Here is a 285,048-nt window from a genome sequence, read left to right as displayed (position 1 = left end):
GTAGATAAGACCCATTTCCAACCCTACATGAATCAAGCCCATCCAATTCCATACTAGTTATTACTATTTTAATGGATGTCATAAATTTAATTGCTAAAAAGAGGCAGTGGATTTGGAAAACAAAATCATTCAGAATGCAGAATTTACGGGAAAACAAGATCCTGCTGACTTCACTTCCTCAACATCTCCCAAATCCACACATTTCTCTCCATTCCCATTTCCACCACTGCAGCCCATCCATCAGCATCCCTCATCTGGTTCACTGAGCCAGTCTCCCAACTTGTCTCCAGGCTCTCCCCCCTTCCATCTTCCACACGGCATCACAGTCATCTTCTCCAAGTACAAATCTGACCATGTCACTCCAGCTAAAACCCTTCACCAGTTCCCACTGCCTCCAGGATAATGTTCAGCCTCCCCAACATGGCTCCAGACCCTGCCTGTTCCTGGCCCTCTCTCTCCAGCCTTAGTTCCGTTGCATGCCCCACACTCCCCTCCCCAACTTCCTCCTGCCCCTCACTCTCCATCAGCAGACTCAAAAAACAGCCACTGCAGGTCTCAGAATGAGCCTTGCTCTCTCCCTACAACAGGCTTTTGCAGATGTTGCTCCTTCTCCCTGAAAAACGACAGTTTCCTCCCTACATTCCCTTGGTCTAGCAAATTCCAACTTAGACTTTAGAATCCTTGTCTGGCCCCACTACATCTGGATATCAGCCCCCTCACTCCCGCTATGCTCCCGTAGCCCTTTGTGGGTTCCTGTCAGAGAATGTACCCACCTGTGCTGTAATGCTTGTCTCTTTCTCCCTAGATAAGACAGGGGCCATTCCTTCTTTCCTCCCTCCCTTCCTTCCTTCTCCCTTCCTTCCTTCCTTCCTTTTTTGCCAGTTTCCAAAGGCTTTAATTGGCAAAGATGTTTTAGAAAAGAAAGATTGACCCTATTGCTTCCAAGTCAGTGGAATGAAGAGCTGTGTCCAGGGAGTGCCAGAGTGTGTCGAGTGGTGCTGAAGGGGACTGCTGCTTTGTCCCCCATTATTCATAGATCCAGGCAAAAGCAAAAGACTTGTGTGGTCACCAATTCTTCTGGCTTAAACCACAGACTGATTTCTTTTTCAGCACTTTTTACTGAATCACCATATGAATGATGTTCCTGCCAATTTGAATGCAGAAGTCCCCTCCAAAGGTGGCCGCTTTAGATTCCACTGGATTGGTCTCCCCAAGCATCACTGGCCCTGTCTTCCCCACTTTCAGCCCCTCCCAGACCATGGCGACAACCGGCCCTGAGCTCACGTATTTCTCCAGCCCCGGGAAGAAGGGGCCAGTTTTTCTGGTCAGTGCAGTGCTGCTTCTGGGGTTCCTCAGAGGCTGAGGAACCTCATCGCCACGAGCCAGAAGCCCTTCTGCTAGAAGCACTTGATGATCTTGCCCCACCAGGCCACGCTGCACACCCTCTGGCTTGATGGCAATGAGGATGTGCTCCAAGTTGGCCATGGTTCCCGAAGATGGCAGGGATGAGTGGCGAGTCCATTGTGGGGCCACAGCCAAAGGCCATTTCTTTCTTCTTCACTTATACGCCCAGCACAAAACCTAAAATGTAGTAGCTGTCAAAAAAAAAAAATGTTTGCTAATAATTAAAGGGATCTTTGGAGAGCTTAGATGGGAAAGTTTTTGGAATATTTCGACCAATTCCAATGAGATTCAGAGAAAGCCATGCTTTCCTGTACCCTCCCATGGAATCAGCCTTGCAGGAGGAAGACTGACGGGTGTCGGCTCCACATCCCAGGCCCATCCCAAGAACAGAGCTTTCTTCACTGTCCCCGAGTGGCACAGAGATGCAGAGACATGCTCTCCTCCCCACACCCCGTACAGAGGCCACATTGCTCTGGGCTGCTGCCATCCTGTCTCCACAGACTGGGGAGGCCACCCCGCCCAGCTTGGCTCACTCCATGTAGGATGCTGAAGGCCTGGTCCACTTTCTCCACAGACCAGAGGAGGGTCTGGGGCACCCCGTCCCTGTCCACTGCATCCAGACAGAGCCCCAGCTGGGCCTGGAGCCAGAGAGATAAGAAGATCCAGTCACTCTCAATTCCCCACAAACTTGACACTCAGTTCCCGTTGCAGAAAAAACAAATCACCTTCATCTCTTGAGATGTCGGGAAATCACAGTGTCTCAGAGCCACAGGGACTCTGATAGAGCACGCAGTCTGACCTCCCTATCCTCTGCTCCCCACTCACTGTGCGAATGGGGAAGCTGAGACACAGAGGCGGCGAGGACCTCATCAGGCCCCCAGTGAGAGTCAGTGAGAGAGCTGGGGCCATAAACCTAGGCCTCCTGTTCTGCTTCATATCCTTTCCAACCCCCAAGTTGAATAAATACCTGAGAATTCACGTCTGCACACCTGAGGACCTTCTGCAGCCTCGCTCAGCTGGCATACCTCCTGTGACAGGAAGCTCAGCGCCTCCGGGCGATCTAGAAAGCTCTCAGTGTTAGAAAGGGCCTCTCCACCCTGAGTCTGAACCTGCTTTGCTACCCACTGGGGACTTGTCTAGGAACTCACAAGGCCTGGGGAGATTCATGTGGAAGGAAAAAAATAGAGAATATTATATTCATTGGAATTCTCTGGGATGGGGGAATGCAGACTGACAGCCCTCATCCCCACAAGGAAAGCTATGGGTTGGGGCAGGAAGGGGTCGGGGAGTTCCCCCAGGACTACATTTGCCAGAAGGCTGGGGAGGGGCCACAGGTCAGGAGCTCAGAGCTTGGAAGGTAAGGAGTTCTATGGGGCAACTTACGAAGTTGGCAAAACTTGTGACCCCCTTAAATCTTTGGTAAACTGACAAAGTGTGGCAAAGTTCCCAGAGTGATGGAGTTTCTGTAGAAAGAGGAGAAGGGCAGAGTTCTGTGTGTGGGTCTGATGGTTGACATGGCGTGGAGGGGGCTGCACTCTTGTGAGCAGGGACAGAGAAGCATGACAAACAGCTGTGGGACAGCTGAGCAGTCTGAGGTTCAGACCAAGTTCCCCCCAAATGTCCCAGGAATATAGAAGTCCCAGGGGGTGCGTGGATAACATACAAGATTGTCTGCGTCATTGGGTCAACCCTTCATTCCTTCCTTTGGTATTTATTGAATGCTGACAACGAGCATTGGGCCCTGGAGACACTGTTATCAACAGACCTGGTATTTTGGAGGCTCTGTCCTATATTCTTAGCTGCTAGCTCTTAATGGGTGTCTCACTTCCCCAAAGAGTCTGCAGGTTCCTCAAGGGCTGGAGCTTACCTCCGCCTCCTCCCCCGTCTCCCCGCTTCACACTGAGTCTCCAGCGATCAGTTCAGGGATTCACGGGTGGGTACAATTTCTTGGGCCACATTCACTATCAGTCATTTAATCAGTTAAACACAGCAATGGCCCAACTCTTACGTGCTCTCAATCCCTGGAACTGAATCAGGCAGCCCTATAGAGGCTCAACCCGAGGTCATCAAGTCTGTCTCTCTGCCTCCAGAACAGGCTAGAACCTAGGCTAGGTCAATAAGAGGGGCTAGGACAGAGTAAGAAAGAGTCTGGGAGGCAGGAGAGCTGGGTTTGAGCTGGAGTCTGCTGCTAGCCCGCTGTGTGGTTAGCAATAATGGTGATGTCCACTGGCAGCAACGTGGAAACCCTCTATCTCATCTGACCCTCTCCACGACCTGCGAGTTAGGCAAGGCAGATGCTATCCTCACCATTTTACAGAGGAGGACACTGAGGCTTGGGGAGGTCAAGTGGCTCGTCCAAGGTCACAGAGCTGGTGAGTGGTGGCGCCAGGATTTGAGGCCAGCTCTCTCTGGTGCCGGAGTCCCCCTTCTCTCCTCCGTAGCACAGCGCCCCTGGGGCGCATACTCCAGATGCTGCTGTGTTGTCTCCAACTGACAGGAGCCCCAGAGCTGAGCTGATTCATGAACTGATGGCTCAAGCCTCCCTGATCCCCCACCTGATGACTCTGCCAGCTCTTCTACCCCCAGCACCACTGGCCAGTGGTGACCAAGGACAGGACAAGAAGGCGGGGTGGAAGTGAGGGTTAGGCAGGAGAGACAGAGCAGAGGCAGACGGGAAGGCCTCAGAGCATCCGTCACCAGGGCCAGTTCCCCCGGGATCTCAGCTGCTGTCTGATCTGCCCATGAACCAGGTTCCCACCCAAAAGTTGGCTCACTTGACAACCTGTCAGTCACTCCCCAGGGTGAGCTCCTTCCCAGGATACCTTGGCCTTGGGGCCTGCTGAGGCCCAAGCAAATGGGCCAAGCATAGCCGGGCTCTGACAGGGCAGAGAAGCAGCCACTCAGACGCCAACAACAGACGGACATACATCTGAGGAATTGGCCAGATCTGCCTCCTGCTTTTTGGGCCAGTTCTGCCTCCTGCTTTTTGGGCCAGTTCTCTGAGCCCTTTGTCCCACCCCTAAATTCCTTAAGCTCCTTCGCAAAGCCTTTCTGGGTGTTACTGGGTTTATGAGGTGTGACTTCTTGTCAGCATGTCTCCCTCCCTTGGCCTTCATCTTCACCTCAGCATGAGTCAGGAGCTCATGCCCTCGCCTCCTGGGTTGGCCTGCTCGGCTGGACATGTGTGACCACCACATCCCCTGCTCTGTCACATCCTGGACCCAGAGCACCCAGGACCCGGAAGAAGGAGGGAAGGAGGGACCTGGAGCAACAGGGTGGGTCATGCTGCCGAGGTGGGCTCCAGAGAGGGGTGACTGCTCTAACCCCAGACTCTGCCCGAGCCAAGTAGGAGAAACCTTTGTGCTCTGCTTCTGGGCGGGTCCCATCTCAACCAGCATCACAGACAGGCATCAGATACGGTCCAGCTCCTGAAGGGTTTCTAGACTGGTGGGGACAACAGCTCAGTAAACAAATAACTAAAACACAGGTGATTATTGCTCAGAGAGAGGTTGAGGGAGTCCAGGGTAGAAGGAAGGCCTAAGGAAGGGATAAGTTAGCCTTGTAGAAAGAGCTCAGACCCTGGACTCAGACACAGCTGAATTCAGATGACATCTTGCCATTGTTCACTAACTTCTCTAAGTTCCAGTGACTTATCTGTAATCTGGCAGGATAATCTTCATCTCACAGCAAAACAATCTCACAGCATTGTTCCAAGAAACAGACAGTAAATTGTTTGGTATAATTCCTTGTGGAGATCAAGTGGAAACCTGGATGGCTTCATGGAGGAGGCAGTGCTTAAGGGATGAATGGGAGCTGCCAGCTACTCAGGCAGGAGGAGGGCATCTGACCACTCAGGAATGTTAGCTGAGGAGACTTTAGAATCAGCCCAGGGAACACCTCTTCTGAGAAGTCGGCCCTGTTCCCACTTTCTGTGTGGCGTTGCCCTGTCTGTCTGTCTCCTATGAGGCTGTAGGTTGTTCGAGGGCTAGGGCCTGCCTCATTCACCGTGGCATCCACAGAGCCTGCTGCCAATGGCACTCAGTGGATATATATCGAAATAATAATCCCAAACAGGAGAAAAGGTATAGAAAGAGAAGAAACAGAAGGGAACTAACATTTTTAGCCCCCACTATGTGTCAGGCATTAGGCTGGTTCCTTATGTGTATGATCAGGTTTAGTTCTCCCAAAAGACTGCTGTGTATTTTATTCTCTCCCTTTTACAGATAAGGAAATGGAGGCTCGTAGAGGCCCCCTGACTTGATAGAGATGAGGCAGCAGGAAAGTAGGAGCCCCAGGACTCCATGTCCCTTTCATGAATCTACAGGGCCCTTTTCATCATTCCGGGCTACCTCCGATTGGCCTAACGATATTTGGCCAGAGCCTCAGGACCCAGAGGGCAGCCCCTCCCAATCCTTCCTCTACCCCCACTCCAGCTGTGCAAACAGACTCCAGCTGTGAGGTTCCAAGAAGGGCTGGGGAGAGAGTCTGGCAGGTCTGACTGGTCACGGTGAGCTGGGCTTTCCCGAGAACAGCTCCCACCTCAAGGTGGCCTAGAATACATTCTTCAGCAGGCTCGCTCAGGAGAGGGGCTGAGAGCCTGGCTGGCTGACTCCAGGTGTCATCTCAGCCAGCAGGCTGACTCTAAAAATCACTCCGCCCACCTCCCTGCTCCAAGTGCAACAGGGCCCCTCCCTGGTCAGCTCTGCACCGACTGGACTCAGTGCAAATCTCCAGGTCTTGCAGCAAGCCCCAGGTGTGTGTGACATCAGAGGTCATGCACCTCCCACTGCACCACCATGCCACTGGGTGCCATAGGAGGGACAGAATGCTGGGAAGCCCATTGGCTTGCTCCCTCTGCCTGACTGCTTCCTTTCTCTCCATCCTCTTTTGCCCCAGAGAGCACTGGGTTACACAGAACTGGCTTCATCCCTCCCTTTCCTCCTTCCAGGGCCCATCAAGGCCAGATGTTATTATCCTAAGGGTCCTGTCACCAGTTCTGCAACAATCCTAGGCAGGGAGTGAGAGCTAGAGAAAAGACCTCACTGCAAAGAGTCTCATGTAGGATACCCACCATCTGACACTCACAATCAGAACTTCCCAGCCTGACATGGCAGAGCATGAGTTTCCTTAGTTGAGTGATTTTCTTTCTGAAGGACCAGATAATCCACTTCTAGGAGGAAATGGGCACAAAGATCGATTCATTCACAGTAAGCCAGACCCAGGCTGCTACACAAACACCCAGGGGTGGGAGACACATGTGCTTCCCGCCCGTGCTTGGCTCTCAAACAGGCCGACACAGTCTTGCACATACCACCCAGGGAGTCTGGATCCACCCTGCCCAAGGGCTGACACCAGCATAAAGGGAAGCAAGACCTTGTCAGGGGATCCCCACCACTCCTGCCCTGAGGCTGCCCACAAACTCTCTGCTTTGAGAGCAGGCCCCTGTGAGTCAGGTAAGCGTGTCCACAAGGGAGAATTTCCCACCTCAAGAAAACACACCCCATCCCTCCTATGGGTAGAGCGCAGTACAGGGAAGCAGCCAGGCCAAGGCAGACCCTGGGATTCACAAAGATTTCATCAACCACTTCACAGACATTTAATGCTCACCTACTATGTGCTAGACACTTGGGATGGAGGATGGGGTGGCAGAGGAACCAAAGAGTTTGGAGTCAGAAAACATTGACCTTGTCACTTCATTATTCATGTCAGACTAAGACTCAACAAACATTTCTTGTATCGTGACTGTGTGTTGGCCGTGTTCACATAAGTTATTTCATTAGCTCAATTCTCTATATCGTTGATGTAAAAACTGGGACTCAGAGAATGTGTCATTTGTCCAAGGTGCATAACCACTGCCTCCATTTGCTCATATGTAAAAAGGGTTCATAGCAGTACCTACCTCATAAGGTTATTGTGAGGATAAATGAGTTAATTTACATAAAGTTCTTTGAAGAGTACCCGGCACAAAGTAGTCAATAAATGTTACTAATAGGTGAAATCCTTGTCATAAGTTCTGTTCAGAGGAACAGCAGAAAGGAATTCACATAATTCGAATCTCATTTTCTCCCCCTACCATACCGGGCTTGTTGGTTCATAAATATCTCCAACAAATGGCTCCTGGGCATCAACTCTGTAGTAGGGGCGTTGGGAAGTGTGAGCAGCTCTAGGACTGGTGTTCGAAGCCCCCGTAGACTGGCCTGCTCTCCCTTCTGAGCCTCATCTCCCTCTCTTCCCTTAAGCAAAGGCTTTCCTCAGTCACCCTGAACAATAACCATTTCTCGATTGAGCCAACCCCAGGTTCTCCTGCTTCCAGGCCTTTCTTCAGACTTAAGACTTTCAGTATCTGTTTCTGTGGGCTCTGGAGTTCCAGGAGTTGTACCCAGGGGTCCTTCTGCTGGTATGAATCTTAACATCTGTGTGGTTTGAGAGAGATCAGCTGGCTTTCAAGTCACAGCCATGACACCAGATCCCAGCTCTGCCACTTTGGCTATGTGACCTTGAACATGTTACCTAACCTCCCTGAACCCGTGTTCATACATGAAACGTGTGTGTGATAATCTTCACATGGATTGTATTAAATGAAAGACTGCAGAGAGAGTACTCTTCCCTTTCAAGTTTTCAATTCTCACGCACACAAACTACACTGAGATACAGTTTTCTCAATTTTTAATTTTCTTCCATAAGCTTTTCACGAACTTTTATGCCTACTATAGCTTAATCACACTGAAATCCAGTTTAAGAAGGCATAAACTTAACTCCAACCAAGATAGTTCATCATTTTGAATTTCATCTCAAAGTGATTCATGACATGTTCAGAGCATCTCAAACCCCAGAGGAGTGACCCCCTGAGCCTCTTTGAGAATTCTCTCAATCTTGTCTTCAGCATGTAGCCACAGCCCTCTTCATCTTTCAAGGCCCATCCTCAAGCTGAATTACAACTATGGTGTCACTGTCTGTGTATTGTGAGCTCCTTGGGGACAGAGGCTGGGTCTGATTCATCACATAGAGTCTAAGGAAGCATCCAATAAATCCTTCAACGGACCATGATCGTTCCTGCCATCCATCCGTCCATCCACCCGATCATCCACTCATCAAGGGTGAGTTAAGGACTCTGTCTTGTACAGGGAATTCCCCCTTCGAAGATGAGAGCCTCCACCTTTGTCCTCTTGCATTCTTTCCTCTCCTGGGATCCTTCCAGCCAGGTCTGTCACTGTCTCTTGGGTCCTCTGCCTTCCTGATTTTGATTTCAGTCCAGCCTCTTCCATTTCCATCCAAGCATGGCCTCACACTTCCATGCAGGTGGAAGTTGGGGCGGGCACCTCGGAAGGAACAATGTCCTGTGGTCCACAGCTGGAGGCCTTAAAGGACATCTGGATGGACCATCAGTTGCTCTCTCAGCCTTTCAAGCTCCAGGGTGCCGAATCTGAGCCTAGGCAGATAAGGAAGCTAGATTTTCATGAGCACATTTGGTGTTGGGGGGGAAGGGAGGCTGGGGGAGGGCCACATCTCACTTGACCCAGAAAACCCTTCTTATCTACAAGTCCTTTGAAGTGGGGGAGCTCTCAGAGACTGGCAGCCAGAGGGGAGCCTTTTCTCCACACCCAAGTCCCCATCATTCCTCAGCTGGAGAGGCTGGGCCCAGTCCTGGAGTAATTCTGGGATCTCAGAAGCTCACAAGTTATTCATTCACTCAGCAAGCACTTCTGAACCTAGCAAGTGCTGGGCTCTGTGCTAAAGGCTAAGGAGGCTAAGATGAATCAGACCCAGGTACCTATTTGCAACCACAAATGCTCTCAAATTGCTCCCCGCCCAAAAAGGGATGCAGACATGGAAATAGAGACAGTGCACTGGAGTGCTTACAATGTTAGGGCTTGGTCTGGAATTTGATGCCTAAACACCCTCTGTAAGGTCCAAGCAAGCAACAGGGTCTCAAGCCCCTGCTCATATACCTCCCGGGATGGGGGAAACCATCCTCCATCCCCTCTCCCCTGCACCCGCCTCCCCCAGCAGCTTGTTACGACATAGGACCCTCTGGCTAGTAGACGGTGCTGGCTCCCTCGGAGCTAAAACCTGCCCACTGTGCTGCTCCCACTGGTCCTAACTCTGATCTCTGGGGCTGCCAGAACCTCTCTGGTGCACCTGTCCCAGGACAGCCCTGAAGAGAACTGGAGGTAATGTGAGGTTCCCGTACAGCTCAAAAAAAGATTGTTTTGCTGCAGGAAGGCCACTCCAGCAGCAGAGAGCAGGAGGCATGACACGACTGTGGGCTGGAGCCCAGGAGCCCAGGAGCCCAGAAGCCCAGGAGCCCAGAACATGTCAGGTGAGAGCTGATTCACCTGGGCCAGGTGGGAGCAGCTGGGATGAACCAGAAAGCCGCTGGGAAGGAGACTCAATGGGCGGTCATGCTGGGCATTGGGAGAGAAGAGGGTGACTGAGAGGCCAGCCAGAGGGAGCACCCCGCTAATGAGGGAGCCTCCTCCCTCCCTTGGGCTAACAGGGGAGATAAGACCAGTGAAAAGGAGAAAACAGAAAGCAGGAGCAGCTTTCCAGCTCCCAGCCCCCAGCCCCCAGCCCCCTCCCTACTCCGGCCAGATGTGCTCCCTCCCTCAGCTCCTCCTTCCTAAAGCATCTATTCTCAGGCTGCTAAAGTCTCTGCCTTAAGAGCTAGAGGACAGGGTGGCGCCTGGTTCATCTCTGTCCCATCCCAGCTCCACCTCTCCCTGTGCCTTGCCCAGGACCTGCACATGGCAAAGTCTCGGTAAATGTGCACCAAATAAAACATGGCACTGGTTTATGCTGGTTGTAGCTGGTGCAGAAGCTGTGTGTCTAAGGAGTAGGGGTCAGCCAACTTTAGGTTCAGGAGACCCAGTTCTTAGCCCTGGCGGTGTCGTCCACTTAGTTTGCTCAAGGGTGACCCTGAGCAGGACTTTTTTCTTCTATGAGACTCAGTTTCTCCATCTAGGAGGACCACACCAGACAACTATGAGGCCTTCTAGCCATGAAACGCTCCATGATGGTCCAGGAGGCCCCCCTCCACATTTATCTGGCACATCCTATGTCTCCTATTGGGGACACCTGGGAAGGCCACCATCTCCTTTCTCCCAGGGCACCTCCATCCCGCCATTAGACTATTTCTGAGCCCTGAGAACCAAAGGAGGAATGTATCCAAATAAAGCCAAGTCACCTTTGCTATTTAAAACCTCTCTCTGCAGAAGCAATCGTGGAGGCTGGGAGGAGAGGCAAATCCCTGCTCGTTTGGGAGTCCACTTTGTGGCGGCTCTAAATTCCCCAGGATTAAGAGACCTCCAGCACCAGCTTCCCACTGTCCTTTTCTCTAATGCTGCCCTGAGGCCACTCGGCTGATCGGAATGTTCGGCCCACCCCCTCAGTGGCCAGGCAGGATAAGCAGCCTCTCTGGGGACACTCTGCTGGCTGTCATGTTTCCCAGAACTAATCCATGTTGACAATCCCGGCCCAGGCGTTTCCAAGGGGCCTGCGTCCCACAGCACAGAAGGCCAGACCCTCCAGGGATGAGAGGGCAGCTGGGGCTGAAGCAGGCCAAGACTAGAGCCAGCTGAGGGTGGATGGTGGAGCCTACTGTCGCAAGCTCCTGAGTCCCAGCATATTCAAGCCAGAGGAGACCTTCAGGACAATGTCATGTACCCCCACTGTACAAATGGACAAGTGAGGCTCAGAGAGGGCAGAGCCCTTACCCAAAGTCACACCAATATGTTTGTGGTGAGGCTAGGACTCAGATCCAGGTTTAGTTATTCATTTATCCCATAATCTTTTTTTTTCTTATCATCTCCCAAGTCCCAAGACTGACACTTGGGATACTGAAATAAATTTGTATTCATTTAACAAACACTTGTATAAAACTGACTATGTGCCAGCCACTCTTCTAAGCACTTTAGAAATATTATCTCATTTAATCCTCCTAAGAACCTTTAAGGTAAGTTTTATTAGCTCCAATTTACAAATGAGAAGGCTAAAACTCCAGGAGATGAAATAACTTTTCCGGGGTCACGTAGCTAATGTAACTCATTTAGGTATGAACTCAGGTCTGTCCTATACTCCTTCCCCTACTCTGTATCATTCTGTTGGTGGCAAGAGAAGTTAAGTCCAGTACCATGCAATGCTGGCAGTGGGGGATCCAGGCCACAGGGCAGAGAGGTTGGGCAGGCAAGCTCTGAGGGCGTCCGCCTGACACACAGCTGGGGAGAGATGGCCCAAGCACAGGCCTGCCCCGGCAGCCTGCCTCTGCCCCGGTGTGGCCGCCATGCAGCACTCCAGGGACCCCCGTCTGCCTTGTATTTGACATGAAGTGTGCCCCGGCCTTGTCCATTGCAGCAGGACCCAGTCTTCACCCGCACAGGCGACTGTCAGCCAGGTGCCAGCCTCAGCCATTCAGTCAGGACTCCTTAGCCCAGAACAGAGGCCTCACCAGCCTCAGAGGTAATGTGTGCCAGCTGCTGCCACAGCCCCCACCAGTTCTGTGAGATCACGCAGAGGGCAGCCTGCGGGTCATATGTCTAGACAGTCAGACAGGGAATGGGGTTCGGCATCTTGGGAGAAGTTTCCTGAATTCCTTTCACCTTCGGGAATGGAAACTGAGCTAACAGGGAATTTGTTGCAATTATAGGGAAATAAGGAGAATTGAACAAGAGCTCCTCAAGGCTAAACTCTTGGGTAGGGCTTCTCCCACACACTCCCTTCGTTCATCTCTCCAGTGAGAAACCCCAGAGCACTGACTCTGCTAGCTCCGGGCTGGGCACTGGGCACAGAGAGGGCTAGCCTGGGGCCCTGCCCACCAGGAGTGCCCATCTAGTGGTGCAGCGAACCCCCAAGCTCAGCCCCCCATGGTACGGGTGTCATCAACAAGGACGCTTGGCGGGAGGAGGGTGAAGGAGTACAGGTGCCCCGGAGCCCAGCCTGGAGGTCAGGGGAGGCTTCCAGACAAAGGGCAGGTTGAGGGCCTCTTCCCTCCCTTCCCCCACACCGCAAGTCCCAGCTAAAACGCCACCTCCTTCAGGAAATCCAATTTCTTCAAGACACACTGATGGTCGCTCAACACCTGCTCAACAAACATTGAGGACAGAATGGTGAGCAAGAGAGACAGGCTGCACACTCATGGAGTCTGTGGCTGCTCCCTTCTAGAAGAAATCTTTGCACACATTTCATCCAGCAAACCATCTCAGAGGGTGTGTGTGTGTGCGTACGCATGTGTGTTTTCTTGCTCGTAAGCATTTCCCAAGAAGTAGTGAAGTATCATGATTAAGACCCTAGCCTCTGGAATCAGACATCACTTTTGGATCCAGAACCTGTCCCTGTGTAACCTTGAGCAAGCTGCTTAGTCTCTTTGAGTCTCAGTTCCATTTGTCAGATTGGTACAACAACAGTTACTTGAGAAGGCTGTGTGGATGAAATAAAGGAATCCACGTTAGTTCCTTAACCCAGCACTTGGCTGTTATGAACAAGGACAGTCTCTACTGCTAGTCCCAATGGCCCACAGAGTGTCAGACAGTCCCTGTACTTAGTAGGTACTCTATAAATGTCTAGTGTTTGACCGATCTTTGGCAGGGAGTAGAAGGTAAATATGTATGGTATTTAAAAAATGTTTTTATTATGGTAAAATATACATAACATAAAATTTGCCATTTTAACCTTTTTTTTTTTTTTTTTTGCTGAGGAAGATTTGCCCTGAGCTAACATCCATTGCCTATCTTCCACTTTTTTTTTTGCTTGAGGAAGATTAGCCCTGCGCTAACATCTGTGCCAATCTTCCTCTATTTTGTATGTGGGTCACCGCCACAGCACAGCTGATGAGTGATGTGGGTCTGCGCTTGGGATCCAAACCTGCAAACCCAGGCTGCCGAAGCAGAGCACACTGAACTTAACCACTAGGCCACAGGGCCAGCCCCCATTTTTAACCATTTTTAAGTGTATAATTCAGTGGTATTAAGTACATTCACAATGTTTTGCAACCATTACCACTATCCATCTGTAGAACTTTTTCATCATCCCAAACAGAAACTCTGTACCCATTAAACAATAACTCCCCATTTCCCCCTCATCCCACCCCTGGTAACTACTATTCCACTTTCTGTCTCTGTGCATTTGCCTATTCTAGGTACCTCATGTAAGTAGAATCACAAAATATTTGTCCTTTTGCATCTGACTTATTTCACTTAGCATACTATTTTCAAGGTTCATCATATCGTAGCATGTGTCAGAATTTTGTTCCCTTTTAAGACTGAATCAGATCCCGTTGTCTGTAACAACACATTTTGTTTATCCAGTCGTCTGTTGATGGACATGTGGGTTGTTTCCTCTTTCTGGCTGTTGTGAATAGTGCTGCTGTGAGCACTGGCACACAAGTGTTCCAGTCTCCGCTTTCAATACTTTGGGATTTTCTGACAAGTGGAACTGCTGGATCATATAGTGGTTCTGTGTTTAATTTTTGGAGGGACCACCACAGCAGCTGTACCATTTTACATTCTCCCCAGCCATGTCCTATGGCCCTGAAGTAGGAGGTAAAAGGGCGTGAGGCAGACTGGCACGGACATTTCTCGGCCCCAGCAGGGGTGAGCTTCGTTTCCATTTGCCAGTGAGGATACTATGTGACGCCCTAAGTTCCTGTGGCTCCTGTCTACCTTTTCGAGTAGAAATAACATTGTGTGCATCAAAGGCAGGCAGCAGGGAACGGATTTGGAAATAGTGCAAAGGAGAGTGAGGGAAAAGGGCTCTCCTCTCCGGCCTTTATGAGCCTCCAGAGTCTGCTCCACTCCTCTGCCACTGGTGCTCCCTCCCCAGCCTCCTGCCTAGGCACAGAGCTAACCTTGTCTCCTCTGCTCAGCACTCGGCCTTCTGCTGCCGACAGTCTCTCTCGGGCACTCGTCTCTCCTTCCAACCACTCAGCTAATGCCCCTGGCTCGACCTACTTCCTGGGATACCATCTCTGAATCTCTCCACCCATAGAAATCCTGCCATCCTTTTACGGCTCATCTAGGTTTCCCTTCCTAGAGAAGACCCACAAAGATCTCCTTCTTCCATAAGGCTTTGTGTACTGGGGTGCCACTCAACGCGGTCATCCATAGATGTTTGTTATTAAGTACCCGCTCGGCACCTGGACTGTTTGATGTGCTGAGGATACATCAGTAAGGGCGAGCAACATCTCTGCTATCATTGAGCTTATATTGCAGCAGAAAACCCAGAAAATAAACCCTGAAACAAATAAATACAATCATCTGATATAGGGATGAACGCTGCAAAGACAACAAAGCTGGGGATATAAGGGAGGCTACTTCTGATGGAATGGTCAGGGAAGACCTCTCCAAGAAGGGATATTTGAGCCAAGACTTGAATTATGAAAAGAGCCAACCATGAGAGGATCTGGGGCAGGGGGAGTCTTCCAGGGATATACGAAGGCAAAGATCCCTGAACGAGCTTGGTTTGTTCAGGAACAAGAAGGTGGCCACTGTGGCTGGAACCTGGAGAACAAGGCAAACAGTGGATGACGTCACAATAGAGAGACAGGCAGGGGAGGTGATGCAAACCATGGTGAGGATTGCAAAGGGAGGCCTTCTGAGTGTTTTAAGCACAGAGGTGACACCATCTGATTTGTGATGCATGAAAGACCACCCTGGCTGCTGCCTAGAGAACAGCTTATGGTAGGAGAAGATTGGCAGCAGCGAGACCAGTAAGGAGCCTGCTGGAGGAGTGAAGACCAAGCAAGCGATGATGGTGGCTTGAACCCGGGAGGCCACAGAGCAGATCATGAAAAGAGTCAGGTTTAAGGTATATTTTGGAAGTGCAACTTCCTGGGGATTGGGAGAAGGGAGACCTGACAGAGAAGGTCTCTGAGTTGTTGGGTTATAGAGAAGGATGAGGAGTCCTCCAGATGGAGAAACAGAAAAGAACATTCCAGGCAGTTTTTTTTTTTTTTAAAGATCCAGAGCCAAAAAAGTGTATTTCAGAATCATGGTTGTGAATGGCATGTACTGATGAGTTTTGAGATGACAAGAGAGACGTACGACAGATAAGTACATAAGGGTCTTGAGCATCATGGGAAGGGCTTAGTCTCTATTTCTTGTAGGTAATAGGGAGCTATCGAAGGTGCTAGCACATAAAAGTTGTTCAATATATGTTTACATAAGGACCGCCCAAAGTAGCCCCAGTACTGAGGTGTGGAAGGTACTTTCACAGGTATTTCCTGGAACCCTGTAGAAACAGCCTGATATTTAGCAACTATAGATTCTCCTCTCCCCATGCCAAAGGCAATGTGGTGCCCAGGTTGAGCCCTGTTCCACAATGCAGTCCGCCTGTGAGTTCGCTGGGCATCCGCATACCTCGGGGACAGAGCCAGGCGGCCAGAGGCTGAAGGAGGAGGATCTAGCTATGGGTCCCAACCAGCCACACTGTGCTTATACACCTCATAGGCCGTGCCCAGCCTTAACCACAGATAAGGTAAGCCCAATCCCACCTATCTGTGGCATTTTTACCAGCCAATACGAAGAGAGGCTTCTGGACACAATTCCTCTTGGACATTTATCACTTAAGATTTTCCAAGATTTTAGAGAGATACTGTGTTCATTCTAGGCATGGGTATGGGGCAGTCTCCAAGAAACTGTTTGACTCCAGGCAAACACCTTGCTCTGGGCCTTGGTTTCCCTGTCTAGAAACCGAAAAGATTGGACTTAGTGACCTAAGGTGTTTTCCAGCTCTGGTACCCTCGACCTGTTTACTTTGCTCTCTTTCTGCTCTGAACCCATTTGCATGTCTGCTCTTAACGCAGGGGAACAAAACCACAGTGTTTGGATGGAGCCTGTTCCGTGATCGGTCTCAGTCCTGGAGGCTAAGAGGCCCCGTCCGATTCCACTGAAGGGAAAAGCAGAATCATGCAAAGGTCTGCTGTGCCGCGTGCATTCTGGAAAATGCTTGCAAAGCCTGAATTCCCAGCCCACGTGCTGGAGCAAGCCGTCCTCCCTTTGAAACCTAAGAAAGTTGCAGGAACAGCCATTTACCTGTCACATGGTTTTCATAATTTCCCCTGGCACCTTCGCTAATCACTGAAGTGGGTTTCAGCAGGCGGCGGGGCAAGCTCCAGGTCTGACGCGGACGTGCTGGACCGCGGCTTGTTTGCAGGAAGAAAATTGGAGCTGAGATCTTACAGGGCTATGGGTTCTGCTGAAATCCAGCAAGCAAGCTGAGTTGCAAGAAGGTAAAACGGATGATGCCCTGGAAAGTCGAGTCAGCAAGTCTCTGTGAGCCCAGCTGCGTGCCGTGTCAGGAAGAGTGGAGGGTTGTGGAGGAGTTGGAAGACACTGAGCAACTCGGGACTGATGACGGACGGGGGATGCAAAGCACGTGATGTGTCCGTGTAGTCTCGAAAATTATACTTCATCCCTTCTCTCAACAGAGAGTGATATGCGTGCTGTGCCAGGCACTAAGGGCACAGTGTAGGACATCGACCCAATCCTTTCCTTCCCAGAAATACGGACAAATGGGAGACGTGCATCATGGTTCCAACGGCAGACACACAAGGGAGGCGGGGCAAAGCATGGCCTCCAGCAATGACTAGGGAGGCTTTCTGGAAGTGGTGACGTGCCAGACAAACTAGGAAAGACGCAAAGGGAGATAAATGGCTCTGTAGCACCAATGGAAAGAGCTTGGATTTTGGACCAAATGTGCTTAGTTTCAAGCTGACTTTCTGAGCCTTTGTTTTCTCATTAGTAAAATGAGAAATATAACGCTAGTTCTAGGGACATTATGGAGATTAAATGAGTTAAGGACGAAATGGGCCTGGTTCAAAGTGGGGTCTCCTGAAATGATTGGGTGATGGGGGCGGGGTACAGAGGGCGATGAAGAGTGGGGGGAGAAAACCTTCTCCTGCTCCTGCTCAGCCTTGACTGGACTGCTCGCGCCCAGCCCCCGGCCGGGGTTGGGGTGGGAAGGGTCTAGCCAGCACCCCAGGTCCTGGTGGCCCGTTTGCCCTGAGCTTTCTGAGGGCATCAGTAGAGCAGGCTTCTGTGGGCCCAGCAAATTTCCACAAGACAGGAGGGCCCCACTCTGAGGCTCACGCCTCGGGAACTTGAGATGTTGGCCAAGTGCAAGTGGTGGGAGGAGAAGGCAGTGTTGTGTTGGCTGGATTTGGTGGAGAAATGGGCCTCCAGGGTGGAAAAAGAAAATAAAGAGTAGCATTCTTGCTGGAGCTTGCTCGCAGAGAGATGCAATTCTCAAAGCCTCCCCTCCCCTCCCCCGCCCCTGGCCTTTGCTGGAGAACTACCTTTAGAATCTGGCCTGGCAAAGACCCCTTCCTCCAGGAAGCCTGCTTTGATGGCCCAGTCCCTTATGAATTCTCATTCCTCCAATCCTCCAAACCATATCTGAGTGTGGCTTCGCTTTCACATGCTGAGTAATTGCAGCACACTCTGTTTGGTACAGTTCATTTTTGACTCAGATTGTAAGCTTCCACCAGGAAAAGCAAAAAGAAGAGGAGAAAATACACATTTATTGAGCCCCTACTGTCTACCTCACGCTGGGCTGAGTACCTCTCATATGGCATCTCACTTAAACCTTGCGACAGCCTTCCAAGGTAAGGACCACTGTCTCTACTTCACCCATGAAGAGACTGAGGCTTGAAGAGGTGTAAGTTCCAGGATAGAACCCAAGCCTGCTGGACTCTGGAGCTTATCTAGCTCCTCTCTGTGACAGCAAGATCCTTGGAGGGAAAAAGTACACATTCCGTGGTGAAATAAGTTTGGGAAATGCTGCTTGCTAAGCATCCCTCTTGAGTCTCCCAGCCCACCGTAGCATATTCAAGGCTCACATTGTAGCTGCTAACACCCCCCAAGGCCCCTGAGCACACACTTTGGGATATGCTATCTATAAAGCAAAGATCTTCAAAGTGGAAGTGCTCAGAAACAAGCTCTCTGAAGAACTAAAGGTGGGCCATGAAAGCTGAAATAGACGTGAACAAGCAGGGGTTGGAAGAAGGGCATATGTGGCGAGAGGGAGCATGATGAGGGGTCTGGACAGGGAGGCAACAGCCCCAGCTGAAACCCAACATCCTAAGCACCTGAACTATTAACATCCTCTTTGACCACAAAAATCTATCCTTGAAGCCAGAAGCACAAAGTGACTCCAGTCACGCTACTGACCATTGCAGACAGGAGGTGGTAGTTGAAAAGGAGTCTGTCTCTGTTGCCTTAGGAAATAGGCAAAATGCAGCACAAAAGGACTTTAGTTAGGCCATCAGTAGGGGATTCTAACCAGTGCCCATAATCCACACGCGTTACCCGACCACCACTGCTTCACTGCTTTGCTCCTGTTCCCCGCACTGGTGTCCTCCTTTCTGCACATCTCCATCTTCCCAACATCCACCGTGCAGTGCGTCTGTCGGGGAGACTTGGAAGATTCTATGCTCTCTGCCTTCTCTGGAATCAGGAATCCCGATCCGTTTCCCCTCCCAAAGGAGATGCTGGGGACTTAAGATATCAACATTCAAGACTTGGAATCTTGGTACCAAGATTAGGCAAAGTGGTCCTGCCGAATTCTTCCCAGGACTGAGCACACCTGGAGTGCTATACGCTGTCAGGCCACCACAGGGTGACAAATGCTGGTGTGTCCAAGTGTTGATAGCCCAGATGAGAGGCTTCTAGAAACTGTCAGATGAGACACAGGTGAAGGAAAAGGGTGGGGGACATTTGTGGATGGGAGTGCAATCAAAATCTTCAAGGAATATCTCACACTTGTTGCCTAGAGCAGTGCTTCTCAAAACGTGTCCCCAAATCAGCAGCATCAGCATCCCTGGAGATAAGTTAGAAACGCAAATTCTTGCACGACGCCAACCATCCCAGACCAGCTGAGTCGAAGCTCGGGGTGGAGCCCAGCCAAAAGTTTTAGTAAGGCTTCCTGGTGATTCTGAAGCATGCTAAAGTTTTAGAATCACTGACCTGTAATTATTCCTGTTATAATAATTGCTCCTCAGGAGGAATAGCGTTATTCTCCCCAGGTATGGAAAGTGGCTCAGAGGGGACATTTCTTCCATCCTAGGACTCACAGCGATTAAGCTGCAGAGCTGGGGCTCCCTTCCCCAGCCATTCTTAAGTTTCCCAGCAGCTAGGCAGAGCTGTGTGTCCAAGGTACTAAGAGCGCTGCTTGCCTCGGCCCCAGAGAAAGCTTAATTGGCTCATTAATAGCTATGATTAGAGAGAATGGAGAAGCCCTTATCTTTGAAGTCCCCAGGCTGTGCTAGAAGCTCAAGCCAGGAGCTTGCTGTGGCTAATTAAAGCTGAGCTATGTTTCCTGTCAAGTGCCCAGAGTGTTAATGGCTTCAAGAGAGAAAAATTAAGCTTCCATTTCCATCCGGGGGTAATGGATAGAACCAGCAGAATGAAGATGAGAAGAAAGGGCCTTTTAAAAGGGCAGGGCCCCTGGGCTGCAGGCTGAGTCTAGGTCTCTTCTGAGGTATGGGACCAAAGAGATACTGCTGGCTTCGGGGGGGATCGGGGGTCTCAGATTCCCACAGTGGCAACCCTATGTCTGACATCATCTTCATTCTTATTGTTTTATGATTTTTGAGCATTTTGGCTTCTGGCCTCTGATTGCACCTGCTCAGGTGTGTGTGAATTGGAAGAGGTGAGGGAGGGCTGGGTGACAGTCCTGGTGGCGACAGTCCAGGATCTCAGGGGCTGGGAAGGTTCTGGTTCCAAAAGTCATACCCACTGCAGGCTCCCACCGCTATCATCGCTACTACTAATTTATCGGCCACCTTTCCTCGAGGACTTACTAAGTGCCAGACATGGGGCTGAGTGTTGTACGTTACCCCATATAATGCCCCCAATAATCCTACAGAAAACGCACATGGCGCAGGTACGTTAGTTAATTGACTTGCCCAAAGACACTTGTGTCTGAGCAAAGGAGCAAACCCAGCTATAGCTGAGTCAAAACCCTCTGTTCTTAACCATTAATATGACCAAACCTTCCTGATCCCCGAACATCCTTTCAAGCTGAAAATGCGGATGCCCCCCAACCTTCAACCTGGAGAGGGAACCTGGGACCTCTCCTCCTTTCTTATCCTTCCCTCTGCCGCCACCCCACTCCACTTCCGGGGAGGTGACTGAGGGCAGAACCTTTCCTGAGGACATGCTGTGGTTGGGTCAAGAGGTCAACGTAGACCCCAGCTGTGAAGATATAAGCACCAAGACAAGGGTTCTGAACCAGCCATCAAGACATCTGATCTGAAAAATGACCTATTGTTATTTGATTAATTTATTTCTCTGAACAGTTTGATCAAAGCAATCAATTCACAGAAAGTTTGTAAGCACATAGAGCCTTTAGTGAAAAGACCATTACATAACAATGAGTACAAAAGTCAGCCCAAAACAGATAGTTCAGTTCAAATAAGACCCAGAGAGTTGAAGTAAGAATTGTCCCGGACACCCAGCAGGTGGTAAACGTGGTTCTCCTTGGAGCCCATCTTTGCACCTCCAAGTAGTCAAAGGCATTCCCTTCTTTCAGGCCCAAGTGAAATGCCCCTCCTCCAGGGAGCTGCCCCCTGTCCCCCACTCCACCCCAAAAGTGGTCGCTCCCCCACCCACTCAGTTCCCAGCCACTCTGCCTTTAATGGCCTATTTCAGAGTCGAAAGTGGGCTGCCCACCCCCACACCCATCAGTTCTGAGATTCTCAAAAATGGTCTGAGTCATCCCTGCCTCCCCAGGGCCCAGGCTGAGTGAAGGGATGAATGAATGACCTTTCTGACCGAGAGGGAACATTTTAGTTTCTTGGGTTATTTGTTTCTTGGGCTAGAATGTATCTCTTGCTCCCTCCATCCCCCAGGGCTTTGTATCTCTTTCTTGGTCCTTCAGCACAGAGGTGATTATGGGGCTCCCTTTCTGCCCCTCAGAGGTGGTGAGGGCATCCAGGGCAGGGACCAGGTCTGACTTGCCTCTTCATCCCCGGTGCTGGGGATATAGCCCTGAGGAACGGCTTGTTGAAAGAGGGAATGATCAGGAGAGCAAAGAAATTGCATCTGACCAAATTGCCTCAGGAATGTTCTTTCCTTGGCAGAGAAAGGGTTAACCTATATGTGTGAGCCTATACCTCCCCAGCCCAGCCCCCCTCCCAGCACCCTAAATCAAGTTAGAAAGAGGTCTAGGCCAGCGGGGCACAGGCTGAGCGTAGAGGGTAGGGCTGGGGCACGGCGAGGCTGGGAGCCCTGGCAGGGCAGAGGGGGTGGGGTCAAATGACTACTGTCACCTAGGACCCTCCACACAGAAGCAGGGGAGCAGCTACAGCTCCCCTACCTGCTCAGCAGCTCACAGCTCACCTTGGGAAGTTAGGTTCCTGAGGTCTCTATGTCCTTGGCCTGCCCTGGAGGCCAGCATGGTGGAGAGGAAAAGATCTACAGAGAAGCCCTGGCTCCTTCACTGATGTTGCTGCCCGCTCCCCTCAGATGCCCCCACCATGAAATGGGGCAGTAATAACGATGCCACTCCAGGGCATAGTTGAGATATGCAGCACAGCGGCCAATGGCAGGAGCAGTGTGAATCATTATGGGCGACCGTTGGGTGGCATCTTGCCCATATGGCTTCCATAAAGCCAGAAAGTGGTGGTGTGGAGTGGAAAATGGACCAAATTGTGCTCTCCTGCCTTTACCACCTGGCTTTCTTCCTCTTCCCGCGGTTGATGGAAGTAGCCTGGTGCAACACAGAGCGGGCCCTACCCATTAACAGGGGTGACGTGAGACTCGCTTCCTGGGCACATACTCCGTGCCAAGCCCTGGGCCAGGAGACACACGCACACGCATTACTTCATTCATTTGCACAGCCAATATTCAGAGGAGGGACTAACCCCATAGAAAACACGGGAAAACTGAGACCAGAGAGACTCAAAGAAGTAAGGCCACGTGCCCCTAGTTGATCGCAAATATCAAGGCTGAGCCAGCCTTGAAACCCGGGACTTTCTGACTCCACATTCCCACGCTGCCTCCCCAAACCACAGACGTCCATTCTGGCTCCATCTCAGCCATGCACTTGTTCTGTTTCATTGGCCAAGTGCTTCCTGCTGTGCCTGCGGAAGTCCTACCCCCCTTCAAGGTGCTGCTCAGTTACCGTCTGCTCAGCCACATGCCGACCTCTCTCCCCAACCCCTCAAACTGGGACTGCTCTTTCTGCTTTAATTAGAATCAGAATGGTAGCATGGGGTGCAGTCTGCCTTTTATTGGAAAGGATTGCATGAGCCTGGGCCTCTCTTTCTAGATTGGAATCCTTGGGGAAACAGAGCCTACAGTTTCCTCATCTCCATGCTCCTCTACACCACCCAGCCACACAGCCTCGTTCAGAGCCCTGTGTAAAAGAGGTATCGAGCAAGATGTCCTTCTCTAGACCCGTTTCCTCACTAGATGGTGGGTGAATTGGATTAAATCAATAGTTCAAAAAGGCCAAGATATAAGCCCACGCAACCCACCTGCCCCCATTGCCTCTCTAAGCTCATCTCCTATGTTCTGGCAGCACGGCCTCCTTGTTCTTCCTTCAAGACCTCAGTCAGCCCTGCCTCAGGGCCTTTGCATCTGCGGTTTTCTCTACCCAGGGAGAACTTTCCCCAGATTTGCCCACAGCTCTCTCCTTCACTCCTTTAGGTCTTCTCTTTCCTGACCACACTATTTAAAATTATGCCACCCCCCCCCCCAGCATTCTCTGTCTCCCTCTTCTGCTTTGTTTTTCCTCATTGCATTTATCAGCATCTTATATTTTTAAAAAACACTACCTCAGAATTACCTGGGGAGCTGGTTTAAAAATGCCAATTCCTGGCCCCCACCAGGACAGCTAAATCAGGATCTCAGGGGTGGGGACTACTATTTGTATTTTATAAAAGCTCTCCAGGTGTTTCTGAGGCACAGGCAGGGATGGGAATTGCTGCAAAAAACCACTGGAACAAACTAAGCCCTCCCACCTCCACTCCCCACCCCCAGTTGGGACAGCCTTTGAGTCAACCAAGCCTCAGCCTCAACTGTGGCCGTTATCCTCTCCTCCCCCCATGCATCGTCCCTCAACTTCGCAGAACACTGCTGCTCTCTGACCACAGCATCCCTTTTGGATTTCTGTTCAAGCTTCTGCTCATGCTTTCTCCTCTGCTCTAGCTCTCTTCTCCAGTACTTTCAACTTGTTCTCCAAGGCACTGCTGATGCCACCTTCTCTGGGAAGCCTGTCTTCCCCCTCACCACCCCCCACCAACTCAGAGTCCTGACTTCCTCCTCTGTACTCAGAGGCTGTTGCACGTACCATTGGCGAAGGATTTATCCACTATCTCAGCATCAATTTTTCAGATGTGTATCCTTCTCCATAGACCAGGACTCTGAAGAAGGCAACGACGGAGTCAGATTCATCAGTATTCCTGGTAGCCAGTACGGTCCTCGGCACGTGGCTTCGCTTTGTAAACGCTGAGTGTGTGAGTGAATGCACCGATGCCTGCGTGGGTGGTTGAGTGTGTGCACGCTTGGCAAAGTCAGACACTGTAAGGTTGGTATAATTTGTCCTCAGACTGACCCAACATTTTCCAGCTTCATCTCAGCACAGGGGACCATTGTCTCCAGTTCAAGTCTGCTCCTAGGCTAGAATCGGACCCGCAGCCTCCCCAGCGCCTGTCAATGACTGACCCAGCCTAGCTGGGAAGCACTGCCCTCCTGAGGGCCTCACTCTGTTTCCAGCGGAATGCAAGCCTTTTGCCACAAAGGTTCCGGACATCAAAGCAGCCCTCGGGGGAGATCTTTGTTCATGGGGAGGACTTTCTCTGACCTCCCCCAAGGCAGGTGACAGACACTCAGCCCACCGCACCATGGGGTATAATGAGATTTATCCCTGATGGTGCTCCAAGCAGAAAGGATAAACGTCACACACACACACACACAAGCAACAAGACAGCTCTATCGTCTGGCAGGAACTCCCAGAGATCATTGGGTGCAGCCTCTTAACTCTTCAGACGGATGGAGAGGGCCACAGAGATCCGGACGCTAGCTAAGGTCCCCGGGCCCTTGCAGGACTCAACCCCCTTCAATGGGAGGTTCTTACCCTGCCATCCTTCCCCACCTCTCACCCCTCGCCTGCCAGAGAACGGCTGGACTTCCTCTTAACAAGAGCCAGGATTTATGTCGGCTGGGCCCAATTAGCACCAAGCTCTCTTCGGCCGCCAAGTGCCCCGCCGGCCAGCAGCTGAGGCCTGTCTGGCAGGACATATTTGGATGATGAAGCCATGCTGCGTGCTAAACTCGGCGCAGGAAAGAGCAGCTCCACTTGGACGCCCACCAAAGGCTGCCAGGCGTGGCTCCTGCCCAGGAGTTGGGCAACAAAGCTGTCTGGCAGGGGATGAGGGCCATGCTTCCCTGGCAAGAGGGGCGAGGCTGGCCTGGGACAGTGGCCCTCCAGGGCAGGATGCCCGCCCCGGGGCCTGGTGGGACCCAGCAAGTGTGGGCAGTGAGAGAACCCTGAGCTGGGAGCCAGGAGATCTGGACTCAGACCCAGCTTCTCTACCATCTCCTTATTGGGTGACCCCGGGCACACTGTTCATCCTCCTCTCTATGCCTCAACTTCTCCCCTGTAGAGTGGGAAGGATTTCCTTGCTTGCCTCAGGAAACACATGAGGAACACATGAGATAACAAGAAAAGTGCCCGCTCTCTTTAAGTCTCGGTTTCCTCGTCCATAAAACGACACAAGCTCAGAACCTCCCTCACAGAGCCGGCGTGAGGATTAATACAGAGTGCCCAGCACAGAGTGAAGGCTACTTGGCTGTCACCTACCCCTCAGATGATTATATTCCATTGGGGCAGACATTCCACCTCTCTGCTTCTTAGTTTTCTCATATACCTTCTTCAGATGGGTTGGTATGAAAATCAAATTTAGAAACTGAGGCTCAGAAAGTAGCTTGCATAAGTTGGTACAACTAAGAATTGGTAGATGTGGGTTTTGAATTGAGGTCTGTCTGGCCCTGAAGTCTGTATTCTGTCTATAGTTCCAATATCCATTCACCACCCACTGGCTTTCAGACCCTGCCTTTAGTGGTGGGTGTGCACCTTGGAGCTGGCCTGGAGAGGTCAGACACACCAATAGACACAGCCCTTGGTGGCCACCCCAGATCAGCCCTGTTCTGTTGATGGTAGAACTTCTGAAAAGCTCAACCTTCCAGGAGAAGAGACTAAAACAGAAAGCAAGGAATCTGCCCTGAGCATCCCATGAGCAATGTGCAGGTCCCCAAGAGATGACCGCAGGCTCCAGGCTCTGTCCTGGCCTGCCCAGGTTCATGCCTGCCACACAAGGCCACTCATCCTGCTTCTTAGGCTGTCCTGAGTCCTCCGTGCCGTACAGGTTGGAGGCTCAGAATGAGAAAAAGAATACGCGGATTTTAATCTCAATTCTCTCACTGATTTTGTACAAGACTTTAGACAAGTCCTTTTAAATTTGGGGGCCTGAGCATTCTTTCTGGAAAACAGAAGTGCCATGCAAACTGATCGGCGTGGGTGCCCTTCTTGCAAGAGCGTTTTTTGCGCCTATATACTTTCAGGCAGTGGGACAACCGGCTCCTCTTGGTTTGTGCTTCATTTGGTTTCTTCAACATCTCTTTTTTCAAAAAAAGCAAACAACGCCCCGTTCATTTATCCACGTCGCTGGGACACCCAGCGCGGGTAAGAATGCAAGGAAGATGGCCGCGGAGCCCAGCTAAGTCTGCAGCTCTTCATCTCCACTGGGAGGAGGACAGACCAAGGCCCTCGCCAAGCCCTGTTAACATGAGAGTTTGCAACTCCCAGAGAGAGAAACACACTTCAGAGCGAGAGGGGAGCCCACGGAAGTCAACAAGCCCAGAGGGACTTGAGAGAATTTTGGATCTTTAGGCAGAGTATTAATTCATTTGGAGGAAGTTGTGGGTTGCTAGATCCCAATCTGGTTGAGATAAATAAAAAGCTGCCCATAAAACGCCTTAAGGTTCTATCCCAAACCTGCCACCATCCCCTGCTCTCCTCTTTCCTCTAAGGAGCTAGGACCCAGGTCTCTTGATTTATTCTAATTCCAGCATACACCCCCCACCCCACCCCAGTACTGAGCATGCAGAAGGTGCTCAATAGAAGCTCCATCCATGAGCCTCTGCCCTTGCTGATCGGGGCCTCAAGTGGACTCTGTAAAGATGTGACCACCCGGAGCCGGTCTTGCTCTGAGTCAGTGGCAGGTGTCCACTTTGGCTAAACTCACGTATGTTGCAGCTCGTGGATTCCAGGAAGGATGGTCAGCTCAGATGTGAGTCATCCCTGCACAGAGCCTCTGGGTGTGACCTTAGATAAGTGAGTATGTGGTGGAATGTACGAACATGCAAAGCAGGGACATCAAGAGACACCCTGATTCAATCAACTTATAAACGAAGACGTCTGTTTATTAATCAGCAGATGGTGTCCTTCTGATCTCCCCACCGCTGGGCGTGGGGAACCCAGAGGAGCTGAGACAGAAGGAAGAGATATGTGAGAATGGAATGAACACTAGTTTACAAAAATGTTAGTCACTAGATGGGGAAAAAAAGGTCAGAGACAGAAAACAAATTTAACCCTTGGTATTATCAGAAAGAATGATAACACCGAGATTTCCTCATTCTGTAGAAATTTCTTACTTTCCTAGAATCAAATTTCATGTTCACCACAGCCTCAGCAAATAAGCCTTATTATGCCCATTCTATAGATGGGGAAACTGAGGCCACAAGCAATAAGGAGGCTTGCTTCAATATCTTGTTAACAAAATCATTAAAAGTCAGTGCTATACTATTGAAATCATAGAAGGTCACCAATTTGACCAGTTTCATTCCAGAGTGTAGATGATGTAAAAAGGATTCTAAAAGATTGATCATGAATCATTAAACTTCTGCCAAAGTACCTTCATAGGAGATTAAAAACCTTTGCCTTATAAAACTAAACCTCTGAAAGACCTTTTTCTCTCTCTAATTTTGCTTTTAATGGCTGAGTCCTTGGGTTCTATTCTTAGTCCTCATCTTGTGTTATTTTACACCCTCCTTCTAAGTGGTCTCACTCACAGCGTGACTCTGAGTGCATCTCTCACCTGTACATCTCTAGCATGGATGCTTCCAAGATTCACACCCATATGTTCTGTGGGCATTTGGCCTGAGCATCCCAACAGCACTTAAAATGAGACACGGCAGTTTCTCTTTCCCAGATAATTCTGTTCTTTCTTTCACAATCAATCACGGAAGGAAAAGAAAGATGGAGGAGGGAGGGAGAGAGGAAGATGGATGGTGCTGGAAGAGTCCTAAAAGACTGTCTAGTCCAACCCTTCGTTCTAAAGATGAACAAACTGGCAGGATAGAATCAGATCTGGAACTGGAAATCTCGGTTTCCTGACATCTGGCTGGGATCTTTGTGAAAGCAGTGACACAGAGCACTGAGAAATGACACAGGAAAGGCAGAGGGCCAGGATGGAGAGCTGAGCCTTTGCTTCAACACACTCTTCACAATGTGTGGTCCTAGACTGGTCTGTTTACACGGTGATGTCTCTCTTTGCAACGTCAGCTCCTTGAGATCAGGGACCATGTCATGTTCACTAATGTATCCCAGCACCCAGCACAGGGCTTGCACAGAGATGGCTCTTACTAAATATTTGCACCATTCATAGTAGCAACAATGTAGAAAGTATCTAGGAATTAACTTAACCAAGAATACAAGAGACCTCTATGTAAAAGAGTATAACACTAACATAGGACATAGAAAATTATCTGAGTAAGTAGAGACACATTCCTGCTCATGGACAGGCTGACTTAATATTAAAAGCATGTCTCTTCTCTTAACTCAATATAAATATTTAAAACAAGGCCAATCAAAATTCCTGTTGATTTTTTGAGAACTCAATACGCTTATTCTAGAAGATACATGGAAGAATACACATGTATTTAACCTAAAAACTTTAAACATTAAAAAGGAAAAATGAAGACAGAAGAACTCACCTTTCCAGATATTGACACGCTACAAAACTGTGTTGATAAACACATCGCAGTACTGATGCCAGAACAGATAGACCAACGCACCATCGGTATGGAATAGAGAGCTCAGAGACACATGCTTTCACACTCGCACACGTGCTGTGCTGGATATTCTGCTTGTCCTTACAGATCCTTTCTCCATCCGTCTCTACTCTGCTCTTGCTCTGAGAGGCTAGCCTCTCTCCATTCATTAACCATACCCCCCTTGCCCTGTGATTGCCAGTTGAGTTTGGCCATTGAGAGGCACTGGAGGGAGGTTGGAGGGAAAAGGAGATAGGGGATAGTTATGCCTTAGCTCCCTCCCCTGCCAGGCTGCAGGTAAGCCCAGGCTGGATTCCTCTTCCAGAGACTAGAACACCAGCTACAGTTTTCCCTGGGTTTTGATAGTCACTGCCTTCCCTTGCCCCTTCATGCCTAGGGGGTGGGGGCTGGGTGGAGGATAAGAGTTTCCCCAGTGTTGCTACCTGAGTGGCCCACCTACCCTTGCTGGTTTCCTTAACCTGCTAGTCCTTTGTTAAGCTCTTCTCAGTTACTCCATTTGGGCTTGCATTCTGTTTCCTGTTTGGACCCTCACAGATTAGATAGATAGATACATAGATAGATAGACAGACAGATAGATAGATAAAGTAGATCAATTCAATACAGACACGATGGTAAGTAAGTTATGTTGAGAAAACTAGCCCCTTCCATGTAGAAGGAAAACTGGATCCCATACTAAACACCACATACAGAGGTGGTATTATGTGGATTAAAAGGGCAAAGGCGAAAGATACAAAGTTAATAGAATAATAATAAAATTAGTAGAAGAATGCAACACTATAAAGTTAATAGATTATGTAGAAGAATATCTTTATGACCTAGATTTGGGGAAAAATTTCTCACATAAAATGTTAAAAAATAAGGAAACAAGCAGCAAGACAAAAATATGAGTTTGATTCTGTTATTAAAAAAAGATTTCTGTTCAGTGAAGGGCACTATGGAGAAAATAAATCAATATAAAAGAGAAGATAGAAGATATTCACAATGTCTAAAACTGACAAGAGATTAACAGCTACAAGATACGAAGAATTCCTGCACATCAACAAGAAAAAGAGAAAATTCAAGAGAAAAGGCAGCAAAGGATATACACATACATACAGGCAATTTTCAGAATAAGAAACCCCAAAAAGACAAAAAGTATATGGAGAGTTGCTCAAAATCATTAGTAATCAGAGAGATTCAAGTTACACCACAATGAGATATCACCCTATGTAATTTACACCAATAAAAATTAGAAAGCTGGATAAAGGCAAGATTTGCAAAGATACAGGATTCCTTATATCCCTCGGGCTGGCAGGATTATGAAGTGGTGGAACCAATCTGGAGAACATTTCCCACACCTTAATCAAATTAAGTACATGCATATTTTAAAATTCAGCTATTGAGCATGCATCCCCCCAAAAGCTAATCCAGGTTTATAAGAGAATACGTACAACGATGTGCATTGCGGCATTATTTGTGGGGTCAGGTAGTTGGAGGAAACCTGGAAGATCATCAGTCAAAGAGCAGATGGGTAAGATGTATGGGAGACCATCACTGAGCATTACGCAACAGTCAGAAGAAGAAACATGAACTGATTGTAAGAGCATAGTCCTTGGTGCAAAAAATAAGAATAGAATCAGATAAATAACACAATGCCATTTATATAAAGTAAAAATATGCATATAAAACAGCAATATATATTTGCAAGAATATCTACAAACAAAAAATACACATTAACATATTGTAATTATTGCCTATGGAGTAGGAAGGAGAAAGAGAAAGAGATATGAGAATAAAAGAATAAAGATAGATGATAGATAGATAGATAGATAGATAGACAGACAGACAGACAGACAGACAGCTAGCTAGCTAGCTAGCTATAGATAGGTAGACAGACTTCTACCACTAACCTGGGCATGAATACTGTACATACATACAATAAGGCATACAATTTATTTAGAAAGAGGAGAAGGAGGTAGAGGAATAGGATAAGAGCTAATAAGGTAATAAATGAAATAAAATAGAATCATAAAAAACAGTCAATACAAAAGAAGATAGGAACAAATGGAACAAATAGAAAACAGACAGCAAGATGGCAGATTTAAGCTCAAAGAGATCCAAAATCCCATAAAATGTAAAAAGTGTCAAATTGGAACAAAAAAGCAAAACCAGCTACATGGTGCCTACAAGACATCCACTTTAAATATAAAGACACAAACAGGTTACGAGTCGAGTATGGAAAAAAATATACCATGCTAACACTCATCTAAAGAAAGTGGGAGTAGGATATCAGACAAAGTAGACTTTAGAGTAAGAAATATTACCACAGATAAAGAAGATAATTTCATAATAATGAAAGTGTCAATTAATCAAGACAACAAGACTAAAATGTATATGCATCTAATAATAGAGTTTCTAAATACATGAAGCAAAACCTGACAGAAGCAAAAGGAAAAATAGACCACTCCAAAATTATACTTGGAGACCCCAACACTTCTTTCACAATAATTGATATAACAAGTAGACAAAAGTCAGTAAAGACAAAGAGGACTGGAAAAATATCATAATCAACTTGATGTAACTGACATTGTAGAACACTCCACTAAATAATAACAAAAGGTCTTTTCAAGGGTCCACAGAATATTTACTAAGATAAATCTTACTCTGTGCCATAAGAAAAGTCTCAATGAATTTAAAAGGATTGGATTATAATCACACAGAGTATGTTCTCTGTCCATAAGATAATTAAATTAGGAAGCCATAACAGAAAGATATCTAGAAAATTCCCAATAATTTGGAAATTAAACAACACATTTCTAAATAAACCATGGGTCAAAGAAGAAATCACAATGGAAGTTACAAATTTAGTTGAATGAAAATGAAAACACAACATACCAAAATTTGTGAAAGCAAAAATATATCGAATTATATGCTTATATTAGAAAAAAAAAGTTTTAAAATCAATGACCTGAGCTTACCTCTTATCAAATGAGAACAAGAAGGGAAAACTAAAACCAAAATAAGCAGAAAAGAAAGGGAATCACAAAAATAAGAACAGAAAACAAGGAAATAGAAAACAGAGCAACTATGGAGAACACCAATAAAACCTAAAGCTAGTTATTTGAGAAGATCAATAAAATTGCTAAATGTCGAACTAGACTGATCAGGAAAAAAAGGAAGACTCAAATTACTAATAACAAGAATGAGAGAAGGGATATCATTACATATTCACACGATCATCTCAACAGATACAGAAAATGCAAGGTTGTAGGAACAAGAACAATACACAAAATTCAATTGTGTTTTATATTCTTGCAACGAACAGTCATAAGTTGAAATTTTTTAAATGTTATTTATAAAAACATCAAAAATTATGAAATAAGGAAAAATTTCACAAAAAATGTGTAGGTATATACATTGCAAACCTCAAAATATGGCTGAGAGAAGTTATAGAAAATCTAAAGAGAGATAAACCATGTTTATGGATCATAATATAATATTATTAAGATGTAAATTCTCCCCTGATTGATCTAGAGATTCATATCAATTTCAATCAAAATCTGAGGAGGTGTTGTTGCAAAAATTGACACTGATTCTAAAATTTGTATGAAAATGTGAATGACTGAAGATAGCCAAACAAATTTGAAAATGAAGAACAAAGATGAAAGACTTACATTACCTCATTTCATGACTAAGTATAAAGCGATAGTTATAAAGACAGTCTGGTGTTGCTGTAAACACAGATATGTATATCAAAGGAAGAGAATAGGGAGTCCAAAATAGGCCCACACATAAATAACCAATTGATTTTTGATGAAGATGCCAAGGCAATTCAATTCAGAAAAGATCATCTTTTCAACAAATAGTGCTGGGACAATGGAATCCATTTCCAAAAAGAGAAAAAAGAAAGAAGAAGCCCTTAATCCCTACCTCACACCTCATACAAAATTCAACTAAAAATGGATCACTGGCCTAAGTGTGTAACTGAAAAACTATAAAACTCCTAGAAGAAAACAAAAGAGAGAAAGTCTTAGTGACCTTGGGTTGGGCCAAGATTTCTTAAATAGGACACAAAAAGCAAAAATTACAAAACAAAAAAATTGATAAACTGGATTTCTTCAAAATTAAAACATTTGCTCTTCAAAAGACACTGTTAAGAAAATGACAATACAAGCCATATACTGGGAGAAAATATTTGCAAAACTATTTTTGACAAAAGACTCATAAACAGAATATTGAGAGAACTATCACAACTCAGTAAAATGCCAAACAGTGCGGTACAAATGAGCAAAAGATTTGAACAAAGGTTTCACTAAAGGAGATACAAGAATGTCAAATAAGCACATGAAAAGACGCTTAACATCACTAGTCATAAAAGAAATGCAAATTAAAACCACAATGAGAGACCACTTCACATCCACAAGGATGGCTGTAAGTACAAAACTGGACAAGACCAAGTGACGACGAGGAGGCGGAACAACTGGAACTCACAGCTCTCACACATGGCTAAATGCCCGACACAGAGTAAGTGCTCCAATATACTATCAATTAGTCATAGCAGCCAGCAGTGGCAGGTATTATGAATATGAGCTACACACAATGTCAAATGAAACCACTGACACCGTCTCTACCCTCATGAAGCTTCTGCCTAACCACACTCTTTCCCTGGATATGTGACAATCCTTTGAACTTGAGAGTGAATCCTCACTCTCTTAAGAACTCATGTTTTCCTAGTCCTGAGCTAATGCTTTATGTTACAGCTAGAAATAGTGATTACTCCCACTGCAGCACGTCTGGAAAGTCTTGAGGAAAAAGGTTCTAAAACTGTGAGGCAACAGTTGACATTGAATTGGCTAGACCATGAGCATGAGCTGCTGATTTAAGAAAGGAAGAAAGGGATGGGACTGCTAAACACTCTGGATAGATGGAGAAAAAGCTCAGAAGCGAAAAATTCGACTCAGCGGGGGAGCTTCCGCCCCTTTAGAGGCTGACTGGATTCCAAAGCCCTGCTTCCGTATAGAGGCAGCCGTGACGTAGTGAAAGAACATGATCTGGTCAGAGAAAAGCTTAGTAGCTGTAAGATCCTAGACAAATCGCTTCATCTCTCTTAGTCTCCAATCCCCAGGGCACACAGATGTTGGATGAATGAGTCAGGGAATCAATGAATCAAAGAGCTCTAGAATGTTGGTACCATTTCTAGACACAAGAAATTTTAAAAGGATGATCTGGAGAATGCAAAGAAGCAAAACCTTTTATATAAGGAATGAAAGAAAGCACAATAAGACACAAGATAGCTCTGTCCCTGCAAATCTATGAATAGCTGCCACGAAGAAAATGAAGACTTGCTCCACGTGACCCAAGGGTGGCAACCAGCGACCAGTGGGTATAAGGCACAGGTAGGCAGATGCAGGCTCAGCATATAGAAGTTCCTAAATGTTGAGTTGCTTAAAAGTAGAGTTGGCTACCTCAGAAGGTAGTGAGCTTCAGGTCACTAAATGTCATAAGCAGCATCCCCATAAGATTGATGAAAAGGGGCTTCAAACATAAATTATAAGAAGCAGAGAATCCAGCCCAAATTCTGAATTGAGAAAAATGGAAGTTTGAATTTGGAGAAGATGAGTCTGAGAGGAACGCAGGGCATTCAAACGGAGGAGAGACCGGGCTGGAGATCCAGATTGGAAAGTCATCAAGAAAATGTCAATAGCTGAAGACATAAAGTCAATGAATCCCCCAGTGCTGGATTCACTTAAGGGCAAACCAAGGTGCCACTGTGCCACAGACCCTCCACGACTTCTTCCATCAGGCACCCATGTTCAGATGACTCGTGCTCTTTCATAACTTTTTAGAAGAGCATGAAAGTCTTTATCCTAGGAGAAGAGATACTTTTGAGGCCTCGTCTTATTAATAGTATTATTAATAATGATCACAAAGGTAATATTCATGGTCCTTTACGATACACAAAGTGTTTTCACATGCATCAACCTACTTGATCCCCACAACAAACCTGTGAGCTATGCATTACTGCTGTTCTCACTTCACAGAGAGGAAATTGAGGTCTAGGGGAGCTGAGCTGGAAGTGGCTTCTCTTATACAGCATATATTTTACAGTTATAAACTCTTAATCACCATATAAATGCATAAAACTGTTGCACAGATCACATCGGCCTTGCAAGGGCCCATATAAAAGGAAAAAGCTGAAGAGTGCTCAGCATTCCTGGATTTAGCTGAACCACCAATAACCCCACTTAACCCACCCACACTTCACTTAGCTCTGCTTGAGTCCTTACTGACAATCTCAGTAATTTCTTCATCCTTTCTCAGCCTGAGCCTCTCATTCTAAAGAATTCCAAATTTTGGTCCATGCTGATAGCCCATTTTGATAGGTCCTGTTCTTGGCTCTTTCATTTTAAGACGCTCCCCACAAATGGTTCTACTCATAACAACCCCTTCTTCTGACAGGTCCTGGGAACTCCCTTTCTTGATCATGTCTTGAAGGCAGCCCTCATCTATTGACTGATCCTAGTGCTGCTGAACCTCACTTGGCTTTAAGTTTTCTTTTGAGCTCTAGAGTTGGGTTATATTGAGTCACCCATGGTCTTTCCCAGGGTCTCCCTATTAACAATGGGAAATGGTTGGAAAGGCTTAGATATCCAGTCTATGGGGCAGAGATGAGTCTGGATCAGTGGTCCAGGATTAAGGCTCAGTCTGGATCAGTGGTCAAGGCTAGGGGTTGACCAGTGGCCCAGGTCAGGGCGCTGATGTTTCTCTCAGAGAAAGTAGAAATAATTATTACAGAACAGCTTTATCAATGCCCTACGTCCTTCACATACTTGTTGCCTTCCCTCCCGTAATAACAGATGAAATCAGTCCCTCCGTTGTCTCTGGATCTCAAGCCTCTTGCTTTCCCTAGGACTTCTCCAGTGAGCCCCTCTCTCTGGGATCATAAGTTCCTTCCTCCCTGCTGGATCCCCCGCATCAGCTACTAATGTGCTGTATGACCCACGGTTTAAAAAGACTCTCCACTGACCCCATTCCTTTCATCTTCCCCACAAAACTTTGAAGAAGAGTTGCCCGAACTGGCTGTCTCCACTTCCTCTCCTCCCTCTATTCTCAACCCATGGCATTCGAGCTTCCATCCCCAACAGTCCACTGAAACGGCTCCTGTCAAACTTCCTGTGGTCAAATCTGATGGTCACTTCCCTGGTTTATTTTATTGGATACCTTGAAACTTCTCTCTTCTGGTTTTTCTCCTACTTTTGCCACTTTTGAAGGATGCTTCTCTCTCCAACTTGAAATGATTAGGTTGCCTGTGCTTAGACCTAAGCCTTCTTCTATTCTCTCTCTCTTTCAGATAGGCCCTTGGCTCTAAATATCCTCTCTATGCAATGGAGCCTAAATTTATCCTTCCAGCCCTGACTGCTGCCCTGAGCCCCAGGCTCATTTGTAAGCTCTTCCCTTAACACCTCCACTTGCACCCTAGTGGGCAGCTCATATGTAACATGACCTAAAACTGGACTCTTGATGCCTCCCCTCCACTCCCTCAAAACTCTGCTGCTTCCTCAGCCTTCTCTGTCTCGGTGAAGGGAACCAGCTGCTCAAGAAAAAAACCTCAGAATTATCCTTGATTTCCCTCTCCCCCCTCACCTACATCATATCTGCCACAAAACGCTCATTACTGGCTCTAACTCTGTATAAACCAAATCTGCTCACTTTCCTCCAGTTTCATCATAACCACCCTGGATGGAGCCACCACCATCCTCGCCCCAACTACTGTCTTACTGCCCTCACTGGGCCCTTGGAATTCCTCACCTGCCACCTCACCGACCTCCACACCAAAGTCTGAACCATCTTTTAAAAATATAAATCAGATCACATTACTCCTCTTTAAAACCCTCCTATAGCTTCTCGGTAAAGCTGGAATTCCAACTCCTTACTTTGACCTACAAAATCTTACTTCACGTGGCCCCTCCCATCTCTTTAACGGGATCTCTTAGAATTTTCTCCCTTGTGCCCTACGTGTCCATCCTGCTTTGCTGGACTTCTCTGTTTTCTGAACATGCCAAGGTGTTCACACCAACTCCCTTGCAGCTTTGCCCAGGCTGGTCCCTCTCCTGCGAATGTTCATCCCCCAGACCTTCTCCTGGCAGATTCCTTCTCATCTTTCACCAGACACTCTCTATCACTTCCATTATCTCCATTGGTACTGGTGACTTCTTTATTACTTTTCTTCATGAACTAGAAAGTCAGGTCTATGTGAGCAAAGACCTCATTACCTATCTTGCTCACCAATTTGTTAGCACCAAGCATTGGTCAGACTCTCAATACATACGTGTTGCATTCATGAGTGAATGACTCCTCTCACCCTCTTCATAGAAGTCACCATCACCATCATGCACCAGGCACTGAAGCAGACACTTGCTATGTGTGCACGAGCCCCATCTAGCACGTGGCAGGTTCTGGGGCCACACTGTCTTGGCTCAAACCCTGGCTCCACCACTGACTGGCTATGTGACTTTGGGCAAGTTTTGGGGACTTGGTTTCCTCATCTGTAAAATGAGGATAATAATAGTACCTTCCTCATCGATTTACTATGAACAGCAACGAGGTAACACATTTAAACGAAGTGATGAACAACACACAGTAAGTGTTCAATAAAAGTTAGTAATGATTATATCCTCGAAACAACAATTCTATAAGCCAGGATTTCTCAATCTCAGTACAGTTCGTATTTCGGGTGGGATAATTCTTAGTTGTGGGAACTGTCCTATGCATTGTGGGATGTTTAACAGCATCCTCACCCCTACCTTCTACATGCCGGTAGCACCGTCCAGTTGATGATCAAAAATGTCTCTAGATATTGCCAAATGTCCCTGTGGGGGCAGGAAGGACAAAACCATTTGCTATAAAGCATATACTTTTACTCCTATTGACAGACATGAAATTGGAAGTTCACAGAGTTTAAATAAGTTGCCCAAGGTCTTAGGGCTACAGAGTGGGGGAGCAAGGATTCCATCTCCTGTCTTCCCGATCCCACGGCACATGCCCTTTCCTCCACGGTTCGCTGTGCTAGAGGCCCAAGCCCCCCTCCCCTCACCCTGGTTGGCTCGCACGCTCACAGATTTGTGCTAATTACACAGCAGTGTAAAACGTTATATGTGGTTTGTTATTTTATATCCAGGAACATGGTCCGCAGCCTTCATTACATAAAGCAGCTGTGTGTATACTCGGGGTCTAAGTGCTAGTTAGTGGTCAGCTCGATGGGGTATTTCGTTTCAAGCATCACATTTCTTCTTTCCCTTTCCATCCTTCTATAGAATCCTAAAGAGAGGAATGGAGCCTGGCACAGCTGGGGCTAAAGCGAAAGGCAAAAGTCTCCTAAGTGACAATCCTCCCACTGTCCTAATCAGACTGGGAGAGACAGCCCAGGACGTGCCATAGGCGGCGCAAATGTGTCCCCCAGTGATTGCATGCACGTGCATGTATGCGTGTGTGGGTGTGTGTTTGTGTGTTTGTGTTTGTTCTCAAGCCACAGCCAGTCTGGCGTGTGCTACCTGCACTACATTCCCATTCATGTCTTAAGGGAAGCAAGTGGTTTACTAGAAAGAAGTAGACAGTCCAGCCTTCTAATTAGCAGCTGTATGACTTAAATATGCCATGTGTCCCCTCTGAGACTCAGTTTCCTCTTCTTTAAAATGGGGGTAAAAATATCTGTCTCACAGTGGCGCTGAGATCCTTTCGATAAAGGTCTTGCTCAGAATTGGCCCATGACAACTCCCAGCCGCTTTCTTTCCTTCACTTGCCAACACCCCTGACCACGCCACCCCAGCCCCACTCCAGCCCACTCTCAATGTCACCCCTCTTCTCCAGCCGGAATGTTCTATTCCCGGGCCCACCTCTGTCCCGTTGCTTTCCTCATTCTCCTTACCTGGGATGCAAGCCAGGGTCTTTTGTCTATTTAAATCCTACTTTTCCCTCACAGCCTAATTCAATTTCCACCTCTCGGAAGATGTCCTCGATACTCCGACTCGCACTGACTTCCCCTGGACTTTTATAACACTCTGTCACTCACCTGGCACTTAAGTGCGTTTTAACTAGTCTCCTGAATATTTTCTGTCTTGTTCAAAAATTCCAAGTAGCCAGAGGTCAGGACTATATTCCTTCATGCCTAGCACTCTACAGTACACATGGGGCCCCAACAGGTACTTGTGAGTTGGAGGCAGTGCATATCATTGTTATATTGTTGATGGCTGCACAAATCAGGCTGCGAACATATCTCATCTGGAACCTGACATGTTAGCTACCCTCAACCTGCAATTTATGCAGAGCAAGCTGAGCTTATATCCTCTGAACGGCAAGAGGAAGGGCTTTCCAAGACCATGCATGGCCCTTCCTGGTGCAGTCTTATTTCTGAGCCTCCCCAATGTTCTCACATTCTAGCTCTCCCCCATCATTGTCTACAGTCCCCTCCCACATGCCAAACACACTTCCACACCGTTGCACATGCTGACTCCACTCTCTGAAATGACCTTCCTTTCCTCACCCTCCCTGTCCAAATTCTGCTCATCCTTACAGATCAACTCAAATATCACCTTCTTGGCAAAGACCTTTGTTGATCTCTTCTCTCCTAAGTCTGACTTTCTTCTCTCCTAAGGTTGCTCCTCCCCTCTTCCCTCTATTTGTTTCTTTTCCCTCACTGGGTTGCAAGCTCCCTGAGGACAAAACCCTGGGCTGATTTCTTTGTGCCCTCTACTCTTCCCCTGGGCTGGACCATAGTAGAGGTTTTTGTTTTGCATGAATGCCATCTTGTATAGCAATTCGCATCCTTTATTGCATTTCTATAATTGTGTGTTTATTTCCCCATCCTGTGAGAGAATGCCCTTCTCTGAATCATTTCAGCGTCTACCTTTTTTCTGGTTCTTTCCATCATTCTAGACTGTCTTAAGCACTGCTGACCTCTGCATGGTCCTAGCATCCTCTTCCCTTCTCTCTCACCCCTCAAGGCAATCACATCCTTCCATCATCAAGGAATAGCTTCCAAGCAATTCAGGTTGGGGAGGAACCATTGGGCACAACTGGAGTGGGAGTTGCAGCTGGAAGTCAGGCCAGGCCAGGTCCATTTGAAAACACCAGCACGGCCAATGGCCCGGGCAATGGCTAGCTTGTCCTTTGGGTCGGCAGAACAGGTGAGCCCCTCATCTGCCTCCCCAAGAGACGCCCTTTGGCAGGACCCAGGGCTCCTGGATATGCTCAAGAGGCAAACTTCACTGGTTTAGTTACAAGCTACAAGGCTTCTGTTCCTGCCCTGGCTGTTACAGCCCACAGAGTCCTGGTACCCAACTGATTGAACAAATTAATTAAAATCCAATAAAAGGAAAGTAGACCGGATGTGTCCCAGGAGAGGAGGTGGTCGTCTGAGTCCACTGCCGGCATTCTGAGCCCTGTGCCCCTTCCCGTCCTGCCCAAAGGCCCTGGGGCAGGCGGTGGCCGTGGAACTCTAGTGCTGAGTACAGAAGACGCTTACCAGTTACCTGCTCCATGAGCTTGTTCACACTGATGATAGGGACACTGAGTTCCAGCGAGGACAGTGAACCACCCAAAGTACCAGGGAGACACTTGCAGAAGCACGATGAATCTCTGGGGCCTCAGCGATGCTCATCCGGGGCTCCTCTCACTACACGAGGTGGGAGAAAAAGCCGTTTGAAAACACTAAGACCCTTGTTCTTGGGGAGCATTCTCTCTTGAGGCCCAAGTTGCTTGTTCTTTTCTTTTTGGCAATAACTTTATGGAAATATAATTCACATACTATATGATTCACCCATTTAAAGTGCACAATCCAATGGTTTTTAATATATTCACAGAGTTGTGCAGCCATCACCACAATTTTAGAATATTTTCATTACTCCCCAAAGAAACCCAGCACCCTTTAGCTATGTTCCCCCAGTCTCCTCCTTCCTCTTAGCTGTAAGGAAACACTAATCTACTCTCTGCCTCTATATATTTGCTGATTCTGGACATTTCATATAAATAGAATCCTATTACATGTGTCCTTTTGTGACTGACTTCTCTTATTTAGCATAATGTTTTTGAGATCGATCCATATTTAGCATGCATCAGTACTCCTTTCCCTTTTTATGGCCAAAGAATATTCATTGTACGTACCACATATCATATGTATATATCACATTTTGTATATCCATCTGTTGATGAACATTTGGATTATTTTTTCCTTTTAGCTATTTTGAATAATGCTATTATCAATATTTGCATACAAGTTTTTGTGTGGACGTATGTTTTCAATTCTCTTGGGTGGAAAAACCTGTTTGTTCTTGCATCTCATTAACAATATCAGTAACAGTACCAGTGGGGATCCTGAAGCGTTATTGCACACATTGACTCAGAAAAATAGCAAGGATGGGAAACTGGACGAAGAAAGAGAGGCACACGGGGCCAGCCCAGTGGCATAGTGGTTAAGTTTGCACACTCCGCTTCGGCGGCCTAGGGTTCATTGGTTCGGATCCTCGGCATAGACCTATACACCACTAATCAAGCCACGCTGCGGCCGCGTCCCACATACAAAATAGAGGAAGATTGGCAACAGATATTAGCTCAGGGCCAATCTTCCTCACCAAAAAAAAAAAAAAAGACAGAGGTTAATTATTTTGGCTCTTGTCACACAGCCACAGGATAAGGCCATGGAAGAGGAAATCATAACCGACACTCATGACAATTAGCCAACAAAACTTTTATAATTTTAGGGAAAACACCCTAGAATATTTAAAATATCACATACACATATTGACATATACCATCACTTTAATTATATGAGTCACTTTTTATCTTGATAAGATCCTTTCTTATCTACTCTCTGCTTTGTGTCTTCTAATTCCCTGGAAGACCATCACACTCCCTCTCTGCGGAATTAATTCTCCTCCCACCTCCCACTGTCTCGCCTCATCCTTACCAAGCCGAGTGGTGGCTCTGTAGGGTTTTGGAGCCGCGGTGAGTGGAGGTTCTTTAAAAGACTTCTCTTTTGTCACAGCTGCAGTTCTCAGAGCTCTGTGTGTGGGAAACATGGAGCCACACTGTTCTCTCACAGCATCCGGGCACTCTGGCCTGCTGTGCGTCTGTCACTAGATGTGTGCATGGCTAAGACTGAAGCTGCTCGGGACACCTAGTAGGCTGGACCATATGAAATTGCCAACATTTATTCGTTTTTGATCCTCAAACACGGCAATCTCATGTGGTTCAACTTACCAGTCCCTGGTGTCCCCCTCCCTTCCGTGTTTCTCCCAAAAGCCTGGGTCTCATGCCCTGGAAGCCTTTCTGCCCCTCCAGCCCAGCTGGTCTTCCTCTCCCAACCTTCTAGAGTGGCTGTTCTCCAGCCGCACAGTCTTGCGCCGTAGGCATGAGTGGGAGAGCACTGGGCTGGGTCAGGAAGACCTCTCCACTCACCGCCCATCTCCCCACTTGTCTCCCTTCCTCCACTCTGCCCCCTCCCATCCATGCCTCCTAAAGGCACAGATCTGCCCAGCCACACTCTACTTCAAATCTGGCAATGATTCCCCGTCATCTAGTACAGAAAAATACAAACTCTCCAACCTGGCCAGGAGACACAACATCTGCTCCTGCGGCTGCTTGTTGCCCCAGCCACGCCTAACTGTTTGTGGTGCCTGCAGGCACCTGTGCTCTCCCACCTCTGCGCCTTGGCACCTGCTCTTTTTCCACCTGGAGGAATTCATGCACCTCCTTCACTCAGCTCCCTGTGACTTATCCTTCAAGACCACTCCCAGGAGTCTTCCCTGAGCCTGCTGGCTCCGTTAGGAGCCCTTCCTCTCTGTTGCCACGTCTCTGTGCTTCTGTCTCTCCGGGCACTCACCTGTATTTTAATCACCCCCTTGCATGTCTGTCCCTATCTGTCTCCCTCTCTAGGCTGTGGGCTCCTGACACTTCTACCCAATTCACACTTCAGCCTCCATTGTCAGGACAGGAAGAGTCAGTGAACACCTGTTTAACAGAACTAAGCAGTGGTGCTTGTGACTCAGTTTCCCCATTTGCTAGAAATGGTCCAGAAGCTTGAGCCTTGCCCCTTGGCCTTCCCTAAGTTTCATTTGCCACTCAGGAACAGAAGGAGGCTGGTTTTAAGGACTCTTTTAATTCTTATGGTCTAAGGAACTGAGATATGAATCCTTACCCTCCCAGAGCCCCTCCCAGAGATCCTATGTGGGTCCAAGGACACTGATGGCAGGGGATTGTTTAAATGGAAAGTTCCAAGGAATTTTGAGGAAGATTATTTTGTTGTTTTGTTTTAATTCAACCGGTGTTGGCAGAGCACCTACTAAGGGCCTGCCAGTGTTAGGAACAGCGCGCAACACAAAGTTGTCAATACCAGCTTCCCTGTATTCTTTTGGGTGCTGTCTTCCCGGCCAGTCTGGGAGTGCCTGCCCACTCCTGACCCTCTCGCCGTTCACTCTCGCAAGGACTTGCGCATCAGATGCATTGGGCGAGGTTGGTCCTTGTCCCCAAATCTGTCGCTGCCCTGCCAGTTCGCGTCCACCGCAGAGCGGACAGAGGTTGGGCGAGCGGGGCCTCGGCCAGGGCGCCCTCTGGCGGCCCCGCGCGGAAGCTGCGGCCTGGGGGGGAGCTGGCGAGGGGAAGGGGGAGGGAGGGAGGGAGGAGGAGGAGGCGCGGGCAGGGGAGGAGAGGAAAAAGTTGCGCTGGGAAGTTTGGAAAGTTGGGAAGTGGCTGCTGCGGGCTTCGCCTCCCTCCGCGCGTGTGTGAGGGAGCGAGCGAGGGAGCGAGAGAGGAGCGAGCGCCTGCCATGCCCATCAGACCCCGCCTCGCCGCGCCCGGGCGCGGAGCTCGCCCCGACTCCCTGCGGCCCGGCCCGGCCCGGTGCGGCCCGGCGCGGCCCCGGCCCCCGGCCCCCCGCCCCCCGCGCCGGGTCCTCCCCTCCCCCCACCTCGGCGGCCCCAGCCCCCCGCCCGGCCCGGCTCCGCGCCGCTCTCCCGCCCTCCTCTCTCCCTCCCTCCTGGCCGCCGAGCAGCATGGCGGAGCCCGGGCAGCGGCCGCGCGGCCGCCCGCCGCCCCTCTGAGCCCGGCTCAGGGGCAGCCGGGCGCCCCAGACCCGACCCCCGCCCCCGCCGCGCCCGCCGCCGCACTTGTCCCACTGCGCGCCCCCTGGAGCGCCGCGCCCCCCTGGGACCCTTGCGCGCCCCAGGTCCCCAGCATAACCTCGGGATCCCCGTGCGCCCCGGAATCCCGGTACTGCCCCAGGAACCCCGCGCGCCCCTGGACCGAGACGCAGCTCCGGGACCTCCGCGCGCCCCGGGACCCCCGCGCACTCTCAGAACCCCGGGGCTCGGCCAACGGAGCTGCGCGCCCTGGTGAGGGGGCCCCGCCCCAGAGGGTCCCCTTCTTCCAACAGACGGAGCCCCGCCCCAGAGGGACCCCCAGGTTCGGCAGGGACATCCAGCCACGCCCCACAGGGCTCCCAGCATCCCGCGGCTGGAGCCCCGCGCTCTAGAGGAACCTCCGTGCTCAGCTGGGGACTCCCCGCCCCGGGGAGGGGGCGCCGCCCAGGAGGGTCCCCCGCGCCCCGCGGGCCCCGGCAGGATGCACGCCGCCCTGGCGGGGCCGCTGCTCGCCGCCTTCCTCGCCACCGCCCGCGCCCGCCCGCAGCCCCCGGACGGAGGACAGTGCCGGCCGCCCGGATCGGTGAGCGAGCGCCTGCCCGGCCCCTCTCCCGGCCGCCCGGGCACTCCAGCCCCCTGGGGACGGTGGTTTTGGGTCCTGCCTTCCGCACCCACCTCAGCCCGCTCGCTCCACCTCCGCCCACCGGGCGCTCCTCGGGCGCCCTTCCCGGCTTCTGCCGCCTGGGTCCAGCTCCGCGCCGGGAGCCGAGGTGGGGCGCCCGCTCTGCCGCTTCTTCCCCACACGCCGGCCGACGCTCTCGGGCTCTCCTCGACTTTCCGTTCTGCCTGGACGTTTCCCCTCTGTGCCCCCTTGGACTCACTTCTTTCTTACTTTTGTCCTGTCTTCACCCTTCTGCTTCTCTCTGTCCGCTTCTGACTGTCTCTACGGTTCCTTGCCCTTCTCTTCTCTGGCTTCCCTCGGACCCGTCCTCGTTTGCACACTCTGCCCGCTCGCAGGCGTCCCTCGCCCCTGCCCTCCCCCTCTGACCTACGGCACACTTTCTCCCCGATGCTGGTCCCCACTTCTCTCTTCTTCTCCAGCCCGGGCCCCAGCACCCACTCTCCCAAGCGCCCCCGTTTCACGAAAAGGGGGAAGATTCCAGAGGAGACGAAAAGGAAATGCCAGGACTTGCTGGCCTAGCAGTTCCTCGGGGTTGAGTATTCACTGGTTCTCCTCATTTTCCTTCCAAACCAAGGAATCCCTTGAATTCCCTCAGTATCCCTCCCTCCAAGTGTAAATTAATGCATTGAAAATAACCCCGCATTGGAGGCCAGGGGAGCAGGAAACGGCATTGTGGGGTCCTCCCTCGTTGCCCAGCCAGCAGGGCAAGGTGCACCTCCGGAGTCTTGACTTGTGCGGAAACAGAGAGCTCGGCCGCTGGGCGCTGGGAATGAGTCGGTCTCCAGTAGGCTGCGATGCACGGTTTTTGGCTGTTAGTAAAGTGAGGTGCTGTTTCCTCCACCCAGCCCGACACATACTTTTCATTCGTGCTAGAATCAAGCAGAAAAAGTCTGAGTTGACCTAAAGTTTGCAGATGGTCAGTGGCCAGTCTGGGGGTTTTTCTGGATGGAAGACAACTTTGCCTGAGAGAAATGACAGTCCCTTTCTCATGCCCCTTAACTCCTGGCCCTAAACGGACCTGGAGAAATGACCTGTCTCCGTGCCCCTCCTTCACCCCTACGCTCACAGCTCACACCACCTCCTCAGAGCTGAGGTCGTAGAAAAGATGAAGAGGACTGAGGTTGGAGACCAGGTAAGCCTTTTTAGGGGAGGAGTCTGGAAAGCACCCAGAATATGTACATTTCTTGGGACTAATTCTGTGGAATCTTCCCCTCCCAAACCAGGGCCTGGAGACTTCTCTTAGCCTGCAGGTTTTAAAGCACTTTCTCATCTGTGGTGTCAGCTGATGGAGCAGAGGAGCTGACACCCCAGACTTGCCCTCCAGAAAGAAAACCGCACCCCCCTGATGAATGGGAAGTTGCTGTTTCCATAGGTGTGCTGTTTCTAATAGGTGTTCTGCTTTCAGACTGCTCTTGGCACATATCTTCTAATGGACGGGTTTAAAAGTTATATGACTTCCTCCCTTCTTGCCAGAGCAGGACTCTTGGTCCTGCTCTCCCACCCTCCCCGTGAAACACCAGTGAAACACCACCAGTGCAGGTTTGGCTTGGCCGGGTGTGAATATTCTCAGGTAGCATGGCACTCCTTGGCGCTCACGGCGAAAGCCGATCGTAAGGAGAGCTTCCTTCACTGCCTCCTTCCTCTGTGCCTGGCTCTGCTCTTTGGGCTGATGTACACACATTGTGTCTTTTCATCCTCCCAACAACCCAACTTAGCAGCTCTCACCCCCCATTGTGCAGATGAGGAAACTGAGTCTGCAGAAGTGAAACAATGTGCTTAAGATCATACAGCGAAGACAGGGCAAAGCCAGGATTTGAAAGTGGGTCTTTCAGCTTCCAAAGCCCTTGCTCTTTGTAGTGGCCCCATGTGGGTCTCTGCCTTCCGTCCCACCTCCACCTGCCCTCTCTGTGCTAACCCTGGTTTACTCTGCTGCCTTCAGCCTCACCGCCTTCCTTCTCTTCTCCCCCTGCAGCAGAGGGACCTGAACTCCTTCCTGTGGACCATTCGGCGCGACCCCCCGTCCTACCTGTTTGGCACCATCCATGTCCCTTACACCCGGGTCTGGGACTTCATCCCAGATAACTCCAAGGCGGCCTTCCAGGCCAGCGCCCGCGTCTACTTCGAGCTGGACCTGACGGACCCCTACACCATCTCGGCACTGGCCAGCTGCCAGCTGCTGCCACACGGGGAGAACCTGCAGGACGTGCTGCCTCGCGAGCTCTACTGGCGCCTGAAGCGCCACCTGGACTATGTGAAGCTGATGATGCCCTCGTGGATGACGCCCGCGCAGCGGGGCAAGGGGCTCTACGCCGACTACCTGTTCAACGCCATCGCCGGCAACTGGGAGCGCAAGAGGCCCGTGTGGGTGATGCTCATGGTGAACTCACTCACGGAGACTGATGTGCGCTCCCGAGGCGTGCCCGTGCTGGACCTCTACCTGGCCCAGCAGGCCGAGAAGATGAGGAAGAGCACCGGGGCCGTGGAGCGGGTGGAGGAGCAGTGCCATCCGCTCAACGGGCTCAACTTCTCCCAGGTAGGCTCGCGGCACCCTGGCCCCCAGAGCCGGCAGCCCCCGTGCGCCTTTGTCCTCTTCTGATTGCCTTCCTCCTCCGGCAGCCAGGGCCCTGTCCGTCCCCCAAAAGGGAGAGGTCTTTCGGGCTGTGAGGCAGCTCTCTGGCTGCTTTGTGGTGGTTTGAGGGCCAACTGGTGTGTGCTGGAACTGGGGGTGAGAGTTTGGGTGCTTGCTGCTAGCTCAGTGGTCTTACCCGTTGGGGATATCCGCTCCCACCTGCTGTGCTTGCCTGGGCGCATCAGAGGGGTGGCAAACAAGAGAGGGAGTTGCAAGTTTGTGGCTGGCTTTCCGAGGCCTTGGGGTCTCAAGAGCAGGAGGCTGTCCAGGCTGGCATGTGTACGGAAGACGCACAGGGGGAGACGTGGTTCCTGGGGCTGGGGGGCAGGAGAGGTGTGATGGACCCGGTGTCTGGGCAGCCCCGGCTTGCTGTTGGAGGTTAAGAGCTGCCGAATGTCCGGGGCCTTTGCAAAGCTCCAGGCGACCCTCGGGCTGCCTGTCTAGGCGGGGAGAAAGTCAGCAAGGATTGTTTTGGGGTTAATGATTTCAGAGAAATGTGTTCACTTAAAGGTTGACAGTTCTGATTTCTGAACCTCAGGAGTGGGTGCGGGGAGAAGGGAGGAGCTGCCAGACACCTGATCCAGCAAAATGTCGTTAAAAGCCCTGTCCCCGTGGTCAGAGGCCACTCTCAGCTCACTGGCCCCAAACTCAACTCCGAGGCCCTGGAAACAGTGAGTTCACATCTGTGCCTTGAGAACGGGCTGTCAGTCCGGGATGGGGGCTCCGCGTGAGGCCTGGTGGCTCCCACAAGGAGGCCCCGAGTGAGGCGTGGTCCCGAGATGTGCTCCTCCATTGAGGAAACGGCCCCATAAATTGGCTGGGCTAGAAGCTCTACCTCTGGGACAAGATCTGCTTGCTGCTCCCGAGATGTTGCAAGCTCTTCACGAGGGAAACAGCGGCGGAAACTGATCCCCCTCCGGAGATCTCTGGCCTTTGTTTTTCCAGGGGAAATGCAATATTGTCCCTGGGGAGGTAAGAAGCCAGACTGATTTGCCGGCCAAATGAAAGGCGGGTTTGTCGGTTCTCCTGCTGGCTCTCCCATAATTGTGGAGTTCTTACCCAGAGGGCCCTGGTGGCAGGAATATTGGGGCGGTTAGTCACGCCCCGCAGGGTTCTGACTACGCCTGACTCCTTCTCCATGGGGGAAAATCCTGTGCATTCTCTGGCCCAGCGCTGATTCCTCTGAACATACCGCTTTCGCCCTCCGCAGTGACTTTTCCCTTGCCAGCCTCGCGAAATGATATTTTCTGCACCGAGCTCCCCAGCGCTCACCGCCCATCTCATTTTAGAGGCAGGTTTGCGGGAGGCCTCTCTGTTCACGTCTGGCTTCGACATCTTTTTTAGGCCGGGGAGGTGGGGGATCCACCGTCACTCTCAGCTTCCTCTTTGTGCCAACCACAGAGGAATCCGACAAAGCTGAAGGGAGCTCACAGACCCTCTGGTGAAACGGCCTCTGGCTTTAATCTGTCTCTCTTAAAACAACAAAACTATCTTTCTTTGGGGTCTGGAAACACTGCTGTTCAACCAAATGACGGCTTTGGTAGGTTGAAAACATTTGCTGGGAAGTGTGTGAAGTTTTGTTTTAGGAGAAGTCGAGGACCATTCATCGGCCCTCGAGGAGCGCGCTGACAGTCTCCAAAGCCGGTGTTTGAAGATCAAACAGACTCAAATCTCTGGTTTCAAAAACGTGCCCACCCGGTCACCAGCCTGGGCCCGCTCTTAAAATCATTCTTGGGTGCAGCTTCTCTAGAGGGCTGCAGGAAGCAAGTCCCAAACAAAAGAAAACAGGACTCCTCTTGGTTCCCTAATCTACGCACCCTTCACCACCTGCCAGAGCGTCTGACCCCGCCAATTTGTCCTGTTATCATTTTGGAGGGAGGTGATGAAATTGCTCTTCCTTCCCTGTGGGCAGCCGTGGGCTAACTGGGAAGGGAGGGATTTCAGAGCCAGGGCGAATAGGGTTGTTAGGGACCCCTAACCCCAAAGTCAGAAACACGACAGCCTTCTCAGTAAAATTGTATGTGCGCGTGCACAGTTTGATATGAACATCTGTGATGCATTATTATACCGAAATATCTGTTAAGTGCATCAGATTTTTATTTTTTCTTTCCTCTCAGCGTTACTGTTATTGCAAAATATTTTGGGGGGAGCAATGAGAGAGGAAGGCGGGAAAAAGAAGTCTTAAATGAGAGCGCCTTTTTGTTAAGACCTGAGATTTTAGTTTTAATTTTAGTATTTCTGAAATTTTTACATTTTCTTCTGGGCAGAAATACCACGTTTTTCCTTGCTAAGTGGAGAAAGAAAGCTTAAGTGTGGGGATTCCCTGGGCTGGAGGAACCACTGAAAGAGTTTCTTCCACCTTTGCACAGGCTTGGAAGACCTGGCTTATTGGCCCTCGTCTCTGATTTCAGTATAAACTGAGGGTGTTAGATCCACCATCACCTGAGTTTACTGTGTGACCTTGGGCAAGTCAGTTCCCCTCTCTGGGCCTTGTTTTTCCTATCTGAAATGAGACACCAGGATTAGGTCATCTTTCAAGCCGCTTCCAGCCCTGACGTTCCATGGGATGGTCATAATCAATTCCATGTGCCACGCACCCTACAGGAGGTTTCACGTGCTTTTCCATTTTGTTGGATTCTCACAACCTGCTGGCTTTCTAAGGTGGGCACTCAGAAAGCCTGGGTGACTCGCCCAAGGTCACGTGGCTAATAAGGAACAGAGCCAGTCGGCCTGACTCTCAGTGAAGGCTGTGCCTTGCTGCCGCTCCATGCTGACTCTCTAGATCTCCCCGTCTGGGTGTTGCACGTCCTGCTGCAATTCCTCCTTCAGTCTTTTCTTCTGTTTCTTTCTCCCCTTTAGCACTGAGGGCTTAGAAATTTTATTTCTTGGAGAATTTATACTTACAGAGAAATGATTGCCTCTGGCTATGGGCCTGGAGCGGGGATGGTGAAGGCAGGTCCTCTGAAGAGTTCCCTGGTGTGTTACAGACAGCTCAGCAGAGTGGGCTGAGAGATAGGAGACTTGCTTCTAGGTTTCTGGCTTGTTTCTAGGTCCCAGGTCTATCTCTAAAGCCAAAGACTTGTCTATAACTTTGGTGTTCCCACCTGTCAAGTGGGGCAGTAGTGACCAGCGTTTTCCAATGGAGCTGGTTTTGTGAGCACATGGGGAGACACCTGTGGGAGGCTGTTGAGAGGGTACCTAGATGGAGGTCCTGTGCTTGGAAGAGTCCAGGGTGGCTCCAGGACAGGGAGAGAGGAAGGCCGAGTGGGAAGCCGCATCTCTGCCCTCCTGGCACGTTCTCCCTGCAGCCGTGTCCGCTGCCCACCCTTTGTGAACAAAGTAAAGCTGGAGTAATAAGCGGTGGTGGCGGCCCCTGACCCCTGGAGCCTGGGGATGCCTGAGCCTGGAGTCCAGATCTTGTGACATTCTTGGGACCTGCAGATATCAATCAGTGCTGCCGGCTGCCTGCAGGGACTGGTACCAACTGCCACTAACCTGCTGGGCTGATTAGGAGACCTCCTTCTCCCTCTCAGGGGCCCCCGTCCTCCCCCACTCGGTACAGTGGAGACATCAGATGAGAAGCCCTCTAAGTACGTGGTTCTCCGAGGCCCAATAAGGAAACAACCCTGCCATTCTGTACTGCGCTGTGTTTTAACAAACAGGCCGACATTACCCATCAAGTGTGTGTAGAGCCTGCACGCTCAGGTACGGCCACCAAGGCTGTCCAAAACATTTGTAAAATTCTACAGCCCCCCACTAGGGAGTCACAAACCACAATGTCGTCATTTCTGAGCTCCGTCTCTGTACAGGGTGCTACGTTAGACCTCGTAAGTCCGTCGTCTCTAATCCTCAGGGAGAGGCGACAGGGCATAGCATCCTATCTCTTTTACAGACAGCAAATTGAGGCTTGAAAAGGTTAAGTCGTTTGGCTGGGATTAGGCAGACTCAAGCTTCAAACTCAGGTGTGTCTGATGCCAAAGTCCATGCTTTTCAGGCATCTGAGAGGTGACCTGGTTTTTGTTTTTCTTAGTCAGACTGCCTTATCTGGTGATGTGTGTGTGTGCTGGAGTGGACAGAGACCATCATGTCTTGCTAAAATAATAAAATATGTGTAGAGAGAGATAATTGAAAAGTACTGAAGCAGATTTTCTCCCTGGCTTATAAATGGGATCAAAAGGTGATTCTAAAATAGGAGTTCACAAGGACATCCCCCGCTTCCCAAGGGGCCATCGTGAAGACGGCACCCCAACTCTGGCTAAGAAGGCACAGTTGACTAGTGAAGGGTCTCCGGGGTTTATGGTCAGAGCTCCTGTGTCTATACCCTGAGGGGCCAGCACATATTATTAGGTGCTCTATAAGTGAATGAATGAAAGAATGAATGGCCAGAAACCCCGATATGACCATCCCTGCTTCCCCTCCTCCCACCATCCAGTACTGTTGAATGAATGAATGAATGTATGTATGAAGAGAGACGGCATAAGCCACAGCAAAGACCCCTCCTTGAAGTTTACTAGCTCCACGCCTTCCAACATGGACACAAAATGTGGAAATCACCAAGTGGGTAGTTCAAATACAAAGCAGGCTCGAGCCCTGACCCCACTCACTTTGCCGGTGAGCCTGGGCTAGTCCTTTCCCCCTCCGGGCCTGGGCTGCCCCCGCTGTCCCACGGGAGGGTGGGCTAGACAATTTCCGGGGCCGGTTCAGTTCTATGTCCGCGGTGTTCCTCCTTGGCACCCGCATCTTGGAGGCCCTGGGCCACCCTGAGATTTTGAGCCTGAGTTCTCGGCAGCTGGGAGGGGCTGGCAGGCTTGTCTCTGGCAGGCTGCTGCTGATACCTGCTTGTCTGGAAGCTCGCTGGTTCCGGTGGGTGATCCTGCTGCCTCTCGCTGCCAGTCTGCAGAGCGGAGAGAGCCCCGGCCTGTCGCGGCACAGTCCGCTGGACACCTGCCCAGCCCGGAGCCTCTCCTCTATCAGGACTCCTCTCCCTCACTCGCTTCCTCTCTCATTCAACCAGGCAGCCTGGTGTGGGGCCAGTACAGTGCTGGGAGCAGAGACCTGGGAACGGCCTGGTTTTTTCCTGTGGAGGGTTCACTGCCCGGCCAGGGAGAGCGGGTGTTATTAGTCTTCTTTTACAGCTGTGGAAACCGAGGCATGGAGCGTCTGTGCATTGTCTCTTCTGTGTCCTGGTTCCCACACTTCACATGGAGACGCTGTTCTTCCTTCCTCTTCCTGTCACATGTTCGCATCTTTCAGAATCCACCTCTCATTTCCCATCCTCCAAGAATGGCCATTCTTGAGTCCCCCTACCCTCTCTGAGCCTCCATGGCAGCCACAGCAGCACCGACCTATGGTCCCTTGAGTCCGCAGCATGAGTCCCTCCTTGTGACTTCAGATCTCTGTGCCCTACCTGGAGTAAAGAGATCAGGTGCCTCCCCCAAGGCAGCTGGGCACCACTAAGGACCTCAGGCCATGCTGAGCCCTCTGCTCCCCAGAAGTCACCCTCAGAGTGACAGCTCCTCAGTCAGTGTGGGATCAAAACACAGGCTGGCCTAGTCTGCACCGTGGAACTCCAGATCCTGGACTGGGGAACAGGCTTCTTCCGGCCCCACCTTCACCCTCTGCCTCTGCAGCCTGCCACACCCACTGTGTCTCCCACACCCAGCCCTGTGGTTGGGAGCTGATCAGCAAATGTCTGTCACGTGGTGTGGAAGTCCCTTGGGGGACCCCTTAATATTGACCCCCAGGCATGTGTATTCTCAGATTCTTTCTGTGCCAAGAGAGCTGTTTGCAAAGAGCCTCTGCTGGCATGGCAGGCTCTGCCCGCTCTCTCTGGTCTGGTTGACTCAGACTTTAGCATTTGATATATTATCCCAATGTAGGGGGGAAAAACAAACCCCGAAGCAGATGCACAGGATGGCTTAGGTACCTCCATCAAAGGAGAGTGAGGCCAGAAAGCCAGAGGTGACCAAGATGTCATGAAATATTCCCGTCTCAGAATCAGAAGTTCCCAGCATGAAGTCTTCCAGGCTTACAGCATCTCTGAATCCTAAGCTGGGACTCGGAGGCTCAGAGAATCTAAGAATGGTGAAATCTTAGAACATTAGGCTCTGAGGCATTTTTGGACTCGAAGAATCTTCACATCGTGAAATCCTAGCCTCTTCGCTTTGAAGAATTTTCAGCTCACAGACACAGACTTCTAAAATCTTAGAGTTGGAAGGCACCAGTTCTCAAAAATTCTAAGAAGCCCCATCTGCAAACACATTGATCTCCTTCCCACAACACACCCACCAGCCAATCCCTGGCCAAAGAGAGAAAGCTGGGCAGCGAAGCCCTTTGTGATGGAGATAGAAATGGGAGCGTGCCTCTGTTAATAGTTCCCATTTGGACATCTCTCAAAGCCAGGAAAAGGTCGCCTGGTAATGCAGCTTTCCGAGGGAGGAAACAAGAATGCAACCAGCGCCGCAGCCTGCCAGTGGGCCGCTGCTGTTCCTCTCCGCTCGAATTTGCTTCTAAATATTATCCACTTCACTCCCTTTTATCTCCCATCACCGGCTCTCTGTCCGCCCACTTAATCCGCAGGCAGCCGGTGGCCCAGCTTTCAGCTCTGCTCAGCGCCTGCCAAGCCGTCTCGCCGAGCAGCTCCTCCAGGATCCGCAGGCTTTTAAATCTGCGCAGTATATCCGCTGGAACACAAAACTGTTGCCCCAAGCTTGGAAACGCTGTTGCTTGTGCTGGGCCCCCTCCCTCTGCAGGAATTTCCTCCTTTTCTCTTCTACTTTGAATCCTACGAGATTTCCAAGGCTCAGCTCAAAGCTGCACCTCCTCCAGGAAGTCTTCCCAGAATGCTCCTAAATCTAATCTGCTTGGGAAGACCTGGTCCAAAGCTTTCCTTGATGACCCAGCCACGTATATTCTTTCCCTCTGTGGTGTTCTAAGGCATTTTATGATCTTTCAGCACTTATATATTTTATTTTATATTATAATTATTATTGAGACAGTCTTTTCTTTCCTGAAAGACCCAGATTTAAAACCTAGCTCAAAATATGCTCACAACTGATTACAAAAGGAGACTGAATGTGTTCCAGTTCTGAAGTTGGGGCTTTGTGGTGTATTCTGTGGTTGAGGTGTTGGCAGCTTGGACGCTAAAAAGGGGCTGCGTCTTGGCCTCTGTATTCACAGACAGCCCTCAGACTCCCCACCTGAGCCCAGAGACGAGTTCAGTATGTTGCTGGCTCATTCGATCATGATGTTGTAACATCCTTGGGTCCCTGTTGGAGTCTCTCTCTCCATCCTGGAACAGTTCGTTTTCTCTTCCTCATCTGTTACTTGCAAACAAAGCCCTCTTTTTTTCTCTTTACTACCCTGAGTGCACAGGAGCCTCTTCAGGCTCATCCCATCCGCCCTACCTTAGTTTCATTTAAAAATGTGTAATTTTACCCACTTCTTGGTATACGTCGGTTTTGGGCTCCAGTGATGCTGACCTGTTCTGGTTCTCCCTCCCTCCTTCCCTCCCTCCCACACACAATCCTTGGTCAGCCTCCATGCATTTGCTTATGCTGTTCCCTCCACCTGAGAGCCCTTCCCAGTTTCTATTGTCTGGCTAACTCTTACTCCTCTGAGATGGTAAGGGTTCCTGAGGGCAGTCAGTTTAAAAGCCTGGACTCTTCAGGAAGTGACCTTTTACAGCAGACTTTTATCCATGATCACCAGATTGCACTGTCCCCTCTGGGCTGATGCCACCGGATCATAACTCACAAGTTTGAGTTTAGGTGCAGGGATGTCATTGGCTTTTAGCATTGTGGGGTTTTTTTTCTTTTCTTAATTTTTTTATTGAGGTATAATTGACATAACATTATATTAGTTTCTGGTGTACGACCAGAATTCAATATTTGTGTATATTGCAAAATAGCATGTGTTTTAAAAGGATGGGTGGGTGTCTTAGTCTGCTCAACTGCCGTAACAGAATATCACAGACTGAGTGGCTTCAGCAACAGAAACTGACTTTCTCACGGTGCTGAGGCTGAAGTCTGAGTCAGGGGGCCACCATATTGGGTTCTGGTGAGAGCTCTCTTCCCGGCTTGCAGACAGATGCCTTCTTGCTGTGTCCTCACATGGCAGGGGTAGGAAGGGCAGAGAGAGAGATGGAGAGGGAGAGATGAGTGAAACAGAGAGCTAGCTCTCTGGTGTCTCTTCTTACAAGGGCACTAATCCCATCATAAGGACCTCACCTCCATGACCTCTTCTACACCTAATTACCTCACAAAGTCTCCATCTCCAAATACGGTCATATTGGGGGTTAGGGCTTCAACATATAAATGGGGAAGGGGCACAGACATTCAGTCCATAACAGTGGCTGAGTTGTACCTGGGCTACCCTGGATGCCTGACTGTGCTTGAAAAGAGCCAGAATGTCATCAGACTAGGCCCATACAAGTTGGACCCCTGGGGCCATCTCCGGGAGCTGGCCTGGGGCGTTAGGACCTGTGCAGTCTCTTCGGTGGCACCTGCTGCTGGAGCCTGCCTTCCTCCCCTGACTAGGCCAGGTGGTTTCCCTGGGGGAGCCTGCAGGCTTGCAGATCAGTGCTGGACCACCATCGCCGACCCCGCAGGCGGCCCACATGTTCCGCTGACCTGAGAGTGAGACCCCCTCCCCTTTTATTCTTTGAGTTCTCTGTTTTCTTCCCATTGGGTCAGGAAGGGCAGGAGAAAGCATTAAAATTGACTTCTCACATGTTCTTACCTTGTGAGCCTGTGTTTTCTGCATAAAGCTTCCTCCCCACCTCCCTCATTCAGAGGAACATCCTGTCTGATTCTACCTTCAGAACCAAGAGTGAGTCTTTATTTGCACAGCATGGCGCAGACTCAGCTCAGGAGCCCCTCTCCCCCGCACTGGAAAGCCTCCTGCCGTTGCCCCAGGACAGCCCAGCGCTCCTCCAGTGCCCAGAATCAGTGCATCTATTGCGAGTGTAACCTTGGGTCAGTTACATACATAACGTTCGGTGCCTCAGTTTCCTCATCTGTCAAGCTCATCTGATTGCTGTGAGGATGAATCGATGAGTGTCAAGTGCTATAGTACAGTGCCAGACACATGGCAAGCACTCAGTAAACGCTAACTCATGGTTATTATTGTATTTTTAAATTAGCATCATGATACAATTTTTCCAGAAATGTTTTCCTGTTCTCGCTGTATGCCAGACATTGGGATACGTGCTGGAGACAAGAGTGAGCACAAACGGTGATGCTGTTTCCCGGGTACTCCTTTTCAGGATGAGGAGGGGACCGGCCACAGGTGCCTTACACTCCAGGGGGTTGGGGGGCGGGGGTGAGAGTGGCCTTGACGGGTAATGTGTGTTGTGGGCGCACACAAGATGCACACTTCCCAGTCCTGGGAATATCTGGGAAGGCTTCCTGGAGGAAGGCCAGGTGAAGCTGAGATCTGAAGAAGGAGTAAAAGTTAGCAGGCAAATGCTGCGGGGTTCCAGGCCGGGGACACTGGAGGTGCCTACACGGGAGCCACGAGCTGAGTGGAGCGTCTGAGGCTGTCCGCGGTTCAGCTTGGCCCCACCTGCGTGGGCTGTGGCACGACCTGGCGAATGAGACCGCCTGCCTGGTGCCTGCCCTCCGCCGCCTCAGCCCCGCGCCCTCGGGCAGAGCGCAGGGCAGAGCGCAGGGCCGTGCCAGGCCGTCTCGGATGGTCCACTCAGCCCGGGCCGCGGAGCCGCGCGTTCGCTCCTGTGGACCGGACTCCGCGGCGCAAGTGCGGGTTTCCTGAAAGAGCTGCGAGCGGGACGGCCGCGGCGGGGGCGGGGGGGCCTGGGGCGCGTCTCCGCTCGCCCCTCGGCCGGGCCGGGCGACCACACAGGCGGGCCGGCAGCCGCGCCCGCGTCCCCGCCGCCAGCCCTGCCCGGGGAGGCCACAGGGCAAAGATAAACGGCAAGGCCTTTTTCCCTTCCTCCTCTTCTGCGTAGAGGACTCACCTCTTCCTCCCCAGGTTATGTAAGTTTCCTGGCCAGTTTTATCTCCTGGGGACTTAACGCGCCTTGGGTCCCATTTGAAAGCCCATTTTAGAGAGGAAGATTCGGGCCGGGGGAGAAAGCCTTTTGGAAATCTCTGGCTCATCCTTTAGCCTTAGTTCACACGGTTTCCTGCTGCTCAGCCTTAAGTCTGAGAAGAGACAAAAGCCTGATTGGCGATGATAATTCCAACCATTCACATCGCGGTTTGCAATTTCCAGAGTCTTTCACATGCGCCGCCGCACTTCCTCCGCCCCACACCAGGACACCTGGAGGTTTCCTACACCCCGCCCCCAGTGTTGGGGCTCCCCGAGGCCCCCTGGATTTCCCCAGCTGGGTGGCTCTAGCATCCACTGCGTTATCTGACATTCTTGAGCACCAGACCCTCCACTGCGTCTGAGACGCAACTTAAAGAGCTGTGGGTTGGTCACAGGATGGGTAAGCTGAGGCACTGCGGGACCCCTGGTGATAATGCGGGCTCATTGTGCTTGACCTTGACTGGGACGCTTGGTTAACGCGGCTCTGGGTAACCCGCATGCCCAGGCCTGCTGCTGGTCTCGCAGGCGATTTTATATTATTCTGCTTCCTTCAGTATAGTGTTGTAGGGAGGCTGGGGAGAAAGGAAGGCAGGATTCTTGATGGAGACCCTGCGGGTTGGGCAGCATTGGGGCGCCTGGAGATGGGAGTGGAAGAGGCTGTGCCAGGAGGAGGAGACTGTTAGCAGAAGTGCCAGGATGGGGAAGTGCAGAGGGTGTGCAAAGAAAAGGGTTTCTACCCCTCCATCCACTGGCTTTGTTCTTTCCTTTTCCTGCCCAGCTCCCAAGAGAGCCGTTGTCATTTAGAGCCTCTGATGTGCTAGGCCTCGGGTTTATCACAGTCAATTCCTAAAACAATCCTGAAGGGTAGGTATTATTTTCCCCCTTTTGAGGACATTGGGGCTAAGTGCTTTGTGCAGAAAAACGGAGTCAGGCTTTTCCTTAGATCTTTTGATACCTTAGGAGAGAGACTGGACTGGAGTGGGAACTCCAGCCCTGCCGCTTGGACTGGCTGACTGCAGCTTCCACATCTGGGAGAACGGGGCTCGCAGCAGTGTTACCCCTGGCGGTGTGAGGAGTGGAGGAGGCAATGCCTGTCACCACGTGGCACACAGTTAGAGGTGAGGAGTGCTGACTGGTGCGTGAAGTCCTGGTCACTTTAGTTACTGTTATTGGCCCGTTTCACATGTGTCTCGAGGTGAAGCCCATCCCACAGAGAAGGTGGTTCTTGATCCTTTGGTCTCTCATGGGCCGAGTGTCGTCCGGAGCAGGGCTGGTGGCTGGTTGGCCTGATTGGAACCGTGTGGCCTGACCACCCAGAGCGTGGTCAGTTTTCCCGACCTTCTGCGGGGTGTGACGTCTGACCACACTCGCTCTGGCTGGGCTTCCCTGTGATCTCCCCCTGCTCCCTGGAGCAGGACACGTCAGAAGGAGGGACTGGAGAGCGTAGGCTGGAGGCCCAGCTCTGCCGCTGGTTAGAGCCTCCTCTGCGCAGGTGGGCCAGGTGTGAACAGCAGCGACTCGGAGTTACGAGGAGCATCGGGAAAAGCCTGGGAGGACTGGATTAGCCCTCGAGAGCTCTGTGCTGTTGGGAGTACTTGGGGAGCAGGCGTTTTTCCTCTTCTCTTTCTTCCAGAGAGAAATACCCTGTAAATACTTAGCGAGTTGAATTAGTTGTTACGAAACTGCTCATCCATCCATTCATTCCTTCGTTTGTTTAACAAGCACAACTGGGAGCTATACTGTGCCAGGCTTAGTTCCAGGCCATGAACATGGGGCTGGTGAGGAAGGGAGGCGTGAAGGGACCCCTGAGAGAGGCGTGTAACAGCAGAGTGCCAGGAGTGGGTCTGGGTCCTCTGAATGCACTGTCCTGCTTAATCCTCACCACAGTCTCTCAGGTACGTACTGTATGCAGCCCCACTTTACAGGTGAGGAAATTGAGGCACAGATAGGTTAATTTACTTAGCGGAGGTCACACAGCCGATGAGTGGAGGATCTAGAAACCACTCAGAAAGTCTGGCTGCAGGGCCTGTGCTCTCAGCCCCTCTGAGTCTAATGAGAAGAGATTGGAGTCTGTTGTGGGGGACAGCTCTTCTGAGACTGGAAGTGTGAAAGGTGTGGAGGGGCAGGGAGTTGGTAGACTTCTGATGTTCCCTCCTGAGGAAGGCTGCACTTTGGGAAGGAGAGAGTGAGATGGTCTGTCTGCCAAGGCCTAGAGTGAGGAGGGGTGTGAAGAGAGAGGCTGTGCTGGGGATGGAGAGCAGAAGCTGACGTGGCAGGCAAAGGGATGGCGGCAGGGCAGGCTGAGGGCCCAGCAGAAGTGGAGGCCCTAAATTTGTAACAGCACCAGTCTGTATGGCTGGGGTCTTCTCTGCAGAGCTGTCTGGTGTGGGTGTAGGGGAGGGGAATGTGACAGAGGGCTGCCCCAGTCCCTCAACCCTCAGGAGTCCCTATTCAGTTTGCCACAGTAGCTGGACAGGATATCAGCGCCCACCTGTCTGTCGTTGTTGAGCACTGACCCTGAGCCCCCACCTCCTGGCCACTGAGGCTTTGCAGGAATTCGGGTCTTCTGGAGGCCTTACAGATGCTACCAAGATGGATGAGACTGCATCCTTGCTGCCCAGGAGTTCTCTTTGCTGGTGAAGATGCTCAATTTCTATACCACAGACCTCCCCGCCTTATGAGTACCTGGCTTGGCTAGGTACTCCTACCTATCCTCATGCTATACTTGGCAGTAAATGCCACCTGAGCTCAGTACTGAAGGACAGATGGGTGTTCCCTGGGCTCAGGAGGAGCACTGTGTCTGGGACAGGCGCCGATGGTGATATCGATCCAGACTGAGAGAATAGCCTTCCTCACGTGTGGAGAATGCTTGCAGGAGGCCGGGCAGGCCAGGGAATTGGCCATAGAGGCTCCCGGGCCACATGGTGGAGGCCTCGTACATCCTGTTGAGAAGTTTGGGCTTGATTCTGGGTGCACTGGGGGCCATTGTACCCCATTCTTGTGTTCTGTGATTTATTCATTCTTCAAACTGGAGCATCTCACCCAGGCTTGTCTGGAAATTCTCAAGCCCCTTGGCTTGAGGAAGGGGCTGCTGTATGAGGGTCTTTTCCCTCATCAGATCCAGGATGTTCTGACTGCTGGGCCAGAGGAGGCCTCTCAGCTTCTGGAATAGGAACTCGGGAGTGTTTTCGCTTAGAAACTAGATCGTAAAAGAGGTGTGGTGGCAGACTGAGACGAGCGTAGTTAAATATATTACAGGGCCTTTTGTGAGGGAGCCTGAGACCCTGATCACCTTTCTAAAATGGCTCCTGTAGGATAGCATGTCTCTGCATTTCCTGTGACCCATTTCATGGCAGATTTGGGGGATTCCACCTGTTCGAAGTAGGGGTGGGGTGAGGTGAGTCGTTCCTGAATGCTCCCATGCAGCGGTGCAGGATGGGAGGCTCTGTGGTCTGTAAATGGTCAGTAAATTGTGAGAGCACTGGATTGAGAATCCAGCAGCATGAGCCCAGGCAGGTCCCTCCCCATGCCAGGCCCCCTTAGCAGGTGCGAGAGCGCTTGGTAAACCATAAACCGCATCCCGCTGCTGCAGAGCCCCTCTCTAAGCTGGGTCTGACCTCACTGGAAAAGGGCATTTTTTATTGCTTGTCTTTTCTATGTTTACGTGTCTGTCTTCTCCATAGACTGAAGTTCTTTGAGGGCAGGAACCTCATCTGAGCAATCTGGGTTGGCCCAGGGCCTGGCGCCAAGGACGCACTCAGGGATGCTGTGGCTAGCTGTCAGATTACCGGCCGTATCTACACATCATCACCTGAGTATCCTGCTGGAAAACAGAAAATCCCCAACCGCACCCCTGCCTTGTTCCCAGATTTCCAGATGTTTGGTTCCTGGAGGTCAAACATCTAGGCAGCCGTCCGCGCTTCCCGCGGTGGCCCCCAGGTGTTCTGGCTTTGCTGACCGCTGAGTGCCTTCTTGCCCTCATGCTTAGCCGTCTCCTTATGGGGCTGTGATTTCCCGCTGATCTTTCATTCCTACAGAGGCCCTGAGGGCTTCCACCGGGCCACCCTGTGGGTGGGGGCCGCTTCCCTCGGGATTGGAGGCATCTTCTCTGCCCCCCCTTCGGCCCCCTTCCTCACGCTTCTGTGTTTTTTCCAGGACACCGATCAGAGCTTCTGTTTGCTGGTTCTTCCGTGATCCTCACACAATATAAGTGAAAGCTGCTAAAACCAATAAATTCAAACCATGTGTGGGCACTGGGGATGAGCAGGGACGTCAGAGGGCTGCAGCACGAGGTGGCGTCAGCTCTGACGGCACCGGAGCTGATTTGTATACGAGAAAAGTAAATACCCGAAGTGGTAAACAGCCTTGGGTCTCTCATCGCCAGGATTCAAAGGCATTTAATAGGAACACACTCTCTGTCTCTTATAAACAAAGCGAGATGCTCTGTGTGTGCTGACCTAAATTCTGCATTTTTATCTTTGGGAAAGCCAGCCAGTTGTTCCAGCCGGGAGACCGCAGGCAGTCTGGGCCGTGGGGCTGGGTTGCCTTCTTTCTGGTTTTGGCAGTTGGTCTAGTACTTCTGCCTTGCAGAGCGTTACCTTCTCATCTCTCCTTGGCCTTGGAGCAAGTGGGAGGGGTGGCCATTCTCACCCCTGTCCTGATGAGGAACGTGAAGCCCAGAGATATCAGTCGACTTGCCCAAGATCACATAGCAGATCCGGGCTGAGCCAGGACATCTCCTCTCTCTTCTCCTGTAGAACCCTCTAGCTCTCCGCTCCTTTTCCTGTAAATTGTACTTCTGTCCTCTAACTCAGAATCCCAGAGACCTCCTCCTCAACTCCTCCCTCATTTCCGCTCTCTTCCACTGTCTCCTGAAGCCTGCTCTTCTGCTGGTCTCTGCTTCCTCTGGTTTTTTATTCAGGCCATTCTCAGTCAGGAAAGAGCCCCCAGGGAAGGAACCAGACAGTCCTGGGTTTGGGGTTGTGGTTTCTCTCCCTGCCAACTGTGTGGCTTCCAACAGGTTCCTTCCTAAGCCCCTCAGTTTTCACATATGTAGAATGGGGGTAAGAATGCGTACCTTCCTAGGATGCTTGTGAGGATGAAGTGGAGCCCACTGGGTCAGACTGCCCAGCCTGCTTGGTGACTGGTGGTTCGCTTCAGCCCACCTTCCTTCAGTTCTAGTCTCTTCTAGTGGCCTTCTAATTGCACACTAAAAATGGATTAATCCAGGGACTGGCCTCGTGGCCAAGTTGTTAAAGTTCCTCATGCTCTGCTTTGGCAGCCTGGGTCCATGGGTTCGGATCCCAGGTGCAGACCTACTCCATTCATCAGCCACACTGTGGAGACATCCCACATACAAAATAGAGGAAGACTGGCGTGAATGTTAGCTCAGGGTGAATCTTCCTCAAGCAAAAAAAAAAAAAAGAAGAAGATTGCCAACTGATGTCAGCTCAAGGCGAATCTTCCTCACCAAAAAAAAAAAGGGTTAATCCTTACAATTGCGTAAACTAAATACACCATGCACACATACACAAATGAGTACATGTAAATCTGGTGAAATCTGAATCACATCAGGGGATTCTATCAGCATCAGTTTCCTGGCCTTGATATTGTCCTGTAGTTATGGAAAGTGTCACCACTGGGGGAAACGGGGTGAAGGGTATTATTTCTTACAACTGCATGTGAGTCTCCAATTATCTCAAAATAAAAAGTTTAATTAAAAAAATGAATTAACCTTCTCAACACCCCCATTCCCTTGCTCATTCCCCTGTGCCCGCTGCAGCCAGATACTGCTCTAGGTACTAGGCATGTGTCAGAGAAAACAAAAGAAGAAACTCCCACTCGCACCTCCTCCAGGTCTTTGCTCCAAGGTGGCCTCCCCGGTGACTACCCTATTTAAACTTGCACACCACTGCTGTGATGTTCCTGTCCTTCCCCGCCTTTTTCCTCCAGAGCACGTGTCACCAACTGCTATCCCGTATATTTTACTTACTTATTTTGTTTATTCCTTTCACCCCATCACTAGACTGTCAGCTCCTTGAGAGGAGAGATTTGTGTGTGGTTATCTGTATCCTTAGCACCTAGACCATGCCTGGCACATAGTAGGCACTCAGCTAATGTTTGTTGAATGACTGAGAGGTGACAGAAAAGGAATGAGTCAGGGTGGGCTAAGTGCTGAAGGAAAACAAAGCAGGGAAGAGGTTGGTGAGATGGTGGAGGAAATGTCATTTTAATGGTGGGCTTTTCCACAGACCTTGCGGGCCTCCCTGATATGGGAGGGGTCAAGTCCTGGCTTAGATTATAATCCTCTCGTTAATTCCTTCTCTTTTATTCATTCATCAGATGTTTCTTTGAGCCATTACTATGTGCAGGGACCCTATAGAGCAAGCTGAGAGGAGGCAGAAAAGGATCTTGGCCCCAGGAGGCTTACAGGTGGGTAGGAGAGATGGGAGGGGAATGCAGACAGCACATGGAAAGGAAGAATGAGCCAGGAGTGAGCCGGTCAGGCTACCGGGGGAGGGGCGCTGAGGAGGGAGCCTCACTGTGGCCAAGGCCTTGGGGGAAGGCTCCGTGGAGGAGGTCTTGATTCCTGGCCTTAAAAGCCTGGGAGGATTTCAAGGCCTTTTCTGGTCTGGCCAGGCTCAGCCTACCACCTTCCTCTTCCTTGGCCCCCCCGCAGCTCGTATGAACCGGCTCCCTGCAGCTGGTTCTGGACGTCCAGCTCTGCTCATGCTGTGGCCTCTGCCTGGGGTGCCCTCTCTCCCTCCCTTTATCTCTCTAAGTCCGGTTTCCTCTTCCAGATCCAGCCCGGCCCTTCCTGCTGGAAGGCTTCCTTGATTGCCCTACTTACCGCAATCCATCTTCTTGGAATATCTGTGCCATCTGTAGTCTGCACCGCACCATTTGACCCCTTGAAAGAGTCTTATGCTGGACCAGCTTCACGAGGGGTGGACTTGACACCCATCTAGGACAGGAGCTGGCTGCTCAGCCCAGCTTAGGCTTGGGTGCACAGTAGGCCCTCCGTGGTGCTTGTGGCTGGAGGGACTTGAGAGCAGTGGGAAAATGGGATTCACCCTCGAAGAGGGCAGAATTTGTTATTTTTGTCATTGATCCAAACTCTCCTCACTTTGAACCACTGGAAGTTCAGGTAGGGGAGGGCTGAAGTCTGCTTTTATGGTGTTTCAGAATCTTGTTCACACAGTAATGCTGCAGATAGAGGGACCCCACAGTGCTTAATGGGCTGCAAGAATTCATGGGTGTTCTGGCATTGGGCTAGAGTCTGTGCTCAGTACATTCGTACAAAAAGACATGAAAACATCTTTGCAGCGTTTACAGCTGTACATTCACTCACCTAACAAATGTGTTCTTTAAATAAATTTTTACTTTAGGACCATTTTTGCTTTACACAGTTATTGGGAAGATGGTCCAGAGAGTCCCCGTACCCAGTGCCCCCTATTTTGGCATCTTGGGTTAACGCGGGACATTCGCCACAGTGAATGAACCCATGTTGAGCCATTATTAGTAACCAAAGTCCATACTTGATTCAGATTTCCTCAGTCTTCCCCTAAGGTCCTTCTGTTCCAGGATCCCATCCAGGATTCCATATTACCTTTAATTGGTATCTCTCCTTCGACTCCTCTTGGCTATGACAGTTTTTCAGACTTTCCTTGGATTCCATCACCTTGACATTGAGTACTGATCAGATTTTATCCCTCCATTGGGATTTGTCTGATGCTTTTCTTGTGATTAGACCAGGATGATGTATTTTGGGAGGAAGACCAGAGATAAAGTCCATTCTCATCATACCATGTTAAGGGCCGTGCTATCAACCTGATTTGTCTCTGTTGATATTAACCTTGATCACCCAGCTGAGGCACTGTTTGTCAGGTTTCTCTACAATAAAGCTACTCTTTTTCTCCATTTTTCCATACCGCACACTTTGGAAGGAAGTCATTATGAGCAGCCCACACCTAAGGAGTGGGGAGTTTTGCTCCCTCTCAATCAGAGTGCTTTGAATGCTCACTTTGTGCTGGGCAGTGTTACAGATGCTGAAAATACAGCAGTGAACGAGACAGAAAAGATCCTTTTCTTGCGGGGAACTTTAATTCAAGTGAGGTCTTAACAATAAATAAATAAGTAAATAAATTCAGGTGATCAGGAGTCTAAGGAAAAAAAGGCAGTAGGTGAGAGAGGGACCAGGGTGCTAAGTGGTGGGAGTGGGAGAAGAGCAGCTGCCTCGTTTCCTTGGGCTTTCAGGAGGAGGTGCCTTTTGAGCTGAATCCAGAGGCGTGAGGAGGAGCCTGCCGGGAACACCTGGGGAAAGCATGTTCTGGGCAGAACAGCAGGTGCCAAGCCCTGAGGCCTGTGTAAGGAACAGAAAGGATGTCATGACTACAGCTCTGTGTGCACAGCAGACAGTGTCAGGAGACGGAGCAGAGACGAGGTGGGGTGAGGTCTTGCTGGACCTACATATCACAGGCAGGCGTTTGGAGGCCATTGGTTTGAAGCGGGGGAGATCTGCTTTGCTTTTTTATATAAAAGAGGGCTTTGGCTGTGGTGTGTAGAATGGGCTCTCCTGGGGGAAGAGTGGAGGAAGCTGGAGGCCAGTGTGGGCCCAGTTGGAATAGTCAGGTGAGGGACTATGGTGGCTGGCCCCGGGGGAGCAGGTGGAGGCAGGTTTGGCTCCTTTTTTGGAGGTGGAGCTGACAGTGCATCTGAAGAGTTGCTTGTGGAGAGATCTAGAAACTGGTGCATGCGTGCACATTTTGGTCCATGGGGGGCCGTAACTGAAATTAGGGGAGGCTGGGGAGGAGCAAGTTTGTAAAGTAAAAGTGTAAATACTGGAGTTCATTCTAGAAGCTCCACCAGAATCCCTTTCGTTGGCACCATTGTGAGCAGCACCTCTGGGCTGCATCATATACCTGGAAGGATTGGAATAGTGTTCTGTTTGTTGATTCAGGCGCTACCTTTCTCCTCAGTAGTCCACACTACCGAAGTGTGAGATGCGGACAGAGATGCCCATGGCAGGCAGTCCGCATGTGAAGAGCAACCCAGCTGCCCAGGGGCCTGGCCACCCGCTGCTCCCTGCTGAGTATGTGCCAGCCACTGAGTGGGATACCCTCTTGCCTCTCCTGGTGCCCAGCCCATGGGAATTTATTTGCCTTGTCCCACCTGCCACTAAGTAAGCAAACGTTGGTTTGTGTTGAATTATGTCCACAGTAAAGTCGGTCAACAAGTACTATTCAATGACGGCTACTGTGTAATGCTGTCTTAGGCATGGGCTGTGGTTGCTGTCTTGGTGGGTAGATAAGACATAAGCATAGTAGGGGAAAGAGTGTGGGTAGCATATCCAGCAAAAAATGGACAACCGTACATGTATAGTTGGCCACAAGAGAGAAAACACATGTCCCCAGGCATGCCTGGAGGCATCAGGGAGGGCTCCCTGGAGGAGATGGGAACAGAGCTGTAAATTTGAAGGGCTTTGAGGGGACTGAGCCACGTGGCCAGAGTTTTTGTTAGGGAATTGGGGGGAAAAAGGTTTGGAGACGTAAAATTATGGCCCATCTAGCAGCATGGGGGTCAGAATAGATGGTCAAAAACGATCTGTTGGATGAGTGGGTGATTGGAAAGTAGGTTGATACCACTGCGTGGAGGGCCTCCAGTGCAAGGATGTCAGTGTCAGAAGACACTGAACCACTGCTGGATGTAATCAATGTCTAAGAGGGCTGGAAGGAGCCAGATCCTCAAGAAAGACTTTTGAATTTCTAGCCAGTATTTAATTTATTATAATAATAATGATACTGCTAATAATAACAATAATTTTTATGACTACTTAATTAGCATTATATTTGCCGGAAAGGCACAGTTAGTTACATGCTTGGCCCCGTCTGTGTGTGATTAGAGGTTATTGACTGAGACTAAGAGGGACTTTTTTATCTTGAGGTTTCACTGTTTTCCTTCCTCGTTGGTCTCTGCTGATAGTCCATCTCACTGTTGGCTCTTTAATCTGTTTGTGTTCCATGAGATACCACCAAAGCACCATCTTTGACAAGGTACACATGCCAAATCCTTATTATAACGTTTACTCACTTAGGGAAGTGGGGGTGGAGGGGTAGTGGGAATGGAAAGAAAAGAAAAGTCCAGATTGCTTTGATTAACTGCATTTTTCTTTCTGGGTGAATGAGAAGGCTTTGGTGGAAATCTCAGGCTGTTTCCTGGAAAGAGTGAGAAAAGCCACTGCGGAGGTTCTGGAGTCTTGGTGAGCAGTAGGTATAGAGCACCTCTTGTGGGCGTGGTGCTGGGCTGGGTGCTGTCATGGGACGCTGGAAGAAGGCACCTGTCTTCCCTATGAGAATGTAGTGTGCGTGAGGCAGGGAATTGGGGCGAGCAGGTCTACCTGGCACAAGGTGCACCTCAGTAAATTCTTGTTGATTGGATGAGCCTTCAACTACATGGTAATTAATTGTTTTAAGAATTCAAATTAGTGAGAGATCACTTCCAACAGGACTCACTAGCCTCAGCATCATGGAAGGAACGATGTCTGATATAGGCCTTTCTCCACTGGTGACTGTACCCAGGCTGCCAGCTTCCCATGGTTTTCTCCTTTATTGTGAGTTGTTTCTCTCCACTTTGTGGATAAGAGAGCTGACACTCAGAGGTTAAGAGCTTCATTCATACCACCAGGAGAGCAGGGAGAGCCTGCTTTTCTTTGTTCACTGGTCTGGCTCAGGGTCTGGCATGCAATTCCTACACATGGCAGATTCTCAGTGCATAGATATTGAATGAATGAAATATTTTGGGAATAGACTGTGTTGGAGGTCTTCATAAAGTAAGGTGTAAAACCATGATATAAACCCAGGCCTTCCATTTCCAAAGCCTGATTTCTTTTACTGTACTGCCCAATTCCATTCGGCAGAGATGGGGTGTTAGATTAGATCATTGTTCAAAAATATTCGCTCCCTGCCCTGCCTTCCCCCCGCCTCCAGTGATGTAGTGATGTGGGGTTTGGCCACGTGGCTTGCTTTGACTTCATGTTGGGCAAAGTGTACTTCCTAGCTCTTTGACTTTGGGCTCTGTCGTGTGACTTGCTTTGGCCAGTGACGTGTTAGCAGACACGAAGGGAGCAGAACCTTCATGTGCTTGCTTAGCTGGGCTCACCCTGTTGTGCCTCTGCCACTACCACGAGAAGAGATTCCTCCATATAGCTGCTGCCCCTCCGGCCTGGGGCCCAGAAGAAACACAGCAGACCTTAGCCCAACCCACAATGAAGAGCCAAGCCCAGATGGACACACAGCTTGAACCCAGCCAAGCCCGATCAGCCAACCCCCTGCTGACCCACAGTAAAAATAAGTGATTATTGCTTTAAGCCACAAAGCCCTGGGTTGATTTGTAACACAGCAGTAGCTGGCTAGTACAGATGAGGTACCTCAGGCAGGGGCTGGCCCATAACATGTGTAACGGAGGGAAAGAGGGAGTGGGGGTGGGAGCTGAGGCTGGGAATATAGGTTTCAGCTAAATCTCAGGAGGTCGTGAATGTCAGTGTAAGGAATTTGATCATTTTCCAATAGACAGTGGAAGGCATTGAAGGTTGTTGAACACAGAGAGATGAGATCCCAACCAGCCATAGGTGGGTAAATTTGAAAATAAGTGCAGAATCGTTCAAATGAGAGGAGAAGAGACTAAGGTCAATGGACCTGTTGGAAAGCTGCTGTTATTTGCTCCCTGCTGTCTCCCAGAGACTGGCACCATGCCTCTTATACAGTAGGTACTTACAAAGTATTTGTTGAATGAATAAATGTAGAACAGAATTGTCCGGATGTTTAATATTGAGGACCTAGACAATAGAAGTCTCTGATAGTTCAACTGTTTCCCTGTTCATTCATTCGCCAATATTTGTTGAAGTCTTAAAATGGATAAGTCTGGGTCAGGGCTGGGCAGAGCCTGAGGAGAGATCCGGGGGATCCTTCCCCGTACATTCTGGAAAAGGAGTCTGGCCGACAAGGAGGGAGGACTGGACTGTGAGAGTGAGGAAGGGTGGAGGAAGTGGGAGTTGGCACCGGAGGGGGACGGCAAGAGCCCCTCTCTTCGGTCAGGAGGACACAGTGGGACGAGCATCAGCTCTTGTGGCTTCCCCTGGGACCTGCACACCATCGCGTGTCCTCCCACTGAAACCCACGGCTGTTTCTGCAGGGGCCACTACGTTTGTGAATTCCACTTATATTTGACCTTTCCTTTTAGACCAGGTTGTCCAGTCTTTTTAGGCTTTCTGTCCACAGTTTCATTCATTCATCTTCTCTGGACCAGGCTGCAGGCTGGGCAATGGGGAGACATTGACGGCTGAGAGGTGGTCCCTTGCTTAGAGGAGCGCATAGTTCAGTCGTTCAGAAATCCGTAAAGGGTGACTTTCAGCAAATCTCGGAGCTCTCCCAGCCTATTTCCTCATCTGTCAAATGGCTGTGGAGAGGCCTGGGTTCAGATCCTAAGTCTGTTCCTTGCTGGCTGTGTGACCTTGACCAAGTCACCACTTGACTAAGTCTCTGAAAGGTGGCCTAGTTCCTTTCCTGCAAGGTGTGAGGATCCTGTGGGATGGCATGTGGGAGAGAGGCTGATCGTGAATGTCAGCTCTTTAGAAAGTGCCCAAGGCTGGTTGAGATGAAGATAAACCTTAAGTCCAGGCCCTGTCTGGTCAGGGCTGCATCCCAGAGTCCCTGCTTGTGTGAGGAGACTCCACCAGTGAGCATTTATTTGCACCTGCCCCAGGTCAGGAGACATCAGCCCCACCCTCCCCACCCCAACTCCACCCCAGGAGAGAAAAACAAACAAGCAAACAATACCTGCAGTCTTCAGTGATAGCAGCCTGGGCCTGGAGGAGTAAGCAGAGCCCGTTTCCTATGTTAATGAGGAGCTAATGGTAGTGGCTGCCTGAAATCTTGGGTTGAGAATGATTCTGAGGCTCCTTTGGACTTAGTGGCACACAGGGCTGTGCTGAATTAATGATGGGCACAGGAGAAACTGTAGGTGGCACACATGCCAAGTGCTTGCCAGAGCTGATCTCTTTCTTTAGGCTGCAGGATCAGCCGCCCATTCATTTATCATTCATTCAACAAATTATTACTGAGCACTTGCTCTATGTCGGGGAGTGTCCTGGGTGAGGAGACTGCAACTCCAAAACAAAGTCATGTTCAGGGCCCTTGTGCATCTGACATTCTAGGGGGGACAGACAGGCAGCAAATAATAAACATAATAAGTAAATAAAATAGTAGGCTGGAAGATAATGTGTGCTGTGAAAATAGGATGAGGACAGGGTAAAGAGGCTCTGAAGTACCCCCGACCCGGAGCCCCAGAGACAGTCTCGTCTGTTGTAGTCAGAGCAGTGTCTGACCCCTAACTGTTGCTGGTGCTTCTGATCCTGGGGCTCACGCATGCTGAGTGGGTGAGGTGGTTCTGAGGGGTGGTGTTGTCTCGGAGTATGTGTGTATGTGTGTGCTCACGCACATGTGCACACCTGGGTGTGATCCCGTGTTCCTGAACCCAAGATGAATGACCCTGGAGTAACCGTTGTTTGGCGTTAGCTGTCCTTCCTTCAGCTGTCCAGACAAGTAAGAGTTATTGTCCCTCCATGGCCACTCACGCCCAAGGTCCTGGCCTTCCAGCAGCTGGCTTGGGGGCTTGGGGACTGGGTGGTGGAGGGAGTAAAGCCACAATTATTGTCATAGGAACAGCCTGCAGTTTACCTTCCTGGGCTCCCTAGGAAAAGGATTTACTGAGCAAATTAGAACTAGAAGTAAATATTTATGAGGAAATGTGCATCTGGGTCATGAACATGTAGTTATCACAAGGCAGGGATGTTATTTGTTTTGAATCAAATATTAATATGCTAATGTCAACAGTTCTTATCTCTCTGAAAGCAGGTAATGTAAGTATCTCTACAAGGCAATACTTTCTTGCCTAGTTCCAGTTAGCATGGGGATCAGTCAACGAGGGAGGTGCCCACCTGCCCATCAGGGCACCGTGCGTTATAATCATCAGTATCATCTGTCCCTGGAACCCACATTGTACGCTGTGAGATAACACACTGCGACACCTCATTTAGGTAACATCAGTTTAGAGTGAGTTCTTCCACCAAAAATGAATTATCTCGATAATAAGATCATAACCCTTAGGCATCATGCTGTTAGCTGACATAACCACTTTAGATGGGAAGCTTTTAAAAGTGTGTTTGTCACACACAACATCAGACTCTTCAGAGACTCAGGGTCATCCACAGTGACCCTGGGCATCAAGTGACGAGGTGTGTGACAGTGGATGACCCTAGGCTGCTGTCATTCTCGGGAGTTCCTGGGAGTCTTGCTGACCGTTTCTCCATCTCCCCCATGAGAGTCAGGCTGAACATTTTGAATTCTTCTGGAGCCAGCATCCTTTGCAGCTTACTGGCTGCTTTTAATCTTTTGTGAACTAGGAAGCCAGAGAACCAGATTTATTAAGAGTGAGTCCAAAGCTAAACTAAACAATTTCAGCTGAAGACGCTGGGGCATTCTTCCAGGAGTCAAGTGCACGAATGCAGTGTGGTGGCAGTTTTGTTGTTTGAACATGTGTTCTGGACGTGGGAAGTTACTAGATATGGGGCTTCTGGAGACACGAAGTATCACCGTGTGTGTGTGTGTGTGTGTGTGTGTGTGTGTGTGTTCACATATGCTCAGGAGCCGTGTGTGGAGGGGCGTTAATTCAGATAATTCAGTTTCTGAAGGGCGCTCGCTCAGCGCAGGGATTCAGTGTGTTCTTTACAGCCCTGATTAGTGGATAAAAGCTTCCAGGATTCAATTTCAGCTCAGCAAAGGGAGAATTGGCTAATAGTCAAAGAAGTCCAGTCGTGGAATGAGTGGCTACCACAGAGGGCGGTGAGTTCCTGTCACAGGAACTGTTCTAATGAAGGCCAGGTACCTACTCATCTGAGCACATGGTTGAGGGGATTTAAACATCCATCAAGTGAATGACCTGGTTTTTAATTTAAAAAAATTTTTTCAACCTTATTAAAGTATAATTGCTGTAAACTATTGATGTATAGTATATGTAAACTAAATTGATGTGAACTGACTGAAGGCTTGACCTGCCTGGTTTTAAAATCTGTTTTTAAGCTCAGGAGAAACTGTTATCCAAATATAAACTGCATCCTGCGTTTCAGGTTAGCAACTGTTCTGGACTGAATGTTTGTGTCCCCCTAAAATTCGTATGTTATAGCCCTAATCCCCAATGTGGTGGTATTGGAGATGATGCCTCTGGAAGGTCATTGGGGTTAGATGAGGTCGTGAAGGTGGAGCCCTCGTGATGGCATGAGTGCCCTGACAAGATGAGACATCAGAGAGCTTGCACTCTCTGTCTCTGTCTCTGTCTCTGTCTCTGTCTCTGTCTCTCTCTCTCACGGCCCTGTGAGGACACAGCCAGAAGGTGGCCATCTGAAAGCCAGGAAGAGAGCTCACCCCTGCTGGCCACACTTGGCTCAGACTTCCAGCCTCCAGCACCATGAGAGAACATACTCCTGTTGTTGAAGCCACCTAGTCTATGGCATTTTGTTTTGGCTGCCAAGCTGACTAAAACAACGGCCCTCTTCCCAAGTGGGCCTGAATTGCCGAGGTTTCTGTCGGGTGTTCCTCAGGCAGTCCAGGAAGCACCTCATTTTTCATTGCATTGAAAGCTGAGTGTAGATGTGTCTGTCCCTGGCTCCTAAGGTGAGACCTTCGTCTTAACTAGAAATAGGTGACATTTCCTTTGGTGTCAAGTGACAGCCGAGCAAATCAAGAGCCCTGCTGTAAGGCCATAAATACTGACAAGCGTGGCCGGCTGCCTTCCGGAAGGTGTGTGCAAGGCTCTGGCTGCATGTGTCTGCATTGGGGAGCAGCCCCTGGGTTCCCATGGCCGGGCCGGTGCTTCCAGATGTCACGGGTGCAGCCCTGCCACCTCCCTGCTGTTTGTGGCCAAGTCACCACATGGGACTCAAGCCTTGGACCCTGGGCTGACGCTCAGAAGGATTTAATAGGTCTGTGCGTCAACAGTGCCCAACGTTGTTCAAGCAGCGTGTATGGCTTTGCGCGCTGTGATGCGGGGCGGGGCTTGGGCTTCTTGTTTGTTTGGGTTCTTTCCCCGCTTTGTAAACAGCAAGGAGTGTCTGCCTGCAAAATCGTCTTCTTAGTGGGATAGGGAGAGTGGAAAGAGGGGAATACCTCCTTCCCTGCTCTGTTCTTCATGGTTCAGGGGCTGCCACAAGTTTCCAGAAACCTTTTTTTGAGCGCTCCAGCTCTCCATGACCTTGAATCCTGAGCAGTCAGAAGTGGGAGGGACTCCAGCTGACTCAAGCCGACCCCAGATTGCCTGTGTCAACAAGGAAGGTGGAACCCCATTTCCTTATGTGCTGAAGTGGGAAGAGGGTGTGAAGTCACGTTTAGACATCAGGTCTTTGTCAGAGGCCCTGGCCAAACAGACTCCTCCAGAGGTCAGTTTCTGTCCTGGGTTGGGGAGGGAGCAGGGCCAGGACGCTGGAGGGAGGGGGCAGTCAGATGTTCCTGAGGTGAGCCAGGGGGCATCCTGCTGGCCCTCCCTCTGTCCCGTGCCCTCCACAGGAGTTCACTAGAACCTCTGGCCCCAAAGGGGATTTTGTGTGAGGAGGGGATGCTTCATTGCAAGTCTGGGTCTGTAACCTGGTCCTGGACCAGGCTAGGTATGCCCATCACTTTTTAATACGGAGGTGCAGCCCCTGAGTTCCCAGGAAAGTCAGGCTTATGCCCTCGCTGGAACCCTTCCACCCTCCCATCTGACAGGGGTGTCCCCCCTCCCCGGGGACTTGGGGTTGAAACTGCAACCTGGTCCTGCTGCTTGAGTTGAACCCACTTGATCAAGTCCTGGAAGAAAAATCAAAGGCTATCGAGGAAGAGTCATGTGCAGTGCTTCCAGTCCCTGAGTACATCTCTAAACAAAAGAGACTTATTCTTTGAAGACTGAGTCGGATGGCTCAGTGCCCTGAATGGAGGGGAAAAGGTTCTCGAGAGTTAGGCAGAACCTGGGATAAGGAGACATGGCGTCTGCCTGGGGTGGAGAGCAGCGTCCAAGGGCCGCGGCCTGTGCAGTGCCCGTTGGGTGTGCTGTCTTCCTTCCCTGTGCTTCCATTGCCTCACCTGCATCATGGGAGACACTGGCTGAAGTGCCAGTTCCAGCCTGTGCCCCAAGTTCCCTAGCCACGGAGAAGGTATTAGCTGAAAACCCTAAGGCTGTTTAGTATTAAAGAAACAACTAAAGGAATATTATATTTATTGGGAGCAAAACCACAAAGATAACTCAAATGTTAAGTTTCTACCCCCAAAATGTACCTATATCCGTGGCTCCAACTCTCTGTCTTTCCTGATCAGAAGCCTGGCCTGGGTTTTTAACACAATCATTTGGGACAGGGATGCATTTTGTCTCGTAGGGGAAATATTTCAAAACATGATGCTCAAAAGGCCAAGAGTGGGAAGGTCTTTCCTCCATAAAAAGTTTGGAAACCACGTTGCCAGCATTTCAGAATTCTTAACGAAGTTTGTGGCCTTCCCTCAACAAGACTATGGCCTATCTTTGCTGACCCTTCAAACCCCCAAATTGCAGAGTAGCCCATGTTTTGCGTCTGGAAAGTTCTAAGCCCGCTCACGGGAAGCTCTAGTGTGCCTTGGGCCCCTGTGCTTACTCAGGTAGTGATTCTGTATGTAATGTAACCAAAACACTCCCTTTTCATCTCCGTTAATTTCCAAATTGGCTCGTTAAATCTATACATTCCAGAGACTCGGTCCAACATTCCAGAGAACCTTTCAATGGACAATCAGAGCAGGAGTTCTTTTCAGCAGGGTTTGTTTAAGCAGAGGGAATGTGAAAAAAAAAAAATCTCCAGAACAAATTATCTTCATCTTGCAAAGGGGAGCTCAGAGGGCAGCCCCGCGGTCACCACGGCCCGCGCTTCTCTCCAGCCCTCGCTCGTCCGGTTTCACTCCACACAGGGTCTCCTTCAGTCCAGCTTTGGCCCTGGCCAAGTTCGCTTCTTCACATGTTTGTTGAACTTCTACTGCAGACAAGACATTGTTAACTAGCAGCCTTGCCGGAGAGAGAGTCCATGCCATCAACTCCGGGGTGTTCTTTCCTGTGTTGTTGTTGTTGGGACACAAACATGTAAGTGTGTTTGAAACTTCAGAGCACAGTTGCCAGGGGAGGTGTCTGTCTTGCTGCCAGATGGGTACATAATGTACCACACATGCGAGCAGGGCACTGGGGAGTCTTAGCTGGAATTAACAACCGCACAAGAACTGGAAGCAAATAAATAACCAACCCAAGTGTTCAAAGGCCATTTATCAGCTCAGTTTATCTCCGCTGCTCAATGCCAACTTTTTTTCTAGGCTTACCTTTTCCATTCCTCTGACCTTCAGGATTCTTCCCGCATTCGGGATTAATTGAAGTTGCTCTTTCGGGTCTGGTTCTTCATGCCCTTGTTTAAAGGAATGGCCTGCTCTTTTTCTCTGAAGGGCTTTGGTGGGGAGATAACTTTTCTTTCCCCCAGGACGCAACTCTGGGCAATGGGGAGTCAGGAGGGGTGGGTTCTGGTCCCCAGCCTTCTGATCTTGTCGCCCGGGGCGGAGGCAGTAGAGGACATCCACAACGCGTCCAAATGTCACCTGCTGTCTGTCGCTGTCTTCAACAGGCACACCTTGAACGCTCGGTGAATGTGTACGGCCAGGCACCTGTCTATGAGGAGGTCCCTGCTCTCAGGAACGTGTTAATCCCCGTCTGGGAGAAGGTCCATCAGATAAATGCATGTGTATGTTTCAGTCAGTTTATGCTCACTGCTCTGGAACAAACACAGCTAGTACCTAGCAATGGCGGGTGTATCATCAACATTTATTGAATGAATGAATAAATTCTGGAATTATAGAAATTCAATTCCAATTCATAGGTAAATCAGCAGCCAGGCTTACCTCGTCTCACGGCTGGGCAGCAGGCCTACCTGCACGTGCCTTTGTGTGACATGGAAGTAGACACCCTTCCTCTGAGTGCAGGCAGCCCCGAGCTGGGTGCATGGCTCATCCTGGCTGGAAGCCCTTGGGCAGGGGTCGAACGGCACCAGTGTGTGCGGTCGCCCTGCTAGGTGGTATGAGATACAGGGAGAAACAGAGGGGCAGAGAGCACACACTTGGAAGCTAGAGAGCTTTGGTTCATGTGCTAATGTCACCACTCAGTACCACTGCTTCTGTCTCCTCGTCCGTCACAGGGAGGTGTGATATTACCTACTTCAGAGGGTTGCTATGAGGCCTGAATCAGTATCTGGGAAGTGCTTAGAACAGCATCTGGCACCTAGTAAGTACTAATTGTTAGCTCTTTTTCGTGTTGTTTTATTATGGGGAGAGGGGGCAGGTGTCAGGATCTGAGGGTCGAGGGAAGATATAGGACAGCTCAGTTTCTAGAGGGGTGAAGGGGTGGGAGGAGAGGGAGCTGCAGTTGGAAATAGATTGTTCGGTGGGCTGTGGTCAATTTGAGCTGGGTTTCTGAAGCAGTAGCTCTCGGTAGCCTTCAGGTCTTATCTGGTGAGTGAGTTTCTGCAGTGGTAGAGGCAGGAGGTCATAGGTGAAATTGAGTAGCCAGCAGCTGATGCCTGGTTCTGAGCAGCAAACACCTACCCACCCCAACACACATACACATATACACACACACACTCACATACACATTCTCACTCTTACTGAATGGTGGAGAGTTTAGCAAACAGCCTCCAGGAAACTGGCAAGATCAGGTAGGACTGTCCAGAGACAACTAGGTAGGCCAGAGTTCAGGGATTTATCTGAGTGCCTAGAAGGGAAACTGAGGCAGAAGCCTAGCAGATACACGTTGCCCAGAGTTCCTTGCAGGCTTAACTAAAATCAGTCTATGGCAGCCAGACCACAAGTCCCTGCTACTGGCATTGCCAGTCAGTGGACTCCCGGCCTGGTGGGTCTTAGCCTAAGAACCACAGGAGCAGAGTCAGCAGTGACTCGCCTCCTGAATAGGAAGGAGGTGGAGAGGGGGCCCAGAGACATCAGAAGCTAATGATTTGGGATGGGAGGGGCTTCATGAAGGCCTTGAGTTGAGATGGGGCCTGGGAGGATGGTCAGGGCTTGGATGACCAGAGCTGAGGTCATTCGGGCAGGGGTAGGGAATCGGGTGGAGGTGGGATTGTGCCTGATGAGATCCAGAAATACGAGTAAAATTGTGTGCCTGGAACAGAGGGGTGACCTGTGCATGCGGGGGAGAAGCCTGGGATTAGACTGAGGAGGCAAGGCCAGGCCAAGGGAGCCTTGGAAGCCAAGCTTGTGATGAAGAGCACTGGCCCTGTTTCGGGCAGACTGTTATAATGAATCAGATGGTGGCGTAGAATCTCTACTATTCTATCCGTCTATGCTATAGACAGTTGCGTCATAGAGAGAGGCAGGACTCAGGAGGGGTGGTGGAAGGAGGGGAGGTTGGGGGAGGAGATGACTAGAGGCAGTTGGAGCAGTTTCTTCCTCATTGTAATCAATAGTCTGGAAAGTGCAAAGGCCTAGGTGGAGGCAGTGCAACGGTGAGGAAAGGAGAGATGGGAGAAATATTGTGAAGGAAAAAGCCCTAGAGCCTAGTGGCTGATGAGATACAGAACACATGTGGATGGGAGTGGGGCCTGGGTGGGAGGGGAGGCCAGCTGCGGGGAGAAATGAATTCCATTTCCATCTCATAGGACTCGAGGTGAATGTGAAGAGCCCCAAGGGACAGGCTGTTAGGCAGCGGGGCCTCAGGGAGTGGGGTCTGGGCTGGAGATGAGGACTCAGGAGGCCACGGGGCAGAGCTGAAGCCACGAGCCGGGAAGGGATGGAGCACAGAGAGAAAGAGAGGAGACCAATGACAGAAGTTGGGCCAACAGCCATCCTCGGGGCCAAGAGGAGGGAGAAGAGATGTAGCAGCCTCAAAAGGCGGGGTCACAGTGGCCAGAGACGTCGGAGGAGACTGCAGCTTCCCCTCTGCCCAGCCTCCGAGAGCTTCTGCAACTGACCAGGCTAGCCCCTCTGCTGAAATCCACGTCCCCAGCACACACACGTGCATGCGCACACACACACGCAAGCACCACGGCTGAACCTCATGATTTTCGTCAAATGTCAGCTCAAGTTTTATCTCCTCTGGAAAACTCTTGGCAGCTCCCTGCCCCGAGCACCATTTCAGTTATTCTCTCCCCTGCATTCCCACACCCCTTCCCTCCCCTCTCCATAGCACCTATGAGATGATATTGCAATTACCTGCAATATCAAAGGGTCTCCCCACCAGACTGTGAGCTTTTCAGGCCTGCTCCCTCTGTGGACAGTGCTCCGTGCAGGCAGGACCCCTGAGCGGGTGTCAGCTGATGGAGGAGAGTTTCCATGAGAAGGGAGGTGGGGCAAATAGAGGCCTGACAAAGACACCAAGTTACAAGGAGAGGCAGGTGAGAAAAGATTCTGCAGTCTTTTGAAGCTGTGACCTGAACTTCTCATATGACGGGGCACACAGTAGGCCCCGGGGAAATGCTTGTTTGAATGAATTGTAACCATCTGCAAAGTGAGACCTGCTGAGAGAGGAGAACTGACCACCAGTCTGAGGGAGAGTGGAGCCCAGATTGTCTGGTTCTCTGAAGTGACTTGAACACCTGAGAGAGAGGCTGAGCCATTGGTTGGGAAGAGCACTGGAGTGAGAGGCAGGAGCCCTGGGTGGTCTTAGCCCCTACGCAGCCACCCACCCCAGGCTGTGCAAGGGAAGAGGAACTCAATTTCTAAGTATCTTCTGAAGCCAAGCGTGAAACTGAGTGCTTTCACAGGCAGCACCATACCTCATTAATCCACAGAGGAGCCTTGGGGTACTGGTTCACGGTCTTCATTTTATTTAAGATCACTGGGCAGCGTAAAGAGGTGAAGTGACCCGCTCAATGTCACAGAGCTGGTGGCCTGATGGTGTGTTTCTTGTATGTCACTAAGACCGATTCTCCCCCAAACGCAGAGGTGCCCTGGACATCCGGCCATCCCATAGCCCTGGAGGCCTCTGGAGGTAGGAGAGGTTTTCTTTTGTCTGAGGAGAGGCACAAGTGAGCCTTGAGGAAGGTGTAGAGTGGGAGGGAGTGTCCTGTTGAGCCCTCTGATTCTAGAGCAAAGGATCGTGTGACTGGAATACTCAGTATTTAGGGCCAAACTCTGCCTTAGATGCCTGGAAACATTTGACATGATGTCATGAAAAGCTTTGCAAGTGTCTCTCTAAAGCTCCAAGGGAGGACTTAGGCTGTTGCACGTACGTACGTATGGGTTCAATTTTCAGCTGTCCTGATTTTTCTCAAAAAGCCGCTGGTTTTTCTTCGGAGTTGGCCCAGGCCCCTCTGTGCTTCATCTGCACTGGGATGAGTCCTGTAAGCCAGGCCCCTCCTGGTCCCATTTTTCTGGGCCATTTGGACTGTCCTCTGTGGCACTCTTCAGTCACTCACTGTCAGGAGCTAAGAAATTTAAAACAAAGTGAGCATTTCCCTAACCCTGAGTGATAGCCAGGATTGCTGGGTGGCCTGTGGGTTGAGCTGGAACCCCAGGGCAGGGGGTGCGGGCCAGGCAGAGTCCCTCTTCTATCACAGCAGAACGAGTCCATGAGAGGAGATCCAGACCTTCCCTGTGGGAGCTCACAGTAGAAAAGGGCTGGGAAAGAACGATGGGACCTGCCCTTGGGGAGGTCGTGGTGTCCCCCAGACAGGAGACGAGTCAGGTGGGAGAGCAGTTGTCTGAGTAGGGTAATTCCTCTTACTCATTAGGAGCTCAGCAAATCCTGAGGAGCCCTGGGGATGGCTCTGCTTTCTCCTCTCTGCGCGGTCATCCGGTCTTCATGGGGCTCACTGTGCGGTGGGAGAGACAGGCATGCTCATGTGAGTCCAGCAGTGGGTGAGGGGTGCCCAGATAGAGGGGTGTGCTCGAGGGCCTTGGGTGTCAGGGAAAAAGCCTAGAGGAAGAGGAGTTTGACTTAAGGAGAAGAGAAGAAAGTGTCTTAGATACGGGGAACGCCAACCAGGGGGTGGGACCAGAGGGCTGAAGCAGCCTGGCATGCTCCCCACGTGGGGCGAGTATAGGTGGCTGCTCTCTGCACGCCACCTAAGGGCCGCAGGCTGTCTTTGCCCAGGGTCTCAGTGGAGCCCAGCTGTCAGGACAGGCAGCAGAGGCTAGAAGGAGGGCTAGATTAGTGGAGGCAGGAGTGATCTGGGAGGCTTCCTGGAGAAGAAGGCATACCGGGGCTTCTGTGAAGGAGGGGGTCTAGACAAGTAGGAGGGAAAACAGCAGGAGCCTGATAACAAGCATAGAACCAGGAGCCTGAGGGAACATGACTTGATGGGGGCCCCAGAGCGAGGGGTGCCTTGCAGTGGCACAGGACGCAATGGGCAGCACCTTCAGATGGGGCTGTAGCTCACTCCTCCGAGGGGCAGTGAATGCCAGAGAGGAGTCCTTGGTCAGGAGAAGGCTCCTGCAGGAGGGGTGGCCGCTCCTTGGTCAGGTCACTGAGGATGCTGGGTCTTTGAGTCAGGATGTCAGAAGACCTGGCTCCTGTGGCATTGGGCAGTCCTTTCCTGCTCCCTGCCTTAGTGTGATCACCTGGAAAATAAGGATGTTGGGGGGATCTGGTATTGTGTGATTACCTTGCCTTGTACCCTTGAGCACGGACGTCACTTCTGGGACTCAGCCGCTGAGTTTACACAGTGGGAGAGTGGAGCACCCTGCTCTGTCACCTCACTGAGCATCTGGGAGGGTTGTGTGGATGCTGCCAGTGAAATCCCTCTGGAGCCAACCGTGGGACACACGTGAGGGGTGAGGGGACGCTGGGACATTTTCTGACTTGGTGCCCGTTGGGGAGTGCCCGCCTGCTTTCCTGCAGCCAGGCCCCGTCTCCTCCTCTGACGTGCTCCCCCACCCTCTCCACCACTTGTCCCCGTGGGTTTGGGGACAGCTCTGCCCACCAGCTCCGCCCCACATCTGGAGGGCCTTCCTCAGGCCGCACGGCCAGAGCCTGTCCTCCTGCAGCCTCGCCCACGCGCCTGGCAGCAGGAACGCACAGGAGCCCACTAGCCCTGGGAGGATGGCGTCCAGTCTGCGCTGGGCCCAGGTTCCTGGCTCTGGTGCTCTGAGCTCGCCGAGGATTATTTATTTATCATTTGTTTGGGGTGAAATGGGAGAGAATCAAATCCAATGGGCTGTTTTAGCAGCAGTTGGTGGAAAGAAAGGAATGTCTGTTTCTCCTGAAGGAATCCCCTACGTTGTGGCCCTGGCCCCTTGGTTGGGTTTCGGCAGACAATGCCCTCCTTTCTCCCCGTGCCCAATGGCTCGCCCCCGCCTGCCCGCCCGCCTGTCTGCCCTCGGTCCGGTGGGCCTGGCGCTGCCCGCTTGACTTGGCTGCTGGGAAGGAAGGGAGGGAGACGCCTCAGGCCTTGGCTGATCAGCCAAGTCCAGCCTGGCCCACCAGGCCCTGCAGGCCTTCTGGGGCCGCCACGCCCCTGACCCCCAGATCCCTCTGTTTGGAGCCCTAGTCCATAGAATGTGTTGGGGCCTGCCCTGTGCCAGGCACCGTGTCCACAGAAGTGAAGCCCTCCTCCCTCCTGGACGAGGCCTGAGGTTCAGGTCTCAGGTGAGCCCTGGTGCCGCTCCCACCCCTGCCGGCTGAGTTTTCATAGCCATTTTGCAGATGAAGAAATGGAGGCTGTAATGGGACAGGCAACTTGCCAAGTTCACACAGCAAAGTGTTGGTGGCTGAGATTTGGGGTCTTTCTGCCACTCTGATCTTTGTGATCAGTGAGACAGCAGAGGGTGAGGGTGAGCAAGGCAGCCTCCACGGGCGACCTCAGTTCCCTGCTTGCTTGTCTGAACCTTCTCTCTCTCTCCTCTTGTAACTTGGCCTTAGCCTCTCCTCACATGCAGAGCAGAATCCGAGTCTAGCCTGGCCCCTCTGTGATCTGCTCCGTCTGCATCTCTGGCTTCACTATGTACTTCTCTCTTTGCTGTCTGCTCTCTGGTCTCATTCCATTTTTGCTGTTTCTTCAGCTCACCAAACTCCTTTCTGTCTCAGGGCTTTTGCACTTACAGCTCATCTGCCTGGACCTTTTTTCTCCAATGTTGGTATGGCTGGTCCTTGACAGATCAGGAGGTCACTCAATTTAAATGGTCCGCCCCTTACCTTCCTCTCCTTTTCTTTGTCATTCGTCACTTCCTGAAATGACTGTACTTATGTGCTTGCTGTCTTCCCCACTAGGATGTCAGTTCCACGCCTGGCCCATTCTAGGAGCTTGGCAAATATATGTAGTTTTTGAATGAATGAATGAATTAATTAATTAATTAATTAATGAAATCTGAAATGTTATGTCTTGATTTTCAGGGAATTTTTCTCAGAGTATTCTACTGTTTCCTCTAGTAAGTCTCTGGGACCTTGGGGGCGCAGATCTGAAGAACCATGGTCTACGAAGGTGTAGTCATAGGGTAGCCTGAGGGGGAGGGGCCCACAGAGGGGCCCACCTGGGCAGAGAGGTTAGGTGACCAGGCTGCAGAGCCAAACAGACTCTGGGACCTTGGGCAATTTATGTAGTTCTCTGTGCCTCGCTTTCCTCATCTGTAAAATGGGAATAATAGTAGTACTGCCCTCAAGGCTTGTTTTGAGGAATAAGTGAATTAATATATGAAAAGTGCTTAGAATAGTGCCTGGTCCATAGTAAGTGTTATATTAGTGTTATCTATGATTAGTGTTATTATTTATTAGCTGTATTTACTGTTATTTTTGATAGTACTACAGTTATTATTTGAACTTAGCTCTGACATTTACAACTGTGTATCCTTGTGTTCGTCATACAACCTCTCTAGGCCTCAGCTTTCTCACTTGTACGGTAAGGTTAGTGGCAGGGTACTAGTCTGATAGACTTGTCATGAGGATGTCACGAAACAATGCACATCACATCAAGTGCTTAGCAAAGTCATGGGGGCTGGAGACTTGTGGACAGAAGGAGGGAGACTCGGGGTGAGAGAGAGGGGGTGAGGAGGCTTGGCTGGGGTGGGGTGGGGCCCACCAGAGGAGGTGATTTAGAGGCAGAGCAATGGGGAGTATAAGAACCCAGAGGAAGGGAAACATCTTGGAATTTCGAGGGAGGAATATAGAGATTAAGGTGCCAAAAAGGAGGAAGGGAGAGAGGCCATCTTATTCTATCACTTGGGAGGGTCTTGGAACCTTATGGGGGGGTGGTAAGAATTTGCATTCCTCTTCCCAGCAAGACAAGTGCCAAGAAAAGAATTTGGGGTGAGGTCTTCGAGCTGGGCTTCCTCTCCGTCACCCTCCTGGGAATCCAAATATGGGCCTGTGTTTTAAATCCAGGGAGTGGAGAGAGGAAGGGAGGGCTGCACATTTGGGGCTTAAATCTGAAGGCCATCCTCTCTGCCTGAGTCCTGTCTCCTTGCCCTGTGGTCAGGGGCCTCAGGAGGTGAAACGTTAATGGCCTGAGAGAGGTGTTTTTACCCCCAGGGAATACCCTTAGGATGACAGCACCTTGGTCCCAGATGCCAGTCTTTGTCCCCACCGTCCCAGAGCTCATCCTCACTATTTCATAGTCTTTGACCCCAAGATTGTAGAGCCTGTGTCATCAAGATTTCAGAACTTTCAACCTCAAGATTCCAAAGCCCGTGGCCCGCAAATTTCAGAATTTTAGTTGCCTTGATTTTTAGAGCCCATGTCCCCAAAGTCGCAGAGCCGTTTCAGGTGCTTGTCTGACTTCAGGTCCGTGCTGTCGGGGTGCTCTTGCCCTGCCTTTCTGTCCCTGGGAGAATCCTGGGCCAGGAATCAGGACCAGGTATCCTGGGGCTTCTGGAAGGTTGAGTTTAATCCCCAAGAAGCTGTTCGCCCGGCTGAGCCTCAGTGTCCTCACCTGTAAATTACAGACAACAGACGACCTCAGAGGGTGCTTGTGAGGGTCGAGAAGATAACATGTTGGGAAGGAAAGTGCTTTGTGGATGTGAGCTGTTCCTATTACAGTGCCCGTCAGCCCTGCTCAGCATCAGCATCGTCACGCTGGAAAATCCAGCTATGCCCTGCTTGTCTTGGCTTTCCTTTGCTCCGTGGGCCGTGTCCACACTTTGCTGTTTACTCAGATTTTTAACTCAATCCACTCTCTGGCTCCTCCAGCCTCTCGTCTGGTTTCACTGTTTCTCTGCTTTCCTGTGCGTTTTCCAGGGGTGTCCAAGTCACGGTTAATGCCTCCCCGGTGTTCACCCCTTCCGTTTATGCCCCTGTTATGGCACTCTACAAAGCTGCTTTGTGTACAAGTTATAAATATGTGTTAATTATGTTATTGTGCTAATTACCTCCTGCCGCCTGTCACTCGTCGTCTTTGGTGTCTAACAGCATTGACTGGCCTTAGGCGAGGGCCCTGGCCTTTCTGTATCTTGACTTCCTCACTGTTAACGTGGGGAAAGGAGCACCCACCTCATACAGTCACAGTGATTAGCAATGAACAGAATACTAGCCTTAAAGCATTTAAAGTAGCTGGCACTTAGTAGGTGCTCATAAATATTAGGAGAGAGGACAAAATAAGGTTGGAAGAACATGAGCTTTGAACCTGGGTTCAGACTGCACTTCTGCCCCATGAGGGTTGTAGGACATTAGGCAGGCTGCATAACTCTCCAAACCTCAACTTTCTCAGCCTTAAAACTGGCCTGATAGGATTGCAGTAAGGTTTGGTGCTAATATTAGTAAAATGCGTGGAAAAGAGCAGGCGCTCAATAAATGGTACTGTTATTGTTGTTTCTCTTCACCTCCTTATGGAAGAAACCTAGTCTTATTTTTCTTTTTTGCACCCCCTTGGGCTGTTGTGTATAGCATGACTTAGTATCCAAAGTCAATTGAATTAGCAAAACTAAATACTCAGTTGGAAGAGACTACAAAGAGGGATGGAAGGGAAAATATAAAGCTTTGAGAGGATAGAGGAGGGAACACTTTCCAACACACTTCCCAACTTTATGAGGCCAGCATTACCCTGATATCAACACCAGACAAGGACATTACAAGAAAAGAAAACTATAGACCGATGCTCCTCGTGTCATGACTGTGGACAGATGCAAAACTTCTCAACAAAATGTTAGACAGTCAGATCCAGCAGTATATGAAAAGGATAATACGTCATGACAAGTGGGGATTATCCTGGGAATACAAGGCTGGTTTAATGTTCAAAAATCAGTCAGTGTAATTTACCATATCAACAGATTAAAGAAGAAAAACCTGTATGATCACCTCAATAGATGCAGAAATAAACCTTTGACAAAATTCAGCACTGTTCATGATAAAAACTCCCAATAGACTAGGATTAGAAGGGAACTTTCTTGATCTGATAAAGGACTTCTTCAAAAAAACCTACAACTAACATCAAACATAATGGAGAAAATTGAATACTTTTCCCCTAAAATTAGGAACAGGGCAAATTACATATCTGATAAAGGACTTGTATCTGGAATATATAAAGAACTCTCAAAACTTAACAGTAAGAAAACAAATGCAATGAAAAAAATGAGCAAAACGTTTGAAGACTTCTCAAAAGGAGATATATGGATGGCAAATAAGCACATGAAAAACTGCTTAACATCTTTAGTCTTTAGGAAAATGCAAATTAAAACTATAATGAGATGCTACTACATACTTAGAATGGCTACAATTAAAACTGACAATACCAAGTGTTGGCGAGATTATGGAGCAACTGCAACTCGCATACATTGCTGCTGGGAATGCAAAATGGAACCATCACTCTGTAAAACAGTTTTGCAGTTTCTTATAAAGTTAAATATACAATTACTACACCTGGAAATTCTACTCCTGGATATTTAGCAAAGTGAAATCAAAACCTATGTTCACACAGAAACTGTACATAAATGTTTATACTGATCACCCAAACTTGGAAACAACCCAGTTGTCCCTAAACTGGGGAACCGCTCAACTGTGATATGTCCATACAATAGAATACTGCCCAGCAATGAAAAGGAACAAACTACTGATACAAACAACAGCACAGGTGAGTCTCAGATGCATCATGCTAAGTGAAAGAAGTCAGACTCGAAAGGCTACGTACTGTGTGATTCATTTCTATGACATTCTGTAAAAGGCAAAACTAGAGAGACAGAAAACATCAGTGGTAGGGGTAGGTTTACTACAAAGGGATTTAGGCAATTCTTTGGGGTGGGAACTGTTTTATTTCTCAATTTGGGTGGTTTTGTGACTGTTTTTGTTAAAACTCACAGAACTATACACTAAAAGGGTGCATTTTACTGTACATAAAGTATGTCTTAGTAATGAAAAAATAAAAGCTCTGAGAGCAGGTTGGTAAAGCTTTAAGGTCTCAGGAGCAGGCAAATGGGATGCAAATATTTGTTAGACCTGGTACAGTCCTGGTGGAGAAGCCCTGGGCTTGTACGATTCCCACCTCTCAGACGAGTTTCAGAGCTTCTGCTACCTCCCGGTCCCGTCCGAGAGTCCCTCTGGAGGCTCCTCATCTCCCTGCAACATGGCAGCAGGCTTCTCACTCTCTCTGCCTTCCCACCTTCCACCCCCTGCATAGGCTGCCCCAGGGATCTAAAACAGAAAGGCACACACAGCCCCTCCTTTCAAAGGCTCCCTGTTGCCTGGGCTGTGAGGTCTGAATCTATCCCATAACCCACTAGGCCCCCGTGATCTGTTCCCCACCATCCCCAGCCCTTCCTACGCTCCAGGAACACTGAGTTACTTTGTCTTTGCTGCCCAAGTCACACTCTGTCCCACCTTGGTGACTTTGGGGGTCTGTTCTCTATTCTGAGAATTCCAGCCCCTTTTTTTATCTTCTCAACTTCCAAGGCTCCCCTGAGATGATCCCTCCTGGGAAGTACCCCCAGGACAGAGCTACTTACTTCCTCCTTGGTGTTCCTGAATCAGTCTACTTGTCACGTCTCCGACTGTGGTGGCCATGGCCGTGCACTGCTCACGTCCCCTCATGGGAGAGCCTGCTGCCCCGGAGTGCGGGGAACTGAGGCCTCCAGGCCTCCAACTGCAGCGCCTTCGGGATCTGCCCAGTTGTGCCGAGTCTGTGCTCTTCCCGGGCAGCCCTACACAACGCTGAGCGCAGCCTTTGTGCTAGGGCCTTGCCATTTCTGCTCCGCTCCTCTCTGCGCAATCTTTGTTGAGCTGCCGAGATTTGCTCAGAGGGGCTTCCGTGTGCGGCTCTTCCTCCCCAGTCCTCCCTACTCTGCTCCCCCTCCTCTCCACCTACCCCGAGCATTACCCCCAGTAAATCGCTTGTCTAACTCTGTCTTGGCTTCTACTTCCAGAAGGACTTCTCATCGGTTGTTTCTTTTTCTCCTGTTGGTCTTTACTTCTTCCTCCACTGGCTCTTGATTCATGCATTTATTCATTCATTTGGCAGATATTTCTGAGACCCACCGTTCACAGTGCCCACCATCCACAGCTCAAGGCCCCGGTTGCTCTCTTTCTCTCTTTCCACCACACCCAGCTGTATCTGACTTTCTCTCCCCACACACGGAACTCCGTGCCCTGTGCCCTCCATTCCTGGGCTCGTGCATGTCTGGGTCTTGCAGTGCCACCTCTTATTCCCTGGGTAGCTTCCTCCTTTCAGGCCTTCTGCGAGTCTCAGGTGATGGCACTTGGCCTGGTGGTCCTCATGACAGTGCACAGCATATATTAGTGTGCAGAAGTTACTAGCCGAGCGTCTGAGTCCCTCTCACATGACTGTTGTCAGGATTGATTAGAAGAGACAATGTGTGTAAGGCAACAAGCATGCAGCCTGGCAGGCAGTAGGTGCATGGTGAACGCAGATGGTTGATTTACAATAAATTCCATTTGATGGCGGATCTCACAAATTGGAGCTGATATTTCCTTCTATTGTATTCTGTGTGTTTTTTCCCCTTGATGCATCTCATGTATAGTTGGGAAAGAGAGAGATGGTGAAACCTTCTATATTGTATTATTTCTTTCCGGAGACACAGGACACAAATGTGCCTACCTCATGGAGTGGCCACGCCCCAGGCTGGAGTCAGGAGACCCAAGTGCCAATGTGTGACATGTGACCCTGTCCTTCTCCGGGCCTCAGTTTCACCATCTGTAATAGAGAATCAGACTGATTTCTACAACCCTACAGAACTAGGATTCTGCGATGTGGTCCAGAAACAATAGAAAAGAGCTTGGATTTTTTTTGTTGTTTGAGATTATTTGTGCTGTTTCCTCTTCCCAGCTCTTTTCTCCACGCAGGCTGAGAGTTCATCAGATTGACTTGTAATAACAGAAAGTAGATGCTCAATAAACACTTTATAACGACATTCCTCACGTTTTACAATTCACCTGTGCAGGGAACATAGGTATCTTTCACCCACATTTGAAATTTCATGCCAAAAGTGGGGGAAGAAAACCAACATTTATTCAGTGTTAGCTGTGTGCCAATGTCCTGGTGTAGAGATTTTGTGTGCACGTCCTCACTGAACTTCAGAACTGCATTCTGGGGCGGCCAATGTTATCCTCATGTTTTGACTGGGAAACCAAGACTCAGAGAGAGGACGAGACTTTCCTGAAGGCTCGGAACAACCAAGTGGTTGGATTTTGAACCCACTGCTCCCTGTCTCCAAAGACTGTGCTCTTCTGTTGAGGTCAAGTGCTCTTGCCTTCAGGCTTTCAAAGAATAAAACAAAAACCCAATAAAAACTCTGAACTATTTAGAAATGACAAATCAGTGAATGCTGGGGTGCAGAAAGTAAGAAGCACACGCTCTCAAGTAGCCAGCCTGGTTTAAATCCCAGCTCTGCCTCTGCTAGCCTTCCGGTCCTGGGCAAGTTCCTTCTCCTGCTCTGCTTCCGTCTCTTTATCTGTAAAATGGGTATGATAATAGTAACTGCCTCCTGGGTTGTTATAAGTATTAAATAAGTTAAGACACTTGCAGAGCTCAAAGTAGTGCCTGCCTGACACCTAGGAAATATGCAACATGTCAGGAATTATTATCGTTAACGTGATTATTATTGTTGTCGTGGTCATCATCATTTTGATCCAAGCCTGGGATCTGGCGCGTTTCTGCCGGCTCTTCTGTTCTGGAGGGCACTAGGTGAGTGGCGAGTGGTGTTTTTCTGGGGAGTGTCGTCGAAGCTGCTAGGCTGCAGTCCAGCCTGTTTGACTCCTGGAGAGGAGCGACACAGCGCCTGCGCCTGCTTGGCCTGGGAGACGAGAGTTTCCTGGAATGATGCTTGCTGGTGGCTGGAGCAGGACCCTGAAAGTGTATAAACACCCCATCTCTGGAGACCCTGCCTCCCCTGCTCCGGCCCCTTCACCCCACCCCCTGGACCCTCCCAGCTGTGGCCCTGCTCTGTCTTAAGTGCTTAAGTGCTCCGGGCTGATGAGCCCAGGAACTGCTCTGCTTATTCTCCAGGAGAGCAGAGGCTCTGCTCGCCCGTAGGTGGGAACGGGACAGCATCAGTGGCCTACCAGGGGCTCTTGGCATCCCTGGTGGACCAGGGGGTCTGAGAACAAGAGGGACTGGCAGACGTCGTTCCAGACCAGTTCTCCAATACCAGGTGGGAGTAAATCTGACTGCATCACCCGCTCCCCTAGTAGAGTTCATTCATTCACTGGAGAAACATTTCCTGAGCTCCTGTGTTGCATCAGGCAAAACAAAGTTACTAAGTATTCATTTAACAATGATGTGCTACTGACTAACATTGGCTGAACACATAATATTTAAGGCATTTTCTAAGAATTTCACAGCTGTGAGTTCATTTCATCCTCATACTAAATCTCGATGGGCAAGTTCCATGATGGCCCCTATTTTGTTGATGAGGAAACTGAGGCACAGCCAGGTGAAGTAACTTGCCCAGGGTCACACAGATGGTGTGTGGCAGAGAAGGGACTCAAGGCCAAGGAGCTAGGCTTCAGAGCTGCCAAGCCTGTGGGCTCTCAAGAGGTGAGGTGGGTCAGCACGGTTCATCAGCACCTTCTCATGCCTTCTTCCAGCCTCACGACAGCCCTGAGAGGTAGGCAAGGAGATAGGCCTGGGTAATAAGTGGGAGAACCAGAGCTGTGAAATGACGTGGCCAGGTTCCTGCGGCTGGTCAGTGGTCAGATTAAATTGGAACTCAGGTTTCCTGGCTCTTAATGTAGTTTAGTTTTTCCTGCACCAGGCTGCATGTGTGTATGTGTGTGTGTATCTCCCATGCGTTTGTGTGCACGGATGTCTGCATGTGTGTACGTGTGTGTTTGTGCGCATGTGTGCACAGGCATGCGTGCGTGCGGGTATGTGCGTACGTTAGGCTGGGGTGGGTGAGTTTAACAAGACACAGCGTGGCTGGTGGAAGCTCTGGGATTCTAACCTGAAGACCTAGGTGTGCATCCTGGCTCTGCACCGAGGTCCTGGGACTTTGGCCTGGTCCCTTCACCTCCCGTCAGTCTCTGTGTTAGGATGAGGGATGGGGAAGGAGAGTCCCAGAGGTCCTGCGTGTCTCTGGCACTCTCTACTGCTGACGGGCTGCAGTGAGCAGGGAGTGGGTGGGCCTGGAGAGGCTGTGCAGAGGAGGTGCGCCCAGAACAAGATGTTTGGGACCGAGACAGACAGCCGGGTGGTAAGTGTGGGCGAGGAGTGTCATTCATACACCCCGACTGCTCTTCTGGGCTCCTGTCCAGGAATAGCTGTGGTGAGAACTACATTTTTAAAGTGGGTCTTAATGTTTTTCACTGCTGGAAAATATGCCATTATGGGCATTTTCCCCTCCAAATTCCTGGACCACCGTGCCCCCCAAGCTCTCCTCCCACACTGCTCACTTTATTTTCTCTCTGACTGAAGCCTGTCTATTTTTATTCCCCGGTGCTGCCTCTGTCCCTTGACTGCACACAGAAGAGCCAGCTCAGGTCCCGTTCCTGTCTGTGTCGGGGACACGTGACTGGGGAGATGTGACTCGGTTCACAGCTGGGCGGGAAGCCAGCCAGGCAGACGGGGACAGGGCACAGAAGCGGGCGGAGGAGGCTTCTGGGGCTGGCTCTGCTGTTCTTCAGTTCACCAGAGGGAACGTGTAGTGACCGTCACTTGGAGACAGAGGTGACACACACGGTCAGCCCCAGCTTGGTCCTTTCCAAGGTGTGCATACCTGGTCAGGCCCCTCTATCTCTCAGTGTTCCAGTTTTTCATGAATGGGAAATGAGATAATAGTAGTAATGAGTTAATAATAAATGAGATAATAATAGTACTTTTCCATAGTAACCCTCAACAAATTCCATCCTCTTTTTTATTGTTTTTGAGATGCTCAGTCTGATGGTGGAGATAGGTAAGCCCCCAGCTACCCATGAGACAAGGAGAGTGGGATCCTGCTGCACTAGAGTCTGCCAGGGTGCTGTGTGCTGGCAAGATCATCCATTCCACCTGGGAGCCAGGGGAGGTTTTCCAGGCCTTGAAGAGTCAAGAGTGGACAGGACAGAGAAGAGCCTAAAGGTGTCATAAACAGAGAGCAGAGAGCTCGAGCAGAGTCACGCTGGGGAAAGTGCATGGTGCCTGAGGCCAGGGAGAAGCCTACTGCTGTGGGATAGAGGAGGCATCAGGGATGGTGTGGGACGAAAGGCTGGAAAATTAGGTTGGGGCCAGATTGTGACAGGCCTTCAGTGGTGGTTTTTCTTGGGCCATCGAAGCCCTGCTAGGCTTCTAACTTTGCTTGGATCTCAGAAGGACCACTGTGGGTACAGGGTGGAGGATGGACTAGAGAGGAGAGGCTGGAGGAAGGAAGGCCAGGGAGGAGGCTGTGAACTAGTCCAGAAGAGGGATCTAGAAGGCCTGGGCTAGGGCAGGCCCTGACACATAGGAAGCTCTGAACAGATGTTTGAATGAATGACTTGGAAAGGAGGAGACAGACTTGCTGGGTGACCTTGGGTGGGTCACTTGTCCTCTCAGGGCTTTAATTTTTCCGTCTGTAACAATGACCCTGAAATAGTCTCGTGATTAGTATCAGAGTTAGACTCCTGGCTCGGCTTCTCGCTAGCTGGGTGACTTTGGGTGAATTACTTAACCTCTCAAAACCACAAAATTTTTATCCACAAAAGGGAATAACAGTAGCACCTGTCTCAAAGGGTGTTGAGAGGATTAAAGAGAATCCAGACAGACCACAGAACACAGCGCCTGGTGGATAGCACACCTACTTAACTGTTACCTCTCGTCGCTGTTGTTTATTGCTATCTTATATTATTATTACTGTCACTTAAAATCTTTTCTTCCATTCCATGCTAACAAAATGTTAACTAGAACTTCCCTGAGTTAAGTTACAATATCCATCCTGCATCCTTGTCTACTATGCATGAGGCTGCTCATCGAGTGTCTTCTCTTCATTGTCATATTGGCTTTTATTGGACTTTGACTTGTAAAACTTTTCAGACTCTCTGCCTGTTCTGTCCCATCTTCCCACGCCAAGCCTTGTCCAAGTGGAACTGATTAATTAGCAATAATGACAGAATCTTGGGGGCATTAGGAATTAAAGGCTCTCACAGTGTGATCTTGGGGGTCTTGGTTCTTGTTCTTTTCCTCGATGCTGTTACTACAGGCACCAAAGGCTGGAGAACGTTTTCCTGCCTCCAGATCTTTCGCTAAGCAGTTTCTTCCTCCTGACACCCTGTCTGTCTGCCTCTCTCTCCCTGTCACACATGCACACACACATGCACAAAGGCACATGCTCTTAATTCTCTATCTGTGGGATTCTGAACCTGTGAAAGTCAACCTCTTATCCCACTTCTTCTGAGAAGCCTTCTCAGATCTCTCTTCCAGAAGGAGTGACTCTTGTCCCTGGCACTCTCACAGAGCACTGTTTGTCTGTTACAGATACTATGTAGAGTAGCCAGGGCCTTCTCTCCAGCTGTGTGTATCGCCTCCACCCCACACGTCTCAAGGACTGCATGCTTCATGCTTGAGTTAAATTGAATCCAGCCCAACTCCATCATTTTACAGAGAGGGACACACGATTCCACTGAAAAGAAGGTGGGGACCCCTCCACTCCCTTCCCAACCTCAGTCCCAGAAAGCAGAATTCCTCTGGGATCTCCCTGCCTGTTAGCAAGCTGAAGTCACAGAAAACACACTATTTCTTGAGGCAAGAGAGAGAAATGCCTTTTCCCAGTGGTTCCAGGAAGAAGATGGACTGAAGCATGTGTCTTCGTGCACCCCCTAGTCCCACCTGCCATTGATGTTTAGCCCAGGATTTGAGACAGAAGGGACCATAGGTTTCAGATAAACAGAGGGGAGGGGAAAGGTTAGAGGAAGGCCGTATTCCAGAGAAGGATAGAGTTGGGACTGGAATAGTCCAGAGGTTTTGTGATTCTTTCATCTTGAGTCTGCTCTTGCTTGTCCCCTCTGCTCTCCCCTCCACCTGCCCTGCCTTCTCCACACCTGTAGTCTGAACCCCACTCATGTGCATAACACCCCAAAGAGGGAAAGAGCCTGTGAGTAGACTGTACATCCTTTTCTGTTTGTCATCCAGTCTCTTCCAGGCCAGAGTTCCCTTTGGCCTCACCTAATTTCCCTCAAGCCTTGCTCTACGGGACTGTGCCCGAGGTTTAGTGGCTGTGCTATATAATTTAGGTCCCATTTGCGGCTGGCAAAATATAGAACGAGTGGTGAAACTGGAGAACGATAATATTGTTGGAGACCGCTGTGGGATTGGGGTGGGAGCTGGGGGGGGTTTCCCGTTTCCTCTTGGAACAAGGAAGTCATGACAAATGTGTGTCTGGGTTTGGGATATTGCCCTCTGTTGTTGACTACAGATGGTGAGAGCCTAGCTGAGGAACAGTTGGCACCAGCAGGGCGGGAGGCAGAAAGGCTGACCTTGAGATAAGATGCCTTTGCGTAAACACTGGATGGCCTACTCTCCATGACCCCTGCTCTCTTGTCGAGGATCTCTGGGCTTTTACTAGTCACAGGAAGCTTGTTTGTAAAAATCCTGTGCTTGTTAGAAAAATAAAAGTGTTGGGGTCTGCCTCTAACTCTCTGAGTCACCCTGGACAAATCCATTTGTCCCTTCTGTCCTGGGCCTCATCTGTAATAATGGTGCTGATGATGGTGGTGATGACAGTGGTGATGATGACGACGATGCTGATCCTCATTTTTTGAGCAGTATGTTGTAAATGGTTTCCACGTACTTACTCCTTAGAACATTCCAGTGTGGTAGGTACTATTATCATCCCTGTTCTACAGATGAGAAAACCGAAACATTGAGTAATTAATTTGGCATGATCACCCAGCTCAGAAATGGGAGAAGCAGAAGACCTTTGCCAACAAGGTGAGTGCAGTGGATTTTTAAAGTGCCTTTCCAAGTCTAAAATATAATGGCAATCTAATTTTTAAAATTTCTTAGCTTATTTTGTGCCTTCTCCTTGATCTATGTGCTGTCCCTCTGTGACTGGAGGGACACCCTTTCATACAAGTTCTACCCATTCTTTCAGACTCAGCTCTGCCACGAGCCTGCCCCGACTGCTCCAGGTCTGATAGAGCTCCTCGTGGGCATGTGAGTCCCCACAATGTCTGTCTGTCCTTCACCCTCACACCTGCGGGGTGCTCAGTTCTCTTTTCCTATTGTTTTTCCACCCCAGCACACTGTGAGCTCGTGGCTGGGAGGGGAGGCAGGATTTTGCCCATCTCTCTCTCCCCCTCTGCCCTAGTGTAGGGCTGGTCTTAGGGTAGATGGTTGTTTGATCCACAGTCTTTGTGAGTCTGTAAATGATGAAGTGTCCAGTTCATGGTCTCAGCCCCAGGTCAGCCAATCTCTCTCTGATCCATGGTCTACAAGAGCATCGCACCCTCTGCATCCAGCCGAGTCGGTTGCTAAGAGGGCCCCTCACTCCTGACCTCATCTGAGAGGAGGAGAGAGACCTCATAATTCCTGAGCCACTCCTGGGTGCCAGGCACCATTCTAGGTGCTTTCCTGTATGTTCTCCTGTTTATTCCTCCTAATAGCCCCGCAAGGCAGCAGCTCTTAGCCCCAGTTTTGCGTTTGAGGCTCAGAGAAGGGAAGTGATTTGTCCGAGGTTACATAGCTAACGAGTGGCAGAAGTGGAATTGGGGCGTGGGTCTGTCTGCCTGGCTCTAAAGTTGGTGTTCTCTCCTTCTTTGGCTTTATTTCTCGGACCGAAAATTACAAGACATGCTGCGACCTTTGAGATGCCTCTTCTGGGCCTGAGATATCGTTTAGAAGATACAGTTTAGATACCTAAATATTGGGATTTCTAGGCCAATCCAGTGACGTAAGAGGCTAGTGGGATATGATGTTTGAAATTAGAACTAACCCAGAACACTCAGGTCTGTCAGTCCCTGCTGAGATGTAGCATTTGTCTCTGCAGTCGTGTCTTACTCGTTAAGTGATTGCCCACTGCTTTTTTGAGTCTACTTCAATACCCCGCCAGTAATAGGTGCCTACCCTAACTTGATTACTTACATCGTACAGCAGGACTTTCCTCACGTGACGTTCACTCAGGGGTCAGTTCCTGAGCACCCACCCTGTGTGAGGTCAGGCCTGCCCCTGCCCTCGAAGCTCTATTCCAGCAGAGTAAGAGAGGAAACAGCTCATTGCAGTAAAACGATGATAGGTGTGAAAGCTCATGCTGTGAGTTTCAAATTTGGGGTTGGAATCTTCTGGATTCAAGTCCAACTCCATCATTTGATAGCTGTTTGACCTTAGGCAAGACATTTAACCTATCTGAGCTTTTGTTTCCTCATCTGTAAAATGTGAATAAAGATAGTGCCTCTCCCACAGGCATGGGGTGAGGATTAGAGGAGATAAGGTACATGCTGCCCTCAGCACAGCCTTAATAAATAGCAGGTGTCATTATTATTATTGTGGGCTGTGCTAGAGGAGGTCTACAGGAAGCAGCGAGTAACCACCTGCAGCGGGGATGGGGTGTCTGAGGAGGCCTCTTTCAGGAGGTGACACCAAAGCTGGCTCCTGAAGGATGAGCGGGAATTTACCAGATGGTTAAGGTGGAGAAAGTGGCTGAGGTGCCAGGTGGGGAAGGGTGTTGGCGGGGTGGGGCTGCCTTCTCCAGAGGCCTCTTTCCCTGTGAGCTGTGTCATCACTGCTTCTGACTCAGACTCTGCCTTCTGTTTTGAGAGATGGGGAGCAGGCTCATTCAAGTGCCACCTCAAAGCTTCTTCAGGATGCAGGAGATGCCTTGTTGGGACTCCTATTGGAATTCCAGGCCACCAGATTCATCCTCTTGCAGCCCCACTCTGAGCCCTGTGCTGGCCCTGAACTCCCCCCACCCCCACCCACCTTGGAAATGTGGCCAATGACGAAACAGAGACATGAGTCCTGTTTGTGGCTCCGTCAACTTTGGAAACAGATCATGGGAATTTTCTGAATCTGGGCCCCCAGCCAGAAGGCATTTATAATCAGACATGGAGCAATCATTAGAGCAGAAACAATAAATTACAACAGCACCGAGAGAGCTCCCCAAAGCTGTTCATGGAGCGGGAATCCAAGGAGCAGAATGTTAGCAGGCTCAGGCCTTGCCTGCCCCTCCTGCAGGCAGCCAGGGGCCCTCCAGCCCCTCCACGCTCAGGCTGTGTCCCCAGCGGTCTGCGAGAGGCCTGCAGCAGCGCTGCCGGACCCGTGTCGCTGCAGGGACTGTGAGATGGGGGCGTTAGAGTGGGGAGAGGTCTTCCAGTAAAGCACCTACAGGGCTGGGCTTTGGAGATGTGTAGGGTCAGCCTAGTGTGGTGGGAAGAGCCAGAGACTTGGAAATCAGAAGACCTGCCGTGCAGTCTTCAAGCTGAGGGCCTGCGGCAGGTCACCGCCTCTCTCTAAGATGCAATCTCCTTCTCTGTGAAATGGGGAATAATGCTATTTCCCATCTCACAGGATCGTTGTGAAGATTAACATGTTAAACAGACTCAAAAGACGGGCACACGCTAAGTGCTTCATAACCTCAGTCCTCACCCTGCCCCTTCTGCCCTCTCTCTGTGCTAATAGAGCAGTCATTAGCCATCTGTGACTATTTAAATTTAATTTAAACTCAAATTAAAAATTCAGTTTCTCGATTGCCCCAGCACGTTTCACGTGCTCCGTAACCGCACACGTGTGTTGAGCGGTCAGTCTGTTGGACAGCACAGATACAGGACATTTGCATTATCACAGGCAGTCTGTCGGACAGTGCTTCCCCCTCATTCATCTGCTACCTGGGAAAAGTGTGGTCTAGCAGACACTCCCTGAGACGGGCCCTGGGGTTACAAAGATGATCGACACTGTTCTGTCCCTCAAGGAGCACACAGTCTTACCAACAGACGTGGGCAAACAGTGTGAGGATGGCCAAGATGCTGGGCCCGGAGGAAGGGCACCTAAACGGGCCTACAGGGAATCAGAGAAGATTCCCTGCAGGGAGAGTGCCAGAGCTGATATGTAGAGGACGTAAGGTGGAGAATGACATTCCGGGCAGAGCAGCAGAGGGGACAGCGTTTCCAAAGATAGAAAGCTGAAAAACCCGAGTGTGTGTCTGTGCTTGTGACCTCCAGTAGCTCATTACTGCCACAGCATGAAGTGCAAGGTGAGGGCTGACGGGGGACAGGGGCCGTGTCAGGGAGGGCCTTGCGTGCCCAGGAGGTTGGAGATGGGGCTCGACGCTCCTGGTCTGCTAATCGCCCAGTCCCCCCTCCTCCGTGCTGGTGCTGAACCATCTCTCAGACCCAAAGAGACCCAGGCCCGAACTGCTGCAGCCACTGTCCTCTGAGCTCGTCAGTCGACTGCTGACAGCTGTGTCATCCTCCCAACAGCCCTGTGAGATAGGGGTAGCTAATGCCCCTTTGAGAATGAGGAAACAGCGACTTGCCCAGAGTCAGCCAGCCATCCAGCTGTGGGCTGGGGCTGACCACCTGCAGTCTCTCCTCTGATCATCAGAAGCTCTGCCACGTTTGGCTGTCACAGTGGATAAATTACACCTGCTTGGTTGCTTGGTTCCTTGTTCACAAATTTCTTCCCTTACCACATGGACTTTTGCTCCTACACTCATCCTTTCTCCTCCCTGCATTGATCTCCTTTCTCTACTGACCGTGCAGCTTGCACACGTGCTGTGGTATCTCCCGTCTAGAAACGACTCCCCGACTCAACATCTCCCCCAGCCCCTGCCCCGTTTCTCAGCTTCCCTTTAGAGCTAATCTCCTCTAGTGACTTGTCTGTCCTCACTGTCCCCTTCCTTGCTGCCATTCTCTTCCAGCCCAATCATGTCACTAGTTCATCCTCAGTGCTGCTCTGACACTGCTTTTGTTAAAGTCATGACATGACTTCCATTTTGCCAATCGAGTCGCCTGTCATTTAGTCCTCTCCTTGATGGATCTTCCTTGTCTGCACTCCAGGTGATCGCATCCAATTCCATGTTTGCCCTCCCCTTGTACCGGCCGTTTATGTCATGGACACCTGCAGAGGACGCATGTGGAACTGAGGCCCAGGTTTCTACCCATGAGCCAGCTGGCAGCATGCTGAGTCCTCCCCGATTTACGTCTCTGGCCCTGAGCTCTAGACTAGTGTCTTCAGCTGTTGATTCAGCACCTCCTCTGGGCCATCTGTCAGGCATCTTAGAGTTAATGTGTCCATAAAAGAGCTCTCGATGTCAAGGACCCATCCTGTACCTCCCAACCTGCTCCCTCCCGGGCTTCTTCTTGGTGAATGGCTCAAGTCAGAAACCCAGGAGCCATATGTGGTTCTTATCTTTTCCTTTCCCTCCCCAGACCCAAGCCGTCAGAAGGTCCTGGCAGCTCCTCTTCACTCTAGATGATTATTCTCGCCTTGCCTTCTTCTTGTGGAGTCCTGGAGTGTTCTAAAGCAGGGAGAACTTGAGAGAGCCTCCAGCTCAGCCCTGTGAAGGTACAGCCAGACCTTTCTCTTCCGCCTACTGGCAGCCACACCCCCACCTTATGTTTCCTCCACCTGGACAGGTGTACTGAGAATTCCCTTGGGGTGTGGTCTTTGGGAGCACCTGAGTCACCAGATATGGGATCTGGTCACAGTTCTGCTCACAAGCTGCTGTGGGCCCTGGGTCAGTCCCTTTCCCTCTCTGGGCCTCAGTTTTCCTGTTTGTAAAGTGAGGGACTTCTAACCACTTAGGGCCCTGGAGATGAGGGCAGCTAGGAGGAAGAGAGGGTTTGTGCCACTTGAAACCTTGAGCTGTTTTTTCTCAGAATAAGGGACACTGGAAGGGGGGACCAGGGGACACGTGGACATTAGTCCCCAGCTGTATGCTGCCAACTTACAAGCAAAGATTTGTGTGTGTCTGCTGGCATACAGCTAGTTGGGAGTCTTGTCCATCCAGCAGAAGCCTCTGAGGGCAGCGTGGGCAGGGGAGGGCGGGACAGAGCAGGCCTGGTTAACCAGCCCTGAGACCAGGCTCCCTTCTCTCCCCGACCTCCCAGACGGCCGGTGGCCTTGCTCTGTCTCAGGGTGCAGAGCCGGGGAGTTGCCAGAGTCAGCCAGAGCTGAGCACTGATGCGAAGGGATCAAGGTCAGATACCCAGAGAAGTCCTGCCACCCCCGGGGAGGGGCCGTGCACTTTGCTCCTGCCTGCCCCAATCTCTGGAGCTCAGACTTTGTCAGAGCCAACACTTCCCTCATAAATCACCCGGCCTCCTGGTCTTTCTCTTCTTTGGCGTCTTCTCTGAGACAGCAAAAGGCATTCAGGAAATCGAACCCTAAACCTCCGCTGCCCATGGCTCAGGATCCACCTTCTGGGAGGGGCAGGGGAAGGTCGAGGTGTGATTTCCAGGGAACTGGGAGGGTGTGCAGTTGAGCCAGCCTCCACTCCACACCTGAGCGCCCACCTGGCTGGGAGCAGGGGAATCGGAGACGAGGGAGAGTCAGTCAGTATAACTGAGTCGGTGAGTGTGTAGAGGAATGGAGGTGGGGGAGTAGGAGCGAGGTCTACACAGTCACCAGCTATTTTCCTCCTGGAGTCAGTGCAGTGGGATCCTGGGAGGGGGCTTTTGGCTCAGGGAAGCTGAAGGATGAGAAGCAATTAGACAGGTGAAAAGCATGGGAAGATATACAAGCAAAGGGAAAGCATATGCAAAAGCCCAGAGGCAATAGAGGAGTGGCAGGGAAGGCTCCCTGGAAAAGAAGGGACCTGCTCGGAGTCTGAAAGGGAGACAGGGGAGAGGGCCTTCCAGCCAGAAGGCTTACAGTGGGCGAGGGCACAGGGGTGTGAAATGCCACACGTGTGTGTGCATGTGTGTGGGGAGGGGAGGAGGGGGTGGGGGACAGAGCAGAAAGGGCAAGCAGTTTAGGGTTGGCAGCCATGGTGAAGGAGCCCGCCAGGAAGCAGCAGTGAGCGTGGAGAGGGGGGCCTCACTGAGGGCCTGGAGTGCCTTGCTTGAGGAGTTTAGACTCAACCAACTGGAAGTTTGTTGCACAGTTTTAAGCAGCGGTGAGCTACAGACATATATCTGTTTCTGACGGGCCCGCCTGGCTGGAGACGAGCTGGACAGGGAGAGACTGGAGGTGAGGACACAGGGGAGGCCATGTGGGAGTGGTGCAGACCGGGTCCAGCCCCACCTGCCCACAGCGCCCAGAGTGCCACCATTAGAGATCATTCCAAGGGCACCATCCCTTCATCCAACATTTCTGAGCACCTGTCTGTGGCAGGCCCTGTGCTGGGTCCTGGGCATACAGAGGAGAAGGCCAGGCCACAAGGGATGCAGTCCGGCAAGATGAGGGCAGCTTCCTGGAGCAGAAGGCGAGAGTGATGGGTGCTGTGCCTTCAGGGGGCTTTGAGAGGACAGGAGGGAGAGCAAACTTTCGTGTCCATCCAGCAAGCATCGGTTCAGTGTCTGCTCTGTGCCAGGCGCTGAGAATGAATGGTGAGCAAGTCGGAAGTGGTCCTGGCTCTGGGGCTTACAGTTCAGGGGAGACCCATCAGCACCCAGGCAGGGACAGTGCTCTTCAGTAAAAGGTGTGATGAGGGGACAGCACAGAGTGGGGGCTTGGAAATAGCTGGGGATTTCAGGGAAACAGCAAGGAGACTAGTGTGAGGCAAGAGAGGCACCTAGGACTCAAAACATAAGGAGATCATTTTCTCAGGGTTGTGCAGGGGCAGTGCCCAAGGGCCAGGGCCTTCATGAATTTTGTGATCTAGGGGACTCCCTTGCCTCACCCTAGTCCTGGCCCCACAGGGAGAAACTTATGTCTAAACTAACATATAGGCTGAGACATAAAGGTTGAGTAGGAATTAGATGAAGAGTGAGTTTTGTGGGAAGAGCATTCCAGGCAAAGGGAACAGCATGTGCAAAGGCCCCGAGGCAAGAGGCACCTGCGCACAGGGACCTGTGGGTCATCTGGTCTAGACAAAGTGGGTCAAATGTGAGGCTGAGAGATGGACAGAGCCTTGTAAGTTACATTCAAGCAGTTAGGGTTTTACTGGGGAGATCATTCCGCAGGGCAGATCAGTCTGGACTTCCTGGAGCGATGAGGGTTGGGTTGGGCCCTGAAGGGTGAGTAGAATCCAGGCACATGGAGGTGGGGGAAGTGAGAGTGCCTGAGCTCAGGGTGGGGCCTGGGGGCCAGTTCAGTCACACATCCACCAGACTGACTGAGTGTGTGCTGGGTGCCGGGCGTGCTTAATAGGTGATAGGGCGCCTGTTTGCAGACTGGCTTTTTGCTGGGGGATTTCCTTGGGAACTTTCCAGAATTTAAAGGGTAAGAGGATCTAAACTTCAAGGGCCCTGCTGCCCCCCTACCTGTCCTTTCCTGTCTTCTCAGTTCAGCGGCCTTGTCTATATTCTTGGAGGCAGAAAAGCAGTCTTTCCACAGACTCCTGGGCCCAGTCATCATGGGTTGTGGGGTTTAGAGGTCGTGGGGTGTAGGGAAGGCACAGAATGCCAGACCTGTAGGGGACGCTGTGCAGGGCACCTGCCTGATGTGTCATCTCATTTTAATCCTCACCATAATCATAAAAGGTAGCTGTTATTATACCCATTTTACAGATGGCAAAACAAAAGCCAGAGAAATTAGCTCGCTTTCTCCAGGTCACAGAGCACATCACGGCAGAGGCAGGATTTGAGCCTGGGTTGCCCACATTTGCAGGCCTGTAGCCCTTCCTTTGCACCACCCTGCTGTTAGGGCCCACGGCAACCTCCTGCAAGGGGCTTATTCCCACCAAGCCTCAGTTTCTTCCCTGGTAACGTGAAGGGGTTGGACTCGACAGACTAGAACAACACAGCTCAAGCTGTCATTCACTGTGCCCGTGAATGACCTGGGGATCTTGTTAAAATGCAGATTCTATTCAGAAGGTCTGAGGTGGGGCCCAAGAGCCAGCCTTTCTGATGAGCTCCAAGGCGATGCTGATGCTTCTGGTCCGTGGACCACACTTGGAAGAGCAGTGACTGGACCATCTCCAAGGGCTCACCTGTCCATGAAGACTGACTCTTGCTGGGGAGAGGAGTGGAGGCACTTCCCAAACCAAGATCATTCTTGTACTTTCTTTCTATTCCATTCAGCTTCTGTGCAGAGGTCAGGGTAAGGAGAATGTCTCCTCCTTCATAGAAGAAGAACCAGAGGCTCAGAGAGGGCATGGGACTTGCCCTCTCCTGGTAATGCCTGGCCAGTGTTCTTCCCCGTACTCCCCAGCTCTCTTTGAGGAGCTTTCTCCATTTGGCTGCCTCTTCTGCTTGGCACCCTGGGGGTCAGCATCTTTGATAGGCACCTCCCATCACGGATGATCCCGCGTTTCTCCTAATGGGGAGATCCCTCCTGACAAAGAAGCAGCATCCTTGGTGTCCGCTGGCGCATTGCCCTGCTCCTCCCCTGCAGCCCGCTTGGTCAGAGAAGGGCGTGAGCTCTCCAGAGGGAGGGACTCAGGAGGAGGAGTCGGCTTCCCCCTGGGAAGCCGGTCCTCTCGCCCACAGCGGCTCCATACTGCTTGGCGCTGCCATGCTCACGTTCCCTGGGATGGCCTTGGGCTTGTTGACTTGGAAGGGAGAAGGCTCCGGAAGAGTAGATGTTTGCGAATGGATTTACAGGGCTTGTATTTACCTGGATTGTCAGGGAAACGGGGTTGCAGGACTGAGTCACCCAGAGTGGGAAGGCTGCACCTGGCACCTCTGGTGGTCTGAGCCCACCCACCCCTCGGGGCCTCTGTTCACGTGCACTGGGCCTCCGCTAAGGGCCAACTCAGCCTCTGCCCTCACCTTAGTCCATGCTGGTCCCCCTTCCAGGAACGCCCTCTCATCTTCTTGCTGTTCTCGATCTTTGTCCTTCCAGGTCCTCCAAGGCCCTTCCAGGGGCCTTCGCCACCCCCTCCATCTTTCCTTTCTATGGACTCAGCCTGCGTCATGTACTCCAGCACCTGCCTACCGTTGTGCCTTGTGTATACTTGGGCTGCATGGACTTGTTTGTAGGTGGCTGTTGGTTTCCATCTACTTCTTGAACCTAGGAGCTAGTATTTATACTGCCTCTGCCTCTCTTAGCCGAATGAATACACAGCACTCAGAAAAGGCTGTTAGGATGGGCTCTCTGAAGCACGGCGGCTGGAGGAGGTAGGGAGGGGGCTGAGAGGTTTGCACCAGCCTGTGGTGCTGTGTGCCCCCGGGAAGTCACCTTGGCCTCCTTCCTCTATAAAAATGTTTGGAAGCTGTGCCCCACCCTCCACCCTCCCACTCTCCCCAATCCCTCTGTACACATGGCCATTGGGTAGCAATGGCTGTGCCTCTCAACCAGAAAGGGACCTGCCACCCAGGTCTTAGCACAACTGGCAGCTTCTTAGCACAGTGGCAGGATCTGAGCTGTCTGGGTGGTATGCCAGAGGAGAGGTCACGAAAGGACAGGCTGGCCTCGGGCTGCCAGGACCAACAGTCCCACTGAGCAGAAGAGCCCTGGCAGATCAAGCAGGGTCGAGGCACAGGCACTCCTCACTGGGAGCCAGAGCCCCCGGGTGGCCTTTGCTCCTCTCCCGAGGCGGAAGCACCTCTTCCTGGCTCCAGCAGCCCCACGGTGCCATGACTTGCCCTGGGCAGAATCACAGAGGGAGAGCAAATGCACTCCTGGCGCCATACTGCCGTGGTGTCAGATGTTGCTTACCCAGCGTCATCCTGGGCCTGGGTGCCTTGTCGTCTGTAACACAGTGAGTAGCCACAGGGCAGGGACCCATCCTCCTCTTTAGTTCCTCTTCTGTTGCACCATAGCAGGCTCTGACTTTGGGGGCACTTGCTTCTCCTCTCCATAACAAAGGGTAATACTTGTCTTATGACTTGATCCACGAATTAGACAAAATAGTGCTTGCCAACGGCTTAGCATGTGCTTGGCATGTAGTAAATGCTCAAAGAAATATTCATGCCATTGCACATCCCCAGAGAGGACTTTACTCCATAGAGCAAACCGAATGGCTCCCAGACTTTCCGTGCCCTCTGAGCCCTGATCCACGCCACGCCAGGGCGAGAGGTCCCGGCCTCGTCTGCACTGTGGACGTGGAGACAGCAGTGGCCACTACTCACTGGGCTGTGTTTAGTGAGGCTTAAAGGAAAGAATTCACATGAAATAGAACCTGGTCAGTTGTTAGCGCTCAGTCGGTGTGAGTTCTGCTGCCGCTGTTATAGCATGCTATTTTTCCCATTCACTCAGAGATCAGTTCTTGATTCTCGTGGAGTGAAATATTAACCAGAATTATTCTCAAGATAAAATATAAAAATTTTTCTTTCAAACCCCTGTTCTTTCTCATTCCTTTCTCAATTGAATTCCCCAATGCTTTTCCAATTCTTCTTAGTTTAAAAAGGAAAAAGAGCTCTGTGAAGTGCTGCTGTGTCTTTAAAGTCTATTGCAATACCGTTCTCATGAAACGTGTAGGGAGACCAGAGAATGCGGTAGGGTGTTTTCGGGGAAAGGAACAAGAAGGAGCTGCAGTTAGGACCGATCAAAACCGGAATCCTGAGAGGTTTTTGTCCTATTTTATGATGTAGAGAAGCTGAAATTTCTGGACTATGTTTCAAAGAGGTGTGGTTGGTATGCTGGAAATATTACGGGATGATCCAGTTACTTGCTGGGCTGGATGACCTCTCAGGAATCAAAGCGGTCTGGGGTCACAAGCTGACCCTTGACCCTGGCCTCAGACTGGGCCCGAGTCCTGCCTCTGGTCGTGGGCAGAGCCTCACCCTTTTCACGACTGCAGGTGCTTAGTCACTAAAGGACCACGACTAACAAAGGGTGGGGGTGCTCTCTGCTCTCTTCCCACTGCCAGGCAGTGGGGCGCCCGTCCTCTGCCCCAGCCCAGAAGAACCTTCTGTCACTGAAAGAAGCAACTGTGTAAGCAGAACAGTAGGAGGAGGTTTTGAATTTGTGTGTTCTATGCTTGGTTACTTCCGTTCCTCTTTCTGGCTAAGAGCAGGCAAAATGACTGCTTTGAGACGCTGCTCCGTTTGTCTGGTAGTCCGTTTCGTGTTCCGATAGCACCCACCTCAGCTGGGGGCCAAGTAGAAGAATGTGGGGACTAGACAGAGGATGGAAGGGCTAAGGGCATCTCTCCCTGTGGATGGGATCATCTTTTATCATTAGACGGTACCCGGTCGCTGCTGCTCTTGTTCTCAGAGAAGGCTGGCTTGGCTTCAGTTCCTTAGCGCACGGTGTTCCGGGGCAGGAGCCCATGTTCTGAATATTGACATCGGCTGGAGTGAAGAACTTCTCGGCTCACAAATCACTGCTGTGTTGTCTTCTGCTTTGATCCAAGTCACAGTCACTGTGACAGGGCAGGTGTCATCAGGACCCCTTTCACCTGTGGCAACCTAGGTGAAGCTGTAGTGCTGGGGAGGCCACTCACGAATTCAGTGGCACAGGCATAACTTCACCTCGAGTTCTCAGACCCCAGTCTCTGCAGCTGCCCCTCTGAGTGGGAGTCTGAGGACTGAGTAAAGTTCAGGAACATTCTAGACCATAAATCCCAGGCACCACTTGCATTAGTCAGGGTTCTCCAGAGAAACAGAACACTATTGACGTATCTCTGGAAAAACAGAACCAATAGGGTTTTTTTCTCTGGAGATACACACGCATGTCTGTAGAGAGAAAGAAGGAGAGATTTATTTTGAGGAATTGGCTCACACAACTGTGGAGGTGCAAGTCCAGAGTCTGCAGCGTAGGCCGGCAGGCTGGAGACCCAGGGAGAGTTGCAGTTTGAGTCCGAAGGCAGTCGGCTGGCAGAATTCCTTCTCCCTCCAGGGAATTCAGTCTTTTTTCTATTGAGGGCTTCAACTGATTGGATGAGGCCCACCCACATTACAGAGGATAATTTGCTTTATTCCAAGTCTACTGATTTAAATGTTAGTCTCGTCTAAAAAACACGTTCACAGAAACATCTAAAATAATGTTTGACCAAGTATCTGGGTACACAGCCAAAATTAACACGTAAAATTAACCAGCATGCCGTTTCACATCTGACGAGCCAGTGATGATGAAACCTTTTCTCAGCCGTCCTTGCACGTGATCCTCTGACAGCCTCGTGGAACAGTCAGGATTGGCCAGGACTAACTGATTCATCCTGTAAGTACGCTGCGCTGGACCCCGACTTTGTACCAGGCACTAGGTTAGTACCAAGTCATCTCCACTCCTTTCCCTCTGGGGAATCCAGGGTGAAGACAGACATTGAATGAGTAATTACCCAAATCGTCATTATTCAGTTTCCAGGGTGAGGAGTCCTGTGGAGGACGTATAGGACAGGGTGTGGCGGATGACTGGCCCAGGACCTGGCCTTGGGTCTGGGTTGGAGGGGGCTCCTCTGAGGAAGTGACGTTCAAGCTGAGACCTGAAGGATGAGCAAGTGGGTGGGCGAAGGGTTTGGGGAGAGGCTTTCTAGCCAAGGAGACACGTGTGTGAAGACCATGAGGTGGGAAGGGCTTTGGCACATTTGAGACTCGGAGGAAGCTGGCGGTGTCCCCAGATTGTGCGCTGTGCAAGGGAAGGAGGTCCTGTTTGAGGCTGGAGAGGAAGCAGAGGCTGGACCCCAAGCTTCCTAGGCCCATTCAGGATCTTTAACTGTAGCCGAAGGGCACTAGGGAGCCCCTGAAAGGTTTGAAGCAAGGGAGTCGCATGAGCAGATTTGTCCTTTTGAAAAAGTCACTGTCAGTGGACTGCAGAGCATGGACTGGAGGGAGTCAGAGGAGATGTGGGGAGACCTTAGGAGATGATCGTAGACTTTCAGAAAGGGAGAGACCGCAGTAACTTAAGCCAAGGAAGTGCCATGGGGATGGACAGAAGAGAATAGATTTGAGGAGCATCTAGGAGGTGGAATCAACAGAACCTCGTGTTTGTTTGGATCTGGGAGATGAGGAAAGGGAGGAATCAGAGATGCATGTAATTATCTCCCATTTTATATGTGGGGGACTGAGGCTCGGAGAGACCCGGTGATTTGCCTAAACTTACTCAGCCGGTAGTGTGCAAAGCTGGGACGCAGCCCAGGCCCACTGGACTCCACCTTGCACGTTTTTGGCTGGTTTCCTTTAATTCAGCTGGGTTCTGTCTGGTGCTAATAAAGCCAAGGTTTAGGTTCTGTTTTGTGATCCATCTCGTCCATTCTGAGTCCTTGACTGCAGGCTGCAGCCCTGACCCTGGGATGAAGCCCTGGCCCCAGCCAAGGACTGAGTGATTCCCACCTGACCAGGCCCTGACCCTGGTCACCCACTCAGTCCTGCTCTTGGCCTCTGGTGGAGTCCCACCCAAGGTCTCTTGATTCTGTCATCCTCCTTGTCGATAGCAGGCAGCTGCTCTGTGCCCTGCATGAGGCTAGGCACATGGCGGCTGCAGCCTGGGCCCTGAGCCCAGCTCTCTGGCCAGCTCACACTGCTGTTTATACAGGGAACCAGAAGAGAGAGTGTAGATGTTAATCATCCCACTGGCTAAACAGAGACCCGGAGGGCTGCGGAAGCACAGACAGCAGAAAGCATGTGGCTTTGCAGATGGACAGCCCTGAGTTTGAAACTCAGCTCTGCCGCCTATTAGCTGTGTGGTCATGGGCAGCTTACCTGCCTCTCTGAACCTGCCTTACTTCCTTTTTTTTTCCTGTATAGTATTTTATTATGTGTCTCTAAAAGAAAAGGACTCTATTTTTAACGCAGTCGCAATAGCATTACCATACAGAAAAAATTTACAGAAATTCTTTAATATCATCAAATTTACACTTTCCTGATTTTGTTATAATTTTTGACAGTTTTTTCAAATAGGGATCCAAATAAAGTCTATAAATTGTGATTGGTTCAATTGATTTTTTTACAAAACCTTGTTGTGCCCAAAGATTTTTTTTAAACTTTTCTTTAGTATTAAATATTTCAAATTAATATACAAAAGTAGCAGAAACAGTACAACAAAACTTAGCCTCAACAATATAACACGTGGTCAAATCCACTACCGCCACTACTAGGAGATTTTGAGGCAAATCCTAGGCCTCTTATCATTTCACCTATAAATACATCACTGCGTATCTCTAAAAGATAAGGATTTTAAAAGATTTAACAAAAACCACAAAACTATTATCATGTCTTAAAAAATATCAGTCTTTCTTTAATATCATTGTTGAGTCAGTCCAGTCAGTGTTCACGTTTCCCCAACTTTCTCCAAATTTTTTTAGCAGTTGGTTTATTCAAATCAAAATCCAAACAAGGTCCACATATTCTATTAGGTTGCTGTCTCTTAAGTCTCTTTTTATCTATAGGTCTTTTCTGTCATTTTTGTTTTCTGTAATTTATTTGTAGAAGAAACATGGTAGTTTGTCCTGTTTCTACATTTTAGATTTTGCTGTTTGCATCCCTGTAGTATTATTATGTTTGATCTGATTCAGATTAGCTGGACGTTTTTTGGCAAAAATACTTCATAGGTGGTGATGTATATTCCTTATACATCTCAACAAGAGGCACATAATGTCTGGTTATCTCTCCCTGATATTAAGATTAATCAGTGGGATCAAGTTAATTAATTAGATTGTCAGCTTGATAAATCCATCAGCTTTTCACCTAAGGGTGTTAGCAGACATTGACAATCATTGCCTAGATCCGTTATTTCATTAAGATTTGCAAAATGGTGACGTTCTAACTTTATCGTTTCTTCTTTATTTTTTAGCTGGAATTGTCCTATAAAGAAAATTTTTCCTTCACCAACTATTTATTCTGAGTTATAGTTCATATAGGAAAGACAGCATAAATGCTTGGTTCTTTCTAATTACGTATTTAATATATTCAGAATGGGCTGGGAACCTGCCTTACTTTCAACTGGAAATCGCAGGACCCACTTTTCTAGGTGAGGTATGGATTAGAGATATTGTTTGTATAGAATATAGCGTATATTAGGTACTCAATAAATGTCAGCTCTTTTAACTTTCTTTGTAGTCATTTGTTGAGCAACTACTATGTATATGGACGTGGGGTCCTTTACTAGATACTGGGGATAAGAGGTGACAGCCAGAGCCTCCTGGCGTTGCGTCAGAATTTCTAGTGCACTCCCCGGTACATAGTAGGTGCTTCGCATATAACAGGTCATGGAACCAAAGACGGTTTCAGAGACAGTTGGCGTCACTGAGCCCCACGCTGTCAGGTTCTCAGAAGCATCTTTGCAACACACAACAAAAATCTCATCAATTCTAAAAGGGAGCGGAGACACCTCTGCATAGGTATGTGGGGGAGAGAGCCCCCCACACCAAGACGTCAATCTGGGACGCCTGGACGGAGACGGTGACTCTGTGTTCCCTCTCTTGTGATGGATGCTGTGCATGTCACAGTCCAGAGACTCCTTGGAAGTCTGGGGACTGCTGGGAGGAGTCAGGAGGGGCTTAGAAAGCTTCTGCTCGGCTGCCAGCCCCACTGCCGACTTGTCTTCCTAGACTGCTGGGCCGCCAGGGCTGAGGGAACTTGCATTTTTGCATCTTCAGCTACCATCACCTCTGGCCCGGAGACGCCTCCACTTCCGGAATTCACAGGTCAGCCTGACCCAGCCATCCGTCCACCCCGACCTGTGATACCTGGGGGCCCGAAGATGGGGAGAGACACCACCAAGGGAGAGGTTTCCCAGGCTCCAAGCACAGATGAAATGCTGACGTCCAGTTTGGCAGGTGCTGAGTGAGCGTGTGGCTGGCCAGGTGTGGTGCGGCGTGCTGAGGATGCAAACCTCAAAGGCGTGGCTCGATTCCTTTAATCAAATGAGTGGTCTCCCTAGTCGGGCAGATGTGCAGTGGAAGGAGCACTGCACTTGAGTCCAAGCGGGTGGATTGTGGTTCTGGATGCACCAGTGACTCTATATGACCTTGAGAATGCCCCTTCCCCTTGCTGGGCCATCATAAAATAAAAGAGAGAGACCAAGTGAGGTCTAAGGGGGCCCCCAGGTCTCCCACAGTGTCGTTCGTTTGTTCAGTCATTCATTCATTCCTGAGCACCTGGTACATGCAGCCCTGTGCTCGGCACTGTGGAACACAGGGTCCCTGTCCTCCAGGGAGTGACAGCCCAGGACAGGGAACTCGCACAGTGCACATGTGGCTCAATTCTATTTCTCTCCAAGCTTTGGCACAAGAGTCTCGGCTGCTTCCAGAAATCAGCCTCAGAAGACTGAGGTTTACCCTCTTCAGAGCCATCCTGAAACGGTTTTCAGCTTCCAAAGTGGCTTCCAAAGAGGCAGCAGCCCCAGAGCAGGACGGGTGGAGTGGCCTCCCAGGGAATCAGCCGGCTTCCTGGGGGCGTTCCAGGCTCTCTGTGTGGACGGACATGCGGAGTCACGTGGTCAAGGTCGTGCATCATTTTGAGGATAGGGGAGGCTGGTGTCTTACACCCACAGCACTCGACCTCTGATTTTCTGCGGATTAGGCCTGGGCGGGAAGTCCAGAGACCTAGGGTTGGCTTGCTGTGTGGCCTTGGGCACATTGCTTTCCCTCTCTGAATCTCCCTGCCTTCACTGTACAAGAAGGTTACCCACACCTGCCTCTCCCTGCCTCCTGCGTGCCCGAGCTCTTACTGTGTGCCAGGTCCTGGGCGTGCTCACCTCACCCCGTCCTCGGCAAAACCCTTGGTACAGGTACCCTGGTCATTTCCATTTTACCACAGTCTCACACACAGCTAGAGAGGGGCGGACCAGTGGCTCAAAGGCATTTGAGCTTTCTATGAAAGGGCTGTTCAAGGAGCTAAGGCCTGTCTGTTTGTTCAGAGACCCTGTTCCGTCCGTTCCACTCCTTTTGCCTGAGGAAGCCGTCTTCCTCCAGGCGTTGTTTGTGCTCTTTGCCACACCCACCTTCCCACACCTTCTCAGCACCTCTTCACCTATTTAAATCCTCTCATTCTTCCTGGCCCAGCACCAGCACCCCCCTCCTCCAGGAAGCCCTCCTTGGTATCCTCCCTTCTGAGCTCCCACAATTCCTGAGAGCCAGTTGCACACAGTGACTCATGCTGTGCACTCGGTGTGCGTGTTGGAAGGATTGACTACATGAGTTGTTTGGAGGAGTGACCCAGCTTAGGCACAGGGCTGACACAGAGATGTGAGTTCTCTTCCCTTGGGCGGCATCCTCCTAACAACTCCTGTGCATTGGTCCATAGGAAGGCCCTTAGGACCTGTCCAGTCCAGTCCCGCCCTCCCCTTTCACAGATGGGGAGACTGAGGCCCATAGAGAAGCACTGACTTCCCCGAGGTCACCTGGTGGATAACAGTGGAGCCCGACCTGCAGCCGAGCTGCTTTCCTCAACTTCCCTGGGAGGGACTTCAGGACCCCCTCTCTGCCTCCTGCGCCTCCCAGGATAGGACCGCAGCCTCAGGCAGCCCTCAGGAGACCTGGCTGGTTGGCTCACATAGGTTTCTGGAGCTCCCTGTGGCGGAGAGGTTTCTGGCCTCCTTGGACAGCTCGCTGTGGGGAGGGCCGGGTGCACGCGCTCACTCCCTCGCCCAGCCAGCCAGCCGCACGCTCCTTCATTCACCCTTTCATTCTCTCATTCATCTCTTTATTTATTTACTTCATTTTTTACTTGTTCATTTAACTGTTTATTCACCCACTTCCTCACTGGCCCACTTGTTCGTTTATTGACCCGTTCATTTAACAAGCAAACACAGGGCACTGAGCTGGCGCCCACTGGGGAGACTGGTGATCACACAGACCACCACACAAAGTGATGCTTTAGACAGCAGGCAGCGGGAGGGAGGGGTCAGCTCAGGGACAGTGGGCTCTGAGGAGGTGTTCCAGCAGCGGTGACGTCCAGGCGGGCCTCCAGGGATGAGCAGGAGTCCTCCAGGTAGAGGAGAAGGATGTCCCTTAGCTCCTGATGAGGGGCCACTGGACCCGAGCTGCCCAAGCCCCTCGGCCCCCGTCAGCCTGGGCGAAGGAAGCACAGCGCAAGCTGAGGCTCAGTTCCAGCTCCGGATCTGTTCACCTCTGACCCTGACCCTGTGGCTGTGGTCACTGGTTCCCCCAGGCTATGTGGGTGCAGGAGGCTGTGTAGGGGTGCAGAAGGCTGTCTGGGGGTACAGGAGGCTGTGGGGAGGTGCAGAAGTCTGTGTAGGGATGCAGAAGGCTGTGGGGGGGTGCAGGAGGCTGTGTGGGGGTACAGGAGGCTGTGTGAGGGTACCGGCGGCTTGTGGGGGTACAGGAGGCTGTGGGGGGGTGTAGGAGGCTGTGTGGGGGTACAGAAGGCTGTGTGGGGGTGCAGGAGGCTGTAGGGGGATGCAGGAGGCAGTGGGGGGGTGCAGGAGGCTGTGTGGGGGTACATGAGGCTGTGGGGAGATGCAGAAGTCTGTGTAAGGGTGCAGAAGGCTGTATGGGGGTGCAGGAGGCTGTGTGGGGGTGCAGGAGGCTGTGTGGCGGTGCAGGAGGCTGTGTAGGGGTGCGGGAGGCTGTGTGGGGGTGCAGGAGGCTGTGTAGGGGTGCGGGAGGCTGTGTGGGGGTGCGGGAGGCTGTGTGGGGTTGCGGGAGGCTGTGTAGGGGTGCGGGAGGCTGTGTAGGGGTGCGGGAGAATGTGTGGGGGTGCGGGAGGCTGTGTAGGGGTGCAAGAGGCTGTGTAGGGGTGCAGGAGGCTGTGTAGGGGTGCAGGAGGCAATGAGTCCAGTTGGGTGTGACAAGCTTGATCTTTCTTTCCTGCCCCATCTTGGCTCATGGCCAGTCTTCCAGATGATTATCTGGGGTGCATACTTCCACGTGGCCTCTTCTACCACTGCTTGTCTGCCTCCGAGGAAAGGAAGAAAGGGAGAGAAGGAAAGAGGATTAGTAAAGTCAACAAAAATGTCTTTATCCGATGGGATAGCAGTTAGAGCCACTGTTTGGAATCAGACAGACCTGGATTGAAATTCTGCACTGCCACTTACTAGCTATGTGACCTTGGACGGGTCCCTCTGAGCCCATTTCCTTCTCTGTAAAACGTAATAGCATCTAACTGGCAGGATTGATTGAATTATTTATATGCCCATTCGGACACACCGTAGGTTCTCAAAATACAGTGACTAATGTTTTATGATGCATCCACTTGCTGCACAGTCGTCTAGCCCTTCCTATGTGTTAGACGGCCTGAAAAGGGCTGGGAACACGGAGATAGACAGGTGAACCTGTGCTGTCCATGCGGCGTGAGTCTGAGGTCCACGCAGGACACTCTGAGAAGCCACGGAAGGTTCTAGAGAGAAGGTGACCTTCTAACTGGGCCTTGAAAGCTGAGGAAGCAGGAGATTTTTTCTGAGTCTGAGCAGCCCCTCTGACTGCTGAGTTACTTTATTCTGACTCTCAGTTCTTCTAACAGCCCAATGGGGAGGATAATAACTATGTGAGAACAGGGCAGGACAGTGCGTGTTAACAGGCTCTGTAATGGGAAAGAGCTGCTCTTCACAAAACAAACCAAACCCAACCCAGGCCTCCTGAGGCTGAAGCTCCCCGCTAGGCATCCTAACCTTTCTGTCACAGATCCTAGCAGGAGTTCAGGAAGAGTGTGGGGGGAAGGCCCGGAGGGAGGAGTGACACTGGTTTCCAACCCACTGGAGTTGGGGAAGAATGTTCCGTGAGTGGTGGAAGCAGCAGCTGCTTGCACCTGCTGTGCCCCATCTGCCCCCAGACCTGAGAGAATGGGTTTTCATTGTGGCAGGAAAGACAGGCTAGAAGCTCAGAGGAACATCCTGGACAGACGCATTTAGCATCTCAGGCTCACCATCTAGTGGTTTCTGGAATTCCTGCCCTATCTGAAGTGCCTCTGGAGTCCAGCACCAGTGCCACTGCCTCCTGGAAGCCCTCGCTGAGCTCCCCCAGCCCCCTCTTGGAGCTCCTGCACGGGGCTCATGCTGTGGCCTGGCTCGTCCAGACTGTCTTGCCTTGGGCCATGCACTGTGTTAGGACCCTCTGCTCCTTCCCAGTGAATAGGCTGTGCTGGTGGAGCGCTGGCGCTGGGTCTCTCCTCCTGTGTGGCCCGGAGTGTGCTCCTCACAGGGTCAGACCCAGGGAACTCTCTGTTCTCGCCTCTGTGGCCTATGATCTTCCAGGGGAGTCTTTGGGGTTGGTCCTCTGGGTACTGGACTCAGTCTGCGACACCTGAGCTCGTGGCTTCTGGGTACAGCTGGCGGCTCTGCTCTGCGGGAGCCGCGGGGTGATCTTGGTCAGATTACTGAGCCTCCTAGAGCCTGTTTCACCATCTGTAAAGTGGGAAAATAATGCATACCTCATAAAACAGTTTCACGTGCAAGCTCTACACTGTAAAGTGCTTCGACCAGTGCCTGAGACGTGGTGAGAGCTTTCAACGTGTGCTGACTCTCATTACAGCTGCGTGGGGGCGGGGAGCGGATTGAAGGGCAGACTGGAGAGAAGAGAAGGGGAGTGGGCTTGACCAGGGGAAGAGAAGAGGGCAGATGGGAGGGCATTAAAGGAGGGGGAAAGCCCTCAACCTGCTCCCGTTCTCCTTCTAGCTCTGAGTCCTGCTGTCTCCCCAACATGCTCTTCTCCAGCGGGATGGAATTTCTTGCCGTTTGTGCAAAGTTTTCTTGCACTTACATTCCCTCAGCCATTGCTCCTGACCCTGTGTGAGATGTCAGTTTCCCCTTTCCACCTGTACTTTGTCCTTCCGAGACTCCGTAAAGTGCCCCCTCCTCCTGAAAGCCCTCCTTGACTGGCCCTGGCCCTGTAGTTAGCCCCTCTGTCCCACGTGCTCTCCCAGCCCCCTCCGCAGCTGCCCTCTTTCACAGCACTCGTCCCACGGCGGGTCTTTTTGCTTAGCTGTGCCCCCACCAGACAGACCGTGAGCCCCTTGCGGCTGGGTGCATGTGGCATTCATCTTTGTGACTCAGGGCTCCAAACAGTAGTGGGCTCCTTGTAAATGCTCAGTGTCTGTCCCAGTGTTGAATGAATGAATGAACGAACGGAGGACCGACTGCGAGGGGACGCAGTGAAGCAGGGGATGCTTCTTTAAGGGCCGGTCCTCAGCGGTTTCCGTCGCCCTCTGTTGTTTACTGCATCCCAGCCCTGCTCAGTCTGCAGCCCCTCCCCTAGTGAGGGGCTGGTGGAGGCGCCCCAGCGCCTGTGCTGCCCCGGGATGCCGTCCCCACTCTCCTTTTCCTTCAGGGCTGTCTGCCGCCTCCGCCTCGCCTCCGCGGCAACCCCCGGTCCTTGCAGACCCGCAGAAATGGCTCTCCCCTCCCCCCCAACCCCCAAAACAAACACAGCCGCTGCCAGAGAGCCACAGGGGCCTGCAGTGAAAAACAGGTGTCTCCTAGAGACCTGTCAGCCTCAGCTGCGGCTGCGCGGCGGCTTAGGGCCACCTCCTCGGGGGCAGGGGAGGGGGCCAGGGCAGCACTCAACCCAGCGTTGAGCTCCCAGGGCCCGGCACAGGGTGTGGCCCTTCATGCCCCTGTCACAGGACACTGTGACTGACAGCATTGCCCCACACCCCCGCCCTGCCTCCTGGGCCAGAGGAGCCAGGGAGCTCTGGTTCCGGCTTGGCCCTCGTTCTCGCCCCACGGTCTCAGATGTCAGCTCCAGCTCCGCTCTGCGGAGTGAAAGGGCACAGGTGTCCTAATCTCCTGGCGTTGAATCCCTGCTTAGCTCCTTCCAGGCTGTGTGAGCCCAGGCACCTTATCTTTCCTCTCGGAGTCTTACTTTACTCATCTGTGAAATAGGTCAGTAAAGATTCTCTCAACGGGTGGTGAGATGGGCCTGGGTGAGGCACCTTATATGTGCACGTGAGTAAAATGACCCAGTGCGGGGCCTGTGGTATGATAATCATTTATTAAATGTAAGCCCCATGCCTCTGGCTTTCAGGGGCCTTTAAGAAGAGTCTGTGGCCTCCACCCCTTCGCTGACCTCCTGAGGCCCAGTTCCAGGGAGTAGCTTCTAGTCCCCCACACAGGTCACCCCCCAACTAGTATGTGTGATGTTCCCTCTGCCTGGAACGCCTTTCCTCAGTTGTCCCGTTTCAGTCACAAGACATGCTTACCGAGCCCCCACTGTGCACCAGGCACTGTTCTGAGTATGCGGAATCCACGGGTGGACAAGCCCTGTCTGCCCCTCCTTATGCTCTGCCTTGTGGCATTTATCTCCCTGTACTGGGGCGAGCTGTTTGCATATCTGTCCTCCTGGAGGACAGGGCTCCTGGAGGGCAGGGACCACGTCTAACCACGTCTGTACCCACAACACTGGCCACAGAGGGCCACATCTGTTTGACTCACGGTGGACCCCCAGCATCCAGCCAAGAGCCTGGCATGCTCAGGGCCCAGCCAGTGACCATTGGCGGCATAAGTGAAGGGCCCCGGCAAGCTCGGCTTCCCGGGCCCTGGCTGGAGGGGTAACTCTCTCACCATCCTCCCGCCAAGGCCCATTTCTGATTCTGCTGACTCGGCCTCCTCAGCAGTGCCTGTGCACGGGGCTCTTTCTCTTCACGGAGGCGGCTGGGTCCACACACCCTGGAAGGTTCAGCGATGGAGGGAGAGAGGCCCAGTGGGTGCTGGAGTGGGCTTCTATATTTGTATTGGAAGCCGGCTCCTTGCATGCCAGCATTCAGCCCTGATTTCAATTATCCAATTGCGCACTGTGGCTAAGATGGCCCATGGGCAAGCAGGCGGGCTCCGGGCCCCTTCCTTCATTAATTCCAACAGTCCATCACATTGTGCCCAGCTCCCTCACCAGCCCCGAGGAGGCCTGCTCTTCTCCCGTGGTGGGCTCCACAGAAGCTGTCCAGGTCACCAGGACGGGAACCTGAGAGAAAGGGCTGAGGGGGAGGAAATTCTCTAAGAAAAGCATCAGTGTTTGTGAGAGGTTTCAAGCCAGATCCCTCCGTCTTCCCAATGCTCTGGGGTCTGCCTCATGTTTGCATCTTTGGGGCTGGTTCTGGCCTCCGCAGGGCTGGGCCAAGAGTCGTTTTGCCAAGGCAACAGAGAGGGAAGGCGTGTGCGACCTTTGGTCCAGCCTTCGGGGACGCAGTGGGGGTCAGGGCTTACAGCCTCACCTGCCAGGTGCCAGAAGATTTTCCAAAGGTGGATGATCTCCCCCATTTCCAGTTATCCAGCCCTGCCATCGGCTGGGTTTGGGAACAGTGGAAATCTACAAAGAATCTAGAAACCTTGAAACAGTCAGAAGTTCCAGCACTTTCCCCGAGGGAAGAGGCCACATGGGGCTGGGGTTGTGACACAAGATGTGAGACAGGCAGGGCTGGGTTCCAGCCGGGTTCTGCCATTCACTCAGTTGCTGAACTTGGGCAAATTGATTGCCTCAGTTTCCTCATCTATAAAATGGCAGCAAGAATACCCCTCAGAGTCGATGTGAGGATTAAAAAGAGATATTTGCTTGTGTGAACACACAGTAGGTTCTTTACCCTCTTCTCCTTAGATTCCTTTATTTACTTGCTCATTGCTCTTCTCCTGACGGTTTCAATCAGAAAGGACTTGTCTGCTTCCCCCCTGAAGCTGGGTGATGGGGCAGCGAGACAGGCAGGAAAGGAAGTGAGGGGGAGGGGGGGCGCTGTGCTGCACCAGCTGCTCTGATGGGGTGCACATTCATGGCGTGCTGGCCACACCACATGTTCCCATCCTGGGTCTGTACTGGGGCTCAAGGGACAAAAAGCAGCCACCTAGAGTGTCATCTGTTAACGTCAGATGGGCAAGGGTGGACGCCTGACCTAAGGGTAAAGGGCAGACCAGACGCCAAGGAAGCTGCCAGCTGGATCTGCTGAGCCAAAGGGTTCTTATTGGGTGTCTCTCTACCATTAAAAATGGTGTCATTTGGGTCACTCCCAAGCATCCCTCTTCCGCCAAGATAACCACTGGAAATCATATTGGCTTATTCCAGCCGAGTCCTGTTTCCAGCCCCTGGAGCAGTTGGGGCAAAGGCCGTGCCCTCCCCGGGCTCGAGGATGCTGCAGAGAGGGTAGGCCTGTGTCCAGAGGAGGCGGAGGGAGTGAACAGGGAGCGACGAGGAACCAAAAGAACCGGGGTCAGCGTAGGGAAGAGACGCTTGGGGAGGACTGAGTCGCTCTCCCCAAATCTCCGCAGGGCTGTCCTGGAGCAGAGGGAAAAGATCGGGTTACAGAAGACGAACTGGGCCTGGTGGGGACACAGAACCGCATGAGGAAGAGCTGCCCAGCCATTGGGGGCTCAGTTAGCAACCTGCCCTGCGCCGGGTGTGCCAGTGGGCGCCACCTGGCCTCTGTTGGGAGGCAGGGACTTCTGGGACTGGGGGTGCCGCCAAATTGGCCTGTGCTCTTCCCGGCTTCGTGGCCACAGAGCTCATCTCCCTCTGAGCCTGTCTTCTCCCCTGCCCTGTGGGGAGGGTCATGGCTAGGGAGTGTGAAATGCGTCCTTGCCAGCCCCCAGAACATGGCAGGCCTGGGAAGAGGGAGTTCCCCTGTCATACAAGGGGCACACATAGGGGCCACCTTGGAGGGTCCCCAGCCTGAAGTGACCGAGACGAGACCCAGTGTCCATCTCCCCAGCCCTTGGGCTGCCCTGTCAGCCCTCCCAGCGTATGGTAAATACCCTCCCAATGAATTGGAACTTGACTGACTCGACTGCTCCAGGAAATGTTGTTACAAATTGTTTTTCCACCAGAGCACATACTGGATTTTCCATGCCACCTCCAGCACATTTTCGGGAAATCCCAGGTGGTGGCGATGGGGGCTGAGACCCTCCAGAAAGGCCAAGGCTCCGGCGAAGCACAAGACGGCTGGGTTTTATTTACTCATAAGTGCCTATACCTCTCAACCCTTGAATACTGCAAAGAAAAAAAAAAGCCCAGCAAACCAAAAAAACACACACATCGCTTTGCTTTGGAGGGTAATTACTCTGAATTCAGTTAAACCAACTTGCTCTAGCTAACTAGATTAGTTTACATCTTGTGGTAGAAAAAGAAATACAAATTACTTAGATTGCAATAAACCATGTTTTTCTAACTAAATAGATTAGTTTATATCTTGTGGCAAAAAACAAGCAGAAGACAGCTCAGAAATGCCTGTTGCTTGCTCCTGCCCACTCACTCAGTGAGGGAGGTGTGTTTTCTGTATGACCTCTAGCCCCTGAACCCCTGCCTCCCTCAGCCTCCTCCTCCAAGACATGTAAAGAATTGAGACTGGGAAAAAGAAAAACAAAACCACCTCCAGCCCAGCTGCTTTGATGAGGAGGCCAGAGTGCTCGGGGGTTGCGTGATCACACAGATTCCAGGCATTTCCATGAATGTTTGCTTGCTGCCTGCCTACTGTGTGCAGGGCAGGGGGCTGGGCACTGAGTAGGACAGGCCAGCTCCACGGGCGTGAGACCCACCTGGTCACCCGGGGCCCCGTGATCTGCTGTCACCATTTGGAAATTCTTCATAATTTATGAGTGAGGGGCTCTACACTGTCATCTTGCACTGGGCTCTGCCAATTATGCAGCCGGCCCAGGAGGAGATCCAAGGAGTAGAGGAGGTGAGGGCGTGCCCTCTGGGAGCATGTGGCCTGGTAGGGGACACAGGGCTCTCACAAGAGCTCCTGAGCTCTTCCTGGGGCAGCGACCATGTCGGACCCACGTGCAGGGCCTCGCCCATGTGTGGGTGGTGTTTGTTGAATGGATGTTTGCCTGTGGAGAACTGATGGTGCATTGTCCTGAGTGATTCCAGAAGCTTCAATGACTTGGGATTCTTTGGCTTTTTTTTCTCCCTAAGAATAAAAGACACTTGCTCCCTAACGGTTGTGTCTTTCTATCTTAAGATGACCCAGGGAAGGAACTGGTAACTGGTATCAGCAGTTTCTGAGAAGATTTGTCTTGGTGGGCGTCTCTCCCAGGCCAGTCCAGAGGGGGTCTCCAAGGGCCACTCCAGAGGAGAAAATTCATTTTAACCATCAGAATGCCACCCATGTATGATGCCCACTAAGGTGTCCCTTGACACGAATTATCTCATTGCGTCGTCACAATGACCTTATAAGGCTGTTAGAAGGAATATGGATTCAGCCTAAGGGCAGAGTGGCTTTACATGAGATGGCTCTGTCTTCTCTCCTGTCAAAGTCCTAGCTGGTGGGCGCTCTGCTCTGGGAAGCTGTGAAGGGTCCAGCCTCCTTTTACTACTTCTCCGCCAGCATGAGGCACTGCCTTTGATCTAAGGTGGTTCAACACTCCTGCCATCGGTGTTCCAGACCTTTCTGGGCAAGGAGAAGGGCAGGGCCTGAATTAGACCCATCAGTGCTATCACATTCCATTAGCCACCACTTGGAACCTTGGCCACGCCTCACTGCAAAGGAATCTGGGAAACGGGGTCTTTTCTGGGTGGCTGTGTGCTCAGCTAAAAGTTAGGAGTTTTATTACTATCGGAAAAGTGAGAGAATGGATGTTGGTTGTGAAAGAGCCGTCTATGCCATATGAGGTAGGTATTTTTATCTCATTTTTGTGGATGAGGACGCAGGCTCGGAGAGAAAAATGACGTGGCCCAGGTCACGCAGCACACCAGTCTGGGCCGTTTCTACAAAGTTGGTACTCTCCTGCTCCAGGCGTTTGGGCTTTAGGAAGGTGCTCCTGGAGCCCGGGGGCGGCGGGGGGGGGGTGCGTCCACCACGTGCAGTTCCACTGCCACTGAGGGTTGCTAACTCCTTGTACTCTCTGAGTGACGGGATACTCTCTACTGTACATGGCCATCCTAGAACATTGCTGGTTAATTACTACTATTTCAGTTCAGTAGATAATGACCAGACAGTCCAGGACAGACAGAGCTGCGGGGGGCTGAGAAAGGAGGTGGTCCCTGATACAGGCTGGGGGATCAGGAAAGGCCTTCCGAGGAGACCACGATCTCAGGAAGTCAGTCTTGGAGGATGAATTGGAGTTTTCCTAGCTCTTTAACCTCTTTAAACCTCAGTTTCCTCATCTGTAAAATGGGGCTAGTAAGATACCCACCTCATGCAGTCAAAATGAGAATTACACCATGTATCGGTAAGTATTTAACAGATGTCAATCGGTACTAAGAGCATCTCCAGCAGAAGGAACGGTGGGAGCAAAGGCAAAGTGGAGACCAAGGCACAGACCGCTGAGGAAGCTGGACGGGAAGATGGGGAGTAGGGGCAGAGGGCTTAGTAAGGCCTCCCTCACATCCGGCCCCTCTCTGCGGCCTCGATTTGTGCCCTGCAGCGCTGTAAAGTGAGTCTGCTCCTCCTGTCTGGAAGCTGCAGCTCAGAGAGTGCCGAACTCGGGTTGGCCTCCGCATGGGGCAGGCATGGAAAAGGGCAGCAGGGGGCAGATGTTTGGGATTGCTGGGACGGCCCTCCCCCAAAACTGTCTCTCAGCACTGCCCAGGCCCTGCTGCCCCTGGGCTGGGAAATGGTGGCTTATGTGCAGCTGAGCTGGCTACTTGGCCAGCACAAGTTGGAGCAAAGGCCAGAGAGACTTGGAGGAGAGAGAGCTGCAGACGGGATGGAGGAGGGAACCAGGATGGAGGAGGCAATGAGAGACTGGACATGGGAGAGAGGGAGAGGCTGGGAGAGGGAGAGGAGGAGCCAGGACTGATGGAGCACTCATGAGCTTCTCTACGGGACACCAACGCCTGGCAGCCCCGTTCACAGACGAGGGGGCTGAGGCTCGGAGGACTTGGTGACCTGCCTGAGTTCACCCAATTAGTGATCTGATTCCAAAGTCTCCTCTTTCTCTTTTTCTCCTCTTAATAAAATCATACTAATATGCATTATTATAGAGTATGTCATCTTTATAAAAGGCATAAACAAAAAATTATAAAATTCCACCATCTGGTGGGATAACCACTATTAGCCTTTGATGACTATCCGTCCAGACACTTCTCCATGCAGATCTGTGTGTCTCCCTGTGTGCATATAGATGAATACACATGTATAGGAATGGGATCCTCACTACACGTACTCTCCCTTATTCAGTTTACCGGGTATCACGAACACCTTCCACTGCAGTGAAAACATCTCCGTGGTATCATTTGTCGTGGTCACAGGGCACATTGAAATCATTCCCAAGTTTCCACAGTCACATAGGAGAGACACTTATCAAGGTGACTCTCTGATGAGAAAAGAAAAGAAATCCAGAAAATTCGGCATGAGAGAAGAGGCAGAAACACTAACCAGTCCCTCTTTCCTTACTCCACGTACACCCAGGTACCCTTTACCCCATGACTTACCAGGTAGTTTCTAAGACACTATGTCTCCCGTGAATCCTCCAATTACATAGCTATATTGCTGGAAGGACCCTTAAAGCACATTTCTTCCAATCACTTATTACACAGAAGGGAAACAGTTCAAATGAAACATCGTGAGGGTTTTCCTACTGACTTGCTTTCTGGAATAAAGACTCCTTCCTCTGCTTTTCTCATGTCCAGAGGCCTGGGATCCTCCTCCTCTAGGTGGATCGAGAGCCAGAACAAACATGGATGCACTGGGGCCGGCTTCTTCCTCCCTGAGATGGTGTAATGGAAAAAGCACCAGGCCTGAAAGTCAGACAAACCAGGTTCAAATCCCAGCTTCTCTCCCTATTTCTAGGACGACCTGAAGCCTTGGTTCATGCCTGAACCTGTTTCCTCATCTGTTAAGTGGAGGAGATGCAGGGCATGGGAAAGGTGTTTGGTGGGTCTATGGCACAGAACAGAATGGTGCTCAACAGATGATTTTTGAAATTGTTAGTTTCTATTCTCAGAGAATTTTCTTTAAGAGAGGTGGGCCTACTTGTACTTGGTTAAATATCCCCTTTATTGAGTGGCTGAGGGGAGCTTAGAAATCAGAGTGGAGTGACCACAGACTCCCTTGTAAAAGGCCGTGTTGGGGCCGGCCTGGTTGCGCAAGCGGTTAAGTGCGCGTGCTCCGCTGCGGTGGCCTGGGGTGCGCCGGTTTGGATCCTGGGCGCGCACCGACACACTGCTTGTCAGGCCATGCTGTGGCAGCGTCCCATATAAAGTGGAGGAAGATGGGCGTGGATGTTAGCCCAGGGCCAGTCTTCCTCAGCAAAAAGAGGAGGATTGGCAGATGTTAGCTCAGGGCCGATTTTCCCCCCAAAAAATGAAAGGCCGTGTTAGTGGCCCAGGCTAACCAATGAACAAATGCCCCATCGTGGAAGGAGGTGTTTCCAATAAGCACGAAAGTGTATTTGCCCGGGCAGCCCGGGCCCTGCAGCCCCAGTGGTTGGAGGTTGTGGCATCCCTGCCTGAATAGCCACGCTTCTGTGCCTGGAACGTGTGTTATTGGAGCCCGCCCGACTCCCCCACCTCCTCTCACACCAGCAGTGGCCAGTGCTCACGTGGACTGCCTGTCATGTGCAAGCAGGGGACAGGCCCTAACTGTCTGTTGGAAGGGGCTGAAACTGGGCGGGCACCATGTGTTTCTAGGGCACATCGCGCCTGTTGCCAGAGGGGGACCAAGAGCGTGAAGGATTGGCACCGGCAGGTCCCCCGGCTAAGCTACTGGCTGCCCTCGAGAGCCAGGCCAAGGAACCTGTGTTTTCTTTGCTGCATTATTAAGCTGTCTTTTGCTTTTAAGGTTCCCGGATCTGTCATAATACAGGCCATCCTAGCCAAGATTCTGGGCCCCTCTTCCTTTGAACTGTAGGAGCAGCTGTGGAGAAATCCCACTTTCCCTGCTGGGTAGTGGACAGCCAGCTGACAGCTCCCGGCCGGGCTGCTGGCGAGCAGGCTCGCAGCAAAGCAGGTCCCGACCGAGGGGAATCCGTCCTGTCCCCATGGGGAGGTTTGACGGAGCCCTGCCACACTCAAAGCCTATCAAGGGAGAATGGAGCCACGAGCAGGGCAAGAAGGCCACGCTCAAGACCCGCAACCAGCATTCCTGGCTTCTCAGAAGGGCATTAGGGTGCCATGGCAAAGGGCATGGAGCATGGTGCTGGGTGGCCTGGGCTGATGCAGCTCTGCCGTGCACTCGCTGTTGACCTTTAGCACGTTCCTCACCTTGCTGAGCTAAGTTTCCTCATCTGTAAAGTGGGTCCATAATAGTAGCCACCGCCTAGGGTTGATTTCAAGATGAAATGAGTCGTGAGTTTCCTCAGTGAGTCATGCAGAGCACCGAGCCCAGTGCCTGGTACATGGCGAGCACCACAGGGATGGAGCTGTTCTTATTTTTCTTTCAGAGGCCCTGGTGCCTCAGGCGGGGCATTGGAGGGAGAGTGCTCAGGGCTGGGAGTCAGGAAACCTGGCTTCAGATCCCAGCTCTGCCACAGGCCGTTCTAGGACCTCGGGTGAGTCTGTGCCGTTCTGAACCATTGTTAACTCTTTTCTGGGCACAAAAAATTGGGCGATGGCAGGAGTACTGTGAGGGCCTTTGAGGCCAGTGGTAACTCGGAGTGCCTGGGCCTAAGAGGGGCAGGGGCGGGGGGCCGGGGCTGCAGGCTTCCTGGTAGGTGGGCCTGCCCCAGAGTTAGAGCCTGTCCTTGCACCCTCTCTTCCCTTCTGAAACCAGTTTAGTGCTAGAGACATGTGAGGTGACACCTCCCAAATGTGTCTGAAGCTCTCACACAGGCCAGAGAGACGCGGGTTGGGCGGCGGCAATGTGGAGAGACGGACAAGGAGAAAGAGAGGGAGAGAGGGGGATGGAGAGACAGACTGTAGAGAGAGAAAAAGGGAAAGACAAGGCTTTATATGGAACAACAGAGCTGGGGACTTGCAGGGGGAGCCCTAAAGGGTATGAAAGGGTGGGTTTCCTGTGTGAGGTGGAAGCACAGCCACTAGAGGCTGGGGGAACTACATAGACGCAGGGTAACTCATTCATTTCTGCTGCCTGGGATGGCGAGGTAGCGCTTGCTCCCCAGAGAACTCCAACCAGAAACAGGCCCAAAGAGCGAGGCTCGGTTGGGGGAACCTTTAGACGTCTTCCCATTCAGGCATCCAGCTAGCACCCCCACCCTATCCCACTGCCAATGCCCTGGCCAGGCCTGCTCCTCCTCCTCCGGGAAGTTGGTGCTGATTGCTCCCCCCACGATAGTATTCCTCAAGACCTGGATCCTTCCAGAAAATGAAGGAGTGGAGTTTTAACTTAGCTGCCATTTCTGGAGGACCTGCCGCCCTGCAGGCACGAGCAGGCACTTATACATGTGTTGCCTCTCTTAGTTTGATCTTTCCAGCTCGCCTTGCCCATGAATCTGTTCCGGCACTCACTATGTCTCCCTAGGGCCACAGTTATTTGTGCCCCTCGCCCCTTCCCTCCCCTCCCCTCCCCTGTGAGCTCCTCCAGGGCAGGCTCAGCCTTTGGTCTATCTTTGTGTCCTTCAGGCCTCAGGCTCCAGCTTCAGCATGTCAACTGGTTTCTGTTGAATTAAATTATGTTGAGTTAGATCTGATTAATCCGAAGGGATGCTAAATGAATTTCCTTCATGTGATTTGCGGCATTGGGTGTCAGCTGTATTGGGAGAGAGGAGGGAAGAAATTAGAGTTTGAAAGCAGAGTATGTAGTGTGTGGAAGGCGATGCTCACCTCCAGTGGGAGAACGGACTAATTGGGGGCTGTCGGCCTGGAGGCGGGTGTGGTGGGGAGATGTTTGGCGGCGTTCTGGAGAGGGAAGGGCAGGGCTCAGTGATGGGAAAGGGTCCTCCACTGGGTTGTGGGTGGACATGGCTTTCTGGGACCCTCCTCCCTCCTGTGCCAGGCTGTCCTGGAGGGGTCAGTGATGACGCATCCTAGCACTTGGTTAGAGGACTTTTTGCACAGCAACGTTTTCCTGCTCCGCTGCTGTCACCACAGTAACGGGGTTTCCTGCAGGGGGTGGGGATTTGCTCCAGTAAGAGTTTGCCCTGAATGGGAAAGGACTCATCCTATAGGTGTCTTCACCTACAGAATAAAGTCTCAACTCCTCTGCCTGGTGTCCCTGATGTGGATCCTACTGACCATTCCACCCTCATTTCCTCCTGCCCCCAACACCCCACTTCATGCACTCCTCGCTGCTTCCCCCACACCCTGTGCTTCCACCGACCCAGCCTTTGGTCACCCTGTTCCTATCTCTTTTAATGGCCTGCCTGACCCTGACCCCTTACCACATCCTTCTTCCCCATCCTTCAAGGTCAGGCTCAGATCTCTCCTCCTCCAGGAAGCCTTCCCTCATTTCCTCACCGCAAATATCCATCCCCCTTCAGTGCCCTGTTACAGTTTGTTCTGCATGCCTCATGCTATTTTATGCTCAAGTTAGGTTTGCAGGGAATGTACCCATCTCTCTCTTCCCCCAGACTGAGCTCCTTGAGGGAGCTCCGTGTCATGGGTTCATCACACCGGGCCTGGCCAGAGCCTGTGCTCAGTGAGTGTGGACGGGGGAGAGCGACTCAAGGAGGCAGGCAGACCCTGTAGCCTGGCCTGCTGGAGCTGCTGGCACAGCAGGGGTTAAGCAGGGGTCCATGTGATCAATAAATATTTACTGGGTGTTAAGTTTTGAGCCTCATGTAGGATTTAACAGCCATCTCATTTATGGTAATGGGAGGCATGTGCAGCCCTGTGGGATTTGGAGAGGGAACTCCCTCCACCTGCCTTCAGACCAGTTTCAGAGCCCCACCCCGCCACCAGACCTGAACTGCCCCTGCCAGGAAGCCTTAGGAACCCTGTGGAGTGGAGCTTTGGCTTCTAACTACTTTCTTGGGCTCTCAAGTCCTGACTCCACCCCAGGCAGCTCCTAGTCCCTCCCTCCCTCCCTCCCTCTTCACAGAATCCTCACCGCATCACTGTGCCTGGCTCTGTGCTGGGCCTGGGGACACAGATGTGAGGCAGACACAGCCCCTTCCCCTCAAGGAGCCTCTTCATGTCTCATTTCCACCCTGAGAAGCGATTCCCAGCCGTTTTTCTTGCCCAGCACTTCACAGCAGGGAGGGAGAGAGGCTCAGCTGGATCTCTGGGGAAGGGCACAGCATAGGGAGTGTGCAGAGGCCCCAGGAGTAGGGCTGTGCAGAAGCCCCAGGTGTAGGGGTGTAGAAGAAGCCCCAGGTGTGGGTGTGCAGAAGCCCCCAGGCGTGGGTGTAGAAGAAGCCCCAGGCGTGGGTGTGCAGAAGCCCGAGGCGTGGGTGTGCAGAAGCCCCAGGCATGGGTGTAGAAGAAGCCCCAGGTGTAGGGGTGTGCAGAAGCCCCAGGAGTGGGTGTGCAGAAGCCCCCGGCGTGGGTGTAGAAGAAGCCCCAGGCGTGGGTGCGCAGAAGCCCCAGGCGTGGGTGTGCAGAAGCCCCAGGCATAGGTGTAGAAGAAGCCCCAGGCGTGGGTGTGCAGAAGCCCCAGGCGTGGGTGTGCAGAAGCCCCAGGTGTAGGGGTGTGCAGAAGCCCCAGGGGTGGGTGTGCAAAAGCCCCAGGGGTAGGTGTGCAGAAGCCCCAGGGGTGGGTGTGAAGAAGCCCCAGGTGTAGGTGTGCAGAAGCCCCAGGCGTGGGTGTGCAGAAGCCCCAGGCGTGGGTGTGCAGAAGCCCCAGGTGATTTGATGCACACCCTCAGAGGACACCCTCCCACAGACATCACCGGCTAGAAGCTGAGACGGACAAATAAATAGGCAGTGCCCCACACGGTGGGCACTGTGACCAGAGGAAGCCCAAGGACTATGGAAAATAGTGGGGCATCTCACTCAGCCTGGGGAGCCTTCTCCAAGAAGGTGACCTCGAGCTGCACTGTGAAACCAGACAGAGAAGAGGGAAATGACATTTTAGGCAGAGGGAATGATGTATATACTAAGGCCCAGAGGCATGAAAAAAATCTGGCATGTGTGAGAGACCATGATGAATTTATGGCTAGACCTGTGCTATCCAATATGGCACCCTCTAGCAATATGTGGCTACTTAAATTTAAATTCATTAAAATTAGAGAACATTAAAATTCAGTTCCTCAGTCACACTAGTCATATTTCAAGTGCTCAGTAGCTCAGCGTGTGTCTAGAGATGCAGATGTATTATAGAAGTTCCATCCTCACATTTCCTCCTTGTACAGCACTGGCCCTTGAGGACGGAGTGGCTGGGGATCCGCAGCGAAGAGCCTGCAGGGCCACTGGGGTCAGACTGCAAAGGGCCTTGAATGACCTGCAGCGACTCTGGGCTCCTTCCTGTGGGAGGAAGGTGTCAGCTCTTCCCTAGACCTTTGTTTGCTGGAACACAGGCTGCTCATTCATTCCACAGCCCTTTTATGAACTTATGCTGTGCCCCACATTCCTGGTTTACAAGAGAGGCATATACCTTAGAACCTGGCCTCTGGAGAAGGATCAGAAGCTTCCCCAGTAATGTGAGGGCTGTGAGATTACAAGGGTCCTGTGGGAAAGCGGTAAGCATGGCACCGGTCCATCACACCGCCCCGCCAGTAAACTCTTGGTAAGGGCTGGTCAGGGCCAACACGGGAAGATGCCGCTTGTGGGAAGCTTGGTCGAAGTCATCTGGTAGCTCACGAACAGTGAAGACCAGGGCAGCCGTGGGGAGCTGGCCAAGTGAAGGGTGTGTTGGGGGCGTGGGAGTGGGTGGAGGTGATCAAGAGGAGGAGGCTTAGCGTGGGAGAGTGGCTGCCTATTCCCACGGTGGCCTCTGCCTCTTTGCCCCACAGAGCAGTTTCTCCCTCTTCCATGCTGAGCTCCAGGGTCACCTCCTCTATGAAGTCTTCCCTGATTGGTCAGGGAGCTCCAGCTGCCCCTCCTCCTGGATTTTCCCATGGTACTCGTCCCACAGACTGCGGACATGTCCATCTCCCCAGCTCAATCCTGGGTGCTTTGAAAGCCCAGACCTGCCGTCATCGTGCTCTTCCGTGGGCCTGAACCACGCTTTCCTGTGAGTCTGCCCCCACTGTTATCCCTCTGCATTGGAATTACCTGTTTGCACCTGTGTCTTCACCATTAGATGGTGATCTCTTTGAGCAAGGAGCTGTCTTGTTCAGCTCCCCGAATATCTGAATGAATGAGTGAAAGCGGGAGGATGGAGGATGTGCTGTGGCAACCCCTCCTGGAGGCAGAGGACTTTCGGGCAGACAGAACCAGGAAGCGAGGGCTGGGGGAGGTTACGGGGGCTGGCCAGGTGGCACAGCTTCTGCTCCCTGCTGCTGACAGTTCTCAGGGTCCGACCTGAGCAGACTCCCCCGGGAGGGGACTCTGTCTGCTCCTCGTGTCACAGCTTTCCTCTGTGAGATACGGCCTCTCCTCCCTGCTGATTGACTGCTGCAGAGAAGATAATGGCGGGTCCCTTTATTTCTTGGGCCGGGCACTGGCCAGAAGGGCTTGTTCAAAGTGCCACTTAGTGCCTCATGCAAATTGTCCCTGACAGCCCCGCAGAAGGCCGGGCCACCTGCCTTGCCCTTTCGCAGGGCGGTAGGGGCTGGGAGGGGAGATATTAGGTTTCCACTTCAGTCAATGCTTTGATGTTCAAAGCTGTTTAATATTCATTAAACCAGCCGTTCGGTTGTAATTGCAGCCATTACCCCCCCTTTTATGACTGTCTGTAAATGTTATGGGACAGACGACTCAGCTATGCTAATGAGGGAGGTTTGATGATGGATAAAAGGTTACATAGAACCCCTTCAAATCTGTCTCCTTACCCTTTGGTGCCTGTTCCAGCCCTTTCTGCTTTCTTTCACTCTTAAAAGATGGTATTTGGGATGAGAGAGCAGGATGGCTCCCGGAGGGTCATGGTTAGTCAATTTTACAGAGACAGAAATGCTGTCCTGTAGCCTCAGACTGAACCCAAACTCCCACATGCCCCTGGGTGCAGCCCCAGGGCGGGCTCAGAGCCCTGACCCCAGCCACAGCCTCAGCCTTGACCCTGGCCATGGTCTGAGCTCTTGGCCAGCACCAAGAGCAGACAATTAGGTTTTCCCTTCCTCCACCTAGAGAACACAGATGATTAGAACAGGTTTGGGCCTTAGAGATCACGGTGCTTCTGCTCTGCAGAGGGGTGGGGGCCTTCTGCGGGGAAATACACAGGCTTTGGAATCAGACTTGTGTTCAGTTCCAGGCTCTGCCACTTTCTAGCTGCGTGATTTGGGCAATTACTGAACCTCTCTGGTGTTCAGTTTCTTCATCTGTTAAGAACAAGGAGTTATAATACCTATTCGTAGAGCCGTTGTGCAGCTCTGCCGGTGTGCGGTGCGTGGCAAACAGCACGAGCTCAGCTAATGCCAATTCACAGCATTAGCACCGGCCCCTTGAGTTTCCATGAGAGCGGGCTGGCCCTGTGCTAAGAACCCTCAGCCTGTTGGGAGAGCAGGGCACCGTGGGCTGGCCAGGTCTTGTAATTGGAAGGGCAGGGTGCCTTTTGCCTGCCTCTCCAGCCTGATGTTCCAACAGCCCCCCCTACGCACTCTCTTTTAAGCTTCCCCCAGTGTCCCAGGTTGAGGTCTCTGGGAAGCAGGCTCTGAGATAGTCTCGTGTGCCCACTGTTTATTAAGGAGGCCCTTAGGATCCACACCTTTGTCTGGGAAAGGGGTCGGGGAGAAGGGAAGTTGAGCAGAGGAGATGCAGGTCTGCACGCTTTTCCATGGGGAAGCTTGGATCTGAACTAACTGGCTGGGTCTTTATACACCTGCCTCCCTTCGTCGTTGAGTGCGGTGGTCCCGGAAGGGCGGGACCTTGGGGGAGGCGGCTCCGAGGCTGAGGCAAGCCTGAGGGGCTTACAGTTGAAGGCTGCATTTCGACAGCCCTGCCAGCAGCTGGGCCAGCAAGTCCCCCATCGCAGCAGGATCTGGAGGCTCCGGCACCCGGTCCTCTACAGCCAGGACTCATGAGTACTCCCAGGTGCTTCCCTCGGAATCCTGTATCCCCCCACCACCTACACACACATACACGACACACACGTACAACACACACACAGAGCTACCACTACATAAACACAAGGCTTATCAAAATACTTTCTTCAAAATGCTCTAATATTACCTCCTCCAGAAAGCCTTCCTTGGTTCCCACCCGTTAGAACAAATTGTATCCCTCACTATTCCTGAGATTCACGGGTAGAATGCCAGGAAGGTGGATTCCTTTTACCAGACAGCGGAGTATTTCGTAACTGGTGTTGTATGTGAGGGAGTGCGTCTCAGCAGTGTCCAGGTGACCTTGGCACGGCTTTGGTTGAGGGGCTCAAAGCACTGGGAGGGGCTGAACCAGAAGCACTGGCAGGTCCTTCCTGCCCTGCTGGTCTGTGATTCCCCCAGGTCCCACTCCGGGTGACCTGCTCCTCCAGGTCACAGGAGTGCCTTAGACAGCAGGGCCTGGGCCTTTTCCAGGTCTGTAGGAGGTCCCTGCGGGAGCTTGGTTTGCTGAGTTCCGTGTGTATGCCACGCTCCGTTGGGCCAAGTGGAAGATTCAACCCTGTACCCATAGGAACCCTGGCCTGGAGTGGCGGTCAGATGGAAACAGAGGACCGTAGCTCAGTGGGACAAGTTCAGTGACAGAGAGATGTGCAAGATGAGCCCCTCTAGGCCCATCTCACAGTCTCACATCCAGCATGGTTCAGTGGGTGCTTACCAGTGAATAAGTGGATGATCAAGTCCTTTGTCTTCAACAGCAAAAGGATAAATGTGCGTGCTGAAGGCAGTGAAGACTTGCTGAATGAGTGAATGAACGAATTAATGAACAAGCAGTTAAAGAAATCTGCAACCTAGTAGAATAGATTCCCAATCCCTTATACAAAACCCTAGAAAACACATTTGCTTCAGAATTCAGTATTTTTGGGATTTTAGAGGGCAAAATATGGTGCGTATCCATCTATCATTTAACACCCCATTGGGGCCTGGAGCAGCGCCCATAAGCAAACACATTAATAGTCTTGCAGCAAAACATGAATATTCCCAAAACGTGGGATAGATCAAGACTCTATATAGCCTCACGTAGGATTAGGTCAGGTTACCCAAGACCTGTGGTTCTTCCAAGCTTTTGGGATTCCAGAACTGCCAATGAGGGAGTGAGGCCCTATTATCTCTGGTACTTTCTGGCTGCAAAAAAGTCCCCTTGAAAAGGCAGAGCACCTACCTTGCCCTGACTGCACCACCCGGGGCCTCCCTGGCTCCCCCAGACCCCAAGCTGGGCCTTAGCTCTCTGGGTCTCTCCTCTTTCTGCGTGTTTTTCTTTCTCTGCCTCCAGGGCAAACCTCTGCCATCCTGAGGGCAGTGAAATGGGAGTCTCAGATCAGGTCTAATCACACATCATTAGCGTTCTAATGGCACCTGCTAAGTGAGACAGCAGTGGCTTTTATCAGAGGGAGAGCCAGAGCTGCCTGGGCTCAGGGAGGGGGCGGCCACCTCAGCGAGTGGGGGAGGTTGTGCCCGTTTTTCCAGCCATCATTAAGTGTGGAGGGGTCCAGCACTGTCATAGCCCCCTGACTGACAGGTCGCCCCCTCCACATCCCTCACCAATACTCCTGCCTGAGGTAGGAGACTGCACGCTTTTATGCATGGATTCTTTCTTTCCTTTATTTACTCATTCATTCATTCATTCAACAAAAATGTCTGAGCATGCACTGTGTGCCAACACAACTGGGTGTTGTTGTGATAATTCAGTGAATTGGGGCAGTGTAGATACCGAAGGAAAATGTTTTTAGAATAAAAGTAGATTTCAGTTATTTTTTCTCGTATTAGATCAGCTTGTAACACTTGTGTTGGTATAGGATGCTGTGGTTGCAAGGCCTTTTTGCAAGTGTTATTTTAATCCTTACCAACAACCCTGTGAAGAAGATGAGTGCAGGCGTGTACTTGGGAAGAAAAGCAGTGAATGTAGGATCTGAGATATGGTGGGCCCCTCTTACCTAAGAGAAGAAGAGCTATTTCCTCCTCAGATGCAATTCGCCTTTTACCAAAACACACATGAAAAACCGTTCATCTTGCCAGCCCCCCACAGAGGGACTTCCACCTGTGGAAGAGTCTATTCTCTGGACACACCTCTGAGCCTTCCTGCCCCCTGGCTCAGTGAACTCCTCTTCATCCATCAAAGGCCATTCTACAACCTTCCATGGGGACATAAGAAGTAACTATACAGTGGCCTGCAAGGCCCGAAATGCTCAGCTTCCTCTACTCTCTTTTCCTCTCTGACCATCTCTCACCTCTCTCCCCTGCTGGCTCCACTGCAGCCGCACTGGCTTCCTTGCCAGTTCTCCAACATAGGGTCTTGCCTCAGAGCCTTTGCTCTTGCTGTTCCCTGAGCCTCGAATGCACTGTCCTCAGAAAGTGGCAGGCCAATTCCCTTATCTCCTGCACGTCTTACTCACATATCCCCTTCTCAGCGACCACTCTGGTTGAAACTGTAGCCCCAAGGCTCCGACCCACTGCTCCTGCTCCACTTTTCCCTTTTTCCATAGGACATCCCGTCGAACAGGTGACATAATTTACTTCTGTCTTTTGTTTACTGTCTGACTCACCCCCTGACACACAATAGACTGTAAGATTCAGGAGACCAGGGATTGGGTCTGTGGTGTGCTGAATATCCCAATACCTAGAACCGTGCGCAGGCCTTGGGAGGGCTTGGGATGTGTTTGTTGAATTCATATATGATACCCCTCCTAATGTCTCATCAACTTTACTTAGTGCATTCCTCTTCCGTGTTTGTTGGGCTCTGTGTGTGTGTGTCTTGGGCCCTCTATTCTGTTCCATTGATCTCTTTGTTTTTGTGCCAGTACTGTACTGTTTTGGTTACTATAGCTTTGTAGTATAGTTTGAAATCAGAAAGCATGATACCTCCAGCTTTATTCTTCTTTCTCAGGATTACTCTGGCTATTTGGGGTCTTTTGTGGTTCTACACACATTTTAGGATTCTTTATTCTAGTTCTATGAAAAATGTCGTTAGGGGCTGGCCCGGTGGCATAGCGGTTAAGTGCGTGCACTCTGCTGCAGCGGCCCAGGGTTCACAGGTTCTGATCCCAGGCATTCACCGATGCACCTCTTGTTAGGCCATGCTGTGGCGGCATCCCATATAGAGTAGAGGAAGATGGGCACAGATGTTAGCCCAGTGCCAATCTTCCTCAGCAAAAAGAGGAGGATTGACATTGGATGTTAGCTCAGGGCTGATCTTCCTCACACACACACACAAATGTCACTAGTATTTTAATAGCGATTGCATTGAATCTGTAGATTGCTTTGGGTAGTATGGACATTTTAACAATATTAATTCTTCCAGTCCACGAGCATGGAATGTCTTTCCATTTATTTGTGTCTTCTTCAATTTCTTTCATCAGAGCCTTACAGTTTTCAGACTACAGGTCTTTCACCTCCTTGGTTAAATTTATTCCTAAATATTTTATTATTTTTGGTGCAGTTGTAAGTGGGATTGTTTTCTTAATTTCTCTTTCTGATAGCTCATTATTAGTGTCATAAAACACAACCAATTTCTATATATTAGTTTTGTACCCTGCAACTTTACTGAATTCATTTATTAGTTCCAACAGTTTTTTGGTGGAGTCTCTAGGGTTTTCTATATGTAGTATTACGTCGTCTGCAAATAGTGACAATTTTACTTTTTTTCCAATTCCGATGCCTTTTCTTTTTCTTGCTTAATTGTTGTTACTAGGACTCCCAATATATGTTGAATAAAAATGGGCGTAGTGGGCACCCTTGTCTTGTTCCTGACCTTAGAGGAAAAGCTTTCAGCTTCTCACCATTGCATATGATGTTAGCTGTGGGTTTGTTACATATGGTCCTTATTATGTTGAGGTATCTTCCCTCTATACCCACTTTGATGAGAGTTTTTGTCATGAATCATTGTTGAGTTTTGTCAAATGCTTTTTCTGCATCTATTGAGATGATCGTATGATTTTTATCCTTTTTTTGGTTAATGTGGTGTATCATGTGGATTGATTTGCAGATGTTGAATCATCCCTGCATCCCTGGGATAAATCCCACTTGAACATGATATATGGTCCTTTTAATGTACTGTTGAATTCAATTTGCTAATATTTTGTTGAGAATTTTTGCATCTATGTTCATCAGGAGTATTGGCCCGTAATTCTCTTTTTTTGTGGTGTCTTTGTCTGGTTTTGGTATCAGGGTAATGCTGGCCTCGTAAAATGAGTTTGGAAGCATTCCTTCTTCTTCAGTTTTTTTGGGATAATTTGAGAAGGATAGGTATTAACTCTTCTTTAAATATTTGGTAGAATTCACCTGTAAGGCTGTCTAGTCCTGGGCTTTTGTTTGTTGGGATTTTTTTAAATTACTGATTCAATTTCATTACTAGTAATTAGTCTATTCAGATTTTCTATTTCTTCATGATTCAATCTTGGAAGATTGTGTGTTCCTAGGAATTTATCCATTTAGTCTGGGTTTTCCTAGAATGTTGGCATATCATTGTTCATAGTAGTCTCATGGTTTTTTGTATTTCTGTAGTATCAGTTGTAACTTCATTTCTTTCATTTCTGATGTTATTTATTTGAGCCCTCTGTCTTCTTTTCTTAGTGAGTCTAGCTAGAAGTTTATCAATTTTCTTTATCTTTTCAAAGAATCAGCTCTTAGTTTCATTGATCTTTTCTTTTTTTTTTTTTTTGTCTCTATTTCATTTATTTCCAATCTGATCTTTATTATTTCCTTCCTTCTGCTAACTTTGGGCTTTGTTTGTTCTTTTTCTAATTCCTTTAGGTGTAAGATTAGATTATCTATTTTATATTTTTCTTTTTCTTGAGATAGGCCTATATCACTATGAAATTCCCTGTTAGTACTGCTTTTGCAGCAGCCTATAGATTTTGGAAAGTTGTGTTTTCATTTTTATTTGTCTCATGGTTTTTTGATCTCCTCTTTGATTTCTTCATTGACCCATTGGTTGTTTAGTAGCATGTTGTTTAGTCTCCAGGTATTTGTGTGTTTTTTTCCAGCTTTCTTCTTGTAATTGACTTCTAGTTTCATACTGCTGTGGTCAGAAAAGATGCTTGATATGATTTCAGTCTTCCTAAATTTATTGAGACTTGTTTTGTGGCCTAACATGTGATCTAGCCTTGAGAATGTTCCATGTGCACTGAGAAGAATGTGTATTCTGCTGTTTTTGGATGGAATATTCTTTATATATCTATTAAGTCTATCTGGTCTAGTGTGTCATTTAAGGCCAGTATTTCCTTGTTGATTTTCTGTCTGAATGATCTATCCTTTGATGTAAGTGAGGTATTAAAGTCCCCTACTATTATTGTATAACTGTCAATTTCTCCCTTTATGTCTGTTAATATTTGCTTTGTATATTTAGGTGTTCTTACGTGTGTCTTAAATTTTCTTTTCATCCCTGCTAACTAGCTCCAGGCTGGGAGCTCTGGGAGCTGAGTTAAATATCTTGGCTATTTTAAAATCCTGATATGTGGTGGAGCATAAGGACAGAAAACCAGCATTGTGATCTCCAGCCCCAAACCACAGGCCGTCCTTGCATCTGTCAAGTGCGATCTATCCTGGGCACTCTCCTGAGTGCCTACTATATGCAGTACATTTACTGACACTCTCTTGTTTAACCTTCATGACAAATCTTTTGAATTAGTTTCCATGATCCCTTCTTTTCAGATAAGGAAACTGAGGCCAAGGAAGATGGAATGTCTTGCCCAAAAAGAGGCAGTACCAGGGTCAAAACTGAGATCAATCTGAATCTAGAGCTACATTCTCCAGACTGAGGTGCCTCAGAGACAGCAAACTCAGCCTGTGCGGAGGACACAGACAGGCTGGCTAGCCCAGGCTCCCCAAGCCCACATGATTCCTGTGGACCCACAGGCTGGGGCTCTGTGCCCACTTTTGCTGCAGCATCTTTGGGAAGCAAGTCCTGGCATCTGAGACTTCTTCCACTCCATCTCCCTGCCAGGGTCCCTGCTTGCATTCCGGGGGGAATTTAGGCAGTGCAGACCATGGCATTAGGGGCCAGGCTGGAAGCAGCCATGCCCAGGGTCACACTCAGAGGGAGCCCTGGCCTGCTCCATCATCTTGGAGTGGACTGCACCACCTGGTTGAACCCAGAGCTTCTTTGTTAGTCTTGACTCTCCACAGCCCCCATCCCTGCCTCCCCTTAATTCACCCTCCTGTCTGTAACCTCAGATCCTCTCTTCCCTCTGGGCCCCAGGCCAAGCCTCCACCAGCTTCCCTCTGCCAGCCTGTGAATGTCCCTTTGTGTGGCAGCCCTGATGCGAGGTCCTTCCTGAGGAGGTGTTATTTTAATATATGAAGGGCAATCATTTTATTTCATAAAGATAGCTTGTTTAGAGGTGCCGGCCGTGGCCCAGGAGAGATCACACTTGACAGATGCAAGGACGGCCTGTGGTTTGGGGCTGGAGATTACAATGTGAGCCTCTGCGGCCCAGTGCTAGGCGCTGTGCCCTGACAGCCGTCGGTGGAATGAGCCCTGCCACCTGGGGCTGAGGCACCAGGTTGCTTTTGTCCTCCGCGGGTGGGACAAGTCCCAGTGATGAGGAATATGGGCAGGCCCTGGAAAAAGGTAGACACTGGGACGAGGAGGCAGGGATGGAAGGTGAGGGGAGCACAGGATCTTCTCTAGGTCCGTCCCCCACTCCCTCCCCAGCAGTGGGACCTGAAGAAGTTCTGCCCTCTGGGGCCCCATCAGCAGAGAGATCACCCAGGGGCTTTCTGGCACTGTCATTCCATGAGACTTTGGCTCCAGCCTCCCCAAAGGGAAATGCTGAAAATAAACGAGGAGTGAACTCCATCTCCTGCCACCTTGAGCCCAGCAGCCAAGCCAGGGTGATGGACGGGGTGACAGAGTCTGAACAAGGCTGGTTCCAGGACAGCTCTGGTTTGCTGCCGAGCAAAACACCTGGTCTTTGGGGAGCGAGACGTGGAGGCAGCCTTACCAGCTCCTCTCCTCAACAAGGAGCCTTTCTCTAACTGCGGTGGGAGGGGGCGGTGGGGTCCAGGGCGGGCAGTCCCAGGGCACCCACTGCCAGGCAGCAAGGTTGTTGAACTTGGAAATGTGTGTGCTTCCCTCTGCTCAACGGAGCAACCCACAGCTCGCTGCAGCGCTCACACGGAGGCCAGACACAGGCTGTGCTTTATGGTAACTTCAATGAGAAGCGGTGTTGGGCTGGGCCTCCAAGCTGGCGGTGGGGTGAGTGGACCGCTTGAGAGCGTGAGACCATCCGCTCTCCCTAGGCTCATCCCATGTGTCTGGGTGTGGGGCTCAAGCTGTGATGAAGATTGTCCATTAAAACTCAAGTCTCCCTCTCCTGGAAATTCCCTGCAGAATGTCAAATGTACATCCTTGAAATGGAGCAGGGGCTATAGGAGCTGATTTGTCCTGAGAGCTCTTTGAGTATCTGCCAGCCCCTTTAAGTTGCACTTTTAGATACCTCCTTAGACGAGAAGAACCTGAACTAGAACGGGGTGGTGGATGAGAAGGCAGGAGGCCAGGATCCTCATTCCTGTCCATCCATTGACTCAGCTCTTTCCCCTGAAATCTTCCTGCCTGGTGTTTGGGTTCCTTGTGGTCATGTCTGGCTGTCACCCTGAGCTCGAGAGTCTCAACTGAACCGTGTCTGTGTCTTAGCATGTGTCGCAGGACGTGCATCAAGGCGGCACCCCAAATTCTTGGCTGGATGAGTAATATGCCATGCTCACTTCCACATCCACAACCTTTACTCCTGTCTTGTTCTTTCTCTTACTGGAAATGTCCTCCGCAACTGGAACTCTCATATACTGCCGGTGGGTGCAAATTGATACAACCGCTTTGGAAAACTGCAGGATCTACTAAAGCTGAGCATAAGTACCCCTACAACCTGAGATTTCCACTCCCCAGTGGAAAAAAACCTTATATATATTCACCAAAAGATCATACAAGAATATTCTTAACATCACTATTCATAATCACTAAAAATGGAAACTACCCAAATGCCCATCTTTAGTAAAAAGGATAGATAAGTGACTGTATATTCTCACAGTGGATATGATAACGGCAATGAGAATGAATGAACTACAGTTACATGCAATAATATGAACAAATCACAAATGTAATATTCAGTTTTTTAAAAAAAGAAGCCAAATACAAAAGAATACAGACTGTACAATTCCATTCATTTAAAGTTTAGAAACAGGAAAAATTAGTCAATGGCTTTAGAAGTCGGGATAGTGGTTATGCTTGTGGAAACTTGCTTCTGGGGGACTAATATGTTCTGTCTCTTGATCTGGGTACTGGTTTAATGTCGTCGTCCAGCTGTAACATGATTTCTGCCTATTTCTGTGTATGTTCTATGTCAACAAAATGTTTTAAAAAGTGACCAATTTAACAGAGAAACCACAAATAGTAAATAAATGGAATCTGAGTTTGCCGTTACCCTGCAACTAAGCCGGGTTACTCAGGCACAGTTGACTTCCGTGGCCTTCCGTCGCTGGCTCTGTTGCACTGTATTCTATAACTTGTTGTGTAAGCCGTGCACTCCCTGAGGCCAGTGGGGCAGCCCGTCCTTGCCGGTCAGTGCACTCTGGCCTGACGTCCAGCTGCTCCTGCGTTTCTTTGCTTCAGAGCTTTTTCTGCCGCTGGAGTCTGCTTTGCGGAATGCTGCTGCAGGCTGGGAGTGCCGGGGAGCAAGACCTGGGAGCAGCACCCTCGCGCAGTGACGGAGCGGAGTTGGCGAGTGAGCACCCCTCTCCCCGGCGCCCAGGGTGAGGGAGCTGCAGGCTCACTTTGTCCGCGGGCTCCTCGAGTTTCCTGTGGACTACACTGCTCCCCAAGTGGATAACGTGCTTCGCAATGGGCCCTTGCTTGGCTCTTTCCTTTCCCTGTCTCAGTCCTTCACCTTCCTGCCAGTGTGCCTGGGATCATCTCCCAAATGAGCAGTTTGAGCTGGAGGCCTCATCTCAGGGTCTGTTAGGGGGAACCCAAAGTACGACAGGCCAGAGCTCTGTCTCCGTCACTCACCTTGTCTCCTCTGAGCAGGTCCTGAGAAATATCTGTTGACCGACAAGAAAGACACTCTTTTTTCTAATTCACCACATCCTGCTTTCCCTTCCTGCAAAAGCTGCTTGTCTGAGAAGGTGTCTGCCTGCCTCAGTGCTCCTTCTGCATGCCCACAGTGCTCCTTGGTCACACGTCTCATAAAAGGCAGCGTGACACAGAACTTCAAATATTCCAGTGTCGAGTCCCCCCTGGAGCCTAATTCCTAAATGAGGGACTTTCCCACATCCTGTAGGCACTGTACTGTGTTGGTAGAACCTCGGGGTCCCATCCATCCTGGGGCTGTGCGGAAGGCTGTAAGATTCAGCCTGTGCCTGCTTCCAGGACCACCCCAGAGATCACAGGAGCACGAGTCCTCCTGCTGCCAGGACGCAACCCCCTCACTCCACAGATGGGAAAAATAAGGCCGAGCAGAAGCCCAAGGGCCCAGACTCCTGGCCCGCCACACTCTGCCCTGCCCCAGGCACGCCGAGACCTCCCCAGGCTTGGGGAAGGATGAAGGCGGCAGTGGGAGCTGGAGGATAGGAACAGGGGAGGACAGGTGGGCTGGGATGACAGACGTTCTGAAGTGCCCCCATCCGCACCAGTGCTGCCAGAGCTGGAGAAAGGGAATGTAGAGGAAATGAGGGAAGGGCATGCTGCCCTGTGCGGCCTCGCGGGGCCTGGGTACCAGCCTCTGCGCTTGCTCTTCCCTCTGCCTGCAACCCTCGTTCACCTGACGGCGTTTCTGACCACCATGTCCCCAACAGCACACGTTGGTCACGTCTGTCCCCTTGTCCTGCCCTGTGGTTCTCGGTGGCACTTGTTGCTGCTGGCTGTGATGCAGCTCTGTGTCGTGCTATGTCTGTCCCCCTGGACTGTGAGTGCAGTGAGGATGGGGACTTTGCCGTGTTCGCTGCTGAGAATGGCCAGCACTTGTGAGCACGTGCTCGGTGTTAGGCCCTGGTCAGAGCACTTCACACGGCTGATGCATTTAATCCTCCCGAACCCGGTGAGGCAGGTACCATGCTCTCTCCATTATACAGATACAGACATGGAGGCACAGAGAAGTTAAGTAACTTGCCCAAAGTGTGCAAACCACCGAGTGTCAGAGCCGGGATGTGAAGCTGGGCAGCTTGGCTCTCAATCAGAGGGTGCCTAGTATCCCCACCCCATGATGCTTGTGACCGTATCCCCAACACACAGAACAATGCTCCACATATACTAAGCACTCACTAATATTACTGGAATTATTGAAGAAAAGCAGGAATATGAATGAATGAATGAATGCATATAGGCTGAGCATAAGCAAGTCCAGGGAGGAGCACAGTTAATTCTCAGAGAGTGGATCCACAGCAGGTTATCTGGGAGGGTTGGGGTATGAGAGACCTTCCGCAACTATGAAGATAGCGCAGGCCTGGAAGACCACTGTCTTCCCAAAATCACTTTTAGGGACCCCATTACCAAAGCCAGCTCCTGGGGCAGGCAGAGCAGTTGAGCCCTCACAGAATCCGAGTCCCCCCTTCCGATGACCCCAGGCAGTTCGCAGACACCGCAGGGCCCCTGCTCTGTCATGCTGTGGACAGGGGACTCTCATCTCTTTTCTCCTTTAGTCCCTCGAACAACCCTGGGAAGGCAGCGGCTGTCCATTTATTCGACAACTATGGATTCAGTGACTTCTTTGCACAGGGTTCACAGCGACAGGTGAAACTCAGGTGCTCCCCTCAAGGAGCCTACAGTCGAGCTATCAACAAGCTACCAGACAGTGAAATAGAGAGCAGAGTGTGGTGGGAGCAGGGCCGTGCTGGGAACCTAAGCCAGCCTGGGGGAGGGTGGCTATGAGCCAGGCTTTCCTGAAAAGACGACAACCAGGAAACCAGCGTGCAGCAAGACTAAGGCGTTTGTCCAGCATCGCCAGCTAGAAGGGCTGGAGCGAGGACGTGCCCTCCAGGCTGACTTTCCATGTGCTGGCCACTCCCTCTGGCGGCCCCCATGGGAGGCCCTGGGAAAACACTGTGTCCTGTGGAAAGCCAAGAGTTGGGATGAAAAGGACAATTCCTAGAAAACAAATCTTTTTTTAGGTATTTGAAAATTGTATATATAATCAACTGAATCGAATTGGTGGAAAAGAAAAATAATAAAGATGTCAGTAACTGTATCCACTCCTCTTGGTGACTCTGGGGATACGAGACATGTCCCCCAGCTAAGGAGCCATCTGGCCAGGTGACATTCCATGTGGACTCCCTGGGACCGTTGCACCCCTGACCTCGCCATGGCTTTGCAGGGTGCCCGGAACCCTTGCACGTTTTAGGGAGTTCCCCCGTGAGCAGAATCAGTCCACACCAGCTTACCTCTGCCCTTCCTAGTCGTCTGGATGCCCTCATAAAGCTGTAAAGGCTTTGCACGTCAGGCTGCACTTCCAGGGCCCTAAAACTGGAGACTCCGTCCGTACCTGCAGTTTCTTTGTGCTGGCCCTCCAGGAGCCTCCGAGCCGACCTGCATTCCGGTTCCGGCTTCTATTTCCTCCTGATTGCGTGACACCTCCTCAAGCTGTTATCACCTCCTCCCGTTCGTTCACATTGATAAATCCGGTGGTCAGTTTTCAGTCCTTATCTTACGAAACCTATCAGCACGCCTTCCTTCTTGAAATACTTTCTTCACTTACTTTCCAGAACATCGCCCGCTCTTGGCTTTCTGCCTTCCTCACTGGACACTCTGTCTCAGTCTCCTTTGCAGGGTCCTCCTCATCTCCCTGACCTCTACACTGTGGAGGGTCCCAGGCCTCACTCCTCAGCCATCTTCTTTATCTGCACGTCCCCATTCTTATTTCTACGCCAAGGAGGTCTACATTTGTATCTTCAGCCCGAACTCTCCCTTCACATGAGCCCCCTGGATGCGTATATCCAGCTATCTGATAGAATCTCCACTTGGGTGGCAAATACACATCTCAGACGTAACAACTTTAACACCAAACAGTTGATTCTCCCCGTCCCTGCACCCCAGTCCTGATCCTCCTCCAGGCTTCTCAGCTCAGCAGACGGCAGCTCTGTTCTGCCAGTTGTTCAGGCTGGAAGTCTCAGAGCCATCCTTGCACGCTCCCTTCCCTTCATATCCTACATCCAGTCAACCAACAGATCTGTCGTCTACATTCTGAGCGTGTCCGGGATCGCACTGCTTCTCAGCCCCTCTCCCACTTAGCACCACGGCCCAAGCCACCGGCCACGGCTGTGTGGAGTAAGTAGCCCCTAACTGGTCCTTGCTGGTGCCCTTCTCCCAGCCGCAGAGTCTGTGCTCCGCATCGCAGCCAGACAATCCTTCAAAACATTAAGTCTTGGGCCGGCCCCATGGCTTAGGGGTTAAGTGCATGTGCTCCGCTGCTGGCGGCCCGGGTTCGGATCCCGGGCGCGCACTGACGCACCGCTTCTCCGGCCATGCTGAGGCCGCGTCCCACATACAGCAACTAGAAGGATGTGCAGCTATGACATACAACTATCTACTGGGGCTTTGGGGGGGGAAAAAAAAAAAAAAAAACATTAAGTCTGATTGATTCATACTTCTTGGTTCAACACTCTTCACGGGCTCCTGATTTTACCCCTAATAAAAGCCACATCCTTACTATGACCTGAAAGCTTCTGCATAATCTGACCCAGCTACCTCATCTCCTGCTGCTGACTACTGCTCACCACCTTGCTCGCTCACTCTAGCCACACTAGTCCCTGCTCTTCCTTGAGTACACAAACCATGTTCCTACCTCACGACATTTGCACTTGCCATTTCCTCTGTCCAGAACCCTTTTCCCCCAGGTGGTCACATGGCTTACACCTCATTTTATCCAAGCCTCTGTTCAAATGTCACATCACCAGACCAGAGGAGCCCTCCCTACCTACATAGTAGTAACCTCTGTTACTCCCTATCTCTACACCCTGCTTTACGGCTCATAGCACCGTTTACTACCTGACATATGTATTTATGTGTTTATCACCTGGTCCCCCACTAAAATGTAAACTCCATGAGAGCTGGAACTTGGTTTTGCTCACTGGTATGTGACCATGCCTAGCATGGTCCCTGGCACATTTTTATAGCTAACCCTTCTGTAGTATTACTATGTGCACTAAGCACTATTCCAAATACTTGTAATAATAACTCATTTAGTCCTCATAACAAACCTGTAAAATAGGTACTACTATTATCGCCATTTTGCAGTTGAGGAAACTGAGGCAGAGATTAAGAAGCTTACCCATGGTCATACAGAGCCGGGATTGGGACCAGCAGTGGCTCTTAACCACTGCACCCTATGCCTCTCCACGGTAGCTGCTCCAAAAATATCTGTTGGATGAAAGAAATCCAGCCGCGGAGTGGCTGTTGTGCGCCCGGCTCTGAGCTTACCGAGGACGGCTGTGTAAGCATCTCTGTTACAGCAACCGCTTCCTGGAATAAAGGTGCACGTGAGATCCCTCGCTGGACCGCAGCCTTTTGAAAGATGGCTGCAACCATTTTGTTCTCCAGGGCCCGTGGTAGGTTCCCAGTGAATAAGTATTGAATGAATGAATCCATGAGTGTTAAGGGGCAGTGGAGGAAAGAAATCTAAAATTGCTTAGGGGGTTCTCAGAGTCTCCGAGAGGAGGTTCGTTTTGGGTGAGCACTGAGGCATTTGGCAGACCAGCAGCCTGGAGGGTCAGGCCCGTGGATCCTTTGGGTCACCTGTTGATGCTCAGTCACCTGTGGACACCTGGGCTCCCCTGGCAGCAGGAGCCTGAAGGAATGCTCTCCTACCACCTGGCCACACTGTAGAATGTTGACCCTCAGGGAGGGCTGCAGTGACCTGGGCATCGCCCAGGAGAGCAGGCTGTGAGGGGCCCGGTAACAGAAAGAGACCAGCATGGCTTGAGCGCAGTGACCACCTCTGCCACCTCTTCTGCCAGCAACCCATCACTGCTGCCACTCCTACGGTAACGGCCACCTCCATTAGCCCCATGTCAAAATGGCCAGCACTGTCGCCTACAGCACACCGCCCATGGCACAGCACCCACTGCACACTGCCCACAGTACACTGCCCATGGCACACCGCCCATGGCACACCACCCCCTGGACACTGCCCACAGCACACTGCCCACGGCACACTGCCCACAGCACACTGCATGCTGCCCATAGCACAGCGCCCATGGCACACCACCCACAGCACAGTGCACACTGTACACTGCCCACAGCACACCATCCATGGCACACCGCCCACAGCACACTGCCCATGGCACACCGCCTGCTGCACACTACACACTGCCCACAGCACACCGCCCGTGGCACACCGCCCACAGCACAGCGCACACTGTACACTGCCCACAGCACACCATCCATGGCACACTGCCCATAGCACACTGCCCATGGCACACTGCCCACAGCACACTGCACATGGCACACTGCCTGCTGCACACTACACACTGCCCGCAGCACACCACCCATGGCGCACCGCCCACCACCCGCTGCACACCACCCACGGCATACTGCACACTGCACACTGCCCACAGCACACTGCCCATGGCACACCGCCCACAGCACACTGCCAATGGCACACCACCCACTGCACACTGCCAATGGCACACCGCCCATGGCACACTGCCCACTGCCCATCGCACAACGCCCACCACACACTGCATACTGTATACTGCCCACAGCACACCACCCATGGCACACTGCCCACTGCACACTGTACACTCTACACTGCCCACAGCACACCACCCATGGCACACTGCACAGTGTACACTGCCCACAGCACATCACCCATGGCACACCACCTACGGCACACTGCACAATGCCACTGCCACTTTGGGGCTTTCCTTGCTCTAATATCTTTCTGTTGCCTTCACTGCTGTTCCATCCATCACAACCACTGCTGCTGGTGCAACCCCAACTTCTGATCCCATGACCCACACCCGGTTTGGAGGCGGTCAAGAGCCATCTGCCTAAAGAAGTGGCACTGCAGAGGAGATCAGGGCACCGCAGGTGCGGCGCCTCTCCCGGCAGCACCCAGCCTGGCTGTGAGAGCAGCCCGAGCCCCGCTCTCCTCCCGGGGGCCCCAGGGGCTCGATGCCTGCAGGTGAGGACATCAGGCCCAAAGTAGGGCTTTCCCTGGGCAGAGAGGCCCTGGCTCTATTTTCAGCCTGTCCCAGGGAGTCCCGTGGGGCGCTCTCTGGAGAGAACCCAGATGATCCTCTCAGGGTTTTAAGGCTCCTTTGCCGCTAGAAGCTGCCTTTCAGACCCGTCAGGCTAAAGATTTTAACCCGAGATTTAAAAGGACCAGAGATCAAAAGCAGATGCTCCTGGAAGACACTTCAGCCTGCCCAGCTGTCTGGGGACACGGCTGCGGAGGAGAAGACAATTCATCACGGAACCACGCAAGCCCCCGTTCAATAATAAACAGATGTATTATGGGGGAAAGAAGGGAATGGGTGTCAGCTCCTTGATTCATTTGTCTCCCTCTCAAAATCACCTCCATCCCGGGCTCCGGAGGGCAGGCGCGGGCGCTTTGAAGCAGAGACATCATGTCAGGGAAATGGAAACATTTCACGTTGTAAATCCTCGGGGTTGTCAGAGAAATCCTAAGGAGAGAGGAAGCGGCCGGGGGTGGCGGGACACCTCGGACTGGCGTGGGGGGAGGGGCGGAAAGGCGAGAGGGGAGACGGGAGCCTGGCCCCTGCTCCTCCGATCGCCCCCGTCTGCACTGCTCTCTGGCCCGTTCCCGCAGTTGCCCCGTCCGCAGTGGGCACTTCTGCCCTTGGCGAGCTCCAGGCACCCTGCTCCGGGTGAGGCTGTTTTATTGGCTTTATCGTGTAATCACCCCTCAGGGCTTTCGATCTGAAAATACTTTGACAAGTCGTAGATTTAAGTGTGACGACCTCCCAAGACAAGACATTTCTAGTTCTCCATTTAGGGGAAACTGAGTCGTTGAGTCCCAAGCCCCACTCCACTCAAAGCCACAGATAAAGCTATTAACCATAATAAGGACACCCTCACAGACTGAAAGAGCTAGTGAAACGTTAAGGTTCAGATCTGGGGCTCTGAATCAGTCCTCCGTATGCAGTCTCAGTTCTACTGCTTAGAGCTGTGTGACCTGGGGCACACCACTTGACCTCTCTGAGCCTGTTTCCAGGTTGCAAAATGGGAATAGCAGTAACAGGAACTGCTGCCCACCGCTGATTGTGGGAGGATTGAGTTAATACGGGTAATGCGCTTGGCCTGTTCAGTAAATAGTTCCCATTATTTCTTCCAGGTCTGCCTCCAAGGTAGACCCACACTAAGATGTGGGTTATTAGCCCACTTTACATGTGAAAAAACTGAAGCTTAGAGCGGGAAGGACTTATCCAAGTTCACGGCAGGAGGTAGAAGCCAGCCCTCCCGCACCCTCACTCGGTGCTCTCTCCACCTGACCCACTCCCACTTCCACGCTCTCAAAACTATTGGCCAGGTGTGATGATGATGGTGTGGCAGTCCAGAAGGCTGGAGGCAGGAGGCAGGGGACCAATTAGAAGCCTGTTAGGGATGAAGAGTCCAGACCATGGTGGTGGCCTTGGGGGTGGGTGTAAGGGAGGAAAACGATTTGAACATTTAGAAGGTATAATCCCCACTATACCATTTCTGGCTAATTCCCCACTGGTTGTCCCCAGCCCCTAGCACATAGCGTGGCAAAGAAGAAGCAGATAATACTTTTTGTTGTTGTTATTGTTGAAGGAATGAATGAATGAATGATTAAGAGGCAGAAGGAGAACTCACAGATGCCTTTCAGGTGTGTGGCTTGGCGTATTAACAGAAATAAGGGAGCACGGGGAAAAGAGCAAAATTCGGAGAGTGATTTATAATAGAATCAGATAACTTTTAAACTTCCTTTGTGTGTAAGGTCCGGAGGCTGTAAATTCAATTCTGTCCCATCAAGTGACTTTCCCTAACTCCAGTAGGTGTTCAACATGGGGAGAGGTGGGGAGGAACAAGAAGCAAACCTGACTGCCCCAGGGGAGCCCACAGTCCGGCGGGATGGCCAGGACTTCCAGGGGTAAAGTTCATCCATGGTGCAGAACAGTGCACGTGCCTGTGTGGTGGGCAGAGAGCCAGCAGAGCTGAGAGGACGGAGCTCCCTGGGGGCTGGCTGGGTTGGTCACAGAGGACTGTCTGGGGGAGATGAGACTTGAACTGATGGAGTAGATGATGAATCGGGTTTGGGAGAGGGTGGAAGCACCTAAGTGCAAAGGTTTGGACCTGAGGATGGGTCCTGGGCATGAAGAAACTAGTGCCTCCATCCTGGCATCTTTGACATCCAGGAGAGGACCTGGCACTGATAAGGCAACGGTGAACTTCACACCTTCTTTATCTTACTTCCTATATTCTTGACCAGTAGCTACAAAACAGTGATTCTCTTCAGCTGTGTGCCTGAAGGTTGAAGGCATTCCAGGCCCATAAATATTATTTCCAAAACCAACTGATGCGTGAAACTAGACTTTGATTAAATATTACAACCAGCATTTGGTAATGGAGCATGAGACTGTCATTTATCAGCAAGAAATGTGGACATAATAATTCATTAAACGCCTCTGAGTTCTCTTTAAGCTGAGTGCTCAGGACAGAGGGAGCCCTGAGAGGTTATGTTGTGTTTGGCTGTTTGTGAGACTCGTTTCCAAACTGCTCCTGAAAACCATCAGCTCCCCAGGAGGCTCCGGGCTGCTGCTCTCCAAGTGTCCCAGCCGCTGGGACACCACTTAGAAGGTGTCCATTTATCACCATGGACTCCCTGCCTTCCCCCTTCAAGCCAGAGGTTTGGGGGGAGGGTGCATACGGAAGCTTCCCCTGCTGCATTAAACCACGGCCCCCTCCCACAGTCAGAGGACCTATGTGTGGAAAGATCCATCGTCCATTGACTCAGTAATGCTTGATGGTTACCAAGTGGCCAACACTGGTGGGCACTGGGGATAGTGTGGAGAATAAAACTAACACAGCCCTTGCCTTCAATGAGTCCACAGCCCCAAACGGGGAACTGCCAGTAAGCAGACAGTACACAGTGATGCAAATGGTAAGAGTGGAGGCACCTAGCCTGGCCTAGGAGTCAAGGAGGCCTTCCTGGAGGAGGTGGGAGCTAAGCTGAGACCCAAAGGATGTGTAGGAGTTGGTTAAGTGCGGGGGACAGAGAAGAGTGCTCTAGGTATAGGGAACAGTATGTGCAAAGCTCTGGAGGTGAGAGAAAGCGTGGCACCTTTGAATGACTGAAATAATTTGGGTCTGAATAGGCCTTTGAGTATCAAGCAAGAGATGGCAAGAGCTGAGACTGGAGAGACGAGCTGGGACCAAGTCCCTGAAGTCCTTGAACCTTATCCTGTTTGGGAGTTTTGAGTGGCCTGGAGCGAGGCAGGCCTTGCTGTGATCCGGTTTGTGGCTTAAGAAGATGCCCCTGGCTGCTGTGTGACTGGGCAGCAGGGCCTGAGAGTGGACACTGTCAGCAGGATTGGGAGGAACCGGAGGCCTGTCACACCCTGCCTCCGGGGACCACGCGCCAGCGGTGGGTTGTGGGAGGTGATAGGATGGCTGGGGTTTGCTGCAGGAACGAGCAACCCTAAACCTCTGAGGAGCTTAGAACAACACAGGTTTATTTCCCAGCTGTGCTCCGTGACTGTCACAGATCAGCTGGGGCCTCAGCAGCCAGTGTGTGGACCATGGAGGGAGAATGAGGACAGGCACGTGTCACACAGGCTTGAACGCTGCCGCCCAGAAGCGGCGCACACCGTTTCCATTCACATCTCATTGGCCAAAGCAGCGGCCACTTCAGTTTCCAAAGAGGATAGGAGAGTGCCCCCTACTCTAGGAAGACCAGAGAACCAGACTGTTTAAGGATGGCCCTAACGACCAGCACCGTGAGGCTGGTGGCTCTGCGGCTTTCCCATTATATAACCGTCACAAACCTCGTCCACTGCTTCAAGAATTTATTTCATGTACCTGGTCACACTTCATCCTCCCGCCAGCCCTGGGAGGCAGGCACAGGCATCTGTTCCAAGCCACCAGGCTCAGCTTCCTAAAATCCCCAAGGAGAGAGAATTAAGAGTTCAGAACTTCAAAGCTTCTGGGAAAGTTGGGGTGGGCATAGACCTCCCAAATGCTTTGTGCTGTTTTTTGCTTTCGCTAAAATGAGCAAAATTGCTCAATAAAGAGAAAGCCAATGGCATTTGCACATCAAAGTGAGAAATCATGGGGACTGAACACAATGGGTTTGCACTGGCTGTCCCTCTGTCAGAGAGGTTTGAGCGTCTGCCTCCCTGTAGTTGGAACAAAATGATTGTAAATGCGTTTGCTTTGGTGCAGAAACTACATATGCCCTGGGGTGTTTTATTTATTCTGGGTCTGGTTAACCAACCAGATGTCCTGATTCTGTGACACAGCCGAGGGCTTCGGCTCCTGGTCCCTCCAGTATCTCAGAGAAGCAGCCCCAAGATGCCTCCCTCTTGGGTCCCGAGATCCAGGGCCACGCTTACTTCCATCACTGAGTCTCCCCCTCCGTCTTCTCTCAGCCTTCCTTCTACTCCCTACCCTGTAGTTACGTCTCCATCTTATTGCCAGTGGGTCTGAGTTTCAGTGGAATTATAATTCTCAAGATGACTAAAAGTGACCATGAACATCAAGCCTAGAACACTCGTATTTTGAGCTAGAGAACTGAGGTGAAGTGAGAGCACAGGTCTGGGAGGAGCCTGACTTGAAATTAAATCCCGACTCTGCTGCCTGACCCAGCAGTGTGGCCTGAACCTCTGTTTCCTCGTCCAGAACCCGGGGCATGGAGGCCGAGAGCTGAGAGGGAGGCTGTGAAGAGAGACAAGACATGGAAAGCGCTGGCACCGTGTCTTAGGAAGTGAGCTGCTGGTGTGGAAAGGCACGCTCACACTTGGGGAAAGATGCCGGCTGACTGAGCAACGTGCCCGAGGTCGCACTTAGCACGCCGTGCAGCTTCCTCTCGGAGACCCTCTCCTCTCCACCCCTAGGCCCCTGACACCCTCTCGGGACCTCTGACCTGCCTTCTCCAATGTTCATCTCTGCTTTGGCCCCCAGGTGCCTCTTCCCTCGCCCCCCCTTCCTCACTCCTCGAAAGAAAATTCTCCCCACCAACCACCCACCTAAGGCTGTTTCCTCACGACCTGATTGGGAGGCCTGTGGGACCCCGTTCTCCTCATGTTGCACAATCGTATTTTAGGGTTCACAGAGCTCATCCCCAGTGAAACCAGCACTGGGCCGTGGGGCCTCTGTCTGCTTCTCCTCCTGTAGGTGCTCTCTGTGTTGCACACGGGTGACTGTCACACATGCAGACACCCCACGTACGTGTCGGGGTTGACAGACTGTTCTGTCTGAACCAAACATTTTAAAAGCTTGTCCCTGTGAGGAGGTTAAACCCCCAGGGGAGCTGAGATCTGAGACCCCCACCAACTGTTGCAGGGGTCCAGGCTACAGCTGGTGAGGCCTTAGCCAGGGGGATGCCATAGTGCGGAGACAAGGAGGTGAGGAGACAGACTCAGGGAGCGGGTCCTGGGGAGGTGTGATGGCAGAACGGACAAGATCGTCTTGGCGGGCACTCAAGCACATGTGCAGTCACCAGTGACGTCCCCGAGCAGCCGCAGCTGCAGGGGGTGCGAGGCGGGACATGCTTCTGCCTTTGGAGCTGCGTTTGCTGGTGTTTACATAGGGAGTGGAATTAATTAAGTGCCGCAGGGCCTCCTTGGTTGCTGAAAATACACCCAGCCCGGCCTCCAGCAGCGTGTCCCCCTCCTGCCTCGCTGTGGAGCAGGGCATCTGTCAGATCCCTCCAAGATTCCAGGGCAGGAGGCACGCACAGCTCATGACGGGATCAGTGCGACAGCCACTCTCCCCACAGGCAGCGTGTCAGAGCCAGATGTGGCTCCAAGCCCTGCCCAACTCCCCATGGGTGTGTGCAGTCACACAGGCACATACAGACACCCAGAGTCACCCAACAACGCCGAGTCACACAAATAAGCCCGGACCCTCCAGGACGCGCACAGTATACACAGACCCGTGGACACAGGCAGATGCCCGAGCACGCATGGACACACGGTGCTTATGGGCAGACAGCAATACAAGTGCAGTCTGGTCACATACAGATAAACCTGGCACATGTGCCATTCAGGACCCATGGCACACGGCCACCCACCCACACACTCACGAGGATGTGCTGGGACGTGGCTTAAGAATCAGCATGCCTCACTCTGCTCCTGGATCTACCTTTGCTAGAAGTGTGACCTTGGATTTGTGTCTTTCTTTTTTCTTGTCTACTTGGTCTAACCACTCCACTGCCTATCTCCCCATGCCCTTCCTTTCTTATGTCATTGTGGGGGTTGCGGTGTGGAAGGTGGGAACCAGGACAGGCATATCTGTTTAGCTACTGTTCTGTCTTTTTTCTTTTTGTTTAATTGAAATATAATTGACATATAACACTGTGTAAGTTTCGGGTGTCCAGCATATAGATTTGATACACTTATGTATTGCAATATGATTCCCACTGTAGCTGGCTAACACCTCTAATTATCATTTGTTTTTTGTGGTGGGGAGCAATCAAGCTCTAGTTTCTTGGCAGCTTTGAAGTTTATAGCACAGTGGTGTTGACAAGTCACTATGCTGTGCACGAGAGCTCCAGGGCTTGTTGATCGACTAGTCAAGGTTGCACCCTTACACAGCATCTCCCCAGTTCCTCCACCCCCAGCCCCTGATAACCACCATTCTCCTCTCTGCTTTTATGGTTGGGCTTTTTTAGATTCCACGTATAAGTGAGATCATACAGTATTTGTCCTTCTCTCTCTGACATCTCTCACTTGGATTTATTTCTTAACCTTTCTGTGCCTCTGTTTCCTCAACTGTAGGGTGGGATAACAATAGTACCAGTCTCATGGTGTCATGATGAGGATAAAAATGAGAAAATGAGCAGAAAGTTCTTGGCAGGGGTCCTGGTGCTTACTAAGCACTCTGAGAACATTAGCTGATATTGTTGTCTCTTAACACCCTCACCAGTTGTAGGCTTGCGTGGAAACATGGGACACTCAAATATATTCAGACACACAAAGACACATATGGACAGAATGACACATGGGAACATAGACACCACGTGATCCACACACAGAGGAGCTCCACACAAACCTGCATAGACCTGCACACGTGTAGACCTGTGCTCCCACACACACTCCCTTCTCCCACCACCACTGCCAACTCAAGCTGATTGCAGGTGTGCGACCAACCCGTGCAGAGCTGAGGCAAACCAAACGCCTTCTTGGCCAGGGAGGCATATGCCGTGACACGTGGTTTCTAGCTGCTAAAACACACAAACTCTTCTGTGGCTCCCCATGATCTGCAAGCCAAGATCCCATCTCCCAAGCCTGAAATTCGTGGACTTCCATGCTCTGCCTCTGCCTCCCTCTCCCACCCTGCATTGTACCCCATACTGCTCCAGGCGGGCTCCCAACCAACAGTGCCACCTGATCTCTAAACAATTGAGAAAAGAAGCGGAATGATGGCAAATGGGGGCTGAATATAATCTTTATTGCTGAAAAAGTTCAGGTTAGAGTTCTTAGCTTATTGCAAGAGACAAAAGGACTTTCTAACTGGATTCCAGAATTGGACAGGCTTAACCACGCAGTTCCAGGTAGTGCTGGAGGGGGACAGGCGCCCCATGTGGAGGGGCCTGAGGGCATGGAGGAGCAGAGAACTTGTGCACATGCTGTCCCCCATCTCCCTTCCCCACGCATCTCCACCATAAAGCTCTGCCTGATGTCCAGAAAGCTACTGCTCCCTGCTCTGTCTTCCAGGGCCCCTATTCTGACTTTGCATCAGTGTCCTATGCTGTGTAACAGTGCACCACAACTTAGCAGCTGAAAACAACACTGATTATCTTGCAGTGTCTGTGTAATTATCGTTTCCCAATTTAAAAAAATAAAACTCTCACCCAAAAGGAATTTCCTGATTGATTGATTGATTGATAGATCTGTTCATCTCTTTATTCCCATCTGTCAGGAGCCTCCTCTTCTCTAGATGCTGAGAGGAGGGGAAGAGGTGAGGCAACCAGACAAGGAACAGACACTGATGCCCGGAGTGGGGGTGGCCTCCTCACAGGTCCCTGTCCACATCTCCATCACGGCAGTAACAGCCCCACCCTGCACCACCTTCTGGACTGTGGGCTTGGTCTCCCACCCCCTTGCCTGGCCCTGAGAAGAAACTGTAGATCGCGTTTGAATTGGCCATCTCTCTTTAAATCTAGTTATAACTAAATTTAACATAAACTCACTGTAGAAATAGAAAAGCACCAATACCATAACAATCATTCTGAAATAATTATTACCATTTTTATGTATTGCTTTCCTATCCACTTCCAATGAGTATATATTTATATATGTGTATATTTTTTAAATAAGATTGATATCAAGTCACAATACTGTTTTTTTTATCATAATGCTTGCTATACATCACACTATCATCACTACTGTACGCATGGCCTTGTTTTGTTTTTGTTTTATTTGTAAATAGTGTAATAAACAACTATGAGCCCATACCACTCAACCCAAGAACTAAAATATTACTAGAAACTCCCAGCTCTCCATGTGCTCCCTTCTCTCCTGGCCTCTGTCTCCCCAGAAATAACTCAATCCTAGATTTTGTAATTCTTATTCTTTTAATTTTTAAAAACATATCTGTATCATATACATGCTATTTATTGTATGATTTTGCCTGTTTCTTTTTCAACTTCATTATAAAGGGCGTGGTGCTGTGCATAGACGTCTAGGATTTCCTTTTTTACTCAGTGTCGCGTCACTAGGAGTCATCCCTGCCGTTGCCTGTGTCGGCAGCACGTCCGCTTCGATGCCGTGGGACACTGCGTGTGTGAATTCGCCACATTCTCGTCCCTTCTCCTATCTATGCACGTTGGATTATTTCCTTATAACCTGCTCACTTGAAACATTTTACGAACATATTCTTTTTTTTGGGGGGGGGTGGGCAGGGAAAGCAGCCCTGAGCTAACATCCGTTGCCAATCCTCTTCTTTTTGCTGGGGAAGACTGGCCCTGGGCTAACATCCGTGCCCATCTTCCTCAACTTTATATGGGATGCTGCCACAGCATGGCCTGACAAGTGGTGCATAGGTCTGCACCCGGGATCCGAGCCTGTGAACCCCAGGCCCCCCAAGCAGAGTGCGCGAACCTGACCACTATGCCACCAGGCCGGCCCCTACAAACATATTCTTAACAGCTGCATAATATTTTATTTATGGAAGACTATATCTTTGTATCACTTCCCTATTTTGGACTTACAGATGATGTATCATTTTATACATGACGCTGCCACATGCGTCCCCTCAAGTAGCTTTTGCAGGTTCCCACGTGTTTCTCTTAGGGGGAGTCCTGAGCTGTGGAACTGCTGGTTCGAAAAGCGTGCACATTTTTAAGGTTTTTGATAGGGATGGCAAAATACTCTCCAGAAGTTTCTGCTAATCCCCATTTTTGCAACACTTGCCAACACGGGGTACCATCACTTGTTACAGTTGGGGAGAAGGGAGGGAGGGCGGGAGGCCACAGATGTATCTGTGTCTTTCAGAGCTCTTGTCACTTGAAGATGCATGTGCTCTCAGAATGGAGCGCTGACCCAGAGACCACCGAGCCTGCCCTGTCGCTGTCCTCCTGCCCTCTCTGTTTCAGCCACACCACTCCTGTGAGCTCTGTCAACACACGGGACTCTGTCTTCCAAGTGTCCTTCATGCGCTGTCCTCTCCTCTCTAGTCCTCTCCTAGAAACTCTCCCCCACCCCCCGCCGTTGCCGCAACACACATGCAGCTGAGTTCATCCAGTTCTTTGGGCCTTTGCTTAAATTTTGCCATCTCAAAGAGTCCTTTTCAGGTGTCTAATTCGTGCCTCTTGCCTGTCACCAGCATTACTCTCTTTCCCCAATTCGATCTCTTTGTGACACTTGTCACAATTGGTAACATATATTTATTTGTCTCCCTTCCTCCCCTGCCTGACTGTAATCTTCATGTGTGATTTATCCACAACTAGATCCACAGTGCCAGCTCAGGGCCTGGCACATAGAACACAGAACTCAACTAGCACTTGTTATTGAAGGAATGATAGATGAACAAATGAACGGATGAATGAATGACCTAGCATGTAGCCTGTGTGCCAGCAGATAGCTGTTGTTTCGTATGTGCATGTTTGGTGAGTAAACAAGAAAATGACTGAGCGCCTCTGTCAGTGCTGTCTGGGTGGGAGGCAGTGCTCACTGACCCCCAGGACCCTCCCAGCCTTGCTGGATGCCGTCAGCCAGTGCTGGGCCAGGGGTGCTTCTGGCATGTGTGTACATGGTTTCTCGGGAACAAGACTGTGGCTTCCTGCTACATGAACCTGTGCTCCTTCTCCAGAGAGGTCTGAGTCCTGGGGATCCTGGCATTTTCTATCCCTCCACCCCCACGGCCTCTGTGCGCCTAGCCCCCTCCCCCACAGAGACCTCTTCACCCTCTGACTTAACGATTGAATGCTCCAGAGCTGGGACCGCTGGCCAAAGAAGAGTCAGGAGTCAGGAATAGTTACGGTTCGAAGGTCACCCGGGTCCCCCTTACTGGGTCTCTGCTGTGTGCTCTCAAGCTCACGGCAACAATGACATCACATTGTCCTGAGTTGGGGTGAACACGACTCGCCATGAGTCGTTTTATTTGGTTTTTCCCAGCAGCCCTAAGATCTCAGCGCTTTTCTCCCCACTTGAAGCTTAGAGAGGGCACTGGCTTGTTCACGGTTGCATGGTTACAAAGTGACAAAATCAGACTTGTCTGACTGCAGACTCTCCTCTTCGTGCCTGTTCCTGTGGGACAGTGAAGTGGATGCACCCGGTCCCTGCTGATCTTGGGGGGCGGGGCCCATGGGGCTGAGGGAGCGCCGTTTCCTTTTGGTGTTCCATCAGCCAGTTCTCAGCTGTGGGAAAGCATATCCCTCTGTCTTGGGTTTGATTTGTAACGTTATTCTTGCACATGTCCATTTCGTAACTGTGTATTGAGTGTCTGTGTGGTACAGAGCAGGGTAGAAGTTTCAGTGGGAAACACAGATGTGAGTGTGTGGAGAGGCCAAGACTGTACCCGGAGTCGCCACTAGTCTGTGACTGGGTTCAGATCTCAGCTAGGGGTCAGGGTCAGAACTCTCAGGGGGCTTGTGAGTGAAGCATAGTGACCAGGAGCAGAATCAGTCACGACTGCTGTCCTTCTCAGCTGAAGAGAAAGTTTGGTGGCATCTAAGCTGTAAGCTTTAGGCTTTATAGGCAGCACATTCAGAGCTCTGTGTGAGTGTGCGTGTGCACACACGCACGCGTGTGAGAGAAAGAGAAGACCAGAGAACACTTCCGCCCTCATCATAGTAGGAAAATGTCAGGCTTTCACTGGACTCAGGAGAAGACTGAATGGAGTGCTAACGTGCTTTTCATGATTCAGAGCAGACTGTTTCCAATCTGGGAGGGGCTGATCGCCTTTTAACACCTGAGCTCAGCCCACCCTAGAGACACATTCCGAACCTCACCGTCTGAACCCATGAGCCCTACAACACCAACCTTCCCTCAGTGCACAGAGTGCTGGGTGACAGCACCGAGTCCATCTCCAAAACCCCTTCAGGCCCTGAAAGTCACTCAGAGCTCCTGTGGCAGAGATCCTGGGTTGAGGAGCTCCTGGGGTCAGAAGCAATGAGTGAGGAGACAAGAAAAATCACTTCTCATTTCTAGACCTCAGTCTTCTCATCTCTAAAATGGAAGAGCAAGGTGGCGTGGCGGTTAAGTGTGCGCGCTCCACTGCGGCGGCCCGGGTTTGGATCCGGGGCGCGCACCAACGCACCGCTTGTCAGGCCATGCTGTGGCAGCGTCCCATATAGAGTGGAGGAAGCTGGGCACGGATGTTAGCCCAGGGCCAGTCTTCCTCAGCGAAAAGAGGAGGATTGGCAGTTGTTAGCTCAGGGCTGATCTTCCTCACAAAAAATAAAAAAAATTTAATAAAATAAAATAAAATAAAATGGAAGGGCAAGGAGGATTGAACTATTTTATCTCTCAGGTCCCTTCTGGCTCTGGTTTCAATTACTCCAAGTCTCATTAGACTCTGAATAACCGGGTGAGTGTAAGTGCTGTATGATCTCCCATGATCCCTTGATGTTTCTATCTGCTCTTATTTTTTCTGCAGAAGACCCTTCTGAACTGTGTTTACTATGTCAGGGCGATGAGGGGTGAGGGACAGAACTTGTGTTCCCATTTTGCGGTTGGGAAAACTGAGGTTCTTCACTAGAGCACATAGCTCCTTGAACAGCAGCTGGCCTGATGCCAGGCCTCCAGACTCTCCCTATGCCTTCCACTCTGCCAGGCCCTTGGATACCAATGGGAAGCATCCAGAAGGCAGGCACCAGCTGAGAGAAGTTGTGGTTTTGTCTCAATGCAGCCCGGCATGAAGCCCGTGAGGGTTCTCCTTCTAGTGTACGCCAACGTGTGAACAGCCTAGTCCCCCTTCTGCCTCATTCTCTGCTGGCAAATTCCTTTTGTCTTTTAAAGTCCAGTTCCAAAGTCCACTCCCTCTGACCTCCTTTGGCCGAATGGGTTGCTGAGTTGCTCCCTCATTAGCCACTTTGCCCATGGGGAATTCACCCCGCCACGTATGCCTGCTCTGGCACTAGACAGGGCTCTCTTGGCGAGTTTCCAGTTTCATAAGCTGTGTCCTCTGTCCTGACCCCTGTGAGGCAGGCCGTCTTCTGTCTCTAAGGCAAGGTCACAGCCTGGCCATGGCCTGCTCTGAGGCATGTGACAGAAAGTTCTCCCATCACACCTTCCTTCCTGCCATCAACATCCTCTCATAGCCATGTTCTTTTATAGAAATCCAGTGTTTAATCTTAAAAAGGAAAAAAAGCAACTTTGTTTAGTGTCAAAATGGCTCCCAAGCACACTGCTGATGTTCTACCCTTGACATTAATTCCTGCAGGTTCTGAACTGGTGAAATAATCTACCCTTGACATTAATTCCTGCAGGTTCTGAACTGGTGAAATAATGTGCCAAGCAACGTTCTGGTCCCCAGTGGTGTTTGGTGTGGCACTCTCTCGGGCTCCACTGGGCCACAGAGACCCTGCATTGTTCGAAACGTGTTCAGACCTTCTCTGCACTTCTCCACTGGGAGTGGGAAATCAGTCGCATGGTCTAGACAGGAAGATCTGGTGGTGTAGACACATCTGGAAGACGATGCTGTGTTTTGAATCACAGCCCACACCCCACTTGCCTCATCGTCCCGGCCCTGTGGGCTTGCTCCCACAGTCCGCTCTCCCCAGCCACGTGCTGGCTGCTGCCCCTGCTCCTTTTGGTTCTAAAGGGTGTGTGTTTGCAGCTCTTTAGGCAGTGAGCCGGAAATGGATGCATCCACCCAATAAATCTGGTAAAGAGTAGCAAATAAAGACTGTGTGCCTGGCACCAACATCGCAGGCCCTTGGGGCTTTGGGCAAGCCACTTACCACCCTCTTCCCCATCCCGGGTCTTGGGCTCAAACCCGGGAGGCATCGTGGTCTGGCAGGCGTGGGAGCGCTGAGGACTCCCCACTCCCACTCCTCCCCTCCCTTCCCTTCCTTCCTCCAGTCGTCAGGCTGCTCGAGGGTTTCTTATCCACTGAGGGAGCAGATTCTCCCCAAACCTTATCTTTTCCTCTGAGATAAGGAAAATAACTTCTGAGGATCTGGTCGCATGGGGCCTCTTCTGTGACGCCTTCCTGAGCCCTTCAAAACCGCACTAAAGCACCTCCGTCCTCCGCTGGGCTTATATAGCTCTGCTGCCCTTGAACAGGATGTCTTGCCTTCCAGAGCCTCAGTGTCTTCTCGTGTAAAATGACGTCGTGTCCTGCCCACCTCACTGGGTTGTTGGGAAGCAAATGGGGTGAAGAGTGGAGGTACCTGCAGTGTTACCAGGTGAATGTCAGAGCATACGGGTGGACAGCCTGGGCATCCACATAGCCAATCGGTTGCAAACCCTTCCAGGGCTCCTGGGATGTGTGCTAGGGATGGCACACAAAGCAAGTGTGGTCTTTTCTGGGAGCAGTCCATAGGGAGGGTTCCTCAGCAAGGCTGGGATGGTGGGTGGGACCTGGTCAGCCGTAGGAATAACAGCCGAGGGCTGAGATCTCATGTATTCACCCCTTTGGTGCCTCGCAGAGGCACATCATTTGATGCTCAGCTTTTCATGATTAATAATGAGGGTGAATGCTTATACGGCACAGTGTGCCAGGCTCTGTCTTAAGTACTTTAAAATATATCAACATATATTTTAAAGGGGAGGGGCCCCTCTGATGGGCAGGTGTGTGGGGGCTTCCTGGGTCCTTGAGTTTCACCCTACACCACCCCCCTGCTCCTGCCACCTCTCCAACTCTGGCCCTAATAACTCTCAGCTTCTTACTACTGGTGTGTCCTTGGGCAAGCAACTGTGCCTCAGTTTCCTCAACTGTAAAATGGAAATAATAGCCCCCCACCTCATAAGGCTTGTTTGTGAGAATTAAAGGAGTTAACAGATGAGGAGTGCTTAGAATCCTGTCTGGCATATGGAAAACAATATACAAAATATATGAGGGTAACTGTCATTATTACTATGAGTATGAGTATTATTACACTGTGGCCTCTAACGCTAAGGAACGTCTCCCTGCTGTGCTGGTACTCACTGAAATTCAGTGCCTCCACATCTTTCCTAGCTGTTCTCCCTGCCTAAATGGCCTTCCTTGTCTGACCTGCCTAGAAAATCCCCACTCTTCCTTCCAGATTCAGTTCGAGCTGACCTGTCCTCTCTGACACACGTAGTGTACAAGTCAATCATGTCCTGAGTGTGATTCCTGCTGCACCTGGATCACACTTAGTCTATAGCATACTGTCTACTGTTTTATCTTCTCGCACCTCCATCTCCCACACTAGACTCTGAGCCGCGTGAGGGCTGGGACATAAGTGATTCATCTTTCCCTGCATCTCCAGCATAAGCACAAGGCCCAGGGCAGGGGATGTAAGCAGTGCTTGTTTCTTCCTTAAGTGTGTGCTGGGGGACAGGAGAGGGACATGTGCACAAGTGATCCAGTGCACGGTGACGATGACCACGGTGGACGGACAGACAGAGGTGGGTGCTTGTGTGAGGGATTCATTCTGATGGAGGTTGGAGAGGGCAGAGGTAGGAAACTGAGGAAGATGAGATGAGGCTGTGGGTTTTCAGCTGGTTATGAAAGTGCTTTCAAGGTGTGAATTGTTCTGCCGATACCAGCACAGAATTCCATCTGTGTGCTGTCAGTCACTTCTTCAGATTACTGTGTGGTTTCTGTCTTAGTCCGTTCAGGCTGCTATAACAAACTGCCAAAGACTGGGTGGCTTATAAACAACAGGTTTATTTCTTACAGCTCTGGAGGCTGAAAGTCCAAGATGAAGGCACTGGCAGACTCGGTCTCGGTGAGGGCCTGCTTTCTGGTTCATAGACGGCCGTCTTTTCACTGTGTCCTCACATGGTGGAAGGAACAAGACAGCTCTCTGGGGTCTCTTTTATAAGGGCACTAATCTCATTCATGAGGGCTCTACCTCATGCCCTCACGCCCCTCCAAATGCCCCTCCTCCAGATACCATCACATGGGGATTAGGTTTCAACATATAAATTTTGGGGAGGGATACAAACATTCAGTCTATACATTTCTGTCTCCTGGTTGGACCCTGACTGATGCACTAGGGCCCCTAGCCTCTTGCTGGCCTGATGGTTAGGTCTCCAGCGAACCTCCCCCTGAACGCCCACCCTCCTTCCCCAGCACAGCTGCTGGGCCCCAGCTCTGGTTGCCTCCGTGGCCTCCGAGTATTCCTTGGTTGTGATTTGCCTTGATTTCTCAAGCCGTGTGTGACTGGGAGGGAATGTGTGCCATGTGTTTCTCATTCAGCTCCCCTATGCTCAAAGGCAATGTGATTTTGAGCGATATCTGATGGCCTTTGAGCCTCAGAAATGCGTTCTTCAAGCCTTCTTTTCCTGCCCTCTGCCTGCCTCCTCCCTTGACAAAGAGGAAGCAGGCCTGGCCAAGAATTGGTTAACTCCACAGCCCCAAGACTTGGCAAAATGATCCTTGCTAGATCTCTGAGGCTAGGTGGCTGTGGACATCCAGCATGGAGACCAAGGTGCACACCATCACAGCATCACTTTTGGAGACCACGGTGGCACACATCTACTTAACCAGATGAACGCGCCCGTGTTGGCTGACTGTCTAGTGGTTATGACGAGTTAACTGTCCAGTGCATGATGGGCCAATTGCTCAAAATCAGAAAATATTTTGATGGGTTTTATGTCCAACAAGTCTTGGGACTTGTCCTTTTTTTCTCCTGCTTATCTTAGCAATATCTGCCCATTCATTGAGTAAACTTTTATTGAGAACAAACTAAATTCTGGCAATGGAGATATGAATGCATATAAAACAGCTCCTGTCCTCCTGGTGAGAGAAAGGGACACTTTAAGAGATAATTCTGTGATGTGGAGTTCTTATGGAGAAGCACAGAGAGAGGATGAGCCTAGCTCCTTTAGGGGAAGGAGAGAAGGAGGGAAGAGGAAGGGGGACCAGTTGGGGAATCTTCCCAGAGGCCTCAAACCTTTCCTGGCTACTGTGTGATGCTCATGGGCAGGGTCCAGAGCAAGGCCCCAGGAAGAAGGGATGGTTGGGACTAAGAGTGTCTAGATTAGCAACAAATGAGGACAGACATCTCGATTTTTCCAAAAATGACTGAGAATCTCCGCCAGGCTGGGGAAGGTGAGGGCTCACAGTTCAAAATCCCCGTCTGTTCCTAGGCTGATAGCAGCCGAGCAGAGTGATGTCCCCCAATTTGAACCATGCTTTCCAGTTTACAAAGCAGCATCCCACCCATGATCTCAGTCAGTTCTCTTTCCCTCTGTCCTTCCCTCCTTCACTCAAAAGTGTTTACTGAGCATAAGCCACGTGTCAGGTGCTATTAGACTCTGGGGGCAGACGTGTGCAAGGTCAACAGGCCGTGGCTTCATAAAGCGTCGAGTTCAGGAATTCATGTTATTTTAACTACAGAATAATACTGTCCCTCTAGATACCAAATGCCAACGGTGCCTAGGGACTGCTGTTTCTCCATGTTGATGTTTTCTGTAAAATAGTTTCCTTTTCTCATTTCACATTAGAAAGGACTTCAAGAGAAGGCAGCAAGGAGATGGTGTTTTCTTGGTAAGCCAGTTCACCTCCCACCCCCTTCCAATGAAAGCATTTCCTCTTCCTGCCCTAGAGGTACTGAAGGAGATCCAGACTCTGTCAGGCCTCCAGAATTGGAGCCTCCCAAGCGTTTTGCCCCTGATAAAGCATCACTTGCGTGGTTCGTCTCCAAAAGATTTGTTATTCATTCCAACCACATTTTGCAACACTCTTGTTGGTTGCTTGTATTTAAAAACAGAACATTTCACGGTGGTTTTTTTTTTTAGCCCATTTCTCATAGTTTCCTACATATTTCCAGTGAATGAAGAGATTAGTGAGTGCATCGTTTTTTTGTGAAGGACGAAAGTTAAACATCCTGTTCTGACGGCAGAGAAATCTTAAGGTTTCTGGAATCCATTAAAACCCAAAATGTCACAGGAAAGGTATTCTGGAGTCTGCAAAAACACCATTTTACACTTCTGATGTCCATCGGGCATGTCTGCCTGTCCTTGGAAGGGATCACCATTTCCTTTCTTCACTCCCTCTGTCCTTCCCTCCTTCCTTCCAGAAAAATGGAAGGAAGCCAATGTATGTAATGCTAGCACTTTACAAACATTATCTTATTTAATCCGCCCAACAGCCTCCTCTGAAGCTCAGACAAGCTGATGAGCTTGAGCCAGGTCGCCCGACTAGGAAGCGCCAGATGCACCCTTCGTCTTGTTGCATCTTTATCACTGCTCTCTTTCTACCACCAGCAACTCCTACTTCCACACCCTGATGCCGCACCATTTTTTTTCCCATTTTGTAGAAAAAGATGTAGATACAGAAACCCGGACGTTGGTTCAAGCCAGAAGGGACTGACATGTTCGCCTTCCTTCTCAGCTAAAGACCATGTTTTCTGATTTGTAAGAGGATGTGCCACTGCAGACACCACAGCCAAGAATGACTTGAGAGCATCTGGGTCCACAGTCCAGGGCAGCTCTGTAAATGCGGTTGTCATTTCACGTTTTGCTTCCTTGCAGGAGACAGGCAGGTGGCTCTGAAACCTGACAGTATAGCTGAGTGTAGAGAAATCTCTCGCCAGCTGGTGAGGGGCAGATTGGCTGTGACAGGGCCTGAGAATGAGGGTCTAGCTGGCTGCAGCTTCGCAGTCAAATCTGGGCCTTTGAAATCCACTAATAGCCCATTCCTGGACATAGAGGCCCCCAGGGCCTTTCAGCCTGCCTTCATTTGGGCGCTTGTTCGGAAGTCAGAGAATAACAGGCTTGACAGGAAGGGTGGGGTGGAGAGGGGTCTGCTGAACTGCATCACAGGCACAGCCAAGTTCTAAAGCATAGGAGGAACACAGCCAAGGGGCCTCCTGGCTTATCCTTCACCCTCATCCCAGCACGTGCCTTGGGAATTTTCCAGGGCTCTCCTGGCCTAGGAGGGGTTGGGGAGGCCTGTGCTGGTGGTAGTGGGGTTGGCAAACAGGGGGCCCTGTCCTGGCTGGGCCACTCACTGATTTGGAATCATCAGGGAAACTGAGCCAAGGTCCGTCTCCCAGAGAGTGAGCCCTCATCTTCAGGAAGTGGGCAGGATGGGCCCGTCTCTGCCCCACCATGCCCCTGGAGGAGGTAGGGTGTAGAGAAACGGTCAGACTCCCAAAGTCAAATTATATCTCTTGAGCGTCCTCTGAACCCGTAGGAATTAAAGGCCCCCTTTTGGGACTTCCACAGAAGTGTGTTCTCTCTGCTCTTGGCAGTCCTAGCCAGCCGAGAGCTGGGGTGGCTGGCCCGCCTCTACATCCCTGGGACTGTGACTTCCGAGGGGCAGAGCACCTCAGACGCTGACAGTAGAACGTGCGTCTGCACGGTCCTGCCTCGTCCCTGAGGTTCTGTGTGTCCAGGCGGACCTCCTGCAGACTGGGAGCACACGGCAGGGCTCCCCTCCCTGCTTGGGCGCCGGGCGGGCACGGCTCATGTGAGTCAGTCCTCTGACCTGCGATGGTGTGAGCAGTCATCACAGTCACGAGGACCCAGGCCCTGTGCTAGGCCTTTGCGTTCAGCCCTCCTTTCCCTTGAGCCCTTGTGGGAGTCCTTAGCATCTCCCGTTACAGATGGGGAGACGAAGGAAGGGAGGAACCCGACAGGTAACAGCAAGTGGAAAGTCGAGATCTGAGCGCAAGGCCCGACTGGTCCCAAGTCAGCTGTGAGCAGCAACGTCCTTCCACCTCCCAGAGCATCTGCCTCTCACGTCTGCACGTTTCACTCAGAGCTTTTGACTGGCTAGAATCTTCCTCGCCATTCGAAGGCAGGGACAGGCCCCCAGGATGCAAGGCTGGAGGGCCATTAGAAACCAACGGGTCCAAACTCGTTACTTACAGATGAGGAAATGAGGCTCAGAGAGGGGCCAGGGACCGGAGCTGGGCAGGGGACCACCGTCTTGACTTCTCTTCTGGGTTTCCACAGTCATGTTTCCCGGACTCTCTGGGACACTGCCCGTGCCATGAAATTTTATTCTTTTCCATAAAGATGAACCATCAAACGTCTAACAAAATTCCTTTTAATTGTTAAACCTTGGGTGAAACTTTGTCATGAGCGTTAGTTGGCCAGGTAACTAAAGAGTCCACCAGCAGGCCCTGTGTCCGAGTGTTTGGGTGGCAGTTCAGTCCCTGTGAACATGTACTTCGGGGGACCTCACAAAGGGAGCGTTGCTTAAGAGATGCGCTTCCCGAGAAGGGAGCACATTGCTAGGCCTTGTGCCAGGACCCCCTGCCACCTCCTCTCCCACTGGTTGTCAGGCCTTCCTGCAGACCTGGCCTGCCCTACCCCACCCCCCACCCCCTCACCCCCGGTCTGAGAGCAGCGGAGGCCAAGGCCAGGCGTCCAGCCTGAGGTGGGATGCCTGGGGCAGACGGGAGTTAGGGCCCTGCACACGGAGGGTGGGGTTCAGGGGTGGCTATTGGACAGTAAAGGGGAGGCCTGGAGGCTGCTGGGGAAACTGAGCCTCGCTTATCTGGCCAACCCGTGGAGAGGGAGGAGGGCAGGGGTTCCAGGCAGACGACATGTACAGATTCCTCCGCAGCAACAGGCCCCCCACTCTGGCAAAGGCCACCTCAGAACAAGTCCATGATGTCCTCTACCTGGAGATGGCAGACCTGCCGCTCTGGGGGCCGAGTAACAAGGTGGGAAAGGCAGCTTCCCTTGACCGTCAGCTCCACCTACTGTGTCATTCTGGGCACATGTCTTCCCCTCTCTGAGCCCCAGTTTCTTTATTTGTAAAATGGAGACAATAATACTCACCTTCCAGGGCCATTATAGGGATCCATGAGATGCTGCAGGATGCCTGGCTGAGAGGAAGCGAGCTCCCGCTGGCTGTTACAGTTATTAACTGGACGATGCCAGGCCTAGTGTCCACCTCGGCCTCCCGGGTGGCCTTGTTTGAGAGCTATTTTGGATACAAAAAAGCAGCATCGCCTCTGATCGCCCGGAGCGGTTCCTGGTTCTTCTCCTTTGTGTGGTTTCTGTAACAAGGACCCTCATAGGACTCTTGTGAGGTCAACAGAGAGCAGATGGAAGGTTGTTTTGCTACATGGTGAAGCCTGTAACTCATCAGTTCATGTCTTCACTCATGCCACTCACAGGCATTTATCCAGCCTGCTCTGTGCCACGTTCTGGATGGTTCCTGGGCATGCCCAAGACACAGCCCTGCCCTGGAAGATCTCCCAGTCTGGGACCATGAAGACCAGGGTAGTCATTGTGACGATGGTGTCTCCTAGTGGGCCTAGGGTGAAGTGGGGGCGGCGCTGCACGCAGGGGTGCCGCTGTTCACATTGCTGGGCCTCTGGGGGAATTGCCGGGACACGCAGTGCAGCTGCGTTCACGTGCGTCTCAGGGCAGGGCCGATGAGCCCAGAATGAGGAGGGCAGAGCCTCCAATCCAAGCAGATCACTTGGACTTTATCCTACAGGGCCTGGAGGACCTGCCAGCAAAGGCTCTGGAGCAGGTGGGAGCTCAGTTTGGGAAAGACAAACCTGCCTTCAGGGTGTAGCCTGATTACGTGGGGGTGAGGAGCAAGGCCTGCGAGTCAGTTGGGAGGGATTGTCCGGGACTCACAGCTGAGGCCAGAGTGACACGGGCCTGGACAGGACAGTGGCGGTGGGACAGGAGCGGAGAGACCAACCCCACACAGCCTTTCTGAAAAAAATAAATCCTCAGAACTTGCTGGTGAACTGGCCAGAGACGGGGAAGGAGAGGAGAGAGGTAAAGATGATGTCTTGGTTCCTACCTTTTGCAAATTCTTTACTCAGGCCCCAAACTGCAGTTAGTAATGTCAAACCTCAGGCAGGGGTGGAGTGGGAAGTGTTGAGTGGGGTGAGGACAGGAGAATGGAGACATTAAAGATCAGGACTTTCATGAGCAGCTGCTGTGTCCCAGATCCTACAAGAGGCACTCCACACATGTGGCAGTATCTCACTCGACCTTTACAATAACCCCAAGTGGCAGGTGTTGTCATGAGATTCCTTGCAGATGAGGAAACTGAGGCTCAGAGAGGTCGATGCTTTGCTCAAGGACACACAGCTGGGAGTGGGAAAGCTAAGACCTCAACACAGGTCCATAGCTCCTCACTGCCTTGGTGAGGACCTCCACCAGCACCACCATTCCTGTCCCCTCCCAGGTGGGAGCAGGAGCCTAGGGCCAAGTGGAAGCTGGTTTTCAGACAGCAGGGCCCCCTCCCCACCACTGTGTCTCTGCCTGGGCCACCTCACCGTGTCGCCAGGAGACCCCTCCTCAGAGACACTGCCATGTGGATTTTGGACGAGGCTCCTGAGAGGCCTGATGCAGGAGAGGGGAAAGCCAACCCAAGAGGAAAACCCGGGGAGGCACCATCTGTTCCTAAGAGGCAAGCGGAGACTGCTGCAGACACCCTGGCAGAGGCCACAGCCACCAGAGGGAGGACGTGTCAGGAAAGTCGTGTCCTTTTTCCTCAGTGGCCCAGGGCTTCCCAGCTTCGGCTCCACTGACATTCTAGGCTGGATCGTTCTCTGTTGTGGGAGCTGTCCTGTGCACTCTAGGATATTTTACAGCATTCGGGGCCTCTACCCACTCAATGCCAATAGTGCCCCTTCCCCCATTTGTGACAACAAAAATGCCCCCACACATTGCTGAATCTCTCCTGGCGGGGGGGGGGAGGACGACACAAAATTGCCCCCAGGTTGAGAAACTGTGCTGTAGATAATCGAAGAATTTTTTTTTTTTTTTTTTTTTGTGAGGAGGACCAGCCCTGAGCTAACATCCAATGCCAATCCTCCTCTTTTTTTGCTGAGGAAGACTGGCCCTGGGCTAACATCCATGCCCATCTTCCTCCACTTTATATGGGACGCCGCCACAGCATGATTTAACAAGCGGTGCGTCGGTGCACACCCGGGATCCGAACCGGCGAACCCCAGGCCGCCACAGCGGAACGTGTGCACCCAACCGCTTGCGCCACCGGGCCGGCCCCGATAATCGAAGAATTTTTACCTGGAAAGGACTGTTGAGGTCACATAGGCCAGACCAGGTATAGTCCTGGTTCTGCTGGGAGCTAGCAAACATTTCCAGTCCTTGTCTCCTCCCCTGTAACTCAGGAGGGTTGAAGAGATGCTCACCGAGGCTAACATTCCCTCAGTTACGAGACCCTCGTTTTACTAATAAGACACGGGGCCCAGATGGGAGAAGGAAGGTGCCTGCCGTCACTCAGGAATCCAGGACTCATCAGTTCTCTGTGTCATTTGTACCAAAGGTCCAGCAGCTGGGACCATTCCTCACACAGCCTCGAGCCCCTGGCTAGTCTATGAGGCATTCTTTGTGGGCGCCCAGCCCTGGGCCAGGAGATGCCATTAAGAGACCAGGGGAAGGAGGAGACAGGGCTGTTCCAGTAGGTTCAGCTCACGTGGGTCACAGGCTGGCTGCACGCATCCAGGCGAGCCTGTTCTGCTGGGCTGGCCTGGAGGGCAGCGCGGGCTCCGAGGAAAAGACTTCTTGGAGAAACAAGACTTAAGCTGAGCCTTGGGAGTTTGAAGGAGAGCTTAAGGAGAAGGAAACAGCAAGAATGAGGGAGTGGAGGTAGAGATTTGAGTCCTTTCAGATCCCCCAGCGTCTAGCTCTCCAGGAGAGTGGAAGCTGCTGGACGTCAAGGAGCAGGGCCCGTCTTGTTGACCGTCACGGCCCCAGCACCGCGCCGACACATGGCAGGCGCTCAAGGTGATGCGGCCTGACCAGGAGGGCTCACATTGTCGTTCCACTACCTCCCCTGCTGGGCTTCACCTCCCTGAGCTTCATGTCCGCCTCTGTCAGCAGGCCCCACGGCGTTAGGGTGAGCCTGAGTGGGCTGAGGAGCGCCTGAGGGTTTGGTTACCGTGAAGAGTTGCCCAGTGTGAGAATGATGGTTATCATACCCGGTGGGATGAGATCAGCGCCAAGATAGAGGTGCCAGGGCTGGAAGGTGCTGAGGACTTCACCCTCAAGGGGCAGCTGGGCGCAGCCGTGTCCCATTTGGGCAGGTGGAGATGGTGGGAGAGGGAACGGGCCACCCCGGGCCCAGGTGTGATCCCTGCTTCTCCCAGCAACGTGGACAGTGGCTGAGGCAGGCCCCCGCCTGGGCTCTGCTGAGTGCCTGCTGGTGCACGCAGAGGCCTTCCCTGACCCCAGGGCCAGGCCAGAAAGGGGCCGCTGCACAAACACTGCTGAATTCCATGGCCAGAGCCTTACAAGTCAGAACCAAGGCAAGTGCTGCCCGGGGGCTCCTGAGCCTATTCTCAGACACAGTTGTTGGGAAGAGATATAAATGGAGGGTGGGGGACGGCAGTGGGGGAGGGCTGTGGGGCTGATCCTGGATGCAGGGGCTGGGGTCCAACTGGAGCTCACATGGGCCAGATGGGCCGGGGGCCCCCTGGTTAGCCACATCCATTTCTCAGGTGTATGTGACTGGCTCTGGGTAACCACCGGACCACAGCGTGGACAGGGGGAGGGCATCCAGAGGTGGGAGAGGCAGGCCAGATGGGAAAGAGAGGGCAGGAGGAGGAAAAAAAGGAAGGATGAGGGCCTACAAAGCCGAGGTCTGCTGGAATGAAGCACAGTGCCAGCCTCAGGATGGGCGGCCTTGTGTCTGGAGAAAATGATGAGCTCCCAGCAGGAGCTCTCTGCTCCTCTCCAAGCTGAGCAGAGGCCATGGCTCGCTTGGCTCCATTTGGTTTAGGGAGCAGACAAGGCCACCCCCCTGACCAAGCCACCACAGTCCCCATGCCCAGGCAAGAGCTCCCCGCTGTGCCCAGACCCCTGCCTCCAGCTGCCACCAGACCGCCAGTCTGAGGCCCTCGTCTGGGGGTGTGTGCAGGCTCAGCCCCTCCAGGAGGGCAGAGGCAAGCATTTCCTCCAGCGAGCTTCCGGAAGAGGCTGCAGCACTTGCTGTCTGCCAGTCCAGGAGGAGGCAGAGTGGAAACACCAGGCTTCAGGGGCAGGGCAGTCACGTTTGGATCTGCCTCTGCGCTTAAGAGCTGTGTGAACTTGGAAAGTCGTTCCCTTCTGCCCAGGCTCACCCTCACTGTCTGACACTAGGGATGATAAATCTCACTCTGCAGGTTGTTAAGAGTATTAAATGAAATACAAAGTGCTTGGCGCAGTGCCTGGCACACAGAAACTACTAGATGCTGAGAGAAGGAGGGGACAGCCCCCGTGTCCAGGGAGCTGACCACCTGAGGCAGGGCCAGGGTCCCAGGGAGAGTTCCCTCTCTCCCCCACTCCTTCATTTGTTCTTGTAGGCCTTCTCTGTGCACAGCGTGTGCGGGGCCCTGGGACACTGACTGGACCAGACCTGATGCCCCAGATGGTCGCCTGAAGGGACGGACAGGTGAACAGTCAGGCCTCAGGCAGTGGTCAGGAGGAATGTGGAGGGATACCCAGAGGTAGGTGCTGAGGAGGGGCCCTTAAGCTTCCCCAAGGAGGAGTCTATGGCCCTGCGCCTGGGAGGATGAGCAGGAAGGTGCCGAGTGGGTGCACACAGTAGGGCAGGGCCAAAGCTGCGACTGCAGTCTGCTCAAGCTCACTGTGCCTGAGCCAGGGGCACCTGCGAGGTCTGCTGGCTACAAAGATGAGCATTCAGACAACAACTTTTGGGAGTGGTTTTGGGAAGGAGGTGGGCTCAGGACACAAAGAGGTCCCTGATTGGGGAGCACCTGCTACGGGCCCAGGCAACTGCAGGAAAATCCTTGCTTTGCACCGAGACTGACCACTTAGGTGTGGAAGGTGCCGTTGTCACGGTCAAGTCCAAAGCACAGAAGGTACAGACGAAGAAGGCAGAACTGCTGTGGGCACCCGGCAAATTAGTGGAAATTTGCCAAAATTGTGCAAAAACCTCCTCTCTGGGCACCACCTCCAGCCTTGGAGGAGCTCTGAGTGACAGCCGCTCCTGCACATCCATGGCCAGGAGCCCCGGGACTTCTTCCTTTTCCTTCTCCTTTTCAGGCTCACAGCTCCCCGCCCACCTCTCTCTCTGCCCACAGGGCCCAGGCCTCATCATTTATCAAGATCAAATCCATCACAGTCTGGAAGGAGGAGGATAAAAAGAGTTCGTGGGAGTAATAAATCTCCTTTACCATAGGTGGTGACCAAGGAATTCATCCCAGACTGTGCCCTTGAAAAATGAGAGGCTGTGTGCGGACAGTGTGCACCTGGGCGTGGAGGCTGTGTGGGGCAGTGAGGTGGCCCTTAGTGTCGCTCAGAACCCTGGGACATCACGGCTGGGCAGACTCGGGGAGCCTCTCTGGGCGCCAGGCTGCACAGGGGAGCACGCACTATCAGCAGCAGAGCTGTGCCTACAACCCCGGATGGAATCTCAGCCCGTTCCAGGCTGCCTTCCCAAGACGGAGGGAGATGGCTTTCTAAGCCCGAAATTGAATCTGAGAACTGATTGCATTCATCCACTTAGTCCTTTCATCATTCACACACTCATTCGTTTTTATTTCACTCTTATGCATCCATCACTAATATTTACTGAGCACCTACTGTGTGCAGAGCACCTAGCTGCAGCAGGGCTGCAGAGGGCAGAGCCTGGGTCCATGGGGAGCACGGCAGGCAGAAAGACCCACAGAGCAGGAGCAGGGAGCACTCCTCAGTGGGTGTGGAGAGGGCATGCACAGAAGCGGGCAGGGGTCCTGACGGATCTTCTCTCCCTCTGGCAGAGAGTGCCACAGCCCCTGCCTACAGGGGAGGAGGAACTGGGCTGCCCTGGCACCACTCACCCAGCTGAACAGCATTTTAGGGGCCTTTGTTTGAGTCCAGCCTCACGCTCAGAAAGCGGCTTGTCCATCCTCCAGGGAAAGTGGCTTCTCTTTTCCCATCTCTCTTCTTCACGATAGTTTAGTGAAAACAGCGTGGGCCGTGGGCTGGGGCGTTGTCGGTCAAATGAATATGTAAAGCATACTATATTTATGCGATGGAGCACTAGATGGCAGTTGGAGTGAATGACCTACATGTGTCAACACGGGTAAATCTCACTTACATAATATTGGGTTAAAAGGGCAAATCATAGAACAGTATGTGCAGTCTTCTACCGCTTATGCAAATTTAAAAACAGAACAATATTCCATATTGTTTATGCACACATATGCATGTAATAAAGGAATAAAAACGCAGACAAAAAGAGTACACCCCAGCCTCAGAAGTGATTACCTCTGCTGGGGAAGGGAGGTGGATGGGATCAAGGAGGGGGCAAGGAGACTTCGATATGCTATAATTTTATTTCTTTTAAAAAATATATGGTGCAAATATGGTAGAAGATCAATGTGTGTTAAATCTCAGTGGTAAATACATAGGTATTTGTTAGATTGCTCTGTGCTTTTTGTTTGAAATATTTCATTTTAAATAAAGATGGTTAAACAAAACCCAGACAGTCTGACTCGAAAACCCACATGAACCACAAGTTTAAGGGCCTCTGAAGTTCCAGCTCCGTGCAAGGTGCTCTATTGAACCTTTTTACATTTAATCTTCCCATCATTCCAAGAAGGAGACTTATTGCCCTCGTTTCACAAATGAGGAAACAGGCTCAGAGGTGGCAAGCAACTTGCCCAAGGTCACACAGCTACTAGGTGGAAGATCTGAGCTTCAGACTCTGGTGTATGTGACCCCAAAGCCATGTTCTCTTCTCCATCTCTCGCCACCTACACAAGCTGTCTTTCTTAATAATAAACTCAAACAAACAAAATGAAAACCAGCTGAGAGAGCTTGACCTTGAATCTTGCCCATTACCAACTGGCTGTGACCTTTGGTGAACTCCGTTCCCTCTCTGAGCTCCACTTGCCTTCACTGCAACTTGTGACGTGGCTTCCCTGGCAGGCCCTAAGGCGCCCTTGTTCGTGTCATTACTACTTGCTGCAGTGGTCGTGGCACCTTACGCTCAGAGCTGAGACCCTCGCCACGAAATCGTAGAGGACTACGGCTTATCCCAGGCAGTTAGCAAAGTGGTTGCGTTTCACTGGCTGGATGAAACATTTCTGGTCTGGTTGCACCTTGATCACAGAACCTCAGAGGAAGGAAATCTTCATTCAGACACTCAGGCATCATCCCCAGTACTTTCCTTCCCTGATCAGAATGGAACCAGAATCTCTAGAGTGGGGAGATCAGAGGAAGGAAGAGAACCAGGACTGTGGGGTTTCGTGAGAGGGACCGAGAGAAGGCAAGGCATTGATACATGGTGTGGCCCTTTCCCGGTCCTCTGGGTAGTAGCGTGAGTAATCTTCACAGCTCTGTAGGTGGGACACATTGTGCCGAACATTTGAAATACAGTTTACGGGTTTCATACTCAAGAGCCCATCTGCATTTTACAGAGGCTCAGAAATTAAAATGACTTGCCCAAAAGGACATGGCTAGTAATTGGCAGAGTGGAAAGCCGCGTCTTTCTGAGTCCAAAGCCCTGCTCATAAGCGGTACATCATATCATCATGTTATTGTGGAGGGGGGTCTGAATGAGGCCAGAGGGAGAAGGGAACAGTTGTGAAATCATTAAGGTCTCTGCAAGCCATCTGAGGAGCTGGGCTTGGTCCTGCAGGTGTGGGAGCTGTTAAAGGATTTAGGCAGTGGGAGATGTGATTGTCTTTGTGGTTTGGAAAGTCCACTCTGGCTGCAGCTTGATAGGAGGCTGTTACAGTTATCCAGGCAAGAGGGCTCGCACTTGGGCAGTGCCAGTGACGGTTGAGAAGACAGACTTTCAGAGCTATTTAGAACTTAATAGATATTGGATGGATGGATGGATAGAGGATGGATGGATGGATGGATGGATAAAGAATGGATGGATGGATGGATGGATAAAGGATGGATGGATGGATGGATGGATGGATGGATGGATGGATGGATAAAGGATGGATAGATGGATGGATAAATGGATGATGGGGTTTGGAAGGAGAGAAGAGGAATCAAGGAAGACTCCCAGAATAACCCATATAACTCACATTGTGCGCAAGCAGGCCCTGAGCTAGGCTCCCTAAGATCCTTTTAGACTCTTCCTTGCATGACTTTCCTTGTTCTGAAATACGTGGAAAGGTTAGAGGTCAGACACTATGGGAAATCCCACAGAGTTCTCCCCATCCCCTGGGCTCCAGGTCTAGTGACCACCCTCCTGTGGGGACCTGCTGGGCCCAGAGTGCATTTGAAAGAGGGACTGGGAAGTGGGAGGCGCGGCTGTCCAAACACAGATGCCGCTGGAGGTGGGACCCAATATGGACCAGCAAATATTGATCCTGCCCCTTCGCCCAAATCAGACCACCACAAGACAATGCCAGGGCGCATTGGTGGGTCCGGGCCCTAGGCTGCAGGCCGAGGAATGTGGACTCCACAGGAATCTGTTTGCTCATCCCCCAGAGCTTGACATTCCCCGGCTCAACCACCCCGCCAGTGAGTGGCCCTGGGCCCCAGCACCAACCAAGCCCCCCGTTCAGGGTGTTTGCACAGGGGCCGCTCCGTGTAGCCCACATTCATTAGAAAAGGCTTTTCTCTGCTGGGCGTGTCTCCAGGCTGTGCAGGGGCTTTCTCACTCACCCCCTTCACCTGCCACACCAGGTCTGCCTGCTTTTGGGAAGCCATGGAATTGAAACTCTTAGACATCTAAGAGAATATGAGAACTCAACCGGGCCTTGGGAGAGGTGTCAGTCCCTATCGCCCCATTTTAGAGATCACCAAGAATACCCTTGGAGTCACTCAGCTTTGGGACAGGTCTTATGGTTGTTAAGAGCTTTTGAGTCAAAGATGCTTGGGAAAGTAAAGTTGTACAAATTACTTAACCTTAACACCACCACCTCCCACCCTATCTCCTCCTCTGCAGAGTGGGGATAACAATAGGACCTTCTGCTCCAAGATTAAGTGAAATAATATATAAAAAGTGCCTGGTGTGCGATGAGCAGAAGTGGGTTGGCCCAGTGGGAGCTCAGGGCAAGCTCACCGTGCTTGGACAGTTTTCTAGTTCCGCCAGGAACTTCAGTTCCTGGCGAATTCTGGCCAGACCTATCCGGCACCAGTGGCCCTGGCTGGCGGGCTGCAGGGGCGGCTCAGATTCTTGGTGCTGTGGCCACAGGGGGCCTGTTTCCAGCTCTTTCCAGCTCACACCATTGAAAGGGGATTGTGAAAGTGAACCCTGTAGTGGTCGGGAGCGGGGAGAGAACGAAATTCAATTCTGTTCGTGGTAGGTGAGATTACTTTGGCCTGGAGTTCCAGGTCTCCGACAGCAACAAAGGCGGCCTTAGAGGCCTTATGGAGGGGCTCCTTGGGGCGGGGAGCCCCTCAGGCCACCCCAAGCAGCTCTGCCCCGAGCCCCTCCCTCCCTCATCTGTCTCTGGCCACCGTCTGGGCCCAGCTCTAGTTCCAGAGCCCCTGAGGTTTCTTGGGAGCCTAGCCGCGCCAGGGGCCACCGTGTGGCTTGTGGGTGTTTGGGTTCGGGGGTTATTTTGGGGACAATTTCTGTCTTTCTGTTTTGCTTTCCCAGCCTAGCCATTAGCACAGGGCCCTGAAATGGCCCTTGACAGCTTCCCCTGCTTTGGCTTGTGCTGGCTTCCGGCTGCTTCCTTGTCATTTCAAGGAGCTACTAGGTTAATCGTATTGATTAAGAGCACAGATTCTGGAGTCACGTGGTCTGGGTTCGAATCTCACCTCCGGCACGTATTAGCTGAGTTATCTTGGGATATTCCTGCGCCTTCTCTGAGCCTCAGCTTCCTCAACAATAGAACGGTGATACTCATAGTCCCTGCCTCGGAGCGTCCATGGGAGGATTCAGGAAAGTGGTGTATGTGGATGACGTGCTCGTGTCTGGTCCTTAGTAAGTCAGCCTCTGTGAGACACACACACACACGCATCTCATTTAACTCTCCCGTGGCCCTGTGAGGTTGGGATTATCACTCCCGTTATGGTGGGGATGCTGAGCATCTCTTGTCTAAGGTCGCTCCCCTGGTAAGTGACAGAGAAGGACTTGAGCAGAAGCCTCTGATCCTAGGAAACTGACATTTCTTCAGCTGAAGTATAAAAAGACCTCAATTTCTCACTGAGCATCATGTCAAAACTCAACCTTTCTCTGTCTTTCTCTCTCTTTCTCTCTCTCTTTCTCTCTCTCTGTCTCTCTCTTCCCCTCCCTTCCTTCCCCCATCCCCACGCCCCAATCCGTGACTCTCAGCTCTGCACACACCACTCTGCAGGCCCAGGTACGTTCCTGTGACTCTTCTTAGGCTGGGAGACAAAATTATTACCCCAGAGGCCTCAATATTTCAGAGGTGAGGTTCCCATTCTGAGGATTTATTGTTCATTTATTTTTTAGGTGCTGACAAGCTACTTCAGTTCTTGAGGACTGGGGTGGGCGGTGGAGTGTGAGGGAAGAAGAAGGAGAGTGAAAAAGGAACCCAAAGCAGCCCGAGACAGAGCGATGGGTGCTGTCAACCAGGGCATTCCTCTTCTGAGCTCAGACCCCTTCTGTCACCCCAGGCAGAACATCCACACAGAGGACGTGGAATGAGCCAGAGAGGACTGAGAGTGATGAGGGGTCACCCTGCAGGATTTTTCATTCTCTTCCCTGACTTCTACAGTTCCTCACTTAGTCGGTCAACCAACACTCACTCATACCCCGTTCTGAGCCAATTCCTGACTCAGGCACTGGGGCACAGAGATGGTGGGCGGTGGTTTAGCCTGGAGGGAAGAGCACGGATGGGAGTGTGGGAGACCTGGGGTGGCATCTCAGCTTCTCTGTGTCCATGTGGTGAGCTCATAGGATGCAGGGGGACGAGGCAGAAGAGGGACAAAGTGAGATTTGGATGAGAAGGTGGCCAGGGGAGACTTCTTGGAGGAGAGGAGGAAGGCTGGGCCAAGATCAAGGTAGACGTAGGCCAGGAGTGTGTGACCAGAAGCAGAGAGGGGGAGGGCGGCCTTGGGAGGCATGAGGGGTGGGGCCTGCGGGTGACATGCAGCTTCATCAGGCTGGTTGAGTAGGGGACCACGTGGGGCCCAGCCTCAGTCTCCCCTCCTGTCTTCTGCACGGCCAGGCGGTTTCCGTCCTCCACACACTGTTGTCCGTGCTGCCACCCTTGTCCACCTGGAAAACTCCCTTCTCCTCTGGGAAGAGCTAGCTCCAAGTTCTCTTCTCAGGGTGGACTCTGGCCGCAACCCCTCACCTTACTTTATGGGGGATCAGGATATCCTCCATTTGTCTTAGATTGTGTTCCCCTGAGCAAAGGATTTGTGTACAAGTCACTTTTTTGGAGACGTGAACCCAAGGGGTTGGGGCGGTGAGCTAGGCAGAGGGAGTTCAGTCTGCCAGGATACTCAGGGACTGCGGAACACGTGCTTCAGAATTACCGTCCCGCAAGGCAGGGGAGCTGAGGTATTGATCCTCTGGTTCCTGTCCAATGCTGGTCCAGAGGGCAGCATTCACTCCCCAGCACGGGCCCAGAGGGCCTCAGGTGGAGAAACGCAGGGTCTGGCAGTTGTAGGTTGGCCAGGAGTGTTTAAGGGGAAGGCACGTGGGCAGTGTCTGCCGTGGAAGCGTCCTGGACATCCATCTGTCACTGCATATGTCCTTCTGTGTGGTAATCGTCCACTCCCTCTCTCCCCACCGGCTCCCTTCGGCAGAGTCTCATTCTCACAGTACAGGGCTCATAGGAACCAGATGGATGTTCATTGAATGGATGGATCTAGATTCTTAGACTCCTCCTCTCTCAAGGCTGGAAGGGGCCTTTGGAGTCACTCTGGTCAACCGTCATATGACGTTTGGTCCTTTCCTCAACACACAGCAGTGGCTTTCATACCACCCCTGCCGGCAAACTCAGCACTGTCAGGGACAGCCCACTCCATCGTGGGGCAGCTCTGCCTGTGGGAAAGTCCTTTACTACTGTCATCTGTGTCCACTGACTCTGTGTCCAGGCCTTTTTCCCTGCCCTGGCCGAGGGGGCCTGAGGACTTGTGACTGGTGGAAGATTCCTTCGGGAGCCACACCTCCTGTGCTGTGCCCCGGTGACACAATTGTCTGTGTCCAGCCGCCCCCCTGCCGAGGGTGGGAAATAGATTTTCTTCTATATAAACAAGTAGCTCAAAGACCCAAGGCAGGGGAATTTGATCTGGGGTGAACGCCTCGATTTTGCAATTCTCCTGTGAGTCTGTGGGCCAGCACTGGCCGGGTCTGCAGCTTCTTCTGGAAGGAACAGGCCTGTGAAACCCCACGTTGTGCCAAATGTCCCATCAGGGGATTTCGCTTTCAGCTGCAGGGGGTGGGGACTGAGCAAGAAGGCGGTTGTGTAACCCGGGGGCTGACCACAGCTGTCACAAAGGCAAAAGGCCCAAGTAGGGGCCAAGTTTGCCTTCAGGGACCAGGCGTGCCCTGTCTTCCCCCCACCCCCCATCCTGGCTCCCAGAGCAGCCCCATCCATCCCTCACCCAGCACACCAGCCTCATAAGCTCACATACGGTTCAACAACACAGCAAAGACTCGCAACGCCCCTGCTGCCTGCCAGGCCCGGTGCCAGGTGGTGGGGATATCTAGGCCAAGATGCAACTTCTGTTGTCTAAGAACTTAGATTCTCGAGATCTGGGCCTTTGCGAGGTGCCCACTAGTCAGTCGGGAAGAATCAGAACTGGAGTCAGAAGATTTGGGTGCAAGTCCATCTTGGTAAATCTTGGGTAAACCACTGTCTTCCTCAGCTGGGGCTGCCGGAACAAATATCACCGCCTGGGGATTCAATGACTGATGTTTATTTCTCGTGGTTCTGGAGGCTGGAAGTCCGAGATCAGGGTGTCCGCGGGGTTGGCTTCCTCCACAGCCCTTCTCCTTGACTTGCCGGTGGCCGCCTCTTGCCCCCTCTGTCCATGGCCGTCTCTCTGTGCCCGCGTGTGGGGCCTCTTCGCGTGTCCTAATCTCCTCTTCATATGAGGACACCAGTCGGATTGGATTAGGGCCCACCCTAAAGGGCTCCTTTCAACTTAATTACTCCTTTAAAGACCCTATCTCTGAATAGTCACATCCTGAGGTCCGGAGTTAGAGCTTCAACATATGAAGTTGGGGGGGACACACACAGTGTAGCTCATAACAACCACCCAACTGCTCTGCTCCTCAGATTTCTCATCGTAACCCAGGTCTGAGAGCCTGCTGTAGAGCTCAGATCAGGCCGTGTGCACAACCCTGTATCTGCCACCCACAGGTGTGAAGGGTTGCTCAGTGTGGACCCAAAGGGACAAAAGCAACTGGGGCCTTTCAGGAGCTGTGGCCACAGGGGAGATGTCTGGGGACATGTGACTCTCTGGGAAAACAGACAAGCTCTCCCTTGCCTTTTCTCCTGGGGGCACATGGTCAAGAAGAACCAGGAGCCAGGAACGTGGGCTCGGCTGTGGCTGGCGCTATTTACCGTCATTCTCTGCTGCAGAGGGAGTGTGGGCAGCCGGGAAGTCATGCTGGGTGGGGGCGGCTGGCCCGGGCTCACTTTCGCTGCCCCTCCAGGCCACTGCACCGGCACTCAGGAAGTATTTGTGGGCCCTGGGTTTCCTCAGTTGTATCGTGGGCAAGGAGAGTTTAACCTAGAAGTTTTGTGTAACCCCGGGTGCTAACCGCAGCTGCAACAAAGGCGAACCACGGGCTAGGAGCCAAGTTTGCTTTCGGGGGCCAGGCTTGGCCGCCTGTTCTCTGATGTGATGACTGTGAGTCTGTATTCTTGGATCCTCTGTGGGCCTGTGACTAGGGTTCAGTCCTACCCACTTGGAATAGCCTGAACCCTGGCCCTGGTCGCAGGCTGAGCCCTGACTCTGGTCACAGACTGGCTGTGAGGAATGTGCACGACATAGTGCACACCACTCCCGTTATAGGAATGACACCTAAAATTTGGGTAACACGCGGATCCCCTTCTCCTCAGCACTCCTTCTCCCATTAAGGGGCTTATTTATTTAACATTTCAGGTTGGGCCCTCATCAGAGAAGAGATGGCCCCCCGACACATTGTGTTTTTGTGGTCCGAAGCCTGGGGGCCGGGGGCAGGGGAGGCTGTCTTCCACTGTCTTGCTTCCTTTGGGTGTGGCAGAGTCAAGGGGGGGTGGGAGCAGTGCAGCCTTGAGAGATACATCGCTCAAAAGAGTTTGTCCCAAGCTCCAGGGCGCTCAGGTAGCTGGAATTTATGGCATCGGCCCCGCCCTGTGTTATTAATAAAGGAAAATTAGCCGTCTCTGGGTGAGGACGTTTTTCACTGGAGGCTGAGGGCTGTAATGAGGCACTCTCAAAGCCCCAACGTGCTGTATGAATTTTATAAGCGCTGTTTCCTACAAGTTCTGAACAGCTCGGCCGATTTATAAGGTAATGATTTTTCCATCCATAACTTCTTTCGTATGATTTTCGTAATGTGGACATTTCCCCCTCCTGGCTGGGCTGTGCACAGCCTAGTAGAGTGGATGACAGGAGGGCGGGAGGGAGAACTTTCTTCTGAAGCCCAGGTCAGTGTGCGAGAGCCACCCAGCGCTGCAGGGGGAGCCAGGGCATCCTGAGCTCCATCCTGCATCGGCCGCTGACTCCTGGCAGCCCCCTGGGGCAAGTGATTTCCCCCTCTGGGCCTCAGTTTCTCCATCTTCCCAGTGAGCGGATGCTATTTAGATCAATACACGTAATAATGTCAAGAACGATTGCATTCATTGCAGCCCCACACTTATTTCGTGCATAACTACCCTGTGCCAGACACTGTGCTGGGCACTGCAGGGTAAATTAAATACAGGCCCTGCCTCCAAGAGGAGGTCTAGGAAGGAAGTGCATGTTTGGAGAACACAGAAGCAACTGGTGCTTTCTGAGGGAGCCAGGGAAGGCTTGATGGGAGAGGTATTTGCAAAGAGCACCATGAAGGAGGAACCGTTTTGCCTGGCCAGGAAGGACCCATTTCAGACTTTGTCAGTTGAGATGATGTCCCCTTCAACCCTCACTGGGGCCCTGGCAGCAGGCCCAGCCTCCCTGAGCACAGGACCACATAAGGTCCCCTGTGACACTCCAAAGGAGGCGCCATTTTCTCTCTCCCTTCTCCAGGCCAATGCCCCCTCCTCTCCAGATGCTGCAGTGGGGAGGGGGTTGGAGCAGAAACACCTGGGAGGAGCCCCTGTCCACCCATAAATCTGCCCCTCTCCATTCTTTGATGTGGACACTCCTATCTCCCTCGGATCACTGCCCGGGAGGCAGCTGTTGAACCGAGGGTCAGAGGGCGCCCAGCCCTCATTTTTGAGTGAGCGTGTGTGCTTTAACCTAACCTGGCCTGTGTTATGTTAAGCCAGAATGTCTCAGAATGTGAATCACTCCCGGTCAAGGCGGGTGTTATGACTCCATGCGGTCACCCGTTGTCCATGGACCAGCTCAACGGTGGTTTGAACTATGAGAAACCCAGTGAGTCCTCCAGATGTTTAGTCTGTAGGACCTCATGAGCCCCTATAGGGATTGTTTTTCTTTTGTTCCCTGAAGTGACCAGATGTGCTGGCATCCCTGAGACCCAGCCTCCATATTTCCTGCACCTCATTCACTGTCTAAGTCAACCTCACACGCACCTCAGAGCTAGGGGCAGTTACCAGTCCCCTCAACAGGTGTAGAAACTAAGCCCAGCACACTTTCCTTCCCCCTGCTATGGTCATGCAGCAAATTGGAGAAATAGCATCAGAACTCGGGCCTTCTGGTTCCTGAACATCATTTCTACCAGGTCGGCTCCTCTCACCACCCAGGTGCGAACCGAGCCCGGGTCACAGATGTGCTGGACTGGACAGGCAGTTAGGCCAGGGTCGGCAGGCCCAGAGGAGAGCGGGATGGAAATACAATGGAGCAGCTCTTGGCATCCCTCTTCCCACTTCTCAGAAGTTGGTACATTTCCCTTGGAAAGAAAAGCCACTTCAACTTTCCTGTAATAAAGTTTTCTAATTAACTGGAGGGGGAAGCATGCTGAATGTATTAACCACATCTTAGCTGTATATTGGTCCTTTATTGGTCCTTTCTTTTTAAGCTCCCACTTTGGGAGGCTTTAGGAGTCTTTGCATAGCAGCTGTTAAAGTATTGTTATAAGGCCAGACATGGCACGTTCCTAGGCCTGGCCACTCACCCAGACCCACTTTGCAAGTGCAGAAGAACAGGAGATGCGCTCCCTCCACCCCTCGACGTGCCCAGCATGCAGGTCAGCCTGGGAGAAAGGAGGCCCACTGTGAGTTTGGGAAGAAGCTCAGTTCATTCAGCAGGCATCCACTAAGCACCTACTGTGTGCCGGGCATTATTCTGGGATTTCGAGTTGAATAACACATTTCCATTAAGAAGCCCACAGTTTAATGGGAACTAAACACATTCGCAGGAAATTACTGAAATTATAAAAATATATTCGTCACTACAAAAAAATAAAAATTTCTCAGCAGCCACACTGCCTCAAGCCATATACTCATATACTTTATATCCAAAGACAGATTAAACACCCACTAGTACAATGAATTTGCGGCACCTACTCCTGGGAAAGGATAATACTTTATTATTATTATTATTATTATTATCATCATCACTGTCATTAATAGCAGGCTCTGGAGTAAGACTTCCTTGGTCCAGATCTCAGCTCCACATTTACTAGCTGGGTGACCATGGGCAAATTATTTTACCTCTCTGTGCCTCGATCTCCCAGTATGAAACAGGAAAATAATAGTGCCTGTATCATAGATTGTTTAGCACAGATCATGCCTATAAAGCTCTTTAACCCAGTGCCAGACACTCAGTAAGAGCAAAATAATTGCTCACTATTGTTGCTGTTATTATCCTAATATTAAAGAAGAGAGAAGTAGCTTGGGGACGTAAAATATGTCAGCAGAGACTATGCTCCTAACCAAGAGCCTAGACCGTTCCAGTCACTAGCACGCTAATGGACCCGGCCCTTCCCCTGACCCGCAGCAGAAATGCCAGCCCTGGTGGAAAGAGGAGCTTTACTCTAAGGAGGAAGGGGCCGGGAGAGGCGTGGGAACACAGTGGGACAAAGCTGGTCACAAGCACGCACCTGGGCAGCGTCTGGAGATTAATGGATGAGGATAAAGATGCTGAGCGGATGCCTGTGCAAGATAGAATCCTTGCCTGTCTCCACCCATCTTGCAAGGTGTCACCTGTAGTGACTGGTGGAGGGGTCTCCTGCCCTGGGGGGAGAGATCTGACCAGGTGCATCTCTGTCTTGCTCAAAGAGCCAAAATTCTTGCATTCTAGGGTCCCATCAGTCTGCGACTCAGCAACCAAAGACTCTTTGATTCTGAGTGTCTGAGTCAAGGGGTCCAAGCTTCTGCAAGTGTCCCACCGTAGAATACCCCCAAGTCCCTGGGCCTTTGCTCAGGCTGCTTCCACAGCCTGGAATTCCTTTATCCCCAAATCCTGTCTGTTGGAATCTTATCTGCGTAGGCCTTGTAGGAACAGACGTTCCAGAATCCATCATCCCCTCCTGGTGCTCACACTGCATTATGCGTTTGCCTTTTAGGAAGCACTTAGTTCATTCTGCCTTACCCTGGGAACAGAGTTTCTGCCCATATCTTCTGTCTGCCTGGAGGATGAGGACAGACCTCAGCACCATTGGGTTCTAAGCGCTCAGTACGGGGCCATGTTTGCTGAACTGATGTGGATTTGAGTGGAGGATTGGGTGGGGTCTGGGCAGTGGGAGAAACACAGCACAATGACGTGAGCAGAGGACACAAAAGATGGAGTTCTCCCACCTCCTGGCCAGGCTCCCCGCCAGCCCTGGGCTGGTCCCAACTCAGATGGAGCTTGTCTAAGAAGGTGGCCCCCAAGAGCTACCCTCCGGCCCCCCACCGAGCGGGCGAGGGCACACACAACTCCTGTGGGCTCTGGGAGAAAGAGGCCCATTCAAAGGGTGGCCTATAAAACCTCTTAGCTCGCACTCAGAGGCTTATATCACCCTTAAAAGTGTGGTCGGCACGGTGTTATTGCACTGCGGCTGCAGGGGACGGTGACATGATTTACTTGCGTAATTAACTGGTTGCTGCCCCCAAACTCTGAGCAAACACAGTGCACTTGGCTAAAATTACCTGCTTCCGAGCTCCCGCTTTTCCTGGTGGGGTTCAAAGACATTCCAGGAGTTAGGGCTCAAGTCAGCTTCTATGGGGCTTTCTTCTACAAGTTATGGGCCTGGAGCTGGGAGCCCATCTAGAGAGATTCAACAGCCCGGGCCATTCGATCTCCAAAATGACCCTTTCTGAGTTGGCATCTTGGGAGAGGGAGGTAAATAACCTTGTGTGTGGTTCCCTCTGCCCTGCAGGTTCCAAGGAGGTCCCGTCTGGCTTCTCCTGCCAGGGCCTCTCACTGTCAGCAGCCTTTGACTCACTTGGTAATTTCTTCTTGAAACAATTTTTACTTGCATTTCGGGCCAGCCCTCTCTTCACCTCCTGCCCAACTGGCCATTCTTCCCGGTGTCCTAGCTAGCTCCTCCTCATGTCCCGACCTTTGAACATTGAGAGCTCCAGGGCTATCCTCACACGTCTTCTCCTCTCTGTCTTCATTCATTTTTAAAGCCATCTCCCAAACGTCTATCTCCGGCCCGGACTTCCCCCCTGAATCCCAGACTCATGTGTTCAGTTGCCTCCTGACGTCTCCCTCTGGTTGTCTAGCAGGCACCTCAAAGTTAGCCTCTGAGTCTTCCCCTACCCCCAAACCTGCTCCTCCCTCTCAGGAAATGGAGCCTCCATTCTGACAGGTGCTCAGGCCCAAACCACTGGCCTCATTCTCGACTCCTCTTTTCCCCTCACATCCTACGTCCAGTTCATCAGCGCATCCTGCTGGCACAACCTCCATGGTGGATCCAGAGCATTCACTGCTTGCTATCTCTCCTCTACCTCCCTGGCCCAAAACCCACCCCATCCCACCCCCCCATCACTGAGATAGCCTCCCTCCCGGGCTCCCTGATTCTGGCCTTGTCCCCTCACATTCTGTTGTCCACACAGAGTCAGAGTCAGCTTCTAAAATGCCCGTCAGGTCTCATTGCCCTCAGCTTAAAACCCTCCAATGACCGCCTCTTGCTCTGAGGAAAAGCCAATGTCCTCTCGATGGCCGAAGGTCCTGCTGGATGATCACTGCCCCTGCCTGGTCCCCACCCTCTTACCATGCTGACCTCACCTGACACCCTCCCCTCTCCCACCCCTTTCTCTGTGCTTCAGCCACACTGACCTCCTTGCTGGCTCAGACATGCCAGCCGTGCTCCTTCCTCGTGTCGGGTACTCCCTCTATCTAGAGTGTTCTTCACATATCCCTCATGGCTGCTGTCACAGCCCCTTCAGGCCTCTGCTCAAATGTCCCTTTCTCGGTGAACCCTTCCCTGACCACACTTCATAAAGTAACACCCCACCTGTACCTTCCTGGTCTCCTTGCCCTCCCTGTGTCGCTCCCAGTGGCTGTCACCACCAGCATACAATGGGTTTACTTCTTTGTTAATTCCTGTCTCTTCTGCTGGTTGTAATCTCAACATGTTAGAGAGTTCATTTTGTTCACTGCTGTATCCCCAAAATCTGCAACCATTCCTGAATGGAGTAGACACACTTGTATGAATGAGTCATCTGATTAACCATTTGGTAAGGGTGATAGAGGAGGAAAATGAAGTAAACCCCTGGCCCAGGGTCATACCTCGAGTACATGGCCCTGCTGGGAACGGAGTCCAGCCTTAGGTGTCCTGTCATAGAACACATCTTTTCTTCCCTGGAGTTTGGTCTTCCAAACCCCGGAAGCTTTCCGCAGGGGCTAGTGCTGAGGAGAGGAAGGAAAGATGCCTGTAGACTAGTCCCCTTTCTCCAGGACGTCACAGCCCTAGCAGGGGACCAGGCAGAGTGAGAAAAGCAAGGCTGGGAGGTGCCCTGGGGAGGGCGGCCAACTTTCAGAGGCAGCTTGGAAAGGTGTGAGACTTGTGCCCTGAGACAGAGCTTCCCAACAGGGGAGCCAAATGACGACCCCCGGACCCTCAGGGTGGCTGCGCGAGGTCAAGGTGACCAGATTAAAGCCCCTGCCTTTTATCCCAGGGTGCCCTACCAATATTGTCATTTTCCATGTGAGTCTAGATGGGAAAAAGCTTCAAAAGGGAACCTAATATCAAAGAGCTGCATTGTACCCGGCACTTTCTACAGGCTTTTTGTTTAAATTTTCACAACAACCCGCTGTGTTATCAAACGAGAGGAGAAGTCTGGGTGGGCCCTGCAGGATCCGTCCAGGAAGACTGGCTCAGCTCGGGTCCCTGGCTCTCAGGAACCTCCCTCCCTCCGCCTCGCCCCTCCCCAAGCTGAGGCAATTGCCCCCTGGCCTGTGCCTCCCCGGACCCCTCTGTCCATACTTTCCTCTGGGCTGTGGGCTCCTCTAGACAGGGAGCTCCTTAGCAGGTACAGCGCCCCTCCATCCCTGTAGCTGGAACCTCTCAGAACCTGGCAGGCAGTCTGCTTTCAGTGATAGAGTGAGGAGGGAATGAATGAGTGCGTAAGGACACAATGGGTTGTGTGACTTGTGCAAAGTTACCAACCAAATAGATGACAGTTCTGGGATTCAGACACTAGCCTGGGTGCCCCTGCAGTGTCCAGGCAAGCAAGGCATCTTATCTTGTTGCTATGGCATCTGGTGTGTGTGTGTTGGGCTGGGGAGGGGCTGGGGCTACCTTGGGAGATGACATGGGTGAGGCAGACTGCTGAAGGACTCCAAGAAAAGAGCCCCCAAAGCCCACTGTCAAATTCAATATGGCTGTTCTATAGTCATGTGGGTCTAGCAGCCCAGGGTTCAGAAGGCCCAGGAAGGCTCTCTGGATTTGGGGAGATGGGACTGAGAGGTGATCCACAGACACAGAGCTTGAGGAAGATCCCCATCCTTACACTAGCACAATGATTTTTTTCTCTGCTTCCTAATCTTGGAGGAATGTCATCGAGTCCCAAGTGGATTCCTCCTCCCTGGACCCAGATTCAGGCAGAAGCTCAGGGCTGCCAGCAGGGAGTTTGGAGCTCATAACTCAACTGTGGGCAGGGCCTGGGGGCCTGATTCCAATTAAAGATGTCAAATGTATTTATGGATTATGCAATCAACAGGTATGCAGCAGCCACGATAGCCGACGGGGCCACCCTGGAGATAGGGCTGTAATTAATTAATCCCAGTGGGTCTGCCAAATTCTGTTTCAAACGTGAATGCTCTGGGTGATGCTGGGGGCCAAGTATGGGGCCTGCTTTAGGCCCTGTTTTGCTTCGGCGAGGCCAAGGACCTGGACCTATAGGGTCTGTCTGAGCAGAGAACAGAATGTCAGACTCAAGGGAACTGGGTTGAAATCATGGCTCTACCATTTACCAACCTGACTGTTGTGACCTTGAACATGTTTCTGAAACTCTCGGAGCCTCAGTCTCTGCTTCTGAAGATGGAAAGTGTGTGTTGCGGACTAACTGAGACAATGCTCATGAAAGAGATTGGCGCATGGTGGGTGCCCGTCAAATGTTGACTGAATGAAAGGTCAGCCCTGGAGTGGGCATGCCTAACTTCCTGTTCCCAACATCACAGCACCCACACATAGAAGATAAAGCAACCACTCCCTCTAAGGATAAAACTGTGGAAAGCACACCCTGGTCCTAAAATATCTCTGAGCTTCACTTTGCTTATCTGTGAAATGGACTTGCCGACCTGGCTTTCTGGTCTCGTTTGCCCCTTTGAGCTCTTACGAGCTAACAGAGACTCAAACAACATCCTCAGATCGTTTGCTCAGCAAACTTGGACTCTGGTCAGGTCCTGAGCTGCACCCCAGGGCCCAGAACTGAATCTGAGGAGGTAAGCCCCTCCTAGGAATTCAGTCCACAGGGGGATGTCCACCCCAGCCGGGATTTACAGAAAGGGCGGTGACTGATGGCAACAAGCTGGGCCATCGATGGAGTGCCAGACGCCGCGCTCCACACGGCCCACGTGCCGGCTCGTCATCCTTGCCTCGATTCTACCAGGTAGACAGGGTCCCCGCTTCACAGTCGTGCAGAGGCTCGGAGAGATTCAGTCGTGCAACAGATGTTAAGCACATGGCCCTTCGACTCCGCTTGGTTAGTAGTCACCTTGCTGGCGGTTGTAGTTGGTGGGGGCATTGTCAGCGTTGCCCAGAGTTACCAAGTGCTTCACGCAGGAGCTGGGCCTCTTCCAGAGCTGTTGGAGTTGAGCGTCCTTAGTTCTCTCTGCCTTCGCTTCCCCTCCCTCAAAGCTGTGATTTGCGATTCATAAACGTCCCTCTGGCTGCAGGCTGGAGCCTGGATTGTAGGGATCCACTGAGGAGGTCCAGCTGCTAGTCCAGGTGGGGGACAATGAGGTCTGGAGGCGGGAGGTGTTGGCCTGGGAAAGAGAAGGCTATGGCGCCCAGAGACATTTAACAGGCCAACTCAGCCTGACTGGGATACTGGCTATGTGTGAGTGAGTGTGTGTGCACATGTGTAAGTGTGTGAGAGCATGCGTGTGTGTGCCTGAGTGAGTGTGCACATGCATGCATGTGTGTGTGTGTCTGACTGCATGTGTGTGCGTGTGTGTGTGGTGGAGAGCTGTGGGGCAGGATTAAAGGAGGTGCCAGGCTCCAGTCACGTGAAGTGGGGGATGGTCAGAGTAAAGCCGATCCTGTGTGCCCCCTGCCGGCCCCTGCACTTGGTCCTGGCTGTGTCTGTCAGATTCTGTGGTAGGGTTGTGGCCACTCGGGTCACACCTGTACGTTGTGTAGCACGTCCTGTCATCAGAGCGCTTCGCATCCCTGATCCCACTTACCCCCCACACCAGCCTGTGAGCAGGCCTTCCCAGCTCGTTCCACAGGTCCTGAGCCCGCGGTGGCCTCCTCCAGGCAGCAGGTGAAGCAGAACAGACAATCTCTGTGCCCGGCCAGCACGTCCCCACGTGAGGCTGGCAGAGGGTCAGGGGCCGACAGAAACCTGCCCCGGACAGCAGGCCATGTGCTCTCCAGCTGTAGCCCTGGTTTGCTAGCCTCCCCGGTTCCTTTTGGGAACACTTGGGGGTCATTTTGATCCTCTGATTGAGCCACCCATTCCTCCATCTCCTTCGCCCACGCTTGCTCAGGGCCCCAACGTGCTGCATCTGCTGTGTGGCCTCAGGTAGTCCCTTGTCCTTCTGGGCATCTGTTCCCATCTGCCGGCTGTGGGGTTGCACCAGCTGACAGTCAAGTCCCTTCCAGCACTGACACTATGCCTCTTTAAAAGTGCCACCAAAGGGATTCAGTCATCCCCAGGGAATGACTTGGGGGTGAATATCTAAACCTGTCAGCTGTGACTGACCCTAGAAAGCATCATTCAACACCCTCGTGTCATCGAGCAGGAAACAGGAGATTCAGAGAAGTGAATGAAGTGCCTGAGGACACCCAGCAAGCTGCAGGCACTCAGAGCCTCAGAGAGCCAGCAGGAGCCCCAGACGTGATCTGCGGCCTCGTTGACTGCAGACTCCACTGACCCGCCTCCAGAGGTGGGGGCTCACCTTCTCCTTGGAGAGCCCATCCCGACGCTGGATTATTCCCTCAGAGGCCTCAGCCTTCCCTACACTTGCCCCATCGTCCAAGCGGGACAGTTTACGTTCTTTCATGCTAGGACATCTCTGGGTCCCTGGGCGAATGACTTCTGGAAAGGTTAGCCTGACTTAGAACCCAGCGAGGATGTCGGACAAGGGAAACCAGGGCCCCTGGAGGGGAGGCAGGGTGGGAAGGGAGGACAGTGGCCAAGTCTGATGGCAAACGAATTGAGCCCCTCCTCCTCTCACTCTGTTTTCTCCTGGTGCAGCTTCCATTGAAGCTGATCATCTTCCTGAAATCCAACCCCAGATTGTGAATTAGCCCTAAATTAAGTAAAGGCAGGGACTCTGCTGCCCTCCCTGGCCTGCCCGGGGAAAAGGTCCTACCTTGAGAGGCCAAGTGGGTTCTGGGTAAGAGCATGACGTTTGCCCTTAGACTACTTGAATGCCAGTCCTGGCTCCACCCCCTCACTCTGTGACTTGAGCACATTAACCTCTCTGTGCCTCAGTTTCCTTATGGGATGAACTGGGCGTGGTAATCGTATCTGCCTCATAGGGCCGCTGAGTATTAAATGAGGAAACTCATGGAAAGAGCCGGGAGGAGGCCTGGCTCCCAGTGGGCGACGTGATTCCTGCTCCCCTGCTTATCAGCCCGCGGCGCGGTGCGAGTCTTGGGCAGTAATTGCCCTCTGGGATTATTTTCTACTCGTCGCTCTTAGAGCTTTCAGGAGGACTCTCCTGCCAGGGAAGGTGCACTCCCCAGAAGCCCAGTTAGCCTCTCTCCAGACTCTGCAGAGGCCTGATGGTGCAGGTGTTACAGTCAGCCAGGAGGTGAGCCCAAGGCACTCGACTTGGATTCAGTCATGAGGAGGTTCTTGGAGACTCGGGCAAGTGCAGTGACAGCAAGGAAAACAGTGTTGTGGAAGGAGTAGGGGTGGGAGGTGGAGACTGAAAGGTCAACTGGAAGGAGAGGAGGGTGGTACAGGGCCACGGAGGATGTGGTGGTCCCTTTAAGAGATTTTAAACGGGCCTGGTCACCCTCGAATCCCAAATATCTTTCAGGGCCAGGAACCCATTCTTAGCAAGATGTCCTAATGTGGGAAAAACGCAAATCCACCCCCTCTTGGTGCTGAGGTTATGACATTTCCTGCTAAGGAGTTCACTGTACTGCTGGGCTGGCTGTGGACTCTGAGGCCCAGCAGGGGACGGAGATGGATCCCACCAGCAGTTTTGCTCTCCTAATTCCAGCCCTGACCTCCTGAGCCCCAAGCCTCTCCCCTGTGGTGTGAACTTTCACAGGATCTTAGGCTTCCGTCTGGGCGACGAAAGAGACAACAAATTTCAGTTCAGTTTAATGAACATTCCATCTACTGGGCAGCTGCTCTATGCCAGGCTCTGGGGACCAGAGATGATTAGGGGGGCATCCCTTTCCTTGAGTTGCTCACAGTTTAGAATAATCACCAACATACCTACTATATGCCAGGCACTCTGCTGAATAAGAACAACGCACGTGGCCCTATTGATTCCATATGGACTGTTGTTTCCCTGTTGTGCAGAAAAAGAAACTGAGGCTCTGAGAAGTTGAATAACTTGCCCAAGATCACACAGCTAAGAAGGCTGAGGAGCGAATTCACAAGCAGCCTACCAGTGTGGCTTCTCACAGTCCAGTGGGAGGGATCAATCTTTTCCTTTCAACACGCACAGCACATTCATTACTTTATTGGGGGTGTAGATAAACCTGTGGGTTAATTACAGACATTTGATTGATGAAGAATTAAGACTCAAAAATGGGAAGTAGCTTGCCCAAGCTCATCTAGCAATGAAATGACAGCCCTGTCTTGTGAACCCAGGTCCATGACTACTTGCATTTTCAGTTATTTTCTTAGTGATTTCCCTGGGGGTTATAATTAACATCTTAATTTGTTCAGATTAATATCAATTTAATTACAGTAGTATATTAAGCTTTGCTCCTATACAGATCTTCCTTGACTTATGATGGAGTTATGTCCCAATAAACCCATCGTAAGTTGAAAATATCGTAAATCAAAAATGCATTTAATATGCCTAACCTGCTGAACATCACAGCTTAGCCTAGCCTATCTCAAACGTGCTCAGAACAGTCACATTAGCCTATAGTAGGGCAAAATCATCAAACACAAAGCCTATTTTATAATAAAGTGTTGAACATCTCATCATTTATTGAATATTGTACTGAAAGTGAAAAACAGACTGATCGTATGGGTACAGAGTGGTTGTAAACGTATCGGTGGTTTATCCTCATGATCACGTGGCTGACTGGGAGCTGCGGCTCCCTCTGCTGCCCAGCATCATGAGAGAGGATTGCACTATATATCGTTAGCCCAGGAAAAGATCAAAATTCAAAATTTGAAGTACAGTTTCTACTGAATGCATATTGCTTTCACATCATCATAAAGTCCAAAAGTTGTAATTTGGGGACCGTCTTTATGGCTTCTTTCCCTCTTCCCCCTCCTTTGTACTGTTATTGTCTTATAAATTGTATCCTTAGGTATTATAAAGCCCATCAACACAAATTTATAATTATTGCTTTATGCAGGTGCCTTTTAAATCAGACAGTAGAAAAAAAGACTTACAAAAAAATAATTTATTCTATCTTTTGTATTTATCTCTCAAGTTACCATCACCATTGCTCTTTTTCTTCATGTGGATTCAGGTTACTATCTAATGTCTTTTCATTTCAGCCTGAAGGACTTCCTTTGCTCTTTCTTGTAGGGCAGGTCTACTGACAAGAAATTCCTCAGTTTTTGTTTATTTGAGAATGTCTTAATTTCTCCTTCATTTTTGAAGGATAGTTTTGCTGGATATAGAATTCTTTGTTGGAGTTCTTTTCCTTTCAGTACTTCGAATACGTCATCCAACTGCCTTCTGGGCTCCATGATTTCTGATGAGAAATCAGCTATTAATTTTATTCAGAAATGTGATGAGTCATTTCTCTCTTGCTGTTTTCAAGGTTCTCTCTTTTACCTTTGGCTTTCAACAATTTGATTATATGTTTAGTGTGAATCTCTTTGAATTTATCCTACTTGAAGTTCATTGAGCTTTGATGTGTAGATTAATGTTTTTCATCAAATTTGGTAATTTTTCAGCTATTATTTCTTCAATATTCTTTCTGCTTCTTTCTCTGTCCTTTCTTCATCCGGGACTCCCATTATGCTTATATTGGTGCACTTGATGGTGTCCCATAGGTCTCTGTTCATTTTCCTGTATTCTTTTTCCTTTCTGTTTCTCAGGCTGATAATCTCAATTGACCTATCTTCAAGTTTGCAGATTCTTTTCTCTGCTTGAATCTACTGTTGAGTCCCTCTAGTGAATATTTTATTTCATGTATTGTGCTTTTCAGCTAACAATTTGTGAATGTCTATTTGTTTATTTTTTTAAAATAATTTCTATCCCTTTATTGATATTTTACATTTGTTGGGACATTATTCCCATCCTTTCCTTTAGTTCTTTAGACATGACTTCTTTAATTCTTTGAACATATTTAAATAGCTGATTTAAAGTCTTTGTCTAGTAAGTACAACTTCTGGGCTTCCTCAGGGATACTTTCTATTGATTGCTTTTTTTTTTTTCCTGTTTATAGGCCACACTTTCTTGTTTCTATGCATGTCTTGTAATTTTTTGTTGAAAACTAGGCATTTAAAATAGTATAACATGACAACTCTGAATATCAAATTCTCCCCTTTGCTCAGGGGATGTTGTTGCTGTTTGTTATCCCTATTTTGCAAATTAGGAAACCAAGGTTCTGGGAGATGGTGTCCTCCACGGTCACAGGAAATGTCAGTCTGACTGGACGCAAGCCCTGGGGCTCCGGCTCTCTGCTCCCACCTCCAGCCTCTTCTGTAAGTGTCTGACTCCCTCCACTCCAGGAGAGGTAGATGCCAATGATCATAAAATATGAGCTCCAGGGGACAGGAGGTTTTGACTGTATCCCAGTGCCTAGAACAGTGCCTGACACATAGTAGGAGTTTGATAAATACTGTTCTAATCTAATGAGTGAATGAATCTTCTAAAATGTAGGTAGAGGGGCCGGCCCGGTGGTGCAAGCGGTTAAGTGCGCACGCTCTGCTGCGGCAGTGCAGGGTTCGCTGGTTCGGATCCCAGGCGTGCACTGACGCACCCTTGTCAAGCCATGCTGTGGCGGCGTCCCATATAAAGTAGAGGAAGATGGGCATGGATGTTAGCCTAGGGCTAGTCTTCCTCAGCGAAAAAAGAGGAGGATTGACAGATGTTAGCTCAGGGCCGATCTTCCTCACAAAAATAAATAAATAAAATAAAATAAAATGTAGGTAGAGGACGAGTGATGACAGACTCTAGAGAAGAGGCCTGGCATGAGGAGAAAGAACCACATGTCTTGAACACCGCCATGTCCCACACTGCTCACTTTGTCCCCACATCAGCCCTGTGGGATGGGAACAACACACGGAGGCCAAGGAAAGAATCAACTTGCTGAAAGTCACCTAACCAGTTACGTGACCAGCTGAGGATTTGAACCCAGGTCAGTGTAGTGCCAGGGCCAGGTTCTTCTGTCCTCCACAGCTTTGACTATCCAAGTTGGGAATATTCTTAGGGCCAGCTAATCCACTCTCCTCGCTTTCTAGACAGAGAGGTGAGTGATTGCTCAGCACACAGCAGCTCAGCTGCTGAGCTGCCATTCTTGGCTCTCAGAAGTTGCCCAGAGCACACACCCTGTGAGGCTGAAATCTCCCCCAAGCTCCCTGTTTGCTGACAAACGTCTCCAGAACCCAGAGGTGTGCACACACGCCTGCGAACACACAAAGACGGTCATGCTGCGCCCGCCACAGCAAAGGAGCCCCAGGCTCCTATGAGTGTATTTTAAATCCATTCTGACTCCCCAGAAAGTCTGTTTTTGTTATTCACGCTGACCTTTTAAACTCCATGCAGTCCTGCATTTTTCCCGAGGCCTCGGTAGGACCTATTAATAATTCCGCTCTCCCACCGAGGCCCTGGGCTGCAGCCGGCTCTCTTACGTGCTGTAAAAGCCAGTCCCCCCACTGCTGGTGAGTTTGCCCTCCTCTCCAGATACTAGAGGGAAAGCACAGGCGCCCCCTTAGCCATGGGGAGAGGAGGCTGTGCGCACGGCCAGCCGTCGCCTGCGCTCTTCAAAGGTGAGGACAGGTGGTCTGGCGGCGACCAAGGACATCAGGGCCCTCGGTGGCTGGGGGAATGTGACTGAGTCTGGCCCCCTGCCTCCGGCTGCTTTCTCCTCTCTCTGAGCAAACATCTCTGCAAATAAATCTCCTCTTTCTTCCTTTCTCTCTCTCTGCTGGGTTACTGCTTCAGTTTCATTAAAGACTCTGGAAACATTCTTCAGGCTCAGCCGAGATATATAATACGGAGAACAGAGATTTGCTTCATAACCCACAAACTATTAAAAATATTAGTGTCCCCCAGAGAGTCTCTCTTAAAGATTCCTTCTCCCTCCCTGCCTCCCTCTGGCCCTGGCGCATGGTGCCAACAATAATGCAGGCAGGCTGGGCTGAGCCGTTTCCGTGAAAGAAAATAAAGGAGAGATAACAGACCTCGGAGAAACCTCTCTTTGTACCTGAATAATATCTGTCATCCTACACATCTAGCTGGAGCTTTGTACTCGTCAAAGCCCCTTTCACCGCCGTTATCTTGTCTGATCCTCGAAGACGAGCAAAGTGGGGTCATGCCCCTTTTGTTAGGAGGGGAACCTGAGGTCCTGGAGAAGGGAGGTGACTTGGCTTTGAGGCAGAGCTGGGACTAGAACCCAGCCTGATTGCCAGCCTGGAGAGTTTTCTCATTCAAGTGAGTCTATTGGCCCACTTTGCCTCTTGGTAGCAAAGCAGATGCCGGGTGTGCATGAAACCCCTGCACTCTGTCTGTCCGACTGTCCACAAGGGGGTAGGATTTGATGTCGCTGCAGGTGATCTGTCTTTCATTTGTTCATCTAAGATGTGTTGGGGGCATCCTCTGGCCAGGCCCAGTCTTGGGGCTAGGAACAAGGCCAGGAGTGAATGAGGGTGGCGTGCTGCTGCCCTCAGGGAGGTCCCATCCAGTGAGAGGGCCATCCCGGGGCAGAGCAGTGAGCCCCAGAAAGACCAGTCAGAGTGTGGGGAGCACAGGAGGACTCCTAACCAGGCAGGAAAGGGCCTCGGGAATGATGCTCAGCTGGGATTTCTAAGGATGGACCGGAGTTAGGCAGAGGGGGTGGAAAAGAGAAGCAAGTTCAAGGGCCAGAAGCCAGAAAGGGCCTACGTTTTGGAAGAGCAGCCGGAGGCATAACCACGGATGAGCAGTGATGAGAGATGAGGAGGGAGGGGCTGGGGCCCTGACACTTGGTAACAACTTGACTTTGTCCTGAGAACAACTGGATGCAGCACAGGACTTTCTGTTGTTAGTGTCTTCAGGAGTATCCTAAGTGTCGTCAGTGAGTGTATCCATGGACTATTCACTAGGTGTGCCCTGGGGGCTTGTGTTCTGACTTAGGTTTTAGAACTGATGGAGAATGAAGTGAAGAGGACAGGAATAAAGGAGGGAAGACCAGAGATGTGGCCTGAGCAGGGGAGCAGGGCGGAGAGGAGTGGTGGGTTGAAGAGTCAGGAGGGGGAGTTGGGCATTCTCTCTTGGGGTGACCAGGAGCACGGAGCCCAGGCTGACTCCAGACCAGGGCATCTGCTCCTGCAGGTGGATTTGGATTATGAAGCTTGTGCGACAGCTGAGGAAACTGAGGCACAGAGGAGGGATATGCCAGCATTCCCTTACAAGTCCGTGTGGGAGCTGAGCTTCAACCCCAGTCCTTCATGCCACAGCTCCTCAGTTCCTCCAGCTCCCCCTCATCCTGCCCAAGCTGGCCCCTCTCCCAGGGGAGGGGGTGAGTGATGCCTGGAGTTTCTCCAGGAACTGGCTGGAGGCTTCTCCTGGAGGCCAAATAGGGCTCTGTGGGCAGCCTCGAGGTCTGAGAAGCCAGCACATTCCTCGTGGCTTTTCCCCTGGGATATGTAAAATTAGCTTCTTATAAGAATGTGAAAAGCCAAGGCCAAGCCAGTCCTGATGTCCCAGCATAAGGGACAAGGCCAGCACAGGACCTCTCTGGGTCACCTTGGGCTGGTCATTCTCTCCAGGCCTCAGTTTTCTCGGGTGTAATGACCTCCCTGTCCCACCCACATCACAGGCTCGGGGTAGGCATCGAATGAGAGCATGGTCTTGTGACCCCGGTGCCCACCAGCACTGCAGTCGTGTCCGTAGCATGTGGCCTGACAAGCACACTGTATTCAGACACAGGACAGAAGCAGCCTGTTGTGGCTGAGGGACCAGTGAGGAAGGGGCTGGGTTCTGGCCCCGCCTCTGCTACCTGCTTGCTGTCAGGCCTCTTTAGGCTGCACATGTCACGTGAGGGGCTGCAACTCCCTGATCTAAGGGCCCCACTTTCTAGGACGCGGGTTCTTGATGTTGAGACTCACTTTGTCATTTGGTTAAATTCAGCCCATCTAGAATAGAAAGGACCACAGACGGCTGCTGAGAGAGGCCTGAGGATGGAGAGCCCCTCTGGGAGCCCACATCCTGGCAAGGGGCCACATAGAAAGAGGCCCCGAGGAAGGGGACTTGCACCTCTGGCCTCTGCGAGCTCAGCCACAAAAGGGCACCATTCGCCGAGTGTTCATTCTTTCTGATTTGTTCTGTGAACCGAGGCCATATGTCCCCTCAAAGGCTGCAGCAGCTGCTGGGCTAGTGGCCCTGATGCACCTTCCACTCACAGTGCCCCTCTCGCACAGCAGAAGAAGGGCTGAGAGGACGGGAGGGACAGCGATTGGCTGCCCCTACCCCTCGCTGCCTGGACTGCCCCTCCCTTGCTGTGGGGGCCAAACTACAGATTGGGAGACCCCCAGCCGGACTTGGGGGATTTTCAGTTTGGGAGCCTGTTTGTGAAGAAGGAGGGAAGTTGGGAAGGCTTCAGAATTCAGGGACCAGCCAGCAAGGGGGAAGTGCTGCCCTGCTGGGACGGGGACTGGTGGTGGGAGCTGAGCATGGGAGCCCTGGAGAGAAGGAGAGCACGCCTACCATTCAGGGCTGCTGTGTGTGTGTCCCCACTGAGCCGCAAGCCTGTGAGGAAAGGCTCATTGTGCCCGAGTTAACGTGAGGAAACCGAGGCTCCTGGCCTGGGGTCCCCGGCCTGAAGTCACGCAGCCTGTCTAACACCTGGTACTGCACCTCCTCAAGCCCCCCCCCCGCATCCCAGCTCTCTTTACCAAGCCTGAAAGGGCACCTTTGAAATGGCTGTGCCAAGGTGGTAGCGGCCCTAGCTCGAGTCAATCACTTGTTTAAATCCCTCCTATTAAAAAGGGGGACCTCCCTGTGGCCCAGAGTGTTGGTGCTGTCCCCCTGCCGGGGTCTCAGCTCCCTTCTGAGCAGGGAGAAGGGGCTGTGGATGATTGTTCCCTAATCAGCCCCTCCTCAATTCGCCCTCTCTTTTCTCCAGGCTGTGAGAGGCCTTGACCTCCCCAACAAGACAGGTCAGGGGCCTCGGGAATCTGAGGAGAACTGCTTCTTTCAGGCTCCAGACCCTCTGGGAGCGCCCTTGGCGGTCTCCACTCTGATGCTCCGCGTCCTGGCCATTTAAGGGCCGAGCATGCAGAGCAGAGGCCAAGGGACTTGCCACGGGCCACATAGACAGAGGAGGTGACACAGGCATTCGCACCCAGGGGTCTGGCTGCAGAGCACGTGCAGATGCTCTAAACACGCCTGTGGATTTGAGAGATCAGGCAACCTGCTTGTAGATTTCCCTGACCCATTCTCGTTTCCGAGTCCTGAGCTGGTGGGCTGGGGAATTCCCTGGCCCCTCCTCCATCACACGCCTCCCAGTTCTCAGAGGCCCGAGGCTGACTTTGGGGAGCCTACTGGGATGGGTGGTGTTAAAGGGGGCCAGGAAGCCTGGGTGGTGCTCTGAGCAGCCCTGGCAGGGACCCCTGGGGAGCCCTCCCCCTCCCCACCCCACGGTTACACACCCATCCCACCTGGTCTTACATGGAGCTTGGACCCATGACAGAGCAGGACGATGAGGCCCCAGCGTTTTCCCATCTTTGCCCAGGGACTCCCAGCCTGTGAGGTCACTACAGAAATGGAACTCAGGGACCCTGCCCAAATACTTCCTGGTGCTCCCCGAACATCTTCTACTAGAATATCTTCCTGGAAGCTTTGTTTTACCCGGGGCAGTGTCTCTCAACTTTGTATTTTGAACATCATGGCTCCTTCTAACTCAACATGAATATCTCAGATCCTCTTTTATTTATTCAAAATAAATACATATTTTAAAATAAATTACACATGTAAAATATGTATCATGAGTTAAATATATTTTATACTAAATAATATATCATTAGTTAAACCACAACCAAAAGCAATGGTAAAATTAGAAATGTCCTTTCATCGAGAAAAGTAGGTGTTTCTCCTTCAACCATAGTGAAATCTGTTGGCTCAGCTCCAGCCCGCCCTCCTGCCCTGGCCCCTTTGTGATGGATGGAACCCACCAGAGGCCACTTCAAGCCGGGTGGGCTGCTTGACATTCAAAGTCCATATAAACTTCCACCCAACCCCCAGCAAGAGTCTGACACCCCTCCACCCTGCTGAGAATCACTGCTGGTGGGTCAGTTACCAAGTGTTTGCTGATCGTCTGCCATCTGCCAGGAACCAAGCATACACTGTTGAGCACACAGACCTGGTCTCTATTCTCTTGGAGCCTCTGACCTCTCCCCGCATTGGACAGATGAGGAAACCAAGACCCAGCAAAAGGTAGGAACTTGCCCAGCGCCACACAGCAAGTCAGTGATCAAGGCAGAACATGAACCAGGCTCCTGACTCCCGGCCCAAGGCCCCACACACTGTTACAGCCTCAGAGAGTCGGCTTCTCTGGAAGGGCTGGAGCTACATGCTGGGAACTCAGCAGCTCCTTCCCATTTGGTGCCCATCGGGAGGGTCCCCTGAGCCCATAGGAATTCTTCTCTTAGGGGCTGAGAGGATGGGTGCCTCCTGTGAGGATAGACAGCGCTCCCTGAAATGAGGGTCCTTCTGTGCACCTACTCTGTGCCAGGCTGGGTGTTGGGAGCTGTGACCAGAGCCCCTGTGTTCCTGCCTTTGCAGAGCTCAGCACCCAATCGCAGATCCAAGAATTCTTCAGTGCAAGCCCAAAAAGAATGGATGCTCAGTCCAGGTGGGCGTCAGCCAGGTGGAGGAGAGGCAGGAGAATCTTCCAGGCCAAGGGCATAGCCTAAACAAAAGTATGCAGGGAAAGAGCACGGGGTCTTGGGGGACTCACAAGTAGTTAGTTGACTTTCTAGAACCATAATGTGGGGGAGTGGGCGGGGAATCTAAAGAAGGTGGTATCAGGCATGGGGGTAAGAGGGCAGTTGGGAGCCACAGTGGGCTTTGGAGCAAGACAGTGTGGTCAGACTCTTGCTGTGGGAAGGTCATTCCAGTGCAGGGCTGGTGATGGACTCTGGCTCTCTTTCTCTGAGCCTCACTGTCTGCATTTCCAAGACGGCTACTGAGAGAATTCATGAGAACTCAGATTTGAAAGTGCTTTGGAAACTACCAGTGGGGTCAGCCTTTATTCCTGCTCATGTTGTTCTTTGAAATGAAGGCATCTCTTTTCACCCTCAGCCAGCTCTGTGGAAAAGTAACCTCTTTCCCCCGCCCCCCCACCGCCCTGAGCCTGAGATCCTCCAGGGGAAAAGTTTGGCTGGCCATCCATCTCCCTCACGGGGGCTTGTGACCGCGATGAAGCCACAGCAGGTGGGGAGCCTGTGCTGGCCAGGCTGGCCTCCCCCTGTGGGCAGCGTGTGTATGTGCACGTGGGGGGTGCTGTGTGGTTCTGTGCGGTGTGAGCAGAGCTCCCTGGGCCTTTTACAGACTGTTTATGATGTGCCGCTGTGGTAACTGCCCGCGATTAGCAGCCCCACAGGCGGCTCTGGGGCCTGGGAACAATGGAACAAAGTGGACGGAAGGAAACTAGAAAAGGTCCAGGAGCCTTGAATGTCGCCCTCCGTGACTCACCCCGTCACTGGCACCTGTGCTGTCCCTCGCCGTTTTGGGGACCTCTCGTCCACCCAGCCCTTCTCCACCTGTGTCCCCTGCTTCCAGCAAGTTCGAGGAGTGGAGTGGGCGGGGCATGGACTGTGGAGTCAGGCAGACATGAGTGTAAGTGCTACTTCCTCCACCTACCCGGTGAGCCGTGTGCCTGGCATGTGGCCACACTCCTCTGGGCCTCAGTTTCCTCATCTGTGAAAAGGGGAGCAGCCCCCTCCACCCATGGGGTCATGTGATGACCAGTGAGCGCAGGGGTGGGGAGCGTGTACCACACAAAGTGGGCATCAGTGGGTGGTCACTGGAGATTCACCCAGGACTGAATTTGCAGAGCGCTGAGGGGACACTGCTCACCCTCATTGCTGAAAGATTCCCCTCGGCCCCACTTCTGCAGCGCTGGTGGAATCAGACTTACAGGTCTGTGTCGCCTAAGGAGGCGGCCTACCTGGGCCAGGGAAAAAGCAGGAGTGAGGGAAGAGGACAAGGAATGACCAGCCCGGAGCCCCGTCTCTCCCAGTTACAGTACACCCTGTGGGGCTGTCCCTCCCTCACAGTCCTGGGTCCCACGCCAGCCGGGAGTCCCAGCCTGAGCCCCGTGCATGCTGGTCCCTCCCTGTGCCGGTGATTTCTTTGTGTGTCACTGACCCTCCCAGCGACCCTGTGAGGCAGGTATTAACAGCCTTCACTTTGCAGATGAGGAAATCCAGGCACAGGAAGGATGAGAATGCTGCTGACATCCCTCCATCCCTCCCAGAGAGAGAGAGAGATGAGTCATTTCAGTCAGGCCCCAGGGAGCCCTCCTGAGGGTGGGGGTGATTCCTGGAGCCCCTCACATCTCACCTGTTACATGCTTCCCAGCAGAAGGAGTTCTGAACAGGAACTCACAGGCTTCGGTTCTGGGCCAGGTCCCACCTCGTGAAAACCCAGAGGGTTAGACCAGAAAGATCCTGCCAGGCCTCTGCAGCCCTGACACTGCTCTTCCGTAGTAGAGTCTCTGCTCTCCTGCCCAGCTGGGCTGAAGGCTTTTCTCCCACCACCCTGTTCTCAGGCTGCAGCAAGGCCTCCCCTCTGTCCTCCCAGACCAGCAGCCCCCCTGCTCCCTCTGTGCCAGCAAACACACACTTTCATTCTCAAAAACCAGGCATGCCTACCAGAGCACGACCTTCGCCAAACCCCCGTGTTTTAGTGAGCTCCCCATCACAAGGGGAATGCAAGCAGAGGCCAGCACTCCCGGTCAGGGAGGTCGGGGGGGCCTGCCTCCGAGGCCTCCCCCCTCCCCACACAGCCTCCAGCCCCAGGCAGTGACCCAGGCACGACCCTGCTGGGGCAGCAAGACCTTCATCCTCACTTGGAGTGGAGTCGGAGGACGGGATGTTCAGTACACTTGCTCCAAGAATGTGCTGACACGACACCAGCATGGCAGGCTTTCTGCCGTCTGCGTCCTCCATGCAGCTGCGTGTTCAGTCCTCCTGCCTCCCTGGCTGCACCAGGTCTCCATCTAGCTGTCCCCAGGGAGGACCCCAGCATCCCAGGGGAAGCACGAGCAACACAAGACCTGATCACACCAATGGCTCTGCCAGGCCAGCCCCATCTCGCACTCTACTCCCTGAAAGCTTCGCCAGCCTCATGTCCCTCAGTCACTGTTCCCTTGGTTGGAGGAGCCCACCCTGGGGGGAGGGGTCTGCAGGCAGGTGACACCCTGGAGATGCTCAGGAAGGGCCAAGTCGCCCGGTCCCAGGCCCTATGCCCCAGGGGCGGCCTCCGCCGGACTGTCCCTGCTGAGATGCTACAGCGCAAACCCCTCGGTTGCTTGTCCGCCACCGACCCAGCCCTGATCCCCCTCGTGCCCCAAATACCAGCATAGGGAAATGAGGCCGGGACCCACCCCAGGGAAATCAGGGGCTGGGTGGGAATCACTCCAGGACCTAAGGGTGTGGCCCGGGGCACTCTCTCTGTGTGACGTGCTTAGGGGGGCCGCAGCCTTCTCCTGCGAGACCACCTGGATCAGGGATGGATAGTGCTCACAGGTGTGTTCTGATCACGACCCTCAGGTGCTGGAACAAAACTGTAAAGGCATCTTGGGAAAGGTGATGCCACGAATAACAATCGCAACCACATTTGCTACTTAAGGTCTGTGCGCCGCAGCTTCCTCATTTTGATGGTGATGACGACAGCACCCATCTCTAGGATTGTGAGGGATTAAAAGAGTTAAAAGATGAAAAGCACAGTGTGTACGTTATCTCTAGCGTTCACAGCAACCCCACAAGAAGACGTCCCCATTTTACAGATGAGGAAATGCCCTGGAGAGATCAAGGGACCAGCCCACAGTCCCTGAGTGAGCCGGCTTTGAGTCCACAGCCAGATTCCCTGTCTGCGCCCCCCCACCATCGCTGCCTGTGATGAGGAAGCTCAGGGGCTTGGTACCAAAAGGGGCCTGTTTGCGCCCCCGAGAACTGGGGAGCGATCTGCACTTCGCACCAGAACCTAAAAATCAACAGGGCCGAGTTCCTGGGGTTCGTAGATGCCCAGTGTAGAGAGGTAGAGAGATCTCTCCCCAGAGCCAGCCCCCTGTGTGTGGGAGGAGGAGCAGAGCCCCGAGCCGAGCCACGTGCAGGAGGTGGGTCAGGCCTGGGGTGCGCAGGATCTCCACTGAGGAGAGAGAGTGTGTGTGCGTGTGTGTGTGTGTGTGTGTGTGTGTGTGGTGTGTGTGTGGGGGGGGGTGTTGTGTCTGGGGGTCTGTGTCCATCTAGGTGCGTGTCTGTCCATGAGACTTTGTGCAGGATCTCAGCGGTGTGCTTTGGAGTGTGACTGTGTGTGAGAGTGTGCGCGCGTGTGCACATCTGTGAGTGAGGGTTTGAGAGAGCGAGAGCACGCATTACCCCGGTGCCGGGCTGGGCAGTGAGGTTAATTACATTTTCCAGTTGGCTGGGAGTCAATCAGCGGCGTCTCATTGTTCCAACCCCTGTAGAATGTTTTCTTCCTCACATGTCTGCGTCTGCTCTTAAAGAGGGATGATGACAGCCTGAAGGGTGTACGATGAGGGTGACCGGGATGGGGGGTCTGGAACTCGTGCTGGCCCTGAGAGAACTGGCTCCCGAGGCAGGGTGTCCACCTGGAGAAGGGCTGACCTACACAGTGGCACTGCTGCCCCTGATCTCTGCAGCCTTCCCAGAATCACAGAGCACAGATGAATCCTGGGCAGCTGGTCGGCTGGCCTGAGGTGGCAGGGTCCAGTTCAGTGTGAAAAGCACTTTCTAAAAGTTGGAGAGGTTGGGGGCTCAGGGGGTGGCAGCCTGCTTCAGGAGCTCTGACTCTTGCCCAGAGGCGTGGACACACTCAGGCGTGCCCTGAGTGCCTGCCTGGCAGGGACATGGCCAGGGTACCTCCCAGCCTGGGGAAACAAGAAGGTTCCTTCCGATCTGGACATCTGGGGCTGTGGTTCCTGCCCCCAAAGCCATGTCCTGAAGCTGAGTCAGGCTCCTGCAGGCCCCACACCTCCTCAGAGAGCCCTGGGGTTTCTCACACCCCTTTCCAGAGGAGGACGTGGAAGACTCAGAGAGGTAAACTGATTTGCCATGACTGGAACCCAGAGCCCCGATTGCTGATATGGTTCTCTGTCCACCTCCCGGACCCACAGCGCAGAGCCTGACACAGAACAGGCCCTGCGGGCTGGCTGCAGACTGGCTCACTGCCTGCGGCAAGCATCCCCTCTTGAGAGTGATTCCCGGAGCCGCACACAGACTGACGCCCTGTCGGCCCCGGTGAGAACCTGTGCTCCTCAGGGGACGTGCTGAGGAGGGGCAGGAGTGCCATGCAGGGCACCCCCACAACACAACACACACAAACAACGGGAGCGGGGGGGCCCGAAGACCCCAGAGAAGGAGAGAACACTCAGGTCAAAACGTCCCCCACCACCTGTGTGACCTGGCACGTTGTTCGACCTCCCTGAGCTCCAGTTTTGTTATTTTTAAAGCTGACATATTCATCATTACAGGATTTGGGGGACGATTAAATGAGGTTTTGTACGTGTGTGCGTTACAAAGTTCTCAGTGTGTGATAAATGGTGTCTGTGGCCTTACTCCCACACGGGGAGGGAGGGCAGGAAGTGAGACCCGCAGGGTAGGATGCGTGAGAAGACAGCCCCGCAGACAGGCCCCAGCCTTGCCCACAGCTGCTGGCCTCGCTGAGAGCTCCCCATCCTTCCCTGCGGGGGCTCTTGCCTGGTGGAAGCAGATGGATCCACAGGCACATCCTAAGTTCTGTCCGAACATTTGCTTCTGTGCTGTGTGACCTTGGACAGGCCCCTGCCCTTCTCTGAGCTTTGTCTGTCAAGTGAGCAGTTGGACTTGGTGATGTGTAAGCACCACCTTCCCTTCTCCCCAGCTACCAGCACCCTGCTGCTGAAAGGATGGAGGCTCCGGGGCACTGGACTTGCACAGGAGGACCTGGGAATGGTCATTGGTAATAAAATGCTACCAGGTTTATTCGTTCATTCATATTTACTGAGCACATTTTATGTGCTGGGGCTGGAGAGGTATTAGTGAACAAAACAAACATCCCAGCCATCGTGGAGTTCTAGTGGGAGGAGATATGATAAATGAGTACCTAGCATCGTGTGTTAGAAGGTGGTGAGTGGAGAGAGGTACAGCAGGATAAATGGAGATGCGGGTGCCTGGGGAGGCGGGTTACCATTATAAGTAGGGGGGCAGTGTGCACCTCATTGAGAAAGCGAGGCTTAATGGAGAAGGCGTCAGCCACAGGCATTCAGTCCCGTGCACTCCCAGGGCCCTTGGCTCCCTCCTGTGACAATTTACCCCAGTGTCTCAAGTCCACTTCCTAGAGGATGACAACTATGTCCGATTCCACTTCTGCTTCCTCAGAACCCGGCCAGGGCTTGACCCACATAGGCGCTCGGAGTCCTGTGTCTAAAGGATTGATCCACACGGGTCTGGAGCAGCAGCCTTGAACCTAGAGTCACGGGGTCTTGTCGCTCTTGTTCCCAGAAGCGGGAAATCCTTTCGCGTACCACCCACCCTCAGAGGGACTATCAGCGTATCCAGCCCCAGACCCTGCACAGACATACCCGGGGGCGACAGACCCTGCTGTGTTCATTGCACAGCGCCGCGTCCACACCAGGCCCAGCATTCCTTCTGCTGCCAAATTCCAGGGCTGGAAATAATGAGGCAAATTGTCCCTCACCGCTGATTGACTTTCAAGTTGCTCCGCTAAACTGGGTGCAGTTGAAGTTTTAGCAAGTCTCCCGGGGACCCCAGGCGGCTTCAGTTTCAGCCTTGTAAAGAACTGTTAAGATCCAATCAAAATAAATAAAATCAGATCCAGGAAAGCGATGTGTTTGTGACTGCAGACGAAACACTTGGGATATTCATGCTGAAGCCCAGCACCCAGCTTTTCGCGAGGATTCCTTACTCTAGACTGGCACGGCCCGTGATCTCACCAGCGTGTGCTGTCAAAGGCCTGGGAGCCTCCTGCCCCTGTGTGACAGGAGAGCAAAGTGCAGGCCGGCTTAAGCACAGACACTGTGACTCGGGGAGAGTCCCACACCGGGGCTTGCAGTAGGGGAGGATCCGGCCCTCCACGCCTGCCGGCCCTTTACTGGCCAGCCATGTGCCTAGCCCTGAGGCAGCACAAACGACAGGAAGGGCAGGCCCTAGAAATAACATGGCGTAACCACGGAATCAGAAACTCCAAACAGTGAGATGTCAGAGCCGTAGAATGCAAGTGATGGGCTTGTCAACTCTCGAGGTCATAGGGCGTCATAACTACAGCAGGTCAAGTCAGGGATGTCAAGTCCCCACTCCGAGAACCACCAAGCCAGATAGCCTGAAGAATCTCTTTCAGAATGCTCTCAGCCCACCCCCTTTCTGTTCTGGACACGCTGGTGTAGCAAATACAGGCCAAGATCAGGCTGAGGAGACGGTGCTCTGCCCTCTCCCTGCGGGGGGCTGCTTCCTGCTCAGCAACCACCCCCTCACAGTCCACAGACGCCCCTCCCCTTGTCCTTAATGACATCCTCATTTGATGCGTCAGCTGGAATTTTTGATCAAGCCCTGGAAGAAAAATCTAAGGTATTTGAGAGAAAAGTCCTGGGCGATGCCAGGAACCACCTCCCCACTCCCCAGTTTCCGCGGGATCAGCGGAGACGCCATGAGGCCTTTCTGCAGTCAGACTCTGTGCCCTGAGAGCCTCGGACAGCGCCTTCCTGTTAGAGGTGGAAAGGCTGGTCCACAGGAGAGGAGTTCACTAGGGTCACTCTGGGGAACCAGCCAGAGGCCAGACCTGCGGTCCCCACTCCCACTCGCCGGCCGCCTGGCCCTTCCACGAGCTGTACTCATCTTGGCCTGGGTGGCGCCATGTTTCCATTTCCTGAGCTTCACCCAGGCCAAGCCAGGGGGTCAGCTGGGGCCTCCGTCCGTCCTGCCGGTGCCAGGCCCCACTTGCAGGCAGGCGGGCAGGCCCGGGGCAGGGCCCATCCTTGCCCGGCCCTGCCGCCCCCCGCGCTTGGCGCGCTGAAAGGCCCCCTTGTGCGGCGGCCCTGCCTCCTGGCCCGGCGCACAGCCCCGTTCTCTTACCTCATAAACGGCTAATTTGTTACATATTTTCTGACGCTGTAAATGGGAGAACAAAGACCTTTTCTCTCTCATATTTTCGTTCAATTATGTTTGTGGGGGAACCTGATCCCCTTCAAAGGGGGGCCGGGGAGCTGGAGGGAGCCTCCCAGGCTTGCTGACCTCCCAGGCCTGCTCCTGGGCCCGGGCCCCCAGGGCAGGCTGCGGGCTACTCCGGCCTGGGCACAGCCAAGGGGAGGGCAGCGAGGGGCCCCTTCGTGTGCTGGGAAGGGACTGGGCCCTCGTCTCCAGAGCAGATGCCGGTCTCAGAAGCAGGTCGGCTCCTTCAGCGGGAGGCGGAGCTTCCAGGAGGCAGACAGCAGGACTGTGTAAGGAAGGTCCTCTCTGCTGCCCACCCCTGTGCCCTCTGATGGCACCAGCCTGCGGGCAGGAGATGAGCTCGCTGCCACCACACCAACAGCCCCTCTCCCCGTACTGCGGCATGTCCCCCAAGGAGAGGTGGCAGGCACCTGGCGTGGAGCGGACTTTGAAAAGAAATCCCGCAGCTGAGAAGGCCCGGACTGCTCGATTTCTGAGGCCCCTCCTAATTCCGAGGCTCTGGCTCCACACCTGTTTCCCTCAGGCTCCTTCCATCCTCTGTGGAAAAAGCACACTTACTGGTTTTGAACTCTAACTCTCCCTGATTCAGGAGCCAGGGGGCAGGGAAGGCGTGGCCTCTGGAGGCTGCTCCTGGAGAGCTGGCTGCCTAAGAGTGTCTTTCTAACAGCTGGCACCCCAGCCTCTCCTTCCTTCCTCCCTTTAGTGGGTGGCTGCGAGAGGCAGGTCCCGAATAGGTACAAGGGATGTGAGGCTGAGTCCCACCCTCGTCATGCCTGCACAGCAGTGGACGGAAGCCTGTTTGGCACATGGCTAAAATGGCCAGATGCATCCACCGCCTACTTGTTGTGTGATCTCAGGCAAGTCATTTAGCTACTCTGTGCCTCCTTTGCCTCATCTGTAAAATGGGATTAAAATGCTAACTACTTCACAGGGTTGTTGGGGGCTTAAATGAAATAATATTTGTAAGGAGCTTTGTACAGTGTCTGGCACAGAACAAATGATCAATCAATGGTAGTTATTCTTAGGATAAGCAGACACTAAACAAATGATTACAGACATGAAAATATGAAGGACAGACCTATTGAGCCATCTGAAGAAAGAGCACAGGGTGTGGGAGAGCTTTGAACGGGGGCCCCTGAGCTGATCTGGGGGATCAGAGAAGGAGTTTTCAGGAGGCAACGCTTGAACGACTATCTGAAATATGAGTAGGAGTTAATGAGGCAAAAGGGAAGAGTGATGGGAACGGCATACCTGGCAGAACGACCAGCACATGCAAAGGCCCTGAAGTGGGAAAGAAATAGCACATTCAAAAAAAAAGAAAAAAAAAACCTGTAAAGGCAGCAAATTGAAAACACAGGGCAAGGAGGGCAGGGAGCTAGATGGATCTGAGGAGGCAGGCAGGGCCCCGCCAAGCAGAGCTGAGAGGCCAATTGTTGAAGAAGTCAGTTGTTATTCCTAGAGGAGAGCAGAGCCATGAAGAAGTTAAACCTGGGAGTGCATGGTCTCATTTATGTCTTTTAAAGAGCACACCCACACACAGCATCTCCTTTCCCTGTTAAAACCAGAACCAGTGGGCCCTGCATCAGGTCAGGGATGCTCAGGGTACAAGACACAGCCTGGACGCTGGGCCTCAGGGCCTGAGCTCACCCTGTGCAGTGCCCTCCAACAGCAAGTAGAAATAGAAGTAAAAGGGAGAGAGTCGGGGGGATGAGGTTGAAGACACAGACATGGTGGGGGCCAGGTCATGGAGAGCCTCAATGGGCCAGTCTAAGACGGGACCATGGAGAATGGTCAATGGGGCCCCTTGATGTCACGAAGGGGGAACTCAGTCACATTAATCTCGGTCTCCCCAGGACTCCTGCACAGCGCCTGGCCTCAAGGGGACGTCTGTTACACAGGTGAGTGTGAGTCTGTGGTCAGGCCTCTTCCTGGCCCGGACAGCACACAGAGCAGTCCACACTCCTGTCCCGAATCAGTCAATCATCTGTCTGTCATTTATCCATCTCCATCTCCATCTCTCTCTTGCACACACGTGTGCACACACACTCTTTCACAACCTTCTGGGCCACTTAGAGCCGCAGACACCCCAGGGCAGAAAGAAACCCTGGCCTGCTGCTGCCCTCCCCGACTGCAGAAGCTCACAGAGGGAGGAGACGTCACGGACTGCAGCTGAGGGAGGCCTTCCTAGAGGAGGTGAGCTTCCAGGCAGGCCAGGATGGACGTGTGGGTGTGCACAGTGGGGCTGGCAAGGACCCCTGCCGCTGGCCTGGCAGGGCCCTGGTGGCAGGTCCAGGCAGGGCAGTGGGACGCCAGCATGGCCTGGGCCCCATGAGAGGGCTGCAGGCGGGGAGCTGCGGCCGGCGCACTCCTCGCTTTGCCCGTGGTGGGTCCTGAAAGCAGGTTGGCCCTCTAACCAGCACTTTTGGGGACCCTCTCTGTCCCCATTGGCTCGCACTCGGCCTGCCCTCCCAGGTCAGACCTGCCCAGAAGGAGGCCTTGGACAGCCCTGAGTACTTCCCGTCTGCAGTGTAAGCAGATCTTCGCTCATCCAGAATGGGTCTGACTTCTCTGTATTCTTTTCCCAAAACTCAAGGCTCAGATTTCAGTTTCACATTCTTTTGCCTCGGGTCTAAAAACATTTCCCCTTTCTGTGGTAGCGGGAAGGAAGGGATAAGGGGGCATAGGAGACCCGAGCTGCCCAAGTAAAGCGGATGGATGCCTCATTCCTGCCTTACTCTGCATCCCCCAACTTGCTGTGTGGCCTTGGACACCTTCCTGCCCTCTCTGGGCCTCAGTGTCCTCCCTATACAATGTGGAGCCCCACACAGGATCTAAGGACCCTCCCTTGCCTGACGTTCTCTTGGCAAAGTCAAAGTTTCTAACTCTCCCATCCTGCTGCCAGGAAGTGTCTCCTGTGACTTTACACAGGCAAAAGGCGGGAGAAGTTGGGCCTGCATTTTACTTTTGTCTGTGAGGCCAAGTTCTCCGCAGCTGTCTCCTTTGATGTACTCTAGCAAGTGTCCATCCCCTGGGCTGCCAAGGCCACGGGTCCCACGCCAGGCCCACACACTCTTCTTTCCTTCGTGCCATTTTGGACCTGCTCTTCCTCCGTCCAGCTGCTTCCTCAAGCGAGGCTCGAGGCTTCCTGAAGTGGAGGAGGAGAGAGTGAGGGCCCAGCCCCAAAATTCGGGGCAGGGGAGAGGGGGCAGTGGTGGGCAAGGGGAGAGACTCAGAGCCCTGAGTTGGGGGGTTCTAGAACATCCAGGCCTGGCAGGATTTGGAACTCTAGCCTGCCCTCACTTCCTCCCTGCATCCGAAAGCCCCCGGGCCAGGGGGGGCCTCGTCGCCTCTCCTGGCACAGAGGGCTGAGCCCATCTCCTGCCTGCAGAATGTGCTCCGCTGGTCCTTTCTCCACACAGCAGCCAGAGGGCAGCTTCTGAATCGAAAGCCTAACTGGGAGTTGCCTGCCTCATCACTTCAGTGGCTGCCTGTGCTCCTCAGACAGCGTCTGAGCTCCCGTCCCGCCTCTGCTCCCTGCTCCGGTCACAGCCCCTGCCCTGCACCAGCCGCCCACTGCACTCCAGCCGGTGGGAATCATCGACATGTCCCTGAACTTGCCCGCTTCTCCCAGCCCTTGCATGGGCATTGACGCTGCCTGAAATTCCTTTTCTTTCTCCTCTGCGTGACAAACGCGTGCTCCCACGAGGTATCACTGTGGAGTCGCCTCCTCTGAATCCTGCATGTGGTCCCCCACGCGGGACGAGTCCCCCTACTGCTGCGTGCCCACAGCACCCTGTCCGTCCCTGTGCCCGGCTTTCACAAATGAGGTTACCGTCTTGTCGCGAGTCTTCCTGGGGTACCTCCTCCCTTGTTCCACCTCACCCCCCACCTCGAGCTGCTTGAGGATGGAAATGGTGCTGATTTGGTTCCATGGCCCCGGCACAGGGCCTGACACTAATCTGTACTGAACACTGAGGAGTGAATGAGAATCCAGTCCACGCGCTGGCTCCTGCCCCTTCTGAGAGCCACCCTCTGCTGCTTAGGGGACAGAAGTTTTTTAAAACAGCCTAAGGCAGGACAGTAATGCTAGACAAGGGTTTTATTTTTTATTTTTTTATTTATTTATTTTTTTTTGTGAGGAGATCAGCCCTGAGCTAACATCCGCCAATTCTCCTCTTTTTTTGCTGAGGAAGACGGCCCTGGGCTAACATCTGTGCCTATCTTCCTCCACTTTATATGGGACGCCGCCACAGCATGACTTACCAAGCAGTGCGTCGGTGCGCGCCCGGGATCCGAACCAGCGAACCCCGGGCCGCCGCAGCGGAGCGCGCGCACTTAACCGCTTGCGCCACCGGGCCGGCCCCTAGACAAGGGTTTTAGAATGCGAGCTCACTAGGCAGGGAGGACAAATTTTCTTCTCCCTCCTTGGCAGATGGGTGAACTGAGGGCCAGAGAGGAGAAGGGCCTGGCCCACATTCTCACAGCAGCACGTCACCGAAAGAGCCAGAACGGGAACTTCAGCCAGCCTGTGTGTAGCAGGACCCAGCTTTGAGTGTGGGTCGGAGCCCTGCCCTTCCTGCTGCTGTGCGCGGTTCATCTCTGAAACACTTGGTAGCCTGTGGCTCAGCAGACAAACGATGGCACTCAGCACTGACAGCTCACAGAGGCAGCCCCTCACTGCCCACCCTGGGCCACCTGGAGGTGCCTGCTCCCGTCCCATCCTCTCTGGCCGCTGCTCCGAACCGAGACAGAGCGGAGGTCTCCACGCTGCTGGAGGGCCTGTGGGACTCCCCCTCCTCCCTGCAAATTGGTAATTGCTGTGTGGTCAGACCAGAAAGAATTAGACAAGCCCTCTAGGAATTTCATACTGATTTTGCTAATGAAAATGGAGACTTGCTTTTGAAGTCTAGGCAGCTGTGTCAGCAGGCAGGTCTGAGACAGCAGGAAAAATAAAAACTACATGTTTCCAACCAATGGATGCGGCCACGTCATAATAATAATGATGATGGTGGTAACCACGGCCACCGCCAACTGCTTGCCTGCCGTGTAGACCGTTGTCCCTCCGTAGTTCTCAGTCTGCTCGTCTGTGGATCCATTTCAGCCTCCATGGGTGACTAGCCCACCGTCTGAAGATCAGGCAGAGGAGGGCCGCATACACCGCTGGTAGAGCGCAGACCCTGCGCCCTGAGATTCAAGTCCCTTCACCACTGGATCCCTCCGGGCCTAACTCCTGACACATCTGCAAACACGCCATGTGCTTCTGTGCCCCTCTGCCTTGAACACAGTTCCCTCTCTACCCACCTCATGCTGCACAGCCCGGCTAGAGCCTGATTCCTTCACTGACTCCCAGGCTGGGGCGCAAACCCTCTGAGGCCCCAAAGGCCCCTGTTTTTTCCCTTCATCATTAACTTATCGCTGCTTTTATAGTTACCTGTTTCTCATCCATCTCCTCCGCCACCTGAAAGTTCCTCAAAGCTTTAGAAGTGAGAGTAGGTCAGCCTACATGACTCATATATTTTGTTCTTTGTTCTCCATGCGCAGTGTGTATTCAGTTTAGGAGATCGGAGGGGGTTACCCGGGAGCAAAAAAAAGATCCATAGCAGATTGTCGACCAGGGGCAGGGAGGGCTCCGTGCATTAAGCCTGGGCAGAGCTGAGGTGCTGGGCCACGTAGCCCCAACACTGGGGGAGCATGGGATGTCACTTACTTCTCTGAGCCTTGGTTTCCCTGTCTGTAAAATGGGGTCAATAATGTCGGCCTCACAGGGCTGTTATGAAGAATAAATGAGCTCCCGTATGCAAAGTACCTGGACCACAAACTGTTTAAATCATGAGAGAAGGGGATGTCACTCTCCTAAAATGTTGGGCTCATAGCACATGACTTCCAGAGCTGAGAGGTACTCCCACATCCTCCTGTTTCAGAGGGGGACCCTGTGACCCATAGAGTGGCTCCCACAACGGGTCTGGGTCAGAGCCTGCACCACCAGAATCTGGGTCTCCAGCCTCCTTCGGGCTTATCTGTGCCTAAAACTGAAAACCAAGGGACCCCTTTGCCCTCCGACAGAGCAGACCCCACATAAACCCCTTTCCTGGAGACCCCAAGCCTCTGGGCCTGTCCCTCCCACCCAGGCCCAGCCTGGCTCTCAGCCTCCCTACCCAGCAGAATGCTAATGTCCTCATGTGGGTGGCTCCGGATTTATGAGCATTTCCTGGCATGACTTGAAGGACGGAAGAGGAACGCTGGGATCTTTAAGGGTGGTCTTTGGGTGGAGAAACTAGGCGTTCAGAGAAGAGAAGGAAAGACAGCTAGAGTGAGTCAGCCTCCGCTGCCCGCCCGGGAAAGCGTGGAGGGCCCCGCGAACCCACGCTGCAGGGCAGAGGGAGGAGGCGGCCGGCACCACCGGAGTCCAAGCGGCGGGCGTCCACAGACCAGGGACGGTCTGTGTGGGAGGCCACGCCCATGGTTCTCTGGGTTGTGGCTAGGGTTTGGGATGGGGTCTGGTGAGGAGAAGGGAGGAGCGTGCCCAATCCTCCCCGTTTAGGAGGAAGACCCAGCTGCCTTCACCTTCGCTCTGATCTCCTTGCTCCTCTCGCCTTCCCGGATTCCATATCAACACAGCTACCGCAGCTCTCCTCTGCTCGGACTCTCCGGGACTTCCCAGCCCACTCAGGGAGAAGCCCGAGGCCTTCGAGGCCCACGGGCCCTACGGATGTGCTCCCTACTGCCCACTCCACCGTGCCTCTGACTGTGTCCTGGAAATCCCCCTTTGCCTCTCCAGATGGACCCTCCATGCTCCCTGCTCCGAGCCCTGAGCTAACGCGACATCACCTGGCCTCCCTTATCCTGACTTCAATGGGAAGCACTGGCAGGAGACGGACGGGCAGGAGGGGGAGGAAGCTGGGATATTTCTTGCCCCCAGCCACCTCCTCCTCCCAGGCCACAGTAGCTGTGCTCCCCTCCCACGGCTGTGGCTCTGGCCTTTCAGGTCCCTGACCACCTCCCTTTCCCATTAAGGCTTAGGGGCAGGAAAGCTTCCCACTGCTGCTCCCCCCCAGTCCTCCACCATCGCCTGCCCACACCTTTGTGAATGTTCCCGTCATTCAGTGTTCTGCAGTAACCCTTTCAGTTGAACTCACTTCATTGGAACTCACTTCACTGGCAATGCACCACCTGTTTTCTGTTGGACAGATCTCATCTGCTGGTTCCCCCTCAATCAGTCCTCACAGCTTCCCTGGCCTTCTTCCTGCTCCTCACACCCATCAGGCCTGCTTCTGCCTCAAGACCTTTGCACTTGCTGTTCCCTCCCCCCAGAACACTCTTCTCTCAGATATCCACATGACCACCTCCCTCCTCTTCTTCAGATGTCTTCTCAAATTTCACTTGTCATTGTGCCTTTCCTGGACATCTCACCTAAAATGTCAAACCCAACACACACACACACACTTACACTTCCTACACTCCCTGCTTTATTTTCTCCTTAGCAACTATCACTCTCTAGCATAGATATTTTACTAGTTGTTTTGTTTATTGTCAGCTTCCTCCTACTGGAATGAAAGCTCTATTAGGGCAGAGATCTTCATCTGTTGTGTTTCTGCTGCACCTCCAGGGCCTGGAACAGCATCTGGTACATAAGTGCTCAGTAAATATTTGTTCAAGGAGCGTGTAAATTGGTCCTTTTCACGGGTGGGTAAAGCAAGGCCCAGGGAAGGAAAATGACTTGCCCAGGACTTCAGAGTGGAGATGTGGACGGTGAGTAGATCCCTGGTCCTACCTCCAGCTCAGAGCCGGTCTCCGGCTCCAGGAAACCACGTGCTTATCTGGATGCCTACTGCTCAGCAGCCCGGTGTCTAGAGACGGGATTCTGTGCCGGAGGCCCGGGGCTCAGACTCCTGAGCAGGAAGCAGGGAAGTAGCTGGCACTGCTTTGGTGCTATCAATAGGGCGAGGAGAATAAATAAATAAACCTCAGCCAGAGCGTGGCGGGCTCTAAGCTTTGAGGAAATGTCCCCCCGCAGAGAAGCCTTCCTGCACGGCAGAGCCACCCTGCACCCTGACCCAGGGCTGTGACACACTGCTGGGCCCAGGGTCCAGGAGGCTCAGCACTCCCAGATCTGTGCTCTGGGGGGTACTGGGTGCCACCTGGGAGCTGCTAGGGATGGGGGTCCTGGGATGAGTGACTCACTCAGCTTTTCATTTATTCATTCATTCATTCATTCATTCTGTAAGTTTTTCTGAAGCATCTACTCTTTAAGTGTCAGGCACTGTGCGCTCTGCTGGGCAAACAGTCACGACCAAGCCAGATGGCTTGCCTGCGCCCGGAGCATCACCAATGAGCAGGAGGGCCAAGCATTAAACAATAATGCTACAGGGGGAGGGCAGTGCTCCAGGGGGTGTCCAGTGCTTTGGGAACTCTAAGCAGGGGACCTGCCCGGTCCACGGCCCAGGGATGTCCTCCTGAGGAAGGAGCCTCTGCTGCCGTGTGACAAGGACCGTGAACTGGTGGGTGGAAAGGGTCGCAGGCAGAGGGGGAGCAAGGGAGGGTCCTGAGGCTGCGAGGACGAGCCTGGCTCCAGTGAGGATCCAGATGAGGAGCCTTCTGGCCGGGGCAAGGAGAGAGCAGCGCCGGGAGGCCATGCTCCAGGCGGGTCACCTGGGCGGGGGTGACCTCTTTCCTTCCTCACAGGTCAGCTCTGCCCAGGCCCATGGTGAAGGTTCTAGCACCTCTTCTCCACTCAGCTGACCGCCCAGAATTTGAGCTTCGCATACTGGCCCCTACTTGTCTGTTTACGTCTGTCCTTCCTACCAATGGCTGGGGGGAGGCGGCTTGGTGAGTCGGGCCCGGGGATATCTGGAAGAACCCAGGGCTTGTCAGCTGGACCTCAGTTTGAATCTTAGCTCCAGTTCTTCAGTGTGAGCTTTTGTGCAAGTGACTTTACCATCCTCAAGGCCTCAGTTTCCTCGTTTGTCATGTGAGAATAACAGTCCCCTCCCTGGAAGGATTATGGTGTGAGGTGGTTTCTCAGCATCCTTACAGTGGCCCATGGGACCTGGCATCCTAATCAACTCTGACCTCATCTCCCATCACTCTCCTGCTTGTTTACTCAGCTCCAGCCACCCGGGCCTCTGCTCCTCCTCGCCTGTGCACAGGGCCTTTGCACCTACTGTTTCCCCTTCCGTCAACCCTCCCTGCCCCCGTTCCTTCTTCATTTTCTCTGTAACACATACAGTGTCTGTCAGAGTTCTCCTGAGAAACAGAACCAATAGCATGTGCAGATACATACACACAGGGCAGGCTGGAGACCCAGGGAAGAGGAGTCGATGCTGCAGCTCAAGTGCAAAGGCAGGCAGTCTGCTGGCAGAGTGCCCTGCACAGAGGGAGACTGGTCTTTTTCTATTAAGTCCTTCAGTTTGTTGGATGAGACCCACCCTCATCCAGTTATTGTGGAGCATAATCTGCTTTACTCAAAGTCTACTGATTTAAATATTAATCTTACTGAAAAATATCATCACAGAAACATCTAGAATAGTGTCTGACCAAATATCTGGGTACTGTGACCTAGCCAAGTTGACACACACAATTAACTATCACAAGTCCACCCCTTGTCAACCTGGCACCACACGCATCTCCTTAAACCATACTTAATCTCCGAATAAAGACAGTAACAGGGTCCTACTTCGCCTGATGTGATACAGCGATCCTGCATACAACCAGAAGGCACTCACGCCCTCCCCAGGAGAGGATGCAAACTCCTGGGTGATGTTTACTCTTCTCCTCCACGTAGCATGACTTCAGTACCATGAGGTAAAGTGAGCAACACTTAAGTACTATGGTATAAAGTCAGTATGTCTGTGTCACGTGATGAGAGAGAAGAAAAGGAACAGAAGAGAGAAGAAAACAAAGATTTTATACACACACACACACGCGCGTGCACACACGCATTCTTAACAAAATAAGGAAGAAATACTCCTGACATCTAGAGTGCTTGTTTCTGTAACTGCTCACGTGGCCGTAGCTGGTATTTGTAACGACCTCCTTCTATTTCTACTCCCGTGTTCCTTTTCTCTTTTGCAAGCGCCTCAGCTGGTCGTGGTTCTTGACCTGGCGAGTGACCCAGACTTCTCCTCCTGAGGGGTCTGGACCGTCAGTCCCGCCCGGGTTGGTGGTTGTAGTTTTGCGTTGACGTTTGTTAGCGGCAGGGCGCGGCGAGGCCGAGACGCCCGCCCTCAGGGATGTCTTGTGCTGCGGACGTGCTTGTGCTCACCTCCACCTGGAGTCGCAGTCCAGTTTCCCCTTGAAAGTCGGGCCGGGTCACCCAGCCAGCACGGGAACTTCTGCCCTTCTTTGCCTGTTGATTCGGAGGCACGAGGAGCCCATCGTGGCCGGGGGCAGTCTTTGCTTCCGGTTCAATGGAACCACTGTTGTGTCTCTCACATGGTACATGTTAGTATTTTAGCAATCATTTTGTTTATTCTGTCCCCCCACAGGTAAGCTCCATGAGAGCAGGTTCGGGGTCTGTTTCGTCCCTGACTACGTCCCCAGCACCTGGAACGGTGCCTGGCACGTGGCAGGTGCCCAGTGAGCACTGCTGCGTGGGTCCGGAACTTTGCTGTGGTTTCCCTGTGGCCCGGGGTGTCTGCGGGGTGCTCATCGCCCACCTCAGAGCCCCCGCCTGAGAGCCAGGCCTGCCTGGGGAGCCCGGGGCCCACACTCCTTCCCGGCAGAGAGGGTCCTGCTGCCCCCTCACGTGGACGTTGGCCAGCGAGTGAACACAGGCCTCAGTGTTCGCTGCTCCAGCCCGTTCAGGACTGTTTACCAGACTAATCTGGAACAATAAACCTGTCCCCACCCTCCTGGCGCCTGCCTCACACCGTCCTAGGCCAGGTTTGAAGATGTGTTTAAATCCCGGGCCTACACTCAGCAGACGCCGCGGGCCAGCTCCCGTGGGCAAGCGCTGGCGACGGGGGCTGCCGCGATGCTCAGGGGCTCTTGGTGGCTGGGCCTCCGCGCACGGCCGTCCAGGGGGGCGAGTGGCTCTGGGCTTCACCCAGTGTTTGTTATTCCATGTCAAAGCCTTATCACAAACATTATCCTAGAGCAGGCCACCGAGGCTACGGCGAGGAGGGTTTGTTATTCTAAAATGGCCGGGAGCGGAAGGGGTGGAGGCCCGGGAGTCTGTGAGCAGCGCCAGGCTTGGGAATTTGGGGGGAATAAGAGGGAGGCAGAAGTCAGGGCAAGACACTTCTTCCGTGCCTCTGCCCAGGGCCTCAGAGTCCCACTTATCACCCTCTCCTGTCATGGCTGGTTGGCAAATCTGTCTCTGAAGTGAGCTCCACATAAGTGGAAACCAAGCCCAGTTAACCCACCAGCCCCAGATCCCTGCAGAGAATCAACAGAAGATCAGTGTTTGTTAAATGAATAAATGAATGTAGCTTCCCTATGTCTGTTGGAAGCACTAAGAATGCTGGTGAAGGAGCACATATTACTTTGAAGCCCTGGTCATGGAAACCTGGTCTGGAGACAGACGTAATGTCAAGCCCCAGCTTCTGTCCTTTACAAGCCATGTGGCCTTGGGCCCGTCCCTCACCTCTGCTTCTTTGTTTTCCCATCTGTGAGTAGGGACACCAGCCCCGCTAGCTCTCTTCAGGGAGAGCAGAGAGAGGCCCCCATGGGCAGTGGTGAACTAAGAGAGCGGGTCCCAGGGCTGGACAGCCGGGGTCCAAGGGCATGTCCCACCCATCTCCACCTGCGTCACCTTCGGAGAGTCACTTACTGTCTCTTTGCTGCACTTGTGTGTTTTTCTTAATCTATTAAATGGAGCTAATGCTAGACTTAGCTCAGAGTTGCTGTAGAAATTAAATGAATTCATCTGAGCCTAGAAGGTTGCTGACACAGTAAGCACTCAATAAACATAGTGATCCCTGTGATGACTGGACGAGGACCACTTCTCAAAGAGCAGAGGACAGAAGGCACGAGGTGGGAGGCGTAGGGGAAGGGGCACGGGGTCAGGGCAGCCTGCTTCCTTCTGAAGCACTTCCTGAGTGTCTGCTGGTCAACGGTGAACAGAGAGGCAGGCTCCCGGCCCTCGCCAAGCTCTCGGTCCAGACAGGCAGGGAACAGGAATGGACCCTTCAGGGGGCTAAATGCCAAGACCAAAGGAAGCACGGGGGTCTGTGCAAGGCACCAAACGCTGCCCGGGGCTGGGGGGAGTCCAGGATGGCAGGCTCGGGTTTCAGTCCCCGCCCCACAACACTCTGGCCGTGCTGGGGATGCCTCTGGAGTGATCTGGCCTCAGTCTTCTAGCTGTAACATGCTAATAATAAATACCCCCTGGCTATTTCACAAGAAAGAAAAGGGGTATGGCAAGATGTGTGGGATGAACGTGGACCGTGCCAGTGGGCATCCAGGAATCCTGCTCAGACGTGATCCAGGGCACTGTAAAGGGTCTTGCGGCCGGGGGGGTGGGGTGGGGGGTGCGGGAGACAGGTTTGAGCCTACTTGGCCCCAGCTCACTGTGTGGCCTTGGGCGAGCCCCATCCTGCCTGCTCTAGGCCCCTGTCTGCTCTCCTCTTCTATATGAAGAAGGCATAGGATGAGATCAGCGGTTCTCAAACTGAGCTCCAGGGCACCCATGGGTTCCCCAGAGAAACCTTGGGAGACCCTGCAGCAGGCAGGCATTGAGCCGACAGGACTTCAGGCTCCAGCCTACCCCCCTTACATCAATCAGGGAAGTTTCCATTTTTATCTGCTCCACATTTTGAGTTCCAAGTAAGGTTCCTCTGGAAAACAATAACAACAAAAAGAGATTCCATGGCTAAAAAAAAAAGATTTGAAAAACCACTGGACCAGATGACCTCTAGGGGCCATTTCAGCTCCAACTGGGAAGGTTCAAGTCTAACTATTTTCCGCCAAGTTTTATTTAACAAGCTTTTATCCAGCACGTTCTACATGCCAGGACTGTTCTCAGCACCCTGCAGATTGTGCTGTGCTTCCGTCACCAGACAGCTCCCAGCTCCACGAGAGCCGTGTGACTGCGGAAGTGACTCCGTGTGTGTAGGAAGGTCAGGGGAGCCGTTTCTTCTCCAGGCGGGTCTTCTAGGTGCCTGAGCCAATGACCTCTCTACAAGCCAGGTGATGCCTGGCCCGAGAGGCAGCAAGGCAGATGTGCGCAGCCACAGGGTGCGGTCACAGGAAGCCTGTGCATCCCAGCTCCCCAGGGGAGGAGAGCAGTCCAGCTCGACACGGACGGTTTCATCCAAGGCATGTGCCGTGTAGGAGGAAATGCCTGTTGCCTTAGCAATGTCCACGGCAACAGGGCCACTGCCTCCTGTGATCCATCCCCAGCCACCATGCTGCATCAACACCCTGCACCAGGTGGCTGCAGATCCGATTTCAGGGGCGGCGGCCAGAGCCTGGAGAATGCCCGGAGGTGGGGTGGTGGGATCTGACCTCATCTCCAGGCAGCTCATTACGTTACGGGGAGCAGCCTGGGCTGCCACATCCCAGCACAGTGCAGCTCCCCTGCCCGGCCAGGGACAGAAGCGGGAGGGCATGGGCGGAGGAGCTCCCACAAGCACGAGCTTGGCCCGGTTGCCCATGATACTATTTTGGGCAGACTTTGTGTGCCTGGTCCGTGAGCTTTTCTCTTCCGACGATGTGTTCCTAAACCCATGGCTGATGTCACTCACTGGTGGGAACTTCTGCCACGTGGTGGCAGCGTGCTCCAAATGCAGCTGAGTGCCAAAGTCCCAGGGGCTAGCCTGAAGGGCTTGACGAGCAGCCATGAATGATGGAGTGACCACTGCAGGTGTCACAGTGCCAAGGAAAGGATGGGGTGACACCCTCTCCTTACCAGGCCCATGCTGAGTGCTACAAGTACAGAAATGAATAAGATGCAGTTCCTGTCTTCAAGAAGCTCATAGTCTAATGGCAGAGACAGGTAGCTAAACAGCAGGTATAATGTAATGTTCCCGCCATGGTGGAGGGAAGCATCGTGGGTCACTTATCTGTCACCGCAACTGTGCTGTGTAGCAACAGCCGTGAGCATTTGCTCGGGTGTCGGGGCCCAGTTGTGGGTAGGCTCTGCTCAGCTTGGCTGGGCTCACTTGCGTGTCTGGGAGGCAGCTCCCTGTTGGCTGGTCTGGGATGGCCTTGGGGGGACAACTGAAGCAATTCGGTTCTGCCCTATGTGTCTCTCATCCTCCAGTAGGCTGGCCTGGGCTGCTCTCCGGGTGACAGTGGAGGTGCAAGGGGCAGCCGATGCACCCAGGTGCTTTTCAGGCCTTGTTTGTAATAGTTACTAACATCCCCTGGGCTATAAAGCAAGTTCGGAGTCAGAATGGGAGGGAGCTATAGAGTTCTGTGGCCGAGGGCATGAATATGGGGGGGCAAAGATTTGGGCCATTACTGTATCAATCTGCCACAGACCATGGGAGGCCTGGAGAGGGGCCTCACCCAGACCCCAGGCAATCAGAGAAATTCCATGGAGGAGACATCTGAGCAGAGCATGGAAGGCCAAATCTGAATTCAAAAGTGGAGAACGGAGGCGGAAGGTTTTCCACGCACGGGGAACAGCACATACGAGGCGCAGAGACAGAAGATTGCTGAATAGTTGAGCATTTGGAGACACAAAGGCTGGGTAGGAAACAAGGTCATTGACAGCAAGGTCCAGGTCACTGCGTTGCAGGCTCCACTGAAGAGCTAGGCCTTTATCCTGGGGACAGGAGGGACCCATGAAAGTTTTGAGCAAAAAGGAGAGAGAGAGAGACCATCAGATTTGTGCTTTTAAAAAACGACTGTGGAGCCAGCCCTGATGGCCTAGCGGTTGCAGTTTGGTGTGCTCCGCTTCAGCAGCCCCAGTTCCATCCCAGCGTGGAATCCCACTCGTCTGTCAGTAGCCATGCTGTGGCAGCGGCTCACATAGAAGAACTGGAAGGACTTACAACTAGAATAGACAACTAGGTACTGGGGCTTTGGGGAGGAAAAAAAAATGACTGTGGCAAAAGAATATGGAATAAGTGGAAGGGGAGGGGGTCTGCAGGGAGAGGATGGGAGGGACTGTTGCAGTGGACCCAGCAAGAGATGCTGGGCCTGAATTGGTGCGGACCAAGAGGCTGGGGGCTGCCGTCCAAGACTGTGTGCAGACAGGATGAGCAGGGCCTAAGGACTGATGGGGAAACAGGAGGGACAGGTGGCCTGAACTCCTCCTGACGTTTTGCACAAGAATTGCAACAAGTTTTCCCCTATATCTCTGCTAAATAACTCAAATAATGGTCAGGTGCTTCCCTTTTGTTGGCCAAGGGAGTCTGGGAAACAGTCACATGAAGCTGGCGGCAGTCCCAGCTGTGCAGAATTGAGCAAGTCCCTTCCCCTCATGGGCCTCAGTTTCTCCTTCTAAAATGGGACATTTTGGACCATCTCTCAGGGCCCTTGCACCTCGGGCAGGCCGTGTTCATTAGAGCCCTGGTCCTCAAATGCCAGAAGCAATCGGACTGTAAAGTTCTTGGGGAGCCTGTCAAAAACACAGATCCTGGAGGGCTGGCCCGGTGGCGGAGTAGTTAAGTTTGCATGCTCTGCTTCGGTGGCCCAGGTTCGCGGGTTCAGATCCTGGGCATGGACCTACACCACTCATCAAGCCATGCTGTGGTAGCGACCTACATACAAAATAGAGGAAGAGGGGCACAGATGTTAGCACAGAGCCAATCTTCCTCAGGAAAAAAAAAATACAGATCCTGGGCTCACCTCAGAGATTCCAATTCTGGGGGTGAGGCCTGGGCGTCTGATGTTTTGTACAGCACTCCCAGTGACCCTGATGCCTGGCAGGTCGGCAGGGGCACAGCTGTGTCCCCAGGCCCGGCATGGTGGCCCAGAGCACAGAGGAGCTAGAGGAAACATGCTGAGTGCCAGCATGATCTGACGCAGACGGCCCAGCTCCCAGGGCCTTTCCTGGTGTGGGGACGGCTTCTGGAGCAGGTGGCACTTGGGTTGGGCCTTGACATCGCAGTGGGCTTTCTACTTGTTTTGTTGATTTGTCTGGGGCTGCTGTTGATTACAGAAGGAGTCTGTGCTCATTCTAGAACTTTTCTAAGCACAGGAAAAGAAAGGAGTCAAAAGAAAAACTCACCCATCATCCCAAAACCTAGACACAACGAGGGTTCTGGTTTTGCCACATTATTAGATGAGATGCTGATACCCAGAGAAGGAGCAGGGAGCTGTGGGCAGTTGCTGGAGATGAGAGCAGGCTGAGCGTGTTCAGGGGCCAGTGAGTAAGGAGCTGGTGCGGGCCCCACACAACTTCTCTGTCTCAGGGCCTGGTGCCCCCAGTCCAGAGGCAGGAGCGTGGTCCCGGAGGTATCAGGGACCTCCCCCAGGTCCCCAGGCACAGCCCTTATTCCTGTCTCTTTCCTCCCCCAGGTGCTGTTTGCCCTGAACCAGACCCTGCTGCAGCACGAGAGCGTGCGGGCCGGGAGCCTGCAGGCGCCCTACACCACGGAGGACCTCATCAAGCACTACAACTGCGGGGACCTCAACGCCGTCATCTTCAACCATGACACGTCCCAGGTGAGGCTCCCTCCTCCAGCCCACACAGGCTCTGGGTCACCAGTTCTGAAGGCCAGGCCCATAGGAACCCGCCTGGCATTTATTAGACACCTGCTGTGTGCCAGGCGCAGGCAATCGTCTCTCCAGCCATGGTGAGCAGGAGCTACTGGTATCCCATTTTACAGATGGGGAGACTGAGGCTCAGAGAGGAGAAGAGACTTGCCCAAGGCCGTACCACTTATTAGTTGTTGAGTTATCAAGAGCAGCACTTGAGCCTGGTGCGTGTGGTGTGGGGGCCTCGACCCTAGAAGCTTAGCCTGAAAGAACAGGGAGGCAGAAGCCCACCATGCTGGGAGCTCGGGCTTGAGTGCAGCCCAGGGCATTTCACCGTGATTCCAGCCCTGGAGGAAAGGCCCCTGCTGGGCAGACAGCGAGGGGGACCCCGAGGAGCAGAGCGCAGCTTCACCAGGCCTCCCCATCGCCCTCAGGGTCAATTCCAAGATACTTGGTCCAGCATTCGAGGCCCTCACGTCCTGCCCTCCGCTGGCCTTGTCACAGCCCGGGTGTCCCACTGCGCAGACCTTGTGTCACCTACAGCTTGCTCTTCCTTCCGCTGTGCCTTTGTCCAGGCTGCTCCCTCCTGCTCTCCTCCCACGTGGCCCTGGTCAAGTGTCACCTCCTTGGAGAAACCCTCCCTGATGCCCTGGATGGAGTCTGGTATTCCCCTGGCTCCTCTGGGCCCTGTGCTTCTGTGTCATGGAGCCTAAATATCCGTTCACTCCAGAAGCAGATGAATTCGTCCAAACAGGCCACTTCCCTGCCCGGGACACTACAGCGGCTCCTCATTTTTTTCAGGGGAAAAGCCAGCATCTCTACAATGGCCTGTGTGGCCCTTTGTCCCACCCGACACACACATCCTTCTGCCCTCCCCTCACACTCGCCACTCCAGTTGATCAGGCCTCGCTGATCCTGGAGCCCACCTGGCACGCTGCTCCTTTGTACTGGCCGTTACCTCTGCCAGGAACGCCCTTCCCCGGGTATCACCACGGCTGCCCCCTCTCCGCCCTGAAGACTTCAGTCAAATACCATTGTCTCAGTGAGGCGGCCCCGCTGCCCGATCTAGATTCGCAGCCCGAGCCCACCGCCGCACTCTCTCCCCTTTGTCACGCTCCACTTTTCCCCACGACCTTTATCGTCTTCTCACAAGCTTGCATATCTTGATTCATTGATGAGTGGTTAGTTACTGTCTGTCCTTCCCCACTGGAAGTTTTTTTTTTTTTTTTTAATAATTTTATTTATTTTTCCCCCAAAGCCCCAGTAGATAGTTGTATGTCATAGCTGCACCCCCTTCCAGTTGCTGCATATGGGACGCGGCCCCAGCATGGCCGGAGGAGCAGTGCGTCAGTGCGCGCCCGGGATCCGAACCCGGGCCGCCAGCAGTGGAGCGCGAGCACCCAACCGCTAAGCCACGGGGCCGGCCCCCATTGGAAGTTTTATTCATCTGTTTCATTCGCCAATACATCCCAACTGGCTAGATCTGTGCCTGGCACAGAGCAAGGCTCAGTAAATATTTGCTGAACGAATGAACAAAATAATTTATAAATGACAGGCACACTGCTTTGAAAACGGATATTGGGGGTCAACCCAGAGAGGGCTGCCCCTCTGGGGCTGACAGTCTCAGAGGAGAGACGGGCAGATTCCACAACCAGTTGTGCCAAAGCGTGACCCTTGCTGTGCAGGGAGGAGAGGGTGCAATTGGAGCCTGTGGCGGGAGCAGGAATTTAGATGGGCCTGGGGGAGGGGCTGGGGCTGGGAAGAGAAGGAGATATTCCTGCAAGATGAGAGGTCAGAGAAGAACCTGAACTGGTCATAGATAAGAGGAGGAAGAATGTTCCAGCAGAGGAAACTGCGAGCGAACTAGCCCGAGGCTAGAGAAAGCAGGAGGAGGGGTGAGTTGGGGCTGGAGGCCTAGCCAGGGACCTGCCCCGATGCTCTGTGTGCCCCCATACCCCACTAGACCGTGAGCGAGGATGAGGGTGTGTTGCTCATCTCTGTGTCCAGGTGCCCAGCTCAGGGCACAGAGCGAGCCTCAGGCAGGGAGCCACTGTCATGTGAGCCCACTCAGGTGAGTGCTGTGCTGGGTGCAGTGTGGAGAGTGCAAGAGGCAGGAGCTGGAGACCCTGCTGCCGGAGGCAGGAGCTGGAGACCCTGCTGCTCAGGATTCTGAGCTCGGACTCCTGGGGTGGGGGTGGGGCTGACAGCTCGAGCCTCATAGGCGTTCTCCTGGGATCCGCCTTGCGACAGAGCCCTACCCTGCGCCATCCGCTGGGAGAGAGGCTGGTGGGCTCTGTGGCAGAGGAGGACCTGGTCACCACTTGGGATGGCCTGGCCGTGATGTGGCTGGGCTGGAGGGAGGGCTGTGCAGGACAGGGCCCTGGCCAGGCTGTGCTGACAGAAGCTGAGAGAGGGAGGAATGGGGTGACCTCAGGGCATGGCCAGCTCAGATTTCCTGTGAGCCTGTGTTCAGAACCACTGATTTGTCTCTGGCAGGTGAACTGCATGGGGGCTCTCCTGGCCGTGCCTGTACGTGAGGTGGGGCAGTGAGTGAGTTTTTCCCCCCAGATTAGAACAGCAACCCAGGCTGCACCCAGGGGGGCACAGGCAGAGTCTAGCCCTCAAGGGATGGGGCAGGGGGGACAGCCCTGCCTCCAGACACAGAAAAGCCTAGTGTCAGGGGAACCAGGCTAAATCCAGTGCCCACTTGCTGATGGAGAAGGGGTCCAGGTGACATGGGGCTGCGTCTGCAACTGGAGGCCTCTAGGTCTACGGGGGGCCGAGGACACAAGGGCTGGAGGAGTACAATTGGAAGGCTTGGGGGAGAAGGTGGTATTGCAGCTGGCTTGAGAGTGGAGCCCACCAGGTGGGGAGGAAGGGAGGGGCTGGCAGGCAGAGCAAGCTGCCTGGTGGGGGTGTGGGAAAGTGGGAGGTCCCGAGGAACGATTTGCAGAGCAGAGGGCACTTCATGGGGGGTGAGAAAGCCCTGGAGTGTTCAAGCCAGACAGTGATGTGTTCAGAAAGACGCCTGTGGCTGCAGTGCAGAGAAAGATGAAGCAGCCTGTGGAGGCCTGGGCGGGACAGGGGCCCAGGATGAGAACGTTGAGGAGCAGGGGCCGGGGACACCTCACCCGTGGTCTGCCCTGCCTCCCCACTCCACCATCCCACCTTCAGAAACGCCTAGGCCCAACCTCCCGCAGCTCCCAGGTCTCTTGCACTGTCCTTGCCCCTAAATCGACAGGGTGATCCAAAGGCCCCTCCCCTGGGAAGCCTTGTCTGAGCCCCCAGCCTGAGTTAGGTGTAATGTAGCCATCCTTATTGTCCGTACCCAGACACTTTTGAGAGTGAGAGTTCAAATATAATTAAGTCAGAATAATTAACAGGCATGGAGCAGTCTACCCAGCCACAAACCTCGCCTGTCCTGGACAAACCAAGACACACGGTCACCCTATTAAGTGCCTCCTCCGGGCTCCCACATCCCTCGACGCCCTCTCAAAGCATGGATCCCACAGTGTTCTGGCTCCCCCACTGGGCTGTGAGCCCATCTAGGGCAGCACACCCAGTCTGCGGGTGCTCTCTGGCACCCTGGCTGGACACAGGGCTATGGAAGTTCTCAGAAGGAGTCTGTTTGATGGGTGGGGTAAAGAGAAGGGATGGAGACACGGAGGTCGGTGACGTCAGCAGACCTGAGCACTTGACTGCCAGTCCTGACCCAGTCCTGGTTGGGTGCCTACACTGAAGTCATCCCCCACAGCCCCACTCCAGCTTTGCTCAGCCCATCTTCTCATCATCCCATCTCAGACCCATCACTCTAGGGCCCTGGGGACCTGACGTGTCCTCTTTAAAATGTTACAGTGCATCTTGCACTTACACTTGTTGCAGGAGATTTAAGGCTCCTGACAAGTCTAATGACATCATTAATTTGCTTCCCTCCCAGCCCAGGCCCAAACCCAGGCCCCATCCTTGGCACGGAACCAGGGCCCATCAGCATGAAGCATGCAGAGAATGTCAGCCAGCTGCTGGGCAGCCCAGGGAACCGAGCATCTAGTCCAACTTCTTTGTGGCTTTGACATTGAATTTTCTGGTTCTTGTCTTTGTTAATTTTTTTTAGCTCCCTAAGGAATGAATGGAGATTCATCTTTCCACAAACGCACACTCATGGGCATGGAGCGGAGGAGGGAGGGCTGGACACATCCACAGGTCCAGGGAGAAGGCCTCCGCCTGGACCCTTGGCAGAAGGGAAGGGATGCAGAATGTTGCCTTCTTGGCTCTCTGATGGTTCTGAAGGCCATCTCTTTGTCATCTCTGTCTCTACGCCCTGCCCAAAGCCACCCTTTACTGTAGCCTCTGCCACCATAGGGGAAAGGCGACGAGCCAGCTGCATCCCCCAGGCTGGTTGTTTAAAGGTCAGTCAGGACTGGGCCAGCCCCGTGGCTTAGTGGTTAAGTGAGCGCGCCCCACTACTGGTGGCCCGGGTTCAGATCCCGGGCGCGCACCGACGCACTGCTTGTCCAGCCATGCTGAGGCCACGTCCCACATACAGCAACTAGAAGGATGTGCAACTATGACATACAACTATCTACTGGGGCTTTGGGGGAAAAAAGGAGGAGGATTGGCAATAGATGTTAGCTCAGAGCCGGTCTTCCTCAGCAAAAAGAGGAGGATTAGCATGGATGTTAGCTCAGGGCTGATCTTCCTCACAAAAAAAAGAAAAAGAAAGAAAGAAACAAAAGTCAGTCAGGACTTCCTTTGTGCCACGCACTGAGCCAAGACCTGTCCGAAACTGATCTTGTTTAATTCCTGCCACAACATGTATTACCCCCGTGTCACCAATTTGGAAACCGAGTCTGTTAGAGGCCAAGTAACTTGCTAGTTATAGAGACCTCCAGCTGATAAGTGGCAAAAGAGGGATTCCAGCTGTCCTGGCTGCCTGACTGCGGGGCTCACGGCCATAACCAGCATACCTCTGCCGCCTCCCAGCTCCTTCATTCATCCGCACGTTCACTGATTGACAAATATTTATTTGTTGGTACAACATTGTCCCACATTCTCTTCCATACCAAAACAGTGGAGAGAAGCCTGTGAGGGTTGTGTTTCCAGAAATAACCCTTCTGAGTCCCAGGCTCCCTTGTGCTCCTCCCTCACTCAGAAGCCTGCAGGTTTTCCTACAGATGCATCAAGTCCTGTCTTGTGGCCTGTTTTGTCAGGGCTGCCGATCATCCTTTCCACGGTTGGGGAGGGAGTAAGAACTCCATTCCTGCATTTATTCATTTGCCAAACAGTCCCCGGGCACCAACTCTGCTGGCCCTGTTGGACACTGGCATGGCTGCTGCATACAGCTACGCAGGTTGTACACTGCACAAGTTTAGGGTACACCAGTCACATCATTCTCTTGTTCATCCAAGAACAGCGAATCTGCCCTTTCTGGCAGAGAAGCCCCTCCCCCTCCCTCTGGGGAACGCACTGGTCCTTGGTCAGCAGACAGCAGTGGCGGGTGTCCTGGCCTCCCCCGTGTCCCTCAGGGTTCAGCCTCCATTTTCCTCAGAATGAGTGTTGACAACTCATCAGTAGCTCTGGAAGCCATGTGGCTGGGCTGCATGACCCGTGGGGGCTAAAAGCTGCGGGAAATTGGTCCCCTCATGCCAGAGGCTCTATCTATCCATCTCATCAGTCTACTTGGCCTCATGTCCTGTGCTTTGTGCCTGGGTTGGTGAAGACAGAGAAACAGGAGCGGGAACACCAGGTGGAGGACATCCTGTGAGCAGGAACTTGGAGGTTGGAATGACATTGACAGGTTGTGGGGACAGAGAGGGCATGTTCTGACTCTGCATCAGAATCCTCTGTGGCCGTGGCTTCCCCTCAGGCCCCACACACATGTTGGAGGCCACGGTGCTGGACCCGTCATCTGTGTTGGAAAGACAACATGTTGGGAACAGAAGAATACAGAGGGAGGCAATGTGGTGAGGAAAGACAGCACAAGCTTATGCTCAAGCTTCCAGAAGCCTTTCCTGGGCACCTGCTTTGTGCCAGGCCTTGGGGGCCCAGGAGTGACAAAGGCCCTGACCCTGAACTCAGGGAGCTCTCTGCCTGGTTCGAGAGTGTGTCAGTGATGCTGGCCCCAGGCCACATGGCTGAGGATGGCAGTGGGCCCAGAGCTGGGAAGTCTGGACAGTTCCACACCAGGTTGTTGAACAAGCCATCACTATGGGAGGAAGCCGTGGTCCTAGAGTTGAAGCTTTTCAGAAGAGATGAAGGCGTGTGGGTTATGTCCTGGGAAGTGGTGGAGCTGGGGATGGGGATGTAGTGGTGGCAACAGAACGTAGCCAACCAGGGCTCATACACTGGGAAAACCAAAGGTTAGGACCCCTCCTCTCACTCTTTAGGATAGTAGGCTGAGTACAGCCCGTGACAGCACCCATCATCTCAGACGATACCTCACAGTATTGTCAGCCCGATCTTACAAATGAGCAAACTAGGACTCGGAAAAGTTAAGTGACTTGGCCAAGGTCACACAGTATCAGAGCAGGGCCTAAACCCCAAGTCAACATGGTCCCCTGCCCATGGCCTTTCTGCTACACCAGGCAGCTCAGCTGACCCTCCACATCTGCTCGCTGGACCGAATTCCTTACACACGTCGGCGCTGGCGTGAGAGCAGGGACGAGGTGAGCGTTGTCCGCCACCACAGGACCCCCATGTCTGGAAGCTGAGCTGCAATACGACAGAGACAGGAGTGGTGCATGTGGGGGTGCGGCAGTCGGGGGCCCTCCGCCTGGCTCTGCCACTTTGCCAGCAGTGTGACGCTGCACCTGTCTCTGGATCTTTCCATTCTTTCCCTCTTCATTTGTAAAGCTGGAATAACAGCACTCATCTCGAGGGTTTTGGAATTGATGAAAAACGTATACAAAACATCCAGCCCACTGGAGGGACTAATGACGGTGAGTTGTCCGGCCCCGTACTGGGCCATGTGCTTATTTGAAGCCACCTTGCTCCAGAAAGAACTGAAGGCAGCCTCTGTCTTGCCTTTACAGCTGCCCAACTTTATCAACACCACCCTCCCACCACACGAGCAGGTGACGGCCCAGGAGATCGACAGCTACTTCCGCCAGGAGCTCATCTACAAGAGGAATGAGCGGATGGGGAAGAGGGTCATGGCGCTTCTGCAGGAGAACGAAGACAAGATCTGCTTCTTCGCCTTCGGAGCAGGTTTGGGCCACAGTGGGGAAGGGATCATTTGCAGAATCCTTAAGGGCTGGGAGATTGGCTAGACCTTCTCCTGACCTCTGCTTCCTACAGGGGAAAGTTGAGGCCCAGAATGGAGCAGGAAAAGCCCCACAGCCCTCAGCAGAGCTGGGGTAGTTCTCCTGCTTCTGGTCAAGGATTCTTTCATGACAGTGCCCGTGGGCAAGGGGAGTGACCCCTGCCAAAACCAGGAGAACTTCTGTGGCCCCTTCATGCCTCAGGAGCCATATCGCGAGTCCAGAAATGAAGCCAGCTCCCACTACCCAGCTCAGCCTTGTGCCCACCCAGCAGAGCCAGGGCCAAGACTGTAAGGGTCATGTGGCTTTCCCGATGGGGAAAAGGCAGGCTCCGGCATCCCGCAGTCCTGGCTCCAGATCCCAGCCCAGCCCGTTCCAGGCTGCATGACCTCGGCATGGTAACTTCTCAAAGGCTCACGTCCCTCTTCCATGAATGGGCAATGTTAGCCATAACTATCTGATGAATTGAAAAGACCTACCTTGTAGAATAGTGCAAAGATTAATGATAACATTTAAATAACCTGCCACATAGTAGGAACTCAAAATAGCAGCTACCGTCATCGTCACGACAATTAATACAACTTTTATCATCGCGATGTGGACCACAAATTTGATGCTTCTTCTGGGGGCTCTGGCCACTTGGTGCAAACGGAAGTCCAGATGTCCGGGTGCAGGGGTGCTCAGCGTCTCTCTCCCTGTTCCTTCTCCTCTCTCTCTCTCACTTCTCCCTCACTCTTTCTTTCTTTCTCTGTGGCTGCCTCTGCTGGTGACAGCCATGTCCTCGTTGGGACCAAGAATTGTATTTGCCTCCTTTATTAGTCAGCTTTGGTCCGGAGCTACAATGAAGAACGTGTATTTCTTGCTCGTGTTGCTGCAATTTGGGTTGATGGAATTCAACCCAAATTGTGAGAATTAGACGAGATGCTCCGCCCACAACTGGTGAGCACTCACTGCCGCTACCCTCTCGCCCTCCCTTCCTGTCTGGTCACCCACACCGGCCTGCCTGCCAGGGTCAGGCCAAGGTCAGCAGTCAGTCTAACCCGGAGGGTCCTATTTCGTAATGTGGCATGCCTGCTGTTTGAGGTCTTCCTCCTCCAGCCCCCTCCCCCCACCACTCAACCCCCCCACATACCTCAAGGGTAAGAGCAGGGTACATCTGTCCGTCTGTCTGTGCCTGCCTTCCCTTCTCTGCAGCCCTCCACACAGGAGAGGCTCGTGGGAGGGCCTCAGAAACACAGGACCTCTGGGCTAGCGTCTTTAAGGCCACACCTGGGCCTGGACAGAAAGAGCTCTAGGCTCACGTTGAGCTGTGCCATGGCCTGTTGTGGCCTCTAGCAAGTCCCTTCCCCGCTCAGAGCCTCGGTTTACTCATCTGAACAGAAGGAGCCGAAGCTCACCTGGGCCATCTATGATTCCAGGAGATATTCACAGTTTCCATAGAAGGGAGGGATTTCTGCAGGGGGTCCTGGAGGAGCCAGCAGGACCTTGACTGACTTCATGGAGAGGGCAATGCCACTCTCCAGCTGCAGGACACCTGCTGGGGACGTGGCATGAGTCAGGACAGCTGTGGAGACTGTGCAGGGAAGTAAGTGCTTCCCAACACAGCCTCTCCCTCTCCCTCACCACTCAGCTGCCTCCCCAGCCCTTCCTCCTGTGGGCATCTGGGCAGTGCGTCCTGCCCTGGAACAGCCTCCAGCTGACACAGAGGGGGGCCACTGGGCTCGGCTAGTCCCCACGCTCCTCCCCAGGCCTGGAGGAGCCTCTGGTGAGCCCAGTCATTGAGGGAGGCCAGTAAGGGTCCCAGCATTCTGCATGCTTCATTGGGGTGACAGGGCCTTCCTGTCCCACCTGCCCCGGGCTGCAGGACCAGAGTCACCCGGGGTCTGGGGGAAGCTAACAGCAGCTCTTTCCTGTGGGTAAGGAAGCAGGAGAGCCCAGAGATGAAAGTCACAGCCGTGTGGGCAGGCCTGGACACTGCCCTTCTCTTCCTGAAGCCCCAAGTCCGTGGGGACACAAGTGTTGACTCAGGTATCCGGCCAGCACACAGGTCTTGTGGCCAGCTCCAGTTTCTTCCTCATCTCTGAAATCAGCTGGTCCTTGGTCTGTCCTGTTGACAGACCCCCGAAAAGACCTCACACCCATCTACTCTGTCCAGCCCCACTGCCACTGTCCCAGTCCAAGCCACCATCAGCTCCAGCCTCCTCATCCTCTCCCCACTCCGGGCCGCTCCCCACACTGTAGCTGGTGAATGGTGCTGGCTTTGTCTCCCACCCCGACCCTGAGCTCCGGGAGAGCAGGCACCACTCAATCATCCCTGGGGTTTTAGTGGTGTGTAGTAGGTTTCGAGCTTGATAAGGGTATGAAAGAATGAACGAGTGAAGGAGTGAACAGGTGAATGAAAGTTGACCAGGTCCTCCCATCCAGGTCTCCCCTGGGCCTGGTGAGCATAGGACAGGCCAGCAGTAAAGACCGGGCGCTGTGAGCCCCACCTCGGCTCTCAGAGACCTGCTCTCCACAAACAACAGGCCGGGAGCCGTGTGCAGATCTCGCTGGCAGCTGCCGCTTCCGGCTCAGCCACGCCTGGAGCAAATGGCCCACTCTGTGCTGCAAATCTCCCCTCCACCTGAAAGTTTCACAGCTGGATGCAGCCTCCAAGCTTGAGCCTGCCCACCTCATCATAGCCATGGGCAGACTGAGGTCCACAGAGGCCAGCACATGGGTGAAGCTCATGGTGAGTGGGGGACAGAGCCAGGACTGGACCCCGGGCCGGGAGCTGTGATCCAAGGCTCAGTTCTTATGTGCAGTCAGGGAGCCAGCTGAATGGACCTGTAACAGTCAGTGCATTGGCATAAAACACGTCCACCCCCAATCTGAGCTGAGAGAAGTCCACGCCTGCCTTGTTCCGTTCTTAGGGCCACATAACTCCGGAGTCCCACGTCCTGTGGCAGGCTGAGGATTCACGTGCAGGGCCAGGCCAAGCTCTCGGGCAGCGTCGACCCCCAGACACGCCGCTCCACTCCTCACCCTCCTGTCTGGGTGCTCTGCAGCTCCATCTCAGGCCTTCCCAGACCGTCGGGCACTGGGGACCTGAGTCGGTCTGACTCTTGTTGTCCATCCCCCTCCGGTCCCCAAAGAAGGCACAGGGCCCCCAAGGCTGTAGGAGGGAGGGAGGGTCTATGCCATTGGAAATACGCCTAACCCTGCCCCAGGTGTGCGTCTGCTCCTGCAGAGGCCTCTCAGATCCAGTTTCAATGAGTGTCTCTAGGAAATAGCTTGGGAAACAGAAACATAATTATAAGACACCCTGGCCACCGCTAGCCGGCCTTGCCAGGTGTCTGAGCCAGGCCTCCAATGAGGTCCCACCATTCTACGACAGAGCAGCCTCAGGCTCCTGGCTCTAGAGCTCTGGAGAAGGACTGCGCAAGCTAAGGTGAGAGAGAGAGTGATAGAGAGTGAGAGAGCCTCCCCCTGCCTGGCCCCCCGTGCCTACCCTGCCCCGGGCCACCCCTGCCCCAGAATCCCTCCCTGAGAGCCCAGGAGCACAGGCTGGGTTTCCAGTGCTGACGGCAGACTGCCCCCCCCGCCCCCCATTTCTGCTCTACGGGGGGATTTGGTGCGAAGGGTCAGAGCTTTGGCTCAGGATGCCTGGGTGTGAAGTGTGGCTCCACCACTGTCAGCTGAGAGCCTGGGAAAGCCAGTTCACCTCCCAGGGCCTCAGTCTTTCATGTGTGACCTGAGCCTAACACACCCACCTCATTGCATTGTGCTGGATACGTTCATTTTATATCATGGAGTTAAAAGTCTACATGGTGGAGGGATCCTTGTGCACCAGCCACCATTCCAGGCGCAGATTACATGACCTTTGATCTTCACAATAACGCCACGAGAGGGGCTTTATCATACTCGTTTTGCAGATGAAAACTAAGGCCCAGAGAGGAGGAATGGCTTCCTCAAGGCCATGCAGGCGACCTTCAACTTGAATCCTTGTCTCCTGTGTCCCAGTCCTGGCTGTTTCCCCCATTCGTGGTGCCCTTGCCGTATTCTTCCAGAAATGTTGATGATCTTGTGGGCGGGGTGCCGTTTTAGCTAGTACATCCCTCAGGAGAGTACCCTCCCTCACGTCTGTGATGTTTCTGGAGCGAGGCGCTGTTTCACCTCTTCTGGAGGTTCCTCAGCAGGTTCAGGGACACTTGGGGTATGGACATGCGTGACAACTCTGAACAGGGCTGGGTGACATCTGGAGGCCCAGAGGGAAGCCTTGCCTCTCCAGGCGGTGGCTGTGGACAGTGTGCAAACCCAGACGTTCTGGAACGAGCCAGGCTGCTGCCACGGGGGGGTGTGCCGGCCCAGGGGGTGGGGAGACCCAATTCCTGACTGCCAGGCTCATGCAGTTGGACAAGCTGAACCTGAAGGATCCCCGCAGATCTTACGTGGGTCCTTGGGTTTCCTCTGGTCTATAAAGAACTGAGAAAAATAAGTACAAGGTGGTGAATTTTTTAATAACTAGATTTATTCAATTTACAGGCTTATATTCTGAAATTACCTCCTTTCTACTATGTTTGAAGTTAAACATCTTTGGCTTTAAAAAAAAATGATGGTGATATAGGGCAAATGGGGCTTTCAAAGCTGTTATTTGGCAAAATAAAAAGTTGGTAACTGTATTACCCCTCCCCCCCCAACTCCCAGCATTTCTGAAGATAGGAGAGAATTGGCAGGCTTAAAATGTGATGGAAAGAATGCAGTGGGAGGAGTGAGGCTGATGACCCAGGAGAGAGAGTAGAAAAAATTACTAGCCCAGGGTTCCAGGAAGGCAGGAGGGTGGTGGCTGGAGCTCAGGTAGAGGGTTTGGCCTTGGGTGGAGAAGGGCACATCCTCACCTGTGACGGAAGGAGGGAGGAGGCCAGAGGCAGGTAATGTGGTGGTGACCTGAGGCTTCTAATCGGAGCTCTACTCTATAAAATAGAAGGTGAAGTCATCTGCAGAGAGAAAGTGGAGGAAAGTGGGAGGGTTCTTGGTTTGAAGGGAGGAGAACATTTGACATAAATGCAAAAGAGATTGGCCACAAGAACAGACGTGGACAGGAAGTTAAATAGATTTCGTCTCATAACCAACCATGATTGACTGGTGGTGGCTGCCCGGAGTGTGGATGGATAAGTGAAGGGTGATGAAACCCCGTCAGCTCAGCAGAGAAGAGGTCCTAATTGATTAGCAATGTCTGCTATGGACCAGAATTAGGACACGAGTGTGCCATGTATGTGCTCTAACTGCTGGGAACCCAGACGATGCTGACTGGCAATGAGGGCCCATGACCCTGCAGTGGTCCCAAGTCGAAAGTTATAAGATTTTCTACAACACTGAACCGCCAGGGTGTGATTGTGGGTGCTGTCCCCCAGGCTTTCTCTTGATTTTAGTCTAGCACCCACTGCTCAACAAGCATCTCACTGTGTGCAAACTACTCTAGGGCAGGGCCCATACCTCCTCAGAACTGCCATCACCTAGGAGATGTTCTATAAAGACATGCTGGACCAAGTCACCCAAACTCAAGTTCCTTCCATTCAGTTGCATTGTATCTCCTGGGCCCCAGGCCTCAGGGGGGTCTCAGTCCCAGGCACTAGAAGAAAATGACATTTTGTCCCTGGCTCCAGGGGACTGATGCTTTCTCAGGATGACTTGTTCAGCCATTCTGGAACCTGGAAGAGAATGAGTAATGTGGGAGTTGGCGGAGCTGGGTTGGAAACATAGGCTAGACTCAGGGGTAGGCCAGGTTACCTTTAGGGCCCTTTCATTTCAAACTCTGAAGCCAGCAGTTACGGCAGGTATCACGTGTTCCGTAACTGGCCTGCTCTAATCAGCATGTAAGTTTATCTGTGACACCCCCAGGCTCTGGCCCCGGGCTCTGACATTGCCACATCCTATTATCATAGCCGCTAACATTCCCACGTAGTTTTCTTCCATCCATTTTTGATTGCTTGGGAGGCGGATGGAGCTAAGAGCCTTGCAGGACCTGAAAATCCCTCCATGTAGGACCACTGCCACCTGCCGCCACAGGAAGCAGAAGGCCAGGCAGAAAGCAGGATTTGGAGGGTTAAAAGGCCGGTTGTGTGGGCACCGGAGACAGAGGTGCAGTAGCCATCGCCCCGCGTGCCCGCACAGCCAGCCTCCAGGCCCGCGTCGGCCTCATCCTGCCCCCAGCTGCAGTGCCGCAGACCCAGAAGCAGAAACGCCGGGGGTAGGGGGTGCCGGACACAGAGAGATCAGTGGCGAAGACTCAGGGTTGAGAGAAGGGAGAGATATACGACAACATACCAAACGCCATTAACATCTTTTCTTTTAGCTTAAACCAACGACTTTTTATTTATTTGCTATGAATCTGCAGTGCAGGCAGGGCTCAAAGGGCACCACTGACATCAGCTGGGACAGTGTGACTGGGCTGGAAGATCCCCTTCCTGGGAACATCTTTTTTATTAATAACAGCAGCAATTGCTCCCTGGAGAGTAGGCACCATCCTGCTCGAAGAACACCCATATCCGTCAGCTCAGAAGACCTCCACATCCTCCGTTCCTCTTGGAGGGAGATGGGACGGTATTTATTATTCCATTTGGCAGATGGGTAATCGAGGTGCTGGTGGGAAGTGAAGGAATCCTAGAGCTGGAGGGAAATGACAGTCAACACTGACTAGCCCATTCTTCCTGGGGACCAGCCTCCCTGAAAAAATCTTCCGGCTGCTGCTTGGGCCCTCTGTCCTGAGAAGGTGCTTTCCCTCTGCTGCCTGGGCCTTCCGTGCCCTCCTCTCCGGGCTGCCACAGCCCCCAGGACTCGCCTGACACGGCCTGACTCATGCTGAGCGCTGCTGCCGTCTGCCAGCCTCAGCCGGGCACCCCTGGGCCCTGAGGAGGTTCTCAGCACTCACTTGTTGAATGAGTGAATGTCTGGGCACCCACCTTGAGGCCCATGGGTAGAAGTGCCCCCTGCCCCTAAGGTACCCCACAGCAAACCTGGACTCGAACCCACATTTGCTGCCCGCCAGTGGGAGACCCAGGGGTTCCACAACACCGTATCTGCCTTTTGGGAGGTGAGATTGGACTGGCAAGTGAAAAGACCTCAGAACCAACTAGAAACAGAGTCCCAGGTACTGTTGTTGGTCCAGCCGTGCAGTCAGAGGCTGGAGGAGGAGGGCGTTGAGTGCTAAACAAGAGGGTTTTTAGGAAGGGAAGGCAGCAAGGTGGTTAGGAGGGAGTCAGTGAGAAGGGAGAGGAAGGGCAAGGTGAGAGTTAAGTTAAGGACGTGAGGGTGGGAAAGGGAAACAGCCTGCTCTTGTGGACACTCTTCTTTTCTGAGACCTTCCATATGGCATTCCCAGAGCCTTTCCTCCCTCAGCTGCATAGTGAGGGGCTTAGACGGGGTGAGGGCAAAGGTCCCTTCTAGCCCCCGCATTCTGCAACTCCATGCATACCTGACAGAGGTTTGAGTGAATGGCACTGAAAGGAGGCATGGTAAGTCAGAGAAGGCTTCCTGGAGGAGGTGAGACTGGTTGAAATTTCCCTGATGCAAGTCCAGCTGCTTCTGATTCCTCTCATCATCCCCCTAGTCGTCAGGACGGGACTCACACCCACCTCCTTCCCCCTTGGTTCTCCGCTCGGTGGCCTCAGGAACGGAAGCCCCGCAGAGCTCATGGCTGGGCATAGAAGAGCAGCCACAGCCCACGTAAGGCCTTTTTAACCTCAGACAGAAGGGGCCAGCACGTAGGCAGCACACGCCCAGCCCCTTTCTTCCCTCCCAGGCAAACGCGCGGGGCCTGCCACACTCCCCACGCTGGAGCGTGAGGCCACAGTGTCCGGAAGCGTGTCGGAATTTCCAACGGTGCTTCAAAGGACCCTGCCGCCCCAGCGTGTGCACATCTGGCAGCTGGCACACCTGCTCTGGGCTGCAGTCCTTGGCCAGAGTCGCCCTTCCTGTCTCAGCCCAGAGCATGCAGGCAGCCCGAGGAACGTCCCCTCTGCTGGCTTGTCCCCAGAACAGAGAGCGTTGAGAAGGGCGGAGTGCCCCTGTCCCGGGCTGGATCTCCACGGCTGCTCCTTCAGTGAGCGAGGAGTGGTGGAGCGTCTGCTGCGGGCTCAGCGCTCCGGCCGGGCCGTGTGGGGAGGGCAGGAGGAGAAGGTGTCCTAGACTAAGAGCACAGGCTCCAGAGCCAGGCTGCCCGAGTGGGAAACCCAGCGCTTCTCCTTATGGGGTGCAGCCTGGGTGCATGAGGTGCTCAGCTTCTCTCACCCTCAGCTGTCCCCTCTCAGATGTCCCCTAAGAGTCAATCAGAACCCGTGCGGCACCATCACTCCATCAGTGTGAGCTCCCGCGTTGTCATCATTTCAAGGTCCCTGGCTCCTCAGAGCCCGAAGTCCTCCGAGGACAGGACTCCCACCCAGGAGAACAGCGCCATCCAGGGGAGGGGGCAGAGGTGCTCTGTGGCCTCTGAAGACCTACCTGGGACACTGCAGGGACACCCCAAGAGCTGGGTTTCAGCTCCAAGTGACAGTGAGGCTCAGGAACGGGTGGGCCCCGTCCCTGCCCACACGGTTGGCCACCAGGGAGCTCTCCTGGGGTCCTGGGTGCTGTCGTTCTAGGAAAGGAGCCTCTGGGTGTTGTAGCGTGTTTACCATGGCCACAGTGAGCCCTGGGCGCGGCACTGCCTCCCGCAGTCACAGACCCCATCACAGGCTCCTTCTCCAGGGCTCTCCCCACAGCGCCTGTGCTGCCCTTCAGTCACCCTGCACAGGCCTCAGGCCCCAGGGGGAATGTGTGCCACGTCTGACCCCATCTCAGGGTCCCCAGGGCCCAGCACATGTCTGGCATGTAGGAGGTCTCAGTAAAGGCTTGTGGAGAAAGCACTGCTGGCTCGAGGCCCGCAGGGCGCAGGCTGGTCAAAACCCCCAGGACTTGTGTCCTCACCGACGGGATGGGGTGCGGCCCACAGAGGAGGCTTCCTCACCTCTGTACCAAACATTGATTGAAAGAGGATCTGGTCCAAAGTGAAAAACTCAAACCCTGGGGACTTGAGAAGAACTGAGGAGGGTGGGCTTGGAGGGACAGGCCTGGTGGGGGGTGCCTTTTAGAGGAAGTACACAACTGGAGGAGGTCCTCAAGGGGACCCCCAACCTGGGCAGCTGTCTGGAAGGTATCAGAGACCCAGAAGCGGCTCCGGTCCCCAGACGGAGCCTACCCTGTGTCCAGGGAGCCCCAGCCTCAGCCGCTGCCTCCACAGAGTGCCCTCTGGACGGACACACTCCGTGAGGTGTGTGGCTTAGGCAAACCGCAGCTCTGCCCTCTGCCTGCAGGACGCTGGGCACATTCTGCTGGCCTCGGCAGGATTGCTGTGAGGTCAAGAGAGAAGATGCATCCAAGTGTTCGGTACAATCTCAGTGCGGGGGAAATGGTGGGTGGGGTTGCTTTTCCTGTTATTTGTAGCCATCTTTGCATTATTAACGGCAGGGCTGGGCTGACCAGCTGAGACCCGCTGAAGTCTCAGGGCTCTTTCATTTCTGACTTCCTGAGTTCTAGCAGCCTCCAGAGAGGAGCAGATGGTAAAGGGGGCAGAATCAGGCTCCACCCAGACATGCCCAACTTCCCAGAGGGTGTCTAAATCCCCTCAATGCAGGCCTGTCAGGTGCCCATCGGACCTCTGCTTACATACCTCCAGCCATGGGGCACTCACTCCTGTACAGAGCTGGACAGTGGCTTGGGAGAGTGTTGGTGGCCTGCACACCCCATGCCCTTTTTCCCTTTTGTGCCCATACACGTGCTGTGCCCTCTTCCTCCAACTCACCTGAGGCCCCTCCTCACTGACCCCCCTGCTCTGAGTCCCACCCCTTTCCCTTCAGCTGCATGGCCCCTGTTGTCCCTCCCTCACTGCATGGCTCACGCTGCCCTGTAATGGTTTGCGTGCCCGTCTCCCCTCCTCACTGTGATCTCCTCCGCGGTGGGGACCGTGTGTCTCAGCTCCTGGCACAAGACTGGGTGCAGGGGAGGTGTCACCTCAGTCCTTGCTGAACTGGAGAGGTGCCTGCCCTGCCCTGGGCTGGCCTGCAGGAGGGAGAAAGGAAGCTCAGCTCTGCCCGGTTCCCACGCGGACCCTCCCTGGAAGACGAGAAGGCCGTGGTTCCCCCAAGTGTCTGTCCGTCCGTCAGTCCAGCCCGCCTGTCACACTTCCTCAGGAAAACAAACACTGCTGTCGCTTGCTGTCGTGCAGCCGATCCTCGCAGCTAGATTAGCATTTGAAAGTTTCCCTTGCATTAATTTAAGACGGAACATAAATATGGGCTTGGGATCCCTCTTCCAGGAGGAGAAAACTGGAACCCCGGCAGACTCACTGGAGAGAAAACACATGTGCTGGCCGAGGGGAGCCCGTGTTACCCTGAGCCTTTGTGGGAACATCTGGTTCTCCCCTCTGCTCAACCCCCAGCGCTGTCTTGAAATTACCCTGTTAATTGGCGTATTGTTCTTGCTGAGCACTCACACACTTCTCTTCAATCTGGTGAGCCTTAGAGGGGACACCTGGTCTGACAATTTCCTGCCCCCAAAAGGTCAGGCTCCCTCGCAGACGCTGGGGTTCCAGAGTCCTGGACCGTGCAGCGAACCAGGACGTCTCTGGGTGGAAGTCCAAGCTTTGCCTTCCACGAGCTGTGACCTTGGCAAGTCCCGTCCCCTCCCTGAGCTTCAGTGTCCTCGTCTGTGAACTGGGGCTCCCTCCAAAGGCTGCTGCGAGGATGGAATGAAACAACGTTTGGGAAGCATCATGGACCCGGGAGGCTTGCTAAGTAGGAGTTTATGTTCGGGTCACCAAAGGATGAAATCACAGAGGTGGGAGAAACTGAGGCACGGAGCAGGAAGGGAGCTGCCTGAGGTCACACAGCCCGTTGGGTGTTGAGCCAGGTTTTCAGTCCTAACCCCAGGACAGGATTCTTCACTGTCCTACCTGCCTTCCTTCATCGGAGGGTAAATCAGGGCTGTGCCCAGCTGACAGGTAGGGGCAAGGTCCAGCCTATGCTCTGTTCACTGAGCCTTGTGCCCAGGCACAGGCCTGCTTGTGCCCAGAAGAGGAGCCTTTTTCTCTGCACTAAAACATTGTGGGGCTGCAAAAAAGCACTCAGAGCAGGGTGCCTTTCCATACAAATGTCCCCTAAGTGGCTCTCTGGCTTGCGGGGTCAGGGCAGACGATCACCAAACCAGCCCCACCATTTTCAAGACCTATAATCCTCCTCTTGGCTCCTCGTTCCTTGTCTGTCCTCCCCTGCATCCCTCTCTGAATCCCGCCCATCCTGGGAATCCTGGCAACATGGGCCCCTCCTCCAGGAAGCCTTCCCTGATTTCCTCAGTGGATTCCGTTCTCTTCCACCATGCCCCTTGTGGTCATTTCTGGGTTCTCTTTCTCCTCTCTCCTCTTTCTCCCTTTCTCTCCTTTCCTCTCTATCTCTGTCTCTTTGTAACTCTCTGCTCTGTCTCTGTCTCTTTCCATCTTTTTCTCTCTGTCTCAGTGTCTCTCCTTTTCCTTCTCTCCCTCCCATTGTCGCTGTGTCTCTGTGTCTCTCTCTTATTGCCTGTCTCCGGGCCCTCTCTCCTCCTCTCCTCTGTCTTTCTCCTATCTGTTTCCTTGTGTCCTGGAGCTCTCCTCCTCTGCCTGTGTCTCTCTGTGCATGTCTCTCTTCTCCTCTCTCTGTGTGTCTCCTCTCCCCTACTCTTTGTCTCTGTGCCTCTGTGTCCCCCACCTCCCACTGTCCTCCTCTCTTTCCTCCTCTCCTGGTCCACGCGGCCTCAGCAGATGAAATGGAACGTGCCTTCCTGCAGAGAGCTGGCCAGAGAACAGCTGTCAGTGCTGGAAGGAGCTGTTGGGCGGTGGCCAGGAGACCCCGGGAGCCTGGGCAAGCCACGCAGGCTGAGCCCCAACGCTGCGGGGCCCCACTGGAAACTTTCCACACCTTCCCCGAGGGTTCCAGGATGGGCGTGGCGCCTTTTTCAAGATTTCTGACCTTGGAGACAAGCCTTGGCCCTGTCTGCCAGCCCCCGGGGATGGCATGCACTGGGCCCTGGCTCAGAGGCTGGTCCAGGGGCCAAGCCCCTGGGATTGGTGGAATCTGGAGGAGCATCACCAAGGGGCCGGGCCGAGGCTACAAAAGGAGGCCATCCGTGAGCTCAAGGCTCCTGGGGATGGGATGAGATCATGGAAAGGATATGGAGTAAGAGGTTTTGTCATTCATTCATTCAACAAACATTTACGAAGCCACCACCGTGTGCCAGACTTGGGCTTAGCCCTGGGGACAAAGATGAATCAGACATGGCCCCTGCCCTCGAAAAGCTCACGATCTCCCCTCAAGTGGCTTGTTGGGAACACGTCCTGACAGAGGCAGCTCTGGAGTGTGGGAGGGTCCTTCCAGGCGCAGGGAGGAGGGAGGGCTGGAGGGGGCCAGGAGGACGGTGTCTGCAGGGTCCAGACCGAGGGCTGGGTGCCCCGGGCAGCGTGGTCGGAGGTAAAATCCCAGGGACTCTGGTGACTGACTGGACGAGGATGAGGAGGGAGGAGGAGTAGTCAAGTCAAGTCGGGGCCCATCTGACTTGGGCAGCGGAGCTCAGTTGAGACACATCCTCAGAGGGGAGGGCGAGTCAGCTGTGTAGGTTGTGGAGCGTGTTAGGCGGAGATGTCCAGTAGGTCGTTGGGCACGTGGGTCTGGGCTGGGGCAGCACTTCCAGAGTGGTCAGCATCGTATGGTGATTGAAACCATATGGGTGATGATTTGTCTACGGATTGCGAGTAGAGTGAGAAGAAAAGGCTGTGGACAGGGTTCCTGGGGCCCCCACATTTATTGGGCAGGAGAAAGAGGAACCCACCAAGAGGACAGACAGGGAGCAGTGAGAGGAGTATGAACCAGGACAGATGGGGCCATGGGCTCCAAGGGAGGTGCAGGTTCCGCCAGCCCGACTGTGGGGTCCTGTGAAACCAAGCCCCAAAGAGGACGATGGGGGGAGGGTGATGGGAACGTGGGCTCCGGAGTGAATGGCTGTCACCCTACAGTCCTGGAGCATGCATTACATGGGAAAAGCGCCCCCTGGAGTTGTGCAAGGAGTAGCCTCGTGTATGGGAGGGGCAGGAGGGACACTGTTCTCCCCGCCCTGGACGGAAGGGGGTGAAGGCAGCTGCAGCTTGGAGAAGGAGAGGATGGGAATTTGAAAATGTCATTCCTTATTGTTTCCAACTTCCCAAAGTATCTCAAGTCTTTCGTTTAGGTCCCGATACCACGGAGGTTGTGGGAACGGACCGGGCGCTGACCGGCCACTGCACTTGCCAGGCAGCGCTCAGGATCCAGCCAGCATCCTGTAAGGCCTGGGCCCCTCCAAACGCCCCCTCCGCAGGCTCCAGGAATGCTCCTTTTGGAGCGGCCACACGGCAGTCAGTAAATATTTGCTGCTGCTCCTGTGCAGCCTGAGGCGGGCTGTTTTCCCTGGTGGCTCTTGAAACCCTCTGGGCAGACTCCTGCTGGGCCTGGGGGCCCTCATCTTTAAATGGGTCTCCACGGAGGCAGAGAAGGAATTGCCTTTGCTGCCAGGAGTGGATTCCAAGAGCTGCTGGCAGAGTTCCTGCAGCCTGTGCTGGAGGCTGCCATGCCTGGTCCCTTCCAGCCCCATCACGCTCCAGAGGCAAGCAAGAGTGGGGCTGCCTCTATGGCCCCAGCCAGGGACAGCTGAGCCCATCACTCAAGAGTGCCTGCTGCGCTTTTCCAAAGGACATTCACCCCTCCTGCCTCATTAGGGCTTTACAGCTGCCCAAAGAGGCAGCTGAAGGAATGTGTGCCCGTTTGACTCACAGGAAAACTGAGGTTGGGGGCAGGGAAGCCACTTGCTCAGGATCATGTACTGGAGACTCACAGCCTTGACAGAAACCCGAGTCTTCTGTCCTCAACAACACCCAAGCCCTGGGAGGCCTGTTCATGCCTGTGTCGTCCGCGTCTCTTCTGCTGTTGGCTTCCCAAGTGAGCCTCACTCACCTCCTAGTCTTTGCACATGCCCTTCCCCCTACCTGGAACAGCCTCCTCTCAGTGCCACCCCACTCCCATCCTCACCTTGCTAACTCTCATCCCCTCCTTCAGCTAGCAATGCCTCCTCCAGGAAGTCTGCCCTGAGCCCAGGTTGGATTAGATGTCTCCTGTGTGCCGTGACAACCTCGTGTGCTTCCTTCCATATCGTGCTTAGTGCCCAGGTCAGAAGAGGCTGATTCTCGAGACTTTGCGTGCCACCAGGAGCCTGCCTGCTCCCCCCTGCCCTGCGCTAGATCTACACTCAGCCATGGGGGTCAGATGAATGAAGTGAATCAGGGCGGGGTGGGGGAGGGAGAGCACGGGTTCATAAGGGTCTCTGGAGTCAAACCAAAGCCTTCCCCACAGAAGCTGGGAGCTAGAGGAGCCCGCAGGCACTACACAGCCCCCTCCCTCCCTTGTGCAGGGAGAGGAGCTGAGAGCATTCGAGTGTGATGGGTTTGCCTGAGGTCTCAGGGTGGGACTGCTAGGCCCTGGTCTAGAAGCCAAGTCTCTGCATTCCCTCTCCAGCCGTCTTTGATGGTGATCCATAGGGGGGATTCCAGAGACTGGCAGGCCAGCAAGACAGAGTCTGTTGGGTGGGGGGATTTCCTGGGCAGTCGTGAAGCCAGCCCAGAGGTGCACGGCTGGCTCGCCCTCTGCTCTGGCCGAGGTGCAGTCCCAGCCGCGCTCCCTCTGTGCCGGGAGCCTCTCCCTCCCCAACAGCTTGTCCACTTCCTGTTCTCCTCAGACCTCCCTGGGGCTGTCAACGTGCTGACCTTCTGGCTGCCCACCTGTCACCACCCGTCACGGGCAATTAGAGTGACAGTGCAGGGACTTCCCCGGGTTCCGGGAGGCATGGCGAGCGGGAGGGGAGCGTGCTGCCCATGCGAGGAGGGCCGGGCAGGCGCACGGCAACCTCTGCTCTGCCCACGCTGAACAGGTAGGGAGGCTGAGGCCCAGGGAGGAGGCACAGCTTGCCAGGGTGCTGACTCCCAGCAGTTACTGCCTCCTCAGTCACTTGGCCTCTGGAAATTTCTTCCTAACCAGAGCCTGGGAGAGCCTCACTGTGTTCTCAGCCCTCAAGCCTGCATCCCACCAAAGGAGGGATTCCCACTCTCTCCTGGGGCTCTGGACTGTTATTCATTCCGAGATTCTCGGTGCCTAACAGGGCTGGCCACAGAGCAAGTACATCACAAATGTTTGTTGAATGAATGATTGGTGGGTGGGGGGTGAGATGAAGCCCAGCCCCCTCCCCCACCCACACAACGAGGCCACCTCTGCAGGGGTCAGTTCTGTGTTTGTACCTCCTGTATGCCACGCCATTGTCTGCTGGACCCTGCAATCAGTGGGGTTCTGTTGCTCTCTCCTTCTCCGGAATCTTACATCTCAATGAGTGCTCAGTGGCCATCTCAGGGTCTGTGCTATTGTGTGTCGTCCATAATGTAGGATGGATGGTGAACAAATGAATCGGCCATGGCTTGGGTCCAGCCAACATGGACTGGACATGTACAGGGCAGTGGCCACGTGGTCTCTGTCACGTGAAGAGGCAGACACGAACCCACAAAACCCCACCCCTGTGCTGAGGGAGGGAGACCCAAGTTGCTGGTGGAACTTACAAAGATGATCCATAGACCTGTTGGGCGCTTGAGGGCTTCTTGGAGGAGGTTTTTTCCGAGGTGGGCCTTGCATGACTGCTGGAGGCTGTCCCCACCTGGACAGTCCAGGGCTGGGGTCAGCTTAACAGTAGGAGGCACAGTGATGCAACAGGAAACGCTCACAAGGCTTCACGACATGCCAGCCACTGTTCCCCTAGTCATCACAACAACTCTGGAGGTGACTGCTGTTACAATCATTCCCACTTTACAGATGGGGAAACTGAGGCACGGGGAGGTACAACCTCCCTGTGAGCAGCAGAGCCAGGATTTGCACCTAGGCAGGGTGGCACCAGGATGTCTTCCCACGACTTCGTCCTGCCTCTCTGGGGGTCTGGGGCCTTGACTTTGGTGTTGGTCAGTGGCCTGAGACTATGCCCAATTGCTGGTGACCTGACATGTGGCTGAGCCGCAGGAGCTTTGTCTCTTGTGTTCCAGGTCACTTTCTGGGGAACAACACCGTCATCGACGTCCTCCGGCAAGCAGGGCTGAAAGTGGAGCACACGCCCGCGGGGCAGACCATCCACAGGTAAGCAGCCAGGGCATGGGGAGTGGGCTGCTGCTGCCGATCTGCGGCCATGCCTGACCAAGTGTTGCATCGCCTGCAGGGGAGAGTGGTGAAGAAGTTTCTGGGGAGATGGGGCTTTGTAGAGATCAGCCTCAACCAGGCACCCAAGAGCAGAGGGGCTGGACTGGAGACGGGGAGGCTGGAAGGAGGCTGGTACACAGTCTTGGCTGGAGGTGCGGGCGGCAGGGCCGGGCAGTGCAGTGGGAATGAGGGAGCGTTAGGTTTTGAGAGGTTCGGGATTTAGAGACTGGTGACTGAGTGGGTGGAAGGACTCTACAGGACTGCCAGGGTGCTGCCTGGAGGAATTGGGGAGGCCCAGGCGCTGAATCGGGATGGCGCCAAGGTTGGGATGAGCAGTGGCCTGGCCTCTTCGCTGTGTCCAGTCTCAGGCCTGCCTGGTCCTGACCTTCCTGTGACCACGCCTGCTCCATCACTGCCTTTTGGCCGTACCCTCCACCATGACTGTCCCGCTAGGGAACCTGCTCCACTCTGAGAGCCACGTAGTGGCCATCCTCTCTTCCTGTGGGGTTTTCTGGCCCCCACCAGGCTGGGAGCTGCCCAGGCGCAGGAGCCAGCTGGGCCCGTCAGTGGTCCCCGGCGCCAGCACCAGGCTGGGCGTGGAGGGGGCGTCGCGGTGGGCAGCTCCAGAGTCAGTGACGGGGTCCTCACACTCAGATGCCGTGCGGCCCATGCTCCAGCCTTTACGCAGGAACCTTCCTCACCAGCCCGCAGGGGTGACCACAGTGTGATTTTGGCCGCTGTCCCTGACGTTACAGGACCCCGAGTCCAAAAGAAATTTGAATAAGCATGGCTAATGTTCATCCGCTGCTCACTGTGTACTCGGCTCTGAGCACTTTTAACTCACTGAATCCTCACAAGGACCCAGTGAGGTAGGAACTATGAGTATCTCCGTCTTAAAGTTGACCCTGAGGCCCAGAGAGATGAAGTCACTTGCAGAAAGACACACAGCTCGTATAAATGGCAGTCTGGCTCGAGGGCCTCCCTGCGCTCTTACCCACTCGCTGTACCACGTCTGGAGTTAGCGATGGGGCTCAGGGGCGGGAGTGCTCAGAAAGGACTGAGGCCTTGCTCTTCACTCAGCAGCCCTGAGTGCTACAGTCACCAGAGCAGTGAGCTCCGGGCTCCAGGCTCCAGGCCAGGGCTCTCCCTGTCTCCTTGGCACGTCTAGAGGAACTCATGAACTCCCTCACGCTGGAGCCCGTCCTCTTCTCGTCTTCTGAGTCAACCTGACGAGACTGTTCTTCCCGACCATTTGAGCGCAGCACAGTTTGTCCTGGGCCGAGCCCAGCATGTGTGTGAGGGGTGAGGGACCCGAGGGAGCCTCGGGGACAAGGCATTCCTCCAGCTCCCCGGCACAGCCCCGAGGACCCTCACCTTGAAGCTCATTGTGTCTGTCAGGCCAGAGCAGGCCTGCGAGGCTGCCTCGGCTCCTCTTCATCTCAGAGCCCGGCATTCGAAGAGGGTCCCCCACTTCTCCCCCCACCAGGCCCCGCTCCGAGTGCTCTCAGCCTGAGTCTCGAGCCCAGGCTGAAATCCTGCGGGTAGGGTGAGGGGCGGGAATGCGAGGAGCCTCCAACAATGAAAGGCAGCACGGCCGCAGGTGCTTCCTGGATCCGTCTTTTGTCTGCCTGTTTTGAGTTATCTCCCCAGCAGCTGCGGCATCTCCTGGACCCTGGGAATCTGGGGTTGCCGTGGGCTGGGGGTGGACAGGCTGAGCAGATGGGCTTCTCTCCTTCGAGGAGGGAGAAGCTCTCCCGCCACGGAGCGTGCGGGTGGGGAATAGGGGCCAGGCTGCTCGCCACCTCGGGTGCCACCTTACCTTTAGAATTCCCGAAAATGAGCCCAGTCTTCTCGCAGGGTCAGATGTCCCCGAAAAGAGTTCCACAGAAAGAATAAAGGGGAGAGGAGCAGAGGATGCTCCCAGGCTGAGGGGTGTCTGTGCGCACCTCTGTATGGAATGTGAATGCCACACACACACCCAATCCCACGTGCGCGCCCACGACAGCCGGGTCTGCTGGCTTGTTGGCCGGCATCACAGAGAGCCTTCCTGTGTGCCAGGCACCGTGTTAAGGCCTCCTGTCTTTCGTCCTCGTGACAGCCTCGTGGAATAAGCTGTACTGCTGCTCCCATTTCACAGCTGACTGCTGCCAGGGACGATTGTGTCACCTGCCCGCAGTCACAGGGCCTGTGAGGCTCGGAGCCAGGACGTGAGCCCACGTTTCTCCCTCCAGCTAGGGCTCTAACCTGCTTACACTGTCCCCCCTCCGGAAAAGGCACTCAGGAGATGTGTGTGGAATGTGTGAATGGATGGTTGGATGAATGACACAAGCAACAATGTTAATATTTAATTAATAATGTTCATTACTAAAGTGTCTCAGCTGCTTACTGTGTGCCAGACATTGTTCTCTAAGTGCCATACCTGTGTTAACTTACATCATCCTAGTGATGTCTCATGAGGTACGGGCTGGAATATCCCCATTTCACAGAGCGGGAGACTGAGGCACAGCGACGTTCGGTGACTCTCCTCAAGTCCTTCAGCCAGAGCTTGCTGAGTGCATGAGTCCCAGGCTAGAATCAGACATGCCCCAGAGACCTGCCCATGCTCACTCCTTCACCTCCTACTAGTCTGGGCTCTAATGTCCCCGCCCACCGCCCACATGCTGTCTCTCCTGTCTCTGGTTTATTTTCTCCTCAGCAGTTACCACCATCCAACATTCCGCACGCCTTACTCTCCATCTTCCGCTCCGGAATGTGAGCTCTCAGGGGGCAGGGACTGTGTGTCGGTCACTGCTTTTGCCCAATTCTGAGAAAAATGCCTCGTGCAGTGTAGATGCTCAGTAACTATTCATTGAACCAATCAATGAGAATGAGTCAGACCCCCATCTGTCAACAGCAGACGGTGGTTTTCCTGGGTTACTCTCTCCAGGCCCAGCAGGGGCACCTGGCATCTGCTCCTGTCAGACAACCTTCCCACTGAATTGCACTCCCCGTCGCACATGCATGACACGCTCCAACACGTGTGCCTCACGTGCTGTTACCCTTTCCAGCCTTGCCGCCCAGAGCCCAGTGCCCACTCTCGAGGGGACCTCTGCGAGCCCGGCCCCCGTGACCCCAGCCGCTGCCATCCCCACAGCGCCCTCGGCGACCCCCACCGCCCCGCCCGAGGAGGAGGACCCAGCGCTGTCCCCACATCTCCTGCTCCCTGATAGCCTCAGCCAGCTGGAGGAGTTCGGGCGGCAGAAGAAGTGGCACAAGAGGCAGAGTAAACACCAGCGGCCACGGCAGTTCAACGACCTCTGGGTCCGCCTCGAGGACAGGTGAGCCGGGGAGGCAGGTCTGCAGGAGCCAGGTCAGCCCACCTCTGTTATCCAGGAGCCCGGCTCTAAGGAAGCGTGGCGGGTGGGTACCTGAGTGGAAACTGCAGGGCTGGCTTGTCCCCATTCACAAGGATCCACCTGTTCGTCTTTCAGGTTTAGGGAGACACTCACATCTGATTTTTCATTTTTATCTCAAAATGAAAGCAAGTTCAATTTTCTCCATTTTAAAGGTGAGGGAATAGAAGCTTCCTTAAGGGGCAGTGGACAAAAGTCTGCTTTGGCCTTAGCTTTCCTGGATGCACCCTGGGGTGCAGAGGTGAAACCAGAGGACAGTGGAGCAGGCTGCTCCATCAAAGGCAGTGAGCCCTGTGCCTGGAAGGTCTGAGCGGCCGACGCCCTGGCAGGGAGGCTGCAGAAGGGACTCTGCTGTGCAGGAAAGAGATGGTAGATGACACCTGGCACCCTAATGCTGTGGGCTCTGTCTCAGGAGGGGATGGGGACTTGGTGATAACCTCGTTGAAAACAGGCAGGTGCAGAAATCTTCTGCCTGTACTGATGTCTCTCTGTCCTCTGCCTGTCTGCCCCTCCAGCCCCTCATGCCACCCCCTCAGCCTGTCTGTCACCAAGCTCCTGCTGTAACCAGGATGCTGTCTTCCAACCTCCACCTGCAAGCTCACTACAGAGCACTTTCCCTAGATTCCGCTTTGGGGTGGGAATCTCCATATTTGGTGAGCAGTGTCACCAGAGCACCTGGGACGTCCCAGGGAGTGACCCTCAGTGAAGGTCAGAGTCCCACTCACTGCCATAGCCCAGCCCTGGACATTGTGCCCCAGGATTGGGTCCTCAGAGACACGGTCTCCATCTGGACCCTAGAGATCATCACCTGGGGTTTCCTCAGCATCCCCAGAAATCACCTGGGGTACTTGTAGACAGACAAATTCCAGTCAGCCCGCAGACCTCATGGATCAGAACCTGCGGTGCAGGGGCCTGGGAAGCCACAGGTTGCATGTGCCCTAGAGTCTTCTGAGCACCTTTGGGAAACTCAGACCCAGCTCTGCATTTACAGATGGTGAACCAAGCAAGGCCCGGGGGCGGGGGGCCTGTCCAGAGGCACACAAGGAATCAGGGGCTGCCTCCTGCGCTGTCTACTTCACGATCCTCCTGCGGCCGGGTCTCTGAGTCGTCTACACAAGGTTGGCGTGGTCCAGTCCACTGTCTTAAAGTGCGGGGCGTGCACTGTTTTAAAAAGACGTCCAGCAAATAAGAGTCGAGGCCACTGCTCCTTTGGGCATTGGTTTCCAGGCACCTGGCTAGGGTTGCCAGGAAATGTCCTTCTGCAGAGCCCCGGCCTGCCCACTGCTGCAGCTATATTAGCTGTGACACATTTGGCTCACATGCCCAGCATGGGCCGCCCCCTTCAAACCAGGAGCAAGGGCGTAAAGTTACTGAGAGCCACTTCCATCGGCCCTGGGGATGGCTCGCGGGCTGCCAGGGAGGCACCGGGCTGACGCAGGCGCTGGCAGCCCATACACAACTCCTATCAGGAGGGTCACTCAGGGCCCCCATCAGCCTGCCGGGGTGACCACGAGACCCGGCCAGTGGTGGGTCCAGCCCATGGGGTGACAGGGGGCTCCTGTCAGCTCCAGCCACGGGCCCCCAGCCCCTAACCACGTCTGAAAGGTAAATTTCAGCCAATGACTCCAAACGGCTTCCTTTTCACAACACGTAGCTCTGAAACACAGAGCCTGGTTTCAGGAGAAGAAAACAGCTTTTCTTTGGCAAGAGGGAGCCCCTTCTAGGTCCCAACAGGTAAATTATGGTTGGATAACGTTCCTCCATCTGATTGGGTTGGAGAAGGATCTTTCCACCGACGGGCAGCCTGTTTGTTGAGTTTCTCACTGCTTCTTAGGGAAGCGGGCCCTGAGCCCCTGAGAGGACTGGGTTCAAGGCACATCTTCCGTCGCTCCAGAGCACTCACTCCATCCTCCTGGGGTTCCCAAGCTTCCAGTTCTCCAAGAGGGAGCAGAGGAAAGCTCCCTGGGGGAACCTCGAGCCCAGTTATAGCCATTCTAACACAACCACTTTCCTTGGAGCTTTCATTTCATTCAGAGTTTTCTCGTTTTCTTGCCCCTAAATCCCGCTGGAGCCATCCCCTCCTCTCCATCGCCTCTCCGTGGCTCATCTGCCACCTGTGATCCTGCAGCAGGGTCCTAATAGGTCTGCTGGCCCCACATCTTGCCCTAGCACATCGCACCCTCCACCCCCAGCCTCCACCAGGTAAACCTCCTGCTTTGGCCTCCCTTCCCGCCTGCTCCGCTGCCCCTCCTCCTGAGGGATGCTGCGGCCCTGTCCTTGCCTGGATGGGCTGTCCCTCAGCAGTCCATGCCCTCCCCGTCTCCCGCCTTTGTCCTTGCTTCTCTCTTTGCTGGGACTGGGTGTGAGTGGTCATTTGCCAAGCTTCTCCTCTGTGCCAGGCGCTTACATCCATCATGTCCCCCAGTCCTGTCAATAGTCCCTGGAAGTAAGCCTTTCTTGACAAACAAGGAAATTGAGGCTCAGCGAGGTCAGCTAACTTGCCCAAGACCAAGTCAGGTGTGGAGTCAGAACCAGCATCCAGGTCTATCTAATGCTAAGGGTCACACTCATCCATGACATACAAACCTCCCTCTCGCCCTCGCCTGGCGAGCATCTCCTCCAACCTCACCTGGCTGAGGTCTCCCTCCCTCCCTGCCGCTTTCCCTGCGCTCCCCTCCCCCACACCCCCACAGCTCCCAGGTGTACCCCTGTCCCAACACAGTCACACAGACTGCAATTCCTCACTTGGGTTTCTAGGCCGGGAGGCCCTGGGGACCAGATCTGGGTTGGACTTCACTGGGTCACCGGAGGCCTCTCTGAGGGTTTGTTGACTGCCTGCATTGAGTGTGAGAAGGAGGGAGAGAGCTGGGGGGTGCTGCAGGCGCCTGGCCAGGACACTGCCTGGAGCAGGCTGGCCTCCCCTCACCCACATTACCCGAGATGTAAACACGCCGGAGGAAGTTTAGAGAAGCAGCAGCCCGTGGCAGGATGATTTATGGGGACCTGTGGAGAGGGCCAAGCGTGTGTCCACAGATGGCTGCGCAGCATTGGCAGAGCACTCTCAGGGAACCCCCACATCTGAGAGCCAGGAGGAGGCAGCAAGGCAGGGGCCATTCCCACACTGGGTGTGTGCAGGGCACCCCCAATGCAGTGTGAGACCTGCAACAACCCTCAGTTTCTCCTTTTGTGCTGTTAGGCCTTGACTGGTCTCCTAAGGTCATGCCAACTCTGTTGTTCTCCCAGTCCACAGCGGGGGGGGGGGGGGGGGCGATGGGGGTGGAGCAGAGTGCTGGGCCATCAGGAGGGAGGGACAGTCCTGAGGGGCAGGTGCAGGGAAGAGAGCACCTTCCAAGTGCTGGGCATGGCCGGAAGCAAGACACAGAGGTGGCCATCAGTGCGTGATGGATGCAGAGCCTTGTGGGTGCCACCATGTGGGGTCAGGGGCTAGAGGACACACAAGTGCAGAGGGTCATTGCCCTGCTGGGCCTCAGTTTCCCCTGATGTTTGAGCAGATGGCCAGATCCCCCTCGGAGGGGAAAAAACACAATGTTCCGCCCCTCGGGCCCTTGGGAGGGCTCTCCTCACCTCCTGCTGGCCTGCCCATCCTGCCCCGAGGTTCTCTACCTCCAGTTTCTCCTGGCACAGCCCACCTGGGACAGTACAGGGTGATCAGCATCTCTGCATGAGGCCAGAGCCCTGTCTGGTTAGCGGTGGAAGATGCCCCCATGAGAAATGGGAAGCAGGATCACTCAGTGAATAAAAGCACAGATGAATTCAGGCAGAACCTGCTTCAAATCCCAGCCCCTCCTCTTCCTTGCTTTCAGGCTTAGAGAGTAAACGAGATGATGCTTGTAAAGTGGTAAGCCGGCATCAGACCACATGACACTCAGGAACAGTTGTCTCCAAAGTTGGTAGCCGGGCTCTCAGTGTCTGGTCTAAGATGCCTCCTTCCCCCCTCCCCAGCAGGAGCTGCTCGTGGGCCTTTAGTGCGTCTTAGGCTTAAAGCCTTAACTGAGCACCTAGATGGGTGCTGCACACTCCCCGCCGTTTCACAGGAGCACGCGGGCCACACGCCGGTTACCCAGCCCCGTGTCGTGTGCTGGCAGGGACGAGAGCAGGAAGAGTCTCGGGTCGCGGCCAGGCGGGGAGAGCTCTCCAATATGGTGCAGCTGAAAGGGCCCTGGAGCCACAGTCCGTCTACCTGTGCCTGCAGGAGTCCGGTCAGCAAGGGCTGGAGGGTCGGGGCCCTGAAGGTCAGACGTGACAGTGAGGGCTGAGGGAGGGTGAAGGCGTTCCCAGCAGAGACGACCATGTGGCCAAAGGTGTGGCAGCTGGCATGGGCCTTAGCAGCAGGACGTGGCGCAGCAGGCAAACCCGTCACTGTAGATCTCTGCCTGCGTCTGACCTGTGTGGCCCAGAGAGGCTGAGGCCCAGACCAGAATCGCACCAGAGCTCCTCCAGCTGGCCCACATCGAGAGCTCCGCCCCCAGGCAGCAGGACCACCGTCATCAGGCCTGCGTGCCCAAGCTCCATCTCCTCTCGTCTACTCAGGACCCTCTAAGGAGCTCACCCGGGGCACAGCCCTGCAGCCCCTGTCTTGGCACGAAAGCCACGGCCCCCAGACTCCCAGAACCTAGCTCTGGATGGCTCCTGGAGACCCTCTAGTGCCGAGATCGGCCCCCTGCTCCAGGAAGCCCTATGGGGGGGCGGGGCGGGGCAGGCAGCAGACCCCGTCTCAGGCACCAACCCCACTTTTCTGTGTTTTTATACCTTGGGCTTCTGCCTAAGATCCCACTTCTGGCTTCTGCTGCCAGAAAACATTTTCAAGTCCGTGGGTCTACTCCTGCTCCTTCATTGTACACATGGGGAAACTGAGGCCTAGAGGTCAGGACTTGCCCGCAGTCGTGCAGTGAACAGGAACATAGGGCAGGCTAGAATGGGGCCTTCGCCTTCCGCCCAGGCAGAGTGGCCCTTCCCCATGCGAGGGGTCCTGTGGGCTCGGAGCAGACTCAGCCCCTTTGTGCCAGCCGTCTACAGAGCCTGGGAACACTCAGAGTGTTTGGTTTGGCTTTGAGGCCACCTTGCCATGAGACAGCTTTCCCCAGCATGGGCCTGGGGTGTGGGGGGGATCTGGACGGGGGACTCAGTTTTGCGAGCAGAGTGGGCCAAGGAGGCGGGGGCGTTTGGAGGTGCCTCTCCTCCCCCACCCCAGCCTCACCCCATTTCCCTGGGACTCCTTCCAAGCAACAAAAGCCCCCTCAGGCTCCAAGGGGGAGTTTGCATCCTTGGTTTTCAAAGTGTGAAAGCAAATGCATTTGGGCACCTTTGAGACATAATTTTATAACTCCTACTTGGTCCTCCTTCTGATGGGCAGCCAGGGCCCCACTCCAGGCACCCCGAATGGCGCAGCCTCCTCTCCCGAGGCCAGCCCTCGAGGATCCCCGCTGCTTAGGCTGAGAGGATGGGGCAGAGGCTAGGAAGGGACTTTTCAGGGACATTTTGTGTTGTGTGGGAAGATTCTCTTTTCATTAGGAAAAAAAGAGAGGAAGGGGCTGAGGGAATGACCCCTCTGGGCGCAGGCATGAACCCCTCCAAGGGCTGAGGCTGCATCAGGTCTCACCTCCCACCCTGGTAAGCCTCCAGGATTCTCGAGTCTCGGCAGGAAGCCGGCGCCTCGCTCCTGGGTTCTCCATCACACGTTTGCTCGGCCCACAGTTGGGGACGGCAGCAGGCCCGGCTCGGGCTGGGGAGCCAGACTGCCCGATGCATGCTGTGTCCTAATCTTCAGGCTCAGTTTCCTCATCTTGGAAATGGGAATAATAAGATGACACGTGTAGCATCAAGCGCAGAGTCTGCCAGCACATGGGAAGCGCTCCATAAGTGGAGGATGTTATTAGTAGAGAGACACAGACACAAACATCTTAATAACGGTGCTAACAGTAGCCAACACCATATAGCACTTCCAGTGCCAGGCACTGTTCTAAGCACTTTATGTACAGAAACCCATTCAAACCTCATCCACATAAACATGGGCCTGTGACACGGTGTGACAGTGAGAAATGCATAAGGTTCTGTGGGAGCCTTAACTCTCCCAGGTGGTACTAGGGGATGGAGGACAGATGTAAGGGCCTCCAGGGGTCATTGAGTCAGGCCTTCAAAGGTGAACTGGAAAATGACAGCAGGGCATTAGATGCGAGAGGGTGGTGTGTGCTGGGAGAGCCAGGAAAGGTGAGGTCCGCCAGCACCGGGTTGTGTGAGAGGTCTTGGGGGCTCTGAAGGCTGGCATGGGTGAGAGGCACAACGTGCCAGATTTTGTGGGTTCTAAGGGGCATTTGAAGTCACCTGGTCAGCCCCCTCCCCTCCAGTTCCACATGCACACTCTCTGTTCAGGAACATCTTCCGTCTGTCCGTGTGTGTGACAAGCATTTGCTCCCTCCTCTCCTGGCAGCATCTCTGGGAGTTTCTAAGACAGAGGAGCACAGTGCATCACAGCTGTCCACTCCAGGTGGAGGAGAACCTCACTCGAGGACGCAGCGGGGTCTTGTGGCTGGAGCATGACCAGGAGGAGGGAGGGACAGGGCAGGGAGTGAGGACCCTTCCTCTTTGGAGAGTGTCTGGACACACACTGCCCGAGCAGAGGTCCCAGCCCATGTGGAGGCAGGGGTGTGTTGGTGACCCCGGGACTCCCCTACCCACCCGCCCAGGCTGAGGCTAAGCCAGGCTGCATGAGAGGCGTCAGGTCGGCAGGGCAGTGGGACTGGGCTGCGGAGGTGATAATTACAGAGCTCACCACAGTGCAATGGCCGGTTGTTGGAACTTCGTGCCCAGCATATGGACACTCAAGCCAGGGTGGGGCAGGGGACCCCCAGATGACCCGAGAGTGAGCAGCCTGTCGGGGAGGGCTGGTAAGTGCTGAAAGTTGGGGCAGTGTCCCTCATGGAGGAGGTCGCCCGCACTGCAGACGCCCAGGGAGGGCCAAGCTTCAACTGCTAGTGAGCACCTACTGTGTGCATGCTTCAGATTCTGGCCCTGCCGTGGGTCCTGGAGCAAGTTACTTAACCTCTCTGTGCCTCGGTTTCTTCATAAATAAAACGGGGATAATAGACGTACCTGCCTCCTAGTGTTGTCACGAGGATTAGAGTTAATATATGGTAAGGGCCTCGCACAGAGCTGGCACAGGGCCAGCTCTGTAATTACTTCTCTGGTCCCCCAGGGCGCCCCCAGCATGTGCAAGCTAGACTTGCTGCCCTCACAGCCGACTGCGGTGTCGTCTGTTCCATGAGGCCCTCCTGGCCCCGCGCTGGATCGAGGGCCCTCTGTGTGTCCCCTGCCCCAGGGCTCCCCTCCCCTCCTTGCCCCTCTGGTGTGGTGGGGCTCGTTGGATCCACCGCCTTCGTCTGCCTCCCGCCACCCGCGGCTCCGCAGGGTAAACATGGGCTCATCGCTTCTGGGGCCCCGGCCCTTTCCTTCACCCCAGAGCCTGCTATCCCCGTCAACCCCACCCAAGCCCCATGGCCTCTCTTGATATGCCTCTGTCCTTGTCCCCTTTCTCCCCCAGTCCCTGTCTTGCCCTCTGTCCCTCTCTTTGTTCATCATTCCTACCTCTTTTTCCAGGACTTGAGCTGGTAACCTGGTCCAGCGCCCTACCTGGCCCCCGCCTCCCCTGCACCTCCCGATGCCCCCGAGTGCCGGCCTCAGCCTGCCGAAGCGTTCTGACCTTAATCTCTTTTTATTTCTCTCTGTCTCTCTGTCTCTCTCTCCTTCCCTCTTTCACATAAGCTTTCTTGAGCCAAGAACCTTACCGGTTACCTCCAAAACTGGATGCTATTTTCATAAGTTCCTGAAGGACCACACTTTTCACTAAAACCCCCTTTACTTATCAGAGTGAGGCCGACCCCAGGGCTCCCGCCCCGTGGAGGAGCGGCCCCCACTTCCTCTGTGACCTGGCCGCCATTTGGCCTCTCTGAGTCTCCGTTTTCTCATCTGGCAAAGGCGGATGATGAGACCTGTTGTGAAGGTTTGTTTTGAGCACCAGCGATGCTCTCAATAGACAGCAGTCGTGATAACGAGGCCCGTGAGAGGGTGGGGTTGCCTATGTGTGTCGTCTTCTGTTTATTTCAGACTGGGGAGGGGAGGGCAGCGGGAGGCCTGGGCACCTATGTGCCTGCTGTGGAGGCCGGTTGCCTCAGATCGGTCTCCTCCGTAACACGTTCATTCTTTCTGCCTGGGACCCATCCTGAGTGGTCACACTTGAGGCCTGTGTCCTGGAGCCTGGGGCAAGAGGGTAAGTGTGCCCTCAGGAGCCCAACCGGTTGTATGGCCCTGGGCTGCTCACTTTCCCTGTCTGAGCCCCTTGTTTCCTTCTCCATCTTAAGAGAAAAAAATAGACCAGATAAAGTCGGATCTGAACCCTCAGGCCACAGCCCAGGACGAGGCAACTGAGCTGTCACCCCGGTCTCCTGTGTTTTCTCCCTCCAGCACCACAGCCTCGCCGCCCCCGCTGCCCCTGCAGCCCACGCCCAGCCCTGGGACTGCCAAGCCCCTCTTGCAGCTCTCCGACCAGCTCCAGCAGCAGGAAGAGCCGGGGCTCGCCAGCGGCTCTGCGCCCTGCTGCTTACGGCCCCCCCTGGGCCTACTCCCGGCCATGGCTGCCAGCATCGCGGCGCCCCTCCTGCTGCACAGCCTCGGGCCCTCCTGACCTCGGCCACCCCGGGCGGAGAAGCCAGAGAAACCATCAGAGGGTCTGCAGCCGCACCCCACTGCCCCTGCCACCACCTCCAGGGGTGCCTGACACCTCTCGGGCAGTCCAGACAGGATCCGTTAGAAAACTAGAGCTTTATTATACCTGTGTTACATCTTCTTTTTTGTAGAAGGATCTTAATTTCCCATAGTGCTATGGGGCTCTTTTGTAAAATTTGTGTCCATATTAAAAAAGAAAAATGTATTTATTCTACTGATAAAACTATTTTTATGTGGCCTATGTTAATAACCCCTTAATTAGCCCCAATGCCAACCCAGGTTGCCAGGACCTCTGCAACCTCAGGCGGACCGTGGCTTTGAACTGGCTTACTCCAGGATCAGCGGCAGCATCCGGTGTCCAGGTTTAGCTTCTCCCTCCATGGGGGCCTCAGAGGGACGGGGAGGCAGACAGCCTTAGCTTTTGTGAAGCTGGATTTGGGAGCCAGAGATGTGAATGCTGCCCATCCTTCCCTCCCCCGGGTGCTTCCTAGGGCTGGGAAGATAGCTTAGGAAAGAGAATGCTGCTATTTTGAAAACTCTGAGTGTCTGTGAACTGGCCCTCCAGAACTCTTGGTAAGTGTTTTGACCAAAGCCCTGGAGTGGGGAGAAGGATTGGGTGCTGAGGGAGGTGGTCCCCAGCCCATGTGACAGACAGAGTGAGATGCAAAGAGAGGGAGATGGTTGCCCAAGGTCACACAGCAAGTGGGAGATCAAGGATGTGAGCCTCTCTGTTCTGGTATCGTTAATCCAGCTCGCCTTACAGGAGAGGCTGTTGAAGTCACGGCCAAACGGAATGAGCTGGGCCGACGGACAGGAGGGGGCACAGAAGGGCAGTTTTAGGGCCAGGGAGGGGCTCTAGGAGTCATGTGGGAATAATAGCCGTCTGAGAGCTGCCATTTGTCCAGGACCTGCTGCGTGGCAGGCACTTTGCACATTTACTTTGTCACTGATCCTCACGCCCATTCTGTGAGATGTGTATCCTATTTCACAGATGAGGAAACTGAGCCTCAATAAGGCATGAAGGGACTTGCTCAAGGTCACCCAGCTGGGACATAGCCCCAGAAACATGTGATTCAGAAGCGGTACTTGTTTCCTGGACCGTATTCTGCTGTGTTCTCCCCATACAGGGAGGCTCCCAGAGGGGCAGCTCTCACCCAAATGGGCCAGCATGCTCCCTACTCCAGCCAGAGAGCCTGTTTGGCCACACTTACTCATGTCGGTCCCTCTGGCCAAAGGGCTCTGGCAACAGCGTGTGCCACGTGTCTCATGCCCCGACGTGTCTTATCTTAGAGCCGGTGAGAGGCCTTCCTGCCAAATCAGAGGCTGGGGGCCGGGGACCGGGGGAGGCAGAGCAGCCAAATGGAGGCAAGCAGGCCTCAGAGAGACCGACCTAGTTCCTCTGCCCCCGACGTGGTGGCCGAGAAGGCAGAGGACCCAGGTTGGCTGCCTTCCAGCCCCAAACCCTCAGAGGGTTAGCAGCTCATCATTTACAGGGTCCTGGGACCCAAGAGCAGAAAGAACCCCTTACTTGACAAATAATGACAGTAAGAGAAAGAATAAAGTCAAGTGGGGAGGCATTTCCCCAAGGCTGCACGGCGGGCAGGTCTGCTGACTTCCAGCCCAGTGCTCTCAGCGTCACTGCACCGTGGGTTTCCCTGGCAGGGCTGGTTGTAGCTGATCAGCCTCAGTGCCATCATGCCCAGCGTGGCAGCTGTCTCCCTTCTGAGATGGGAGAATTCTGGGCAGCTCGTTGGATGGTCAGAGGTCCCATGGGCATCTTGGCCGGCAGTTGAATTCTTTTCAGCTCAGCCACGATGGATGTGTTTGAGCCTGAGACCTGGCAGGAGCCCTGTGAGAGTCCAGCCAGCCCCATGGGTACCATGCTGTAAACTGAACTTGACCCCAGCCAGGGCTGGAGTCCTTGTATCCTTGGCAGAAACGTGACTTCCTGGTTCTGAGCAGGAAGGGGCTTAGCTGACTAGAAAGAGGCTCAGAAGGCCTGTTGCACATCAAACAGATCGTGCGAAGTGCTGTTGGGATGAGATAAGTGTGCAGGAATTAGAAACACACAGGCCAGGTTCCCCTCTGTTCGGGGCAGAGTGTGGCATGAGAGGTATTGAGACAGAGCTTGAGGTTAATTAAAGATGAAGCGTTTGGGTAAACAGCCCAGGCACCTGACCGCGTGCCCAGAGCTGTGCCAGGCACGGGGCCAAAGAGGTAGATTAACTCAGGGTGTGATTATCCAGCACACGCAGTGCCAGGCTCTGTGTCGGGGCCAAGTCTAGCCGCCTTTCCGAGCCTCGAGGAGCTCGTCATCAGGATGGAACAAGTGGCCCAATCCTAGGCTCCTAGAGGGAACTTCAGAGGTTATCCTGTCCAGGCCCCCGACCGCAGGCAGGTTCAGCCCTAGTCTTCCCCAGATCCCTCCTCTGGGCAGATGGGGGGATTCAAACTCTCCCTCAACCCAGCACCCGAGTGTTTAAAGAAAGATGGATGGGCAACAGGCAGATGGACTGACTTATTAGGTAGACATGTGCCGAGGGGACAGCCAGAGCCAGTGTGGGTCAGATGTCTGCAGCCTAAGTTTGCTGATCCCTGAGGACCACCCTCTGGCCGGGGTTTGAAATGAACTGAACTTGCTGACTTATGTCCCAGAAGTCCTGAAGCACATATAAAGGAATCTGTATGGCTGGGGCCCTTGAATTCTCTCATCCTGGGCCAGGGAAACACCATTCCATCAGCAGCCACTCATGCACTTGGAATGATCTATCCCCTACTGCTGACATTTTTTCCAGCACATTCTATGTGCCTAGTCTAGTAAAATGCCCCTGTTCTCTGAGAGCATTGTGTACATCTCACAGGGCTTTCATGTGTGACCTTGAGACAGGCAAGGAAGATGGAAGGACTGAGACCCAGCAGGTGAGGTGACCTGCCTGAGGTTAGGCAGTGTGTTAGTGGTGGCCCTAGGTCCTTGTCTCTCAGGAAAGCTGACTGAATGACCAAGGGGCCTTCTGGGGCTAGTCAGTATGGCCCTGTCTTCCAGTCTTCTTCCAGACTGGTCTGATGCACCAGCAGCCAGTTGAAGGCAGGGACAGCGGAGGTGTTTGAGTCAGGCTGCAGGGAGATGCAGAGGGCCCCTCTAGCTTTGAGATTCAAAGATCTGGAGTGTACAGAGCACGGAAACTTTTACTGACTGGCAAATTTGCCTTTGCACTGCAAGACTGAGCAGATTTTTCTTGTGCTGAATGTTCTGTCGTCTACTTCCTGGCCTCAGCTAGGCTTGGGCAAGCCTAGGGGCTCAGGACGCTTGTCCCACCGTCCCAGCCTCCAGCCTGGTCACAACAGATCCCAGGAAAGGAAAGTTTATAAAAACCCCATGAAGGGCATGAGAAGTTCCCCCTGGGAATTGCAGCGTTGATGGTCTCCTATGTGGCAGAGAACAGAATGGGGGCTGGTGATAGTGTTTCAGTGACCATGGGATAGGAACCAAAGTCCTCAGCCTGGTCTTCCGGACCCTCCGTGATCTGGCACTGCTGACCTGGCAGCTATGTCTCCCATCTCTCCCACTCTGTGCCTGGCCAGACTGGCTCACATTTGTCATTTCTAGAGTAGACAGGATGTTTCACACAGGCCGCTCCCTAGGCCTGGAAACTCCCTTCTCTTACCCGTAACTGCTCATCCTTTGAGGATCCACTCAGACAGCATCTCCTCCAGGAAGCCCCCTGCGATTCCCTTGTACTCTCTTAGCACCTGTCACAACACCCACTCATCAGTGTTGAGACTGTCTAATCATGTCTCTGGTCTCCTGTCAGACTGTGAGCTTCCTCGATGGCAGAGGCCATGTACGTTCATCTTTGTGTCCTCGTCTGATGCAAAGACGGCACTCAATAGATGTGTGGAGAGGGAAGGAGGAAGGAAGGAAGGAAAGGAGAGAGGCAGATCTTAGCTCTGCTTGTGGAAAATCACAAAGCCAACGCTGTCTGAGGGTGGACAGGTACCCGTGCAGTGGTGAGCTTCCTGTCAGGAAAGGTGTATGGGCAGGTGCAACAGGCCCCCTGGCTGCAGGTGTGGTAGGAGAGTTGAAGTCTTGGCAAGGGCCTGGGGTAGGTGACATCGAGGGTCCCTCTTGGCTCTGTAATGCTCAGGCTCTTTGAACATTGTTATTTTTCCAAAAATTCATCTAAGCAGCCAAAAACATCACTGGGGCTGGCTGTCTAAACCAGTGAGGCTCAGGCATCGGTCCAGCCTCACAGCCCAACAGCCCCGCCAGGCCTGATGTGTATTGGCAGGTCTGCCTGCTGCCCTGGGGCAGCGGGGCCTCTGGGTGGTGGGGGAGGGCTGGACTGGAACCCCGGCCCCTGGCCCCAGCCCGGAGCTCCTTCCCTCCCTGCCCCCTGACCCCGGGAGCAGGAAGACAGGGAGCATGAGAACCGACTGAGCCCTACCTGGCCCTTTCCCGGGAGCATCAGCTCACCCTCGGCTCTGCCCATCCTTTCTCCAGACAGGGGCTCTTCCTCTCTGGAGATTCTCTGGATGCTCCTTCACTTTGCTGGATGACCTTGGGCACAGCCCGCCCCTCTCTGAGCCTCCATTTCCTCCTCTGTCCAATGGAGACCTTGTTTCCTGCCTGGGCTGTTCTGGGGGCATGGGGGATGCCGTGTGCCATCTCAGGGCTCCGTGAAGGTGAGCTGCCACCCCTCCAAGGCTCAGTGTTCAGCTCTCCCCCCAGGACCCACAGATCAGGAGCATGTGGCAGGCAGGAAAAGTTAGAGAGTAGCTCACCTTGAAGGGCCCCTCCATCCCCAGTCCCGCTGCAGGGAAAGTGGGCTTTGAATGGGACCCAAGTCTAAGACGTTTCCGGCGGGGCTCTCAAACATCTTGGGCCCTGAGTGGCTGGGCAGCAGGGGCTGACTCTTGGCCAAGGGAGGTTCTAGCCAGGAGCGGGGACAGCCAGAATGGCAAGCGTTCCTGGGCTTCGAAGAGATGGCAGAAGGTCCCACCTGACTCTCACTGTGCGACACGAGCTTCAGATCTTAATGTATTTGAAAGGTATTCATGATGTTGTTCTTCTAACCACCTCTTCCCCTCACCTTGTGAATTATCATGAAGAGTTCTTTAAGAATATAATAGAAGACAAAGAAAGATGCTATTAATGTTATTTTGCCAAAAATATTTTTGTAGCATAATATATTAATAAAAGACATTATGAATTCCACGGATGGTGTCTCTGTGTGCTAACGGCCCCCTCCTTCTGTCAGAGAGCGTGTCGGGAAATCGCCTTTGCTGGGAGGGCCAGGACCCGAGGCAGTGGTGTGGGCAGCTGGAATGGGCCCGTTTTCCGTGCAAAAACTCCGCAGGTTCTTGGAGGTTGGTTTGGAAAGGGGCTCAGTGGCTCAAAAGGCCTCCTGCCCGCTGGGGCCCGGAGAGCCCTCTCCAGCCAGAATGAGCTGCCCACAGGCCTAGAAAAGGGGTTGCTCAGCTGAGCAACAGGCCTAGAACCTGGGGTCAGCCTCAGGCCTCCCTTTCTCTTCCTCACCAAGACCTGCTGATTCTTCCTCATTAATCTTTCCACCTCTCCATCCCCATGCTCCACCCTGGTCCAGGCCTCCTCACCTTCCTCTGAACCACTGCCACCTACAGCTGTGTCCCCGCCAGTCCCCTCTCTGCTCTGCAGCCAGAGCGAGCTCTATAAACCACAGAAGGACCGTGTGTCTCCCCTGCTTTTAAAACTCTTCAATGTCTCCCCACTGTTCCCAGGACAAAGGTCAAGGTCACAGAAGGCCGTCTGAGAACCTGACCCTGCCCATGTCCCAGCATGAAATTCACATCTTACCAATTCCTCTCCCAGTGTTCAACACCCAGAGTCACTGCCCACCTCAGTGGTTCCTAAATTCATCCTGCTCTTCACCGCCCTCCGCCTCTGCACGTGCTGTTGTCCTGGCACTGTCTTTTCTCCTGTCTACCCCTCACTCGTTGCTCTGTTGAGCTCCTACACACCCTGCACGACCCACCTCCAGAGGCATCTGCTCCACAAAGCCTCCCCCGACTTCTCAAGCGGAACTAGCTGCTCCTCCCTTCCACTCCCCAGCACCCTGTTCACCGCACACCTGGGCTGTGTGGAAATGATCTGCATGTGCCTGCCCTCCACGTACCGTCCCAGGCCAGGACCATGGTTGTTCATCTTGGAACTGTCACCCCAAGCGTAGGATTTGACATCTAGTGGGCACTCATGGAAGAATGATGGAGTCAATGAGAAGGAAAGGATGAAGAACAGGGGGGAAGACATCAGGTAAAAAATATATCTTTTATATCATATCATATGTCGTATTTCAAGCGTTAGCTGGCTGGGGTATACACAAGGGGTCCAGGCTGCGAGTTCCACCAGGGAGGAGACTTAGCCCCTGGGACTTGGGGGAAGGGGGGCGGGTCACTAAGAAGTTTGGAGTCAGAGAGTTCTCTGCTCTGAACCCCAGAGCCTTCACCAGAGGCGATTCCTTGGCCGTGGGTGACGAGTTCTTACTGGCTCCAGCCCGGGGTCCTGTGGCCTGCCCGCAGTGGGCCCGCCTCCAGAGGAGAGTAACAGTGCAGCTGGGAGCTAACATTCACTGAGCATCTCTTGTGTATCAGACCATGTTCTAGGCATTTATACGTCTTGGATCATTTCATTCTCACAACTACTCTTCCTTCTCTCTCTTTTACAGATGAAGTAACTGAGACACGAAGAGGTTGAGTAACTTGACCATGATCACATGGCTTGTAGATGCTGGAGCCAGGACCGGAACCCAGGTAGTCAGGCTCCAGGACGATGCTCCGGACTTTCACTCAGCTGTGCCGTAGTGTCAGGTGTAGGCTGTGGCTTCTGCATCCCCATTTCACAGGCCAGGTGGGCAAGGTCAGGACCCATCCGAGGCCCAGTGCAGTGAGCCTCTCTATGTCCTGGAGCCGGCCCAGACATTTGTCACACTCCCTAACTCTGGACGGAGCTCCCCGCCCCGCCATGATGGTCTTTAGGGTTGACACCAATGAGGTGAGGACTCCTACTGTGGCCCGGGAACCCTGTGTTCTCTGCCCCTCGACCCCTGTGTTCTCTGCCCCTCACACCAGCTGCTCTCAGGAACAGGAAGGGAGGCTCCTGTCATCCACCCACCTAGAAGCTCAGTAGGAGAGTGAGTCCTTGTCCTTCCTTAGGGGACACAGTCCTCAATTCAAGTGCCCCCTGGAGAAAAGCTGTGGCCTAGGAATGGGGTCTCAGACACAATGGACTGGGTGACTGAGGGGACCAGGGACTCCCCAGAATCCTGACACACTGCTCTCCATATGGCAGCTGGTGGCAGGAGGGGAGACCAGGTGTCTGTACCTGGTACACTCGAGTGTCTGCGCCTCCTGACCAGAGCCCCGGCAGCCCCCCTCCCCTCTCCCCATGCTCTGAGCTGGCTCCTGCTGAATGCTCTGCAGGGGAGGACTGGATGCCCCATCTGATAGTAAATCATTAGATTTACGGGAACCTCATCTCAGCCCCAAATCTCTGTGGGGCTGCCCCACACAGGAGGCTTCTCTTTATAACCACAAACTCAGATCTGGGCCTGTGAGGGGAGCGACAGGGAGGTGGGGAGGAGCTTCCCCAAGCCAAGACACACTGCCCATAGGTAGTGAGTTCTCTGACATAGGAGGCGTGGGACAGGGGAACTCTCTATGGAGAAATGATGGCACCCCAGGGCAGAGGCTGGCCGGCTGGCCGTCTCTATCTCCCTGTCTTTCTCTCTCTCTCTCTGTTGATCTCTTCTGCCTCTGTGCCCTCACCCCTTCTCCATCTTTCTGTCTCCTCTGACGCCCCTCCCCCCAACCCCTGAGCATCTAGGCCCTACAGCCTAACTCTTCGGAGGCACCATGGGACTGTCCTGCAGCAGATGGCCCCTGCGAGGAGGACCGCAGGCCCTGAGCTCCTGCCCCAGCTCTGCGGTGCCTGCTGTGTGGCCTTGGGCAAGCTCTGCCCCTCCCTGGACCTCAGCATCCTTATTTGCATGAAAGGAGGTGAAGCAAATTGTATTCACTAAAATTCCTTTGAGAAAGAGCAGCATCTCTGTTTGGAAGACTGCCTCCATGGAGGCTTGGGTAGGAAGGAAAACCCCCTTCTCCAACCTCAGAGGAGTGGAGGGAAGATATCCTTTATGGCCAGGGGGACGAATTTTGTCATTTTGCTCCTGAAAAGGAGGGCAAGAGAAAGAAGTAAGGAAGAAAGAGAAGAGAGGAGCTAGGAAGATGGAGAGAAAGTGAGGGAGGTGGGAACAACGCCTCCGCGGTGGGGAGAAAACCGCAGATAGTAGCCGTTTTCCTGGATGCCGTGAGAATCCTAACTCCATCTGCTCTGCCGATCTCCAGTAAATTCCCCATTGCTTGTGAGGATCTGGGACAAGGGGGGACATGGGAGGGGCTGATTTTCAGGGCCATGTTGACACGGGGTGAAGCAGAGTCTTCAAGGTCACTGACAGGGAGCTGGAGGTCAACAAGACCACAACAGTGTGAGCCCCAGGGGCCAGGGAATTCACGAACTCTGGGAGGGCTTGGACTCCAGCCACAGAGCTGGGCATCCAGGACCACCTTAACCAGGTATGTTGGAGCAGGACTGCCCTGGCCATGTCTGAGTTACAGGCGAACAGAGAGAACAAGCGTAGACGTGCCAGCCTTGGGCTTCCCTGAGCTGAGGGCTGTGGGAGCTCCAGGGCTCACTGGGCTGGGCAGGAAAGCCTCCCACCTCGTCTCCACCTTCCAGGGCTGTGCAGCAGAGGAAGAACCCTCGTCTGGCAGATGCAGGCTGGGCTGGGCCTGGAGGGGTGAGAGTGGGGGGCCTCCAGCTGCTGCTCACGGCAGCCAGCAAGCCAGGCAAGCTGGGCCAGCCACTGTTACAGCACCGTAAAAAGAAATTATTTTCAGAAAATATTCGTAAAACCCTGTTTTATGTCGGTCCTGGGCTTGCAAAACAGTTCCTATGTTTTCTTTTTTCATAGTTTCCATTTCTTCCTCCCTGATCAGTCACAAAAAAGGAATGATAAAATTTCCAACCTGAAGACACAAGTCCCCAGGCAAGGATTGGAGACTCACAGGCTTCCCAGAAGGTCCCTTCCTAGTTCTCACCACCTCCTCTTCCCCGAGGCTGGGGAAAGGGGGGAAGGGGGCTGCGCAGGATGGGAAAAGGGATGGGGGAGAGGATGCAGGAGGAGATGAGCGAATGAGAAAGAAAAATGCACAGAGAGACAGAGTGAGGATCTGGAGAAGGAGTGAGGGACTGGCAGAGAGACAGACAGACAGACAGTGCTGGAGAGAGAAAGAGGGTAGTCGGAAGAGGCCTCAGTGCGGAGAAAGAAAACCGCAGGTGAGAGAGGGCGGAGTGGAGGGACGGGACCAGCTGGAGTGGGGCCACAGCAGGGTCTCCGGTGGATTCACAGCACAGGCTGGGGCCCGGGATGATGGGCCACGACGGAAGGACTGCTGGGACAGCTCCCAGGAGCAAGCAGTCTCCTCCTCCCAGGGAAACTTGAAAATACCAATTGCTTCCGGGGCCCGCCTGGCTCCCCAAATTCAGTAGAGCAGCCCCTCACCCTTCATCCCCCTGGCAAAGGTTCTCCAGGCTCAGTTAGGGTCGTGGGCTGGTCATCAGGGGGCCTGGGGCCTAGCCTTGCCCCCAAGTGGTCCCTTCCCTCTCTCAGCCTCATTTTCCTCATCTCTATAATGGGGATCATAAAAATGCTTCGGACACAGGTTGCAATAAGCTTTTAATGTGATAGTGGATGTAAAAATGCTTTGAAAACACCAAGCCCCAACACAGGTGTTAGCTGTTATGGCTGCCCCTGCAGGCAGCAGAGACTAGCAGCATAGGTGGAGGCTCGTGAAACAGCCCACGCAGCTGCAGGCCCGAGCATTTCCACATGGCAGAGCACAGGGTTCAAGGGCCATGCACCAGAGTGGTGAGTGAGGGCAGGCCTGGACCGCTTTGCTGCGTGCTGTAGAAGATGGTACTTTATCAAGAAGGCAGTGGGAGCCTCTGAGGTCAGCTGTGTGACCCTGAGCACGTCACTCGAGTTCTCTGTTCCTTGGTCACCCTAGGATTAAAGGAGGTAACTCCTGCACGGTGCTGAGAGAAGTGTCTGCAACATAGAAGTCAGTGCATGCTGGCATTACAGTATTTGATGGATCTGTGATTTTGCAAATCCCCCTGGTTGCCCTCTGAGGCAGCGTTAGGGGTGGGTGGGCCCTGGACATGGCAGGAAGGGAGAAGGTCAGAGGAGGGGCAAGCTGGCTCTCGGGAATTTGTTTTCATACGGCGGATTCTGTGTCTCAGACTCGTCCCGAGTCGTGGTTCTCAGGAGAGGTGGGGGAGGGGGAGACATGCCCACTGTCTCCGGGATCTGAATGGTGTGTCTTTGGGGACCTAACTCAGGAGACCTGAGTGACTGCGGACCTGGAGGGTGCAGGGAAGGTTGCAGCAGGAGGCTGGGCTCTGGCAGCGGGCTGCGGTCGGGGTGGGGGCTGTGACCTGCTGGCCGAGGCCCTGGGACTTAGCCCTGTGGGCAGTGGAGAGCCACAGGCAGCTTTAGAACAAAGCCGCAGGATGTAGAGCAAAAGCCTGATGCCCTGGGCCCAGTCTCCTCCTCCCACTGAATCTCAGTTTTCTCATCAGCAGAATGGGAGAGGACAGCCACCCCACTACCCCCTGCAGAGTTAACCATGAGGACTTGGGATGAAGTGGACGTGCCTGTGCTTCGTGGAACCTAAGTCCTCAGAGTCCTTTGTAGTGGTGATGACGATGAGGAAGATGATGGGGGAGGAGGGTATTTGCTGAGCCTGCCTCCCCCCATGCTGGTCCCACCGACACAAAGACACATGAAATCACATGGTCCCAGGGACTTTCCTCCATGATGAGGGGGTGGGGGTGGGAGGGCAGGGCCAGCACCACTGGGAGTGCCCCGACATGACTGACCGCAGAGCACTCCCTCCTCACGCCCTCTGGAGCAGCCCACTGAGCCAGATCCACAGACACTGGAAGCCTCCCAGCCACTTGAAGGGTGCTGCGGACTCTCCTGCCATCTGGAAGCTGCCACGAGGGGGCAGTGCTGCTCGGGCTGTGACCCTGGGCTCTGAACAGGTGACCTGAAGAAGCAAGGCTTGCATGCGGGAGCCAGAGAGGACCTGGCTCCCCTTTGGGCTCGGGCCCCTCATGGAACAGATATGGGGACCTCAGGGAGAGACTTGCCCAAGGCCTCTTGGCAAATGCGAGGTGGAGGGAGAGCCCAGGGGCCAGACTCGCAGGCACCTCTTCTGGCCTCAGCACACTGTGGCTCACCTGTATACAGGGCGTAGGGCTGAAGACTCCAGTTTGCCTCGGCGTCAGAAAACTTCCACTCCCCATACCTGAGCCTGCGGGGGACCAGGCTCTATGCTCAGAGCTGGGCACGTGTGGATTTGTTCAAGAAAATTCCTTCATTCAACAAAGGGCTGTTGAGAGCCTGCACTGGTGTGCACTGTGCTCCCACCTAGAGAACCGTCTCCTCCCTGTTCTCCCAGGGCCTCAGCTTAGTGGGGGGCAGATGCTAGGGAGCAGCAGCACAGTATGTGGTGGTTCCCACAGGGCAGGGCCTTCCTCAAGGGGTACGGTTGACATGGAATGCACACCTGCCTCCCTCCATTCCTTCCCCCCTCCTTCCACATCAACCCTCCTTCCCAGGCCCTCTGCAGTTCGCCCAGCCAATCTCTCCAGCCGCCTGTCCCCTTCCCTCCCAAAAGCCATGCTCCAGCCACATAGAACTACTCAGGCTTCCCTGAACAGACCCCCGAGTTCCTGACTCCAGCTATCAGCACCCAGTGTCCCCTCCACAGCTAACTGCCCATTCTCCCTATTTGTACCTGAAAATTTTCTTCCTGCTCTCCAAGCCCTAGTTTAATTCTACCTCCTCGTGGAAGTCGCCCTGGTCCCCCCAGCCTCACACATTATACCTCTTCTGAAGTCCCAGGCCCTGCTTCAAATATATGCAGCCTCGATTATGGTTTTCTTCCATCTTATCACCCTTAAAAAAAAAAGAAGAGGCAAAGCCCGTGTATGCAGAGACCAGGTCTTATCAATGTTGCATGCCGAGTGAGTCTTTAAAATAGAGGACTTGTGACTAGTATCTAGTTCACCAACTTTATATCTGATAACTAAGCACTGTCCAAGATTAGTCTTAAATTTTGTTCATCAAAAGCAAAACCAGGGCCAGCCCCGGTGGCCTAGTGGTTAAGTTCAGCGTGCTCTGCTTTGGCAGACCAGGTTCAGTTCCTAGGCACGGATCTACACCACTCGTCAGTGGCCATGCTGTGGCAATGACCCACATACAAAATAGAGGAATATTAGCAACAGATGTTAGCTCAGGGTGAATCTTCCTCAGCTAAAAAAAAAAGCAAAACTGAAAGAAATGCAAACCTCTGGGTACAATACAGGTCTGAGCCTTCCCTCTCATACACATGGTTTCTAAGAGAAAACCTCCAAATCAGTGTTTTTCAACCAGAGTAATATCACCACCCACAGGTGTTTTGGAAACCAGTGGAGGGGACCTTGGTTTCATACATTTGTTGGGAGGGGGTGTGATCATGGGCAGGGGATGGTTGGTGTCCTGTAAAGAATCCCACACAAAGAATTATCTCCCATCCTGCACAATTTTTGCATGTCTTGCCAGACATTCATTAGGGGAGAATAAAACCATTTGTAACTATCTGAGCCTAGAACCATTTTATGTAAACACAAAGTATTTTTTTTTGCAAAGTTTTCCCGGACACTATGTCTTACAGGAGTCCAATTGCCATGGTCATTGAAAGAAGCACGTACCTTGTTTTGTGCCCGACTTTACCAAGAGTTGTTCACCATTTCTGAAAGCCAGCTTCTAGACAACACTTCTGCGTATTTAAGGCATCAGAGCAACACACCTATACCCCTCTGTGTTTTAACTGTAACATTCATGGTGATTCAACCGACAAGCGCAAGCTTCTAACTATTGTATTACGTCTGCTAGTATTGTTACACCCAAGCATTGACATACCGAATTACATATTGCTTTATTGTCAACTATTTTCCTTTTATTTCTCTTTTTCCTTACAGTTAGGGCGTTAAATTAATTTTTAAAATCATATGTGTAGATGTGTTATATTATCCATAAATTTTATTTCAGTACAGAAAGGGGCATTATAAAATATTTGTAATAAAATGGGGCCTTGGACCTGAAAGTGTTGAGAGCCCCTGCTCCACATGTTTCTCTCAACTTTAAGAAATAATGAGTCCTGAGCTGTTGTACCAGTCCCTGGGATCTGGAGTGAATGTCCATTTACCCTATTTTCTACCCAGCCTCTTCTGCATGATTTTCCGAGACAGTATCACATTTTGAGGGATAGGGAGGTAGTGTGATATGTTGCAAAGAGCAACAGGCCTGGACCCAAGATTCTTTGGCTACTGACTGGTTATCTTTCCTTGGGCATGTCACTTACCCTTCAGTCTTACCTGCCTTATCCGGGAAATGGGGGGAAGGATAACCTACTTTATAGGGTTGTAATGGTGATTAACTGGGACAACGGATCAGAAGTGCTTCATATCTGTCGTCCACCTCAATGCACGTTGTTATAGTTGTTGAAAGAGGCAGGTGCCCTGAATTTTCACAATCCCCTAACCTTCGCTCAGGGACCCCAAGTAGGGTAAAGGGAAGATTATGGCTAATTCAAGCCCAGACTAGGTTCCAGTCCTGCTTTGCCACTGACTTCATGAATAACACTAGCCCAATGACGTCCCCTTTCTGAGGTTCAGTTTCCCCACTTGAAAAATGCGGGAATTAGACCAGATCTTTAAAGAGCCTTCTAGCTTTGACAGGCTGGAGTATCAAGATCTTTCTCTACCCTCTAACCTCTTAACTCAGCCCCCAGGCTTTGAAACCAGTCCCTCTGAAAAAGTTAGTTTGCACCAAATGCTAAAGCTCACCAACTTGCTGCTGCCTCTAGCAGCTTCTAGCCTAGCAGCTTGGCTGTCTTTTAAAGGGACCACTTGGCTTCTCCAGGACATGGTGAGAAGCCCCAGCTCCATGTTAGAAGCTCTCCAAACACATTTGAGCAGAGCCCATCTTTAAACAGAGGCCCAAACGCAGGGTACACGGTTGGTTGTGGTGTGGAGAGCAGCCTTGGGGGTCTTTGGAACGAGAGGCAGGGTGAGCAGCCATGGGGTATGGGATGTGGACACGATGGGTGAGAGGGAGCCACACAGGAGAGTTTTCCAAAGAAGTAGGTACGAACCTCCAGAGGCCGTGTAAATGTCAGGGAAGGAGGGCACAGGGAGACATGCTTGAGGAGGCGTCAGAGGCCAGGCAAAGGATATGAGCTGGGACGTAGTCTTAGAGGACGTGGGGCTGAGGGAAGCAAGGGGTCTGGAGCAGGACTTGGATGTCCAGACTGTGGATTTTGGATTTGATCACTGACTGTCACTAAAAGTCTTTTATTAGAGAAGATAGAAAAACTCTTGTCTCTCTGGGATACTGAGGCTCCTAAGGAATGCAGGGAGTGGTAGCTGGGCCGGGGAACTCAGCAGGCACGGAGGGCTGAGCCAACCCTCACAGTGGGCCCGGGCCCATCTGCCAGATCAGGAAAGAGAAACAAACACAGGCCGGACGGATCCGGATCCGGCACGAAGCCCCCCCTGACGGACCCCTGAATCGCCACGCTCAGCCTCAGCACCCTTGTGGGCCTCCTGCTGGTGGGCTCACAGGTTGCCATGGCAGACCCCTGTTAGAAGCTCCTCCAGGGAACTAATCATCCGCCACCCCTTCAAGCACTCCTGGTCCCATGCCTCCCCGGGACTCAGGCCAACGAGAAGAGGTGTTTGCCTGCTGTGGTTTATGCTCCATGAGGCCACTCCCTCCTCAGAGACAGCTGCCCAGCCCGCTGCTCTGGCTCCAATATAGCACTTCCCTTTCAGCTTTTGAATTTCAAAGCAAACCTGAGGCTGACTGCAAACAGATGGATGGGGTCATAAAAATCCCCCAAGCGGGAGCAAAGAGGCGCCTTTGGAAAAACGCGTCCCGGCACCCATGCTGGGTTCCTGCCTTTCTGGGCCCCTGATAGCTCTTTGCTGCTAATACACCAAATATGTCTTCCTCACCTGCACCCATCCAAATTCTACCTGGGCTTCGAGGCCCAGCACCAGCCCCAGATTTTTCAGACAGCCTTCTGTGACCTCCTCTCCCAGACCCCACACCTCCCCACACACCCAGCTGCCAGACTGCTCTCACCTTTGAGCTCCTGGGGTACTAACTCCCTGTACCCTTCCATGGGTACCCACCACATCTTGGCATTGCAGCAATTGTTTCACATATTTTATCTCTCAATATAGATTCTAGGCTTAAGATCAGAAAACACCTTCCCCTTCATGACTAACCTGGCGTTGGACACCACATAGAAGCCAAATCAATGCTAACCGGATGTTTTCATGAAACGGAAGTTTACACAGCTTACATAAGAGTGGACAGGAAGTAGATGGAGTCAGTATTACCTCTAAGCAGCTGCTGTGGGGATTTGTTATTATGCAACACAGGAAGTGTCATTCTACTTAGCAGTGGGGGATCCATTTCCACAGAGCACTCCACGCAGGAAGTGACTTCACTCAAAGGGATGCTCTATTACGTCCACAGAGTGAAGAGGAGCTCTTGGTGGAGGGAACAAAGAGACAGGACAAAGAGCAGGTGGGTTAGGGAGGTAGAATGAATGGTGGAACACCTGCAGGCTTTGGACTCAGATAAGCCTGGGTGAATCCCAGTTCTGCTATTTACAAGCTATTTGACCCCGTGCAAGTGACTCAAGCTCTCTGAGCCTCAGTTTTGTTATCTGTAAATGGGAATGATGATAAAATCGGTCCTGCAGGATTGCTGTGATAATGATGCTCAAGATATGCTAAGTGTTATTATCAAAGAGAGCCCCGCAGGCCAGGCAAGTGGCAGGAGGGAGCCACCCCTGGATTGGCAAGAGGAACAGACACGCAGTCTGGGTTGGAGGAAGTGAGAATTGCTTCCACTTATTGAGGGCTTGCTCTGTGCCCCCTGACATGTAAAGACCGTTTCAATCTCCACAACATCCTGAGAGTAAAGACCATTTTCCCTGCTTGACAGGTGAGGAAACTGAGCTAACAAGAGGTCAGATGATTTGCCCATGGTCACTAGCCAAGGTCAAACTCCAGAACATGAAAACTTAACCACTCTTCTACACTTAAGATAAAAGTTGGACATTTGAGACAAAGGAACTAATATAGAGCAAGACGTTACTTGGAACTTTTCCTGGTGTCTGCAAGTCATAGCTGAGGCCCCAGAGCTGAAGACAATGCTTCCCAATTTTGAAGAAGATAGCCAGACCAACCCCGCAGGACTTGCTGAGGGGCAGCAAAACTGGCTCAGCATCCCATATACCACCCTTCCCCAACCAACCAACCCAGGGGTAGGATTGAGGCCAGAGCATCTTCAGGGGAGTGAAGTAACGAGGAGTGGACAGCAGAGCAGGAGCTGAGGGAGAGGTGGAAGATGCCAGCCAGGGAGGGCTTTGTCCACGTCAGGGAAGAGGACAGTGGCTCTGAAGAAACCCCACATAAGGCCTCAACCAGAGAAATAGCCAGCATTTGGGCACCTACACATAGAGGGCACTGATGTCTTCCCTTCCTTCATCTCACCTCCCTGCTCAGCCTTTCAGGAGCCAGAAGCAGCCTCCAGCCAGGGGAAGAGGTTAGAGGGCCTACCCTGAGCTGAGGGGAAATGAACACTTTGAATTTTATGAGAAATTTAGATTGGTTTCGATCAGATGCGAGTTTTTAATACATCCCTGATAGTGATGGGGAAAGCTATTGGGTCTACCCAAGAGGTCATCCAGGGGTGAGGAGGGACCATACAGCCAGTTGAAGAGAGTGGCTGGGAAAATAAATTAAAGTCGTTTCCTCTTTGCACCCCACCACGTCCAAGCAGATCAATCTGAAGGTTCCATCTGGAAACCAGGCCAGTGGAGTCAGCCACACAGGCAGCGGCAGGCAGGACAAGGTAAGAGAGAATCTAAAGCAGACCATCACTGGGGTCCTGCCCTCAGCTGCCCGGGGAACCCTTCTCACGAGCTCGTCTGTAAGGTGACAGGGGAGGCCCATCTCAGAATCACTGACGTGGCTCTTTGAACCATCGAATACAATCATGACTGTGTTAACCACGTAGGAAGCCGTGGATAATTTTCATTCCTGGGTATGGCTCAAACACTTCAAAAATGAAAGTCCGTTATTTATTTTTTAAAAAGCTGCAGGGGCCGGCCCAGTGGTGAAGTGGTTGGGTTTCCGCACTCCGCTTCGGTGGCCTGGGGTCTGCAGGTTCGAATCCCGGACACAGAATGATGCACCACTCGTCAAACCATGCTTTGGTGGTGTCCCACATACAAAATAGAGGAAGATGAGCACGGATGTTAGCTCAGGGCCAATCTTCCTCAGCAAAAAAAAAAAAAAAAGGCTGCAGATGTTGTTGTGTGGATATGTCTGAAGTGAGGAGACCATTAGAGTCCAGATTCTGAGTCCAGGGAGAACCAAGTCAGCATCTAGCAGGTTCCACCACATGGGGAAACAATAGATAAAAGGACTCTACATGTGAGACCCTTGAAAATGGCTTCTCTTTGGCTTAAAGTAACGTCTTGGTTCACAAACTCGGCACTCAAGCTCATGCCTCACGTGGAAAAGGCCAGTACCCAACGTCCACTGACACCACTCGCTTGGCCCCGTGTCCTGGTGTTCCCAGGCAGCGTGCTGGGTGTCAGTTCTCTCAGGCGCTCTGCCGATGGCCCTGAGAGGTCTGTGTGCTGGCCCTGTTGTATAGACTCAGACACTGAGGTTTGGAAAGATGAGGGACTTTCCCAGACCTCACAGCTAGGCAGCGGCTGTAAGGATAAGAATTAGGGCCCATAAGACTACAATTTTGTGCTTCTTCAACTACCCTAAGCCGGAGACTGGCCCAGCCCCAGCCCCTGCCTTGTCGAGCCTAGAACTCTGCCCTGTCCAGATCTTACCCACTCTCGGGCCCCATCCCGACTCCATCTTTCAGAGAATGCCCCCTGGATTGCCAGGCGGAATCCTCCTCCTCCTGTGACCCCTCACCCTGCACTGCTTGCCCTCGTACAGCCCACGTCAGTCTGACTTACGCAATCATATTCATAGGTAGCCAGGTATTTTTTCAAATGGTTCCCTTGGTCTGGGGCCTCCTCTCTGTCCACACTTTCTCCTTTGGTGACCTCGGCCAGTCCCGAGACTCTAAATACTCTGTGATGAGTCCCACAGCTACACACCAGCCCAGGCTCTGCCTTGACATCCAGCTGCTATGTCCTCCGCACTTGGATGTAAGAAAGCGTCTCCAAGTTACCATATTCAAAACAAAACTTGTGATTTCTACCCCCAAATCTGCTCCTCCCCCAGTGTCCCACCTCAGTAAGCAGAGCCACCATTCACCTGGTCCCTCAGAGCAGACACTGGAGTTGATCTCATCACTCTTCCCTCATCTCCTGCATCCTTCCATTCTGTGACTTCTACCTTCGGAATGTACGCAGAAATGGACCAGTCTCACCTCCGGTTCCACACGGTGGCTGAGCTACCCCCTTCTCTCCAGCCTCCCAACCGGCTTCCCCGTTGGTGCCAACCCCACTCTACAGGCCACGAGGTCACGTGATCTTTTTAAACGTAAGTTAGATCTCGGCAGTCCCCTGCTTGGAGCCCCCAGTGCTCTCCCATCAGACTTCCAGTGAACGCACCATTGCTGGCCCAGCCCACCAGGCCCTCCCTGACCTGGTGCCTCTCTGTCATCACTCCCTACCCGCTCCTCCTTGCTCGCTCTGTGCCAACCACATCGGTCTCCTTATTCCTTGAACATCCCAGCATCTTAAGGGTTAGGACTCTGCACTTTCTGTTCCATCCGCCCAGAATGCTCTTTCCCTAGATCTTAGCTGACTTCCTTTCACCCTCTCACATCTCTGCTTAAATATCACCTTTTCAGAGGCCTTCCCTGCTCAGCCCGTATAAAATACTGCCCCAGGACTCTCTCTGTCCCTTGTCCTGCATTAGTTTTCTTCACATCACTCTCCACCTGACACTGTATTATAGACTCTTTATGTACCTGACGTCTCCTGGCCCAACTCCACTAGAAGTGGAACCAGAGCTTCCGGTGGCTCCTGCCCTCTCCGCAGTCGCTGCCCCATCGCCACCGTCTGCCTCAGAGCCCACTCGCAAAATTATTTGTGGTGTGAATGTTGAAAAGTTCTGTTTCCAGTGAAATTAGGGTTACATATTTTAATGAGTTGTGTATAATTACAGGCAAATGGGACGCCTGATCCCCAGACCCCACTTCAGAGACTGACCCATTGGCCAGATCTCAGATGCATCCTCTGTGTCAGTCCTGCTGGACCGTGAGGACCCACAGATCAATACTGCATGCTCCTCGGGATATGACTGGAGTCTCAAGAACTTTCTTTCTGGACCCGTGTAAGCAGACCACCAGTTAACAGCAGGGCTTCTTAACCATGGACCACCACCCCACCCTTGCACTATTAAGGGCATAGTTCTGAGTCACAGTGACAATACAGAAACAGTAATGATATCCATGAAAACTAACACTGGTTGAGTCCATCCATAACCTCAGCCCTGTGACGAGTGCGGGGGTTGCTGTGGGGGAGTGAAGCAAGCACAGGCCTCGCTCTCAAGGGGTCCACAGGTGGGTGGGGCATAAATAAATATGCTAATGGTGGTGATTTACAGATGGAAAAGCTGAGAACAGAGAAACTGTCGTGCTAGTTAGTGATGGAGCGAGAGCGGTGCCTCGATAAGGGGGGATGGGAGGCCGCTAGGGAGGAGGGCATCCATATATTGGACCAGGCTCTGTGTGTGTGCTTCATTTGGACGCCTCATTCTAATCTCCCCACATCCTTGAACAGGATGCGTTACTACCCTCCTCTCACAGATGGGAAAGCCAAGGGCCGGAGGGAGAGCAGGATCACAAGGGAGGAAGCGCATGGGCTCCTCTCTGGAAGGACAGGAATGGTGGGAACTCGCCTTGTCTGTGCGCCAAGGGGACAGTCAAAGTCAATTTTGATTTTTTTGTTTGTTTGTTTGTTTGTTTGTTTGTTTGTTTTGGTGAGGAAGATTAGCCCTGAGCTAACATCCGTGCCCATCTTCATCTACTTTACATGGGACGCCTCCACAGCATGGCGGTGCGTGGGTCTGCGCCCTTGATCCCAATCTGCGAACCCCGGGCCGCCACAGCAGAGCATGCAAACTTAACCGCTACGCCACTGGGGCAGCCCCAAATTCTGATTTTTCATTATAAATTTACTCTAAAGGATGAATATACAAGTCACTACTTGTATATTTTAATAAAATCTGTCATTTGGGCCGCCCTATTGATGGCACCATCAGCACTGGGAGGCAGATCCCTGGAGGTAAGGTGTTCTCAAGGATGAGCACGTGCAGTGGCCTGGACAGAGGCCCGCCTCCCCGGTCTGACCCTGCCCACACAACCATGGATTTGTCCAGTGGACTCGACCCTCATCAAAAAACCTGTGTTTGGTTGAAAATTGTTTCAAGCACTCTGCAACCTAACATGTTTTCACAAACATCATCATTATACATTGAGCAAAAATAAATAAATAATACAGACATACCTTATCTTATTGCACTTTGCCGATACTGTGTTTTTTACAAATGGAAGGTTTGTGGCAACCCTGTGTCAAGCAGGTCTATTGGTGCTATTTTTCCAACAGCATTTTCTTACTTCATGTCTCTGTGTTACATTTTGATAATTCTTGCAATATGTCAAATTTTTTCATTATTATTGTATGTGTTACATCTGTGATTGGTGATCTTTGATGTTACTATTGTAATTGTTTTAGGGCGCCACGAACCGTACCCATGTAAGACAGTGAACTTAACTGATAAATGTTGTGTGTTCTGACTGCTCCGCCGACCTGCCATTCCGCTGTCTCTCTCCCTCTCCTCGGGCGTCCCTGTTCCCTAAGACAAAACAATATTGAAATTAGACCAATTAATAACCCTACAATGGCCTCTAAGTGTTCCAATGAAAGGAAGAGTCACAGGTCTCTCACTGTAAATCAAAAGCTAGAAATGATTAAGCTTAGTGCGGAAGGCATGTCAGAAGCTGAGATAGGCTGAAAGCTAGGCCTCTCGCACCAAACAGTTAGCCAAGCTGTGACTGCAAAGGAAAAGTTCTTGAAGGAAATTAAAAGTGCTATTCCAGAACACACAAATGATAAGAAAGCAAAACAGCCTTATTGCTTATATGGAGAAAATTTTAGTGGTCTGGCTAGAAGATCAAACCACCACAACATTCCCTCAAGTCAAAGCCTGATCCAGAGCAAGGGCCTCACTCTCTTCAATTCTGTGAAGGCTGAGAGAGGCGAGGAAGCTGCAGAAGAAAAGAAGCTAGCAGAGGCTGGTCCATGAGGTTTAAGAGAAGTCGCCTCCACAGCATGAAAGCTCAAGGAGAAGCAGCAAGTGCTGAGGCGGAAGCTGCAGCAGGTCATCCAGAAGACCTAGCCGAGATAATCAACGACGCTGGCTACGCTAAGCAACACATTTTCAGTGTAGAAGAAACAGCCTTATGTTGGAAGAAGATGCCATCTGGGACTTTCACAGCTAGAGAGGAGAAGTCAATGCCTGGCTTCAAAGCTTCAAAGGACTGGCTGACTCTCTTCCTAGGGGCTCATGCAGCTGGTGACTTTCAGTTGAAGCCAGCGCTCATTTACCATTCTGAAGATCCTAGGGCCCTTAAGAATGATGCTAAATCTACTCTGCCTGTGCTCTAGAAACGGAACTACAAAGCCTGGATGACAGCACACCTGTTTACATCATTGTTCACTGAATAATTTAAGCCCACTGTTGAGACCTACTGCTCAGAAAAAAAAGATTCCTTTCAAAATACTACTGCTCATTGACAATGCACCTGGTCACCCAAGAGCTCTGACAGAGATGGACAATGAGATGAATGTTGTCTTCATCCTGCTAACACAACATTCATTCTGAAGCCCATGCATCAAGGAGTAATTTCAACTTTCAGATCTTATTATTTAGGAAATACATTTCTTAAGGCTGTAGCTGCCATAGATAGTGATTCCTCTGATGGATCTGGGCAAAGTAAATTGAAAACTTTCTGGGAAGGATTCACCATTCTAGATGCCATTAAGAACATGGCATGATTCATGGGAAGAGCTCAAAATATCAACATTAACAGGAGTTTGGAAGAAGTTGATTCCAACCCTCATGAATGACTTCGAGGGGTTCAAGATTTCAGTGGTGGGAGTAACTGCAGATGTGGTGGAAATAGCAAGAGAACTAGAATTAGAAGTGGAGCCTGAAGACGTGACTGAATTGCTGCAATCTCACAATAAAACTGTTAACAGATGAGGAGTTGCCTCTTACAGATGAGCAAAGAAAGTGGTTTCTTGAGATGGAATCTTCTCCTGGTGAAGATGCTGTGAAGACTGTCGAAATGACAACAACGGATTTAGAATATTACGTAAACTTAGTTGATAAAGCAGCAGCAGGGTTTGAGAGGATTGACTCCAATTTTGAAAGAAGTTCTACTGTGGGTAAAGCGCTATCAAACAGCATCGCATGCTACAGAGATATTGTTCTTGAAAGGAAGAGTGCAGCAAACTTCATTATTGTCTTATGTTAAGAAATTGCCCCAGTGACCCCAACCTCCAGCAACCACCACCCTGATCAGTCAGCAGCCATCAACATCGAGGCAACAGCCTCCACCAGCAAAAAGATTATGCTCAGATGATAGTTAGCATTTTTTAGCAATAAGGTATTTTTTAATTAAGGTATGTACATTATTTTTCAGACATAATGCTATTGCACACTTAATAGACTACAGTATACTGTAAACATAACTTTTATATGCCCTGGGAAACAAAAAAGTTCTTGTGACTCACTTTATTGCAATATTCATTTTATTGCGGTGATCTGGAACCAAACTTGTGACATATCCGAGGTATGCCTGTAATAAAAAATAAAAGTGGCCAAATCATTAACAATCATGTTTTCATACGACTCTAGAGTAAAGAGTCAAGTTAACTTCATCCATTAAACCAGCTGTTTGTCTTCGAGCTCATTAAATGTGCTGTTGTGTGGTGTCATTCAATAAAGGCATCTTCCCAGCTCGGATGCCTCTTGTAATCATGAATTTGATTCTTCCATTTGTACACTGTATAGATTCAGCAAGTGTTTGTCTAATTTGTTGACTTCATCTTCCAAGTATATTCTAAGGCTGCCCTTAAAAGAAGCATTGAGAAAATTTGTATTTGCCTCTTTATTTAGATGTGAATTTTAGAAATTAGAATTTAATTAAAAAATTATCTCGAATTATGCCACCCTCACCCCCACCAAATTGTGAGCCCCTGAGAATTGAGACAATGTCTGATTCATCTCTTTAACCCACGCCTGCGCTTAGCACAGAATCTGGTCCTGTATCAGTCAGTAACTGCCACAATAATACTGCATAACAAACTGTCCAAAACTTAGTGATTTAAAACAACAGGCATTTACTCCCCTCTTGTGAGATTGCAGGTCAACTTTAGCTTGGCTGTTCGAGTCTGGATTCAGCTGAGTAGATCTGCTCAGGCTGAAGGTCATCTAGGTGAGCTCCAGGCTGCAGACTGGGTCCAGGTCCGGTCCATGTGTGTTCATTCCAGGGCAGGCTGAAGGTGCAGTGGCTTTCCAGAGCTGCTCTTCCCATGGCAATCACCAGAAGCCAAGCTCCTTTAAGTCTTCTGCTGTGTCACATTCACCAACTTTCCATTGGCCAAATCAAGTCACATAGCTAAGCCCAAGGTCAGTGGGAGGAGGAAGTATACTCCCCTCACTGAAAAAGTCCATGGCATAAAGAAGAATTAACACCCAATCCCCCCTAACTCTTCCAAAATATTGAAGAGGAAGGAACACTTCCAAACTCATTCTATGAGGCCAGCATTACTCTGATGCCAAAGCCAGACAGACAAAGACACGGCAAGAAAAGAAAATTACAGACTAATATCCTTGAATATGAATGTATGAATATTAATGCAAAAATCCTCAAAATACTAGCAAACAGAATTCAACAGAATATTAAAAGGATTATACACTATGACCAAGTGTGATTTATTCCTGGAATGTAAGGATGGTTCAAATATGAAAATCAATCAATGTAATATATCACATTAACAGAATGAAGGGGAAAAAAACACATGATCATCTTGATTGATGCAGAAAAATCATTTAACAAAATTCAATATCTTTTTGTGATAAAAGCACTCAACACATCGAAAATCCTAAAGACTCCACCAAAAAACTGTTAGAACTAATAGTAAACAAATTCAGTAAAGTTGTAGGATACAAAATCAATATACAAAAATCAGTTGCATTTCTATATACTAATAATGAACTATCAGAAAGAGAAATTAAGAGAATAATTCCGTTTACAATTGCAGCAAAAAGAATAAAATACCTAGGAATAAATTTAACCAAGGAGATGAAAGATCTGTACCCTGAAAACTATAAGACATTGATGAAAGAAATTGAAGAAGATACAAATAAGTGGAAAGATATTC

The 285,048-nt window shown here is 52.5% G+C and overlaps 1 protein-coding gene and 1 pseudogene across 1 annotated transcript; one reads left to right on the top strand and one right to left on the bottom strand.

Moving 5' to 3' along the window:
• Window positions 1–1,026: 1,026 nt before the first annotated feature.
• LOC131412405 (nucleoside diphosphate kinase B-like) lies at window positions 1,027–1,485 on the bottom strand (annotated as a pseudogene).
• Window positions 1,486–43,566: 42,081 nt separating this feature from the next.
• On the top strand, window positions 43,567–263,722 carry TRABD2B (TraB domain containing 2B). Its single transcript, XM_058552351.1, has 7 exons — window positions 43,567–44,165; window positions 46,237–46,797; window positions 224,527–224,673; window positions 231,735–231,909; window positions 248,110–248,200; window positions 251,308–251,577; window positions 260,131–263,722. The coding sequence occupies exons 1-7, from the start codon at window positions 44,064–44,066 to the stop codon at window positions 260,348–260,350; spliced, it is 1,566 nt and encodes a 521-aa protein (XP_058408334.1). The 5' UTR covers window positions 43,567–44,063; the 3' UTR covers window positions 260,351–263,722.
• Window positions 263,723–285,048: the final 21,326 nt, after the last annotated feature.

This window comes from Diceros bicornis, chromosome 13 (assembly GCF_020826845.1).
Source record: "Diceros bicornis minor isolate mBicDic1 chromosome 13, mDicBic1.mat.cur, whole genome shotgun sequence".
Lineage (NCBI taxonomy): Eukaryota > Metazoa > Chordata > Mammalia > Perissodactyla > Rhinocerotidae > Diceros > Diceros bicornis.
The sequence above is the reverse complement of the archived record's forward strand: the minus strand, read 5'-3'. Positions and strand labels throughout refer to the sequence as shown.

Bases quoted from the DNA above. Each gene is read 5' to 3' on its own strand.
- TRABD2B (XM_058552351.1), top strand. From the start codon at position 44,064: ATGCACGCCGCCCTGGCGGGGCCGCTGCTCGCCGCCTTCCTCGCCACC. The intron at 46,798-224,526 runs GTAGGCTCGCGG...TTCCTCCCCCAG, and splicing joins ACGGGCTCAACTTCTCCCAG to GTGCTGTTTGCCCTGAACCA. The intron at 231,910-248,109 runs GTTTGGGCCACA...CTTGTGTTCCAG, and splicing joins CTTCTTCGCCTTCGGAGCAG to GTCACTTTCTGGGGAACAAC.